Below are 237,564 nucleotides of genomic sequence, written 5' to 3'. Positions count from 1 at the left end.
TTATAGCTTATTTAGACATTGGAACAGACACATAAAGAGCCCAATAAAGTGCAAAGTGTACCATTTCCTGCGCGAGAGATTGGGAACAGACGGCCTTTGTCAGCCAGGAGTTACCTGTCGGGAGGGAGCGTGTCATTGCGCTCTGGCGCCACCCGTTGCGAAACGGCTGTCTGTCTGTGGCGCTGCGTTTGGGGGTCATCGGCAGGGCGCTGACAGTTTGTGTCTTTCCGTTTCGCCGGGACGAGGCAACACGGGGAGAGCGCAGAGCTTCTCCGTTCCCGCCAGCCTGAATTCATTAGAGTGCCTGTAAATTTGAAATCCTCGCTGGGTATGCGGGCGGGCGGGCGGGCGGCCTTCTCTGCAGGAGCGCTAACTCTTCTGGATGCTTATGTGAACGCCATTAGGAGGTGTGCCTGAGAAGTACCAGCCGCTGCCTGCCTGGCCCACATCGGGCTAAATCCTGGATGGGTTAGGGGTCTGACACTTGGTCCACAGCCAGAAATCACAAAAAGCAAAATGAGGCTTAGGTAGGTAGGTAGGTAGGTAGGTAGGGGAATGATTTCAAAGTAGTAAGTTATGCTATCAAGTTAGGAATTTAGCCAAGTTTGTATTTCGTCTAATTATTGGATTGAACTGGGCTTTGCTGCTTCATTCCTAGCCAGATGTTACGTTCGGACCCCCTGCTGCAATCCCAGGAAACACTTTCAAACTCTCAGTGCATTTTTGATTTGGGCCAGTCACCACATTTCTGCGATTGGCCCGTAAATCCGCTAATGACGGAAGGCGGCACGTCACACTACGGCACGGCACGGCACGGCACGGCAGAAGCTCTGCATCCGAGGACCACCGGCGAGCCTCAGCTGCCACGAAGGCTTTGCGGCGCTGACGGCTCGATGGCCCTGCCGTCCGTCATTATGTCCCGAGCGGACGCCCGAGAGGCAGCTGGCGGCTCGGCTCGGCTCGGCCACCCCTTAAATGTGAGGCGCCAATATGCAATTTCAGTTGCCGTTTTTGGAGCGGAGGCGCTTCCCCGGAGGTAGAGCTCATCACGTCCGTCACTTAGGAAGGACAGAATCCAATTTCAGGAACACTCACTAGAGTGAAAACCTCTGCCAAGGCTGAAAAAAGAAAGCCAAGTAGTGGTGGAGTTTCCACAAAATTGCTGGATTAAAGATGCTACAGGTATTCGTCCTTTTGCACAAAAGCCAACAAAGCATCAGCAAGACCAAATAGCAAAAGCTCCGTTGACAGCTCGTTTTTCTCCTCCTAGCCGCTAAGCCGCCCCACCTTAAGTCTGGAAAGCTTCTGAGGAAATCCGGGCTAAACGATCCGGTAGCTGATTAAAAAAAAAAAAAAAAAAAGCCCAGCCGTGGTCTGCTATGGTAACGCGTGGCTTCCTGCTCCAATGCCACGGCCTGACTCAAGCTCAAAGTGGGAATCTTCAAATGATTAATATGTTTACTTAGACTGATTGATTCTTTGATTGATCGAGTCGCATGGCAATTACGCTCGTCCCAAGATCCAGAGTGTGTAAACAAGCCATTAGTCATGAGCCTTTCCTTCCTCGCGGATGACTCGCTGACTTTGTATCCTGAAGGTTCCTGCTGGCTGGCGCCCCCCGTCGGTCCAGCGCTCCAATCCAGGTGACCTCTGTAATGGGCCGGGGGCAGCCTTGACACACTCGCCTGCCTGTCGGTTCTTCATCACGCCAGAGAAACTGACGAGGAAGGAAGCCACGGGATGGAGAGACTTGATTGCTAGCACATGTCGGAGCTCTTGCCCGCCCGCCCGTCCGCCCGCCCACCCGCCTGCCCGCCGCTGCCGGTGGAAGTGACTGTTTTTCTCATTTCACAACATCACCAAAACACATGAAAATCAATCGATGTCTATTGATCCATCACTACGTTGATGTTGACCAGAGTTGATATTCATGTCATCCTTGCTAGCAAACAGACCATGAAAGAGCTGGACAGGTGTTGTGGTTCTTCACATCTGCTTTTGACAATCTGACAGTTGGGAGGTCTTGGAATGTATCATCCCCGAGCAACTTGTCCATGGACGCACCTGCGCTCTCGGCGGGAAGCCGCCCAAACGTGCTGAACGCTCGGCAACACTTTCACACGGACCGGCACGGTGGGGGTTGCCAGGTCAAAGAGTCAGCCGGGTCCTTCAAATCAATGACCTTCAATCCCAAAGGATTCCAAACAGATCATTCCCAGTCTTGCTTTTGATTGCAACAAGTCATGGCGTTTCATCCCCAGCTAGACAGGATTACACACGCTCCCTGAAGGCAATGTCGGAAGTCATCGGACAGATGGATGGATGGATGGATGGATGATAGACAGATGAAAAATGTACAATTTCAAGCAATTGTTGAGTTGTGGAAAGAAAGCAATGAGTTCCACCTGTCCCTGACATTAGCTCGAGACAGAGTCTGCCAACTTTTGGGGCAGCATGTTCATGATGCTATTAGTGTGTGTGGTGTGTGTGTGTGTGTGTGTGCACATCATCTCATCTCTCCCGCTGCGTAGCCATCACAGTCCTGCCTAATTGGATGCGTGTGAAGGGAAATGGAGTCTGGGTGATCGGGATCGATATCGGCCGCCCGCGGTGCGTGCGCCTCGCTCGTTTTCACAAGCTCATCTTCATCGTGCGTGAAATAAAAGTGTGTGTGCCTTTGTGTGCACGTGTGAATGTGAGGAGCTTGATAGCAGCCTTGACGTAGACACGTAGCAATCAGTTCTGCCTTGGAATTCAATCAAATGACCAAACAAAAGCTATTCATCCATTATCGGTCCAGATAAGCTCATTAGGTGTTCCCACCGACATATCATACAAGATGGCCTATTTCAAGGTAATGCTCATCGCACCGTATGGGCCGTGTGGTTCTGTTACACCATCAAAGTCGAAGCGTCATCAGCTGGGAGGCATCAGAACCGCCGTCTGGGCTCAACGGCCGGGCCGGGCTGGGCCGGGGGCTGCTCCACTTCAAGGAGGTTTCTATTGTTGGGAGTGGCCTTTGAAGTAGGTGGGTTGTTCAATCGGACCTACGCCTGAACCTCAGCCTCCATATCCCCTCGTACTTCACATATGGACACCTTGGGGGGGTAAAAGCACCCCTGGGAAGCGCTGGTAACCCAATAGCCGCCTGTCCCCCCCCCCCCCCCCCCCCCATTTGGATGGATGATGGAAGCTTCCCATTGGTGTGAACAGGAAGCCACCAAGAACCGGGCGGGGAGGGAACGGACGCTCGGAGGAAGGGTGGCTCCATCTCTTTGCGGGGTGACAATAGGATTAGTGTCTTGGAAAACAGACACATTAGCGCCACTGGAACCTCATTTGTCTTATAAAAAAAATGACATCATTCTCATGCATTTTTTTTTGCTTGCTTTATGGTGATACTTTTAAGAGGGTGACTCATATTGTCGGCTATCTTTAGCCGCGATTTATTTGTTGGCTTTTAACAGCACACACGCAATATTTAAAGCCTTACTTTTTTCATCTCCATCGAGAAGATAATTTAATGCCTATGGAGTCACTCTGATTTTTTTTGGAATGTATCTGCATACATCTTTAAGCATGCGTGCGTATGGATTGTGCACAATGCCATCAGAGCGAGCCAAGAGCCGCCACTCCCCCCTTTCCTCCCTCCCTTTAATGGCTGCCATAATTAAAAAAAGCTTTTAGACCAAGGAAGGGGTTAGCCACCAAAAAGGGAAGGTGAGGCGGGTGAGCTTTGATGGCCCGACGGCCTGCCAAAAAAAATGTAATAAATGTAATGTATTCTTACTCGTCCCCCCACAAATTATTTTTAAAGCCCCCGCACACTTGTATTATTGTCACATCACATAGAAATCGGACGGATGCTTATTAATGTGACCTCCGAGCTGTCAAGGTCGTACAATTCGGAAATGAGAAATTCCATTGTAGTAAAATTAATATCAAATATATATATATATAGAGAGAGAGAGAGAGAGAGAGAGAGAGAGAGAGAGAGAGAGAGAGAGAGAGAGAGAGAGAGAGAGAGAGAGAGAGAGAGAGAGAGAGAGAGAGAGAGAGAGAGAGATTTTTTCCCTGATGTACAGCCTCACGATATTTACATTGAGCCCTTTTAAATGAGAAACAGGTATCTCTGCTAGCTTGGATTTTTTTTCCCAGTCTTCCCATGGTCCACAATGCAAACAAAGTATCAGGTGTCTCAGTGTTGTGCTGTAGCGTCAGTTCCCATAACAAACAGCCAACGGGTGGAGGGAGTGCAATGGGTACGTGGGCGGCGGGCGGAGTTGAGATCGTCAGGAAATGGATGTGGTGCAAGTGTTTCAAGCTGTGTGGTAATCCTATAAGAGATGTCACCTGGAGAACCTCATTTGCATTGTGTAACATATTCATGCCATTATCAGATCATGCCAGCGTTTGCCGGTCGGGTAGAAGGCGGCCTAACACAGCAAACGAGAATGGAAACAATTACACGTCCCAACGGGGGCCCCCCCCAATGATATAGCGCTGTAATGCTAACGCGCCGGCGTACATAAATATTGCAAAGAGCCACAGGACACATGAAGATGCTATTACATCACTTTTGCCTTACTTGCTGAATGCACTTCAGAGAACACACAAGACAAGTGCACGTTTTGGTTACATCTGGCTGAGATTTGACTAGGATTTCCTTACCTGAGTTGGTGGAAGCACGGTGATTCAGTGGTAAGCACATCTGCCTCACACTTCTTAAGTTCTGGGTTTGAAACTCGGTCCTGGTCTTTCTGAGTGTTCTCCTCGTGCTTTTATGAATTTTTGGTTTTCCTCAGGATACTTCTGCCCGCCCTGTTCCAAGAAACCAGAACAAAAGATGATGTGACCAAGGTGTAACCATTGGCTTGGCTATCTGTTCATGTCATACTTCACACCTCGCTTTTTTTTTTTTTTGCTAACCAAAACATGGTCAACCACACAAGGTCAAATTTAAGTCATGTGCTTCTTGGTGTGTGAGCTTTGCTTCATATAAACCAGGTGCGTGCGTGCGTGCGTGTGTGTGTGCGTGCGTGCGTGTGTGTGTGTGTCCCAGAACGTAGGCGTGTGGGATCATGTCAGGGTAAGCCTGGAAATCCATGCTAATCATTAACAGGGCGCAGGCTGTGAAAACATTTGCAAAACACTTTTCATTTCCTCCGCCTTGAATTGCCGCAGCTTCCCGACACACGGAGCAAAATGGCCGACTTCCTGTTCTAATTCGGGCAGGAATCCTTGAGCCTTTTTAAGTTTACACATGCCTATAAGGTTTGGTGAGTTTTAGGGAATACTGCAAAAGAGTGGAGGGCTTTGGGGAGTCTCTGGTGAGCTGTCAGGATGTGGGCAATGTCTCCATTTGGGTTACATGGGAGCTGTTTGGTTGACGTGCGCCTCCTCAGAAAGCCAATAGCGCTCGGGTGTGTGTATTTACTCTGCGGGAGGCGCTGATGAGAGCATAAAAAAAAGCAGACCAAAAATGAGACAAACGCAAGTCACCATGGCTGTGTTTTGGTGGTCATGTTTTGTCTGTCACTTGGATTGCAATCAAAGACACGTGACAACTGGAAACTGAACGTCGTCATCATCAACATCATGTGATGGTGAGGATGAAGCAGGAGGTTGGAAGGTGAGCAGGTCCCACGCCGCTTATCGTGGTTTATTTTCACACCGACAGCACTTTTACTGGCCTGTTTGCTTTCCCGTCACTCGGCCTAAGTGGCCTTGAGTCCATCACTTGTTTTTCAGGCGAGCCCGCCCGGGTGGCCTCCAGACAGGGGTAAAGTCGAGAGGTTTGTTTACGAAAGCGGCCGGCTCGGCCGCGGCCTGCGGGAGCGCCAATTTGTCCCGCTAATGCCGCTAATTGCTTTCCTGGAGATTGTCGTCGCCGTGACGCCTCCCGGGCTTTCGCGTTTGATTTCACCAGCCCACCGGGGCCTGGATTTTGGCCTTCACGCATGAATGCAAAGAGGAAAACAGCGAGGCAAAAATCTTGTTCTGAGCACAACAGACTGTTTTGAGCTTTGGGTTTAGCTCCAGCACTTTTGAGTTATTAAGGATCCAGTGCAGGTGCAGGAGCAGGAGCAGGAGCAGGAGCGCCTCCTAAAACATGGCCAAAGTAAATGCTCCTCCTAACAATGCAGTTGAGCAACTTTGTGGCCAGCAAGGATGCAGGTGGCCTAACCCCAGCAGCAGATGTTCTCATTGGTTCTTTTAACGGAGCGAACGGCCTTCTTAATCAAGTGAGTGCCCTGCTGCATGATGCGTCAAATAATTGGATTTAGCTCCATTGAACAAGCAGACAGTCCGTGCGTAGATGTTTCCCAGCTTCAAGCTTTGAGTGTGACCACTGGAGGCTTTGCTATTTGAGACACTTTCTAGCCCTGCCCTGCCCTGCCCGGCGTGTGTTGACAAGTGGTGTCAAGCTGTTGCGTTCTGTCGTCCGACTGACCCTCATGTGGCCTTTCCTCATTTGTTTGCGTTTGGAGGGAACATGCTTGAGAGGTTTTAGGCGCATCACATGTTACATGTCAAACAGTTGCAGATAGGTTTGCGTTTTGGACGTGCAGTGGCTTTTTATCACGGTCTGACTTTCAGCCCCTAAAGCCGGATTTACTTAGCAACAACACATTTTGTAGGCTTGCTTATAAAGCGTTGACCCACAAAAAAAGCCTCAAAAATCCATGGCCACCAAAATGAAAAGAAGTCAAGGCTAATTGGATGATTGTGTTTTTATTGGTATCCTCCAAAGCCATTTTCACACAAAATCTGATCGGCTTGTCTATCATGAGTGGACCCACCAAAAAGTCTCAAAAGGTTATTTTGGTTTGAAGCGGAATTAAGAGTTTTGAGAGAGTAAGTGGTGAAACTTGAAATTCGATAGCCTTGTGGATCATGAGCAAAGCCACAAAAAAAAAAATCCCCGACAAAGCCGTGACTGAAAACACAGAGTCTGCCATTCAATTCCCCCCACCCCCAAAATCATCTTTGAATTTGCCTCTGATTGCTGCAAAATTTGGACGACATCCAATACATGAGACAGAAGGGCAGGATTGAATTGGCTTGGAGCGCAATGACGACTTCAGCGCTAGTGGCTCAGTTGGACTTTTTTGTCATCTTCAACTCTTTCTATCCTGGACAAAAGCGCTTTTATCCTTTCATTTTGTCCGAGTAATGACTCATCCACGGCAGTTGCGGTTCTGTTGGGACCATGACGCGATGACCATCGGGTCAGATCCAGACAACTTTTGTGATTCTTAGTCGATAGGAAAAAAATGGCTCGCGATAATGACTGTAATTTGCCCACCCTCGACCGCCTCTCGTTTTTTCCCCCATGAAATCAAGCGGAGTGCCGTGTTATTCGTTACCACGGTGATTTCCTTACACAAACAACCCAAAATGTGATGAGAAGCCTCTCACTGTTGACGTTGGCAATCACAGCGTCCTACTTTCAATTGGCTGATGCTTGACCTTTGACCCTTTCACCTTCTCCCACAACAAAATGCTATCCTTGCTGCTATCTGTCGTCACTTGTGTGAAAGTTGATGTTCGTCAGGCAGTAAACACAATCAAACATGAGAATCTTTGAGGAGGCAGGCCCCTTCCTTTTTCAGCTGTCAATCATCTGGTTCGAGATCCTTTTGGACCAGTATTTTAACCAGCACAGTAACATTCCATCGAAGCCCTCAGCGCCCAGTTTGCATCCATAACGGGGAGAGCTAGAAAGCAGCTCTTGCGATGAGACTTGAAACAAAAGACGCATGCATGTGAGTAGATCAAAGTCAAATCAATCAATCAATCCATCCAAATCTCCTCTCAGACTCCAAAAAGCCCTTTTATGACTCGCATCTGTTGAGCAAACCTGAGATCCCGTCATGAACTCGTATACGGATGGCTCCAAATCAAGAGTCAGTCCTGTTGCTTTGATATACTGGCCGACTTTCAAACGTTTGCACAGTGGCGACAAGGAGCTTGTAGCCATTCCACATCAAATATCTCCTGAGTTATCTGCCGCCGCCTCACAAATAGCAAGGAGATACAATAGTCCCCAAAACTCGAGATATTCGTATATTCCGGAAAGTTGGACAAAGATAAAGTTCTGCCCGCGTGGGCGCTTTCGGCTCAGAAAGAAATAAAAGAAAAAAGAAGAAGAGGGTGCGACTCAGCAGCTCCCGGTGGGTCGACTGCGGTTTTCCATTTGCGCTGCGAGCGAGCTTGTTAAGCCGCTCTTTTTGGACGTGGGCGCCTGACCTCCTCCACGCCCCGCAATTACCCCGGACTGCTTCTCCCTCGTTAAGACTCGTAAACAGCCGCAGCTCCCACTTAACGGCGCTCCGAGGTGGTTGCCGGCCGCCTCGCCATTTACGCCGTGCGTCACGCCATCTAATGTCATTTTACACCAGCAGAGCCTCGCAATCAGTCAAACTGGAGAAGATGGATGGATGGATGGATGGATGCGGTGCGCTAGCGCGGGTCGCTAGCGCCCCGGGCCGGGCCGGGCCAGGCCGGGCGCCCGCGCCTCGACATAAACCACATAAAGTAGTAAGTCGGCGTGACGCATTGTTACTAAGTCGGCAAAGCTTTTAGAACGCAGCACCTTTAGAGGCAAAATGTCAAATCATACATTGTTAATAATAAATGGATTGGTTATGGGTAACTATTGGAGTGCTAACAAAATGCTTCAGACAATTTGTAATTTGCAAGAAATTTGCCTTCCCGGGCCAGATAAATGAAGTGTTGGCCTCGATTTTCACCCTTGCACTTTACAAATCAAATCAATAAGTAAATCTGAAATATTGTTCTTTACAACTATGTTACGATTACTCAATCGTCATTCACCTTTTGTCCCTTAAGGGCCACCAACACCGGCTTTTGTTTTCCGTACAAAGTAGTTGAAGTTGTCAATGCTATCAATATGTCACTTTGCTGACTCATCTTGGATGACTCCCAACTCTTAGAACGCAAAGCCCACTTATAAAGGGGCCACTGTAGGTTGGGCCGTGAGGAAGAACAAGGAAAATAGTCGTCAATATGACGCGATGCTCCTCACAACTAACTGGACCGATTGTCTGTCGAAAAGAACTCAGTCGCAGCTTACGGCGACAGAAGAACCTCTGAGCTTCCACACCAGCTATTTGACAAAAAGCCAAAGCAGACGACGTCAATGCGGACGATCCATAGGGCATTTTAGCCCTAACGTGCCATTTAACGAAACCGGCCGCGTCATGAACGTAGCCAGCGTGTAAGCGCCGCGCCGCCCGCGTCTACCGCAAAATTCAATTTGGGACCAAATCCCAGATGCGGCCATCGATCCAGGGTGTGCTCGTAAAATCCCGTACGGGACAAAAACCGGCAGAGGTAGAATGGAGCCCAAACAATTACGTTCAACATTTGAAAAACTTTGAGATGCTTCAATTTCAAACAGCCCAACTCCAGTTTGGCTCGTTTTTTTGGGGCGAGCCACTTTCTTTCATCCTGGCAACGATATAGACGTCAACGAGCCGAGTAAGGGCTAACATTACCAAGTGATTTCATGGACCATGTCATGCTATCTATCCCATGCTAACCCACTCATTCCCAGGACGCTATTGCGAGAACAGAGACGATTGTTTTTTTCCCCCCCCTTCCTGTGTGAAAGACGATCGCGCTGCTTTGGAACGGTGGACTTGGCTCGGCTTTGCCCTACGCCTCCCCCGTGAGCTCCCTTTTGCGCTCGACATGTGTTGCGGAGCACTCGCTTGCCGATCCTTATGGCTTCCATGTGGACGGACGCCTCCGCCACGCGTTACATACGTGGAGGGATTGATAGCGAAAGAACGGGCCTGCTTCAATTCCCCCGTGCGGGCCGGGCCCATCCCATCGGCGGCTTTGCCAAACGAGCGGCAATACGACGGAGGGGAAGGGAAGCGGACGCGCAAGCTCCTTGGAATCCGCCAATGTTGAAAATACTCTCAAGCATCTGATCTTGGTTTGTTGCGAAGAGCAGTAAGGTTGGATATCAGAGGCCATTCTTGACTGTTGACGTGTCTTGTCGTTTCGATGTCATAAGTCATCAAAACGGGTCCAAGTGGCAATGACTCAAGTCGGCGCTTGTGCCAAAATCCATCATCTTGCTCCTCCACATGGAAAAGTTGCCTTTGACCTCTCTTCCATGATTACTGAAAGCACGTGGGATCGGATCGGATCGGATCGGGGGAGGAGCTCATTTCCGGGATTAGACGTTGATTTACAGTGTAGGAAGCGATGGACTTTCAAAATTGAAGAGGGGCCGTCGCTCGGCTTTAGCCGCCTTTGCACTTGCCCTTTGTTCCTCTTCCCGCTCGTGTGATTTACGGCCGGACCGATCCGACCGACTCGATGGCAATCTGGGAAAGACGTTTTCAGCGCCGTCGGGGAGGAAGAAGGGCTTCGCCTGGGTTCGGGGCTCCGACCCGGTGGTCGGGCACAAAGCGGGCGGGACTCGCTTTATTTTTACGCAGCGTGGCTGGCAAGGACAGGTGCTGCTTCACAGCTGCCGACGGAAAATAAACATGCTTTTTTCCAGGCGCTCCATCACAGGCGGCGGCGGAGCGAGGCGGCCGGCCGGCCGGCCCCGCCATTACACGGAGCGGCTACTCCAAACAAAGAGCCTGATGAAAGCTAACGAGCGGACCCGAGGAAATGGATCGCTCATTAGCGCAAGTAGAGAACAAAAAAAAGAATCATCCCCCATGTCAACTTGAATGACATGGCTGCCTTTTGATCTTTATCACATTTTTTTTTTTTTACTACGGGGCAAATTGAAAATTGGATCCCGCTGGTGGAATTGGGCTTAGTTGAGGAATGAAAGAAGACAAATGCTAGGTGTTAATTGTGAGTCTTTATCATTGTCGGAGGGCACTCTGGGTGGCTTTTAATCAAACGCAACCTCAAATGTTTGATGAAAAGAAACGAAAGGGATTCCGGGTCATGGTTGAAAGAACCTCCCGACTGTAAGATGATGAGTGAGCGCCGTTTGATCCTGATCGGGCTTGTCCTTGTTTTCCCTGAGCGGAACGGTCCAGGCGACGGGCGGCCTGGATTTGGACCCCCGCGGCCCTCCGCACTCGTCATTTGCCGTGATGGCTGCCATTAAGTAGCAAATGTATTGTTAGCAACGTCATCGATGAGAAATGGCTGCGGCCGCCGCACACGCTCAGTCCCACAACACCTGCTCGCTAATGGCGGGTCAGGCCCGCCGGGTCAGGCCCGCCGGGTCAGGCCCGGGTCGCGGACGGCGTTGTGCCGTGTTGGGCATGTTACCTTTGATAGTCAAGAATGGGATTCAACTTTTAAAAAAAAAAGCACTCGATGATAATCAGAAACGTTTTAAAAGTAGAGCCAGACAGGAAGTACTTCAAGCAATTAGAAGAAAAACAAGTCACCTGCCAAGAAGAAGCAAAAAAAAAGAAAAGAAAAAGAAAGCCCTGAAATCAAAGTTGGCTTTGTTGGATTAAAAGACAATCAAATCAAGTATGCCAGGGAGGCTCCCTAATGGCCACCTTCTATTTTATTTTTCATATTATTTGATGAATCACCCCCCCCCCCCCTCCACTCTGCCTCTGACTCATCTGCTGCCGGCGGCGGCAGGCAGGCAGGCAGGCAGGCAGGCAGGCAGGCAGGCAGCCACGCAGGGGGGCACTCAATGGTGAGGTGAGTGCTGGTGCTGGTGCTGAGCTGAGCTGAGGTGCTCACGACCCCGAGTGGAGCGAGTCACGACGCGGGACGGTGGCGTGGCACGTTGGTCACGACTTATGCAACTTTCTCATCTCATGTTTAACATGCATGGCTACATGATGTGTTCAATCAAAACATCATTGTTTATGTGGCATTTGTTGAGGCAAATTGCGTTTCTCTTTTGTCTTGACATGATGGAAACCAGAGCATATTTTATGCAGGTTCACATACTTTATCCTCCCTCCCTCCCTCCCTCCCTCCCTCCCTCCCAGGGAGCTTAATGCAATTTGTGGTTTGTATTTTATAAGATTGTTGTAGAAAGTGGGGGACCACAAGTACGCTCCCTCTAGTGGTATGCAAAAGAATCGCAGCCTCAGTACAGTTCAATTATAGTGAACGTTTTTCTATATTTGCATCTCATCTTTAAGATGTATTTTTTTGCGTGGTACTTTTTGTTCTATAAATGAAAGACGCTCCTTCTAAGCGGCTGAGTCGGAGCGCCCTGATGCTAGCCCTTTGCCAAAGGTCCGCAAAATGTTTACAAGGGGACCTGCCAGAGGTTAAAGGTTGAAATACAACATTGTCGTTTGCTTGACACCGGAGAGGCGAGCCGGAGTGCTCCATCATGCCTCTCGGCGGGGAACCTCGGACCCCTGGGATGTGTTTATTTTCGCTATTGATGGGGGTGGGGGCGTGGAGAAGGTGTTAGAGCGGGAATGAGTAAGTGGCACCATCCCTTCTGTGTTCTCTAAAGCCAAATCAACTGCTAACACCAGGTACTGAACTGCAAACATGGCTAAAGCTGCTACACATTCCCATTTTGTGCAAATCCAGAGTTGGATGGAGGCCAAGCGTTTCATACTTTTACACTGTCTGTTCAAAAAAACAACCAATAGGAATGGAGTGGAGTGGAGTGGAAGTGCATCACCCTGCAAGACGTACGCTTTCGAACATTTGGATCATTTTTCATCATCGTTTGTTTAATTTTGGTTCTTTTGCATTCGCCCATCATGCATCATTCGTCCCAAAAGGGACAATGTGGTGAGATCACTCGGATGTGGTTAATTCCTGGAGTTCAGGAAGAGTTGAGACTCTGTCAAAGTTATATTTGGCCGCCTGTTTTTAATCACGATGGGTCGGGGCTGATGTTTGACACATTACGATGGCTTCTTCTCCAAGTGTCGCTTTTCTTTGCGTTTCCCGTGAGAAAGGCAACGAGCGCAATATGAGGCTCGCATCCCTGACATATTTAACCACCCACGGCAGAGAAAAATGCGGCGATAAACCCAAGCAAGGAAATCAACTGGAATCAATCCGAAACAGATGCCGACCGAATTCTGCGGCCAGTATTGAAACCTGACCACTGCGTCATGAGTCATTCAGGTACACATTGACTTTGCACTACTGACACCACCAGCTAAAGAGATTTGGAGCCACATTTGGATGAAAGCTGCACCCACCCTATGCGTCTGGAAGTAATCCACTCCTCCTCAACACAAAAAGAAAACACAATGTGTGTCCTTTATCCTGCATTCCTGCAACTCAATTTACCCTCTGCGGTTCAAATTTAGAACAACTGGGAAGACAATAAAGAAGTCTGCGTTAGCATCATGACATACATACATTCTTTTTCATGTCAGAGCTCATGTGGTTGAGAATGAATGCATGTTGCATTACTACAGCCATAAAAAGTGCTCGACTTGGCTGTGTGGGTTCTCCAGAGGTACGGCGCCCTCTAGCGGCTGCAACGACACCACACACTGACATTGGCAGTGATTCATTTGCTTACCGCTAGAGGGAGTGCACGTACCACTCTGAGTTCTTGCATCAAAAAGACGAATTCCTGACTTATTTCACATTGCTTTCAGTAGACTCCAAGTCCAAGTGCGTTTAAAAAGTGAATTCTATTTGGCCACAAACCGTCTGTCATACTAATGTATGGCTCATTTTCCTTTCTTTGACTGTACACCTCATGTACTGTGAAAGCTATGCCTACAAAAGGTCGACGGATGGCACTCATTCAAGCTGGCTGAATGTTTCAAAAATAAAGAAAAGAAAATGCCACTAGATGGCAGCCCACGTTCACCATCACGGCTGTCTGCCACTTCTCGTTGGCCTGCAGCTTCCCATTCAAAAGCAAATGAGCGTGTCCAATCGGATTAGGCGGGGAGGGAGGGAGCAAGAATCCTTTCAAGGGAATCGACAAAACAAAACATGCCTTCCGCATTTTTGATTGCGTGGGACAAGATTACCGTGCGTGGATGATATCTGGGGACACCAGCGCACCGAATGATTTCTTGCGAGCGGAAAAGCCCGGGCGCTCGCTCCCGGGAGGGAGCCTGCGCAAAAGTGAGCTACCACCCGGCAATTACGGGCCAAAGTGAAAGTGTGTGGCGAGAATGCGAGGCGTTTTAGGATGCCTTTTATTAGGCTGCCTGCCGACAATGGTGGGCCGGGGAGCTCCCTCTCCCTTTATGGGGCTCAATGTTTTCCTCGCTCAAATAGCTCCCCCATTCCCCGGACTGGAATTATTCCCACACACGTAGACCAAAGGGGGGGGGGGGAAATGGAGATGATTGGCATCTCGCGCCTAATGGCTGGCTATCAGGGAGACAATTTTCAAGCCACTTCCATCAGATTTAAGACCGACCGAGCTTTCACCAGTAGCTCCAGATTATAAGCGCAATACTAACGCAGCAGGATTTCTACTGATAGTTTGGAGAATCTTCTCGGCTCCCACAATGAGCAGGTAAAGGCTAAGACTCGCTCGCTGACGGCTCCCGGGGTGGCGTCTCTTGGCGTTTGCTAGCTTGAGCCAATTAACCTATAACCCGGCCTCGGTTAACCCTGAACTGCGGCGCCTGGTCCTCGGGTGCCGGAAGGTTATTTGCTCGAGGATCAAAAAAAAAGGAAAAGAAAATATGACCCTGAGCGACCGTGTCACGGCCTCCCTCTTGGCCAGTACAAGAAGAAACAAAAGACCACGTGAGGTTCTAATTAAGGCAGAATTGAGCCATGGAACTTAATCAACCGCTCGCTGTCTTTGTTCGTCACAGACCTGCCGGGAGCTCATACAAGAACGGAACCAGGAAGGAAGCTGACGGCACATGATGTCACCAAATGTCACAAATCCACTTACAAGTGCCCCAAGTCATCCTTTGCTCTATTTGCAGGCGCAAAATTTTCGACACATGCTATTGCTTTCGCTAATATTTGTCTGGATGCTTCTCCGGGATTGGGAGTTTGCCCATTTGATGAGCAGGTACTTCCGACCACATTAGATCCTGTAGGTGTCCCAATACTTGCGCCCATGTTTACAGTTGCGGGTATCCCTGTACTTCAAATTTCAACTTGACTTTTCTCTTTTTTTTTCCCTATGTGTCCCAGTAGTTTTGTGTAAACACCTCGGTCGTCTGGTGTATTGGAGGTGTCAGGCACATTTGACAACAGGCGGAGCGAGCGTCTTGCATTCCTAATGAACGTGAGAAAGTGGCTGGCCGAGAGAGCGACACGCATAATGAGAGAGAGAGAGGGAAGGAAGGCGAAAAAGGAGGCGGCTTTAGGACAAGAGTGGTGGAAAAGCTGCGAGAAAGCCAGAGCCAGAGCCAGAGAGAGAGAGAGAGAGAGGCGTTAAAACGAGTGTGGGCTTCTCTCAAGCTCAGCAGCGCTCAGTCGGAGCCGGCCGGATGCTGCGTCTGGACCAATCGTCATCGCCACCATCAGCCTTTCCTCCCGGGGATGCGCGCCGGGCTGGAATGTTGTGCCATGGATGATAACGCCATGGAATTCTTCAGTCACAGGTAAAGAAGAAAAGAACGGCGAGCCCCGAAAAAAACGACATGACGGGACGGCGCGCCAGCCGGGACGGACCCCGCCGTGTGGGAGGCTCGTGAAGAAGAAGAAGAAGAAGGAGAAAAAGTAGACAAGCGGGAGTTGAGTTTTTTTGGTTTTCAATAATTAGGAAGGAAGACTTGTGGCTTTTCAAGCGTGGCGGAACAATGCGCGGCTTCATTCTGCTGCTCCTCAACGGAACCGCTTGTTTGGTAAGCAAGGCAAAGTCACACTGGGGGGGGGGGGGGGGGGGACACTTGGCTGCTTCAAATCGACTCAAAAGTTGACAAACACAATGCGGAGAACAATCAAAGTCAGCATGGAGAGCCAAGACTGAAAGAAGTCGAGAAAAACGGGTCGGAAATGATGGCACATCCAACATGGCCGACCGACTATTGGTGAGGACTATTTGCCTCACGTGGGGACTTTCAATTCTCCCCATGCTTGCATGACTCTTCTGGAAGTACTTTCACTTCCTACCATTACATAGATAGATAGATATCAAAATAAACAAGCCTATTGAGTAAAATGTCGAGAACAAGTACATCTGTGGCGGTCAAAGATCCAGGTTGGAATCTCAGCACGCCTTCTTGTGTTTCTCTCCGATTGCGAGCATGAAAGGTCGGCGGCGTCTCGACGTGACTGACCAGTTGTTGTCCACGAATCAATTCATTGTGATTCTTTTTGCCTTAAAAGTCATTTGGGACAAAATAGAAGAAAAAAAACAAGTCCAAAGGCTACCAGAGAATAATGCATTGAAAAAAGGAGAGAAACGGTCTCTTTTTGTTCACACTCACGGCTTAGGAATAAGGTTCAAGTCGACTTTCCTTCATGCACTTCTGGCATGAATGCATCATCTTCACCCTCCAATTGGTATTCAAAGAGCGCTGGCAAACATTCATTCACCTGCGCTCCGTGTAATTGCTTTCAAATGGTGAATGTTGCACTTTGAAGGCCGTCAGCATAGAAAGAAAGCGCGCGCTGTACATTTATTTCGACATGTTTTCTTCACTCAAGGTGACCTTTGCCTCAAATCCTCCACAACCGTCATACATTCGAATAAAAGCAGCGAGCAACAAAGAAAGGCCAATTGACCCCGTGATCAAAATTTAGGAGGAACTATGAGTATTGGGTGGGACCGTTTCTACCAGCAGGGGGCGCCGATGATACTCATCAGCTCCAAGCTTGCAGTTAATGATTCCACTTGGATGTTTTATGGCGAGCCATCAAGCTACGCCACTGCAGCCGCACGCACGCACGCACGCACGCACGCACGCACGCTATGGCCAACATTCTTCACAATTTAGAATGCCCCATCTGTTTAGAAGTGTCCTTTTGGAAGCTAGCAGACAAAATCTCGGGGCTGTCGGAAAATAGCCAAGATTTTTCCAATTTAGCATCGTCGCTTTAGCAGATCTTCGGTGTGTTTTCAGACTTAAATGTGCTTACGTCCGTTCATGATAGATAAGCCAACAAAATTTCAAGTTGGGGTGATCAATGAAAAAAAAAAAAGGAATAATAAATCATGACCTGAATTATTCCCTTTCTTGATTTCTAGCCAGTTCTCAAATGTTGTCCAAGCTTGCGAGGCCCGATGCTTCAAATTTTGGGAAATGACTAAAATGACTTTTTTGTGGGTGTACTCATGCTAGGCATAGTCTCCCAAATTTTAAATTGCCAAGTGAAAGTGGCTTTTTCAAATCCTTTATGAACCCAGTTGGTCCGTTTTTGTGCTTGATGGCAATTTTTCAAACTTCCTGTGCCTTTTCGGGCGGGCATGAAAAAAGTCGCTGGAATCCTCCAGAGACTTTTTTTGTGGCTCTACTCATGGCAACCAAGCCTAGCAATGTTATTGTTGCTATGTGGAACTAGCTGCACAATTTTTCAGCTGTAATAACCAAATGCAGATTGTTTCAAATTGTGTGAGACAATTAAAAAATAGATGTCAAAAGTGCTTTTCCAACACATCTCCAATTGGGCTCACTCACTCGCCTTTCATGTGTGCTTGCACAAGAAAAGCAAAAAAGAAATAAATAAACTTGCCTTTAATGAGAAATCAGCTCTTTAGTCACACGAGGGAAGTTGAAAACATCCTCCTCCTCTTCTTGCTCGGAAGCCCGCGGGCTCAGCTGCCTCATTACGGAAAACCGAGGTGGGGGGGGGGACTAGGAAGAAAAAGAAGGAAGGAAGGCGTGAATAGTCAGGTAATCGTAAAAAAAAAAAAAACATGGCAGACGACAACACACACACACACACACACACACACACACACACACACACACACACACACACACACACACACACACACACACACAAGTTCATGTGATAATGGAATTAACACTCATTTCTTGTAGCCCTTTCTCCTTGTATGCGAGAGGAAATAAACATCAGCAGGGAATCATGGGTAATTCATTAGTTCCATGACACTGATGAATTATGGAGCAATTAATGAATTAAGTCCATTAAGAAAAAAAGAGTAATTAAAAAGAGGAGCATTTAAATTTCAATCTTTTCTGTCGTAATGGCGTGCAATTCCCCCAAGAGAGAAAGGCTGACTCTCCGGGGACGCTTGCAAAATACACCACGCTCGGCGGACACTTCATTCGATACAGCTGCACCAAGATCCTATTGAGAAATTCCATTGTGTAGGAACAACAAGATTTTCTTTGATACCATCGTCGAGATATTTATGGCACATTGTGCTTGATGTCAGTGCTAAATTTAGCGTGGCATCATTTAGTTAATTATTTGAATACATATGGTACACATTCATTTGATTTGGTGTGTATTTTTGGATTTCATTTTTATTTTATTGCAAATAATTGGATTGGATTGGAAAAGCATTGACACACGGGAAATTGAATGGTGCACACGTTCCTTGAAATGCCCACTAAATGACTCGTATGCACTTTTCAATGCAAAGGCCCGAGCCATCCTTCATCAAGCATGTTAACTCGCCTCAGTGTGGAAAATATTTCAATAAGCAAGTTTGTTGTGAAGGAAGCTCACGGAGAGACTACTTCTACTTTCCATCCTTAATTAAAGCTGCTGCTTTGGAGCACAGTGGGAGTAAACAGAACGGTTTGTACCGGAACCAAAATGGCAATTTAATATGGTTGTTGGAGTCGATCGCAAATTGCAGCTAGAGTTATTTTTAATGAAACCGTCTTTTTCAACAAATTAATGGCGACTTTGACGAATGACGCTGAACTAAAAAAGATGTCGAAATAAAGGAGCACATTGCCGTTGGCCAATCCGCATTCAATGATATTTCCAGAAATTGCGCGCGTGACGAAAGCTCATATTTGAAGCTCTCGACTGTGAACCGGGCAGCAACCGCAACATTACATACGTATTGTTTAGCATTGGATTGTATGGCCTGGAAGTACGAGTTGACTACTGCTTCAGCGTAGTTTAGTGATTGACCGCAATGAGTGCTTTCGTTGAGGATTAGCGTCGAAAACTAGGGGGCCCACAAGGCTCAATATTAGGCCCACTCTACTTTGTCTAAAGGACTTGGTGTTTCCATATGGATGGATGGATGGATGGATGGATGGATGGATGGACGGACGGACGGACAAATAATGGAAATGGGCTCATGTTTAATTGGTAATAACACCGCATGGAAGCGTCCTTAAGAGAGCCGTCCTTGGAGAAGTGAGAGCGAGCGAGAAAGAGATGAGCCCCTCGACGCATGGACAATGTATCCGTCCCATTCTTTCTGTACATACATTACGAGCCAGAGCGGTGGCTGCGATGTGGGCCGCGGAAGACGGCTCAAATGGGCTTTTTAAAATAATTGTTGTCGCCGCCGGCCGCCGGCCGCCGCCGGCCGCCGCTCCATATATCCGCAATTCCCCTCCCAGAGCACCTCTTAAAAGGCATCCATCCAACCAAGCTCCGCCGCTTTAATTGGAAAGGCTCGCTTTGAGGCGCAGGCCCGATCGGCTCAGAAGACGAGCGGCTCGCTCTTTGGCCGTTAAACGGCGCAGCTGACAGCGCTCTACTTTCTGTCCAAACACGGAGTGCGGCGGATAAAAGGTCGTCGGGCTTGTGTTCAAGCACTCTGCTGCTGCTGCTCCATCGACTCTGGTGCGATTTGGTCAGCATCCGGTAGGCGCTGGTGCACGAGTCAGACGCTTTTAGCCTGCGGGCAGGACGGCTCTATTAACAAAACACCTGCTGCGTGCGTGCCTGCCTGCCTGCATAGCTCAAAGGGATTCAAAACCAAGACGCCAAGATGAGTGTTGAGATTGACGAATTGCTTGCGGCGTTTTGCCAGGGTATACTTGCCAAGTTAGCGAGCAAGGGCTAGTGTCATTTAAAGCTGCCCCCTATCAGGGGACCCTGTGGTCCCCTCCCTACCGAACCGGTCGATATCTTATCATGCAGAAACGCGATAGCCAATTCAGAAGCGCTCGCCCAGCCGAGCATACAAAACAAAAGCGTCTTCAGGGACCGCACAAAGGCCGAACACGCTGGCTGAAGAGTTGAAAATGAAAAGGTGTCGAGTGTTAACCGCCCAGAAAAGAAGTAAATGATTCATCTGGAGTCAAATGGTTTTTTTTACCTGCACACAATGCAGAGGAATAATTAGTTGAAAGGGCAAAAGCCATTCTCAGACTTTTAATGCTATAACACGGGAGAGCTCCCACGGTGAGCTTATTAGACGCGCGGGAGAAAGGCGAGCGAACAAAGCGCTCGGGCCGACACTTAAGACATCTGAGCCGCGCCGCTCTTTAATTAAAAATTGATGTCGTATTAGAGATGAAGATTTGAACGCGACGGAGATGACAAGCCAATGCTTATTTCACACCCCGGGACCGGCTTTCTAGCGCTCGCACTGTCAGCCTGATTCCATCACTTCATCTGCTGCTTTGATGGATGGACCGAGAAGTGACATACAGCTTTCAAATGGTTAGCTCCACCCAAAAGAGGAGCAGATCTCCTTTTGCCGTACGGACATCGCATACGTCACATATTTGATGAAAGTCTGGGGAAAGGCCAAATCCATTTGAGCTTCAACGTGATAGCTCAACACATTTGCGGCAAAAAATGAGTCCTCATTTGATTGAAACCACCAATGTTGTCTGTTACCTCCGCCAAGCATAAAAAAAAAGGCCTATGGCCGGCCTCCATTCATTTTCAGCCACGCTAACAGACGTGTTGACATTGTCTCCTCTTCTGTCCGTCGCCGCGTCTCTTCCTCGGCAGCTAGCTCACCGTCGGGTCACGCGCCTTCGTGTCAGCGCGTAGCGCTAACGGCCGATCCCGACTATAAACGGGAGGGAGCCTTGGCTCTGGGCCAGTAAACACTGTCGCCCCATCCACGCTTGTGTTTCGACAGCGGAAGAAGCGTAAACAAAGCGCAAAGAAAGAGCAAAGCTCACAGTGGACTGGAGTGGCTGCCTGCCACTCTGTATAGTAATTTGGAATTGCATTACACTTATGCTTAATAGGCAACATAATGTGATGATTACACAGGCCGTTTGACTGGTTGCCACTCGGGGCTTGTCAGCCCTCACCTGCTTGAGCTGAAATGATGGCTCAGATCCCACTTCAACCTCCCTCCAGCCCGTGCTATTTGATGCCGAGCGAGCGTGACCCCGCGCGCCGCGGGAAGCGGCGTTAAAGCGCTGTCACGGTAACAGGCTGGTAATCGCCAGCCGGAGGGTTGGGGGCGATTGCGCTCCCCGCAGAGAGTATAGGGGCCCGGGGGGGGGGCCGCCGATCACTCAGGCTGAATGACTCGCAATTACCGCCGGGGACGGACGGAGCCGTCGCCGCCTGCCTGCCTGCCTGCCTGCCTGCCTGCCTGCCTGCCTGCCTGCCTGCCTGCCTGCCTGCCTGCGAGGCTGCCTGCGAAGCTGCCTGCCTGCCTGCCTGCCTGCCTGCCTGCCTGCCTGCCTGCCTGCCTGCCTGCCTGCCTGCCTAGCTTCCTCCGCGGCTAAGCTAAGCGCACGTGACACATGGCAGCCAAAAGACACCGACCGCTCGCTATGTGTTTACTTTGAAATTGGTGCAGTACCCACCCACGCTGATGGATGGATGATAGGTTGTTTTTTTGGGGGGTGGTTCATTTCCTCCTTGTCACAGATGTCACCAGAATTCATGTTAATAATTTTCCATAATGTTTGGTTTATGTTCGAAATCAGACATGCTGCCGTCTGCTCTCCACTGTTTGCATTCCAACAAGATGTTCTTTCCCGAAGCAATCCATCCTAGCCCATTTTGCTTACGTAGCACAAGTAAAAGTTAGAAAGCGTGCTGCTGATGGTTAAATCTTACACCTCATATACTCCCGCCCCCCCGCGCTTTAATGCGCGCAAAGTGGCGGCAAACTTGTAGCCGTGTGCAGTCTTTCCGGAAGGATGTAAAGCATTCAAGTAATGCCCGTTGTAATATTCAACAATCCAAAAAATAGAGGAGGAGTCAGGCCGCAGCGGCGAGGCGAGACGACCTTTTTGAGATGATTCAGCGTTCCGCCGGGACGGACGGAAACTCTTCAAACACATGCAAATGAAACATAAAAAGACAAAAGCACACAAGGTGAATTCAACTGTACTTAAAGGGAAAACACAGCCTTTGATTCTGCATTTTATCATGTGATGCTTTTTTGCTCACATGGTAGACTCCAAATATAAATTGGGACCCTGCTAAGACAAGGCACTATCAGATTTAGAACAGCGTGGTTATCATTTCTTTTGATTGACAGGTAATAAGAGGACAGGCCGTGCCAGATAACAGAAGAAGAAAAAAAAAGCGGTCGTCCTCTCATCTCCTACCAAAGGGCAAAACGGCGGGAATTCCTCGCTGTTGTTATGAGAGGAAATCCCGAGTTTTTGGGGCGAGACAGAAAATCGATAGCGGCTCGCCGTCCGCGGCGCGTCGGAACAAATCCTGCCGGCCGCCTCGGACGGGCGGAATGAAAACGAGTCGGAGTTAATCATCCCCGAGGAAGCCGCTGCTGTCAGGACAGTAGACGGAAGGGGAGCGGAGACGCATGCATAATGCATCAACGTCTCTGCGGGTTTACACACACACACACACACACTTTATATTTGCATCGCTTATCATCTAAGTGAGGATTGACAAAATGCAAACTACCCGCTAATCCAGAGTTGGGCAAAGCATGGCTTGTGGTTTAAGATGTTGATTAAAATGCATTTAGTTGATTTATTTAATATATCTATCAAATGATTTTTAGTGGAGCTCATCTCGCTATCTCTCCGTTTGTTTCCGCTCCTGCCACCTGCTTGTAGCGGCGACGCTTATCATTTAAGTGAAACGATGCGCACCTTGCTCCCAGAGGACCACTTTCCACGCACGCAAACTACCTGCTAATATAGATCATTACGGCGGCGGCATAATCCACCAATACTCCGTTGGGGGCGGAGATGTGTCCTCATCTCTCGGATAAGATGAAGGAAGCAGGATTATTTTCAACTGGTGTGTTTTTAAGTCACCCTAGTCCAGAATACGCGCACCGATTTCAAATACGGAGAGAATTCCGACAAAACGGAAGCCAGAAGTAAACACCGCTACTTTCAAGTGGCAAAAAAAAAAGACTTTCAAGTCGAAACATGAAGCCAGAATAAAAGGTTGCAATGGTACGGCATCCCAGGCAGCCTCTACCAATCCGAGAAACGGCCATTAAGCCAGACCATCGGCGTCAGAGTCTTATCGCCAACGCCTGTCGTGTTTGCAGCGCACGCTTTCTATCTTAAGATATGAAGCGTACGATCTCAGCGCTGTCCATTTCAGCCTGGACAATGATATGGGCTGGACTTAGGTAAGACTTGAAAGACATTTCCTTCCACCGATTCCCTTCAAGGATCAAATGGCCAAGCCAACATAGAGAAAGACTGAGAGCGTTGTGATTCTGCTGTTGTGGTTGATTAAACAAGCATCCGCCCCCCATTTCTTTGCACTTGTAACACCTTTGGTCCTCTGTTGGTCTCATGAAAGTTCCATTCAGACAAATTGAAGCCAGGCTGCTAACAGGCTAACTCAGAATTCCTGCAGGCAGGCAGGCAGGCAGGCAAACAAAGACGTGATAGGTCATGGACACTCTGAGGGCTCCAACACTGCAACATACCAGATTAAAAAAAAAAGCCCAGCCGATCAATTTTATGAGCATTTTACAGCGCTGCCTCGGATGAAGATTTGTAAATGCGCCTGCGGAGCGGGCTCATCGACGTGTGAGAAACACCTTTGGAGAGCGTTTCTTAATAGCGCAGCTTTATTGTTTAACAGGATTATAGCCCACCCAGGCCGGCGTCTATATCGACCCGAGCCAAGACCGACCGCCGGGCTAACGGACCGTGAATTTGGGATTTTCTGTCCGAATCAATTGCGGGATCCCCCGGGGCACGGCTGCTGCGCGGCTGCTCTGGGAATAACTCACACCCCAGATGCTTTTTTGTTTTTTTTTCCTTTCTTGCAGACAATCTAAACAAAGGAATTTAATTGCTGCTAAGTTGGTAGCATTTCGACACGTTCTACAGTATTGCATTGATCAAATGTCAGCGACGCCTCCACGCGAAGCGCGAACGGTAAATTAAATATTGATTCAATGGTTTCATTTGTTTCGGCGCCACGTTCCTTCGGTGGGACATACGGGGGGCGGCTGGGAAGGCGCTAGCTAACCGCGTTCCTCCCTCCCTCCCTCCCTCCACCAGGTGGCCCTGAGTCAGGAGGACGACTCGTCGGGCCCCAAGAGCTCCTCGTCCAAGACGGTGGGCCTCCTGAGCGGCCAGGCCGGCGTGTCGCCGCTGAGCCGCTGGATGCTTCACGGCAGAGGGCGAGCGGCCAACGCCACCTCCTTGGAGCTGCCCTACCGCACGCCGGCCGCCTTCTCCAAGCAGGAGTTTTCCAAGCAGGAGTTCTGGGAGATGCTGGGCAGCGAGCCGGCGGCGAAGGGGGACGCCTCCGGCTCGCGGGTCAAGCGGCGGCCCATCGTCAAGACGGGCAAGTTCAAAAAGATGTTCGGCTGGGGGGACTTCTACTCCAACATCAAGACGGTGCGGCTCAACCTGCTGATCACGGGCAAGATCGTGGACCACGGCAACGGCACCTTTAGCGTCTACTTCCGCCACAACTCCACAGGCCAGGGCAACATCTCGGTCAGCTTGGTGCCGCCCGTCAAAGCGGTGGAGTTCGACCTGGAGCGCCAGAGCGTGGTCTACCCCAAGGACTCCAAGATCTTCAACTGCCGCGTGGACTACGAGAAGGTGGACCGCAGCAAGCGCACGTCGCTGTGCAACTACGACCCGTCCAAGACCTGCTTCCAGGAGCAGATCCAGAGCCACGTCTCCTGGATTTGCTCAAAGCCTTTTAAAGTCATCTGCATCTACATTTCCTTTTACAGCACGGACTACCGCCTGGTCCAGAAGGTTTGCCCGGACTACAACTACCACAACGAGATGCCCTACTTGCCGTCGGGCTAGGCGCGCGGGAGTGGCTGGCTGGCTGGCTGGCTGGCTGGCTGGATGGATGGCGCCTTGCTTTTTCCATGCCACTGTGTAGCCTGTCTGGACTCAAAGATAGATCTATCTATATATACGTACACTAACTATATATATATATATATATATATATGCAAAAGCCAAACAATAAACATATGCACAGAACGTGGCAGCCGGGTGGGGAACATCAGCGTCAACAAGTTCTTACCTCAACACTAGTCGGTCTCCATCGAGTCCAGTCAAACAAATTAAGCCCAAAATTGCCAGAGCACAGTCCATTTGTATCAGCCTGTGCCTTTCTCACACAAGTAGGACATGGGATGCACACCCTCAACTGATGGCCACCGCTTCCCGCCCTTCCGTCGCCCAGCAGAACCATTTGAGCATTTACTTTCCTCCCATTGAATGTATAAGGAATGCAAAAAGGCTCTTTATGAGTTCCGTTCCGACACAATTTCTACATTAGAAATTTGGGGACTTTTTTTTTTTTAATAATGTGTACTGTACCAAAACAAAACGGCACCATTTAGTGGGGGGGAAAAAAAAGGGCAGGCTCTTATAATTCAAGCAACAGAGCACGCGCCCGAGTCTTTTGTCCCTGTGTGTGTGCAGGGGGAATAGAAAAAAAAAAAGATTACATTTTGTTGCCGTCAGGATTTCTGATTTCACGCCTCGATAACTTTGACTGTTACCAGCGAGATTGCTGGTTCCTAACAAACACGCTCGCTCGCGCCGTTATCGGCCAGAAAACAAAAATATTATCAGAATAATTGCGTCTAATTTAATCTCCCTTCGAACTAATTAAGCTTTCACCGAGGGGGCTCGGACGTATTCCTGGATGGCTGGCGGGACGTTATGTTGCGGGTCCAAGTTCAGCTGCGAGTTAAGCACGCTTTTTAAGATAAATGGCCAGCCAGCCAGCCAGCCGGCCGGCGGCTGACGGCCGTCATAAACAACAGCAGAGGCCACGACGGAGCCGTGAATTAGCCTGGCTGCCATCTGCTCATCATTTGGACATCAAAATTGGAGCCATCCAGTAATCACAACCAAATTCCGATGATGACATTCAATTCCCAGAAAACGGCAGCCTAAAGTTATTGCTTGCTTTCTCTTTATTAGCCCATCTTTGTTGACAATTACACCTTTGTTTGCCTTACGGAGCTGAAGCCGAATCAGCAAGAAACAAAAACACACACATCCGAGCAGAGTATGCCGCATTGGCCGAGGAAGAACCTAATAAATGATGGTATATATCTGCTGACTGGAGCTTTTTTCCCTTCAAAAAAAAAAAAAGAAAAAAAAGATTGTCCATTGCAGAGGCTTAAAATGCCCCATTGCTGGCTTTGCAACATAAGATAGTGTAAAGCATTTGTAAAGCTCAGCGGTTAAAAAGGCTCTTTGGACTGGAATCAACTCTAATTAATTCATGAAGAATGTGATGGAAAATAGAGCTTGAATGAATGTTTTCCTCAGCCCCGTGACCTCCCGGTGCCTCCCGTCAGCGAACCCCGCCACTGTCCGACCGCATCCGAGCCAGCTAATCTCCCCCGGTGAGTTTAGCGCCAAGAGCTCATCCTTTCCAGCCTATCTATTCCGTCATGAAAGTGCACCCAACCTGTCCCGCGTTCAAAGTAAGACTGGATTGTGGCCTGGAAGAAAAAGCTGGCATCCCGTCCCACGCACGCACGCACGCACGCACGCACGCACGCACGCACACACACACACTAGAGGAATGGCGGGTGGTAGCCCCATCCATCTTTAGTCAGGCCCAGTAGCCAACTGTTGGGATTAGCAGCAATAGGCAGGCAGGCTCTGGACCTCCACGCTTGGCCTTAGAGACTGCCACACTTCAGCAAATGGACAGCAACAGAAAGAAAATCTGTAAACGCTCATACTATATGAAAGAAAAAAAAAAAAGAGATATATCTATAAATATAAAGACTCCGATATGAATAAAGTGGTATTTAAATGTGGGCTTTTTGGTTTTGTTTGTCACGTGGATGATCAAGTATAATGTGCAGATGATATGGCATTTACTGTGCTTTTTTCTTTTTTTTTTTTCAGAAAACATTCACATTAAAGTGTTGAAAACCTTTGTCACAAATGTGCTTCATTTGCTTGACTTGCGTAGTGTGAATGGCAGTGAGCTTTCATCAACGCCTCCTTCCCTTCCCTTCCCTTCCCTTCCCTTCCCTTCCCTTCCCTTCCCTTCCCTTCCCTTCCCTTCCCTTCCCTTCCCTTCCCGTCTTCCACTTCTTATCCACTCTTGGCCAGTGCTAGTTCCCACTTGAAGGTTACTTTTTCACCATTGCGGCAGTGGTAGCGCCGCCCACCCGGCCGGCCTCCCTTTTGTTTCTTTATCTGGAGTGCCTTTGGGGCAGGCAGCTTGCTTTTGGCCTGTTCAACGGCCTCACTCACGGCGCCGCAGTACTTAATAAGCGTGTTCCCATTCATTCTTGGAACCGTACAAAGAGGAAAACCTTGAAGTTGAGGGAGGGCGGCCAGTGTTTTTCTGGGAAGATGCGACAGAAGGGACAACAACGCTGACTCATTGTTAGCTCCAGCAGCCTGCCGAATAACAAGATGACGCCGTTGCATCGTTCCCATGACGATATTTACCTTTTTCATCAGGTAGCTCTTCGTTTTGAAATATCATCACGGCGCGACCGGCATCTGGACGCTCCCGCTTTGCTAACTTATGGCATGAAAGCAACTCGGAGAGACTTTTTCCTCACCTTTGCAAATTTTAATTCCGGGAATTAAATGAATACTGGAGGGCAGCAAAGCATATTGGAGAGCCAATTAATCCGCTATACATATCTCATCCCACAGGTCATAAAATTGGCTCCACCGCATAAGAAGGCTTTTTTTTCTTTTTCTAAACCTTCAAATAAATACACTTCTAGACTACAAATGTGCATGCGCTTAGCAACACCAAAACCTCACTGGCAATTTCGAGAACAATCTCAGCGACGTCAGTCAATCTACTTGCAGCTCATGTCGGACACACAATGGCAACGGCGCAGAAAGTGCTGATGGGCTTTTTGGTACCATCCAAATGCAATATATTATCATTGCTCACCACCGCCGTCTGCGTGCGGCATTCTAATGCACTTCTTGGATATTCCGCGTCGCGGGGCTCACACTCGTCCTCTTTACTACAGGCGAAAATCTTTAAATGCAAATGTGCCACAGCAGCCGCGTACGGAATATACATTTGGCCGCACAAAAAGGAGGCCGGCCAGTCGGCCGGCCGGCCGGTAAATGAAGTGCTGGCGTGGCTCAGCATCTCAATGTGCCTTTTTACTCACTCACCAATGAGAGAGCCGTGTACTCTGTATGCACATGGTTTCAGCCACATCAGACTTCAACACAGAAGTAAAAAATACAATTAGAAAATGTCAATTATGACGAAACAGAAAACAAAAGGCAGCTCCATTTTGAGAAGCTTCAAAGCAGACTGACTGGCGGGCCGGGCGCTCTCCCCTCGGGAGGACCGACGCCCTCGGGGTCGACGGGACGAGACGCCCGTCGCGCAAACTTGTCTGTCAAAAATGGCTTCTGCGCACATTCCGAAACCATTTTTTTTTTGGTGGCAAATTCTCACAGAGCTCCTCGCGCCACTGCTTTGCCTCCCTCCCAAGGGGACTGCCAGCAGCCAGCCAGCCAGCCGGCCGGCCGGCCGGCCAGCCGGCCAGCCAGCCAGCCAGCCAACCAGCCAGCCAGCCAGCCAGCCAGCCAGCCATCCATCCATCCATCCATCCATCCATCCATCCATCCATCCAGCCAGCCATCCAGCCCGCATCAAGACACTTTTCTTCAAAAAATCCAAATCATTTGGATACAAGTGTCAAATTCCAAAGTGTTTCCGATTTTTGGGGACCAACTACCTTGGCAGAGGCAAGAACTAAGCGGGCTAAAAAAGGAACAAAAATGCCATTAAAGAAGAAGGGGAGCAGTATTCCCTCTTCCAGCAGCAATCTTTTGTTTTGCCACCATTAGCACTAGATCCAAACTTGTGCCGACTCAGCTTCACACAAACGTATTAGTCTTCATTTGCTCCCTGGCTTCCTTGTCATATTCCATCGTTTGTTTCCTCTCGGCAGGAGAGCGGCAAACAAGGAGAGAGCGAGCGAGCGAGCGAGCGAGCGAGAGAGAAGCTTGGTGTTGTCATTTTTCAATAAAACAAAGATCCCACTTAATGCTTGGCGGAGGCACCTGAGACTTGAACCCTGCTGGGCCAACCAACGGCTGACAGAAAGCACAAGCAACATATGGATCCATCTGGTCAAGTTGTGGATGGGAATGATGAATATTTGCTCTTTCATGGGAAACGGCATACTTCCTGTATTTGTTTTTTTTGCTCAGCTTTTTTTTGTTTTTTTTGTGGGTTTACTCATGATCAACCTCTCCACCAGATTTCACGTTGCTATGGGATACTGGGACTGAATTTAAAAAACAAATGAAGCTGGCCACCTACATTATTTTGTCTTACATGTCAGAAGTGCATTCATCTACTTGAGACAGATTTTTTTTGAAATCCATTGTCATTGACAGGTCACGGTAAAGTGCGCTCTTGCAATTACCTTCCCATTTTGGTGTTTTTTTTAACCGAGCTGTATCGCGGCTCAAAGCCCGGCCGCTGTTTCGCTTTGAAATGAAAAGAAAGTCTTTGCAACGATTATACGGCTCAGCACTGAAGTGCTTCTTTGTACTGTGCAGCGATGGCCAAAAGGAAAGCACGTCGCATGCATTTGTAAATTGGAAGACTACAAAACACTGCTTTATTTTTGACATTTTGTCATAGGTAGAATATTACAAAATCAATTCATTTGACAGCATTTATGATTGGCTCTTTTGTTTATGAATCCCTAATGAACATCCACAATTGCCTTACCAATTCATATTTTTATTTGTGCCATAGAAAATATTATGACAAACTTTCTTTCCATTTGATGGGCCCGGCCGGGTGGCGGTGAAAAGGGGGATAGATAATAGGCCGTCGGGGAGCAGATGCCGTTCGCCTTAGCGGGCCCGTAACTCACGGCCGACCTTCACCTTAATGATTCCGCCGCTCGTATTTTGCCTTTCAATGGTGCCATTGAGGCTTCTCGGGAGGGAGGCAACCCGTGACAAATGGGCTGTGATGGGCCGCCGGTTGGTTCATTCACCGCCGGCCGACCGACCGACCGACGTGCTTCTCCAAGGTAGTTTCAATTTAGGGTCCGGCTTTGAAGACGTGATGGCAGCAAACAAGTCGGGCCATCGGAATAACGAGCAGGGTCAAGGCTCCGGATAGAAACGTCAACCCGCCCTCTCCATTCACTTTGCAACCTCAGCTATCGTCCTTGACTCCACTTGATCCAATTGAGTGATTCTGAGGCTCCGCTTGAAAAGCTTCCCTCGCAAAACACGCCGGGCGGGCGGGCGGGCCGGCGTACAGCGTGGGCTTATCCATGCCGACTGTTTTAGCATTTGTCTCCTGCCCGCGGATTCCGGAAGGGCACAAATCCGGCTAATCTCTTCTTCACATCTGTACAAGCCACCCCGAGCGGGGACCTGATCCCAGGTCAGGGCCAAACTTTCTCACAGAGCGCACACGGAGCAGTGCGGTAGGTAGGAAGGGGCCATCAAGACGCTAGCTCGGAAGCTGAGATATTCACCAGACACCTTCCACGTCTGTCTTTCCTTTTCACACAAAACAGCGACTTTGGTGGGGAGTGTGAAACAGACACTGACACAGCTGTGATTGCACCTCTGAATATGGGAAATGCATTTTTGCCTTCAACAACTAGCCTCCGCTCATTACAGCGCCCATTTCTTGTGGAGGAAAAGAGAAAAAAAACGCCTTTGACAGGCACTGTGAAAGGGGTTCGGACTTAAAGACACAAAGATGAAGATGCGGCAGGGAGTGGAGGAGGGAGGGAGGGGAGGGGGGCTGATGGCGGCGGCGGAGTGCAAAGGGGGCAGGGGAATGGATGTTTTATGAGGCCCTTAACATTTACTTCCCCTACGTTTCAATCCGCCGTGCCTATTAAGGGCGGCCGCTCCTCCCGTGTGTCGGCCATCCATCAAAGACAAAGCGACGGCAGTGGCCGCCACGCCCGCCGACATCTCGCTGCGATGGAGGGAGGGAGGGAAGGTCGGCCTTGGGGGAGGGCGGCTGTCGAGAGAATGTGATCATCCGGGAAAAGACAGGAGGAGCCGAGCTGAGCTGAAGCAGCACTTTGTTGCCTCGGCCGATGCGCCGACAAACTCCAAGACCAGAGTTTGGCCATGAAAAACAGACCTGCGCGTTTGGGTCAAGCTTGGGCCGGGCGCCGCTATGAATGATCAACTCTCCCGGCGACACGCCATCAATCTAAATCGAGCAAAGCCGCAGCTAAACGGCGGCCGACCGATGGCGTAATAGATTTTCTGCCCTCTGGCCGACCCGAGACGAAGTCCGCGACGTGCCGGCTAATCCGACACCGACCGAGGCGCGAGCGCGGACATTTGCGGCTACGTTAATGACTCGCGTGTAGGCGATGATGTTCATCGCGGTCGCAAACAGCTGCTCGGCGATGGCGCCCGCTCGCCGATGACCGTTTGTCTTCATTAACGCCGGGCGAAGAGAACCCTGGACCGCAAACGGCGCAGGTCAGCCAAGGAAACGAGCGGGCTTTGTTGTTTACAAGGAGAGAGGGCACAAGAGGAGGGGGAACGAGACAGAGATGAACGGCGAGAGAACGCTTTGCAGCATCCGGCAACCTTGTCTTCTACTCCCCCCCCCCCCTCCCCAGCCCCCCTGTAGCAATTAATCATCTGATAGCGAGCTTACTCAAGCGACAAGCATCTTCCCCCACATCCTAATTAAGCCGGTCGGGAGAGGAAGACTAGAGGAGAAACGGCAACAACCAGGGAAGGAAGGATAGACGGACGGACGGACGGACGGACGGGAATCCCAATCTCCGGGCCGAAAAGTAAAAGTCAGTGCTAAGTGGCACTGAGGCCCATCCATCCATCCATCCATCCATCCATCCATCCATCCATCCATCCATCCATCCATCCATCCATCCATCCATCCATCCATCCATCTCCAGACTCCACGCTGGTGCCAAGGTTACGCTTGTTTCTCTCACAAGATATATAATGGTGTTTACGTGGGGATTACATGTTTGAACATAATCAAATCTTTTCCTGATCCCAATTAAACAGGAGCCACGTTACTACTTTTAATCCTGGTTGTCAAAGCTTTTTCCTATTTTGCGCTTCTCGGCGCAAAGTGGAGTAAGCGCGCCACGGCGACCGATAAAAAAGATATAAGAAAGGAGCAGAAGTGTTTTTTGTTGCAAGATGGCGAGCGGCCATTTTGCGGCCAGCTGCCAGCCAATTAGCTGAGCGCCTGTCCCAACATTCTTAGCATCTGCTAAAGCTAATGGCTCTGATCTCAGGGAGAGCCAGACGGGAGAAAATGTGCGCACATCCTGACACATTCTTCAGGGGAAACAAGATCTGGGAACTCTTTATTACACTCCATGCTTTTATCAAATTGGAATTTGCCTTTTGTCTTTTTTTTTGGAATGGCAACAGAAATTGAGTCCGTACGGCTCAACACCTATTTGTCAAGAGCGCGCGGCATCTGCTTCTCGCCATCGACCCACCCGGTGAATAATTACCTTCGTCCACAGGTGGGGGGGGGTCACGGCGTGACGCATGGTCCTAACTAAAAAGAAGCCTGCTCGTCTCCCCCTTGTAAAATGCCTGGACCCTTTTTCACTTTTATGGATGGGGGGAGTAATATATCAAAGTCAAAGTCAAAGTCAGCTTTATTGTCAATCCCTTCATACGTCAAGACACACAAAGAAACCGAAATTCCGTTTCCTCCATCCCACGGTGACGAGACATACAAGTAGGCGACACAAAACAAAAACAAGTAGGCACAAACCATAAATAATAAATAATAAATAAAATAAAATGAGCGATGAATAAAAACAGACCAATAACCCATTGAATATGAGGGGCAAAACCGAGCCAGTGAGCATACAGCAAGAACAGGACGCTACGCTGAAAGGGGGAGCGAGTTCAGGATCCTAACAGCCTGGAGTACGAAGCTGTTGGAAAGTCTGGTGGTGCGGGAGCGCAGGCTCCTGTACCGCCTCCCAGAGGGCAGAAGTTCAAACAAAGGGTGAGCGGGGTGACTCACATCACTCACAATCTTGGTCGCCTTGCGGGTGAGATGGGAGGTGTAAATGTCCTTCAAGGAGGGGAGAGAAGCACCAATAGTCTTACTAGCCGTTTTCACAATGCGCTGCAGGGCCTTCAAGTCTTGGTCAGTGCAGCTGCCACCCCAGACAGCAATACAGCTGGAGAGGACGCTCTCAATGGTGCCGCGGTAAAACGTAGTCATGACGGCCGGAGGAGTCCCCGCTCGCCTGAGTTTCCGAAGGAAGTACAGGCGGCGCCGGGCCTTCTTCGCCAGCGACGCGGTGTTGGTGGACCAGGAGAGATCCTCACTGATGTGCACCCCCAGGAACTTGGCGCTGCTCACTCTCTCCACCACAGCACCGTCGATGGTCAGCGGCAGGTGTTGGGCGTGACCCTTCCGGAAGTCAACGACAATCTCCTTGGTCTTGTCGACGTTCAGCAGGAGGTTGTTGTCCCTGCACCACGCGGTCAGAAGGTCAACCTCCAGCCTGTATTGAGTCTCGTCTCCCTTGGTGATGAGACCCACCAGAGTCGTGTCGTCAGCAAACTTCACTATGCGGTTGCCGCTGCAGGTGGCAGCGCAGTCATGCGTCAGGAGGGTGAAGAGCAGCGGACTGAGCACGCAGCCTTGGGGGGCCCCTGTGCTCAGCGTGATGCTGGCGGAGATCTTGTCGCCAACACGTACCACCTGTGGCCTCTGACAGAGGAAGTCCAGTAGCCAGTTGCAGAGGCCGGTACTGAGGCCCAGCTTGTCAAGTTTGCCGATGAGACGCTGCGGCACAATGGTGTATATGGTTGCATTTATGGGACAGGCCCTGACAGATTTAATATTTTAATTTGGTTTTACGGCCCGAACATCGGGCCTCGCGGGACTCTTTACGGCCGACGAGAACGCTGCCCGCCCGCCGACCGACCGACTGACGGCGACTTGAAAATGACACGCGCAGCCATCCCCCTCGTCCATCTCTAAACCCCTACCCTCCCTCCCTCCCTCCCTCCCTCCCTCCCTCGCATCTCCATCAGCTCCCGCCTGGGCCATAACTCGGAGGCGTCGACGTGGCCATCGAGCAGACAGCCGAGATCTAATAGAGGCCAGATTGATGGTTGAAACAATTCAAGGGCTGCGGCACAGGGAACAACAGAGCTGTGGGCCTGGCTGAGAGATTGATGAATCAGAAGATGCGGCTCTAAACTTTTGCCGGCTCCGCCGATACGCCCGCCCGACGATGCTTCGGACTATTAGCGGCTGATAGCGTGGCGGCGGCCGAGGGCTCGATTGATGAATGTGACGACTCTTCGGGTCTTCGCCCCGGATCGGTTGGTAATTTCAAAGCCGGGGAGAAAAGAACAAAACAAAAAAAACCTTCCACCACCACCACCACCATGAGAACTTTGATGAATTTTAATGGAAATCAATAGCGTTGGATGGAGCTTTCTCCAAGAGAGAACTTTAATCAAAAGAAATTCATTATTTTGTCATAGCGTCTCCCAAAAAAAAAAAAAAAAGTTAACCAATAATAAGCAAGCCCCCTGAATTAAAGCGCTTATTGTTTGACTCCAAATGAAATGTCTGGAAAGGTTGCCGCTGAGGTGTTATTTCCTCCTGGGGTTCCCAAGTGTTCCCATGGGAACTGGCAAATGAGCGTCTGCCCGTCCGTCCTGGCCTAGTGGAAGGCAGGCAGGCAGGCAGGCAGGCAGGCAGGCAGGCAGGCAGGCTGATCATCGATCTGTCTGAGCTCCACCAATCAATGGCTTGTTGAGTACTCCCAGCATTGCTGGATGGAGCGTCGCCATCCAGCCAGCCAGCCGGCCAGCCAGCGCCCAAAGTCCGACACAAATCAGCAGCTTAATTGATGGCTTAAAGCGCCCCCCCACCCCTCCCCCACCCACTTGTGGATGGTGCTGAGCCTACCTCGGAGACCCGAGAGCAGAAATGGATTGCGTTCGGATCAGGACCGAAATGTACAATTTGAGTCAACTAGAAATAGTTTACGAAGCCTCATTTAGCGGCCACATTTGCGCGACTCGTCACGATGTCGGGAGCGGACTCCCTCCCGACTTCGCCGAGGGTCCGATCGATAGGGCTGAGCTTTGATAGAGTGTTTGCCACCCGGCTGTCGGCCGAGCTCCTGCATCCCTAATCAGGGAGAAGATTCACAATGGCAGCTAACTAATGAGCGCGCGTGAGCGAGCGCCGGCGGAAGGGCTCTCAGGGAAAGGAAAGCCTTTTAGAGGCCACAAAAGTCAGATGGATACGATATGATGTCCCAGGGAATGCGTTGGAATGCTCGCCTGGTAACCTTGGCAACCAAGTTTGATCCAAACAAGCGGGGGCACGCTTCTCATCAAGATTGGAATTGAAAGTGTCACATAATGGCGTTGGAATCATTCACCCTTTCAATTGACTGTGGGAGGGAGAAGGGGGAGCTCATCCTACACAGTCCACTTGCTTCCTCATCTTCCCAAAGCTCCCGTGAGGTTCCGGCAAATATTCAGCGACACGGCGTCTCCGATCCGAAGACGCCTTCATAATATTCATGTGCCTTCCTAATAACGCCGACGCGGGAGTCAGATCATCTTCCTCATTGGCGGCGGCGGCGGCGGAGCTCGCGTTTAATCAAATCCAGAAGCGTGTCATTGCGCGCGTGCCCGTGCGTGCACACGCTTCAATCTCCACACATACACAAGTGGCACAAACACCCACAGGTCCAATCCATCATAGTTGCGGCAAACCAGGAGCCAAACCGGACTCGCTCTCGTGTGTCTGGGCTCGGCGGTGAACCGGGACGTGTCGAGGTCGCTAGCTTGCGCGTGCCGTTAGCTTGCGCATGCCTCATCTCTTTTTGAAAAAAAAAGCCAGTAAGGAGGATATCGACATCTCTCCCGGCAGGATATGAATCTGGCTGTCTGTTCTCGGTATATGTATAAACTACAGGTGAAAGCTGGAATCATTTTCAAGCTGGCCAAAGCGTGTTTGTTGATGTCACTTTCTCAGAGCGAGACACCTGCGGCGCTTTCACAAACATTTGTCGCGTGCCAAAACGTATCACACGTGTTCCTGCCGTTGCACCTGTGAGGAAGTCACATGAAAGCTTCTTGTTTTTTTCTGCTTCCATTCAGTAATCTCCGGCCGGTGAGCTGACTGTCACGAAATTCGAGTTGCCGCCGTCGCGGTCACTCAAGACCCGCGGTATTCAGTGGAGCCCCCTCGGGGACGTCTGACAAGAGCCCAAAAGCGGCATTCGCCTACTCTGGATATGGAAATCGAAAACGCAAGCTGCTCTGATCAGATTAGATGGGATCATCCACTCACACTCTTCTGTCCTCCTCCCTCCCATTCCACGGTCTTGTCATCCTCCTCCTCGGCCGCCGCTAATTCCTTACTTTTCCGGCGGAGACAAAGACGCGACACAAAGGCCGTGTTGACACGTAAGAGAAGGAAGGCGGCGGCATCCGAAGGGCCAAGGGCCCGCTCGCTCAAACCAGAAAGGACATGGCTCATTTCCAAGCTCAGATTGCCTTGCTCCCATTTGTGACCCCACGTTTAGCGGCTATTCATGACCGGCCCACACAAACGCGGGCACGCAGGCACGCTCGGCCAACAAGACCGTAAACAAGTTGTTTTAATGCAGCTGTCTCGCACGGCCTTGAGCGGAGTTAACAGCCATTACAAAGAGGGGGCGGCCATTTATATCCCCCGTCTCCATGGCTACGCCGCCGCAAAATAACGGCCGCCCGGCAGGCACGGCCATCGATCGTCCGGCTCGGGCCACCGGGGACAACGGCGTTGACAATTCACCTGGCGGGCACGGATGAGCGCCACATCCTCCTCCCCCTCCTCCTTTTTCTCACCCGCCAGACTCCTGTCAGGTCGGCCCGCGCTCGTATAACTTGATTACTTTTTAATGCCCGGCGTAATTACTGCCGCCTGCTGTAATTGGGCAGAGATATGAGAACAATAAAGGGTGTCAGGACACAGAACAGGGTTTTAATTGTGGGTTAACCATATTTATTTTGCCACGCGCTCGCCTCGCGGTCCGGACTCCAGACCGTTAAAGTCGAGATCCGATTAAGAGTCCGTAGACCGGAGAAAGCGCCGGTGATACGCTGCAAGTCATTTCCAATTTTGTTTTGATGAATTGTCGATTCAATTCCAAAGATGACGTAAGCAAATCCAAGCATTTGTCCCCGCTGCCGCCGTTTCTCTATCCATCCATCCGTTCTCGGAGCACCTACGCTAACGTTCCGTCGAGATGAATCCGTGGTGAGGGAAGAGGAAGGCGTGCCTTCTCCTAAACAAGCCTTTTATCTCCTCAAAAGCCACAAAGATGTGCACACACTATGGGGGTGTAATCCAGTCTTTGCCCTGAGTCTCCTGTGGCTGTGCGCGCTTTGCTGTGCCAGTGAAATGAAAGCCGGCCTACGAATTTAATACCGCCGCTGGTGTCTTAATGAGAGTGCCCGGCGTGCGCTGCGGGCTCATATCGCCGCCGCCGCCACCGGGGGGGGGGGGCAAGGAAGGAAGGAAGGAAGGAAGGAAGGAAGGAAGGAAGGAAGGAAGGAAGGAAGGAAGGAAGCGGGAGGGAAACGTAGGCAAAATCTCCCATTAGCATCCAACAACCAGGAAGACGCAAACCATTGCGGTAAGATAACGAGGAGACCTTTAGCAATTAGCACGTGCCCAGGCAGGACCCCTGCAAAACAAACGCGCGGCTGGCAATAATGTGCGCCTTAATAGACTGGGCGAGCTCCCCCGAGCGTTGGCTAAACAGAGCCGTTGCGGCGGCGGCGGCGGCAGCGGAGATTTGAATATTTAATAACGCGGGAGGGACGTCGGGGGAACGGCGACAATGAAGGGAAGGAGAAAGCCGAGCTCATTGACTCGCTCCCTGTGGTATTAATGAATTTGAAATGATTTTTTTTCCAAAGAGCCACAAATCCGCTTTCAGGATAGCAAAACAACAAGGGTAGCCCCAAACTACCACAAAGCCACGACGCAGACTTCATCGGGATGGCAAAACTCTCGCAGGAAGATTTGATGGAGACATTAATTCTCCGCCTACTAAGGTAGACATTTTTCCTCCTGCGGGACACGCGCGGCAGCGGCGGCGGCGGCGTACTTTCATCTCAATCTCTTTCTCCGTCCAACACATCCGTCATATTGTGCACTTACAAGGATCAAGCTAAGCCTGGCGCCGAGATTGGCTTTGCGTTTGTGTACACGAGCAGCCACATACAAAATAGGTGAACGAGCGAGCGAGCGAGCGAGCGAGCAAACGCCCGCCCGCCCGCGTGGCGTCTTGGGCGGTTGCTATGGAAACAGATGCAATACTTTTCTAATTACATGAAAGTGTAACCTAAGCCGCATGGTAATTACGCCGCTTTTGGGGCACCGGAGACGCTCGTTTGGACTGGATCAAAATAGAAGGCGCAGCAGAGGAATGTGACAATATTTTCAATCAAGGGAATCATTTTGGACCAAACTGAATTCAAAACTATTCTCATTATTGGATCATAACCAACAACCTCCAGCAACGACTCTCCCAAACTATCCTGTCAAACTATCCATACTTTCCACAGACAGACGACATCTTACAGGTCCATCTGACGGGCCTGATGGAGTTTGGCCCTGTTCCAAACTTAGAGGACGTCTCCTCCAGGGCCGTCGCTCTCTCTTACCATCTGCTCCGTCCAGAAGGCCGGCGCCAGCGCTGAGCCGGAAGACGGAGAGCCTCAACCTGGCCTCTGTCCGGCCGGCCCTGTCGCACCCGCACAGATCATAGCGGAGAAGACACTAAAGAGCGGGAGGAGATCAAAGGTTTTGTGTGGGGGAGCTGACGGAGGAGCACCGAGGTCCAGGAGGGCTTGAACGGGTGGAAAGCGGGCGGCTTAGACGACGGACGCACAGGGCAATGGGGGAAGCTGTGCGGGGATTACCGGGCGCATCTGTCACCTCGGACAAAAGCGGTTGCTGCAGAGGACGAGTAAGCGGTAGCCCAAAACCTGCAGTCTAAAATATAGGGCAGAAGAATGTGGAAGAAGTTTAAAAAAAAAAGGCCTGAGCTCTGAGTCTGAGCTCTGATGCGGAGACACAATAATTGTCGGGGTCCAAGGATGAAGGATGGAACTCCAAAGGGGGATTTACCATTGGGGGGCGGTGTGGAAAACCGGTTCAGCTTTCTGCCTCTGGACACCGAGATGATGACCATTTGAGTCAGAGACATCCAAGAAGTGACTCACAAGAGACCAACCAGAATTGCTTCAAGTGAAATGACTCAAACACTTGTTTGATGGTGCATAAAATGATGGGAGATAGGTTTCCAAATGGGACAATACAAAGGAAATGTCATGGCCACAAAACTTATTGAAGTACTAAAAGTGATGCTTTCCATTATTGGTATGTAATCAGCTTTGACAAACATAAACTTTTGTTTTTCTCGGCCATACTGTGTCACGCTGAGTCAACTTCCTGGCAGAGCCAGTTCACAGATGACAGGTCAAGAGCGGCGCTGCCAGCACAGCATGGTGGCTAATATCCGCTTTTTCTTTTTTAATAGCATGTAACCCCCGCAACCCTCTAACCCCCCCCCCCCCCCCCCTCCTGCCACGCTACAATTAGCACTTAGCAGCGAGCTCTGGGGAACTGGAGGGGAAGCGAAAAGGCAACATTTGCACTGGGCTGGCTCTACTGCATGCTAGCCAGACACTTCAATAGGTACGACTAAGCTGCATCCGCCATCGGAACATTTGAAATATATTTTTGTAATGCATGGAGGGAAAGCACAATTTGGTCAGTGGTGTTCATTACAAATCAAAATCAAATCAAAATCAATGGAAACGTGCAAAACGACATTGTAGCTGCGTGCCATCTGAGACAGTGACACATTCATCTGCGGTGTCATTTGGTATACGGCAGAGTCCAGCCCTGCACATCCTCATTCCCGCATCCCTCTGACATAACAAACAGCTTCTGCCCAACAAGTGAATTTAAAGCAGGGCCGCGTCGCAAATCTCCTCCGCACACGAGATGAGCAGAGAGAGACATCAATAAAGGCTGACGGAGTTTAAGAGGCAGACAACCTTTACAAAAAAAAAAAAAAGCGCCGGGCTTAATGTTCTGTCCGTGCGGCCCATAAAGTGGCGGTGATTTAGTCCGAGCCCCGCGGCGAGAACAAACAGCGGCGCCCGACATGCTGAGACGCCGCTTTGCTTTGCATGAATCTGTCGCTCCCTCCGTCATCAAAAGTGTCACAAATGATGGCAGCGATCTTGACCCGAGCGGGAGCACCGGTGTTTCCCGGAGGCTTCTTCAAGATTCAAGAGTTTTTGATTCGCCATGTTTGAGCGTGCCAAACAAGGAATTTGACTTCGGTAAATCGCACCCTCTGTTCTTGGGAGCTAACGGCCACGTCTCAACTCTCAAAGGTCATTCGGAAAGTAAACTCGGCCACAAGTTGGACAAAGACTCCACCTTGACATCACCAATCGATTGGAAATGATACTCAACTCTCGATACGATTTGTTCCGGCGGGTCAGAATATGGTCCTAATTGGGAATCTTTTATACCGACAGCAAAATCCCACAGGAGAGCCGAGCCGGCTAATCGGTCAACTTTTCCACTTGGTTTTTAATGGAAACCCAAAGGCCCGGAGCCATTTCCATTTGTCATTCACAATATTTTCCACTAAGCCATTTTCAGAGTTTCTATTAAGCTCAAAGCAAATCAAAGCGCAGCCAGTCGCCGCTGTAATAACAAGTGAAAAGGAGCCCTGCCTGATAAGGAGTCTCAAAATTCACATGTAAAAATATGGAAATGCATGCGCAAAGCACACACTGACCTCCACTGGCACGCCCAAAGTGACAAATCTCCCAAAAAGCAACTTTTCAGCTCGTGCTACCTGCTCTCTCATTAATATGCAAATGTGAGCAAAATCAATCAAGCGAATTAATCCACAACGCTGCTCCGATTACCGACAGGCATCGAAAGCCTCAACTCCAGTCAGGCGGGTCGGGAGAAAACGTCCAGAGGCTAAAATAGCATTCTCCACATTTTCCCGTTCAAATAAATGGTCATTTTCACTTTCTTTTTTTTTTTTATCTGGCGCCCGCTAAGCTCCCGAGAGTTGACAGCGTAGCCGCGGCGCGCTATCCTGACGTGCTAATCGCTGCGCAATTTGTTCCTATTTAATCAGGCGGATGTTTTAGGAGATAAAATAGCGCTACTCTCACGACACCCTTCTTCAGAAGACGTACAACTAATGAGGAAGAGTAAAAAAAAGCAGCGCAATGTTACAACCGTTTCTTCTGCAGTGTTGCAAGGAAAAGAACGTTTAGCTGCGTAAATTAGCCACAGTGCCATCTGATGCTTAGCTAAAGACGGGAATGATGTCGCGCTTGGAAAACAATGGTTTTAAAATGGACAGCAAAGTTCAGCAGAGTGGCCAGCCGTCCTGGAAAGATGATTGCAACAATCTCCGTCGGGGTTAAGGAAAAAAAAAAAACAAATAAATGTTGGCGTCAGATCATTTGCTAATAATGGCGGGCTATAACGAGACCTGGGTGTACACATCAAAGGATGAACAAGGCGCCCGCCATTTCTTCCAAAAGAAGGAACGGACCCAAGAGAAGAACATCAAAGACTGTTTTGACTGCCAACGCCGCAAAAAAAAATGGAAGCACCAATGACGATACGAGCAACCTCGAGTTTGATTTGTTTTCTTCTGCCATGTTTGGCCTGCCACTATACGTATGATGTGAACAATAGAAGATGGAAATGAAACGTTGAAGCAAAAATCCACAACATTTTTTGTTTGGACTAAGTTTGGGTGAGCGACAAGATGAGTCCGTTTGTGTTGTCCTCATGGACGGACAGCCAAGGTGATGCTAGGCCAAGGTCACGGCATTCTAGAATGAGCGGGCCCGTCGTCTGTTTCCGTTGCAGCCGTGAAGCCCTGCTCGTTACGTTCTCATGTCCCCATTCAGTGGCGCTGATCTCTTTAATATTCCCCCCGGCAAACACCCACCGCTGCCGAGGGCTACAATAAAAGCAGGTGGCTGGAGAGCAAAAAGGCGGAAACCCAAAGCCGTAATGAAATAACGCTGGGCTGGAAGTGTAGATCTCCGGCAAAGTGGGAAATATGCTCGGGAGGCTGAGCCATGTTGCCAGGCGACCGCTGCTTGGAATGGCGCGTGCGTCTGCGCTGACGGACAGATGGCTTTAGGCAGCCAGGCAGGATGGGATGGGATGGGAGGGGGGGAGGCAGGGACCGAGGCAAGAGTGGATGGATGGATGGATGGATGGATGGATGGATGGATGGATGGACGGACGGACGGACGGACGGACGGACGGACGGACGGACGGACGGACGGACGGCTTGTGCGTGTCGGGAAGCACTTGTGACTCGGACTTCCCACTTCGGAACGGCCATAGCTCCGATTCACAATGTTACACTTTGACACACCTGCCTGGCCTCGCCTGGCCTCACAGTCCTTGACTGAGGGCATAAGTTGCAACCTCGGTTGTGAGAAAATCCACTTTTGTTGTCCCTGCACAGCTGCACATGGAGGGATTTTAATTTTCACACGACTTTTGCCCGTTCTGGGCTGGTCGTATATTGTTGTTTTATTATCCGCCGCTTCCATTCGGACTCGGCCGATGATTAAACGTCTTCCAGCTTTGGGAGCGTAAACCCTTAACGGATAATACATCTGACATCTGATGAAAGAATTGGCCCGACACAATCCCATTTGTAATGGATTTTTTTTTGCTTCTCATTTTGAGAGGCTCTGGCTTTAAAGCAAAGTGGAATTAATTTGTTGCGTGCGTGCGTGCGCGCGCATGCGAGGCAGCTGAGCGTCACTTGACCGCGCGCGGCCCAACGTGCATAGCCAATACAGAGCGAGCCAGCGAGCGAACGGCGGGGCCCCTGGAAATTCGCCCTTCTTCATTTCCATTCAATGGCAGTATATATTTCACTTTTGCCTTCGCTCCCTTTGCTTTCTCATCATCCGGCTTTCTTATTTAAAGCGAGGGTGGGCCGACGAGGCCAGAAAAGCCCACCTTCTTACAAAAGCGCTTTAATATCTGCTTCCGGTGAGCCGCAAACCAACATTGGGAACTTCATGGTCCGCTCCGCGTGTAAATAGCGCGCCTCCACTCTCATCTTGAATTTATTAGCGACTCCTAAGACCCCAGCGTGGTCTGGACCGGTATTGTTCGGGCTTGAAGGCCAGTCGGCGCTTTCGAGCCACAAAACGGTGCCACACTTCTGACTGGCTAACGCTAGTGCGGGAAATGATTCTTATTTTTCAAGATAGAAACTTTTTTGCTTTGCGCTTTTTTGTCATGTTTAGATCATACGGACAAAGATAATAGTCGGCTGATGACCGGTTCTCCAAATCACAGTGTGAATTCTTCTCTTGGACACGCGCCATCAGCACAAGTGTTTCACAAGTGTCTTTTCACCGAGTCCTTCATTATAATCAACGGCGCTGCTTTATTTATCATGCGCCTCACGTCGTCTGTCTGTAATGGATTCCCAGTGGAGCGGCGAGGCACGACTCCACGACCACCGCCAGCGTTCAACCTACTTTCTCGCTTTACCACACAAAAGTGGATCATATTTCAAAAAAGATTTGAAAAGCTAATGCTAGCTAAATGCAAACGCCTGTTGGCTTGCTAGCTTGTTGGCTCGTTAGCGGGCCGCGATTGTTTTCTATGGAGGAATCGCCGTTTAGATTTCATTTGGACCCGGTGAAAGGTGAACAAGAGGCGTAAAAGTTCACAGACAGGGCCGACTAATTAGCGCAAGAGAGATATTTTTATTTACCCCCTATGGAGACAGACATAACTGGACCTGCACGAGGAGAGGGGGCAGCAGCAGCAACGAAGAGGGAAAGAAAAGAAAAAAGATGAGAGCAATTCTCACGAGGTGTGAAATTGGAGAATAAACAGAAGGGGAAGGCAGGAGAACACAGGCGGTAAAAACAAAACACACGGCATGGTGTCACTTTGGGCTTTTGATGGAAGATTTTTGGGGGTTTGTTTCTCCTCACTGTGTATGTACGTGTGTGTGAGACGCAGTCAATAAAGAAGATGTGCAATCTGGCTGGGCTCAGGTGTGATGAGAATTCCGGATGACTTCTGAGGAAGGCGTTGGGAAAAGAAGGATGCGCCTGGCTGGCTGGCTGGCTAACAGCGATTTCATCAAGTCACCGGCTTAAGCCAAGGGACTTGCTGTCCTCGCTTCCATTGATGAGAACAGGTCGGGCAAAGCCTGTTGAAGGGCGAGCCACCTCATACATGACGCTTGGCATCCTGCGCATGCTGGCAAAATGAGGGATTTGGTGGCCCGTCTCAAATGTGAGCCAGCATCACACACACAAATGAAGCTTCTCTACTCTTGCCGCCATGTTTGACCGTCAAAATGACCCCGTGGCATCATCAACAGACCATTTTTGCTGATATATTTTGACGGACTGACTGCCACAAAAACAACCATTAAACACAACCCACCGATACACCTTCAACGCATTCAACCGAAAGAAGATTTCCAACCAAAGAGCGGGAGAGCAGTCTCCAAAGATGATATGTAGCCGAGTGTGATTAATCAGGGACAGACGGCTAAAGCTCCATTCAAGCCCCTATCAATTAGCCCAAGACTAATTATCTAGTCGACACGCCACCCGGAGAGCGCTGAAGCCGCTCGCTCGGTGCCGACAGAGTTGTGGGACGCCGCCACGCGCGCACAAGGTCGCGCCAATCGCACACTACCATGAAAATATACAGTACGAGCATATAGAAGCTCGATATTCAAACTTACACCCGTAAGTGGGGAGAACCAAGCGCCCGCGGGCTTCGCTTTACATTCACAAGCAGGCTACGGATGGATTAAAGCCACGGCACAACCCAATTACACCTCGCCGGACCCAAAGAGCAGCAAGAAATAAGACGGCGGCATGGAGATGAAGGAGGCTTGAGGGAGCTCAGTCGCCGAGAAAAGGCCGCCGACGACAGACGGCGAAAGGACGGCGAAGGAGAGATTGTCTCCGAAGGGGGGGGGGGGGGGGGGTGCTTGTACGGATGGATGCGACGCAAACGAAGGTGTTAAGAACAGAAAGCGAGCGGGGGGGAAATTGGATTTATCAGAGGCGCGAGGAATGCAATGTCAGACACCTCCCCGGGGGGAGGGGGGGGGGAAGCTGAGACGCTTCGGTGGCGACGTGCCACGACTCCGAGCGGCGCGAAAACCTCGGCGCCAGCCAGAGAGAAAAAGCACGCCAAGGTCGAGGCCGACGAGTCAACAAAACACTCCGGTTGACTAATAGAGGCCAGCGTTTGGCCTTAATTGCTGGCTGTCGCCGACACCGCGACGGCAATAACTCGAGCAGAGGAGTATTTTCTCCGCGAATGTCGACACAATCCCGCAAAGAGGAGCACGTTTAATGACATTCTCGTGGCCAAATTTGGCATCGGCGTAAAGGCTTGACAATGAAACTGTCCAGGAGGAGAGCAGCAAAGTATCACAGCTAACATGGCAAGCAAGATAAAACCAAACGGCCGAGCGACTTCCCGTTCCAGTTAGTTTGCGCTTCCTGTCATACTTTTCCACGGCTGCTAAAATGTTCTCTCCAGGCCCAGCAAGTGACTTGGTGTAAATATTGTATGAGGCCAAGCAGGTCCAAGACTAAATAAATAAGGCATGGTCGTGGCCTTTTGCTCCAAGAGCGCAGCCTCAGCTAGCCGCTACTCTTAAGTCCAGAGGGTGAATTTTAATCGGGCCAAGACGTGCGTAGCTCTTAACGAGGCTTTCATTCACCGCAATGTTTAGAGCGGCTCAATGCAGATCAATTCTGCTTTGCTGCAACAGTTAACTCGGGCTACAACTTTTTCAAACTTAGTTGGATACTTGGAAAAAGTCAGGAAATTCATTTGTAACCCCAGAAGATTTCACATGAACTGACGTCAGCTCATATCGTGTGGCCAAAAGTGCTTTCTGATTGAGACATTCATTGCTGACGTGAAAAGTGCAAGCGATAAATTTTTTTTTTTCTTTTTTTTTTTTAAAGCAGCCAGCGGTTGTTTTACGCTGCCGATTTTTTGGGACACTTTCCTTTTTAACTTGTGACCTTCTCACATCACCTAGCATCTCCCGTCCTCCCTCCTGGCATCTGTTAATGAGCAACATCTCAATGCGAGTTTATCACAGAGACTCATTACAGGAAGGCTGGCCAGGCCGCATTTTAATAAACAGACTAAGGCCGACGCTGAGCTTAACACGTAAACACGCTCAACCTTGAGGAGGCCAAATTATTTTGGGCCAAATAAATCAAGAGTTCACAGACCGGAACCTCCAGGCTGGGTAAATAACTCTGGATGAACAAAACAACAGGTTCTTTTGAAGACTTTGAAGAAAAACAGATCTGTGTATTTCCATTGACAAATTATCAAATTATAATCTATACAAATCATGGATATACATTTGTTTTAAGGCGGGTTACAACTAAGATAAGAGCGCAAGCAGCGGGCCCACGTGCTGCGCGGTCTGCCTGTGCGCAATAAGCCGCGCTTCATTAAAGCCAAATTTCATCCACGCCGCGTTTACAAGCGCCGATGTGCGCGTGCGCGCTTTGAACCGCCGGGGAAATACAATTCCATTCCGTTTGGAGCTTATCTTAATATACGAGCTTGTCTCCACCACGCTGCACGGCAGTTACGAGGCGGCCAAACACCCGCAGCATGGCAATATCGCTCGGGCGCCTTTTCAGCACACAAAGCAATTAGCAGACTGCGCGAGCAAGAGTCTTTCCCTCCACTAATATCAGCATCCGATGTTATTAGCACACTGTTCACTGTGGATTACTGTTTGTTTGTTTGTTTGTTTGTTTGTTTGTTTGTTTGTTTGTTTGTTTGTTTGTTTGTTTGTTTGATTGTTTGGTTGTTTGGTTGGTTGTGCCTGGCTCCCCTAATCGCTACGACAATCCTCCGGCAAAAGGATGAAGCGCCTCAAAATGGCGTCTGTGAGCAGGTACAGTATCACCTTTAAATCGGCAGGAAAAAAAAAAAAATGTATGACTCACTCAGTTGTGACAAATGGAGTGCGATCCTTCCGTGCGTTGGCCCGCTATCTGTCGGCGCCGCTGTGACGCCCGATCGCTCTTCACGTCGCTATCCATCCGCCCTGGAGGCCCGAGCACCCTTCACCTGTCAAATGCGAGAGGAGGACCGGGCGGGGTTAGCGTGACGGATGTGGAGGCCACGCATCTATCTGTAATAGCCTCTCACTCGCAGGATGATAAATGGACTTGAAATTGGAACATTTAGTAAGTCTTTATAGCAGCAGCAGCAGCAGCAGCAGCAGCAGCAGCAGCAGCAGCAGCAGCAGCAGCAGCAGCAGCAGCAGCAGCAGCAGGAGGCATAATCTATGGCTAAGACAATTTGGGCTCATTTTACGTACGACACTTGTCTGGTTTCCCAATATTTTACTTATGTCCTCAGTTTAATGACAGCAATCAAGGAAAAGTTACGTTTGGCCGCATTTGATTGAAAGCAAGTGAGCTGATGCACAAATAGAGCAGAAAAACAGGCAGGAGTCTTTGACCTTTAGCAACAGAGAAATGTCATCCTCATTGGATGAAAAATAAAGTCAATCATTAATTGCAAATATTAAAAAGAAAATGTGTGACCAAACTGTCGACCTTTAGAAAAAAATGCATCCTTTTTAATTTCAGTTCAAAAATATAAATAGCCTTTTTACCCTTCCAAAAACTGTCAAATCTGGTGCTTGACCCCCCCCCCCTTTTCCTCCTCCCTTGCTTCCCGATGAGACAGGGCCTCGTCACGGAGGAGGAGGGAGGGAGGCAGCGACAGGCTTGTACAGCATGCAAAACAAGGCCCCACACACACACACACCCACAAAGACACGTCTACCAAAAGACACGATGACTACCACATTCAGCTCTGTGAGAGGAAGGTCAGACACACAGACAAGTCTGTCTCAAGTTTAAGCGCTGCTCCAAAAGACGGACAGCACACTGATCAAGCTGCATTATCTGTCCGTCCGTCCGTCCGTCCGTCCATCCATCCATCCATCCATCCATCCATCCATCCATCCATCCATCCATCCATCCATCCACATCACAATATCCATTAAAGAAAGCGTACAATAGCGGACTGTATTTTTGCCAATTATAGCAGAACATGGAAAAATTCTTTCTAGGTTTTTCGACTGACTCAAAATAAGAAGAATGATAGCGATGAAGGCAAACATAATGCAGAAGGAGACAAACACGCAAAGCATCTTTGCAAGGTCCATCTGCACCATACTTGCTCATTGCCGCCAGCTGGCCTGGCCGAGCCCAGCCGCCGTTGACTTTGGCGCGCGCGATGACACCAAACAAAATAAGTCATCACTTTGTCACGCCACATCTAAAGTAGCCCGCGTTTCACAGCAAGGAGAACGTGGGGATGCTTTTACACAACAGCTCTGCTTCAGTGGACTCCATTTCTCACTTTCGTAGCTTTGTGCTCATTACAGTATTTGATGAAACAGCATATCAATAGCAATAGGAAATCAATATCCGCTGCCAAGCATTGTGCATTGTTTGAGTAAGTTGCTGATGCATCCATCACCCTGCCGGCGGTCTTTTTGGACCCCCCGCGGGCGGCGCTGGTCAGCGTCCCGACGCCCTCGGGGTGCCGGCTTGGCCTTTAGTGACATTTGTCGTGTTTATCCGGCGGAAGCAAACAGCGCTTGTGTATGTGTGTGTCTTTTGACCTCCAGAAATAATGACAGAAAGCGCCTTTCCCCCGGAATAGGCCTTCCGTAAAGATGTCGAGCACTCGCTCCACTTTTCCTCCACATACGTATAATTACGCTTGTAATTATAAACATTGTGAGGGGGCGCCAATTATTGGCAACAGCCCCCCCCCAACCGCTTACTCTATTTGTCCTCCAACAACGATTTTGTCTTTGTTGATCTGGTTTCGTTCGTCCCGATGACGCTTTCGCCGGCTCCCCCGTGGCCAATCTCGCCGCCGCAAATTAAACTGTCATAACGGCCATAACGACAATTAATGAGCGGGATCGGGCGCCGGAATCTGCATGGGCGAGCACCTTGGGGCTCTCCAGCCATGATTTTGATGATCGATTCAGCCTTTTTGTAATACAGCGTGACTCACGCTAACAAAGACACGGAACTTGGCTTCAAAGACACCACATTCTCTTGGCTGTTTACAAAATGCATTCCAAAATGCTGTTGGGTTGAGTGAAAACTCTAAAGTGTCTTGGACTTAAAACTCTTAAGACTCAAAAATGGTCCATTGTAGACTCCAATTGTCTTTGAAATCAAAGACAAACGTTCTTGCATGTTTGCAAATAAACATTTCCTCAGTTCATCAACAAGCCGAAATTGACCTAGTTGCTTACAAAAACATGTAACGGTGTTCAATTAAAAAACACACAAACAAACGGTGTCTTTGATGTCATTCCATCCATTAAACGTTCCAAAGTGTCTTTGATTGGTGACATTTCTTTCCTATGGATTTTCCAAAGCGAAAGTTGTAATATATGGTTGTCTCTTGGATTCTTTAAAAACTCAACACAGCCTTTGATGTGTGCAAAAACTGGGCTGGCCGGGCGGGCATTGATTGGAGCTCAGCGCACCGGATGAAAATGTGCTTCCAGTTAAGCTGCACGCACGCACGACACGGCACGGCACGGCACGGCAAAAGCATGCAGCGACAGTAATAAGCTGCATATTAGCCAGAATGGTGATTAACGTGAGGTGGACCGTACTGCTAAACGGCCCGATAGAACATGGTGGAGAAACACTCTGATCTGGGGATTTAATTAAATTTCCTCAGGAGACAAAAATGGCTCCCACTGAAAATTAATGACTTCCTTTTATGGCACAATGTCCCAATGTGTGTGGGAGAAGACATATGCCCGAGTGAAGACGAACGTCTTAACTCACCCATGGATGAAGTCGCCATTGAGGTAGGTGGCTGGCTGGCTGGCTAGCGACAAAGTCACAAATGTCCAGCTCAAGTCTCAATTCTTAACTTGAGCCTTTTGAGCAACTCCCAAGTTACCATGGAAAAGAAAAAAAAAAAAAATTCAAATCATTCATTAGTTTAAGCAAGTCTGACAATTGATGGACCGGTAGACGGGTGAAATGAACTGACGTCCGAAAATAGCAGCGACAATTTCTTCAATTAGCGCTGTTCAAATAATTACAACATGAAAGCTGTTTGTAATCTTTTACTGCTTTTGAGTAGTAAAATGAAGCAACCAAAGTAAAAGGAACAGATTTTCACTCAAAGCTATAATAGCATGTAGCATAAAATAACTATAATAGCATTGAGCAAACATTGTGTACTAGATCTCATTAAATGGCACACCTGAGAGCTCGTCAGCCTCTGCCCAAGGGTTGTCGGCCATCTTGTCCAGGTTGTGGGGCGTCGCCGGTGTTCATCCGGCTCCTCAGCATTTGTCTAGGCAACACACACACACACATGCACTTGAGTTGTGTGGGGAAAGCTACAAATTCAAACGGTTACACCTCCTTCACAAAGTTGACAGAAAGTCACGCCATGTTTTACAAAGTGGAACTTGATGTTGACGCACGGTGCCACGGCGCAGCCCGGCAAACAGGCGCAAGGCGTCCGTCGCCCGCCCGCCCGCCAGCCCGCTTGCCGGCCCACGACGACATTCTATTACATTTATTGGATTCTTTCCAGATGAGTGGCACGAGAGCGAATCCCACCGAGTCGGCTTTATCTGCACTAACCTGCAAGTCTCCCCGGCGAGCGCCTGGCGGGCACAACAAAAGCGCTAAAGCAATTATGACGGCGCTTTATCGTCCGCGGTGACCGGCGGCGGCAGCTCGGCCCCCGCGCACGGGCGGCTTAGCGAGCATAAACACATCGACATAATGGCGGCCGAGTCTGAGGAGTTGTTGCGCCTGTTTGCAGATAACACCATGGCGGCGGCGGAGGCTTTGGGTTTGTCGCTCTGGCCCCAAACAATGCAAAACAAATATGGAGATGATTTGGGCAGATAACGGCAAGTTTAGTTCTATTTTCTCCTATCGGCTATGAGACGTTTTTTTTTACAGCAGATGGAAGATGACGAGAGGTAAACACTCGGGCAACCGAGACTGAGACCGACAAAAAACATGAGCGAGTTTGATGGGGCAAAAAATTGCATTGTGGGGACGAAACAAATGCCTGATGAATCTTGTAGTTGTCTTGTAAATAGCGAGAATGCAAAATGAAGTTTTTGTCGAATCTCAGTGTGAGAGCGACTCAATGTCTATCAAAGCATGTAATGTTTATTCGTGAGGAGTTCCTTTCCGTAAAGGTCTGTTTGGCCTGGGCTCAAACAGACCTTTGAATAAAGGCTTCCCCTTCCGTTACACAAGAGCAAAGCTTATAATTGACGTGGGTTGTTGCCTCGCCTCGCCTCGGGGGAGCGGCTGCAATCATATTAATGAAGGAGGTGGCGTCACACCACGGCCAAAGGGAATCTCAATAGCGACAACAATATAGAGCTGCAGAGCGGGCCTCCATTAGATGCCGGCCGGTTATGAGCTCATTATTTAAAGCGACGGCTGCCGACAAGCCATCAGCCGTCTATCCGCCGTCATATTGGGACACGCACGGCTGGCCCAACTGTCTGTCTGTCTGTCTGTCTGTCTTTGTGATGAAGACGCCCACTTAAAGAGCAATTAAGATGCATTTCCCGGGCCCGCCGCGTTCTCATTTCCCTCTTTGAGCCGCGCTGGCATCAATATTCAGCTCAATCTCACATCAGATGAAGGCGACTGCCTATATGTTTTTGTGTGTGTGAGGGACACACACACACAAACTTCATTTTAGACTGTCCCTGAAGGCAACAATGGATGAATGGACAGACAAACGGACGGACAAGAAAGCTCCGATTTCAGACTGCCCCTGAAGGTAACCCCTGACTCGACAAGAGATGATGTAATATTGCTGCCGAGTGTGTGGGGGGGGGGGGGGGGAGTGTGTCCAACGTAGGGATTACTCCAAAGCTATGCAAACTTTCTATTTACTGCCTCTTTATGGTTGCCAGGGTTATTTATCTGCCCATAGGGAAAGTTGCAGGGAAAAGTAGGGAGGAGGGACGAGAGGATTTCAGGCTCATTATTTCAGCCACTAACAGGACAATGAATTCAGCTGCTTTATTGAACGCGTGCATTGATAGCACACACAGCTATTCAGTCACAACTGCACAACAGCTGCTTTGCGTGCACCGCATTACGTCAATCTTTCATTTTTCTGATTAGTATTGAAATGTCCAGCTTTAATTCTGACTACCATCATTGCATCCGTCTTTTATTATTCTTTATTATTGCGCTTATCAATCCATTCATTCTTATCCAGATGACTGCGGGTGAGAGGCGGGGTTCCCTCTCAACTGGTCACCAGCTTCATTTTCAAATCATTATCACTGTCGTGTTCCTCTTTAATCCAGTTTATTTCTATCATCATTACTATGTCAGGATGCAATTTGTTTGATCGCCTGGCCTTAATTCACAGCGTGATGCTGCTGAAGATGATGATGATAATGACGGCCTGAATGATTATTTATATATTTGAATATGTCCGATGCCCAAGCGCAAGGTCACAAAATGAGTTTGTACTTAGAAATTAGCGACAATGAACGGCCCATTCAAGTTCAAGTAAGCAGATAAGAGCTAACAGCAGGATGTGATGCAGCCTGGTGAGCTCATACTGCAGCAACCAAAAGAAGGGCTAGCGGAGGGGGGGGGGGGGGGTCTCTAAGAAGGGGCGCATCGCAGCTACACAAATAGAGCATTAGCAGTTATTTTGCATTAGCATTATTTTGTGCATCAACAGCTGTGACATGTAAGAATTGCAAACCCAAAATGTTGAGCTAACTTTTTTTTTTCCATTTAGCTTTCTGCGGTCAACGGCTAAACTTTCACCGGGCGGGTCAAAATCTCGCTGGTTTGTCGTCGTCCACGTGCGTCACTCTCGTTAGTGTGTTAGCACGTTAGCGAGCCACATGGCGAGTGGGAACGGGACATCAGCGGGGAGCTTGCGAGACTTTGGAAACTCTCCGTCCTTTTTTGTCACTTATTCACCACCGCACGATCTATAAAAACATCCATTGTGTATTATGATGCTGCATAAAACACCGACACGACACGCCGTGACACTCAATGAAGCTAAAGCTCATGCGCGTTGTGTGTGTGTGTGTCATCTTCCCCACTGTCTTGGCCACCTGCTCCAGACAACATCAACTCGACTCATTTATCTCACCGCAGGACACACACATGCACACGCCTTGCTTGGCTAACTAAGTGGGGTGCAGTTGTATGGACTCTCAGCTGAGATGAAAAGATGAGGGTGCAACGGAACAAGCGTCACACACTTAAAGTGCACGGAGGCTTCGACCTGGACACCTGGAAAATGATGGCCAAAAATGACCCCCCAAAAAACCAGAAAGGAGCCAAAAGATCAAAAACCCGACGGTGCACCCATTCATCGGGTGCACAAAAAGAGTGAAGGGAAGGAAGCACAAAGGAGAAGTGCGAGGCAAGCAGGAAATTGAATGTCAAGGACTCTTGTTTGCTCCTGACAGAGGAGCTGCGAGTGTTTGCCTGAAGGCGACGTGCACACAAAAGGGGAGGAATGATAAAAAGTGGAAAAGGGGCAAGATGAATGGATAATAAATACAGATGGAGGGACAAAGAAGAAGAATAGCAGACACATTCTCATGTCCCATTTGGACAAAGCGCCAGCATTCTTCTCACTCATCCACGCTATCTACATCTGGCTCCATGAGTCACACTCCGGTTGACGGATGGACAGAGGCCTCACACTCACTGAAGCAGGAGTTAAGTACATGCAGGGAACCGCTCGCTTGTCTCTAATGTTTTGGTCATTTTTTACCAACGTCATCGCATGAGTGTATTGTCATCTCATACCATCATGTCAAAGTCAAAGTCAAAGTCAAAGTCAGCTTTATTTGTCAATCCCTTCATATGTCAAGACACACAAAGAAACCGAAATTCCGTTTCCTCCATCCCACGGTGACGAGACATACAAGTAGGCGACACAAAACAAAAACAAGAAGGCACAAACCATAAATAATAAATAAAATAAAATGAGCGATGAATAAAAACAGACCAATAACCCATTGAATATGAGGGGCAAAACCCTCAAATCATTGCACCCTCCTATTTTCTGACCATTGGATATGATCAAGTCCTCATACGTCTGGCTTCATAGCATTCTCATGTTCTCGCAATTGCACGGCGGTCACATGACGGCCTCGTCGTAGCCTCATCGTTGCCGTCTTGCGCAGCGACCGGTGTTACTGAAAGCAAAGTGCTAATGATGTATGTTTTTCTTCCAACAAATGCCAATTAGCTGAAGTTTGATGATAATCACGATGATGCTGATGATGACGAGCACATCCAACCTGAGGTAAATCACAAGCATAATGAAGCATTATGGTCTCTCTATCACTGCAATCAGGCTTTTGTTGTGCTAATTAAATTCAGCGGGATGAGTGCGAAGCAGAGCCCGCCGCCGGCCGGTTACCGGGCGGGAGAAAAAGATGGATCGGCGCTAAAGCTCTCACGCTCGTCCCTCCAGGCGCTCGCAGATTGGCTTTTTTTGGTTTTGCATGATTTATTGTATGACATCAATCTTTTCTCCATCTGTTTATGGACGGGCGTTGTGTTTAGCCATGCGTGGGTTCACTCGTGCGAGCGGAAAAGAAAAACAAGTCCAAGTAAATTAATTACGGAAAACTCATATTTCCAAAACGCACTGGCATAATAATAAGCATCTGTTTTGGAATTGGAGCATTCCCCCGGTGCAAGCGTAGCAATAGCTAACGGCTAGTAGTATCGCCACGCTATCCACTGCGAGATCCGGCTAACTGCTTTGATTGACACTACTGCCACGCGGCTGCCAATCATTCCGTGCGGTGAACACACACGGACGCTAATAATTGACTTGCACTCGAAGAAAGTGCGAAAAGGAGCTGCACTTGGATGAGTTGAACTTGTAGCCACTTGACAGTGGTAAGAATGCAAAAAGTTGGATTGTGCTAATTGCTAATAGACAACCGTTTGACCCGACGATGGCCGCTACTTTGACGGAGTATTTTGGACGTCTTGCCTCGTGCTGCTGCAGGGCAAGGAGGATTTCCCACAATGCACCTGGCCCCGCCCACCCACGGCTTTCCCCCCGCCACTCGCCATCTGCTCACCTTCATCATCCATCCATCTTAGTTACTTACTCGGCATCTTCTGCGCTGGGAGCAGGTGCTCCTGCTCGACTCGCTTCTATTATTCACTCGGCGCTCCTATTAACGCTTTCGCATTCGGTTACACTCGCTTAGCATCAAACACTCTTTGCTCCAACCAGATGGACCTCCAACCCGACTTCTCCTCGTGCTTTTTGAAGCTTTGAGATCAAGCTAGTCGGTTGAAGGGACGGACGGGATGAATCCGACAGGCCGCATTTTGCAGTCGGCTCGGAAATGAATCGGACTTAGTTCCGGTACAACTCTGCCAAATCGGACTTTGCGGTTTATTTTCCGGCCGCGCGGCACAAGCATGAAGCGGCCGTGATGTATTTAATGATGACTGATTAGAAGCTGAGCATAATTCAAGTCAAATCTCATTTCTTCCCGTCACAGATAAACAAACGGAGTCCCAAAGGCTGAGAAAAGATATGAATATGAAAATAGTGGCAGCACACCCGCTCCTCGGAGGACGATAAATAACCATTACCAAAAGATGAATTCATTACCGACGCACTGTGCTCTCCTTTCTGCTACACCCGAGCCATGTGGTCAATCGCAGCCATTTTAATATTATTGTCATTCTGATTTTTGTTGTTTTAAAAAAGGTCAAAGTGATGTGACCGCTTCATAGTCATTCATATTTATTTCCCGTTGTTTTTTTGTATGCAAAGCAGTAGTTGTCCTCGAAAAATAGATCTTCAACTACATTATTTCAAGTGGGAAATTTTGCTTGGTTTTTCAGTTTCCGGAAAGGACTTATCACAAAACCCGAGGTCCCACACTTCAGCTTTTGTTTTGAAGTGTTCCTCTACGATATAATATGTGTAGCTAAGTATCGGTGGAATCATCTTTGGCGTGTTTGCCTCGAAGCGCGCGGCTGCGGCTAACCTCCCGTGTGAGGTGACAGCGTTGCTATCTGCGCAGGAACACCCGTAGGGATGCATTTGCATCCTGGGAAATCTCAGCTCGTCTCCGCTTTGCCGCGCTTTGCCGCGCTTTGCCTGCCTCCCGGGCAGAGAGGTCGCTAGAGAGGAGAGAAAAGCTCATCCGTCACTTATCAGTGGAAGCAAAAGTACCAGATTGTGCCTGTATGGCACCAGTTGGATTTTTCTTCCGCATGGCACACGTTGGCTTTTTTTGCCGCACGGCACTAGCATGAATCTACGGCTGCGTGATACCAGTCAACAAACTGGAAACCGGTGGTGGGAAAAAGTGAGAGCCACGCGGAAGACTCGGCCCGTCTTTGTGATGGCTAACATGGATGCAGTTGAACATAATGCATCGCCGGCGCTTTTCTTCACCAAACACGCACTGGCCCCTGCCGCCGCCGCCGCCGCCTCCCGGAGAGACGCCGGCGTTCATCTGTTTCCTCCAATCGCTCGTTGGTAAGCACTTTGGAAGCTGACAGCGGCCATCCTTCACCGGGCTTCACCATATGCTGCGTGGCTGTCACCCAGGAGAGCGCCACACACGCAGGCAGGCAGGCAGGCAGGCAGGCAGCCACGTCGCTCCAGATGCTCCCCCCGCACACACTGGTGCAGCAGCTATTTGCACACGCATGTCACCAGAGGAGACAAAAATTGGACAGACATGGTCCGAGAAGTTGCTACTCTGCAGCCGCGTGCGCCCATTGTGTGAATGGGACGGACTTTGCAGATGCACGCCACGACTAGCATTGATCTCACAAGTTGGACTTGGTGGCCACATGGCACTCAACCTGAGAAGTGTGGTCATGCAGGCACGAGCGGAGTCCTCGTCTCGTATGCGAGTGAAGACGAACGAGACACTAAGAGAACGAGCGAGCGAGCGGGCGGGGGACTTGGGAGGGCACCGAGGCAGGCAGACAGCCGAGCGAGCCGAGCGAGCCGAGCGAGCCGAGCCAGCCGAGCCAGCCGAGCGAGCCGAGCGAGCCGAGCGAGCAGCCAGTTGAAGTCAGAAGTGGGTGGCAGCGCGAGATGAAAGCCATTTGGGTTTGAATGGGAGATGAAGGGAGGCAGAAGAGAGGAAGTGGAGGAGATGACAGAGGATGGAGGAGGACGGACGGGGGAGGCTGGCTGGGCTGGGGTGGGGGGCTCTCAGATGCAGGACGGGACCATCTGGACCAGATCGGCGCCAGGTCTCCCGCAGTAAACACGAGGCCTCCAACAGATTTTTGGGTGCGCAGGCGGAGCGTCAGCAAACTGGAAGCGCCTTCCGCCACTGCGCCCATTTAGATTGACTTTGACGTTTCGGTCTACTTTAGCACAAAGTGGGAAAAAAAAAAAACATCCTCATCGCACAGCAGATATTTACAGGTGAGGGGGCGGACCCCCAGGAGTCTCCCACCGCCCGTTCCTGCCAGCTCATCCTCAAATCTACATCCCGACGAGACACGCCTCCGCACGCACATCTGCGTACACACAAAGGTTGGAAGCGGTTGAAAGGGGGAGAAAAAAAAAAAAAACGGTAGAATTTCAAGTCACGTTCCTCCCGCCGGCTTCATTAGGATTGTTTTAAACAGCTTCTCAAACATTAATGCTTGGCCGCCTGGTGAACCGGGCATTAACATGGCCGCCGGCCCTTCACCTCAGCCGTGAGACAAAAAAGCACTTGACCTCCGCCCGCCCCCTGCGTTACCGCCGGCAAACAGCAGGGGATTGTCCAACGAGGAGGATTAGAAAGAAAACAGGAAGGAGTGAGACGAATAACAATCGGGCACTCGCTGAGGCCTCGCCGTAAGAGATGATCGCTAAAAACGGATTTTTAAGCTCAAGGAGGTTTTTTAACTCATTCACTGCCATTGAAAGATTCATTTTCACACATCAGGCAATATTGACGACAACACCAATTAGCAGCGTGTGACTCACGAGGACAAAAAAAGTTTGTTGAGCGTCACGGCTGTGGAAACAGGAAGTGATGCCCGCAGGGAGCTTTTAACACGTCACGGAGAGGGGGGGGGGGGGGGGCAATCTTTCTCCCCTCACTCTGGCTCTGTGTTTGCCTCTCATTTCCAGTGAGGAAGAAGTGAGGAATTGGCGAGATGAAAGCAGGAGCAATTAGCAGGCCTTCATCAAGTGCCAATTATCTGTCAACAATATGCTATGCAAGTGTTAAAACCTACTCTGTGTTATAGAAGGAAGTACAGAGTGGGGAAAGACAGATTCCCCTCCCCGTCCGGCCCTTAAGCGAGCTTTCTGGTTTTGCTCTGCCACTCTGCATATGCACGCCTCATAATCCACTGCTCCTGTTGGACAGCACCAGTGGAGAACCTGCCCAAAACCAATGTTGCGCATCTCATCAAAATCGGCTGCGAGCTCACTGGCAGCCAAAGTGGAGGGAGGATTGAAGGCAGCGGAGTGCGCCCGCCGCCAATGTCCGTATTCCGGGAGGTCCTAGGCGTAATCCCTTCGCTGGCGGGCTGACAAGCAAATGCAGTGCGCGCACTCACACACACACATGCGTGAGCGCTTTGTTCATCGTTAGTGCTTCATTCACTGACACTGCACGGAATAGAAAAACAAAAGCATTTTTCAGGACCTCAGACAAAGCCAAGCACTCACTACTGCCCCCAGTGGTCTGGTAGATAAAACACTGGCACAGTCCAAACAAATCAAATAGCTGCTCATTTTCATTCATTCCCAGACAGTCAAAGTGGGGGTCGCGACAAAAACAATTGTATTTTGGAGCCAATATACTTTTTTCAATTTGTAATGCACTCGGACCTCCAAACACACACACACACCCACAATTTTGGGGGGTTGATCAGAGTTCGACATCCCTGCGGCCAAAAAGTTTGAGAAGCCCCCGTTTTTCAAAGGCGTTTGAAAGGCAGCCACAGAGACACGAGCTGCGCCAACGTCAGCTTGACTGAGACTTGACGGGGCAAGAGAAGATTTGGCAAGATGAGGAGCCTCCGCCGGGCTCACTGGAGTCTCAGGTGGGACTTTGACAAGGAGGGGGACACATCATTTACTCCGCACCCACCTGTCACACTGATGCACGTGTGTGTGTGTGTGTGTGTGTGTGTGTGTGTGTGTGTGTGTGTGTGTGTGTGTGTGTGTGTGTGTGTGTGTGTGTGCAATGAATGTGCCTGTGTGTGCACAAGTGCATGTGTGTGTGTGTCTACATTGATGTGCATGTGTGTGTACATTTGCATCTATAAGTATGCATGCGCGCATACGTGTGATCGCCAGCGTGTCATTAGGAAGCAAGAAGCTGAGGATCGGAAACGCCGGCGCTCACTCTGCCAGTGAGTCGGGCCAAGATAGCAGCGGTGCGTGCGTGCGTGCGTGCATGCCGTCAGAATACCAACAAGAGCTTGACGTGAGGGAGGTGTGAGATGTTGGGGGGGACAGGGGGCGCTATGCGCAAAGACAACAAGATCTGTCAGGTATAGGAGGCTCAAAGGAATTCGATTTCTTTTTTCTTTGCAGAGCAGTTTGCAAATGAACAAGTTCAAATAAATCTTTTAGCCAGCCTGCTAGAAATATTTTCCAACTTGTCCTCGCAATGTGCACCTTTGCTGTCTTTTTTTGAATCTGAAAAAATAGCTCTATGTATTTGGCCATAGATACATATGTAAGGCAGCTCAACCCTAACGATGAAAAGTGCAATATCAAATGGACGGATGATCGTTCCGCATGCTACTGTGCAGCCTTGGAGCATTGACGCATGGACACAATCAATCCGGAGTGGAGATTTGCAAGTCTAGAAGTTGCACTTCCCAGGCCGAGCGAGCGAGCGAGCGGCTTTCTCACCCTTCCAACCAGAGTGAAGGTGATGAGCGGGAGTGAGAAAAACCAAGCCCCCGCTGCCAGTTTTGGGGGGGGGGGGGGGGGGGGGGGCTTGCTCGTCTGAGGGGTGATTTTAGCAGACAGCGGAAGCGCGTCCAAAGCCAGCCGAGCATCCATATTCCAAGTGAGAGGCACGCAGTTGCCAGAAGATGGTCGCAAGACGGGCTTGGGGCTTCGGTGTCGCACATCTGGGACATCCCTCTCATACTTTGAAGCGCTCGCTTGCATCCACTTCTCGCTCGCTCTTCCTTCACAAGCCATTGATGCACGCAGGCGGCGGTCCAATTAGCAACCAACGCTAGCTTGGAGTTTCTCTCCCTTTTTCTCTCTTTCTCAGACCTAATGGGTAGTGAAGATGGAGCTCTCCAAACTGGTGTCCGCACAAACACGGTTATCGACAGGCTTTCCGCTAGCATCGATAGCATCTGATTATGTCAAGACTGGACTTGTGTCTATTAGCCTAATCACTTTTTCTTCTGCGAGCTACTGCAGCGGCAATGTGGAGGGGGGGGGGGGGGTAATCACTGGTGCTAAAAATAGAAACGCAAGGCGTGGTCCAGGGGGGACGCTTAACAAGGAAGGTGTGTGATACAAACAACCTCGCCACTTTCCATGTGCGAGCCACCACACCTGAAGGCCGGAAGATTGGCATTAAGACACTGAGGGAAATGATGAGGCCCTGCTGAGAGGATGCCAGGACGTTGTCATGTGGTGCGTAATTGGGTGGGAGTGCGAGTGGGTATCGGGATCTGTGGCCTTCTGCTGGAATCTGTCTCCATTAGCAAGGAGCCAGCAAACGCAGCTACAAACAGCACATCCATCCGCACGTGTGCTTCAATAGCGACAAAGCTGCCATATTCTGCTCTCTCAACAATGCGCTCGCTCCATCTTTTAATTGTGTGCGCAAGATCATATTTTGTAGCAATGGGCCTCGGACCTACAGCGTGAAGCAAAGGCTCCCCAAGCGGGCCGCAGTCTTGTCGCGTGAGGCGTGGCGAGCTGCCTGCCACTGCAAGCAATGCAGCTTTCCTTAATTAAGATACTTTGTTTTCATTTGTCCTCCTCTTTCCCTTACCACAGTCCTAAATGGAATTGGATTCTAAATGATCCATAACCAATAGAGCTATCTTTACTAAAAGCGCCTCCGACGGTCGAGTCCGGGGCCCGGCGTACAACCCCCCCCCCCCGAGGGGATTGTGGGAAGATTGGAGCGACACGGCGCGCGCCATTTATGGCTGAGAGCCCCTGGAGACGCGAGCGGCGAGAAGATGTAGGAAATGAGATCCTCTTCATTTCACTGGGAGAGCCGAGCGGGGCTCTCCCTCGCTCGTTTAGCGGAGGCGAGGCTCGCGCAAATGGCCGAGCGGGGAAGTCAAACAGCGTGCGCCAATGTCTGTTTATTGCACACCCCCTCCTTGGCATTACGCCATCAACGCGGACGGCATAGTTCATCACCGGAGCCGGCGGCGGGATGAAGAGCGCCGGCGAGGTGTCAACTTTGTTAGCGTGAGGAAATGATTTCTTCTGCTCCACGCAGAAGAAATGCATTTATTGAACAGCACTTCCTCCTTTTCCTGACTAAGCCTGCTCTTTGATGCTTCAATTTTCTTTGCTATTTACAAAGATGGAGGTTGGGTTCATCATCCACGACAGCAAGTCAGTCGCCTTTTGCGATTTGCGTCCTTGGTGCAAAATTTAGGACCATCAAATTGTCTTTATATTTCATTGCATCAAAGACACAAAATTGCTGATTCGGTATATCTGACTGGAAAATTTCTTGTGCATGTTGAGGTCATCACACTGAATTCGCATTGACGTAAGAAATGACGTTAGGCATAACATTGACTGATGTTAATAAAACACATACCTAAGACTAAATTGTCGTAGAAGTTAAAAAAAAAAAGCAAAAGTACAAAAATTCTTCATCTGATCAACATGATGTTGACAGAGATGTTTTCCTCAAGCTCTGGTGTCGAGTTTGTTAAGAGGAAATTATTTCATACTTTCCAAAGCGCCCCCTCCCTCCCTACCTCCCCATTTAAATCCATTTATTAAACACCTCCTCCTCCTCCTCCTCCTCAGAAAAGCCTGATAGCTGGCGAGAAGTCACATCTGCTCCTCTCTAATTCAATCCCACACAAGTTTGCTTTACCCCTGCTCGCTACATAACCTAATTAAAAGCAAAACGCAAGAATTTTGGGAGAGGCGCGCTCATTTCGCATTCATCAAGCGGACTGAGTGAGGGAAGAAGAAAAAAAAAATATTTTTTTTTTAATTAAAATGAAAATTGCCCTCCCCCAACACTACGTGGAATGATATATTTAGAGCCAGCCAGCCAGCCAGCCAGCCAGCCCATATGGCAATCAAGCGCTCTCATTATTAGACACACTCGCAAGGGGATTCGACACGCGCCTCGCCTCCAATATTTACAAAGTTCAGGACTCAGGTGCGACGCCACTTTTTCCGATTGGAAACAAATACGGACTCCATAACTCGGGTGCAATCAAGCGGCAGGGGAAAAAATAGGCTCGATTAATACCACAGTAGTTTGTGTAGTGGGGCTTTGTACTCATTCGTAGTACGAGTATTAGGCCGTGGGTGTTTCCGAGGCACGAGTCGGTGTACGATACAATCTTCGCTCCGGGCTAGCGTCTCAAAAGAGGTCGTTGAAAATCAATAGGGTCCGCAGCGCAATGATCAGCGAAAGCAGCCAAGAAAAGAGCCGGCCGGCAACGTGTCCAAATCAATAAGTTGTCTTTCTTGTGATGTGATTGTTTTGGTAAACAACCAGCTAGCTCACCATGACCTGTGATGAGAGACTTCACAGGCAGGGTGAGAGAAGCACCTAGACCCGCCGGCCGGCCGGCCGGCCAGTGCCGGCCGGCCAGCTTTCTGTGTTTATAGTCTTTATTTATTATATATAGTATATATATATATATATATATATATATATATATATATATATATATATTTCTTCCTTTTCATATTTCCCTAAGTGCTGCTGGCTTCAAACTGGCCTTTCATCTTAATAAAGGCCCGCAACAACAGAGAGAACAATTTGACGGGGCAGAGCGCGAGATGACAAACATGGCGAACGACGAGAGCGCGTGGTCGCTCTTTACAGCCGCGACGTGACGGCTATAAACAAACGACCTTGAGCGCCGGCAAAACGGCTACAGTCAATCAAAACAAACAGTATGCCTGTGCCAGCAAAACAATACTGGAATCCCACCAATCCCGAGTGCCTTCCCGCCAAGTTAACCGGTCGCTAGAGAGAATGACGAGCTACGCTTAAAGGACCCTTTAAGGCCACCGTAGCGTCGTAAACAATGCTGGTTGAAGCAAACGCTTTTGCGGTTATCAATAAAAATGCACTAAAAACTAACTAATGATGCTAAAATACTTTTATTGGGGCCAGCAGGCTGCTATTTCTTTCCATAGAGTCCTGTGCACGGAAAAGTATTGTGCTCTAATGCCTACAAAGAGTATCAAAATTGACACCAAATCAATGACGTTAATTTGAGACCAGAAAATGATGCCTGAGGCTTCATTGTAATCAATATACGTCACCGTACTTGTAGGATTCAGGAGCGAAATAAGACTTAAGGTCGAGGCAAACGCTTATTCTCTAATCGATACAAATATTATGAAAATTGACTTTAAATTTATTTGATTAAATAGACCAGAAAATAGGTTTAAAACAAATCTGAATTTAAACCCTACACTTGCCGAATTTTGTAGAATGTAGCTATATAGAGCAAGAACTCATACAAGATAAAAGAATGGACGAGGCAATGACGAGCTATGCTTAAACGTGATCACTCCATATACACACACACACACACACACACGCACACAAGCGCATACACACAAGGGTGCACGCAACATTCGTTGTACAACTAAGTTGTAAAATGACAATAAAGGGCATTCTATTCTATTCTATTCTATTCACAGATGTTTCTATAAGCTTACGTTCTTCAGATACTTTGAGAGCGACAATTGCAAACTCCCTTGTTATTTTTGCCTCATTTGGTATCCTTGACAACACCGACGGCATCCTAGGAGCAAAAATCTGCTTGCAACAAACAGCCACATACAGTATACACACACACACACACACACACACACACACACATTTCAAAGCTGCCTAAATCTCTCATGTTGTGCAGCCTTTCAGTCATCACAAGGTCTGCGCTTGCGTCTTGTTTCATTCTCAAACTGCACATTCCGCACTTCCACGTGGCTGCCTAATTAGTGGCCTGAAAGAGAGAGCAAAAAGTTCCCCCACCGGGAAAAAAAAAAAGAAGTGACAGACTAGAGAGCGCGGCCAAAGAGCGAGTGAGACCCCTGTCTTTATTAGACGATCCGGAGAAAGGAGAGCAGAGCCAGGCCAGGCCAGGCCAGGCCAGGCCAGGCCAGCGAGGCGAGGCGAGGCGAGGCGAGGCGAGGCGAAGCGAGGCGAGGCGAGGCGAGGCGAGGCGAGACGAGGCGCTTCACTGGTGGCATTTGCAGCGAGTCCGACAATCAAATATGAATCAGAGCAGCAGCACTGATTTGCAATTAAAATGATCTGAGCCTACCTGCCTCTTAATTAGGGCCTGCAGCAATGACACGTCGTCAGTGTGCAGGGTGAAAGAGTTTAGAAAAAAAGAAAGAAAAAAAAAAAGGGGGCGGGCACTTGCATAACAAGCCTGCAAGGAGATTGGACGAAGGGCAGGTAGGGAGGGAGGAGGAGGAGCCAATCAGGTTGCAGTGTGTCTGCTCAAAATCCACAGCGACCCAGCGAGAGGAAAAATAACTCAGCATGTTTTTGGGTGTAAACTTTGTAGGCACAAAATGGTTGCTTCAAACCAAAATGGCTGACTTCCTGTTCTTTTGTGCATCCTGTTGGCACTGAGCACGAACGCTATTAACACGCAGCGCGCACCTTTTTACAGCTCATAAGCATCATGGGTTAATGGGCCGATCATGTCCGTGCGCATTTCCTTCCTGACCCGTCAGTAGCAGCTAATTTGCCGCAACGGCGGTGACAAGCACCTCGTCATTAGCTCTGCAAGGTTGACGTCGTCGGTGTTACACGATTTGCCACGTGCAGAAAAACAAAAACAAAATAAATAAAAGGGTAGCCGTCACGAAGCCCGCTCCGCCCGCCACCTTGACAGCCCCCGCCTCACACCTGGCTGATCCACTTAATCGATGCCACTTCACATCAGTTGTGATGGACGCGAGGAGAAAGAGCAGAACGCTCGGGGAATTAGCTCGGGTTGATTAAGGCCGCGCGCGCCTTACAGGAAGTGACCCCAAAAGTGGATGATGTCATCGACTGCAGTCACTTTCTATTCTGGAGAAGACGCTTTGATGTGCACCAGCACAAAGTGAAAGTGTCGGTGGCGCTCCCATGAGGATTTTCATACAAAAAGTGCTGCTTACGTCCGAAAATACCTGCTTTTCTATTTTGTGCTGGCTGCCTCGTGTTTATTTTGAGTGTAATTCCACTGTCAACCACTTGATGGTGGCACGCCATTTTGTTTGAATACGAGCGAAAAGAGCGCATCCTAGTTTCGTCCTGCTTTTTACGCCAGCCAAAAGCAAAAAACAGCCGGAGTTCAAGCGTTTTGGGGGTTGAACGTGTCCTTGTTTTAAACACAACACTTCCTGGCGCGTCATCTGGCCTTTTAACGTTAGCATTCTGCTCTACGCTTACTTGCAGCGGCAGACAGATGCGACAGCTGCCGGGCCATATGCGACAAGCCTCTTAGATCCTTACTCCTTAATTATGGCCTCCCGCGGGCGCAATATTGACATTTCAGCTCTTTTGTGCGCGCGCACGCACGCACGCACGCACGCACCCTCCAAAGTCGGGAGACTCGTAAGGGTAACGACGCCGACGGGTTACATGGCAGCGCACCAAGTGTGTTTGCAGACACGGAGCTGACTCGTAGGTTTTGCCGGCGAGGTGTGTTTATTTTATTTGGGATTTTTATTTTTTCCCTTTGTGGCTCAACGCATAAATGTAATCACCGCGATGACAAGATTATAAGCCATCAGAGGATGCCAGGTGGGATACTCAAAGTGCAAAATGGCTGACTTCCTGTACATTTTTGGGCCTTCAGACTTTTTCATTGATCCTGTTTTGCGAACGTCAATCGGTAAAAGTGCTGTTGAGGGATGTTGATTCGATGCACTACTGAGAGGTTTCACCCAAAATGGCTGCTTCAAACCAAAACGCCAGACGAAATGTCCAATTTTAGACACGGGTCCTTCTTACTCTTTGAATTCCGTCATTTGTTCCATTCAAATAAATCAAAATTGGTCATTTCAGTTCCTGAAACGTCACTGGTTGGCAAAGAAATGTTCCCGGTGAATGATGAAGCGCTTCACACTGCGTGCCCTTTAAAGGGTTAAGGAGTGATTACCACGGCCAATTAGACAAAAAGTGGCCACGCACCAAGGCGGGCGGGCGAGCGAGCGAGCGAGCGAGCGAGCGAGCGAGCCGCTTGAAAATGGCACTGGAGGAGCCTTCGCTTTGATAAGGCCACCGGCGGGCGAGGAAGACGAGCGGATGAGTTATAGGAAGGAGGCGCGTCGGGGGTCACTTCAGCCCGCCATGCTCCCAGATTCACGGCAGCCACGCTTAATGTCACTGCCGCCGCCATCGCCGTGTATGTGTGTGTATGTGTGTGTGTTTATAGTGCGGCTGGCTTTATCAGTCTGGCATTTCCTGCTCTCAGACGTAAGCAGCAGAAGAAGAAGCCATCTGATGACCTCACAGGGAGTGCAGAACACACACGACCTTAACAGCAAGTCGGTAGCTTGGCAGGATAACACACGCTGGATGGCTTTAGTTCCCACTTGCAAACAACTGAGGATACTTCCAAAAATGGCTCTTTCAGTTCTCCAAAATATGACTATTTCCCCCAAAATAGAAACTTTGTTCTCCAAAAAGTATGACTTTAAATACACATGTTTACGTTTAGACAAAAATAGAAAATATGAATTACAAAATATCCAACTTCAACGACGCCTGTTACGTATCTTGGTGAATTTTAATACTCAACATGAGGTGTAAATATACTGCATTTGGAAGCATACAATACAATTTAAAAAGCACATTCTCAAAAAGAGCAGCAGGATATTAAACACCCTGGGAATATAAGTCCACTTCTCTAATCATGCATGATTAGCAAATCCAGACTGGCTCTCTTTTTGCGCAGTGAATCATTAGTACTCGAGCACCGCAAACTGTACCAAGGTTTGTTGTTTTTTTTTTTTTTGCTAGTCTGTACTCCGCTTTGACACGTTTCACAGAGAGACTCCTCATTTGCGGACGGGAGTGTATAATGTGTTGCTGGATGGTAAGAAAGGATGGAAAGGTGCACGCAAAAAGAAGCTTTTAATGGGCAGCATTTAAAAGCTCCCTGCCAGGTAAACGTGCACGCAAAGTGCTAATTGGGGAGCGGAGTGACGTCGGGGACCACGCGGGAGTCGCCCCTGTCGTACGGGAGTGCAACTCGTGGAGAAAAGGCAAGTTATTAGTGCGGCTAGTTTCTCCTCGCAAATCATTTTCTTCGTCCTCCTGCTGCTGCTGAAAAGAGCAGCGGTCAAGCAGGCGTGTGCAACCAGCGCTCCTTGTACTCCCGCCAGGCGATGTCGTGGAAGGACTTTTCAAATGATTATTTGGGATACCTTTTTCCCGTTGAGGGGATTCCCTAGTCGGAGCACTGGATTTGGCTCCAAAGCAAAATGGCCGACTTTCTGCTGTACTTGCCAATTTTTGGTGCCACTTGTTATGCTCCTTTTTCAGGGCGCAGTGTCGTTCGCCTAAAATGGCACTTTCAAACCAAAACGGACGACTTTATTAGGCATCCTGTCATGACCAGATTTTCTACTGATGTTCATTGTTTTTATACTGATGTATTCCTGAAGTACCTGCTTAACACTAGCACCAAAAAAAGTCTATTTCGCACCAACCTGTTGACAAGCAAAGGTGTTGACTGACACACACACGCGCGGCGGCGGCGGCGGCGTCAAGGGGGAGCTAAAGACAGACTTTGTTGTCGCGGCGGCGGGCTAATTAGCCAGCCCTGCGCTCCCCTGCTCGCTCAATGTGTTTGAAATCCGCTGGATGGAGATAATTGAGCTGGAGATGTGCTACACGACAATGTCACGCTGAAGGACGCATCATCACACACGTACGTATGTGCACACACACGCACACAAAGGCAGACGCACAAGCGTTGTTAATAGCGTGAAAGGTATGTTTGCTCACTCTATTAGGCTCATATTGTGTGTGCGTTGTTGTTTTGTTTTTTTAAAGATGTCAATAATTGCTTCGAGGCGGTGAATAAATGCTGTGAGCTCTTCAAATTCATTGGGATGTTCCGACTCTCGTGTCGGCCACCTTTTCTAGTCGTGTGTGAATTTCCAAATGGATTTCAGCGTGCGCTATGAAAATCGATTTGGCCAGCCGGACGACAGAGACGCGAGGCGACGCGAGGCAAGGTCTCTCCCCCCGAGACTCAAAACAAGGGTTTAATTTGCATTTTAATTACAAACTTCCATGTTGCGGCGTCAAAATAGATGCTCGCTCGCTCGCTCGCTCGCGTCGCCTCCAGCGCTGCTCGGTACGGACATGTGGCCTTTACCTACAACTCATGTCATGCCTCCTGTTTATGTTATGAAAGTTCTTCTTCTCCTTTTAGAATAAATGAAACAAGTCCCTGCTACAAGCTTCACTCATCAACCTGGAATTCTGTATCGTACGTGTCTATTAACTCATGTATGCCTGAGCTTAAAAGGAAAGTCGGCCATCTTGGCTTTGACGTGGCCATTTTGGGTTAAGAGCCATCAGAAGCGCCACCAAAAAATGTCATCAAGCAATACATAAATAAATACAGGTGGTCTGCATCAAAGCAGCCACTTTTCTCATGATGGGAAGTTGGAATAACTAGGATGGATGGACGGAGCAACAAATACGTAGACAGATGGCCGGCCCCACACCAGTTCTTTCCAGGTATGTCACCAGTGTCAATATCGTTAGCGCTATATTTCCCACCAGATGATTCACCCCTTAAGCCAGAATCACGTGCGTTCAAATGCTTGGGCTTAAGTAACGGCTGAAAAGAAGGTGAAAGAAAGACGCTGGCACTTTGACTGATCTGCTCTCAGTTTTGTACTGATCCCGCCGCGGGTTGCCCTCACATCTTCACCTTCACTCTTCAAACATCATTTGTGTGTGTGCGTGTGTGTCTTTCTACACCTCATCTTCCTTGCCAGAATACACTTTCCAAAAAAAGCACGGGCAGAAGAAGCCTTACCTACATCAAAGTCTCTGGCACATCTGTTTCGTTGGCTGACTCCGCCGTCGGGCCAGCTGGACTCTGCGTCCCAATCCCTCTTCCCGTGCGTCCGCTGCCGAGGTTTCTTGGCGAGTCGAGAGAGCCGGCGTGGGCGGACCAGACGGCGAGTTTGCATCTGTTTGGCGAGGGAAAACAACTGAGATGGAGCGTGCGCGACCAGTGCGGCTTTTTCACGCATCCATCCATCCATCCATCCATCCATCCGTCCATCCATCCATCCATCCATCCGTCCGTCCGTCTTAACCTGCCGAGGTGTGTTGGAGCCTGCGTTAGCTTACTTTGCAATCGCGTAGTTGTATAGCACACTCCACTTCAAGGCTTCAAGCTGTTTAATGCCTCTCTCACTTAGTTTACTGTCCAAGTCAAGGAATTAAAAGACAATTACATATTGCGTAATTCAAACCACATAACTTTGCCTCCAGCTAGCTTAATGTTGACAATGCAAAAGACATCAAGCAATGAATATTTGAACACAAATGGTGTGTCAACACATGTAGATAATTGAAGTTTGAAATGGAATTTTAAGGATCAGATCAATTTCTTTGTATTTGTCATGTAGTAGTTTGTTGCACATGTAAATACAAAATCAGCAGCGATCATATTAACCACAGGTATTGACGAGGTCACGCACACTGAGCACAGGCTAGCTAGCAAGCTTTTTTGACATTTCTGGCATCTGATTGACATTTCCTTGGCATGTGCGTGTAAACATGTTTAAATTTAGAAACGACATTTATTTACTCTCAGAGCGGAGCACAAGCTACGAACACAAAGTGTGCGTGTGTGTGTGTGTGTGTGTGTGTGTGTGTTTACCACTCAAGCGCGCTGCATGGATATCCATTTTGACCGTTATGGCCTGCTTTTAAAATAAATGACTACTTTAGGCATTTGAATATGAGCATTTTGGAGCCAAATACAAAGCTTCAGGATCGTCTTGTTTTAGTGCGCTTGGCACTTATTTGGGCGCCGCTCCGACGTGAAAGGGAATTGGGCCTAAATGATTTTGACGCTTCGATCGGCGCCGCGGGTCCGCTCGGGCGGAGGGTTTTACGGCCACATCTCTGCGGGCCTTTAATGCGGCGCATTAACCTCGCACGCGCGCACACACACACACATTCAAAGTCTTGTGAGGTAATACAAGAGCATTAAGGCTATGTGTTTTGGATTTCTTCGGGTCAAGTGCTGATAGCTTATTTATTTACCGGGCCACACCCAAAAATGACATTTCCCTCATCCCATTTGTCTCACGTACGCGGTGCAAATTCGTCCGACAGTTACGTCGTCAGCCAAGATAGTTTGGAGAGGGCACCGACCGGATTCAACGCCATTCTGCTTTATTTGCATGCCGATGACAAACCACTGACACGTTCTTCTTATCTGGCTTCCATCTCAGGAGACACGCAAGGAAAAAGGGAAGAAGCAATCACGTCAGCTCCTCCGCACGGTGACATTTGACTCTCTAATTCCTCCATCTTTTACGGCTATCATTCAGTGCCACTCTATTGCTCTTTTTGCGCAGCTTCCCTCTTGTAAATCCTCCCCTGGCCTCCATCTTTGTCTCCTGCAGCCATTGTGCCTGGAGAGCCATCAATCTTCCTCAATGAGTGCCAAGCAGTGCCAAGGCCAAGTTAGATTACTCCTGGCTCTTCTCACTTCAGCACATTGTCTACAGACGTATACAGTAGATACGTAGATAAAGGTACAGTCGGGTGCACTGAAGAAAATCACATTTCCTCCAGGTGAGCCAAAATACTTGCTTCCAATATCGCATTTACATTGCTGCCAAATCTGGATCAGATCTGGAAGTGGGTTTGGAATTTCACCCTAAAGAAACAATATCAGCCTCATTCCAAATGGTAGAAAAGTACAAGAAACTTCCAAGGTGTGTGTGTGTGTGTTTGTGTGCGTGTGTTGAAGCGTTAACACTCATAAAAGATCAGGAAAAAAAAAAAAAATCAGGGCCGCGACCTTGCAGACCAAAGGGGTTTTTAACGAGCCGCCTCGCTGCCCTCCATGCTTCAGTTCGCTCGCTCGCTCATGCCAAGAATGTGCCTTAAGTATCCTTCATTGTACACAAATATAAATAGCTACTACGCTGAGTGTGTATGCCACACTGCACAGCTAAAACAAAAAACGTTGCTAGGGCTTCAGCACGTTTGCGGCGGTGTAATTAAGATGAAGCTGTCAGTCAGTCAGTCAGTTCCTATGACAAAATCTTCACATGTAATTAAAACATTGACAGTTGGCGATAATATAGTGATTTTCCCAAACAAATAGGGTTATCATCTCCTCACAGGACTTCATTAGCAAACGGTTTGTGTGCACTAACAAAATGAGATTTCACGTTTGTCCATCCTTCTGTACATATCATGTAGATCCTGACAAAGTCTATTTCTACCACCAAGAGCTCATTGGTAAATTGTGTATTTCAGGCTTTTGCTACCATGTGAATTGAATGTGCTGTGCTGTCTGTCTGTCTGCATTATGGAAGTCTTGGCCTTATTTACTTGTTGACATTCTGTAATTGCTGTTGCGCCACTTTTGGGGACATTTAAGGATATGTACGTATGCGGAGACATGGATGGACATTTGAGGACATGACACTTGAGGTGCCGGAATAAAAGGGAGCCACGTGGGGACAACAGGTGGGTGGCATTTGGGGTCATTTCAACGCTTGCGCATTGTGAAAGCCACACACATCAAATGGAGGCATTTAGGGACATGCATTGGGGGACATTTCAGGTGATCCAGGACAAACCTCTTGCTCTTTGCCTTTCGACATTTAAAGACTTGGGTAACAGACATTGAATATGGCTTTTTCAAAATCATGCGGGGACACCAAAGGCAGCTTTTTGGGGTCAGCCAGGCGAGCTTTTTCCCCGCTTCAAGCGAAGATGGGACGGACGTCAGCGGTGTGAAAGGGACGAGCAGAAAGGCCGCCCTGGAGTAAGTATATGAACTACTGAGCTAGCGAGAACTGAAAAGTGGAAGCATCTACTTAAGGGAGGCGTTTATTTGTCTCGTGATTAGCGTGGCCTCCCCTCGGTCTTCTGCTGATGTCTCCTCTCGCCCGCAGAACAGTGATGTTAGCCTTCTCATGGATATTCATGCAGCCCATTAAAACTTGAGCGAGCGGGGGAAGCTCGCATTGCTTATTGCGCCAGGGAGAGAGAAAAGAACACCAGCTGAGGGAGGGAGGGAGGGAGGGAGGGAGGGAGGCACAGTGAGCCAAAAGGGAAGAGGAGCCGAGGTGAGGTGAAAGGGCTACACGAGGGAGAGGGACCTTGTATTGTTCCCCTGTGAAGCCACAATGAAATTCCAAAGCCTCTGCCGAGCAGAAGCCCCTTTTACGCAGACGTTCTGCAAAATAACATTTCACGCCGGCCTGCCCAAGCACAATATTACTACGGCACATGAGGACACGTGGAGAGATTTGGAGGCCGAGGAGAAAAGTGGGGACATTTGTGGACAGTATTCAATGTGGACATGCTGAAAGAGGAAAGGAAGGTTAGAGATTGAGGTTGGTTGCATGCGAGGCTGGTTAAGATCATCTGGCATGATTGAATACATTTGCAGAAGAATGCAGGTGGATTCCAAAAGCCGTCCCACACCGACCGCTGCGGCCGGCGCTTTCAAAGGTCAAAGATTGTCCAGGGGAGAGGCAAGCAGGGAGCGCTCGGGGGAATCAATATGCTGCTGCTGCTGCTGCTGCTGCTGCTGCTGTTGGCGGGCGGGCGGGCCCCACGCCAAAACCATTTCATGTTCCAACTTGGACGCTCGCTTTGTGACAAAACTTCAATTTCACAAGCGTATGAACTATCGATTTTGCAGCCGCCGCACCTTCATTGTCCTCTGCCTGCTCGGCAGTCTCAGGAAAACTTGTTTTCTGATTGGAACGTGGCGAACGGAGCGGTTCTCTTGTGAATTTCAGATTTTTGAGAGCACAAGAACACAAAGCTCCATATTTTGGCGCTGTGATGCGCGTTACTAAGCCTCTTCTGAGCCGCATTGTCTGGACTTTAATTGTCGGTCAATCAGGATTAGCCAAAACAATGCGCCGCGATACATCGTCATTTTCCATGCACCCGGAAGGAAAGGAATCCACCAAAAGGTGCAAATCCAAGCAGATTTGACTTTTGCAAGCAAAAAGGTACAGCTCAAAGATGAATGAAATCCCTTTATGAAGTCTGATGCTGCAACCAGGAAACTTCTTTGTAATTCAAACTTCAACTCTGGGTCCATGGGATTTTTTTTCCTCACGTGTTCCCAGAATGTCGGAAGTTATTCCAAAAGCCTTCACATTTGAATGACATCCCCCCCCCGCCCGCCCGCCCGCAAATGCCAAATCTGACCAGATATCTCTCCACCGTGACGGCGCTCCACTCGATAATCCCACCATTAAAACGAGCGACGGCTATTAAATGGCAGATATTATCAGCAGCCAATCACAAACACTACAGGTGCATTTTGTTTTCCTAGCTAAATTGGCTGGCTGAGGTTAGCATTAGCATTGCTGCCAATGTATTTTGGTGAAGGTACAAAAAGTCACGCGGTATCCCGTAATTAGCACTTTGGGCCACTTTGGCTGTGACAGTGACCCGAGAGAAGTGGTCAACCGGAGTGGAGCTCACCAGTCAGCAGGTTATTGCCACAAATTTGGAGGTTTGACTGGCGACAGCTTTACGACGCCTGAGTGGCCTCTACGACGCGCCGCCTGTCACATTCTATTAGCTCAGCCCGCTTCCATTGGCTGGCCGCCTATTCCCCCGGCCGGCGAAGCCTCCTCCCGTAAATAAAGCAAATGGCCGCGTCGTGTAGTAAATGAAGACCGGGGACCGTGTGGGCATGCGGGCGGGCGGGCGGGCGGGCGGGCAGGCGCTCGCTTGTGTGTAAAAACATCGCTCCGGATAATTTAACCTACAGGAGCGAGACCAATGCGCCCGCCCGGCTTGGCTCGTCCTTCATCAGTTTCACTTTGACTTATGCTACAGCGCCGGTTAAAAGGCTTCAGTGTAAATGCTTCAACACACACACACACACACACACACACATTTGCCCAGTTTACAAAAGAAAAGGTTGCGTCTTTTCGCAAGAGGCAGCAGGCAGGAGAAAAGGCCATCAGTCTAATGACTGTTTTCAACATCTGTTTCCTTCTTCTTAAGTGCAGGTGCTTCTCTCGCACCCGCACGGCTAAGTGTGGAAAGGTCACAACGGGTTGGTTTCTTCACCACTTTTTTATGAATGTCATCAATAAAAATAAAAAAATAAAAACCTCTATAGGTTCCGCTGTCGATCTGTCGCGGGCTAGTGAAATATGAAACATATACTGGACTGGAGTGGATCACATTGAACGAGAGAGATTGTTGGGACGACCGAGTGACACTGTACTTGGACGTTATTTCTTGGAGAGTGAGATTGTTTGCTTGACGCTCACTAGCAGAAGGAGCGCAGCTGTCGGTGGCAATCGCGCCATTGTTCTCTGAAATTAACTTTGTAAAGCTTCTGTTTGCGAGTGTATGCACGCGCCTGTGTGTGTGTGTGTGTGTGTGTGTGTGTGTGTGTGTGACCAGAAATGTCACTTGATTTGCATTTTTGCACCCACTGCTTTCTTGGATATTAAAGCCAATGGCTTTTTTTTTTGTCATTAAGCATTTCTTTTCAATTTCGTTCGCTCGCTCCTCTCATCATGATGATGCGTTCAACGTGGTGTGTTTTTCAAAAGGCAGATTTTTTTTTGTCAAGGGTTCAACATGAACCCTGTCGTAGACAGACGGGACGAGAACTTTGAGAATAATGCGAGATAGTATTTAATAAAAAGGTTCATGAAAGGAGGCAATTCCGACACTGTTTGGCAAAATGTGACCTCTTATTTCTCATGAGGAGAGATCACACATGAGCGGGCAATTATCATCTGCCACCAACCACACACACATCTTGGATTAGCTCACAGCAAAGTGAGAACACCATTTCAGACTACTTTTATATCCTGACACTCAAGCAGATTTCCGATTTTTCAATTTGACATCTATTCATCCATTTATTTTGTATTTTTATTTGTTCACATTTTTTGTCAAAACTCGATGTGCCCGGCCGGGGTCGCCGTTCATTTATCAACCGCACATCAGGTGGAGGCCTTGATTTGTGCATTCAAACAATTCGATAGTGTTCATTTGGAATGGATTTACAAAAAACAAAACAATTGGATACGCACAACATTGTGGAGCGACCACGGAAATGGTGGATACCAAGCAACAAAATCCCAATGACGTGAATATGTTGAAGTAAGCTTCAATAAAGGTTAAACGCAAACAACTTTTCCCTGTTTGATTGTGTGTGTGTGTGTTATCTCCTCCTTTCAACCTACCTTTCCTCCAGCGGCTCTCACTCCTCCTCTGTAGCGTCAAAGAGCGTTCAGGTCTCCCACAGGACCCGAAGGCATGGCTCTCTTCCAAGCGTGCTCACATAATCACTTCAGACCTGCCAGTTTAGGCCGACATTTCCCTGAGGGACCCGCCGCCGCGCTGCAGGCCAAGCAAAATGGCCGCTCCCTGAGATGGATAGAAACAAGTGCAATTTTCTGCTTCATTCATATTTCACAAACACAATATTCATCAGACACAGAAGACATTAGTGCAAACATTTTTTTGGACTCGAGTTCCTCTTTAAAATGTAACAAAACTAAACAAAGCATTCCCCTTTTTTTTTTTTTTCTTGTTTCTCAATTCCGCCTCTCCCATTTTGGATCACTGCGTGGCCGGTTAATTACGTCGCAAAAGTCGACGGCCGCAGCCGTGCTCGTAGCGAGCCGGTAATTTGTTATGTGCAAAGTAGCATCCGCTAGCGAAAAAAATGAATATCTTAATTAACAAGGAAGCTGAAAGCAAGCCGTGCTGGCTTTGGCCCGCTCGCTGTCAGAGGTTGCGCTCACTTTGACTGACTTGGGGGAAGCCGAATCAGCCTCCGGCGCCACTCCGGCAGGGAACATTTGCATAGCAAAGGCTGGCTCCGGGGCTCTCACTGCCGTCTAATTACGCTCAAAGTGTGCAAACACTTGTACACAACAGTACACAATGGCACAGTAGTACACAATAGTGATCCCGCATTCTGGGTTTAGTGAATAATACCCTTTAACAAGGTGCTTTTATTCACTTTGGACAGCCTTTTTGATGAGACTGGAAGGGAACAATTTAGAAAAGGAATTTCCCAGACGCAAGCGGATATTTCTTCCCCTTCGTGTTGTCCTTTAAGAGAAACAACGCAACACCTTTGACAGCAAGCAAACAAAGTGATCCATGTGTCAAGCTGAAGCCAGACAGACCGATGTAGCTGTCCGTCTGTCCGTCTGTCTGTCTGTCTGTCTTTCAAGGTTTGGCCGGTGAAATATGAGCACTCCCCAAGGAGAGACAAGGACACGCGGGGGCAACATGGCCGCACGCTCTTATTTGTCATTTTGCTTCATCTCCGCCTGGCCGCTGTAAACATCTTTCAATAAAACCAGCGGTCACAGGCGCAGTTATCCGTCCTCCTGACGCAGGTTAGGGAGGGAGGGCGGGAGGTACGCGGCGACCCGGCACCGCCGGTCCAAGCATTTTTCTGCCGCTCATTAGGGATACGGAGCTTTTAAAAGGCACACAAAAACACGCTCTGCCGCTGCCATTGAAGTGGCACACGGACTTTTTAATTAGTAAGTCTCATAACGTGACGGAGGCCGTGGCTTTGGAGGCTTTAACGGGCCCGTTCACACCATTAAAGCGGCGCAGGTGTAACATCGGCAGTGTCACGCGTCATCCTCCGCCGCCGGCATTGTGCTCTTTTGTCCCGTGGTGACAAAGAAGCAGAATGCTTTGAACGGGCTTCACTTTGGTGACGACCACACGCAGCATTTTGCTCACATCGTTGGCTATGAAATTAAAACAGAAATGAATTCAGCACTCTATTGATCTAATGTAGGTCAGAAAGAGAATTCGGTCCTATTTTCAAATGAAGAGCTGTATGGCTTCTGTTGGTTCACTTTTTGTTCCTGACTGAGTAACATTTGTTACGTTTGGGAGGGGGGGGGGGGTGGGGGGGACAACAACAAAAAAAACACGCGAGCCATCGGGCATGTGTAAACAACCGGAAGTGGTTTCACTTCGGTTTGAAGCCACATTACATGTTCTGTTAGTTCACTCTTGAGGACTAATTCCAGCGTCTACAATTTGATGCAATTGTAACACACCTGGAAGTGGTTTGACTCTGGTTTGCTTCAGCACGGCATCACAATGCTTCTTATTTTCCAGAACAGATGCTCATGTGACCTTGACTCGACCCTAAATGTGCATGGCAGACACTTTCATTTGCACCATCACTCCTTGACACTTGGGCTCAGCCTGGCTCGCCGTTCATCACTTGTTAAAATGGCAAAAATCCATCCTGCCTTCCATCTGTTTATTTCTCTGGCTTCCTTTTTTCCGCCGCGGATCGGCATACGTCGCTAAGCGCCGACGTGGCTGCTCGATCCGCAATCGAGGCAACGATCGACGTGGGGCCGCGTCCGTCGTGTGCGTTGACTGTACGTGGCTGCATGCTCGTTCGTGTCTTTGATGAGCCTAGTGACTTACTTTTTATGCATTAAAGAACTTATTAACCATTGATTAACATACTCTACAAAGAATTGGGCCGACATTAACAAGCGGAAAATATCAGAAGCCCAAACTGACATTAACATTTTATATGAGGGAAGGGTGAAGAACGGCCCATGCGCCGATTGTGTCATCAAGAATTGTGCTGCATTCATTTGCAGCTGGGGTTTTTTTTTTCGTTTTTGTGGTTGCACACCACTAAATGTTTTAACCAATTTACTGACTTTTTTGATTTGAGATTTTTTTTTTTTTTTTTTTGTGGATAACACTCATAATAACGCCGTTTGCATTTGCGCCACAACATGGACCACGAGGTTTTTAACTAAACATTTATCACATCTTGTTGTCGGCTGTTCACAAATTTTAATTGTGGAAAACACAATTTGAAAAAGGCTCTTAACGTCAGCATTTCCATTTTTTTTTTTTTGATGTAAATGTTGTTTTGCCCCGACAAAGGCTTTTCCAAGCATGAAATCACACATTTGAAAACGCCGTCTGGGTGATCCGAGCGGTGACTTACTTTTGATGCATTAAAGAGCTTCCTAACAATCAAAGCGCCCAGAAGCCATTTACATACTCTACAAAGAAGCGGCCCTTCTTTCATAAGCTCCAGAGGTCAGAGGCCACATGGCGATTCTATACCATCAAACCTGGAGTTAAGCACATGCACATTTGTTTCGAGCTCGCTCGCTGACTTTTTTAATGAGCATTCCCCTCTGCCACCATTGATTTTCAATTCAGACCCGGCCGGCTTGGTCTCCAACTGTCCGCACGGGGACTTTGGAGGAGCACCGCTGGAGGGATGCTGGGGGGGGGTTCCTCTGTGAGCCGCAAAACATAGTTGCTTTCCTTCAACTTGAATCCCAAATTGTTTAAACGCACTAAATTATTTGGGATGTGCAAAACTTTGGATAACCCCGTTTTGGACACTCGGGACCACATTTGAAAAGAACAGTTGGACTGCATGGCCGGCCTCTTATGTTGTCTCTGAGAATAAAAGTGACTGACTGTGTTGAGATTTCAAAATAAAAATAATAAAAGCATTTGAATATTGTTGGGGTACTGCTATGTGGCGAATGTGCCTCGGTAGTAATTTGACTGTCTGGCTACGTGGATGAAGGCTTAATTCAGAGCTGCACTGCGATTGGCCCGTCAGAAGATCAATTGCACAAATTGAACTGTATTCTTGTTGATTCTTGTTGGCTTCAACCATCCATGAGAAGGACTACATTGCTTTATCAATAAGTAAATAAATAAATGATGAACACAAGCGCATAGCTTCACTTCTTGGCTTATTGGTATTTTCAGGCAGACAATGTATTACACTCGCGTGGACAAATCTCCACTCTGGCAAGGATCAAACATCGAAAAGGGACCAGGACGTGTTTGGTTTTGTTTTTTTTATCGTTCCGTCGGCCGATCCGAGCCTTTGGAACGCCTACAAAGACCCTAACCCTGACAAAATCGATAATCCAATATGTTCCGTCAGCGGTAACAGATGATCAGAGGAGATAGGCGGCGGCGCCGCCTCCATCAGGAAGGCCAAAGCGCCGTCCGTCCCTCGCTCCCTCCCTCCCTCCCTCCCATCTGCCGGGACTGCCAATAAGAAACCGGGAGACGGATGGAGGCAATAAGCGACCATGGCTTTAGATCTAAAAAGAGACATCTTTCGGACATTTAGCTCGGCACGTGAGGCCAACGTACAAAAAGTGACCATTTGGAGTCACAACAATTCAGACAGTGGCCCCCGGGCATTCAGCTAATGATTTAAAGGCCAGCCCCGATTGAGTGTCATTTCCATTCTTGTCGTCTTTTCCAGGCAGTGTGAAAAAGGCTTGTGCATAGTTGAGCTTGTTTTGTGTACTTGTATTTACTGCAAGCAGCTTGAGCGTGGCTGGCCGGCAGCGATCGCTCGCTCGCTCGTTCGCCGATGCTGGTGGGCTAATTATGCGCCCTCTCTGGCCGAGCAGCTAATTGACTTGAAAATGGATTGGAGGGGGAAAAAAAGTGAGTCGGACAATGGCGTTGGCTCTGATGAGGCCTCATGTTTCCAATTAGGCCTGCTTGCCTACCTACCTACCTGCCTGCCTGCCTGCCTACCTACCTACCGGCGGCGGCGGCGTTCGTCTCAATTCTGGGCGAGAGAGGCGTGTGGGAGAATTAGGCCGACCAGAGGGCTTTTTGTCCTCGCCGTGACATCATTACGAGCGCGTTGGCTCACATTAATGCCGCTTTGTGTCGGCGCCCTTTCCGTGATGAACAACACGCTTTGACTGGCCCTAATGAAAAGCTCTAATAACATGCAAATGAGCTCATGAGCAGGAACAACTACAACAAACTTTCCACTGTGATGTTGTAATTGGGTTGCTTTCACTTCATTCTGATTTTGTTGCTGTTGTGATGCCAAAGCTGATTTCTGGCTGACTTTCCATAACATTAAAAGTTGTTTTGTAATTTAGAATTTTTCACAAATAAGACTTAGTTTTGCATTTTTTTTCCTCAAGAAAATCTGACATTGTAACTCTTCATTAGAATAAAAGACAAATGTTGCAATATTTTGAAAACAATTTTTAGCTGCAGTCATTTGTGGTAATATTAGTAAAAAAAAAAAAAAATACTACTATGGCAACTCTTTAGTCTATCAATAAGAAGATTGTAAAATGCGAACTCTGAGTCAACTTTCCCCGGGTTCGCCCACGTCGCACGACAAACAATTACGCTGGCGCGGAACAACAAAACATCTCGTAATGAGACGAGCGGGCGATCATAACGGAAATATTCCCGGCGAATTTGTTTTCCATCTGCATATTAGCGGCGGGGCGGCATTTAGCCCGCTGGGCCTCATCTCGCCTCCGAGCGGACGTCGGCGTCCATCCGTCGGCTGTCATTAGACCTAATAGACGCGGCGGCGGCGGCGCGCTCCGGCTCGCCTCAGTTATGGGATGCATTAAGGCCGCAATGAGCCCGCATCTTCTCCACCACGTCTTCAAAGCCGGCCGGAGCGCGCGCGCAAGACTTGTTTTGCACGCAATCTATATTTAAATGTCTGTGATTGTGCGGCCTGCCTCTGCAATAAGGTGTAATGAAGCAGACGCCCGCCTGGCGACGGAAGGAAAATCAGAGCGTGTGCGCTACATTAGCGAGCGCTAAATTGCAAACACGGGATGGAAATTAAGGACTCTGATTGTTTTGCTCATGTCCTCCATTAATCCTAATCATTGCTTGGATGTACTAGTAATAGAGGACATGTGACAGATGAGCAGATGCTGAATAAAGAGGAACTATGGCGTGTGGAAATTCAAGGTGCTTTTTGCCAGATTTATTTGCCATTTATTTTCCAAAGAGTTTTTCCATGCCTTTCTGCTGTAGTTACCGTTTTTGCATTTACAAGGACTGACCAGTGGATGGCAGTGTTTAGAATGAAGCGCAAACACATTTAGACAAACGCTTTTTGAGTGACTGATGCACAAAAATGACATCACGGCTCAACAGGGATGGAAGAATAACTGATTTTCTGTAGTGACTGATGGGACACCAGGACTACGGAAGAAACAGCTTGCCATTGTAGACACTGAAATCAAGACTCCATGTCGTGCCACCTGGTTCCAGGTCTTTGGCCCAACGGGCTGGATTTACTCTCAAGGGCTCCACAACACTCTGCTGCCCCCTAGTGAAGGTTGCCGCACCAGCGTGCCAAAGAAGACGCTCATCTTCATCTGCGTTTTTAATTGAGGCGACGAAGGGTTCCGTCTCAGGGGACGGTGTCGTAACCCCAAAGCGCCAGAGTCCACAGCTACGTGACCTCCACGTCAGAGCTTTGCCCATCAATGCGAGATCATTAGGGATCCTTTAAGGAGCCGGACACCCACTCCAGTTTTCTCCACTGAACCTCCTATTAACCTCCCGCTCATTTAGCCGTAACGATCCAACAGGCACTCGTTAAAAGTAGCTTCCAAACAAAAAAAGGCACTTATGTTTGAAAATGCTGGCGCCGGTAAATGTTCCCTCCACACCTCATTGACGGCCTTCTCCGTTATATTTTCCGAGCCTGAATAAATTCCATCGCCGCTGCTACTTATTCGTTAAGCGCGCCGCTGAATTACGAGCTCCCAAGGGCGCCCTTACGCTTTTGTTCTCGGCGACAGTCAGCTTGTGGCGGCCACGTCTTTAAAAAGAAGTCTTTTGGAGTGTGAAGACGTGCTCTCTGTTCAGGCACGCACAGACAAAGCCTGGCAGTGTCCTCCGATCAACCCCAAAGAGAACGTTTCTCACCTCTAATGTCCATCAAGGGCAGAATTCTTCAAGCCAGACCTCCGTCCAAACGTACGTCAAAGAAGTTGTTTGCTGCACAATTGGATTCGAGCATCTGGAAGAAAACAGCTATTTCAAATTCTGATACAGAAAATTGACATCAAGACTAAATCTTCTATTTGAATCAGCGCACGGCCGCCGTCAAATTGCGGCTAATCAGCTGTCGGCGGGAGAGGGAGCATGCGGAGACGGGGTGGGGGTGGGGGGGGTCTCTCCCCGCGGCGGCGCCCCGGGTCCAAAACAGGTTTGAAGTTTAATGATGCCAGCTGCCAACTCTGCCAGGCTGCGAGTGCTAACGAGCTGGCACCGGCGGCGGACTGGGCCGCGGCGCCCGCACCTGGAAATATAGCACGCTTTTTTCGAGAGGGCGGGGCTGAGAGGGTATTGGCGACAGAGGGCGGGCGGGCGGGCGGGCGTTGGAGACGTCGCCACCAAGAGGCCCGCGTCTTCTCTTTGAAGAGTGCCAAATTTCCATATTTCATTACACGCCGCTGACTGACAAGGCCCAGCCAGATGTTCTATTTTCAGCTATTTAAATTCTGACCTGTTTACCAGCGGTGGGGGGGAGAAAGAAAAAAAAAAAAAAAAAGATTGTTTGAATGCTTCCTTTCTCCCCCCCTCATCAGTTCTTTTTCTCTATGGCTTATCCTGTTCTAGATGACATACTAAATCTGAAGATTGGGCAAAAGGCAGACTACTGGACCAGTCATTTCTTGAGACTTTTTTTCTAGGTCTCGCCAGGATAGACATGCCCAAATCAATTTTAACGTTATCATGTGAAACCGACTCGAACTCGGTACCAATTGACAATATTCATCTTTTTGAGCCTGCTGGAAATGGCTTTTAAAAGCAAAATGGAAGACTATCAATGTTTTGAAGAAGGCTTATTCTGTAGGTTTCTGCTTGGCGGATTTGACATCGGTTTGAGGGCGGGCGGAATTTTACACGGCACAAAACTGCTAAACAGCAAATAAACGAACGCAAGAACTCATTTTGTGCATGTTTTCACAAAAGTATGTCATTCAAATCCCCAAAGTGTGGTTTGCTCACCTTTGTGAAAATGGAGTCCACTTCGGGAAGTAAAGTTGGTGGCGGAAGTCCATCACAACGACGCGGGCGGCCAGGTGTCCAATTAAGCAACCATACGCGTCTGTAGTACGATTAAGCCTTGGATGGATCGAAGTTTTGGGAGGACACCAATGTACTCAATCCTCATGTACTTTCAACGAACTTTTAATGTTGTGTGAGAAAAATACTCACCGTTTTTTATGTGCGTGTACTTTAGAGCTCGGTGTCGTCGGGGCAATGACACGGACTTCTTCGCTATTACAGCAGCAGTGTTGCAAGAGTTCGTGCGCGATGCCTGCCGTCTACTGGCCATCATTAGTATTACATCTTTAAATGGTTCGGTAACGCTAAACGTTTGAGGGGCCATTCCGAGTGGCGTGCGTGGTTTGTGTGACAAATAAACAAAAAATAGCACGAGATAAAAGTCGATTAATTAGGGTGTAAATGCTACAAAACGCCACTTTCGATCGGATCCCAATTTTGTTCCATAATCACCAAGACAGACAGTGTACTTTTTGTGTTCTTCACCTGCCTTTTTTCCCAGTGAAGATGTTCCCTCTGCCACATAAAACACACAACAGCTAGCATCTGCGCTTTTGCCTGAGGACACAATTCATGCGGCACTGATAGTTTCAGGATCAAACCCGCGGCGCGGCCTCGACACGTCTCGTCCCCGCACGCTACATAAAACAGCACCGCGTCGCTCGGCTTCAGCGTCCCTGAGACGTCAGTGATTCATCCCGGTGCTATTTCTCTCTAAACAGTTGCTAAACGCCGCCGCCGCCGCCGCCATCCCTCGTGAGGAAAATTTGACGACAGCCCTGACCTTTGGCAACGTGCCGCGCAATATGGCACTTTGCCTGACAAAGCACGAGGATCAATAAGACTTTGTTGAGATAAAAGTTCTTTGACAAAGTCTCTTGGTCCGCTCACATTCGTTTGGCTTTGAATGTTTCTTTGTTGTCCCTGTAGCAGGCACCGATAAACAAACAACATCAGCAGCAACAAAGTCACTCAAACAAATGACAAAGCATGGTCAGACTTGTGTGGGTTTCCGCCAGTTCCTCTGCAACCTTGGCTTTGCATTGTAAACCTTTGGTGACCTCAATCCAAAAAACAGGTGAGCTGTAACGTTTCACTTTGCACCTGTGTTATTGCAAAGAAGATTTTTTGCCCTTGGTTCCTCTTTCATGTATTAAACTGTCAATGTTTTGAGCACTATTATTTCCTGTATGGACAAAATGACTATCAGTTGTATAGCGCCAGCTATTGGTGCAAGGCAGTACAGCTCTAAGTGCACCTTGCCTTCTTTCAAGGCACTTGACAATTGGCAACCTGCGGCTGACCTGTGTGGGAAAGCATGAGCTGAGTTGAGTGGTTACCATAGCAACGCAATTCCCTCAAAGGGTTTTGGTGATAAAAAACAGAAACAAATGACAAGCAATTTAATTAAGAGGCACTTTATTTGCACAGTACAAAAACAAATTTTTTTTGCATCAAATTTTAGGACTAATTTACAAAATGATTTATTTTTGAAGACCTGCACCAGAAACATGCAGCATGCTAGTATTTTCCACCAATCACTGCCCCCCCCCAAAAAAAAACTGTTTTGATATTTTGGTGTGACCCGTTATGTCTAGAACACAGCTAATTCAGCTTCAAGTTTTTTTCTACGACCATTAAAACGCACTTGTCTGAGATAAAGAAGGCTTCTGCATTGTGCACAGTTCCCATAAGCACGTGAAGGTGCCGGTGGATTTAACAGAGTGCTTCTGTTCAAACACAAAAGGTCTTCTTGACATTTTACACGGACGGCCACGTTGGCTGCTCACGCTTCTCGGCTTTCTCGCATCCTGCGACGCCTCAGACACGGCGACGTGTTGACATTTACAAACTTATCAGACTGAAGAAGAAACACTACAGTACTAGTATTCTTTCCTTTGCTTAATTGTTAGAAAAAGAAATATTCAAGGCATCGCTTGCTTGCTTGCTTGCTTGGTAAGACTTTTTCTAGAAGGCACTCCCTTTGGATTTACGACCTGATTCGACTGATAAGATTCTGGATGGCGGCCAGAAGAAGGTGAAATGAGGAGAGAGGATGATCCAAGCCAGCAAATAAAAAGCAAACATGAGTGAACATGCTGCACAAGGACAAAGAAAGATAATTCCAATAAAAAGAAACAGACTCTTGTCAGGAGGAGAAAAGACTCCTTTCACTTTATTGACGCACTCAAAAGTGAAGACGAGCACGGTTTCAAATAAAAGGAGAAACTTAAATATGACTCATGATGCGCGTCCAACAGTGCACTTGTGCGTTTGGTCCAGCGGACGAGAGACGCTTTAGAAGTCGGGACCTTGCTTCTTCAGTTTGCTGTAGTCCGTGTTGACTGTGTAGAACTGGAAATGACAGCAGAGATCAAAAGTGGCTCAAATGCTTTCAACTATCCCATGTGTTACAATTTCAAATGGAGCCGTCCACAGTTCCAATGTGGTCCTAGTGGCAGCAGTAATGTTTAGCAAGCAAGTTGAAAATTATAATGTAATCATTGTCATTTAATTCTTAACCAACCTGACATGAAGTTGCAAACTTCCCAATGCTTTTTGAGTTGTAAAATTAGCCATCTGTTTAAACCAACCTTGTACTGATCAGTCGGAGACATTTTGTTCCATGGCTCGGGGTTGTTCTTCCGATCCCAGCTGCAGAAATCAATTAAAAATGATTTGGTTTTAAAATTCAAGTCCAATACAGTTAATGCATGACAAAAACGATGTTAGGAACAATGAAAGTTACAAAGTGTACACAATCCCAATTTTTCCCATTGACTAGGTGCTTCACAATAAAAGTCATAGAACAAAATAAAACTACAGCTCAGTTTACATTACCATTGAGAAAACTGTGTAAAATGAAAAAAATCAGAAACACAACAAGTTATAAAAAGCAGTTTGCCTTTTAAACCGTCAACAATACAGACTGTTTGAAGTGACAATTAACGGAGCGATACTGCCGCCTAGTGGTGGTTTCGAGGCATTGCTGAAATTTATAAGCGTGCGGTGTTATAAAATGCATTTAGCAAATGAATTTGAGTCTTCATTTTTTGTAGTATTAATTTCCTCTAAATTTGGTGAGCATGTTTACCAGACATCTGGGTTCCTCAGGCCCAGGCGAGCCAGGTACGCCAAGGACATGACTGTGCCTCCACCGATGAAGATGAAGAGTGGAATGAGCTGCAGGGAGCAAGCCAAAGAATAAGGAAGAAAGAAAAAAAAGAAAAAAAATGGCTATTTTCAGGTTGGACCACTGACAAGTTCGTCACAAGCACAAACATGAACACTGGAAATAACCACTTTCCAAACTTGATGTACAATTACAGTCAGACCCATTGTTGAAGAAAATCATAACGTGTTTAAAAATATGTATTGAGGTTAATAAGGTATATGAAAGAGATATTTTCTAGTCGAGTAGTTTAATAATGACTACGTTTCAAGAGCTGTGCCTGCCATATGTGTAAGCGGCGGCGGCGGCTGCAATTTACAACTTAGCACCTACTTGGCTGTCTTATCAGGGTGTGTGCCCGTCGTCTGACCCGATTTCACTCCAAAGCATCCCCACATGCACGTTTAAGCACTTCAAATGCGTAATGGTACATGTTACGGGATAACACGATAAGATTGTGATGATTTGTTTACGACGCAAAGTTCAGCGCGTGTCAAAGCTAGCGTTGCTAAGCTAACCAAGGAAATCCACAGAATTCCGAAGCAAACATTGCGACATGGCAAGGTTTTTCGTAGTTAAACTCGCTTTACTCACAGCCGGGTGGCTAATCAGTTGCTTGCGGACTGTAGCCAACATCCTGATGAGTAGTAGGGTGTAGCTTCTCCCAATTTGTACACAGATAAAAGGATTAAATGAAGTCTGGCCAAAAACGGAGTTGTTTAATCCGCCAGTTTGAGCCGAAGGAAGCCAGGCAGGCAGCGCTGAAATAGGAGGTCGAGGTGATTGCCTGAGAAAAAGTTGCAAAAACGCTCAAGTGATCACTATAACTCGACTATATTTTATACAGTAAGGAGGAAACACTTTACGTCCTGAAAGGTTACATTAGTGCAGTTTTTCTTAATTCATGGTTGGGTTCATATTTGGAGCTGTCAGAAGTACATTGGCCGTAAGGTTGCCATTGTTGATGTTTCCTTCAAATGTGTCCTTTCAGGTATTTTCCATATTAAGACGTCACAGCCACACCTAATGTATATAAATGTATCGAAATTGCGTTTTAATGACGTTTTGCGTCGTGTCTTTAAATCATCAGAGGATGATTCTCGTCAAGATCGAACGCTTGGTGAGCGTGGCCGCCAGAGTGACTGTACCAGTAAGTGGCTGTCGCCAAACAGTGCTTCCAATGAATTTGAATCCGATGAAAGGTGACTATTTCCCTTTTAATGAAAGTATTCGATCATTTGTAGAAAAAAAAAAACATTCAACCAAGACTCCTATGCTTTATAAATGACAATTTACACGGGTAATTATTGGCCTAGAACATGATACTGAAACATGATGCCCTTTTTTGGTCAATTCGTGACTTGGAGAGGCTGAAGTGTTTTGTCCTTGATGAATGCGTTAAAACTGAGCAGTTTGTATGAATTAAAAATGAGGTCATAGAAGTTGCGGCCCGTATAAGAAGGTTCCGACTCGTGATGGGTGTCTTAGTGTGTCGTCTTCTTGGGTCCTTTGCCAAATTTAGCGTCCAAACCAAGACCTGAAATGTCCACAACAGAGATGTAAAGGAGGTGTCAAAAAGAAACGAGTGACCCAACTACCCCAAGTTTTGAGATACTAGCCGCGTTTCTATTCATTTCAGTAAGGAAAGACAATCTGAGATGAGCAGGACTTGCGTAACAAGCATGGTCACGGAGCAAATCAAACATGCAGGTCAAGGCATCTATGTACACCCAACTAAATTGCCAATTTCTCTCACCAAGGAACACCAGGATGGTGCCGACCCACTGCATGTCGCTCATTTGATTCCCAAAGAGAAGGACGGAGCCCAGGATAGTGAAAAACTTCCTGGTGGTGGTGACGATGGAGCACGTCAAAGGTCCGAAGTAAACCACCGTCATGAAGATGAACGTCTGGCATCAAACAGTGTCGTTATTTTTTGACGATGCCATGGCAGCTTTGAATCAACTTTGAACGTTGGCTCACCTGGCCCAACGCGCTGGTCAATCCAAACAGGAGGATGTTGTACAAGATGCTCGGGTAACGTTCAGTAAAGCTCAGGAAGTCCCACACCTCACCGGTCCACAGCACAACTGCGCACACGTACAGTAAGAGACCTTTAGTCTCTTGGACAAAAATGATCAAAAGTAGTCTGTTTTTTTTTTTTTTTTTTATATATTAATAAAAATATATTATCGAGAACCTCAAATATAGCTAGCTAGCTTGTAGACGCTGTGCAACCGATGTGACGGAAGCATCTATGGCGCCACCAAGTGGTGTGTAGAAATATTTCAGACTGCTGAAGACAATCACGGCTATCAATTGGCATTTGTAAAATTGCTAAAGTGACTTACCCAGTCCTAGGAGCACCGTGGACCACAGATTGATGTTGAGCATCATGTGGTTGGCGCTGGTTTGGAAGCGGGTCCTCATGTGGTCCTGAGCCACACCTGTCAGGCCATCCAGCGTGAGAGAAACTAGCTGTACAAATAGGACCATTTCACTGTGTTTGTGGTCATGAACACAAAATGGAATCCATCTTTATGGTCATCAGAAATCTTCACATCAGAATGGTGTCAAAATTGCCAGCGTCGAGTTCAAGGTGCAACTTTTTTTTTTTTTTTTTTTTTACTTTCGACCTACTCACCAAGAGGATCTCTCCGAAGCCAAAGATGTGGTCCTCCGCCACAGCTGAGCTCTTGTTGGGCTTGTATAGAAAGAGCGCTACCCCGCTCACGATCAGAAGCACACACAAGTACTTGGCCATCGGGTAGCGCTTCCTCAAGATGGTCACCCCCAAGATCATCACTGCACATGTTGGAACAACTTTGTGAGCAGGAAAAGCTCCAGGCAGACGTGGCATAATAGCGTAGCTCCAAACACGCTAGGTGAGATCGTTCCAATTCCATCCCATTCAATTTGTCACTCTGGAATCATGTTAGCTCACCTGGGATTGGCTTGCAAGATTTTCCCAGCACCTAAACAAAAACAGGATATTGTTTGAGGAACTATAAACACTTCATCAAGTACATTTGAGGGACCTCTGGCTGACCTGTGTGGGGTAGTTGACATATTGTAAGGCAGAGTTACTGGACACCATGGCTCCCACATAGGAGAGGGAACAAAGGCCGTACAGCCAGCTCCTGGTGAAGTCTGGCTTGGGACCCTCGAAAAACTGAATCACTGGGGTAAGAGGAAAAATAAACGCAGGAGAGAGAGAGAGAGAGAGAGAGAGAGAGAGAGAGAGAGAGAGAGAGAGAGAGAGAGAGAGACAGAGGACGTGAAGTAAACGCATTCGCATCCAAAGCAAGAATGTGGCATTTCAAGTGATTTTTAAGACCATTTCAAATGACATGTAACGTCGCATGCACTTCTCAAAGCCTTGGAAAACAAAGTTTGGACAATGTCAATACGTTTTACATGTTCATTTTGACACCACTTCCACAAAGCTCAAGTTTCACTTCAAACATTTCTTATCCATGTTAATAAAAGATTTGTGATCGTGACGTTTGGATGAGTTCTATTGCCGATATTTCCTGTTGGGCTAAATAAATAACCTGTGAAATTTGAACCAGCGGTCAGAATACTTACATATCCTGGCAAACAGTGCGTTAATGATGCACTGGATGAACACCAACGTCCTGGCAAATCGAAACTTCTCCTTTTGGTCGCCGTGGCCATAATCACCTCTTGTACTGTCGTGACAAATGTAATACAAAAGTTATATCGTTCATCTGGTGGTGAGGCTGTGATGCATTCTAGTTCAACCAAGTTATTGCGAGATAAATACTGTGTGCATGACATCGTCGTCATGTAGTAACCGGATATGATTCCTGCACTTGCCACTTGGGCAACAGCATTCCACCAGTGTCGTGGCCCACTTCCACCTGACATTGTAATAATCACCATATGAACAAATGGAAGTCTTTAAAAAGTTTAAAAAAAAACGAAATCAAACTTCACCTTTGTAATAGGAAGTAAGAATTTTAAGAAGTTGTAATACTTGGAAACAGAGCTCAATTGAATTGTCAATTGATTCAGGAAGGAGATCATTTGTTGTATTGCTGAAGGTTATTAATCCCGTGAGGGAAAATTAAGACGAATAGTAGCTCTAACGTCAACTAGCATCATGCAAACAGCTGTCAGGTAAACGCCACTAATATCCTGGTTACTTACATGGTTTCTTGCAAAATTCCATAATAGAAATAACACACGAAGACGCCCAGAAAACATACGATGAAGCGCAAGCGCATATTGTCCCACAGCGATGGGCCCCTGGATGCTCCTTTGCCCGAAGCCATGCCGTCCGCCACCAGTCCGGGTATGGCTATGGAAACCGACACCGCCAGGCTCCCGGGCTCCGCAACAGCGACGTCCCGCTCCACTATAGCCGCGGTCACGAGCCGGAGTGGCTATTCAGCTTTTATAGTTTCACTTGTGCACCGCAAGTGTCATTATTGATTCTTATTCTTATAATTATGTCTATTACGCTGCAGAGGAATGTTGTTGTGATGAGGTCATTACAGGTTTCATTAAACTGCGTCCGGAAATGTGCCGTTGTGAAAAGACCTTAAAACGGTGTCCATAAATCTGCCTGAATTTTACTTTTTCATATTCTCGTCGACTCTTTTACGTAGACTCGATTTATCTTAACGCACCTCGACGAAACCAACCAAAACAACGTTTTTACTGGTGTTAGTTATGTTTTAGGCCTGACCACACATTTTTATCACGACGATGCAAAAGACAGCTGTTCAGTTAAAAAAAAAAAAAAAAAAAAAAAGAGGTCCTTTTCTTAAAAACGTCGCATGCCTTTTGACGTCGCAGTATGTGGATTGAGTAGATTGGTCCACAAACTAGAGATACAATTCTCATTGGCCAATCATGGCGCTTCTGGGGTAGAGATGGGCGGGACTAAGGTATTTAAAAACCGCAAATCCACGTGTCGTACGAGCATAGATCGGATGAATATGAAATTGGAATTTAAGAATACAATCCATTTAAATTTGAATGCTATTCAAATAAGGATTTTTTCCTGGTCACTCATATTCGATACACATCTCATATTCATGAATTCTGCCAGGGTATGTAAATGTATGAACACAACTAAATATCATCACAATTGATTGAAGAAAGCTACAAAATATATTTCTTAGTCAAGAATTGGTAAAAAGAATGCCAGTCAAAAACAATGGGCTTGATTATAATACAGTAGCAAAGCCAAAACATTTTGGTATTCATCCACAAGTCTGCAATTGAGGTTCCAGTGACGAGGCAGTCAGAGCCCCCCCAAGTAAACTCAGACAAGTCTAGTCCAGCGTCACCCTCACTGCATGCCCAGCTGCCTGGTGGGAGATGCCTGGCCCGGGCAGCCGGTGACGGGCGAGACGGACAGGCCGCGGAAGAGCAGGTCCATGGAAGGCAGGAGGGGCTTGAGGAGGCTGACGGGGCAGAAAGCAGAGCCTCCGTGCGGGGTGAAGTTCACCTTATTGAGGTCGGGACAAGACGGCTGCAGGTGGACAGGCTCGTCCGGACAGGTGGACCTGCGGGGAAAGATAGTAATGTCAAAGCTCACAATTTGTCCACGGTTGGTAGATTGTATAATCCACAAAAGAGGGAACTCACATTGTGTCCTGACACACTAGAAGCGGCTCGCAGCCTTCCGGCGGCTGCCGCTGGAAGGAAAAGCTTTGGTCGGGGCACGGCAACCGCGGAAGCCGCGAGGACGAGCACGCTGGCAACGCTGGCAACGCTGGCAACGCGGGAGGATCGAAAAGCGTGGAAGGAGACGGACAAAAGACCTCACGAGTAGGAGACCCTGTTACACACACAGACAGACACGAATGATGGAACTTCTGACAAATATTTGGAGAAGCCCGTGAACGCGAGCGCCTGACCTGGTGACTTGGATGGGGAGAAGAGCGAAGGGTTCAAAGAGCAGGGTGAGCTTGACGGCGACAGCAAGAAAGAATCTAAAGCAGACGGCGACTGCGAAGGAGACAACAGGGAAAGATCCGACGGGCCCGGCGACGACTCGCTCTGGGAGCCGCTGCTGCACCTCTGGACCGGAGCGGGAGCCCTGTGCCCGTCCGGGATGTCCAACAGCTGCAGCAAAGCGACACGTTGTTTTTTTTTTTTAGATTTCCCGCAACTCCCCCATTTTCATCTCAACTGCTCCCAATCAGGACCTCATGCTGGTCGTCCCGCTTCTCCGACACAAAGGCCTCCTCCAGCTCCAAGTTGAGGCCCTCGTCGCTTCGCCGCAGACGCGAGGCCACTCCGCTCAACGGCACCTGAGGTGACGTCAGGAACAGCAACAACACCACTTTTGCTGGCTGTCAAAAGACTCGAGTGATGGCTTTAGCAGTTGTACCTGGGTGACGCCCGCAGTCAGCGGACGGTGCGACGCTTCGTACCCTGGCGCAGAAGGAGCGGCGTGGCGGGATCGCTTCTGCAGCTGCTGCCTCAGCTTGGCCACCTGCAAGAAGAAGAGCATGACCATGACGATCACGATAATGAAATGATGACGGTTCTTGCCTCCTTAAGGTGCTCAGCACTGCCCCACGATGCTGATCGCTTGTGACCGCCCAAACTTCTCCTGGCCCGCGTCTCCTCTGCCCAACAAAATGGCGTCTGCAATGACAAAAGACAACTTTGATTTTCCACCACTGCACGTGGACTGTAGCATCCTAACGTGACTGACTCATAAACGAACCGATTGGCCGATCAACCCATTAACTGATTTGCTGAGTGACTGGCTGACCGACCGACCGACCGACCGACCGACTGATTGATTGCGGAGCTGACAAATTGAAATTTCTCTATATGCTTTCTCCAAACTAATCCTTCGCCTCCGCCAACAGCCTCACAAAGGCTTTTTGCTTCCAACAAGTATGACAAACCAAACAGGTGTGGGTGTGGGTGTGTGTGGATGTGTGTGTGTGTGTGTGTGGGGTCCACCTGCCAGGATGCACCTCAACACAACCATTTCCTCTCACGGTACAGTCGAGACAACATCTATGAATAGAATCTTCCAAACATTGCCATTCACACACACACACAGTACCGTTTTCTTCACATGAACTCTGGATTTTCTAGCAGATGCTCTGCTGTCCATCGCCGACCTCCAAAGTCTGACTCTTCTAGTTCGGACCCCCCTGTGGGATCTTGGCGGACGATCTCATTCAAGTCAGCTTAGTCTCCGTCGGTCACATCCCACAAAAGAGAAAAGCTCTGTCTGTCTGTCTGTCTGTCTGTCTGTGGTCGTCGTCGGTGTGGCGTCCGGCGGCTAAATAAGTCTGAGTGAGTCACGTCGTGACTTTGCCAGATAAAGTTACAGGCGTCACCTCGACACCTCGCTGCCACTGCCAGCAGGGGGGATCACGCGGCTATAAAAAGACCACAGCGCCATGCCTCATGTAGTCATTGAGTTAAGTACAACAACTTCTAGTCCAAAGGCAACAGCATGACGGCTACAAAGTGGACCTGGCAAGAGATCCCTTCTCATAAAAAGAATTGTGCTTTGAAATACATGTATTGCAGAAGATGCCTCTCCGAAGATGCACTTTGCATAGAAGCCGAGTCAAGGATGAAATCGGGCCAACAATAAGTTGGATGATGGGATGCCACCAAGCTGGGGGCAGCAGACGCTGACTGGTGTGTGTGTGTGTGTGTGTGTGTGTGTGTGTGTGGGGGTGTGTGGGGGTGTGTGGAGGGGGGATGGGGTGTGCATATAATGAGGTCAGGAGGGGTCTGCCTCGCCTCACAATGGAGCGAGGCAGAGGGGGTTCGCTCGCCTTTAAACTGTGCCCCGAAAACTTGGAGGGGCTTGGCAAAGTTTCCCGGGTGGGCTGAGGTGACAAGAGTATGTAAGGGGGCTTTTGCCAACCATTTTCATGCATGCTCGAGGTTTAGACACACCAAAACAAATATTCGTTTGTTTTTTTTGTTTTCTTTCAGTTGCTTGCCTTGGGGAGTTCAAAAAAACACCTGAAAGCCAAACATGGATTCAAGATGGCGGCGCGTGCACACGCAGCGAGCCTCTCTCTGTCCCGAACTTTGATCACACAATTTGAGTGTCACCACAACATACGTAAAACTGGCTCAATGTTCCAAATGAGTCAGAAATCACCCAAAACGTTGTTTGTTTTTCTTCATTGAATGTCATCATATTGATTCTAATTCCTCAAGGGGCAAGTCTACGGCCACTCTGCTGGATCTACAGTATCTTTGTGTTGCACACATCACACATATTCAGGCATGCAAGGACCGCTGCACTTTTTTTCAACTGGGGCAAGTACCTTGCTTAAGGACATCTCCACACTAGCCGGGATGCAAACGAGCATGGATCCAACCACTTTTTGATGGGACTTGAGCCTCCCTCCGCAGATAAGCTAGCAGCAAAATGACGCTCACCTGTGTGGCCTTATCGCAGACTCCCGCCGGGCCCTCTTTGGGTTCTTTGGGCCAGTGCCCCTGCAGGTACGGCGCCAGGATGGCATCTAAAGAGAGCGTCCGCCGCATGGTGGGCTTGGGCGGGCGGGCCGAGGTCCGCTCAGCTTTTTGGAGGGGGAGCATCGAGACAAAAAAGGCATGAAAAGAGTCTTACGACGGAGTTATTTGCTAAATTGATCCCAGGCGCTGGGTGAGTCCAAACACACACACACACACACACACAATTGTGAACCTGGGCAACCCAAAAGCAGCCCGACACATAAAAGCATCCTGTTATTCAACATTTTACTCAATTTCGACTGCACAATTGCAGCATAATTTACAATTTGGACTCATTTCAATTATATATATATATTTGTGATATACTTTCTACAATGAATCTTTCAGTGATATCACGAGTATTACGATACTCATCATTTGACCATGACTATTGTACAGAAAACATTGCTGTTACTAAAACAGAGAGTTACATTTCACCCCACCTAACCCTAAACATGTTTTGCAATGATTAAGAGCCTTTGCCTGCAGGAGAGAGAGAGAGAGAGAGAGAGAGAGAGAGAGATGTACTACGTATTATCTTGTGGACTGATGTTTATTTACCCGTCTTGGGGAGCAGCTGGTAGGGCACCATGGCCCGGAGGGGCAGCAGCGACACGCCGGAGTTGCTGCAGCCGCGAGAAGCTGCACCGCTTCGGCCTGACATCCCTCACAGGTCCGGTTAGGTTAGGTTAGGTTAGATTAGAAGGAAGTCACACGCACGTACACACACACGCGCGGATACGCGCAGGGCAGGCAGGCAAGCAAGCAGGCTCCTTTCTTCACCTCACGCGCACTGATGCTCCCAAAATGCTTGCTTTGCTTGTCAGATGTTTTCTTTTTTCTTCTCGTGGTGGGGAGTATTGTGCCTGCTCTCAACACAAGTGACAGGAAGAAGTCGCGACATCATGCAAAAGTTTTGGGTCATCTGGCATCTGGTTGGTTGGTTGGTGCAAGTCAAGCGAGCTCCTATTGGTCGTCATCTGCACCCCCGAAAAAGTTTGGAGGTCCAACCCACTTCTTTTTACTTTCACGATTGTGGGGCCTCCTTTGTATGTGGCTGTGCAGGCAAGTCTAGCCAACCGATGTTCTGTCCAAATTTGAGAAAGTCTTTCTTTTTATTCCATTGAATTATTTAAGAGTATATGCAAGAGTTTTCATTTCCCTTTGAGGGATGAACGTGACTGCAACAACTCATTATATTTTCAAAAGATGTATTTCAATAGGATGAAAATTGCTATTTTCTTTTCCAAAACAATAACAAAAAAATCGCGAGTAAAGGAATTTATATATTTTTCGGAAGTATTTTTTTAGTTTGTATGAGAAAAAGCAAATTATATTTCTTAATACATATTACTACATATAATGAAGAGCCTGTAGGTGTCTTTTTACCGTTTGCCGCTAGATGGAGCCAAAGCGTGCTTGTGCCGTCAAGTTGTTGATTCCTTGACAATTGCTGGACATAAATCACGCACGTAGGATCATGTAAAAGGCATTTATTGCAACACAAAACAATAATAATCATCATCATCATCATCCCAGGTTTGAAGCATACAAAGAAGGACTTAAGCTGAAATAGGAGGTTGCATCATATCCACTGCTGCGCGTTTGTTTTTGTTTGACAGTATTGACCTCTCTCTCTGTCTGGCTTGTGTGGTTGTGATTTGGGAAAAACAACAATAATGCTGCAGGAGAGAAAAAGAGTGGCAAGCGAGAATAATAACGACCAGAATTCCTGCTGTACATTCACAGAGACGTTGGCGCTTGGGTCCAAGTGGGACTGATCCTAGGATCATGGGAAGGCTAGGAAAGGAGTCTCCTAGCTGGGGGAGAGTGCGGGGCTGGGCTCGGCACTGATGTTGACCAGACACTCGCTGGACTTGAGGCTGGTCAGTGACTTGGAGCTTGGCAGTGACGCCAAAGAACCGCACAGGCCCAACATAGACGGCGTGTTGTCCTTTGCTGAAACGACACAACAAGTACGCACAATTGTACCAATCCGCACAACTGCCACCTAGTGGACTACGGTCGACTGCATCTGCGCGTGAGGTGAATTGTTCTGACGAATCAAGCTAAGTGCAACAATTGTAGTAAGCATGAGGTCATAATCGACCTGCCGAGGTCCAGGCCGCGTCTCCGTTCTGCCTCTCGTCGGTTCTCTGAGAATCCGAGTTGAGGCTGAGCTCGGTGGAAAGTTGCTCCAAACTGTGGAAGCTCCTTCTGCGGGAACGGCAAATATGCATTCCAATCAGAGTAGAATCGAGTACAAGAAACAAATGTGCGATGCGTTACAAATGTGAATACCTGCGGAAGAGTTGGACGTCACCCTGGTGGTCGCTGATGGCCGCCCACCGGTTGATGAGAGGGATGGAAAGGTTCTTTCCCAGGTGGGAAGTGTCACAGGGCATGAGGGAGGAGCTTCACGAGAGACAGACAGACAGACAGACAGACAGACAATATTACTCGAAAGCCAACTCTACCGTCCGTGTCTTAGTGACTGGCTTCTTCACTGGCCCACTTGTAGCACTTGGCCCTCAAAAGCAAATGCCTCACAGCTGAGCCTGCAGCTCCAGCACGACGGCCTCCAGCTCCTTCTTCTCGCGCTGACTCTGCAAAGTCAGCTCGTCCACTTTGGCCCTCAGACGCTTGCTGTCGCTTTCAACGTTCTTGAGCTGAGACTCGCGAAGGCGGACCAGCTCCTCCAAGTAGCCCTGAATATCACACCAGGAAGGAAAGGGTTTGGGTTGTTTGCTGTCCTGTCCCCCACCAATCGGCTTTTTTCTGACCTTCTGGGCATAGACGATCTTAAATCGCTGCTCCATCTTGCGGCACTTGTTGCTCCAGCTCTCCTCATCGGTGACCAGAGGGATGTAAGGGTGCTCCGGGACGCTCTCTTCGCTGTTGCTGCTGTCGACGCTGCGTCGGTCCTCGTCGTCGCTCAGGCAGTCGTAGCTGCGGCCGGCCGGGCACTTAGCGTTAGCATGCTGGTGCTAAGCTAATGGCATAAAGGCTGACCTCTGAGTGAACTTCAAGTAGGGAGTATAGTCAATGACCGCCGGGGACTTGCCGTCCAGCGTTTCCCCCTTCAGGCAGAAACTACACGCACAAAATGTCATTTGTTTGTGAAGGACTTCATTTTCCTCTCCCAAGAGAATATCGGGATACCAAATGTGAAAAATATTTCCTCCACAACCTGAAGTCAATGGCGCTCAGTCCGATGAGCATGCCGGTCAGCACCGTGGCCTCCTCCCTCAGCACGATGGCGCCGTCGTCGTAGAACCTCCTGTCATCGCAAAAGCCCGTCAGTCTTTCAACAAACAAACAGAGCCACCGCATTCAAGCTTGACTCTTATTTGCCACCAGCGTGAGCCATACCTGGTGGTTCTGCTGTCCTTCAAGGCAGTGGACACGTATTCCGAAAGCCGCTTCTCCATTAGCGCCACTCGAATCCACGCCCGGCCCTTGGAAACAAACAAACAAACAAACGACGACGCGTCAACGTCGGAACAACACGCACGCACGCACGCACGCACGCACGCACGCACGCACGCACGCACGCACGCAACCTGAGTAATCCTCGCCTTGGCTCGAGACGTGCTGATGTTCTCGATGTTCTCGATGCTGGCGATGCAGTTGTTCTGCACCTTGCCGCAGGCCAGCCGGATGTACTCCCAGAAGCTGCGCTGTCCATCTGAACTGAACCAGCTGGCCGAGCCTGGTCACCAGAAATGACAAAAGTATTGAAATGCACTTTCTCGTCATCGATCAAAATAACAATAATAATAAAAAAAGCTTTGTTACCTTTAAAACGGTGGCTGAGGATGTGCTCCAAGATAGCAGCAAAGTTGACAAACTCTTCGGCCGAGTCGTCGATGGGCTCGGCCGTGTACTTTTCCAGGAGAGTCTTGACGGAAAACCTAGGCAAAAACACAAGAGGCTTCTTTAGCTGCCTAGCGTACCCGGCGGACAAATGTACTACTGTACTATGTGTACGCAGCGATGAAAGGGTGGCGGCGGCGGCGGCGGCGGCGGCTTTTTGTTGGTCGGGGTGGAGGAGGGGGACGCCATCTTACGCCTGAGGTCACCCCAATTGTCTTGTGTGGCGCACAAAGCACCCCTTCAGCGTTATCATGACAAGAAAACAATTAACCCCCTGTCCTGTCCTGTCCTCGCAGCCTTTGTGCACACACTGGGCTTCCAGGTCTCTTTGTGCCCTGCCGATCAAAAAAGAAAAAGATCAAATCCTTCCCTCCCTTCCTCCCCCCCCCCGATGGCAGCTATTTAGCGCCGCGGGTTGACTTTTGCTCCGGATCCCCAAAAAGGCTGCGGCGCGCATGCGAGGAGTCGCCGGCCGGCCACCCGCCCGCTTCCGGAGAGGAGCCATGGGCAACACCAGCATCACCGAGGGCAAGACCGCCCTGGCTGTGGGAAGCACCTCCATTGCTAGGGGAAAGACCACCGTGGCCATGGGGAACTCCTCCATCTTCCGTGGAGTGACCACTACCTCCATGGGAGATTCCACCATCCAGAGGCAGAAGACCACCCTGGCGCTAGGACGGGCTAGCTTCAGCCGAGGGACAACCACCACCTCCTTCCGCAAAGCGCTCATGCCCAAGCGCAGGAACACCTAGATGGAGCCCACCCTGGGAGCCAGCCCTTCAAAGAGGAAGTCCAAAATAGACTCTGAGAGCGAGTGGAAGAGCAGCTATTCCTCCAGCAAGACCTCCTTCAGCAAAGGCAAAGTCTCCCTGCTGAGCAGCAAGTACGCCATCTCCTGGGGCCAATTCTCCATCTCCTGGAGCAGAAGCACGCTAACGTTGGGGAAGAGCGGAGTCGCCGTGGGCAAAACCTCGGTCACGCGAGGTGAGACCACCAGCTCCATCACCACGCTGACCTTCACCCACGGGACCAAGTGCGCGTCTGTGGTCAGGACCACCCTCAGCAGGGGCGACAAGACCCACAGCCACGTCTACTGGAATTACCGGCCATGAATCCAGCAAATAACCCAGAAAAGCCAGCCTGGAGATGTCCTTCTGAATCCAGCATGTAGTCACCCCCAAAAAATCAATCAATCAAACAATAAAACCTGGACACGCCGCTGTGGTCTGTCGCTCTCAGGTCAGTCACGGCGCTCAGTTTGAGGGTGGATCAGCAAGTCGAAGAATCCGATGTAATCAAAGAAATGTTTTTAAGCGTGGCTGAGGAACGTGTGAAATGACGAGACTGCGCTTGAATGGACAACTTTCAATGTAGACTTTTCTCTTTAGCTTTGAAGCATATGCGATGGATGATGTGGCTCTGCTCGGCTCTGCTCGGCTCGGCGACGCCTCCAAACGTGGAATGACTTGCCAATGGATAATAATAAAATCCATTTCAAGGAAAGACATTTGTTGCAAACGTTGGAAACAATGGTGCAGAACAAAGTGACGTCCCCGCCAGATTGTACCCCGCCACCCCTGGCAACAATGTTCCCGGTGTCACCGAGACAATCGGGCGAGTGTCTGGAGCGTCAGCGCCTGCCCCTGCCCCTCGCCAAAGGCACTTTCCAACCTACCAGCCGCCTCTGTCCATTCACGGCGACTCCCGAGTGGTATGCGGCCTTCCCGAGCCCACGTCCAGAAGCTCAACGAAGGCTTTATGCCGCTCCGGGCTCTCTGGGCATTCCGCTGGGCTCCGGATCGCCGCTGGCGTTACTGCTGCGTCTGAGGGGCTTGCGGAGCGGCCGTTTGAGCTGGATGAGCGTGCCGCGCTCGACGCCGACTGACCACCTCAATGGGCAACACCAGCTTCACCGAGGGCAAGACGGCCCTGACGCTGGGCAACACCAGCATCAAGCGGGGCAAGAGCAAGCTGGCCCTGGGCAACTCGTCCATCTCTCGGGGCAAGAGCACCACCTCGCTGGGCTCCTCCACCATTACCAGCGGCAAGACCAAGATCTCCTTGGGCGGCGCTTCCTTCAGCCGGGGAAGCACCACCACCTCCTTTCGGAAAGCCATCTTCCCCAAACGCAAAACGCTCTAGGCGGGGAGGGGGAACCTTGTTCCGACACCTGCGGCGGACCTTCTCCGACGGGACACAAAAACTGGATTCAATTCACTTTGGGGGCTTTGACTCTTTTCTGGACCACATTGGATGAGTCAAACAGGTCAGGTCAGTGGTGTCTTATTTCCTACTGAATGAAACCGCTTTGGAATGCTAAGCAGAGTTACCGTCGCTAGACGGACTGCAAGCAAAAAAAAAAAGGCTGTCAGCTAAAATCTGGTTCCAGAACCACGAAAAGGGTTTTAAGCATGGCCCCTGTCAAATGTGTATGATGGAGGAGGGCCTAAAATTCTCATTTTCCTTCGTCGATCTCAAGAGAAGCTAGCACCAATGCTCTTGGTACCATTGGACACAGAAAAACAACAGCTTGTCTTTCTGAAACGCTTCTTTTGTGTTCACCCTCCTCGGCATACGCAACCCACTCTCACTCGCCTTGGATGGGTGCCCGAGCCACTCACGGCTCACTTGAAATGGCCTTTTGTTCTCCCGCCACACCCTTCTACTGTACACCGGACCGGACCCTCAAACACAATCTGTTCTTGTTGAGGTGGATTCTTGGAGTGGGCTCAAGCAGGCTGCCGCTCGCTCATTGGCTGATACAACAAGAGCCAAATTGTCCGACATTGTGTCGTGTTTTGAAACACCAATGTTGATTCATTGCAGACTCCCTCCTCCAAACTCCCCTGATCTGCTTTCTCTCCTTCTTCCAGCAGCAGCAGCAGCAGCAGACGATGATGATGATGATGAAGCAGGGCCCACTCATCAGGTGGACTGTCTGAGGAGACGTCCAAGAGAATTAATGGCTGATGAATAATTCAAGAAGTTTGGGCCAAAGCCAAAATGGAAAGTCTAACTGGGGTCGTCTGTCCCCCTTTGGCCCATCTTACGGTAGCGTGTCTCGGCAAGTGTTTGGCTGTCGGTGGACGTGCGGAAATACGAGGTGGTCAGGAGCAATGTTTCGTAGGATGAAGGAGAACGAAGAACCTTTGGAAGCCCTCGGCATCTTTAAATCATACACCGGAGAGGGGAGAAATCAGGACACGACTATTCCAGACAAGCGGGAGAGATGAAGAAGAATGGAAAAATTTGAAGAAGCTTCAAGTCGATTTAAATCAGAAACTGGAGTGGGGGGGGGACAGAGCACAACTACTACATTAGATCGATTCCCACTCAAAGTCAGAAGAGAAGATGTGAATAGGTCATGATGTTTCTAAATTGGGGTCTTGATTGATCATGCTAGGATTCAGGGAACAGCTGAGAAGAAACAATTGCGGAAAAAAAACATGCTGTGACTCGTGCTACATTTCACAAATTGCCTGGTGATGGATTTGATGACATTTTTCTACATTTCACTGTCTGATGGGCATTTGTTTTTCTCCCTGCTGTCCCCTCTTTGGTCTCCCCGCTGTGGTTTTCTTCCTAGGTTCACCGAGTCCCTCGCCGCCACCGACGCCGTAAACAAAGCATCCAAAACGTCTTGTTAAAAGTTGCGTGAACGACCACCTGACCGGTTGCTAGCTAGCGGGCAACAGCAGCAGAGCCCACTGGCAGTGTACATCAATTCTTCTCAACATGACGTCTTTCGTGGCTTATGATGGCCTAATAACGACTTTATGGTTTAGGTTTGGTTTGGTTTTCCCTCAATTGACTTATTTTAGCGGTTAACCGTAAGGGCACTTGTTAGAGCTACACCCCAAAAAAAAAGAAGCTAGTTGCACTGAGGCCGTTCATTGAACAAAACGAAAGGGGATTTGGACAAGGGTGAGGACATTGGTTAGGGTAGGAAATTGGGCTCACAAGGTTTTGGGGTTTAGGATTCCGGTTTTGGTCTTAGGTATTTTTTGTATAACCTCTGCAGCTAACAAACAGTGTGGGCGACAAATAGACCCTCGTCTTGTACCCACACAAAATAAGAAATTCAACTAAAACAAAAACTCCCCAAACTGGTGCTTACAGTAAAATAAAGCCCATTTAAAGAAAAGAATGTTCCTATTGTGTATTTGTGAACACCCCCCCGGTGCATTCACCTAATCACTAACATCTACTTAGCTAGTACGGTAGCAAGTAGGCCACGTCGCCACTCTGACCAGCTGATGTGGGACCTCGGCCCCCCCCCACCCCGCCCATCCCATCCCACCCAGCGCCGCCTGACCCGTGACAACTACTTGAATCACCGGCCGGCATGTGCGAGGAGGCAGCGGGGACTCGTGACTGCCGCTCATTTCAAAAGTGGAAAGAGAAAAAGCGTGTCAACAATACTGATGGTAATGTGCGTACGTGCGTGCGCGCGCTTTGTTCGTGTGTCTTGTCCTTGTGCACTGTTTTCACTGTGGTTATTGACATTATAAAAAAACACTAACGGATATTGGAACAGTCCCACGTCTTTTGTGTAAGCTTGCTAATCTCCCAAAAGAGGTTTCTTTTCATTTTTTTTGCACCATGTTTTTGCGTGCTTCGCTGTTTGTGGCGCTAAAAAAAGCAGGCAGGTTGGATTATTAGAATAAAAACTCTTGATGATGTGTCTATTTTTGACTTTGTCTCGTTGTTCTTGTGGAGGCTACATTTATTTTGAACACTACTTACTACACTAGATTGCAAGGTCAATTCTTTTCCCGACGACAGGGAATACTGAAAATGGCCTTTTAAGTGACCCCCATTGAAATTCATTGGTAATGAATAAATGTTAGCGTTCTTCTGCCAGTCCTCCAGGAGACGGACACTAGCCGTGTGACATCATGTCCACAAAGAAGGCCTCGTAAAATACGGCCGAGCGGAGGAGAAGCTCGGTCGGCGACGGCCGTATAACGTGACGCATGCACAACGCTCAGCCATGACCTCTTGTGATGATGATAAATATAGGACACCTCAAAGGGGGATGATGGAGGGGGAGGAGAGATTGCACGCCCTTGTCCGATATAAGCAGTTGATAACGCTATGATGAAGGCGCTTTTCTTTCCTTCCTTCCTTCACTTGTGTTGATTAATAATATATAGGCATGAGTCAGCAGGTGATATTAAAAGGAAAGAAGTGACATTTAGAGTTAGGAAGGATTCAAGCAAATGTAAAGTTTACATGTGACAAAATTGTATATTTAATATCAAATGTAGCCATTATTCAGTGGGTCGGTTTGAAAGGCTTAAAGGGGTATAAAAAGAAAATAGCAAATATTTAGGTGCAGTCATTGCCACTGGACACTTGGTAGTTGTCAGTTATTTTAAGATCCAACTAAATGTGGTCTTAATTGCGCGGTCCCTTATTGGGGAGGAAGGATTATTCTGGATGCAGGTTGCGATATACCTGCACACCGTGATGAGGTTCTTCCTCTCCACGCCGACGCTCCGGGCGGACGCCTTCTTCGACGTCAGCCCCATAGCCATTGCTGTGTGCATGCAGCTGGGCTCCATTCGTCCATCCAGCAGGCGGGGTCGGGAGCTGTCCGCACCCGCACCCGCACCCGCCTTCCCTCCGCCGGGCTCTGTGTCAGACGTGCAGCCGCTGTCCTCTGCGGAAAGTCGGCCAACCAATGCTGCGGGATGCGGATGCTGCTGCTGCTGCTGAGGCTGGAGGTCGAAACCATAAAGCGCACCAGGGTTAAATACACTAGTTCCGGTTGTGTGCTTCAAAATACTATGGAAAACTCACAGAATTAGTGTTATTCTCGCTTTATTTACGGGTTCACGCAAGCTGTATCTGAAAGTCCATGGTGACCTGTGCCATATTTGATCTTATTAGGCGAAGGTTGTATGTTGGTGTTGCTTAGGCTGGAAGGTGGAAAATCTTCGTTGCAAAACGTCGAAATACACCGCTTCCGGTTATGTGCTTCAAAATAAAAGCATCCAGCTCACATGCACGCAGCACTTTCCCTTAGACTAGTTTTGCGCCTTTTCCTATTTTCTTTGGTGAAAACAATACTTCCGGATTTGGAGCCGATTTGGCTGCCGATGCTGGAGGACGGATGCTGCTGCCGAGGGGCGCAAAACGTCTACATACGCTGCTTCCGGGTTTGCGCTTCAAAATCAAACCTGTTCAGACAACTTCCAAGTGTCTTCCAAGTCTGTAGAGGGCGCTGTAAAGAAATACTTCAGTTTTGTTTACAAACTGAAAGAACAAGATGGCGGAAGCGAACACCCCCAAAGAAGGCTCCTGCACTTTCTTGTTTAAAAAATCGACTAAGAAATTTTCGGGACGAAAAAGAAAGGCGAGCGACAGCGATAAAGGTACCAGTGTTGGTTTAAATAACACGCTAACGAATCGTAATGCGTTAATGTGTATTCTTTTCTACGTTACGATCCCATGCTCAGATCGGAGCAGTGATGACGAGCTCAGCTCTGTGGTCAGAAAGGATAGGAATGAGACGCGAGAAAACCCGATGATTCAAAAGGTAACACATCTTCAAATATTACACATTCTGTTTCGTGAGCACGATTTAGTATGTGCCCGCAAGTCGGCCACGCTAAAAGCGTTGAAATCAGAAATTGGATGTGTGTGGGTTTTCACCCCATACTGTACATCTTAGCCCTACTTTGTAAGTATTCATATTTTCTGAAATAAGAATCTCTATTGCTTGATGGGTCCTTTGTGTACAGTCCAAGAAAGTGGGGAAAGAAACTATGTCCTCCAGTGAAAGCGAAGATGACAAGGAGGACAAGAAGATAACAGTTTCCTACAAATCCAAACGTTCAGCTGTGAGTTGACAATATCATTGTTTTATCATGATTAACAATAGTGCATATTCGATGGAGCATCAGCCCATTCATTTGCACTGTGCTCCTTCAAAAAGAAACCAGAGGGCCCAGAGGATATGGGTGCTACATCGACATACCAACTGGATACAGAGCGGGACAAGGACGCTCAGGCCATCTTTGAGAGGAGCCAGAAAATCCAAGACGTAAGCCACATGTCTAAATGTGTAGACTGACTTGGTTTAGCCACGGGTGGTCCAATTAAAGAGGAAGTCCTTTTTGTAGAAATTGTTCATGATCGCTCCTGAATGTTGTGAACCGCCTTGGTGCCCTTTCCAGGAGCTGACGGGGAAAGAGGACGATAAGATCTACCGCGGCATCAACAACTACCACAAATTTATCAAACCCAAAGATACGACCATGGGCAACGCGTCCTCTGGCATGGTCCGGTAGGTAACCGTCGACGACTCATTAGGGCTGGGCTAGCTGGCTTTAAAACGTCCTCTGGCACGGTCCGGTAGGTGACCATCAACTACTAATTAGGGCTGGGCTAGCTGGCTTCAAAATGAAATCTCAGCTATTTTTCACCTGGAATTTTGGTTGTAATCGCCGAACCCATCACAACCGCGCAGTCCAACTGCTCATTTATGGCCGAACAAACAGGAAAGGACCCATCAGAGCCCCGGAGCACCTGCGAGCTACAGTCAGGTGGGACTACCAGCCGGACATCTGCAAGGACTATAAGGAGACCGGATTCTGTGGCTTTGGAGGTCAATAAAAGAAGATCACGGAAATATCAATCAAGTAATAAGACAAGCTAGTTGCACCTTCTGGTTCTTATGTCAGACAGCTGCAAGTTCCTCCACGACCGATCCGACTACAAGCACGGCTGGCAGATTGAGAGGGAACTGGAGGAGGGCAGTTATGGCGCCAATGGTGAGCGAGAGATAAACCGTTTGAACGTGATTTGTAATGGGGAAAAATATGTCTGAATTCTTACCTATCATCGTACTCTAGATGAGGAAAACTACGAGGTGAGCAGCGACGAAGAGGACTTGCCATTCAAGTGTTTCATCTGCAGGGACTCCTACAAGAATCCCATCGTCACTAAGTAGGCAGCCCTTTTGGTTTAGCGCATGCATACTCCAAACTGATATCTTTCTTTACCTTCTCTCAGGTGCCGTCATTACTTCTGCGAGGTCTGCGCTCTTCAGCACTACCGCAAGTCCAAGCGCTGCTACGTGTGCAACACTCAGACCAACGGCGTCTTCAACCCCGCCAAGGGTGAGGCCCTGCGCTTCAATCACCTGCTACTGCTTGGAATAGAATCTGGTTTGGGCTGATTATTTAAGCAGATTAGCAGGGATAAACTTTGATCTATGAAATCCGCTGGAAAAAAAAAAAAAAAAAAAAGACTACAATTCAATCAGTCACCTACCACATGCTCATGTTCCTTTCAGACTTGCTGGCCAAGATAGAGAAACGCAAAGCCACCACCGACCTGCCACCATCCGACGAAGATGACGACTGACGTCTCCAGCGTTTCCCCCTGACTGTCTTTGTGTACATTGTCAATAAAGTTATATTTTTTAGCAAGCGGAAACATCGCTTTTATTGTCAAATCAGTAACATTCATACACAGGAGCCAGTAAAGGAACATGCAAACGTGTGCGTGTGATGTGTGCGAGCGAGGTAGAGCATATTCTGTACAAAGCCTGAGAGGAAAAGGAGGCCGTCTTAAGACAAGAAACAAAGGTAGCGCAACGCCAACCGGCTCAGAAGAGTTAACGGCAACTTATTTACACTCAGACACGAGTTGGTCAGAAATCCCAGTCGTCCACGTCCAGGTGGCTGAGGCCCGACTCCAGGCTGGCCAGTCTGGACGGCGGCGGTGGCTGGGAGCTCTCGCTGCTGCCGATGGGCGACGCGGGCCTCAGCAGCTCGGGCAGCGCCTCCGAGGGCCTCCGCTTGATCTGAAAGATGCGGGCATACGGTCGCTGTTGAGGAAGGTTGGGCCAAACAGTCTCCACTCTGAAATTCATGTGCTCTACACACCTGCTTGAAGAAGGGATGACCTATGAGAGCGGAGGCGGAGGGTCTAAAGGAAAAAGGAAAAAAAGTCACTTTTTCTGTAATCTTATAGCTGACACTCGCAGTACCTCTTCTCCGGGTCCCTCTGAAGACACAACTCGACGAAGGCGTGAAAGTGCAGCGAGAAAGTGCGGTTGTACGGGTGTGCGGACGAGGAAGTCGGTTCGCCATTGGAGTGGCGGACCCCGCCAACACTGCCGCCGCCGCCTCCTCCTGGCCCCTCGCCGATGCCCGAGTCGGCGCCGGAGCGCGATGGCTTCATGCAGAGCTCCTCCGGCGGGATGGTGGTGGTGTCCAGCAAGCACGGCACTGTCCCGTTGAGCTTCTCCAGTAACATCTGCGCAAGAGAAGCAGGGAAAAAAGTGGTAGTCCGTTGTGAAATGTCCAAAATCAGGTGGGTGGTGTATCCGCTTACTTGCGTAGCCGGCATGTCTTTGAAGGGAACGTGTCCGTTAGCTAGCTCACACGCTGTGATGCCCAGGCTGTAGATATCTGAGCGAAAGTCATAGCCCTGCAGGTTCTGGAAGGGAAAAATGAAGACACACGAGAGGAGGCGTCGGTTATGTCGTGGCTCACTGAGCTGGAGTGATGTTGCCGTACCTGTTGCAGCACTTCAGGGCTGAGCCACGGCAGCACCTTGACGCTGTTCTGCGGGAAGTCGTGGACCACCTTGGCCCGCCGGCCGTGACGGATCAGGCTGAAGATGCTGCGAAGGCCAGACATGCGCACCTGGCCGTCGGCAGCAATCAGAACGTGGCTGGCCTTGACACTCCTGCATGAGACACATTTTTTTTATTTTTTTATATAAACTTCTCACTTTGGTATGAATCCTCAGTGCTGGCTTTTGGTTTTGTTTGTACTTAATTCATGAATACAGATGTGTGAATATTGCTTTTGTGCCCACTTGATATTCCTCATAATCTTGTCTCTTCATCCACCGACCCAAGTACCTGTGCACATATCCCATTTGGTGGATGTACTCCAGCGCTTTGAGGATGCCCAGTAAGATGTATGCGATGGTGAGCTCGCTCATGCCGTCAGGGAAATACGTGCTGACCAGTTCTCTGGCCGATCCTGTGCAAAGAAAAGCGCTTTAGCGTTTGATCGTAAAATATATCTGTCATCCATTTGGGAGCTTAAGATCAGGGGATGCTTTGAGAATAATTGTCCATTTTTGTCTATGTGAAGCCCTTTGAGCCTGCTTGCGATTTAGGGCTATACAAATAAACTTGACTTGACTTGATCCATGCACTGGCACCTCACCATACGCCATGAAGGGGGTGATGACCCACAACTCGTTCTCAGCGATGAAGACGCTCTTGTAGGGCAAAATACTGGGGTGGTGAAACAACTTGGACACGTGCAGCTCGGCCTACAGGAGTGTAGACACCGAGGTGGTTAAGAACACCGAGGCTTTTGAGTTCATTCCTTGAGAAAAAGACAGGACGTGCGTCCACAGCAGACGGTAACTTTGCGATCATCTCTGACCTGCAGGTAGGCGACCATTTCGTTAGTACACGACTCCAGGTCGATGCGACGTATGGCCACGTGCTCCCCAGTGGGTTTGTACAGAGCCCGGTTGACAGTCATCAGGTGGTCCAGGCCTCGGCCTGTTGAAGAGGGATTTGGTGCCAAAAGGAGTTGAGGAATGACAAAAGCGGTGCTTTGGCACAACCTTGAAGCAGCCGGATAATTACAAGACACCTTTTATATCGTTTCTGGATTTTCGCTGATCAAGCTCACATTGCTGAGGTTCACCACCGTCCTGATAAAATGAGAAGGGCCTACCGATAACGGCGAGCAACTGATAGGCGCTGCTGTCTGGGAGGAAGCTGCCCATGGTGTCTCCACGTGGAAGGGACGTCACGCTTTCCCTGCTGTCCTCATGGGCCTGGATGACACCACATATTTTTGTCAAAACATACTGTGAACCACTAAAATGCGAGAGCGCACGAGGGTCCGCCGTGTCAATCTTTCCAAGGTGACGTGAAGAACACACACATACATACATCCTGGTAACCTGTGTGAGTGGCTGTGCTGGGAGGCTAGATTTGCCCAAGTGGCAGCGTCGGATGAAGCGGGCAGGCGGTGCCATGCACTGCCACAGCGGAGCACGCCATCCAACTCCTAAAAGCCGCACGACATTAGCAAATACTCGGTCGGGGCTAACATGCGTCCTATGTGATCGCAACACAGGCAGCCTTTTTGAAATCCTTTGAAAGACAATAAATCAAAGAGAAGGGCTGGGCCATACGTCCTCAACTGACTCCTCATTTGAATCTATTGTCCCCCCCACACAAAAAAAGGTCATGACAAGTTCACTTGATTAGTCAGTACGAATAGATTGAACGCTCAGCCCAATAGGAGATATCTTCAGAGTTGATGCCAAATCAATAGAAACAAACGCATCCTGGACGGTGAGTTGCACAATTCAAAGCACAGCACTGGGGGAAAAAGGGAGGAGTTACTCATGCGTACTCAATGTGAAGACGCCAGTGGTCGCTTGGCTTCCTCATACAGTGACGAACCTGTGCGCGCACACACACACACATGCATACAAAAGGCACAGAGGGGCGCGGTGATGCCGTGACAAGACACTTACTTCCCTGTGAGAGACTTCCTGAGATTGCTCTGGGGTAAAAAGACCAACCGCATCAGTGACGTGAAGACGTCGATATGCACGCACATGAACATACATACAGCACCTTATTGGCTAGACCAACTTCCATCGGTCACCTCCAATGATAAGGTTGATAAGGTTTGCCTGTCCATAAACATCCGAAATTCAACCATAAATTTCACATTTATTACCCTTACTTCATACACCTCTGAGGGAAGGAAATGTGACAAAAAGTGAATTGTTTCCCGTAAAAGACATAGTAGCAGGGTCTAGCAGGGTGCTGAGGCTTTGGTGGTGAATTTTTTTCCTGCTTGTAGCTTTGAGCCTCACCTCCAAACAACTCCAAATCCCGCAGGCTCTCCACACTCAATCTCTCAGACACCCAGCGCTGACACACAGATCGTTATAATACACGGACAAACAGGGAGAAAAAAAGGAAAGACGATTCAAGCATGATTGAGGACCATTTCCACAGAATCACATGTGCGATGAATGATTATGACTCAGTGGCTCTTTGTACAACGTTCTCAATTGATTAACAGACCAAACAAGATTCAAATCTATTTGACTGGGAACGTAATGATAGGACTTACAAGAAAAGACATTGATCCTTTTGTTTCATCTAATGTTGTAACCGCGTCCTGGGAATCCCTGTGAAAGCAACGTAAACGTGATTATATACATAAATACATATAGGTGAACGACTCCGAAGCTCTAAAATGCAACATCATAAAAATGAGTCAATCAGTCGCCGCAGCTGCTCGGTTGTCATGGTGAAGTGCGCAGGCCAGCGGTGCTAACACCCGCTGAACTGTTAGCTAAACCCGCTAGCGACTCTTCTTCATTTCGCTATAACGGTGTACTTAGCGTTTTCACTCACCGTCTAATTCGTACAACGTTGGGGATAGCAACGAGTTGACTAAAATTCGACTTTGACGTAACTCGACGAGCTCGCCATCCTCCTCAGTTCTTCGGCGCTAACAGCTAACCGCTGTCGCGTATCACATACGTCATATGGGAGGGAGTGCAAACACAGGAGGCGCAGATTGATGACGAAAGGCGTTGTTACTTCGCTGTATAAACAGTTTAACGGCTCTTTTGTAGGAAATCAGCAAGCAGGTAAACTAAGGAAAATACGGCGTGCGTGCCAAATGCAAAGTGTAATATGTTATTTTCGTGTAAAATGCACATTATTGTATCACGCCACATGCATGGAGATTGCATGCTCACACTCATTACGGCCTAAGTTCGTGGGCTGTCGAGCAAGCAAATGCTAATGCTAAATATCGTTATTGTGCACGTTGCGCATGGATTTTATATATTAAAAAAAAGCCCTCGATATAAGCATTTGTCTGGTTTTGGATGGTATTTGTTATCGTTTTGGATTTGGATTTGGATTGTACGTCGTATATTACCTTCAGCAGGCGATTCATCGCAGTTCCAGTTTAATGTTTAAAGCCGTACGTAAGCGATCTATTTTTAAAGTGGAATTGAGGTTGCTTGAACTGCTGCAATACCGTAATTGTGTCCAGAACGCCGCTGAAGCAAAGAATTGTGATTAAATAAGTGCATCTAACGTAGCAATTCGGGGATCTCAACGCTGGACACTTTATTAGGGACCCTTAGGTTGCCAAAATGGCGTCCAGTTCAATAATTTACAAATATTCCGTTTCGATTCACATGCTGTTAGAAAGGTATTGATACAGCAATAAGTATGTTCTTGCTGTTCCAAAGGGATCCGTCAATATTCTCATACACCTAACAATGTTTATAACTGTCTGCGTCAAACTCTAAGCAATGAATGATCATGTTATTGCTATTTGAATAAGTAAGGCAAATCATTCATTGAATTATATTCCACACAGCTCAGCCATGAATTGGAACAAAGGTGGTCCCGGTGTGAAGCGCGGCTTTGGCTTTGGGGGCTTTTCTCTTGCTGGTGGGAAGAAAGAAGACCCACCACTCCCCCAGAAATCCCACGGGTCGTTCGGGCCTCCAGGATCCAGCGGCTACGGGAAGGGCCAACTGCCGTCTTTCTACAAAATCGGCACCAAACGAGGCAATTTTGACGAGGAAAATGCGTGAGTCTCCACTCCGATGTAGCAGACAACACCACGCATGAAAACTAGTATGGAAATGAACATCTCCAAACTTTTCCCAACAAGGTACTTTGAGGACGACGAGGAGGAGTCCAGCAGCAACGTGGACCTGCCGTATATCCCGGCAGAGAACTCGCCCACGCGGCTGCAGATGAGGTCCGGCGACGGCTCGGACAGTGAGGACGATCCCCTCGACACATTTATGGCTGAGGTTGAGGTAAGTGCTATTTTCGTTCCGTTTTGATGCTGCGTAGATTTTATTTATTTTTCCCCCCCCCCCGTTGTTCAATGTTTTTGTAAATGTATGTTTTTCTCTCTTAGAACCAAGCGGCAAAGGACATTAAGAAAATCGAGGAAAAGTCGGCCAAGTAAGACCATCTTGAGTTTCTTTGTGTAGTTGTGTTTTTTGTGTCTTTTAGCAAGAAGGAAAACGACCACAACTCAAATAGATTGTTGTGTTGTGCGGCACAGGAAAAAAGTGACATGCCAGCATTTCCTTACTGCTTTTCTGGCTTCTATAGTACAGTAGAGCATTTGGGGCCGCACTGAAAATAGAAGAAAATAACAACGCTGCGAGAATTATACATTGAAATATTTTGTTACCAGAACAAATCTGTAGTATATTTAGAAAAATGTTTGAATGACCTAAAGATGCTCTAAGATTTTCTGCTAATCCAGTATAACAAATTTGACCTTTCTTGAAATTTCCACTGCGGCCCTAAGACTCCTTTGTACGGTAGTTAGCATACTATCAGGTAAGCATAGCGAGGCCGCAGGTCTGGGGGGTCTCCTTTGGGTGTACGAACGAGCCGCAGGGAAGTTTTTTTTTCTCCGCTTGTCATTTCAGGGGTATTCGTGATGACATTGAAGAAGAAGATGAACAAGTGAGTAGAGAGAACCTTTGCAATACTTGAACCATTTGATTGCATCAAGTGCCAAAAACATCCCCCTCTGCCTCTTAGCGACACAGGCACCATGTCGGTCGTATTGGACATTCACCGTCTTTATTCTTGTCTTTTCTGTTTCGTTGTGTGCAGACAGCAAAGCATGTTTAAGCGTTGATTTAGCTCACGAGGACCGCTCGGCAATATTGACGGACAGAACGTCGAGCGCGTGTCCGTTCAGTTGTAGACGCGCGTGGTTGTGCTTTCTGCAGGAGGCCTACTTCCGCTACATGGCCGAGAACCCCACCGCCGGCCTGACGCTGGAGGAGGAAGAGGAGAACGTGGACTACGACAGCGACGGCAACCCCGTTGCCCCCGTCGCCAAGAAAATCATTCTGCCCCTGCCTCCTATCGACCACTCCGAGGTAGCGCACTGTAGTCCTCTCCGCTAATTCCCAGTTTAGCCGTTTAAGCGACGTGTGAATAAAATCACGAGAGACTTCACGCTTCTCCCTAGATTGATTACCCGCCATTTGAGAAAAACTTCTACAACGAGCACGAGGAGCTCAGCAGCCTGACCGGGACTCAGGTGGTAGAACTTCGGCAAAAGCTCAACTTGCGAGTAAGTAGTCACGTGACTGCAAACGTCATGACGACAAAGAGGTGATGGCGATTTGTAATGTCTCAGGTATCGGGAGCCGCACCACCTAAGCCGTGCACCAGCTTTGCCCACTTCAGCTTTGACGAGCAGCTGATGCATCAGATCCGCAAGTCCGAGTATACTCAACCCACCCCCATCCAGTGTCAGGTATAGCGAGAACCTCAAATGGATGTCAAGCTGGAAAAATGAAGCGCTTTGGTTCATCCGCAGGGCGTGCCCATCGCTCTGTCGGGCCGCGACATGATCGGTATCGCAAAAACCGGCAGTGGCAAAACGGCGGCGTTTATCTGGCCTATGTTGGTGCACATCATGGACCAGAAGGAGCTGGAGCCCGGGGACGGACCCATCGGCGTCATCGTGTGCCCCACCCGGGAGCTGTGTCAGCAGGTAGGCCAAATTTGAAATTCACCTTTTGAGCAGAGACAGGCTGACATTTGCAGATTGGCCTTTCAATTCAACCACTTTCCCCCTCGAGCAAAGTTTGGGTCATTTTTCAGATCCACGCTGAATGCAAGCGCTTCGGCAAAGCGTACTCTCTGCGCTCTGTGGCAGTCTACGGAGGAGGCAGCATGTGGGAGCAGGCCAAGGCTCTGCAGGAAGGCGCAGAGATTGTGGTGTGCACTCCGGTAAACACATCGTCCAAACACGCACAACAAGAAAATGGGACAATAAATGGAACCTGAAATGGATGTTGTTCTTTTTTGTTGTTTTTTTTCTCCACAGGGTCGCCTGATCGACCACGTTAAAAAGAAGGCCACGTCCCTGCAGAGAGTGTCGTACCTTGTGTTTGATGAGGCGGACCGCATGTTTGATATGGGCTTTGGTGGGTTCAAATTACAGGACAGAGTACTCTACATAAAAAAAATAAAATAAAAAAAATGTCCAAGTTGAATGTATTTGCTTCCACTTTTCTCCAGAGTATCAAGTTCGATCCATCGCCAGCTACGTGCGTCCAGACAGACAGAGTCAGCGCTTTTTCTTATTTACTAATCATGAAGCTTTTTTTGTTTGTTTGTTTTTTCCCTGAAATGTAATGAATCCGATTCCCGCCACAGCGCTTCTGTTCAGCGCCACGTTCCGGAAGAAGATTGAGAGACTGGCCAGAGACATCCTGATGGATCCCATCCGCGTGGTGCAAGGAGATATCGGAGAGGTGCCTCCCACGCCTCGTAGTCGTCATGGCAACGTTTACCATTTTTTATTCGGTTGCGCAGATGAGCTCAGATTCTTCCTATGAATAGTTGATGTATTTATTTTTGGAACAGGCCAACGAGGACATTACACAGGTGGTGGAAATGCTGTCGAGCGGCACGGACAAGTGGAGCTGGCTAACGCGGCGCCTGGTGGAGTTTACGTCCAGCGGCTCGGTGCTGATCTTCGTCACCAAGAAGTCCAATTCGGAGGAGCTGGCCACCAACCTGACGCAGGAGGGCTACAGCCTGGGCTTGCTGCACGGTGACATGGACCAGAGCGAGAGGAATAAGGTCATCAGCGACTTCAAGAAGAAGAACCTGCCGGTCTTGGTGGCCACCGACGTTGCCGGTGAGTTGACGCCATCGCATTGTGGTAGCGTAGCAGTCAGAAGTGAGTTAAGGGCCTTCATTGAGACAAAAGCTTGGGCAAAGGTCATTTGAGTTCACCGTCCTCCAGCCCGCGGTCTGGACATCCCGTCCATCCGCACGGTGGTCAACTACGACGTGGCGCGGGACATCGACACGCACACGCACCGCATTGGTCGAACGGGTAGAGCTGGCGAGAAGGGCGTGGCCTACACCCTGCTGACCGGCAAGGACACCACCTTTGCCGGGGACCTGGTGCGCAACCTGGAAGGCGCCAATCAGAATGTCTCCAAAGAACTCATGGACTTGGCCCTGCAGGTAAAAAACACAAAGCTTTTGAAGAGTTCAAATGGAATGAAATGATTGACATTCATGATCAATTCATTCTGCCTCATCTACCTCACTTGACAAAATACTAAATGTCTGGCCCTAACTCAATGGTACCTTGTGCTCCTGTTTTGAATCCTAGAATCCATGGTTTAGGAAGTCCAGATTCAAAGGCGGTCAAGGAAAGAAGCTGAACATCGGTGGAGGAGGACTCGGTTACAAAGAGAGACCGGGATTGGGTGCTGACACTTCTGTGAGTGTGTGACAATTTCAGTAAATAACAGGTCATAAATGCAAAACAATCCACGGAGCGGTGAGTGATAAGCAAATCGATATTAAGCACAGTTGTGCTTTGTTGACTTTGCAGGATCGCAGCAGCAGCAGCACCAGCAGTGTGTTGTCTTCCTTGAGCGACTACGGGGGTTTCAACAAGAGTGGCGGCGGTGGCGGCGGCGGGGCCATGGGAGACCGCATATCTGCCATGAGACAAGCCTTCCAGGTACAGTCAACTCATAACTTTTTTTCTTTCTTCTTGTGACCATGGACCTTCATTCTGATGTGATCTTTCCCAGGCTCAATACAAGAGTCACTTTGTGGCGGCGTCAGGCAACCCGCCCAAGCTCAGCACCAAGTCCAACAGCTCGTCCGGCTGGACCAGTGCCGGCAGCCTGAGCTCTGTGCCTACCGAGTCGCCCAGCGGCGCAGTGCGAGCCCAGGCCGTCGCCGCCTCTTTCGCCATGCCGGGCTTCACCAGCGCCGGCTCGCTATGCACCGTGCCCGCCGCGCAAAGCAGCGTCCCGACGCCCTCGCGGGAACGCGGCGATCGTGATCGAGAAAGGGACCGTAGCGGCCACCACAGCGATAGCCGCAACGGGGATGAAAGCAGGCGGGATAAAGAGGACAGAAAGAGCGAGAGGGACAGAGGAGACGGAGGCTTTGCCGTACCCGAGCCGCCCAAACGTAGAAGGAGCAGGTGGGACAACTAGTGGGGAAAACATTGCAGAGAAATGCAGCCACTGTATAAAGCCCGTCAAGACCGCTTCATCCGTAGCGTCGAGCAATAGTGCTGAACGCCACACATGACATAGGGAGGCAAAACATTTCATTGTGACCTCGACAGCTCTGGGAAAAAATAGACCTAAAAAACACTGGACTTGCAAATGCAATACTTCTATTTGGAATTTGGGTGGTATGTCGTGAGCAGTTTAGACAATGAAACAAAAATGACGACAAGTGCTTCAGATAATGGATTGATGCAAAATTAGCAATTTTGCTCTTCATTTTTTTCCAGAGCTGTACAAATTTGCATTTTGTCTGCACTCATCGATATTGCTTGCAGAATTTAAATTGGACCGCCCCCTCCCCCAAGGGCTCCTCCCTACAGTACACCTTATTCAGGTTAGTTCATGTTGTCCTCCCCCTGATTAAAAACTGGACTGATTGTGTGTTTTTCATTTTTTCATCAAACAAAGCTAATGTTACTGTTTGTTAATAGAAAGAAATGCTCTGTGAGAATATCAAACATTTCTTGTATTTGAGTTGTAGTGAAGTGCCTTCCCCTGGTTTCTTCTGGTATGCTTTTCACCAGTCTTTCTCGTGTTCATTCATTCATGCAAAATATGATGTTTTGATTATTAAAGACTCTTTTGAAAACACACGAGATGGTTTTTTTCTGTACTTTCATGCGGTGGCGGCCTAACAGTTGATGAGACTTTTGAATACACAATGTGGAATTGGCTTTCTTCTGTTTTATTTGACACAGTAAACAGCCTGATGATTAGTTTTGATCAATTGTTTACTATCTGCTGAAGTGCGGCGGGGCGGGGAAAGTGGAATCTTCACCATTTCAGCAGCGATGGAATAAAAACGAACGAAATACGTCAATACTTTACATTAAGGCTTACCAACGAGGGTTTATGAAGACATCTTGTATATGATTATTGGAAATATGACCCTACTTGTTTTTTTTAATTATAAAGGCATTAAAGCCATATGACGTTTGAGTTGGCTGATTCTCGTCAATGCCTCTCAAGGAGAATCCAGCCAATGGCCTGCGACGTCCTCCTGCTGGGAGGGCGGGGGGAGTAAAAAGCTGGCTGTTGAAAACCGACCGACAGAGGAAGACAGACGCACGCTCGCTCGCTCGCTCTACAACCCGCCCGCTCGCCTCACCGGCATCGCATCGCATCGCCTCGCCCTCAACAAAAACCCACCCAGAGCGCTGAATTGAGACCACGTTTACCGGCCAGAGTTTCCCCTGAAAAACGCCCAGATGGTGAGTCCTCGGCTCGATTCCGCTCCAGCCCTCGCAAGGCTGTCGTTATGCTCGGCCGAGATGAGGCGATGATGTCCGGGTCGGTCGGGGTGGGGGGGGATGCTCGTTGCTCGTTGCTAACCGTTCATTTTGCTAAATTAAAATGTCCCTTTTCAAGACAATCAACACATTAAAAACAAACAAGCACATCAGTTGGCGTTTTTAGGTTCATCATTGAAATGATGTAGTTCGCCGGCAAAATAAAAACCTACTACAAAAGGGGATTTGAACGCACCCTAAAATGTGCATTTAATGCTCATCAATGTTGCCTATTAATAAGACGAGTCGTCCTCTTTCTGTTTAGGAAATGGCACTGTGTCGCCTCTCCAGTGTATCAAGTGTTTGTTGTAATACCAGTTCCATGCACACTGTAAGCAGATGTTGTAACAATCTGGCCCGCTTGCCTTTCCATTGCACAACGGAGCTACTACACGAAACCGCACACAGCGACAAGTGCACTGACACCTCATAAGTGCTCCAGCTTTATTCACAGTCATTGTCATTTAATTATGCACTAATTATTGTGGTTGTTCATGTGATAAATTTGGAGCGATTGTTTCCAATCATTTGGTCAAATAGCATTTGCTCAACTGTACCTGATATTATGGACGTGACATTTGGAGGCTGTGCAGTACATGGGTCTTTGCAAATACATCTTTTAAGACCACAACTGTTGCGTAGCATTATGAAAATGATACATACAACATACTCGCCAGATGTCATTTTGTCTCATGCAAAAATCACTTGTTTATTCCATATGGTGATTTGCTTGGATCAGAGAGCTGAGGGCATACATTGACCATTTGCTTGCCCAGCATGCTGTGGGAGCCATATGGCGCTGCGTTCAGAGCGCTATTTGATCGACTTTGATCGATTGCATAGCTGCAGGCAAACAAAGGGATGTTACCGGACAAAAAGCCTGCCTGCCTGCCTGCCTGCCTGCCTACCTACCTGCTCTCACATGTCCACTGTGTGAACCAGTCAAGATGTGCTGTGAAATTGTTCCACTTGTATTTACATGTTTACGTGTTACGGCACTCTATTGGGTGGGGCTTGTTTGAAGAATTCCACACCTGGGGGACTTTTATTCTTTTTCAGCGGTGAAATGTTCCTGTTGCACGTGATTAACGTGAAGCACTTTGCAGAGAAACAGGTTGCTCGGTCGCTTTCAACACAAACGCATCACTGTTCTACCCTCAGTTGACGTTAGAATGTTTTCATCAGGAGTAAAGTAGCTTTGCGTAGCTATTATATGCTGTTTAAAAATAGCATCCAACGTCAACAGAGCTGCACGCTTGGCTGAAGTTCTGTCTGAACTTTTGGCAGGCTCCCCAGACAGGAAGTCATTTGTGCAAAAATGCCGCATCACTCTTCTGGGAGGTTGTAAAGAGGAAGAAGGGGAGAAGATGTGATGACACTGTGAGACTGCTTAACTTCTAGTCAGAACGCAACCAAGCACTTCACACTTTGTAGCAGTGGCGCTGTTGTTTCTGCGCATAGTCGGTCGCATAGCTGACTGGGCCGGCCGGGCCTGTACACGTTGGAGCCGTGATGGAATGCTGCTGTCAAATACAGACCACGTGTCTGTCGTCTTCTGCCTTTGCTCTAGTATTGTTTGTACAGGCATGTGGGGAAAATTCATCGATATTGCCTGCGGACATATAAATGTAAGTGTACATCTTTAAAAGGCCTGTATGGCTTACATTAAAGTCTAAATAAGAGCATAAGTCTTCAATTTGATTCAAGTAGCCTTGAAAATGTCCCAAACAACAAGCCAAAATCCATCGGACTGAAAAATCCCAAAGGGGGATGTTGTTCCACTCCAGACCTGTAGGTAGCAGTAATGTGCATTCTACAAAGTGGCTGCCAGTGTGCTATGAAAGTGCTCCTTGTTCTGTTGAGACAAAAAGCTGCTTTATTTCTATTCACTCTCTCCCCTCAACGGCGTCCACCAGCGGCTGCTTTGTGCTTCCAAATGTATTGGCCGAGAAGAAGCGTAGCCGAGACTGTAGCCCGAGGAAGAGGCATGTTGTAACCACTTCCTGCCGTGCTTCAGTGCCTTGCATGTACATATAAGGCAACACAAACTGCCATGCTAGTTCCTACTGAGTAAGGCAGGTTGTTACTTGAGGCATTTGCATCCAGACGCTACTCGGGCTGGATTAGCATTTCAACTGCTAGCATGTTGTCACTTGAGTAGCCAACCCAAGATGCTATCTTGTGATTATGGTACTGCCAGAAAGTCAGCATTTCGTCACTTCTCATGAGTGGCCGAGAAATTGAGCTCTTCAGATTCCAGTTGGACTAGCTACCAAAGCATCCATCACACTTGCGTGCAAGCTGACAGCCCGTTTTCCTCCCGGTGTCGTCGTCACACTCATTTACAAGTCATTTTTTCCACACAGCCTACACGAGCGCCATTTGTGGCTTTTCCGCATGCAACTCTGTGAATGTGCCTCTCCTCCCTAGCCATACCTGTTAGCGGCACTTTAGCCCGTAGCATGCCTTTGTGCCATTTGGCACCGCGTAGCCCCGTCTGGCTTTTCTTCGGATTAAGCTTCCCCAAAGTGCCGTGACGTAACACCCGAGACCTAATTAGCTTGATTGTGCAGAAGTACACCAGAGGTAAGGTGTCACTTGCAATCGCAAAGCCTGTCAAAGCTGTCTGAAAGATAAGGACTCACCATGGAGTCGTTCTGCGTCTTTTCCAGGCTTCTGCCGTCTCGTGTCAGAGCCAGAGGTGGCGGCGGCGGCGAGGGTCACACTTTTACAATATGAATGTGTCACTTGACTTGGCCAGTTTTATTTCAGAATCAAATTTCCTATAGTCTTGTGTGTGCCGAACGTCCCCATGCTGAGTCACATGAGTGTCCAGACTGTAGTAGATCCTCTCCCAAGGGGGCGGAGGGGGTTGTCAAGTTAACAGTTGGGTAGAAATAACAAGGGCACCATGAGAACATGTTTGTGAAACTAATGTGTGTCTTTTAAATGCTTTCTCAGGATAACAGAAACACTGAAGAGAAACCAGTCCAGCGGTCCAAGGTAAACAAATGTGTGTGTGTGTGTGTGTGTGTGTTTTTTTGTGCTGAAAACACCCAATTGAACAAACTGGCAAACATGACTGTGCGGTGAGATTGGGGTCATTTGACACAGTATTTCATTGGTGCACACAAATGAGCTTATGTAACAAAAGCAATTGAATCCGAGAAGTTATTTACTCTTGTCCCACTTTGATGCCTTGGAGTTAGCAGTACAAGAGAATAATCACGTTGTCATCTCCGGGAAGTAGCACGCGCCTCATTGCTCAAGGTTATTTCTCTTCTCGTGCGCTCTCTTTCTAGGAAGTGTGAACAATTGTTTCTTTTGCGTGTGCTCAGTCCTTCAGCTTCAAGGCGCACAAGGAGGTGTGCTCGTCCTGCGAGAAGACGGTCTACCCCATGGAACGACTGGTGGCCGACAACCAGGTCTTCCACTCCACCTGCTTCTGCTGCAAGCACTGCAACACCAAGCTCAGGTACCTGAGTTTCATAGGATTTGTTATTGCCCCAAATGGACACCCATTTCAATTGTTCTTCCGAGCAGCCTGGGAAACTTTGCCGCCCTGCAAGGCGAATTCTACTGCAAGCCTCACTTCAAGCAGCTGTTCAAGAGCAAAGGTAACTACGACGAGGGCTTCGGACGCAAGCAGCACAAAGAGCGTTGGGCCGCCAAGGAGACGGAAAACATCACCAAGACGGCGTGAATACACAAAAAACACCACGCCCCAAGCTTTGTTTTCTTTCTTTTTTTTGCCCCCAAACTGGCCAAAACTTCCACCGTTGTTTTGTTCTTTAATTTAGTCCCAGCTAATTGATTGTGACCAAAAGCCTTCTCAGCAAAGGCGAGGGGAAATCTTACCATGCTGTAATTTGTTTCTTTCTTATTGTTGTTATTTTTATAAATGACTTGCACCTATTTAATCACGTCAGCAGGTACACTGTTTTACACCCACACACCCACACACACACACACACACATGCACTCGCACTCAGGTCAAAACTATCCAGGCTCTTTATTGGCAGTGTCACCCAAGGATTTTCTACAAACATGTTACAATAATGATCCGCAGCGGTCCCGAGCGCTCTGCCGGAATCAAACAGGGTACTGTAAAGTTACCTCGCGTCTTTTTGGAAATTCTTATTCTTTCTTGAATGATTTTGCGTTTTGGGAGTGTCGGCCGTCCGTCTTCATTGCATGTGGTCGCATCCCATCGGCCTTATTTTAACCACTGGATGGGCCTTTAAAGTCATAACGATTGGTTTTATGTCGTATCCAAGCACTGGGATTGCTTGTTTAGTGAATTTATCTGTACATAGCGCTGTGGTCTGTTGTGATTTGTGACCCCCCCCCAATGGCCCCAAAACACCCAGCACACATTGGTGCCATCTGTCATTTCAATCATTCCAATCATGTGAAAGCTTCCCCAAATCCAGTTTGACAACCTTTACAATAGAAAAATCCCACGGCACTCTGACCTAAATGCAAGGGTGGTACTGTTAGATCAAATGATCAGTTCATCCTCACGTTCTGCAGGAGCCTGATCATTGAATCAGGTGTGTTGAACGAGGGAAACTTGGAAAACATGGAGGAATGCGCGAGTCCGAGGACTGGACTTTGAGACCCCTGTGTTAGAGCATTTAATGTCTACGTGGCTGGCAAAGAACCAAGATGCTGACTGCCTAAGCCATTGGCACCTGGACCTATTCCTTCATGAAGTGGTGCCCCCTCCCTCTTTAAAAAGAGTAGCTAGCGCATGCTGCATGTATGACAGCCGGTGCAGACGTGCTGCTGACGTGCTGGATCGTCTGAGGAAGAATAGTTAACGACTGAACTTTTTTTTAATGCCTTTTTAGTCAAAGTTGCCTCCGTTTGCGGTCTCCATTTTGGATTGACCGACAATTAAATCGAATTTTAATGTCTTGTGTAAAAGTAAAAACTCCTTTTAGGGACTCGGCTGACACTTGAATGACTCGGTTGATTTTGTTACTGTGAATCGAGCATGCTGTGATCAATAAAACAGATTGATATTTGCATTTTTTTAAAGAGAAGCCTTAGAACTAATTATGTCTACATGTCCTGATCATGCCTTTCCAAACGTAGACGACATTTCCCACGTAACCAGCAGCCCCCACTCACACCTCCACAAAATAATGTATAATACTTCTTACTCTGCTCCTACATCCTTTGTGTGTGTGTGTGTGATGACTTTTTAACCCTTGACTGCTTTAAAATCAAAGTTATTGTACTGTATGTGGAAAATGCTGTCTTTTGTTTTGTCTTGACACTCGCCAAGGTACAACATCTGTGAACGTCACTTTGGTCAGGTGACAGAAATGTATAGGTTCGTTCTCGTGGACTTTTCATTGTTTGAAATGTATGCCTTCTTTTGTCAATGTGATTTTTTTTTATTTTTTTTTTTATGTTACACACTTGAGCTGCGGTTTGAGGTGGCCTTATAAGCAAAAGAACGCTCGGACTGCGCTTTGTAGTCTTTTTCCTGGTCCCTTGTTTTTATTTCACTTTTTATTACAATTTTAGCACCCTTCCTTCTACTCCTCGATATTTTGAGCATTTGTCATGTTTTTCTTTTTTCTACATGCTTTTGGAGAAAATAAAAATGCTGGTGTTGATTTGAATCATGTCTCATTTTATGGCTGGGTCATCAAATTGCAAAATGACTCATTTTAAATTTGACTGTGTAAAACATGAAAGGGGGCACGTCAACCTTTCATTGTATTTATTTTCCAGTGTAGCTCTTGGATTTCCGAGTGTTCCCGGAGGCATCACAGGCTCACGTCATTGTTGCTCCGCCCAACCAAGCGGCGGTGCGCGCCTTTGCATTCACACTTCACACGCATCGAAGAAGTAACTCCGCGCGTTCACAGCGTTCGTGTAGTCAGTGAACAATTGCTAAATCTTTCGGAATTTAATGATGTATTTTGGACTACTTAGACAACAAATGATTGTGACACTTTGAGCGTCAAGGACGTAAGGTCGGTGGGATCCTTTTCCAGGATAGTTTGGAAGCTGATAAACGAGTTCCGGTGGTAATGTCTTTTTTTCTGTCTGGCAGGAAGTTGGAGGTAGTTTCTTGGAATTGATTTTGTGCTTTGTTTTGGTCGGGAAAAGTAATGATTGACTATTTGTTTCGTGCCAAGGTTTTTCGAGATCTGGTCTTTGAAAGACCAAAGTTTGCTGTCGTTTAGTTCGGTCACGAAGCAGCCGACATACTCAGAGAGCTGACGTGGTTTGACCCTAATCGGCTCCCGTCACCTCTCTGCCCGTTTATTATTATTATTATTATTTTTTTTTATTGTGTTCCAAAATGGACCCCATAAAAGTAATTAATTGAACGGGACACCTTATTTGTGCACCTCCAGATGTGTATCCGGAACGTGTTTTGCATGTTTTCACAACATGTCAGCCTCCGTAGCTCCTCCAAAGGATTGCTCCCCATCTGAATCCCCAACGTGACGCCCCCATTCCTACCTAGGAGGGAACTGTCAATTACGGACCCCCTGTGGGCAACTAAATGGCATCTTCCACGCATGCGCTCTACCTGGCGGCGCGTGCCCCTGTCCTCTGAGTGAGGAGGATGCGCGCGCGCGCACAACCACCTTGACACCTGTCATCGCGGGCGGGAGGAGGAGAGACTCAGGTGAGGAAATATTTGTGACGTCAGGCGTATTAATGATGCCACAAGACTTCTCGAAAATGGCCTCATTAGCACTTGCATGGGATAAGTAAATTAGACTCAAGTTCAAGCCCAAAATGTTCACATTTTTGGTCAACATTATGTCACAATTGTCACGTCATAAATGTGTCAATGCAATTAGAATAGAATAGAATCGATCTTTATTGTCATTGTCACACATGTACAACGAAATTTAAAAAGTGCCAACCGATCAGTGCATAAAATAAACGACTGAACTATGAGTAAATAACTATCAGTAAAATACCGACGTCTAAAAGACTTACTCATTGATGTTAACGTTATTAGCATTTATAAACTCTTAATCCAAATGTAAAAACAAATGAACCACTGCGTACTAAAACCATGAAAAGATGAAAACGGCTAAGGCCAATGTTGGCTGTTTTGGAACAATTGTCTACGCTGACAAGGTAGTCCTCCTCCCGCCCGCGTAGCAGGTTGGCGTGCAATGCGATAGATAACAAGACGACTTCTTGTCATGAGATGGGTGGGGGAATGAGATGTCGACTGGGAAAAACAGCTTCAGACTAAACAACTCCTTGGAATCCTTGTAAATCCCAGCGGTCCTGGAAACACGATACAAGGAAAATAAAGCTGGTATAGCAGAGTGGCTTGGTACAACTACTTCCTCCTCTGCATCCAAAATTCCCCACATTCCGCTTAGCAGCTAATGAGAATCAGGAGCCAAGTCAGCCGTCAACAGTGGGCATCTTCTAGCCTGCTAATTCCCAGCATTCCCTGAAGTAACCACCTCCGTGGCCTGTAAACACCTTCCTTGCTGCCGTTTATGCCAAGCGACGGATGCTTGAAAGCAACGTGGCAAAGGGCCGGCCGGCCGGCCGCTGGCGGACTCGCCCGCCCGCCATTCCTGTGGTTGGATTATTACCCAGAAGGCGACGGCTTGTTCTGAAGGCCACGGGTTCTGATGCCCTTTACGAGTTTACTGACGATGCATGCTACCGTAGCCTTCGGACAAAACAAGCGGCGCGTCAGATTAATTACTGGCAGTGCAGCAGAGACAGTACATAACACGGTAATTGCTGGCAGTGCACCGGCTATTGTATATCAGTTGCGGGCAGACGCTATTCAAAATGATACGGACTCATTTTTGGGAGATAAAACAGTCCAGACAAATTCTGAGCAGTGCAGTGCAGTGCAGTGCAGCACTTTGAGTTGCATTTTGTATGATAAAGTGCGATACAAATAATCTTGAATTGAATCCATCCGTTTTCTGAATTAAAGGCAGAATCATTTTTATCAATTGCGCTTTCAGTATCAATTAGAAAAATCGTAATTACTACTTTCTCCATAATGGCCCAGCCTGACTGGCGTGCTAAGAATGTCTCAGTTTTACGTTATGTGACGTTCCCTCCCGCCGGTCGGCTTTACTTGGCCAAGATGGCAGCCCTCTCACATCCTGACAATTGTTGCACTGTCTGCCTGATAACCTTTTGTCTTCTTACATCCTCCTGGAGGGAAAACATCACCAAAAAGCTTCGTTTTCAACTCCAATGTTGTTATTTTGTGGTTCCGCAGTTGGACTGGCAGCAATTTTGAAGCTTTGAAGACCCCGCCAGCGTCGCCGCAATGAGTAAGTACGTACACCGAAAGGCAGACAACACAAAACGGATCTATTTGGAAAAAAACCTGCAGCCCCCGTCAGAGCGTCTAACCCAGACTCCTGCGCGTGAAGGATCGTGTTTCGTGGACTTCTTCTTCTCCTGACTGTGATGTTGGTCCAAGCTACACAAAAGCAAATGTTTGCTCAACTTGCGAGGCAAAAAACCTGCCGGCATTTCAAACGTGGCACATCAAAAAGCAGCTTTTGCTCAACGTTGATGACACAGAGGCAGGCAGCCACGCAGGCAGCCACGCAGGCAGCCACGCAGGCAGGCAGGCAGGCAGGCAGGCAGGCTGGCAGCCACGCAGGCTGGCAGGCAGGCAGGCAGGCAGGCAGGCAGTCACGCAGTCACGCAGTCACGCAGTCACGCAGTCACGCACGCAGGCAGGCAGGCAGGCAGGCAGGCAGCCACGCAGGCTGGCAGGCAGGCAGGCAGGCAGGCAGGCAGGCAGGCAGGCAGGCTGGCAGCCACGCAGGCTGGCAGGCAGGCAGGCAGGCAGTCACGCACGCAGGCAGCCACGCAGGCAGGCAGCCACGCAGGCTGGCAGGCTGGCAGGGAATTATAGACACCAGCAGTGTGAAATTTGATACCCCGACACTTCATCTGAAAACGATCATTCATTTGAGAAAATAACATAGCAAATGTTTGTCGCCTTTGTTTTTGGCCAGATGAACGACAGGCACTCCACTCCATCATGAAGGACCTGGTGGCCCTGCAGATGACGCGGCGGCAACCCGTCCTACCGTATGACGGCGGTGGCAGTAAACTCAAGACACCCGCTCAGCCTACTCGACAGGTGGCTCATCACCAAATTGCTTTTCTTTATATGCTATTTTTTTTATTTTTGAGCTTTGTTTTTGTGTTCTCTCAGGAGAACATCAGGATCAAGTTTGAGTTTTCAGGCGAGAGGCGGTGAGTTTGCATTTGAACATCTGTGGCTAGCTTGCGGCTACCGGCGCAACACAAGTATGCAAAGGTGCACACGCAGGAATTTGAAAAAATCTGGTCTTTTTAGGATCCTCATGTTTGAGCGACCCGTGCAGTTTGACGAAATCCAGCGCAAAGTCAAGCTGGCATTTGGCCAGCAGCTGGACCTCCATTACATGATCAACGAGGTACCTCCACTATTGTCATGGTTCGGGGGGGGCCTTGTTGACACGCTCGTTGCCTCCCTCCCTCCCTCCCTCCCGGCAGTTGTCTGTCCCGCTGCGAGGCCAGGACGACCTGGACAAGGCCGTAGACCTGCTGGACCGAAGCGCCAGCATGAAGAGCATCCGGATCCTGCTGCTCGAACGGGAACGCGACAATGTGAGGCACATAAATGCAAGAGTTTGGAGAGCGTGACGTTATTTGGCCAGCTTCTCTTCAGGGGAACATTAGAAAGAAGAAAATGCTTTCTTCCACACCACACCACGAGTGACTCGCAACTGCCTCCACAGGATTCAAGTTATATAAGCAAGCACCTTTTTAAACTGATCTTCACGTTCCAGGCCCAGCACTTGCCTTGCACGCAAGTTCGAATCAAAGCCTCACAGTCCACCGGAGACGTCAGTGCTGCGTACTCGTCGTCTGAGCCTAGGGGGCGCCACTTGTCCACCGGTAAGCTGCCCGCGCTGTCCCTTGGGTTTTAGGTCTGCAACAGGCTGCTCGAAGCTTTTTTGGGATGAACAGGTTCCCAGAATGCGGGGCGCAGCTCGCCGCCACCGGGCTACGTGCCGGAACGCCAGCAGAGGCTGGCCCGCCAAGGTTCCTACACCAGCGTCAACAGCGAGGGCGAGTTCATCCCGGAGACCGGTGACCAGTGTGTGAGTCGCATATTCTTTTGTATTGCTATTTATTTGGTTTTGCTTAATCGTGCTTTTTTTTTTTAACAGTTCAAGTCCTGCTTTGTGATGATTTTCGGGTTGTTTCCCGCGCAGGTTCTGGATCCCTGGAGCAGTGCCGAAAATTCCGTGTCTGGAAGCTGTCAGTCTCTGGATAGCAACTCAGACAGGTTGGCAATCCTTCATGTTACAAACCACAAGTAGGTTTTTACATTTAGTGTGTACCTCTTGTGCCCGGCCGGCCGGCCGGCACGGCACGGCAGCCCCTCCCTGAGGAAGCCTCGCACGCACAGAGCCAAGAGTTATCCCGACAACAGACAAGAGTTCTCGGGTGAGAAGCCGCCGCACCCAAAAAGCCACTCTTTTAAAAAGCACCAACTTTTGTCCGTTCTCCTTCCAGACAGGGAGAAGCAGGTTTACGAGCGCATCGTCGGCAAGGGGGGCACGTACCCTCGCCGCTACCACATCTCGCTTCATCAAAAAGACCTCAGCGAAGGTACTATGGCCACCAAGCGCCATGTCATGTGGCGGCAGCGACCACACTGCATTCAAAGCGCTATTTCTCCCCATTAGGGCGACGCACCTTTCCTCGCATCCGTCGCCCGCAAGTGAACCTCTTCACCCTGGTGCCTTCACGCCGCTCGCTCAACGGCAGCGAAGAAAGCATCGGCAGCCGGCAGCCGATGGACGGCCGGGGCAGGCTCCGACCGCCGCAGGAACGCCCCGTCGCCCGTAAATGTACGACGTATGGATGACGTTGTCGTGCCGGTAAAAGAAAATGTGCAACGGGCGTCGTTGTGGCTCTCGCAGCGCCCAGTGCTCCCGTGACATGGCGGCGGGGCAAGCTCCTGGGCCAGGGGGCCTTTGGGCGGGTCTACCTGTGCTACGACGTGGACACGGGACGGGAGCTGGCCGCCAAGCAGGTCCAGTTTGATCCTGACAGTCCAGAGACAAGCAAGGTGAGAAAGGAATTTTGACATTTCCATCCAATCAATTCTACTCGTGTTGTTGTAATCGTTACCGCTCGTGTCAAATACGTATTGGCCATGATCCCGTTTGGTTCGACCTGAGCTGCGGTCCCTGCAGGAGGTCAGCGTCTTGGAATGCGAGATCCAGCTGCTGAAGAACCTTCGCCACGAGCGCATCGTGCAGTACTACGGCTGTCTGAGGAACCGCACCGAGAAGACCCTCACCATCTTCATGGAGTACATGCCCGGCGTGAGTACGCCATCTTTGATTGCATATGTTGCGCAAATGCCCGCTGGTCAGTAGAGGGCGCTGGATCACAACTGATGTCTAGGATGGGGTCAAAGTCAAAAAGTCAAAGTCTGCTTTATCGTCAATTTCTTCACATGCCGAGGCACACAAAGAAATCGAAATGACGTTCCCACTCTCGCTTCCTATCAGGGTTCTGTCAAAGACCAGTTGAAAGCTTATGGGGCGCTGACGGAGAGTGTGACCCGAAAGTATACCCGTCAGATCCTGGAGGGGATGTCCTATCTCCACAGCAACATGATTGTGCACCGAGACATCAAAGGTGACCTCGTCGTTAGTTAACATCACGGAAACGAATATTTTCTTTCAGAAACAAACGACGACACTCAAGTGTGCTGTACATGACGAATGGTGCCGGGACTTTGTTGTGGGATGCCAGCACTGCTCGCCACTGGCGAAGTTTGTGATCTCCAGGCTGTTGGGGTCCTGAACTCTCTCCCCGTTGTTTTACTTGTGTGTTAATCGTGTGCTGTGTCTCGTCACCGTGGGATAGGGGGAACGGTATTTCGGTTTCTTTGTGTGTCTTAGCATGAAGGAATTGACAATAAATCTGACTCTGACATTTTTTCTCTTTCTTGTAAGGGGCCAACATTCTGCGAGACTCTGAGGGCAACGTCAAGCTGGGTGACTTTGGGGCCAGCAAGCGCCTGCAGACCATCTGTATGTCCGGAAACGGCATACGCTCCTTGACCGGCACCCCCTACTGGATGAGTCCCGAAGTTATCAGCGGGGAAGGCTATGGCAGGAAGGCCGACGTCTGGTGAGTCCACACGCGACAGGCTTTTTCATGAATTGATTGAAAATGAAGATTTGAAAGTAAGGCTTTCCAACAAAAAGTAGCAGCACCTGCGTGTGGTGTGTCTTGCCAGGAGTCTGGGCTGCACGGTGGTGGAGATGCTGACGGAGAAGCCCCCGTGGGCCGAGTACGAGGCCATGGCGGCCATTTTCAAGATCGCCACGCAGCCCACCGAGCCTCTGCTGCCGGCGCGCACCTCCGAGCAGGCGCACGACTTTGTCCGGCGCATTTTTGTGGCGGCCGAGCGACGGCCCGGCGCCGAGGAGCTGCTCGCGCACCCTTTCTCGCAGGAGTAACTTGGATGGAGCGTGTGGCAAGGGGGCAGGTGGGCTGTGCTAAACAAATGCTGTCGCTGCTTCAAACTTGAAATGTCTTTCATTTGCACTGCAGTGACATGCACCCGACTGGGGAATTGAGGTGTTTGGCTTGGAAGATCTTTTGACATTGGTGTTTGTTTATGAAGGAAAGAAATGCAAGTTGTTGACTTTTTGTACTTAAGCATTGATTGATTGCTTGGTTGGTTGTTATTTCAGGGCTTGCGTAGTGTTGGAAAAGGCAGTAGAAGGTTGTTTGCGCCATGTAACCAGGAATGAACCTGCTGCCCTTGTTACTGGATGCAGTGTACAACATCACCACTTGAGGTCGCCAAATCCTCTTTATGGTAACCTTAATGGAGGCTGATGATCACATTTCTATGTTAGTTTAGAGTTTCAAGGACAAAGGCCGTAAGAACAAAGCTTTAACAGTCAAACGTTATCTAACCAGATGCACTTTCTTTAAAAACAAAAAAAAAAAGAATGTCATCAATTCGATTTGTATTTACTTTAAATGTGATTTTTTTTTTTTATGCACCTATGCCTGCTCACTTGGATTTTATATATTTTATACTGGAGTAGGTGGTATTTTGAAAAAGAATGGGTAGAAAGCAGCTGGTCTTGCAAATGTGCCAAGGATACATATCTCCTTTCTTTTTATTTACATGCAGGGGGGAAAAAACTGGCTGGCCGGGTTCTGTTCGGGGACACGGACAACATTTCGATCGAATGACATTGTTAAAAATGGACATTTGAATTTGCATTCTCACTTTTCAGATATACTTCAAGAGCATGCCGGATGTTTGACGATTGAGCCAAATGACGACTATGTTCACCATGGCCATGCGGCGGCCGCAACATTAGGTATACCTGCACCATATCAATTGTTTTATAAGCTATCCATAACCACAATAATAACAGAAAATGTTTCCGATAAAATGGTTATTTTAAAGTGCAATGCAAATGAAGTTGCATTGAGAAAGCAATGATAGCATTTCATTTTGGATGAGTATTCAAAGTTTGAGTCATTAGCAGGTGTACCTAATGTTTTGCCTTGTGGCTGAATGTAGAGGCTAGATGCTCAAATGCTTTATGAACATGAGCTAGTTAACACATTTCTATATGATGTCCATGTATTTATCGACGTGACGAGACTTGCCGTGCAAGGTCAAAATGTATTTTACACAAAGCAGAGTTGAATTCATTTCATGTCTATCTACAAAGACATCAAGTGTCTTCTAGAATAAAAGAAATGGTTTTGGAAAAGGGCTGGTTGTGTTTTGTTTGATCGTTAATGACATGAAATTGGGCTGCGGCGTTACTTGGATGAAAACAAATGGAGACGGTCTTGAAGTTTAAACTCTCATGAGTGTGCATTATGAAATGCCTGAAAATGCGCACTTGCCTCTGGAAATGAGTAATAAGCAACTGTATTATGATTAGATGACGTAGCGTTCCTAATGTAGTGTCCATTCTGTGCGCGCGCTTGGTTGGACAAATGTATTGAGGTACATCGAATAAGCAGCCATCTTTTTGGCAGATAGAAAAAGAAAGGGGAAGGCTGGTAGACGACCACTAATGAGAGGGAGGTCTGCGCCGTCTGTAGCGGTTGCCATGGTTACGCCTGTTTATTTGACACTTCACGCGAAGACCCCCGACACTCGGCCTCCCGTGTGAATCCCGAGGAGGCGTTTTTCCTGCCTTTCTGCCAGTTAGGAATAGAAGAGATGATTATTCCTGTGCCGCGGCTCATCGTGACATTAGTCCAATACAATCTGCTGTGACATAACACCGTTTTTTTTGCCACCAAAAAAGTTGACCAATGTCATCGGAAATATCGTGACAAATATGAAGGGAATTCTGCATCTCATTTTCAAGGGTAAATAGTTGGGAATCATGTCTGCCGTTAAAAGGCAAATAAAGAGTGGGCCAAATGTCAGAGGAGGAAACAAGAAGTAAGGATAAAATGAAAGGGAATCTGTCTGTTCCTGCTTGAAACTACCTCCACCTCCCAATTGTAAATATAAAGACATGATTGTATGTTTGGGGTCCACTACTATGTGTTGTGTCCAGTTGTTATCGCAGGAATGAAGGCTCTCAGGGTGGTGATGATGCTGAAGGAATTCCAGCCTGATAACAAGTCCAGGTCCATCCAAACCTTTTGCTTCCCATCAGGTCCTGCAAGAAAGTAGGCGACAAGTGATGACCGTGTTGCCAACGCAACATTCCCAGAAGGACACGGACAAACAGGTCGGATTTTTTTACGATTTGAATTGTAGGCCTGGACGTGTGGACGTGTAACGCAATGAGCTGAGTTTGATCATAGTTACAATTTCAGACAACCTTTCTGTAGTAAAACAAGACAACTTGACGTAAGTCAATGTTTTCAGCTAGCTAGGCATGTTGCTTGTTTAGCCAATGCTAAGCTAGCTAACTAACGCACGTGGCAAACGTTGCCCCTCGTCTCTCTTGTCGGCGGCAACCTTTCAAAGAGGGTCTGTTCTATCTCAGAATAGCGCCGAGATGCTGAGTGAGTGTCGCTGTGAAAGGATTGAAGGTGAAAAAGTTGAATTGTGTTGTGCTCAACTTGGCAAACACAATGGCGGCTTATCGCCGCGGCGGCGGCCAGCCAGCCAGCACAAGTGCGACGACGGTGGGCGCACATGGAGCTTGGATGCTGCTATTTTCAGAGCTGTGATGTGGCGTGAAACAGGCTGATGAGGGTCTGCACTCTGTCACTGACAAGAAAGACCAGTGTCAAGCCGCACTACCAGCCGTCACAATGCATGACTAGACTTTCAAAATCAACTACACACGGACATGACACTTTGAGTTCAACAGCGGAATTTGCTAGGTCCATATTACCAAACAAAATTGCATTTCCTTCCGAAAAATAATCTTTATTTTGTATTTCCCCAACATTAGTCTTGAACTTGCGCTGTTCATGGTTGTATTTACTTTAAAAATAAGTTGTTAGTATTCCAGTAAATTAGAATAAAACTATTGATTTTTTTTTTTTTTCTCTCAATTGTTGGCATTTGAAATTTTATTGAAAGCATTTAAAAAGCATTAAAAAATGCAGTTTTATTGACTCCCCGTGGAAGTCGATAACCTCCGAACGTTTATTCTCAATTCTATTCATTTCTCACGCCACATTTTGGGCCTCAAATTTGAGCTCAATATGTTATGACGGACTCTTATTTTGAAAGTCCGACTGCTGGCTATTTCCACTCCCTTGCGTCCTTGCCGACTTGACGCCGGTGGTTTGCGAGAACCCGAGGGGGACGGTGGAAAGCAGCATAGAGTAGATGGAACCGACGTTTGACCGACATGAGCTTCTTCTTCTTTCTTAGCTCACAAACTTGATGCAGAACGTCGTTGAGAAAAAGGCGACAACTTCCCGAGTGTCATTTGCTGTTTTTTTTCAATTGCAGCTCGAATATCTGAAATGATCTGGACTTTGGTCTACTTTTCCTAATTTTTCTCTTTGACTGGCGTGTGGCATCCAGCATCCCTCGTCGCCCTGGCAACCAGTCTTCATTCTCTTCATTATCTTCCCGCAGGCAGCCACGCAGGCAGCCACGCAGGCAGGCAGGCAGGCAGGCAGGCAGGCAGGCAGGCAGGCAGGCAGGCAGCATCAGCATCCCTTTCCCCCTGCGGCTTTGCATGTACTCATCTTAAAATCGGACTCCAAATTTGGCACTTCCCAATGCCGATTTAGTTGATGTGTTGTCATCATCGTCGCTGTCAAGATGCCCGTGAGACGCGGTCACGTCGCCCTCCAGAACACTTACCTTGATACCATCATCAGGAAATTCGACGAGCAAAGTAAGTCTCTGGACGTCTTATTTTGGTGGCACATGCGTGCGTCTTTCTTCGGCCATGTGACGTGCGGGTATGTACACTTTCAATGACTTATTTGAAATGAAGAAGGGAAAGTCAAATATCTCAAAAGCAATGCAGCATGCCACGGCTGAGAAAAGTGAGAGCTCAAGAGATCAGCTCTCCCATTTTGTTCTTTGCTTTTGTCGGAATCCGTTTGGTTGGGGAAGGACACTGACTGAGACCATGTTTCTGAAATGCCTTGAACTTTGGGAGTCAAATATCTCCAATGCAATCCAAGTGTCTGTCAGTCAGGACAAAGAAAAGTAACTGTTTTCAAATGTTACATTCTGAAAGAAGTGATTGGTGGAAAAAGAGAGCAAAACTATGAAATGAGTTGCCGCTTTATCACATCGAAATTTGACTGACGGCAGCTGCTCTCGAAGGCACCCAGCGTGTGTTTTGCACCTCGTAAGTTGACTTGCCTTTGAATTGGATGTCAGCCAGCGTGGCTAGCCGCAAATCCCCTTGCGCCTCCTGCGCTAGCTACATCACATGTTCCTTTGCTCCACATATTGCCACTTTGAAAGCCCTCGTTGCCACTTAGCCGTTGCTAAGCAGCACGCTCGCTCCTCACTCACTCACTCACTCACTCACTCACTCACTCACTCACTCACTCACTCACTCACTCACTCACTCACTCACTCACTCACCCACCTGCTGGGGACACACTGTATTTTCCTCCCAAAGCGGCAAAGGTGGCTGGCTACTTGCTACCCAATCTTCTACCAATGTGCAAATTGGGAATGAAGTCGTAGTGAAAGAGGTGACGCAATTGGGGTCCAGCTGCTCCTCCTTCCTCTGTGCCCTCTCGGGAGGGAGTCATTGTGATGCTGATGTGAAGCGGCCTGGAAAGCTCCACTTCATTAGTTCCACTTCTTGACTGTATTAATAGCTGCTGTCGATTGACAAACAGTCAACATCTTGACACGAGTGACAGAGCGGTCCGAAAAAGACGGCAACTCACTAACCGTACAGTTCCGATTCAAATATCCGTCCTATTTCCTGGATTCAAATGGAGTTTTAAACGTTGGTCTCCTCAGACAATAGGTTGTATAAAAGCTCGTAGAAATATGTCATGTACAAAAAATGCTAATAACCAAGGCTAGTCAGTAGCTTTTATGACACCTAGCCTAGCCTCGCCTCACCTCGCCTCGCCTAGCCTGCTTTAGGAACATTTTGAATGACTCCTTATAAAACCTGGAATGTAGCAAAACATCTTTGGAGGCTAATGCTATGGTGGTCCTTCCAGACCGCAAGTTTGTCATCGCCAACGCACAGACAAAGAACTGCGGAATCATCTTCTGCAACGAGGCCTTCTGTCAGATGTTCGGCTTCACGCGGGCTGAGATCATGCAGCAGCCTTGCACCTGCCAGTTCCTGGTCGGGCCCGGCACCATGAAGAGCGCCCTGGCCCAGCTCGCTCAGGCCCTGCTCGGATCGGAGGAGCGCAAGGTGGAAATCCTCTACTACGCCAAGGAAGGTACGTACCGCCAAACCAATCCATCTTCTCGCGAAAATAGCTTGACTATTTCTATGATCGCTTCTTAGGTCCAATGACGTAGTCCCTTAGCTATAGGCTACTTTGTGCTACATGTTGTGTGCTACATTTCGTCAAAACATTCTACTCTTCCCCCCAAAACAGGCACATGCAGGCCGTGCACGGTGGACATCGTTCCAGTGAAGAACGAGGAAGGCGATGTCATCATGTTCATCCTGGACTTCCAGGAACTGGTCGACCCGACGCTCAAGAAGTCGTCGGCATTCAGGCAGCGAGTCAGTCAAGGCTGGCTTTACTGTGAGGACATTCCAGCTGCTTTCTTATCATTTTGCCTCGTTGTTGTCATGCTAGATTTGACTCTCTTTTGACTTTTCGCTTCATTTGATTGCTTTCCAGAGCATTTTTGAGCTTTTTTTTTTTCCCCCCCTCCTTTCAGGTCAGAATCGCAGGTTGAAAATGCGCCTGCCGGTCTTACGCTCCATGCGGCGGCAGTCTCTCTCCAAAGATCAGTTTGAAGGTGTAGTGGTGGACTACTTGCAGGTAGGACAATTTGTTCCAAATAAAGTGGCAATTTTTGTCCGCTTCCATCCATGCAAAAGTGCTGCAGGGAATTGTTTCAAGGGGAAAAAGCCATCAAGGAGATGAATGAAAAACAATTGAGCCGCTTGCTGGTGTTTGGACGTTTCTGCTGTGTTTTGCTGAGGGATGGCACTTCCTGACAGGATCCATGAGCCACCAATCCGGAAACGCACTCCGTCACATCGGACACACTTGCACGCGCACGCACGCACGCATTCCTTTATCTTGCTGCCTCGTGCTCCGACTTTTTTTTCAATGGATTCAGCTGTGATGCCAGCACATTTATCGTGTGTGTATTTGTGTGTGTACATCTAAAACGAAATCATGTGTATAAAATGTAATATTTGCATGAATTTATTTTTAAGCAGCCCGACAGTGAGGAAGTGCCCCTGAAGGATTTGCGCATACCATCTAAGGAGAGCTGCATGCAGTCCGAGACCGAGGCCCTGATAGAGCAAGACCTGGATCCTCCCTCTCCCGCCGCCCAGTCCTCCGCAAAGCGCCGTTCCCTGCTGACGGAGCGCTTGGACCCAGGCAGGGGGACCTTATCTCGAAGCAGCTCGCGCGAAAGCGTCCGCAGCCTGCGACGAGCCTCGTCTCTGGACAACATCGACGGCATGAAAGCGGAGCGGAGCGCTCGGCCCGGAGAAGTCCGGACGAACAGCAGTGAGTCTCAGAAGAGCTCCTTTAGAGCTTTAGGAAAATAAATACACTCACTCACGACACCTGGGGAATTTCTGCTTTGGTGGGTGGTGACGAGAAAAAACAAAGAAAAAAAACAATAAGCGGTTCTCGTTTTGTGCAGGTCTGAGGCCGAGCGTTGCCAACTCCACCTCAGACTCGGATCTAATGAGGCACCGGGCCATCGGGCGCATCCCGCAGGTGACGCTCACCTTCGGCTCGGAGCGCGTCCGACCGCCGTCCCCCGGCGAAATCGAGATCATCGCGCCCAGCAAAGTCAAAGACAGAACACAGAATGTCACAGAAAAGGTGACGCAGGTGACACAGGTGAGATCAGAAAGACATTTGCGCTTGTGTCATGGAACTACCAAATTGTTCCCTAACACAACCTCCAAAATGATGGGAAATGGTCAAGGTGATTTTTGGTGTGTTTTTTTTCTGTCGGATCTTATTACATGAATCAAGTTTGAGCTGCTTTTACCTTTTAAGGTCCTACTTTCAGCAGACAAACGTTCAAGCCTTGGCAGAAGTTCTTGCTATCATTTATCTTTCAGCTGGAGGTGAAAGTGACATTTCTATTTCTTTTTTCTGCTCCTCCACTACCTACTGTGAGAACAAGTCTAACACTCGCTTCCTTTTTCCTGTGTATCAGTGTGTGTGCGTGTGTGTGTGTGTGTGTGTGTTTGTGTGTTTCATTAAGTATCACGTTTGCACGCACAAACACACTCGTATGTCTATAAATGGAGGGCCCCTCTGTCTTGTCGGCAGGGGCGCGAGATGGGAAGAAATAATCTCACCTGTGGTGTGACATGTGTCTTCACTTGGTGCACACTGTGTCGCCTCCGCAGCACTACAGTGTCAAAAGCACTCTGACACTTTTGGAATATCAAGCAAAGCAGCCATGTGCCTGCCTGCCTGCAAACTCGAACTTTATTTCTTGGATGGATTGAAAAACCTGTTCAATTTACCGAGGCTGCCCCTTGTTCACTTGCCCATTTGGAGACGTTGCCCCTAGTTGATTTGCTAATTTGCAAAATGGTCATTTTGGGCTTTGTTTATTTGCCTTCCCTGGTTTACTTGGTAAAAGTGAGTGCGGCGCCTGCCTGTGTGCCCATCGAGTAACGTTGTCTGTCTGTCTGGCTGGCTGACAGCGAGTGACCTTGGCCTTTTGGCTTAATGGACGTGGAGGACAGCGTTCCCATGAATACACCTTGCAGGCGAACACGACACAGTGGCCCCCTCCCTAACAGTGAGAATAGCATGAAATTGCCTTGATGTTGCTGATTGTTACGTCACGCTATAAATATTGCCGGCTGCTTAATTGAGTTTCGATTGGCTCCTTGCAAAAGAGAAATGAAGGTTGCCATTGATCCACGCCACTACCGATTGGTGTGCATAGCGTGATTGAACAGGAAAGCCTGGGTGGGTGGCTTGGTTGGGTGGGTGGGTGAGTGTGTGTGTGTGCGTGCGTGCATGTGTGCGTGCGTGCGTGCGTGCGTGCGTGCGTGCGTGCGTGCGTGCGTGCGTGCGTGCGTGCGTGCGTGCGTGGCACCCCCTCGCTTCCACAGAACAAATGTGAGGATTTTATTTCTAAGTGCCAATAATTTCCCTTCAGTACTGTCAATCCTAAATCAGAATTTCAATGATGCTCTTTGGCTGTGTGTTTTTGACTCCTAGTTTTGCACCTAGTTTCCAAATGATTCTTTTTGGATTTTTTGGATTTGGCTTTGCTGCCACAGTTTACCTGCCCAAATGCTCATTTTGGGTTCTTTGTAGCCTGTTGACTTGTCTTAGTTGTACTTTGTTGCCAGCAGTTTTGAACTTTGTTGAACTTTGGACGCCTAGCGTTTCTCAGCGCCTCTATTGTACTTATGATGTCATCATGTCACATGGAGGCCATTTTTGGGTTGGGCCTAATCCAGAGGTACAGAGAGAAAGCAAAGGGGGAGGAATGTAGTTGAGGGAGAGATGTAGATGGATGAACAGAGGTTGCTCGCTCTCTCTCTCTCTCTCTCTCTCTCTCTCTCTCTCTCTCTCTCTCTCTCTCTCTCTCTCTCTCTCTCTCTCTCTCTCTCTCTGTCTCTCTCTCTCTCTCTTTCTCTCTGACTGTCTGGTTAGCATGAAGTGCACTTCAACATGAGCTTCAAGCAGAAACTACAGCCTGTGAGTACTTTGATTTTGATTTAAAAATACACATGCAGCTCCTTTATCTGCTGCTGAAGTGCTCTTCAGATGCTCCTCTTGTCCACGTGGAGCTGACAGGTGAGCGGGTGGGGGGGGGTTTGCCCCACTTGTCGTTTTGCCTTAGTTGTCGCAGGGCTACTTGCCCAACTTGACCTTTCTGACTTTTTCATCTTAGCGACACTTTGGTGACATTGTTGCCCCCAGTTGACTTGTTGCAATCGGGGTTTTTTTTTGGCCTTGCTGTTGAATTTGTTGTTTTTGTCTCAGTTAGCACAACTTGGTTTCCTTCAATTCCCAAATGGTCCTTCTGGCTTTGTCACGTGTGAGTGGTGTCAACTTGAGGCTTTTAGGCAGCGCAGCGCAGCGCAGCGCACCACTGCCATGTTAATTAGAAGCAGCCGATGGCTCGCATGCGACGGGGGACTTGTGGCGCTCATTAGAAAATAGAGCGCATCAATAACTTGTTGGATGACTGAACCTTGTGTTTACACTCTCATTAGCATGTCGCCCTTCTACAGGAGGTAGGTCATCAGCGTGCGTGTCGCTTAACCACATTTAAAACTGACGTCAACAAACAGCTGGCCTTATTTTGATTTGTTCCCAAATAGTGTCAAGCTCTGGCTATTTTATCATGCGTGCAACTTTTATAATTCTTGTTTTCTAAAGGTGGTTATTTTCAGCTCGGACCTCGGCCAGCGGAAACAGACCATTAATACCCTTCTTGTGAATTCACTGCTTATGTGTGTCGGAGGGAGGCGCTGATGGATGTTGTCCTTGCGTCTTGCAAATGAGCCTGTTTCTTTTGTTGGTTTTGACAACAACCTGAAACGGACTCGTTTCATGTCTCATTTCAACAGGTGCTGTCGCTCGGCGCCGACGTGCTTCCCGAATACAAGCTGCAGGCTCCGCGCATCCACCGCTGGACCATCCTGCACTACAGCCCCTTCAAGGCCATGTGGGACTGGCTCATTCTGCTGCTGGTCATCTACACGGCCATCTTCACGCCCTACTCGGCCGCCTTCCTCCTCAACGAGGTGGAGGAGGACCGGCGGCGGACGTGCGGCTACACCTGCAACCCTCTCAACGTGGTGGACCTGGTGGTGGACGTCATGTTCATCGTGGACATCCTCATCAACTTCCGGACCACCTACGTGAACCACAACGACGAAGTGGTCAGCCACCCGGGCCGCATCGCCCAGCACTACTTCAAGGGATGGTTCCTCATCGACATCGTGGCCGCCATCCCCTTTGACCTGCTCATCTTCCGCTCCGGCTCGGAGGAGGTACGGGGGGAAAAAAAAAGAAATCATGCCACGCGAAAAACACGGAGATGATTGATTGATTGATTGATTTGAGCACGCGTGGCCCCAGCCGCAGACGACCACGCTGATCGGCCTGCTGAAGACGGCCCGCCTGCTGCGTTTGGTGCGGGTGGCCCGCAAGCTGGACCGCTACTCTGAATACGGCGCCGCCGTGCTCTTCCTGCTCATGTGCACCTTCGCCTTGATCGCCCACTGGCTGGCGTGCATCTGGTACGCCATCGGCAACGTGGAGCGCACCAGCTCGGTCCGCGTGGGCGTCATGAAGATCGGCTGGCTGGACAACCTGGCCGAGCAGATCGGCAAGCGCTACAACGACAGCGACGCGGCCTCGGGGCCGTCCATCAAGGACAAGTACGTCACGGCGCTCTACTTCACCTTCAGCAGCCTGACCAGCGTGGGCTTCGGAAACGTCTCGCCCAACACCAACCCGGAAAAGATCTTCTCCATCTGCGTCATGCTCATCGGATGTGAGTGCGTGCGTGCGTGCGTGCGTGGCTCTGCGCTCTTTCAGTGGTAAGCGTGTGTTTTCCGCAGCTCTGATGTACGCCAGCATCTTCGGCAACGTGTCGGCCATCATCCAGAGGCTCTACTCGGGCACGGCGCGCTACCACACGCAGATGCTGCGGGTCAAAGAGTTCATCCGCTTCCATCAGATCCCTGGCGCCTTGCGCCAGCGTCTGGAGGAGTATTTCCAGCACGCCTGGTCCTACACCAACGGCATCGACATGAATGCTGTGAGGGTGCTCATCGGCTCTGGAAACAACTCGAAAATGTTGCCTTTTGATGGTTTTTCGGTTTCCCTTTCCCGACAGGTGTTGAAGGGCTTCCCCGAGTGCCTGCAGGCGGACATCTGCCTGCACCTGAACCGCACGCTGATGCAGCAGTGCAAAGCCTTCCGAGGCGCCAACAAAGGTTGCCTGCGCGCCCTGGCCATCCGCTTCAAGACCACCCACGCGCCGCCCGGCGACACCCTGGTGCATAGCGGTGACATTCTCACCGCCCTTTATTTCATCTCCAGCGGCTCCATTGAGATCTTGCGCGATGACATGGTGGTGGCCATTCTGGGTGAGTGTGGCGTCTGGGTCGCCTGGCCTGGCCTGGCCTGGCCTCGCCAGGGGGGTTTGGGCACAACTCCATTTCATTCTTCCATTCCGCAGCACCATTGATCACCAATAGCGGTCCGCTCGGGTGCTTTTCTTTTTCACTCCAACGTTCCCCACACTTCTTTGCGCGTCACCAGGAAAGAACGACATCTTCGGCGAGTCCGTCAGCATGTACGGCAGGCCCGGCAAGTCCAGCGCCGATGTGCGGGCCCTGACGTACTGCGACCTTCACAAGATCCAGAGGGATGACCTCATGGAAGTTCTGGACATGTACCCTGACTTTGCAGACACTTTCTGGCACAACCTGGAGATCACCTTCAACCTGAGAGATGTGAGTGCCACCACATGGAGATGTGTCGGAATAGTCTGGGCCTACAAACTCTTCTCCAAGCTTGTATTTGTCCATTGCTGAAGCTGCTTTGTATCAGGCAGATCGAATAAACCTGCCAACCCCAAGCAAGGACTCTGAATGTGGCTACCGCCGCAGCAGGCACCACAGAGGCTCCCCGCGACGCCGCGACAGACCAGGTGAGCAGTGGCTCCCCCCAAAAAAAAAAAAAAGTCTCACCGAGTGAATGTCATCTTCTTCAGATGGGACGGACCGGGAGAAAACCTACCCCGAGCAGGCGTGTCCAATGGGCAACCATCACAGAATGGCAACGCCGCGGTGGGACGAACAGTGCAGCAGCGAAACATTTTCAAGCGAGTCCAGCGACGAGGAGATGAAGCATATGAGGCGTAGCAGCAAGGGGGAGTTGTACCTCCCGCCGCCTGCAGGGGATGCCAGAGACTACCCCTCGGCCGTCATGAACCTCCTGCCCCGCAGCAGAGCCGCCCCTGCCCCTGGCTTAGCCAAGCCCGTAGATCTTGCCGGGCCACCCTACTCAGGTAAAACGTCCACCATATGTATGATTTTAGCTATGAAGATGAACATTTCAGATTGTATCCTCACAATGCACAGCCGCTGTTCCGGTCAACATGTCAGGACTTTACGGCTACTGGCCGGACCGCCGGGCCAGCCAGTATTCCGAGGCCCAGAGACGCTCGTCGTCGGTGGCAGCCAGGACCGCTGGCTTCCAGCCTCTCTCCTGTTCTGATGACCGGCCCAGCGAGCTCGGGTCAAGACTGGAAGTGTTGCAGACTCAGTTAAACCGGTGGGACTTGACTTTCACGGGGCTTTTTTTCACCCCCCCAAATATATATGGGAATCCTAATAATTATGACGCCTTTGGTAAGAAAAGGTATTTGAAGGGGGCACCCGGATTTGAACCGGGGACCTCTTGATCTGCAGTCAAATGCTCTACCACTGAGCTATACCCCCGTCAGTCTACTCTGATCAATCACAAGTCCATCGTTGAGATCATGCAACCAGGGCTGGGAAAATGATGCAGGGGAGTGAGTGAATGTTCTCAAAACATCAAACGACAGTGCTGTATCACTGACGTCATCGATTGTGATGACAATGTCATTGTGTTCGTGTTTGTATGAACGAGTTGGCGCAACAGCGGCATCTGGTGGACTGCCCTCGTATCTGGGGAGACTAGTTTTGCTTCACAAAATACTCTGATTCCATGGAACTTGAGTTGACAATGCAATCCTACACTATCCAATTGTTCATCTCTGTGTTGTTGCCACAGGCTGGAGAGCCGAATGACGGCGGACATCACCGTCATCTTGCAGCTCCTTCAGCGTCAGATGGCGCCGGTGCCGCCCGCCTACAGCGCCGTATCACCCAGCCCCTTGCCCCCCGCCGCCGCCGCCGCCCTGTACGGCGCCGTGCCACCGCCCACCCTCTGCACCGTCCCTCCCATGATGGACAGCGCCACTCTGCTGCTACAGGTACTCAAATGCACTGAATTCCCAGCATGTGATTGCAAGCATGTCTAACATGCCCTGCTTACCGCCGTAGAGTCCAGAGTCTGAAACCAAGTCCAAGGACTCGCTGTCCAGCAGGATCCACGTGACGGCGGCCTCAGACGACACCGTGTCCCTGACGCCGCCCCAGCCTGAGGCCCCGGGGACGCTGGGCAGCGGCCAGCGCTTCCCGTCCCTCCCTGAGCACCTGGAGGTCTCTTCAGAAGCGCCGGAGATCCAGAGGCACGTCTCGGATCCGGTCCTGCCGGGGAGCCCCGCCAGCTAGAAGGTGAACCTCCACCTCTGGACTCTTGGACTCGTTCCTCAGCTTCCTTACCAATTGGCATCACAGACACACTGCGGAGGGAGAAAAACAACAACAACAGAATGACCAATAGCATCACGCCAAGAAAGTTGTAGTTAGGAGGAATGTTAACATTTTGAAAGATGAAGTTGTCATTTTAGAAAAGGGAGGGGAACAAAACACAATTTCACATCAGTTCAAAATTCTGCTTAAGTTTAAAAGTTGTACAGTTTGAAGAATAAAGGCAAAATTCTTGAAACATTCAAGAGGGAAAAAAGGGAATTTGTATGTGGGGGGGGGGGGGGGAAATGTAAATAAGGGAGTTTACGTTGAAATTTTGCGGGGTTATTAGAAAAAAATTCAACTATACATCAAACTGTTTTAAAATGATATTTTTTCACGTCATTGTCCATTCCTCTGTCTTTTCAATGTTTTCCTTGCACACATTGGAATGTTCCAAACTTCAAGGTTCCGTTCCACCTTGCTGGACTGACTGACGAAGGCTGTACACCAGGGGTCTCAAAGTCCAGTCCTCGGGGGGGGGGCCGCATTCCTCCATGTTTTCCAAGTTTCCCTCGTTAAACACTCCTGATTCAATGATCAGGCTCCTGCAGAACGTGAGGATGAACTGGTCATTTCAATCAGGTGTGTTGAACCAGGGAAACTTGGAAAACATGGAGGAATGCGGCCCCCCCCCCCCCCCCCCCCGAGGACTGGACTTTGAGACCCCTGCTGTACACCCCTTTATGACACTCAACAGCGCTCCTTACCACTGCTCTGTCACACGTTGCTCCTCCCCCCATACGCACACACACACACACACACACGTTTTTTTGAAAAATGTTGACATTGAAATAAACAGAGAAGATGTATCGTACGTATGCTGGAGCACCTTAAATGGGAAAACAAAGACTAAATTCACTTACTTTTGCATAAATATTTTTTTGCACATTTTTACAAAGGAAGATTAGCACGACACTCAAAATATGTAATTACATGACAAGAATAAAAATTTCTATTTTTATGGCACCTGATTATTATATAGAGCCTGAGCTTTTTTTCCATCATTAAAGTGAGTATGTGTTATTCCGGTAACTTTGAAAATATAAGACTTTTTTTGTCTCAGAAAGAACATTTTTATTAATATATGACTTTTCCATAGCTTTTATGACTTTTTTTTTTCTCTCTGACATGCTGTTGGTACTTCACCCAAACAGTGTCTGGATGTTGTGACATCTGCCATTGAGTGATGGGGGTCTCTGTCACGACTCGATCGTGTCCATATTGTCATAGTTTGTGTCCATGTGTCTGTGTACTCGCCCCTCCCCTCCTCTCCCCTCCCCTCCCCTCCCCTCCTGTGTGCCCATGATCAGTGTGAGCATTCTCACCTGCCTCTCGTTACCTGTCACGTATTTAAGTCCTGTCTGCACGTCACAACCTTCCCGGGTTATTTCTTGTCTCTCGTCATTCCTGTCTTTCTGTTTTTGCCTTGGTCGTTTTCTGTTTGCCAATTGAATGAATTATTATTATTATCCCTGTCGGTCGGTCGGTCGGTCTGTTATGTTAGTTTGCCGGTTCTGTTGGTCTTGTTCCCGGCCTCATCCAACTACCTTTTCCCTCAATAGACCTAGCTGGTCCAAGCTGCGTTTGGTCGCTCTGCTCCATTCCTATTTGTGACATTCTCATCTCGAATGTTTTGCTCTTATTTCAAGAGCAAAAAGCGGCAGCTTATATCTTGAAAAACTCAAGTCAGACAGACGTAGGTGTGTGTTTACTTGAAGAGGAGGCGAACTGGAATGTGATTCACTGAGTTGTTATTTAGCTACGTGACACACCTTGGTTGCAGTTCTTTCGACCTCCAGGGCCCAAGGGGAAGCCCATGGAAAAGTCATACATACCTAGTGTGTGTGTGTGTGTGTGTGTGTGTGTGAGTTTGAGTCCAGTGGGAGGGCGAGATCCTGTACAGTAAATGGGCGTGTCAGTTTCACACAATTCGAGTCCGCTTGCGCAACAAGCTTCAACTTCCACTCGACGTCTTGCCAATATGAGCGACTGCGGGAGGCCTTAAACTGGAGCCGTACTCGACGAGATGGCGGGAGGACACGACCACGGCAGCTATCAAAGTAAGAATGAGAGATTTATCGGAATCCTCGTCCGTTTGCCATTTTGGGTGGGAAAGAGACTGTGAAGAACAAATGATTAACCTGCCACATGGAAGTGAACGACATGGATACCCGCAGCTCCCTTCAGCTTGACTTTGTTGTCAATTCCAGCGACATATACATGAGACTTGAAAGGCGTCGCAACTGGTTTGTCAGGATTTTTATTTTTCCTGTGTGTCATTTCAATCTGAGAGTGTTTAAGGCAGACGTCTTCGGGCCGACTGACACTGGATGGATTTCTGGCTGTTCTCGAAGGAACGACTCACTCATACGGACTTTCCTTTGAGGCAGCACCTGACTTGTGTACATAGCTAGACAAACAGACATATGAACCAGGACATTTTGCAAAGAAACGTATCATTTCAGGCTATCTCTGATCGCAACAATGTCAGTCAGGCAGGAAGGCAAGCCGGCAGACAGACAGACAGACAGACAGACATGGATCAAATCAAACGGATCTTAGTTCTGTGTAAGCCATGATTTCAGATTTCCCTTGAAGGCAACACGAGTCAAAGGGAATTAACTGGTTTGTCAGGCCTTTTGTTTGGGTTTTTTCGACTATTTTGAAACTATGAGCATGTGAGGCTGATTGCGCCACTTTGCTTTTGGACTTTGGTGTTGAAACAATAAGCTAAACAGAAGTTGCCATGCGTCTTTGCAAGCATGCTGAAGCTTGTCGGTGGCATTTACACTGCAGGCCAAAGCTAAGCACATGTACTCACCGCAGGTGAGGAGCTGAAAGTCGGGGGGGGGGGGGTCACGCGTCATCATCGTAAGAGTCGTGTTTGTCTTTAGCTGCAGACATGTCCGACTCACCTCTCACCTGCGTCAAAGTGGATGAGGAGATGTCGCTCAACACGGTCCCGGGCTCGGCGGGCCCCCGCAAAAGCCGAAGGTGGGCGCCGCGGAAGAACGGCATCTGCGACGACAAGTATCACAGGCGGCTGGCCGTTTGGAGCATCGTCTGCGGGGTCTCCTGCATCGGAATCCAAGCGCTCATCAACTCGGTCAAAGTAAATACGCCCGTCGGGAGAATAGTTGAAAAGAAAGAAAGGAACGCAATGGAAAATATCAAGAAAATGTCTATTTCAGGCCGAGATGGAGCCGAAACAAGAGTCGGCGGCCAGGCTTTCGCGGCGTGCCAGAAGGCTGGGCATCATCTCCATCGTGGCGTTGATCTGCATTCTGATCCTGATACCGGTGCTCATGGCGCTTTTCTCCTACTTGGTCACGCTGAAAAACTGAGAGGCAACGGTGGGACACGTTTATAAAATGATATTTATTTATTTCTCATGACGCTTGAAAATCTACACGTATAAAACCAAGTACACAACATTTACACATGACAAATGCTCAACACAATATGTAATAGCAAAGCTTGTAGAAAAGTTCATAAATTAGCCACCACGGTAAGGAAACAAGCGGCATTATTGCATTCTTCCTTTGACACTTTCCGTACAGACGTAATAAATGCTTTCAAAGAAACGTGTACGCTTGGATGCAAAACAAACAAGGCCGCCTTGTCAACCAAAACAATAATGCACGCAGAAAGCAATAACAGTAATAAATAAGAGCTGCCAGAACTGCCATCTTGTGGTAACCATAGCAACGTTGGGGAAAGTCAACAGGCGCCGTCCGCCTGGTCGTCAATGAGCCACAAGTCAAGCTGCTTCAGTTTGGCGCACAGAAGCGAGTCGGCGTCGGGCGGCGGCAGGAGGGACGGGTCGGCCCTGGCGTAGCCCCCCCGTCTAGTGCGGGATGATGCCTTGCCACCGCTCGGTGGTACCTTCTTGGGCTTGCGGGCCTCGCCCACTTCGTGGAACTTCAGGAAGCGCTTCAAGCGGCGCTGGCCAAAACGAGACTCGGAACCGTCGCGGCGGCTGAGCGGCACCTCGAAGACGGTTTCCAGTCGGCTGAAGAAGCGCAAAAGAGACCGTGGGTCGGTCGGCATTGGCGCGTCGCATTCAACTCTTTATGACCTTAATATTCATAAAGGAATAATCATCCATTGGACATCATTGAGCTCACCTCTCAGGGACTTTGTTAAAGTTCTTGTTGGTGTAAATTTCCTCCAAGCTGAACTGCTTCTTCTTGAGCCTGTCAAAAAAAAAAGAATCAGCTCTCATCCCAAAAGATGACGGCACGGCACGGCACGGCACGGCACGGCGCACCCACCTGACGGCCTTGGGGAGGCCCATGGGCGTCAGATTGTTGGGAGGTTTGGGCAGCGCCCTTCGGATGCGAATGGACGACACCTTGCCGTGATGCTGCTGATTCTGTGGCACCTGCAAGAGCGACAGCGCGTTTAGGAGCTGCGGCGGAACGGCCTGACCTGGCCTGGCCTGGTCTGGTCTGGCCTGGCCTGAGCAAGACGGCGGCGCCGCCTACCTTCAGCTCAGAGTCAGACAGAGATTTCTCTTCTCTCAGCGCTGCCGCCGCTTCGTCAAACTCGTGACCGGAGGATCCCGTGTCCTCGTCGTCGTCTTCGCTGGGCGTTCTGCCGTCGCTCCCGCCGCTTGAGATGCCATTTCAAATAGGTCAAGTGAAGAAAAAGGGGATTGAATGATTGACATTTTCTCTTAAGCAGATAACTTGGCGAGAGGTTGGAAGAGAAAGAAATGAAAAAGCTACCCGGCGCACGCCTCTCGGGCGCCAAACGAGGAATCTGTCGTCGGTGAAGAAGCAGATGAAGAGGCCGCCGCCGCCACCGCCGCGTCAGGCCCCGCCGCTCTTCCCTCGCCTTTCCCCGACAGGAAGGCCAGCGGGCTGGACAGGAAGCAGGAAGCCAGAGCCGACAGCGAGGAGCCGGGCGAGAGGGCGGGCGGCGGGTTCTGCCCGTCGCACGTGAAGGAGCGCCGGGACGGGAACACCTCCTTGCGTAGGCACAGCGGGGCGATCTCTCGCTCCACCTCCACGCTGCTCACCGTGTGGCGGCGGGCGCGCCGTGGACTGTCCGGAAGATGCGCCGGGACCAAAGCGAGCGGCGGCTGGCGAGGGAGCGAGGTAAACAGCGACGGGATCTCCGGGCACGAGCAGCTGCGCAGCAGTCGGCCCGATGACACACTTTGGCCGGCGGACGGCGGAATCTCCCCCGCAGCGGTCGAGGTTGTCCCGTTGTGGGCCTGAAAGTGACTGAAGCGGGAGCTCCTGGAGCCGAGCCGCTCCTCGTCAAGCGCCCCGTGGCATAACCTGCCGTCGGCGTTGAGGTTCAACTGGCTACATTGTGACTGGTTCCCTTCAAAAGGAGTCATTTCAAAGTAAAGTGCTTCTGTGGACAGCGGCGCTTGAGTCTTTGCGGCCTTTTTGGCTCTCTTGGTGGGCCCGCCGCGCCCCGCGGCGAGGGCGCCGTTGCTTTTAGTCGCCGCCGCCGCCTGCGGATGGACGCAAGAGGACGGCTGCGGGACCAGCGACTTGCGTTTGCGGCTGCCATGGCTGCGCTGGTCTCCTTGCGCTTTGCGCCACTTGGCGGCAGGTTTGAGCGCCTCTTGTCCGCCTGAAACTGTGGACGGCATTTTCTGTTTGAGCGGCGGGGCTTCGGCGACATCCTTTTCACTCTTCAGTCTCTTCCTCTCGACCCGGACCCGGGCGCTCGCCGTCCTTCCGGATGGCACGGAAAGCGAGTTAGTACGATGGCAGGCGGCGTCCACGCTGCCGCTTTCACGGTGAGAGACGCAGTGAAGATGCTCCAGCTGAACGGTGCAGGAATGAAAGAGTGGCCTCTTCTCCACGTTTGCCTCCTCCATCACGTCAGCTGTCTTAACTGGAGGCTCCTCTAAGAGTGAGCGCTCCTGTCTTGACGGCAAAGGTGACGTGCTAAATAATCTCCGAGGACGGTCAGGGTCACTTCCGGTACACGAGCTCTCATTTCCGTCCCCTTCGCCATTTTCCCGAGGCTCCGGGTAAACGGACTGGTCCAGTTGAGCTTTTGGAGTCGATAGGTTTTTATCCTTGAAGAGCTTGGCGGGACTCATGACTATTTCTGTGAAACTGGCCATCTTGGACTTGAAGGACTGGAACAGGGGGCCCGTCAACCAGCCGGCGGGGACGCTCGCATCCGCGGCGCGGTTCAGCAAATCCAAACGATCCAACGGACGCTTGTCTTTGTCCCTGGATTAAAAGAGAGAAAAGGGCAAGATGTGAGAGTTGGGCGAGGAGAGAAGATGGCCACCAACTGATTGCACTTACGTATTTTGGAACTCGGCCGCAGAGGTAAAATCACAGACATCCTACAAAATTGATACACAGTTACGTGTCGGCCGAAAGGGCTGATTCATTTATTCATTTATGGATTTATTTTGACACAAGACGACGATTGCTCAAACATACCCGCTTGTGTTTGTCATCTTCAAGTGTGTTTTCAACGCTCGGCTGCTTGGACTGAGACACTTGCACCTAAAAAGGACAAACGCGGGGGAGATTAACGAACGACATCGCCACGTCACACACGTGTGGCATTTAATCTGGCACCGTATTGTTGTCGTGTCTCTTGAAGAAGGACGGATTGTATGTGGACGGAGTCTCCTCCTCCTCCTCCTCCTGAGCGCCCTGAGCTTGGATTGCTTGGATTTGACCACTCCTGTTGTGGCCCATCGTGCCATCGCTTGCGCTGACCAAAGCAATTCAAGAGTGGACAACGTTAATGTACTGCAAGAATGGATAAATGACATTCATTTGACCCACATACACAAGTGGAACAACAGGAGGGGTGGGTAGTCGTGAGGGGCAACTATACCTGGGAGTGATGGAGGGAAGGGGGAGGAGGAGAGGTGGTGGAGGCTCACTGTGGGGGGGTGCACTACAGAAAGGATGGGGAGGCATTGCATCACCATCCATAGGGAAAACCAGGTGGGGGCGCGAGTCGGAGGGGAGAGTCAACATGGCCTGGCTTGCTGTCTCTTGCTCCTCTGCAAACAACACCACCGCCACCACGTCAGCGTCACTGCTGGGCCAAAACACTGGAGATTAACTACATGCTGTAAACAGTTTGATTGTCCTGTCCTTGAACAATTTCAACGCTATGAAAAAGGGTTGACTCTGCACATACATAAGAAGATTAGTTGTAAAAAAGTAATCCAGTGGAACCTGCGGGTGAGCTGGATTCATTGAGTGGATGTTGTAAATGGTGCAGAGAAAAATCACAAGCTGGTGGCCAAATAGCCCCTTGAAATAAGGACAGATTGCGAAACGACCATCAATCACCATCACGCTCCTTTTGAAACAACTGACCTGTTGAAATTGCCCCCCCCAACAATAACATTTTACAGGTTATTATTTTAACGTGACGTCACTTCGTTTCGATGACTCACTGGATCAACCAAACATGAAAATTGAAATTCAAACACGGAACACAATGACTATAATCAAGTTGCTATTGACATGTTGTAGGCAAATTAGTTGCATGAACACATTTTGTCAATGTGGTGGTTTACGCAAGATACGGTGCGCCGCTGAGCTACGAGAGTGCCGTCTATTTGCTGGAATGGAGCCCGTGTCCAATGGTAACTTTTCGCGCGAGCAAGCTTTGCGTAACGTGGACGGGCGGGTTCGGAATCGGACAGTCCAGACACCTCGACCCGAGCCAAGTGCTTTTTTTTTTTTTTTTTTTACGAATTGGTTTTCATTTTTTAACAATAAATCTCCCTTCTCAAGGTTTATCCAGCCTTTTATTGCCAGAGTATAGTCGTATCCGGGAGCGGTCGTGTTGCATGGGTTTACTCCCTCGCAAGGAAGCCATTCTTTGCTTTAAGATGGGTTATGTGCATTTACAAAGAAACCAAATCTTACCATAAATGTTGCGCTGGGCCGCAGCAGACAACGCTTACTTGCTCATTGTAAGCAAGGCACGCCAGACAGCGGTCAAAAGCAAAAGCCGATGGGTGGTGGGTTGTTGTTTTGTTGTTTTAAACAAACCCGAACAGACACACGGTTTGGCAAATCACAGTCGAGTTTGTAGGTCGGCCGCAGAGCGCCGCCGTGCAGCTGGCCAATGAGAAAAGACCTTGTTACACGCTTGAGGCGGGTTGACCAATCAAGAAATAGATGTGGCTATTAGTATTTATTTACCTTTCATTTGACTTCCACCGTGGCGATAAATGCTAACAAAAATAATTCAATATTCCCTAATAACACATGAAAAGTCAAGGGCATGGATGCGGGCTCTCAAGTATAGATGCTGCAATATGTAAAATAAGACCACAGTGCATCATTGTGTTTGTCCTATTGACGAGCTCTCTCGTTTATTGTTATGTCCAAATAACAAACAGCGTTCGGACGATTTATTTAAAAACATGTGGACATAAGAAACGACGACGCAGCACTGCATGGGAGCACGTGATCACGTGTAGAGCTCGAAGTCCAGTCTCTTGGAGTTGTAGAATTGTGAGCCTTCCTGGTCCAAGCGCCTGCAGTAAACGCCGCTGCTGAAGTAGCCTTCATCCACCCAATCCTGACAACACACCCGATGGATTAGTGAGGCGCGGGGACAGACAGAAGAGCAAAATGTAGCCAACTTAAAGGCTGACTTTCCAATCTGAGGGGATGCACTACCTGCATCTGCTGACTGGTGAAGGGTCCGTAGACCTCGGACTTGTCCTCGTTCTCCCACTTGTACTCCCACATGACTTCCTCGCTCACTGCCGAGAAACAAGGCAAGATTCAACGAAAGGCGACCAACCGCTCACTCGCGAGAGAAAACCAGCGCGCGTCAAACCTCTTTTGTCTTCCTCCTCTTCAGCCTGTGCGCCGTGCTTCTCGTCAAACTTGTCTCCGAACATGTCCAGTTGGTCTTCGTCCTCCTCCTTTGACTTGGGTCGCTTACTGCTCATATTCTTGAGCGTGTAGGCCAGCTTTTCCTTGGTTTGCTGGTAGATGCCGTACACGCCCGACGCCACCAGCCGATCGGCGAGAGACGTGAGGCGGTCCAGCTTCTCCGTGTCGCGCTTGTTCTCCGCCGCGTGGTCGCCGGCGGCGTCTCGCAGTTTGCTCCTCTTCTGCCCGCCGAGGCCCCCCAGCCGTCGCAGCGCCGCCGCGACCGTCTCCCCCGGCAACAAGAGTTCCACTAAGGCTTCTGTGAGCTGCCGCTGCGTGAGGGAGGCCATGGGGTCCTCGGCCGGTTCGGCCTCCTCCTCGTCGTCGTCCTCATCTTCGTCGCCTTCCTTGTTTTCTCGCTGCTCCTCCCGCTTCTTCTCTTCCTCCGCTTCATCCTCATCGCCCACTCTGCGCTTGCGTTTGGCTCCGAGTCCTTTCTTCTTTTGTTTGAACGGTTGTTCTTTGATTTTCACCTAAAAAAATACGCACCGTGATTATCCCTTGAATCTTTCGGGTCCCACGCAAAGCCCTCGAAGAACGCAGTTACCCAGTCAATGTTGTCGAGCCAATTGTCTCGGATCTGCTCTTCCTTTTTGACAAAGTAGTTCCCCTCCGAGTCAAAGTGTCCTTCCTCCATCTCCTCCTCCAGGTTGAAGGGCGTGATGGAAACGCCCTCGTCGTAATCAATGGTGGCGTTCTCTTGGCCTGGAACCCACAATCCACATGAAGTACCCACTAAAAACAATACCGCGGCTTGTGGACAACCAAAGGGACTCACCGTCCACGTCGTCGTTGGCCAAAATGTCATATTTGTCGTTCTGGGTGTCCTCCCCTTCGTCCTCCTCGTCACTGTCAAGGGAATGCTTGCCCTTGAACCTGGAGCCCGGGCCGCTCGGCACCTCAAGTGTTGGCTTCAGGACACACAAAAAGGACCGTTTATGACCATCTCACAATAACATATTGTGCAGCACCCCCCCCCCCCTTATTCAAAACAGTTCCAGGGTTTCTTAATACATACATTCCAAATGGACAAACTCAAACTAAAGTTGGCAAACGCACCTTTTTGTTCGAGACCTCATCGTCCAGCTCCAACACCCCACCATCACCATCCGCAAAAGTCACTTTCCGTTTGGACATGGTGCTTTAAAAAAGCCACACGTGCAGACTTGTTATTCCCAAAAGACAATAGTTGGTGTAATGAGGGGAGAAAAGTGAGTTGAATATTGTCACAGCAATCACGTCAGCGATGTTGCTAACATGTTAGCTTGCAGCTGCAACGGCAGGCGAGACATGCAGCGACGTAAAGCATCAGCAGCTAATTTGCGCTAAAATGGAGCGATGTTTGATTAAAGGTGCAAACGCAATGATCGCGTGATGAAACCGTCACTTCAAATACTTTATCAACCAAAAATAACGAAGAAATGTAACCTGATAACAATTTAAACGACGTTCGTACTCTTATCTTCTTCGGTGGTTTCTTTTTCTTCGCCAAAACATTACACAGCAGTTGGCTCTGCTAAGCTAGCAGCGTCACCACTTGGACGGAGGGTGAACTGTTGCTCTAAAATTGATCGTATAAAAAACATTTGTATGCGACGTTTGTCATTAATCAACAAACACGATAGGTGTTTTTTTAATGTTATGACAACAAATAGACACAATGAGTCATTTTGAAATCCACAGCAGTCTTCCACACACTTCAGACTCTTTTAGATGTGAAATTCTTTGAGGTCCAGTGGGACAAAAGGGATCAGTGCTTGTTAAGAATAGACGCAAGAAGGCCAAGAAACAAGGGGCAAGCAAGATAAAGCCCACCTGACACTCATATGAGGGGAGGGAAGGCCTTCAGCACTGATCAAAATAAGTCACTCAGAATATTGGTGTCAGGATCCTGGAAGGTTTTTCTCTTTTCCACAGGGGGCAGCCGTGAGCAGAGTGGTGGAGGACCCACAGACCTGCGTGGCCGCTCCCCACGGGTGTGGCTGCTCCTCACAGGTGTGGCTGATCAGGCTGGAAGGCTTTTAAGGAGCATGCTAAACAGACTACTTTGCTTCAATTTTGCGTGGCTTGGGATGGGGGGGGGGGGGGGGGGCCGGCTTCATGCAGGTGCATGCTGCCAGCAACTGAGTGTCTGCTTATGTGATCTCCTCTACGGCTGCGCCTCTAGCAATTATCCAAGTCAACCCTACTCGTTGGTCTACGCTGAGTCTCCGGTCTGCCTCTTTTCCACGAACTCTGACTCTTTGTTGTTCCCTTCCAGCTCTTGGACCTCCGACCGGCTCCACTGTGCTCAGACCGAACCGCTGACGCTCCACCGTCACAGCTCCAATTCCGTCCCCCTGGCTCGGACCCCCAGCGCTATTGCTTCCTCGCTCCCTTCAATAAAGACTCCATCCACATCCATCTGGGACTCCTGATTGGTTTCTGCATGTGGGTCAAACAAATCGCCATGACAATTGGAGGCGTTAGGATAATTACAAGTGTCCTAAATGAGGATTTGACAGTTGGTGGTGCTGGTGCAGCACATGACGACGCATTGGAGCAAATCATGAGCGTGACACAGAATGCAGAAGCGCTCAAGCATCACTTCCAAGTTACACTTTTTTGCTGGGTGATTGCTCAAGCGAGCGCTTCGCTTCGGTGTCATTGTAGAGAACACAATGTGTGTCTGGGTTCTGTTACCAGGAAGTGGGTCGAGTTATTTATATTTCAGCACCGGCGCTCACAGGAAGTAACCTGAAACGTTGAAATTCAAACATTTGTAGAGCGCCTGTGAGGCGAAGAGAAGCGCTGAGGAAATGCGTTTCATATGTTTGGGAAAAAAAGTGCAAAGTTTAATGAGAGCGTGCAAGTGACCAGCCGGGGGACTCTCCATTGCCAGAGGTAAGTCACAAATGTCACTATTGTCTTCTATGTATAAAACACACAAAACGTGTTGAGATGATGTTGGAGGTTTGGGTACCCATCAAAATCAAGCCTATTCTCTTCCTTTCAGGGTTGTTATGAAGCTCCACAAGAAGATTTTGACTCATTACCACTCCTGCACATCACCGGTTGACAAAGAAGGCTTTCTCTTCAAGAAGGTTGCGAACCAAAAATGCAAACAAAATTCGAAGCAAAATTTCAACTGATCCAATCATCCTTGCAGAAACAGCGAAATGGCTCGTACCATCGCCGCTGGTTGGTCCTGAAAGGCAACCTGCTCTTCTACCAGGAGCGGCCCGCGGACCGCAGCCTGCTGGGTGTCATCGTGCTGGAGGGATGCGCCGTGCGGCGAGTAGATGCCGACGGACGCTTCTGCTTCTCTTTACTCTTTCAAGATCCCGAAGAAAAGAGCTACCAGTTTGCGGCGGCGGACGAGGGCACGCTGGCGAACTGGCTGCGGGCTTTGCTGTCGGCCAGCCACCGCTACTTGTCGCTGCTGCTGCGTGACCTCCACGTGCAGTATAACAATCTCACACAAGATGGCGGAGGTAGCTGATAAGTGACACCATCATCATACCACTCAAATCTTTGAACTGAGTGTAATATCAGAACATTCTTTTGTTTTTGCAGAATTGAAGCACCATCAGGGCGACGGTGAGTCTCCAGCCAGCAACTTGAACCTCGGACCACCACCACCACCAGCAGCAGCAGGAGTTTTCATGCAAAAATCTCCAAAGCCGTGGCACAGGTGGAACGCTCACGTCACACCCTTGAACGTTCCGACGCCGCTTTTGTTGGCCGAGTGGCCCCTGGTGGGTTGTAATGCGCGGGAGGAGTTCCGCCAGCTGCACCACCGTTACGGGCAAGACGTTAAGAAGGCCCGTGAAGAATGGCTGACCTGTCGGCAGCCACCGGAGGAGAACCTGCAAGAAGATCTCATCGACTTGACGTGAAACTTAAAGATTCTATAAGAGGAAGTGAGATATAAAAGAAAAAAACGGAACTTGTTATCTGTGTCAAAACATGTTTCCATCAGGGGAGGGCAAATTTAATTTGATCACCAAGAAGAAGAAAAATAGGGTACTTGAAGGTCCGCGCCATCGTACATTACTCATCCAACAAGGTGGTGACAGCGACGTGAGGCCGGGTTGTAAGGTCAGCCGCAAGACAAGTGACAGGAAGTGGGCAGCGGGCGAGGATAAACAAACGAGGCCGGACTGTGCAGCAGGTGGAGAAAGAGCAGTGGAAATATAAACAGCCAAGAATAGCCCGCCGGGCTGCTTTCTTAATCAAATGAGTGTGGATTAGTGCCGAGTAAATTTGGATACAAAAAGACAAATAGGCCTCAAATCCCCCCTAGCAGCCATTTCCCACTCTTCATTGCACAGAGCCAAGTTGATTTGGCTATTTCCGTCACTCCCAGCTGTCCCCGTTCTCAAGCGAACGTCTACTGCCATCGCCGGCAACATAACAGGGAGGGAGGGGCTTTGCGGCTCGACTTAGTTTCTCAAGTGCTGAGAGTCCAATTGGCAAACAGGTGCAAAAATGTTAAGCAGTAAAGTGGCACCTTTGCACAAAGATACGCTAAGAAAAGATCACAGGTTAACGGTGTGTTCAAGTGTCTGACACATTGGCGTCTCATCAATTTCTGACTTGAGCCGGCTGGCTAGCTCCAGTTATTTGTACTCGAGTCAAGAATGTGAGGACTTTTCCCATCATTCCACTGAGCGGCATCTTTGAACAAAAACGATGGTGCAACCCTTGCAGACAAACAATATGCCGATACTCGGTAAAGTACAACTAATACAATTCACGCTTTTGACTGTATTTTGCTGCCTCCCGGTGGCTAAGGCGGGCACACCGTTACATTATCAATAAGTTGGTTGGCACTTTGGAAGATGGTGGAACACTTTAATGGCCCTTCCATTCATTTCAATGGCGAAAGATGATTTGAGTGTGGCAACTAAATCAATTCACGGCATTGCCTTTTTTTTTTCTTCAATCATAAAATATGAGGTTCCTTGTGAAGTGTGAGATTTAGCTTCCAGTTGGAGATGTCGTCTAGAATGTACGATTTTTTGGTGTGACCTTATTGAACGTGATGATTCCATCAAGAGACACGGGAGCCGTGCACATACACGGTCAAGGCGACCCAATCGCCGATATCCCGTCGAGGACCCAAAAATAAAGGCGGCGAGGGTCGGGACCAGGGCGGAGGGGGCGCTCTGTCTTCCGATCCTCCAAGCATCCGTGTCCTCAATGTCCTTATTAGTCCACGTGGGACGGAGGACCTGCGGCAAGCTCCCTGGTTGACTTGATTGGAAGACGGAGCGGAGCGCCCGCGTCTATTTTGGCTCTCCTGTAAGCGGATCCGCCAACACTGGCCTTGGCTTTCGCTCATCCATCCGCTCGTCCCCAAGCATCCCCTCCTCTCGCTCTCTTTTTTATCCCCCATCCAAACTTGAGGTTGTGGCTAAAGTTAGACGAGGGGGCCCGGGGCTATATAAGCCCCCCGGAGGCGGAGGACCGACGCGGCTTCACCCTCTCCTCTCTTTCTTCATCGTCCCAAAGCTCCACTCTCAGCGTCTCGAAATGGTGAGTAGCTGCCCCGCCCGTCGACGTGGACTCACCCTATGTCCCTTTTTCCAGCCAGCAGTATGGAATTCTCTGGGTTTTTTTCCTTGTTGTGTACTTTGGAGCAGGCTCATGCAAGCTTTGGAGATGCAAAATGTAACAATAAGACAGAAGCTCGTTGGGCCAGACCATTCATAGTGTATACAGGAAAGGAAGAAAGTGAAAAGAAACTCGTGTTAACAGAAATGTAAATCAGGAGAAAAAAAAAAAAAAAAAAGAAAGTAAACAAGTAAGCAGGCAAATGTGATTGTCACGATTTGAATGAAAAACCTTCTTCTCATTAAGGAAGCGAGTGACTTCCTCTGATTTCTTTTTTTCCCCTATTTGCTGTGCAGGCACCCAAGAAGACCAAGAGGAGGCAGGGGGGCGGAGATGGCGGCTCCTCCAACGTATTCTCCATGTTTGAGCAGAGTCAGATTCAGGAGTACAAGGAGGTGAGAGAGGGGGGGGAAAAAAAAGTCAAAGCTGAATTGGAGTTTATAGTTAAGGCTCCACGCTGACACTTAAACAAGCACGTCGTTTGCACTGTCCCACACCTCCCTCCCTCCCTCCCTCCTTCCTGTTTTGCTTCCCTTTGACCTCCACCCAACCAACCCACCGTCCTGCTGTCACTCGCGGCCCTCACGCCAAAATTGCACCTCGGCACTTAAGAAAAGGACAGTGCCGTTCGCACGGGCGACTGACTATCTTAGATGGTGACGCCATCTTGGGGCAACGATTAGCGGGGCCGAGACCCCGCTCAAAGATCTTGAGTTTCAGCTGGATCCCGCAGCTGCCGTCCCAAATTAACCCGAAAGGAAAGTCGCCGCAGGCGCTTTTAGGAATGTGACTCCAGTAAGGGGAGACTCTTATTGACAAGCATCCAGAGGGTTTTAGCTTTCCACAAGAAGGCACCAAATATATCTCGGGTGTCCTTCATCCATTTGTCTCCTCGCAGGCCTTCACAATCATCGACCAGAACAGAGACGGTATCATCAGCAAAGATGATTTGAGGGACGTTCTGGCTTCCCTGGGTGAGTCAAGATTTCTCCGCAACTAGCCTGGACTACCCGATCCTGATCTATGTCCTTCCCCGGCTGCAGGCCAGCTGAACACCAAGAATGAGGAGCTGGAGGCCATGATCAAGGAGGCCAGCGGCCCCATCAACTTCACCGTCTTCCTCACCATGTTCGGCGAGAAGCTGAAGGGTAGCTTTTTTGGATCTTGTCTACGGGCCTCGTTTCTTTTTTTAATCAATGACTTTATTTCTGTGACAGGCGCTGACCCCGAGGACGTTATTCTTGCCGCCTTCAAGGTCCTGGACCCCGAGGGTACCGGAACCATCAAGAAGCAGTTGTGAGTGTGAACCTTCACCACCGCACATGATTGAAATCATATCAAAACATGAAATGAGGCATATTTGTCAATTCTTTGCTCAACACATTGTGGTGAAGCTGCTCAAAAAGCCCATTGTGATTCATTTGTCCGTTTTGTGTCCTCAGCCTTGAGGAGCTCCTGACCACTCAGTGCGACAGGTTCTCCAAGGAGGAGGTAAAAGGATTTGACTCCGCTTTTGGTTTATTTGCAGGATTGTGTGAGATTTGAGCAATTGCAACATCCAACACTTTCACTTGTTGTTGCCAGATCAAGAACATGTGGGCCGCCTTCCCCCCTGACGTCGCGGGCAACGTGGACTACAAGAACATCTGCTACGTCATCACACACGGAGAGGAGAAGGAGGAGTAAGAAGACAGGATGAAAGACGACAAATCCCTTCGCTTTTTCCTGCCTTTCCTTTCCTTCCTTCTTCCCTGGCTCCTTCCGTCCATCCCACCCTCCGTGGGGTCATATTCCCACTTGTCTCTTCCAAAGTGGAGACTTGTGGGAGCTCACGGGATGTCTGTGTCGGCTTATGGGAGAACAGGGGATGCTTTTCAATAAAAAAAAAAAAAATGACATCATCTTTCACTTACGCCAGCCATCTTCTTTCCACGCCGTCCTCTCGAGACCACCCGGGGGGCGGGAGGGGGGGTCCTCATTCCCATTCCGAAGAGGTCCTCTGGTGCTGGAAGGGATGACAAACAGAAGGGAGAGGAGGGACGTCTCCGAAAGAAAACATTGCCGTCTTCGGCGACGTTTCATCCTCTCCCCTTCCCGGCCGGCGTGGTTGTCACGTCAGCCTCCTCTTCCTCTGTAAACTGGTCCACGATGTCCCAACTCATCCTTGCCTTTCCTCTGTATTGAATAAAAAGGGACAAACTGTGAATAAAACCTCTTTCCTTTTGTACAAGAGTGTCTGTGCTCAGTGGCTCTCTGTCCGGGGGAATGGGGCAGGAAAACAAACAGATTGGCATTTGCTTAGTTTTCATATTTGCCTAGGAACGTCCACGGGTTGACCCAAAAGTACTTCGAGAAAAGTTTTTTCGACTTCCAACAATGCTTTGGCAAGTGACCTCAATGCAAATTTTTTGAAAGGAAAGGACAGCTTTAATTACAAACTTTGTACAGCACTAATATTTGCAATGCGCTTACAAATTGCAGGTTTGGCGACCCCCAGTGGAACTGCATGTTACTGCATACCACCAGAAGTCTACACTCATAAAACGGATACATCATTATCGAGGTGAGTGGAAATGAAAATATTCATTGAAAAGCCGTAGATGCGAGGCTAAATTAATATAAATATTTGAGGAACAGTTCAATACATTAGGTAGAAGTGGACAATAACTACAAACGGAGTTGATACGTGGATGAATACAATTTATTAGACCAAATTCCATGAGACCTAATGCAAAAAAAGCCTACAACTTGACCACTTTGCTATCCGACATGTTTAGAAGGATATATTTATATGTATGTACACTTTTTCCCCCTTGCCTTGTAATGGCATGCTACAAGGAGACAACCTCAACGTGTGGAAGGAGACAAGAGGGCAAAAGTCCATTTTTCCAGCACAGGTAAACTGTAAGAAAGGGGCAAAGATGTTTACAGAGTCTGGAGTTGCTGCTGTCCATAGGAAGTCATGACGGAATTGATATTTAATCTTCACAACACAAACAACCGAAATCATGACAACCATCTCACAAACGTCAAAATCTTTGTCTGAGTTCAGCACTACGATACAGAGGAATATCAGGGACATCCTGAAAAGGAACATTAACACCACAAGATTAACACTCCTATTTTCTAGGAGGCTAAATCTCGTAGAGCAATTCTTCCTTTTCTTGTGAATTTGGCACTGAAACTCCTCAGTACTACAAGACGTCTACCTGGAGAGCAGAATAAATAAAAGAGCTGGAACACACGGAGTAGAAATAGAAGAAGGCGAAGAACAATGGCCTCACGGACAAAAAAGCCAGGCTTATTGCCGAGCATGTCCACTCCAAACAGTTCAATCAGAGTTCTCTTCAAGGAAGGGGGGGTGGTCTCCTCTCCTTCCCCATTCAGACACGCAGGATCTCCAGACAGTTGTTATAGCAGATGGCGATCCAGTCGGGTTGCGTGGACGCCCACTGCACGTTGTTGATCTCGCCCTCGGCCGTGTACGCCAGGATGGGGTCTTCGATGGCGCGGGGCATCTGCTGGATGTCCCAGATCAGAGCCTGGTGGTCGTCGGCTACCGCGGGAGGAAGGAAAAAAACAACGAGAGGTAGAATACGTGTTTTTCCAAATGCTAGTCATGTGACTCGGCGAAGGAGCTGGTGCTTCTGGGCGTTTCTCGCACACCGACTGTCAAAACCTTCGATTCGCTCCGGATGCTGTGTAGATGTGTCATTTACCTGCGGTGCAGATGTGACACGAGGAGTGTGGCGCCCAGGCAATGCCGTTGACGCAGGCGCGGTGGTTGTTGAGGCGAGCCACCGGCGTGCACGGCACACGTACGTCCAGGATGACAACCTGTTCCACAAAAACGGCATTCTCAAACAAATAGCATTTCAGTCTACAATTGGTATCGTACGAGACTGACCTCCATTCCGTCCATGGCCATAGTGGCCAGGTAGTTGGGGTCCTGCTTGTTCCAGCAGAGGCGCAGCAGCGGGTGGTGCTGGGGATCCTCGTAGATGATGGTGCTGTGCTCCAGGTGGCGCAGGTCGAACATGCGCACCGAGCCGTCGGCGCCCACCGAGGCGAACATGTCACGGCCGCCGCCCGCCCGGCTAAAGGCGATGTCGTACACCTGCGGGGACGAGGATCACACGTGAGCTGGACCGTGTCGTAAGGCCTTCAAATAAAAATCAAGTTGCTTAGCGGATTCACTGGCCAACAACCGAGATCGCACCAACCTCTTTGTCATGGGCGATGAGCTGCGTCTTGACGTGTCCCGATACCAGGTTGACGCGACCTAGAACCTGACCTGTCTCCAGACCCCAGATGGTGCAGGTGGTGTCGATGCTGGATGTGCCTGCACAGATTGTTGTTAGGATACATTTCCACAAGACAACGCCTCCAATTCTTCTTACCCAGAAGGTTAGGGTCCACCTCGTTCCAGTCGAAGGACGTGAGCGGCGCGCAGAAGTCTGAGTTCTTGTTGTTGTTCAACAAACATTCAAGGCGTGTTTCCGTGTCACTGACCTGCAATGTGGAGGAAATTGTCAGTACCTGTCACTTCAAAAAAGAATTCCTTGTGCTTTGTAAAAGAAGTACGGTTTAGTGGTGTTTAAGAGAAACCATTTACATCGATTTGCCTCTTATTTCTGGTTCTCATCACTCTTTTTCGATGTCATTGCTCCATACCCACAACCAAGGCATATTGTTTGCTCAACGTACCCTCCAGATGCGCAAGTAGTCCCCGCTGGTGGCCAGCAGGTCTGGATAGACCCCCTTAGTATCCGGGATCCACATGATCTTGGTGGTTGGGTACGGGTGGTCAAAGGTGTTCCGGCACACGAACTCTGAGCTCTCTTCTTCCAGACCCACTAGCTGGACCTGAACGTAAAGACACATGACATCATATCATAAATGATCACTGATTGTGCATTTAGAGAAAATGCATTCACAATGTATTCTTTGTTTTTTCAAATGATCTAAACGGGGTATTCCTGCAACGTTCCCAAATAGTTTCATCAAGGTGTCACACAACCAACCCCCGAGACATTGCATACAAATTCATATTGTCATTACCTCCCGATTAAAAGTAAAGGCTGTTTTCAACATTTTTAAACGAATATGAATTCATTTGAATTTAGGGTGTAGACGAACGTTGTCGGACATCATTTCCCGTGAAACGTCAGGATTTAGAACGCATTGGTGCTCCGCTGCATAACTATGATTAGCATCCATCGCGTTACTATCTTTAGCCCGGGTTTTCTTCAACAGCCCCCAATGAGAGAAAAAAAAGAAAGAAATGATGCACGCACCTTGTTGTTGTATTCTTCCACGAAGCTTCCTAGAGCCAAGCGAAAGCGTTTGTCCGGTCGTACGCTCCAGTTCATTGCGTAGACCGTCCATGGCGCCTCGTATTTGTAGATTTCTTTTCTCTTGCCGTGCAGCGACATCGTAGCGGAGCTGAGCGGAAAGGAGCTGAGCGGAGCTAACACGTTTGCGTTAGCTCACCGCAAATTAAGTCTCCCCTCGAGAAGCGCTCGCGACCACTTTTCTTCAACCAATGACAATAATTAGTAGAATTTACGTTAGTCGTCGCGTCGCGTCGCGAAATCGCTGATCTAATGCAGTATTACGGCCACTTTAGTCAACAAAGAATGTCAGCCATAGCCCGTTCGGATCCACAAAGCTTTATTCGTCTACGATTGACTGGCTTCCGGTTAAGACGTTCAACTTAAAAGCTCTATTTCTGAAAACTTCCGACTCAGGTTTTTCTCCCTGGTGCTGAAATTAATTCACGTATTCATTCAGATGTTTTAATACTACTAATTTATCTGATCTCTTCTGAAAGTTTTATTAATCTTAGAATTAGCATCTTAATTGAAAGCCTTTGCGCATCAATTATAGCTCTGAAATTTCATTTGAATTATTAGGTTTTATACGGTGCTATTCAAGCTTTTAAATGGCGTCTTCCGATGTAGGTTTGTGGTGTAAAACAGCAGCAACAACAACAACAACAACAACAAACAAACACAACGCACTGTCGACCACATCCCAACGTCAGCTCGCGTTGCTGACGTGTCCGAACTCTCGCGTTGACGATGAAAGTCTCGCCACCTTTGTTTTACTTTGAGAGGTTAAATCCGTGTCAAGCTTCCTCCAACCAGTCGTTGCACGAAATCAGGACATTTGGAGGCGGTTTTGCGATCAAACACCGCAACACGATTAGCGGTAAGACGTTACCGTTCTTGTCTTATTGTTTTGAATATTTTATATCAAGTGTTACGGCGTCACTTTTCATTTGTGTGTTGGGGTGCTCGTGTTAGTTAGCATGCTAGCAGCAGAGCTGTCTGAAAGTGATATAGGGAATGGGGGGGGCACTGGGGTCTAATTTCGTCGGGGTCAATCCCACAAAAATTGACAAGTGTCCAAGTTGAAAATGCGCATAAAAACAATGCAACACTTTTTGTCATTTCTGCTGTTAAAACGTGTTTGGTTTTTTTGTCGAGTATGTTGCGAGGATGCGCTTGCGACACAAGTTGAGCTTGACGACTCAAATCGTATGTTGTTTTTTATTTTTATATAAAGGCAGCTATTTGTTGATAAAAGTTCAATTTCCACCTTTGGATTACAAAACACTTAAAAGGAAGGAAGCATCATAATGAACATCTTAGTCGTGTTTGACTTTATTCTATGAACTGTCAGGTGACTGGCAAACTCGAGACCCCTAATCAGCTTATTAAATACTTAAAAAAACACATTTTAAACTTGGCTAAAATACGGGCAGGTTTTCTACACTCTCTTAGTGTTTAAGGCTAGATTTGGGAATGTCCCCTGGATCTAAACATTTCAAGCACGCTATAAAACAAAATTGTAAACTTTTAAAAGAAAGCTTTAAATCAGTCATTTTCAAAATGATCCTTAAACACTTTTCCCTCTCATTTGTTTTGTCAAAATCATGCTCAGGCACCACCATGCGACGTTTGCCATTCCTCCTGCTGCTCTTTCTACTTGCCCTCCCCGTCTCCCGGGGGAACTACAATGACGACTTTGACGACGGCGAGGACCTGGCCGACTTCGACGACAATGACTTTGCCGAGTTTGAGGACATGAGCGAAGATGCGGGGCCCGAGGCGGACACCGTTCCGCCGTCGTCCATTCGGGGCAGCCCGTTCTCACAGCCTGACGAAGACGAGGATGAAGACGAGGCCACGGTAGAACTGGAGTACGGACAAGACGGTTTTGACGATTCGGATGCACAGGTGAGATTTATAAGTGAGAGGTCTGTGTGTGTGTGACTCCTATATATATATATATATATATATATATTTACTGAAATTTCTGTGATGTGTTTCTCAGGATCAGGACATTTACAGCAAATATGACCGGGAGGAGTTTGAGGTGATTGGCGACACGGAGAAGCCTGGCCACCCCATGAAAGACCCCCTCATAATCCACACGGTAAATCTCCTTTAACTCTCAAAGCCTACCCCCTCAGATTATTGTATTTGAGTCTATTTATCAAACGCTCCCTGAATATAATGTTCAGGGTTAGGGTTAGCTAATTTGTGAATAAACATTACTATGTTTATTACTGGCATTGATGCCTCATGGAAACTTGGTGTGTTTTTTTTTTTGCTTGTTTTCAGGTTCCGGCCCATCTTCAAAATAGCTGGGAGAGCTACTACATGGAGATCCTGATGGTGACGGGCCTGCTGGCCTACATCATGAACTACATCATCGGCAAGAACAAGAACAGCCGCCTGGCCCAGTCCTGGTTCAACTCTCACAGAGAGCTGCTGGAGAGCAACTTTGCTCTTGTGGGTCAGTTGGCCGTGTTCATCTTTTTTTTTTTTTTTCTCTCTCTCTCTCTCTCTCTCTCTCTCTCTCTCTCTCTCTCTCTCTCTCTCTCTCTCTCTCTCTCTCTCTCTCTCTCTCTCTCTCTCTCTCTCTCTCTCTCGCTGATGTAACAACAGTCGTTTGTGCACACAGGCGACGACGGCACCAGCAAAGAAGCAGTGAGCACGGGGAAGCTCAATCAGGAAAATGAACACATCTACAACCTGTGGTGCTCCGGACGCGTCTGCTGTGAGGGCATGCTCATACAGCTTAAGGTAAAGTGGAGGGTGGTGTGTGTGTTTGTGTGTATGTGTTCCCATTTTTATTTTATTTTGTGCTTTCAGTTCCTGAAGAGACAGGACCTGCTTAATGTTCTGGCCAGGATGATGAGGCCCACCTGTGACCAAGTGGTTTGTATCAACTCGCTTTCCCGCTACACACGCTATGTGTTGTGAGAATGTGCCATTTGTTGTCCTATGTCTTTTTGTGTGTAGCAAATCAAAGTGACGCTGAATGACGAGGACATGGACACGTTTGTGTTTGCCGTGGGCACTAAGAAGGCGATGGGCCGCCTTCAGAAGGAGTTGCAGGACTTGGTAAGTACCTTTTTTCTCCACTAGATAGCGTAGCCCACTTAGTCGCGATGTGGAACTATCAATACAATTGGGGATTTTTCTTGTTTTTGCACAGAGTGAGTTCTGCGGCGACAAGCCAAAGTCCGGAGCCAAGTTTGGCCTCCCGGACTCTTTGGCGATTCTTACGGAGATGGGCGAGGTCACGGACGGCGTGATGGACAACAAGGTGACCTTTTTATGAAAATACTTTGATGGATCTTTGCATTTTTCTGGCATTGTGTCTGCGTGTGTTTCACAGATGGTTCATTATATCACCAACCACGCCGACAAGATTGAGTCCATCCATTTTTCGGACCAATTTTCTGGTCCAAAAGTTATGCAAGAGTTGAGTATCGCATTTCTTTAAAAAAAACAACAACAATTTAAGAGCAGTTTTGTTTGATATGTATGTTGTTTTCCAGGGAGGGTCAGCCCTTAAAGCTACCTGAAACAAAGAAGACACTGCTGTTTACATTTAATGGTCATCATTTCTTAGTTTTTGTTCAAAATGTTACCGATGAATTGACGTGGTCCCTCATTTTCTTTTTTTGCGTGTCGTGCAGTGCCTGGAATGGGCAACACGTCTCCCAAAGACATGGACGCTCTTCTGCCCCTCATGAACATGGTTATCTACAGCATCGACAAAGTCAAGAAGCTGCGCCTCAACAGGGAGGTAAATGCGCGGCAAACACCTGGTCACACTTGCAAAGCAAACACCACGCATCAAACACATGACAAGCATGAAAAACACGCCTACCCTCCATTTCAAATGCAAAAGCTTCAAATCCCCGTAAAGTCTTCCCGCTGTCCCGCAGGGGAAAATGAAGGCAGACCGCAACCGGGCCCGCGTGGAGGAGAACTTCCTGAAGCAGACGCACGCTCAGCGCCAGGAGGCGGCGCAGACCCGACGCGAGGAGAAAAAGCGGGCCGAGAAGGAGAGGATCATGAACGAGGAGGACCCGGAGAGACAGCGCCGCCTGGAGGTCCCATGACAACCGATCACCCTGAGCCCTTTTGATTTTTCTGCTTGCTTCAAATTCATCACACGGTCACTTTGGGATCATAAGTGATGATAATAAATGCCCACTTTTTATTTGTTCAGGAAGCGGCTCAGAGACGAGAGCAGAAGAAGATCGAGAAGAAGCAGATGAAGATGAAGCAGATTAAAGTGAAAGCCATGTGAAGTTCGCCCACCACGGCACCGGCAACGACTGGACATTTTGTCACCTCGCTGCATCATCATGTTTTTGTCTTGGTGGGCTTTTAAACTTGTACCTGCTTTTCAATTGAAAGCATCACCACAGGGCTCTATTGTTTTGTAATCATAACATTCATGTCATCTTCAATGACATTTTAACTTATATCTGCTGTGAGGTTGTTTTCCTGCAGTCTGTTTCTAATGAAATATCTGCACAAAAGTCAATAAAGAAGTGCACTGGATTCCGCTGTTATGTTTCATTGACAAGGAGACACTTTGAGGACTGGCAAGGGTGTGGTGTTGCGCTAAATTTAACTATTGTGTCAACATGCTGAACTAAATTTGGTGTCATCACAGCACCACCCTGCCAACATGAACATGTTCACATTTCAAGATATTGCATAATACAACACTGGAAAATTGTGCAAACAAGTAGCAGTAAAAGGAAAAAAAATACATCATGGGAAAACTTTCGTCAAATTGGCCCGATCTCTATTTCTTAACATTACAGATAAGAACATTCAATAAACTACATCTATTTAGTAAGTACGTGATCTCTCACTTAAGTTCGGTTATATTGTTTTATTTTTTTAATATGCATTGGCTACTTTCCATCCTTTATGCTGCCTATATATAACCTCGTTCATATGAATACGACTGTTAGTGTGTGTGTGTACGTTGATATGACGCTATTACCACAAAAGGCCGCCTGAAATCGGTTGAAAACGCAATCAATTCTACAAGATAGCCACCAGAGGACGCTCGACTTGTTTAGCAGCTTTAAGCCAATCGCTTGTCCAATTTAAAAACGCAGATTCGATCGTGTTTTAATTTACGTCAAAATAATTGGTCAAAATAAGATGAAAATGACTCGTATAAATTCCTATCATAGATAACAGTTTATTGTCACTAACCGGCAAGATAAATGTCAGTTTTCATTTTTATTTTGAGTGGAAAGTGCGTATGAGAAGCTGTTTGCCGCGTTTGCCTACTCAGATGGAGAACAGGCGAGGCTTTCAGGTTTGTTGCGCGATGGCCGCTCTCTCCATAATATTAGGCATTTAGAGACTCAAAACAACTCTCCAGTGCTCCGCGGGGGCTCGCGTTTGTCTCGACTATCAACCGGAATGTTAGCGGCATCATTTGGGCCCGCTCCTTTCGCGTGAGCGTGGGTCTCGGAGCTGTCCCGTTTGTGTTTTGGTGGGTGGACTGTGTTTTTCTTGTTGCCCGGGCGGGCCTGTCGGCGGGCGGGCTGCTACTCTTGGATGAGCGCGCTCTGGGACTATCGGAGCTGGGAATCTGGCATTTTCAGCCGGAAACTAAACCCTTCAGTCCCGGAAAGACTTAGAGACGACACCCGCTGTTTATAATACGGTATCGACAAATATGACTGGTTTGGCTTGCTAAATTGATGCTAAGTAAGCGCTAGCTGACGGTCGCGATAACTTGCCTTAGCATTAGCACACACCAAAAAGCTAAGAAATGTACCGCCTATCTGAAGCACTCGTATCGCCTATAATAGGGTATTTATGACCCGATTGACAACCCGATTCGAGTTTTGTTCTTTTAGAACTTATATTTTGTGCGAATAGGTCAACCAGGTGGCGATGTGTTGCTGCGTGTTAGCATGTTAGCGTAGGTAACTGAACTAAACTAGTGCTCTGTGACGTAACCCGTTCATTGTTTTGACAGCGTCTTATCCGGAGCGGCGGACGTCAGCCAGCCATCTATCTTCTTTTATGTTTTCTTCCGCATTTATTTACGATACACAAGCAGTTACTATTCATGCTTCAAGCGTGTCGTTGTAGGGGTTGTTTGTCTTTCTACCTTCAGCACGAGTTGTTTAATGTTAGCTAGTCAAACCTGTGCACATATTTGCTTGTGTTCTTTTCGATCCCTACGTGCCATGTAAACAAATGTGTATTGGCAGCTGTAGGATGGATCCAGACAGTGGTGCAGACACACAAAAGGCTGTGAGTTTGCAGTGGAAGAGCTTCAAACTGGTCCAGGACCCGGCCATCAGACGGGTCGCACAAAAGATCTACAGATACGATGGAGTGCATTTCAGCGTGCCTGTGAGTGGTTTTTTTCTTTTCTTTTCTTTTCTTTAAACGTCACATGTGGTGTGACCAAAAGCAATGGAGTTGCAGCGTGCACGGTTCTACAGTTACAGGAGGCATTCGGCTAAGTTTGTATGGTTGCCTGTCTCCATATCTGCCCTGCGATTGACTGGGGGGACAAGTCCAGGCCAGGTTGTGGCTTTCACCCATAGTCAGCTGGGTAGGCTGCAGCTCTATTTGACAGAACAAGACGCCGACTCAGAGCACCGGGTGTCGCAATTGGACGAATGGGTTCCATAGACCCAGTTATACCATCTAGAGCAGGGGTCACCAACCTTTTTGAAGTTGGGAGCTACTTCAAGGCCACCGAATAATGCAAAGGGCTTTGATAATACACTTCTGAAGTTGGGAGCTACTTCAAGGCCACCGAATAAACCAAAGGGCTTTGATAATACACTTCTGAAATAACAAAGTTACACAGTGTACCTTTAATTTTATATTTTTATTAATGATATTCTATGTGAAGACACTGAACATTAATGTTAGTGGGAAGCCTGGCATTGCATGCTCTTCACCAGTGTACTGTAAACAATTTTTAGAACTGGGCTATGGCCGACTGATGTGGTCGCTGCGGGCGACTGATGTGGTCGCCGCGGGCACCGGGTTGGTGACCCCTGATCTAGAGAATACGTGCTTCGACCCTTATAGACTTGGAAATGTTGATGTTGCACTCCATTACCTCATGTGTCCAAAATGTCACCAGGATTCTGGATTCCCGCCTGTGGGTGAACTGCGAGACCCAAGACCCCGCAGATTATGGTCCAGGTATACAGAGATGGTCCTGCCGGTGCCAAAGTTTAAGGTTGGGAGACCTCCACACATCTCAAAGCATGGCTCATTCTGATGCGTCATCCCCGCGTTTTTTTTCTCTGCTCGATCCACAGCTGGACGACTTCTATGTGGGTCCGATCCCCCTCAAGGAGGTGACTTTTGCCCGGCTCAACGACAACATCAAGGAGCCCTTCTTGGCCGAGATGTGCGCCAAGTTTGGCGAGGTCGAGGAGATGGAGATCCTGTTCCACCCCAAGACCAGAAAGCACCTGGGCCTGGCTCGGGTGTTGTTCACCAGCACACGTGGGGCCAAGGACACCGTCAAGCAGCTGCACAACACCTCGGTCATGGGTAACATCATCCACGCGCAGCTGGACATCAAAGGTGAGTTGGCAACAGATGGAAATTGTGTCGTCAATAATTGTTAGATGACAGTGTTAAACCAATCCATCCTTCGTTAATACTGGAATGGGAGGAAAAAAAGTGACATATTTTTTGTCTGCAGGCCAGCAGAGGCAGAAGTATTACGACCTGATTGTGAACGGCTCCTACACGCCTCAGACGGTGCCCTTGGGGGGCAAAGCCTTAGTAGACTGCCTGGCACCGCAAACCCCCACGCAGCAGCAGCAGCAGCAGCAGCAGCAGCAGCAGCCTGATGTGGTAACCGTCACGATCAGGATATAAATTTGATTTCATTTCCAAACGCTCACGCGTCATTCCTGTCCGCGCAGTCTTCTGATATCCGCCGGCGGCTCTCCAGCGAGTTGGCAGTGTTGGCGGCGGGCGTTCAGCAGGCGCTCAAGTCCGGAAACGTCACTCCCGGCTCGGCGGATACCGGTTTCGGCGAGCAGCGCCTGGACACGCCCCCGTCGTCGTCGGTGACGGGCGGCTACACCTCGGGGTCCTCTCAGAGCGGAACACCCTACAGCTCCAGATCCGGGACGCCGTTCTCTCAGGAGTCTGGCTATTCGGGAACCGCAGTAGGCGGTGGATTCAAAGTGTCCCGCTACTCCGAGGACGCTCACGAACCTTCCTTGTACCACCGAGGTCGTCCCGGGTACCTTCCGCCCGCTTCGTACCGTCCCAACGAGCCGCCCTGCTATCCGCCGTATCCCAACGCGGGAGGACCCGGTGGTCCCCACGTGGCGCACCACTCCACCATGCCCCCGCCACTTCTGGGGTCCCAGTACGACCAGCCTCTCGTGAGCGAGCGAGACAGAGACTCGGGAGGGCGCTATGGGACAGCGGGCGGCGTCTCCTCCAGGCGGGCGTCTTACCCTCACCAGCAGGATGGCAACTCCTCCTCCTCATCCAAGTACCATTCCCATCACTCGCACCATCACTCGGACCGTCGGGACGAGCGGGGATACCGACGCGACAGCGTGGGCTCGCGTGAACACGGACACCAGCGGCACCGGAACCACCACCACTCGCACAACCACCACGGCAGCCGCAGGAAGAGCAGCCGCGACAGGGACCGGGAGCGGGACAGAGACCGCGAGCGGGACGGTGACCACTCCAGCAGCTCGGACCCCAGATACAATTCCAACTCGTACCGCTCCTCCTCCAACAGCATGTCCCCGCCGCCCTCGTCCTACTCTTCGTATGCCGCATCCAAAGATCCTGCCCCGGCGCCTCCTCAGGGATCGGATACGTCCACTCGCCTCCCTGAGAGGGCTCCGGCACCTTTGGCGGGTGCCCTGCCGCCGCCTCCCCCGCCGCCCCCGCCGCCGCTGCCACCGGCATCTGTCATTGCTGCCGCTGTGGCAGAGACACTGGGCGCGCTTGATTTCAACCAGGAAAGTCCCGCTCGAGAGGAGCAGTGGCCAAAGCCCAAACGCCGTCCCAGCACGCCGCCGATCCCGCCCAAAACACCACCGCCGCCACCTTTGTCCCCTTCCCATTCCTCCGGCGCCTCCTTATCCACTTCCCCTTCTTCCACCTCCCTCCCCCAACACCCTGCCGCCTCCGCTAGCCCACCAGCGGGTCGCCGACGCGGTTCTGGCTCACCGGAGCCGGACTCGACCAACGAAAGCTTACCGTTCGCCTACCACGGCAGCAGCCTGGACTCCCGCATTGAGATGCTCCTCAAGGAGCAGAAGGCCAAATTCTCCTTCCTCGCTTCTGACGAAGAAGAGGAAGAAGATAAGCAGAGGGGTGAACGCTTGACAAAAAAAGGGCGAGCGGGCAGCGCCGGGGGCGAGCGCCCTCGCGCCAACCAGACGGCCGACGACGGGGACAAGGCTAAAGGGGAGCGCGACCGAGACGGCCTCAGGAAACGAGGAAAAGGGAGCGACGGTCGGAAAAGTCCCGCGGAGCCGCCGGCTCCCCCGCCTTCTTCTTCGGCGCGCTCGCCTCACGTCCCGCTCCCAGACGAGCCCCCGCCGCCGGTCGACCCAGCAGAGACGGACGCCGTCCCAGACGAGTCAACGAGCGCTGACCAACAAAAAAGGACGGGGGCCCGCACGCCGCCTTACAATGGGCAGAGTCAGGTAAGCGCTCCATCATCTGCGAGTGCAATGCTTTTCTTCCCTCTCAGAGAGCAGACATTTCAGCTGACACAGATGGGAAGCAAAGTATCAGTCATTGTGTGAATGCTGAAAAGTCACTTCTTGAATGAATGAATGAATGAATGAATGAATGAATGAATGAATGAATGAATGAATGGATGGATGGATGGATGGATGGATGGATGGAGATGTTTTACTTTTGACCCATTCCACTATTAAACATCTCTATCTTCTTTCAGTCCTCCCCTCGCTCCTCAGGAGAAGACATGGAAATCTCCTCGGAGGAGGAGGAGGGTGAGGTGTCCATCACGACGGTCACCAGCCACCAGCCTTCTATCACTTCCTGCTCCTCGCCGTCGTCCTCCCAGGCGGCCGTGCCGCCGTCGCAGGCGGAGCCCTCGTCGTCGCCCATCTCGGAATCAACGCAGCACTTTGGTGCCTCCATGCACCCGCCCATCCCCTCTTACCCACCCCACCTGCCGCCGCCGCCGGGCTACTCCCTGCAGCCGCCGCCGCCTCCGGGAATCCCGCCGCCGCCCCACATGGACCTGCACCCAGAGTACCCTCCTCCGCCCATGTCCCACCACATGTACGACTATGCCACCTCAATGGAACTGATGAACCAGTACACCGGCGGGGCGCCCATGTCCTTCCAGATGCATACGCACATGCTCAGTCGGCTGCACCAGATGCGCGCGTCGTCTTCTAACGGCACGCCGAGCGAGGCTGCCACGGGAGACTACTCGTCCTACCACCTGCACTCGCTGCAGCACCCCTTCATGGAACAAGAGGGGAGCGGGGCGCACTACGAGCAGGACCAGCGCTATATGCCGCCCCACATGCTTCCCTACCCTTACACCGATCCGCACGGCACCCAGATAGCTCCCCCTTCGCACCTGCCGCCTCCGGCGTGGTCCTCGCAAATGGTGGCCACGCACTACCCCTCCTACATGCCGCCGCCGCCGCCCGCCTACGACACGGTGCCGCCCGGCGAGGACGGCGAGTACCAGACCCCTGCCGCCGCCGAGGAGGTACCCGTCAACTCGGACAACCCTCACGAAGCCACCGTGCAAATGGCGCTGGCCACGCTCATCCAGGAGATGAAGAGCATCATGCAGAGGGACCTGAACCGCAAGATGGTGGAGAACATTGCTTTCGCCACATTTGACGAGTGGTGGGACCGAAAGGAAACCAAGGCTAAGGTTAGGAAGTATCCCACTCGCCTACTGCATTTTGAGCAAGTTTTTTTTTTTTTTTTTGCCTCTTCATGAAATTGTTTTTGTCTTCAGCCATTCCAAACAATGTCGGCCATGCGCGACGAGGAGAAAAAAGAGGAGAAGGTGAACCGTCCTCGGGAGCCCTTAATGTCTCTGGTGGACTGGGCCAAAAGTGGCGGCGTGGAGGGCTTTTCCCTGCGTGGAGCACTCAGGCTACCTTCTTTTAAGGTCAGTCACAATGTAACAAATGACAAGAAAGTTCAAAACATGATCTAGAATTGCATTGGGGTTTTTTTTTTCTACATAGGTGAAGAGGAAAGAACCTCAAGAGCTCACGGAAGGAGACATGAAAAGACCGCGCCCGTCGACGCCGCCTGACGAGGACGACGAAGGTTCGCCCAGCTCATGTCGTGTCACATCAGAAGCGGGCCGGGGCGGGGCGTCTGACACTTTGACACTTGTCTGGTTCTCAGGCGCCAACGGGATCGTGCCGGACGTCGGCCGAGCGGGACGAGACAACAAGAGAAGGAAAAAGAAGCCCAGGAGTCGGAAACCTTGGGAGCTGGACAGCGAGGGAGAAGAGACGTCTGACGGCTCCTCCTCCGATAAGGTTCCGTGGCGGCCCGCCGACATGTGTAGTAGCGTTTCGGTTCACTTTTCTGATGAACTTTCTTTTTTTTTTTTTTTTTTTTCTAGGATGATGGGGAAGTGGAGGCGAGTGACAAGTCTGATGGTAAATAACGCAGATCCCACAATTTGCACAATGGAAAAGAACAGAAGCAGTTGAAAACTCCACCGACTATAGAAAAACCCACCTTCTCAAAAGCCTTTTGCTTATTTATTTTTAGACGACGCCCTCAGCGCCGACAGCGACGACGAGAGCCTCTCCTCCTCCTCCGAGGGCTCTTCCTCCGAGGCATCCTCATCGTCTTCCTCTGAGGAGGAAGGGGAGATGCGTGACAGCGACACCATGGATGAGTCCACCATGGACAGCACGTTGCTGGGAAAAGACGGCAGGTGTGTGGCAATGTTTTTTTTTTTTTATGCAGCAAAAATGACTTCATTTTTTGCTCATTATTTTTGCTTTTGTGCTCTTATTAGGGCGAAGATCCTTACAAAGGCAGAGCTCAAACTTGGTAAGTCACTCACTTTCCTGCTTCTCTTATCTCAAACAAATTATTTTAGCTTGCGTTACCTGACATGATGTTTCGGCTTCAAGCCGAAACATCATGTCAGGTAATGCAACCTAAAATAATTTGTTTGAGATCAAAGAACCAGGAAAGTGATGAACCAGACAAAACAAAATGAACTTTTTGTGACAGCCAATCGGAAATGGATGTCCATTCGGAATGGGAATGTGCAAATGCGTCTAATGTCTTGCAGGTGACACCAAAGCGGGACTCCCCTCCAAGCGACCGCCATCCCCGCCGTACCCTCGGCCTCCGTCCCCCGCGGTCCTGGTGCCCCCTCTCAAGAAGCGGCGAAAGACCGTCTCCTTCTCCACCGAGGAGAACGAAAGCAAAGATCTGTCGCCGTCTTTGCCACCGTCGCCCTCGCAAACGCCGCTCGACTCTCTCCCGCTCTCGCCCGCCCGACCTTTGGACAGTCGCGTCGGCGCCGGCCTGCGTCCCGCTCACGGCATTCAGCTTCTGCCCTTCGCCTCCAAACCGGGCCAGGCCAACGCTCTCATCGTGCCACCGTGCGGGCGGTCTACGGATTCGGAGGATTCCAAAAAGGTGGCCCCTCAGATCCCCACCAAGGCGGCCGGAAAACGGGGCAAAGAGTCCCCCAAATCTTCTGCTCCCCCTGTCATGGTGTGCCGCACCGTGCAGAACCTCCCGCTGGACCACGCCTCCATGTGCAGGATGGCTTTCGAGGAGGCGCCCCCGTCGTCTCCCCTCAGCAAGCGACCCCGCGGAAAGTCCCGAAGCGCCATCATCGCTTCTTCCCTACGAGAAGAAGACGAGGACGAAGAGAAGGGGCTGAGGCTCCGAGAGCAGCTGGGAGCGTCCAGCTTGCTGCAGCTGGCCTCGGCCGCTGACCTGTCGGTACTGGCCGACGTGGCCCTGAAGATGGACCCCGACGCCGGAGACTCTGAGGAGACGGAGACGTCGGACGAGGCCGAGGAGCAGAAGATGGAGGACGGTTTCTTCTCACAGGAGGCTCTGTTGCGCGTCATGAGCTTGGAGAGCGTGCTGGTCTTCATGGAGCACAACTACTGTCGAGCCCCTGTCCTCGCGGCGCCGCCTGCCTCCAAGAAGACCTCCAAGCAGGAGTCCTCCGTCCTGCTCCCGGCCGACCTCAACTCCATTTCCGGGGTCCTGGAGGCACCGGAGGAGGTCATCGGCGAGGCCCTTCCCTCCAGAGGCGACACGGGAGAGTACTTGGGATTGCTCTCCGAGGAGTCCAATCAGACCAGCGCCACGTTGACTACAAAGAGGTTAAGGGCCAGCAAAGCGCTGGAGCTTGAGAAGAGCAAAAAGAGGAGAAGTAAAGACAAGGAGAATCTGGAGCTTCTGCCCACAAAGCAACCCAAGGAGACGCCAGCCGTGAAGCAAAAGAAACGCAAACAAGAGGTGTGTGTGTGTGTGTGTGTGTGTGAGAGAAATGCGATTGGATTGTTAGGGTTTAAGATTTTACGCATACAGGTGAGATGATACTGGTACTAAAAGCAGACCCGTGGTCATGTTGCCTCGCTGTGTTCAGGAATCAGAAGAGGACGTGGACGTAGAGGAGCTGGAGTCCGGTGAGCTGACGAGCACCGACTCGGAGGAGGAGTCTGCGGCGGAGGACGTGAGGAAGAGCGAACGGCTCTTCCTGCAGGAGGCCGGCCTGGCGTCCGCCAAAGCCGCGCCGGCCCCCGAGCCTCCGGCCATCAAGTACGAGAACCGCAGTGAATTTGAGCAGATGACCATCCTGTATGACATCTGGAACTCCGGCCTGGACGGCGAGGATCTGATGCTACTGAAGACTACGTACGAGAAGCTGCTGCAGGACGACCACAACTCCGACTGGCTCAACGACACCCACTGGGTGCAGCACACTGATATCCTTTGTAGTTTGCGTGCCGTGCCGTGCCGTAGGTCGCCGATGGCTTTCACGCTGTGACCTATCCACCTTAACGCTGAGCCGCACTGACCAACTTGCCGAACCCTCGGCGGAAGAAGAGGAACGCGGACGGGCAGTTGCGCGAACACGTGACGGGCTGCGCCAGGAGCGAAGGTTACTACGCCATCAGCCGCAAGGAGAAAGACGTCTACCTGGACTTGGACCTGCCCGAGCAGGTCATACGGGAGGTGGAGAATGTGGACAGCTCGGTAAGTTTGGGCCTCGCGAGCTTAGCGCCGGGATATGACACAGTATAAAATAACCTCAAGCTTTCTTTGCCCGACTTTATTTGGCATTACAAAGCAAAAATGTGGCAAAAAGTAGGCCGAGCCAGGTCGCAAATAGCAAACTCTTGAAAAGAATTGCTGCGTCCCAAAAAGCTTTGTAGTTCTTCATATTGGCCACAAGAGAGCAGTAAAGCACTCTTCTAGGAGTCCTGAATGACATGTTGAAGTTGCAAATGCTTCAGTAAGTCATGGTAGAATGAGTTGCATGCCATGCTATCTTAAAACGTCTTGAGGAATCTAGGGAAGGAAAGTCTTGAGTGTGAGGAGAAAACGTTTCACTTGAGTCATATATCTCTCAGCCCTCTTATCTGATTTCAGTTAGTTCACAAGTTCACTGAATTCCTTGGCTGGAGGTCAAGGTTCTTGAGCGTTCCTCCAGTTCAAGGCCACTGATAATCTTTTCTTTTTCTTCCCTCTAGGGCACCAACCGCGTGCTTTCAGAGCGCCGGTCGGAGCAGCGGCGCCTCCTCACCGTCATCGGCACGCCGGCCGTCATGGACTCTGACCTGCTCAAGCTCAATCAGCTCAAGGTACTTTCGACAAATAGCGCACACACTGCAACTGGCCCCGTTTCCAGACACCCACGATGCACATGACGTCTTCCAAATGTCACTTGGGTAGCGACAATGTTGCGCAAACTGTGCCAGTGAGCACATGCAGGAAATTAGCACACAGTTTGCGTGAGAAAAATGCACGCCACTTCATTTAAAAAAAAAAAGAGATTTGTCTTTCAGTTGTATTCTTTATATTTCGATACTAGATTAGATTTCATTTGATATCTTTCTGTTGGTTTAGTTCCGCAAGAAGAAGCTTCGATTCGGACGCAGCAGAATTCACGAGTGGGGCCTCTTCGCCATGGAGGCCATCGCTGCCGACGAGATGGTCATCGAGTACGTGGGGCAGAACATAAGACAGGTGAGCCAGCCGCTTCCGAGTAGCACCGCTACCAAAAGTCAGGCCAAATGTAGTAATGTTTGTGTGCGTGCGCGTAGATGGTGGCGGATAATCGCGAGAAGCGCTACGCCCAGCAGGGCATCGGCAGCAGCTACTTGTTCCGAGTGGACCACGACACCATCATCGACGCCACCAAGTGTGGAAACCTGGCCCGCTTTATCAACCACTGCTGCACTGTGAGCGGAGACGCTCGTCTTCATCCAGGATGATGATGACGACATATGGTGACGAGAAAACGTTTGAAGAAACCTTTGCTGACCATTCCTTTCCATTTCAGCCCAACTGCTACGCCAAAGTGATCACCATCGAGTCCCAGAAGAAGATTGTCATCTACTCCAAGCAGGCCATCGCCGTCAACGAGGAGATCACGTACGACTACAAGTTCCCGCTGGAGGAGAACAAGATCCCGTGCTTGTGCGGCACCGAGAACTGTCGCGGCACGCTCAACTGAGGCTCCCGTCGCTCGCCACCCCGCCACTCGCACTTTTGGTGGATCCACGCACGCACGCACGCACGCACAAGGAAGTCAACACAAATTCAGGGTTTTAAAACTTTTAATCCCACACGTTCCGCTTCTGTTCTACAAGCTTCCTCCTTGCTTTGGGATTGTTTTGGATCGTATTATATGTTACTGTTGTCTCAAATAAGCGTCCCTGTTATCCGGATCCACAAGTTATCTGCCACTTCCAAACCAAAACAGTTCGTTGTTGTTGGTGTTTTTTTGTTTTTTTAAAATATTATTTTGGTGCTGTTTCCATTGTTTCCTTTTTTGTTTTTTTAATTTCTCACGCCAAATCCCCTGCAGGTTTTGTTGTCGCCGTGTGTTTGCACAAGTGTTTTTAGCAGGCACGTTTTTTGCATTGGGTTCTAAAAACAAAAATGGGAGGGGGGGACAACTAGAGGTTATTTTTTTGCAGACTTGTTCAAAGTCTCTATCGAGTAGCAAAAAGACAAAAGCAAAAAGTCTTTTTCTGCTTTCATGGTTGAAGTGATGAAAAAAAAGAAAATGGATGTAAATAAGTGTTTGTTTCTCGTAGAAACACACTGAGCTGTAAATAGACTCTCTCTCTCTCTCTCACTCCCTGTCCCTTGTTCTCTCTATCCACGCCAGGACACATGTACATACCTTCAACTCGTTTATTTTGTATGGTTCTTCCTCGTTTTAATATTATTTGCAATCTTGTATTAATGCGTTGGACCCTTTATTAATGGTGCATTAAAATATTTTTTAAAGAAACGTTTTGCTTGTCTGTGTGGGAAGCAGTTTAACGTGACCGCTTCCTGTCTTGACATGACGCACCTGCGCTGCAGTTATGTCAACAGGAAGTTATGGAATGTCACCCTAAAATGAGTGAATCAGGTGATGACGCCTTTGGTTCTGTTGGTGGCAAATGTGGTCTGAAAGAAAGGCTTGATTGCCATGATTTCACCAATCCTTCTCAAGTGTCTTAACATGTCTGTGGCAAAAGTTCTCACACAGTGTGCTCAAGTCAAAATTCATGTAAAAGTATGGATTCAACTCAAAAATCGATTTAAGTCCAAAACTGATTTTTTTAAAATAAAGTACACAATAGCCATTTTGATAACTTGGCACAATGAAAACTAGACAAAAGGTTTCTATACATTTGCTTATTTGGCAAATGAGAAATGGTCCAGTCTCACTAACCATGCCATCGGCCAAATAAACTTGGGTGTTATTCAGTTAATTAGCTTTGCTGTGATCTGACGGCCTGACCCGCAGACATTTGTAGAATTGGAAAACAATTACTGTAATGCTGACATTAAACACTGAATTTTCACGAGACATGTGACTTGTTTTGGTAGCTGAGACCAAACATCAAGTTCAACTTTTGCTTGTTGCCCTTCAAATGTTGCAACACCAGTGAACTTTGACCCGATCTCCAGCTCCATTGTGTGGTGTTCGATTAGGGTCAGACTTTGAACAAAATACTCTGTATGATTGGTGGACAACCTACACGCCCTGTACCATATGGAGCCTATAGCCCAAACATCAACAAATGTGCATTCATCCATTCATTCATTCATTCATTCATTCATTCATTTTGTGAATTTCAAATACGTGTGCTTACACGTGCTTGTGATGAAAAACAAAATCAAAACAAAACTATATTCTTCGGTGGCACGTTGCAATATTTTAAGTGCTGTCCACAACGGGGGTGTAAAAATATAACACACATTCCACACGAGTCGTGCACATGCACAAACCACACACACATACGACAATGATCTGCACATGGACCGGAACCCAGTGCTGTAAATATGTCATCTATTTGAACGCTAAATATATATATAAAATAGTAAACAAAAGTAAGTCAATTCAATGAAAAACGGTAGAGAACAAAAACCGATCCTGCAGAACACAATTATCCGAGGAAATGATCCAGAAATGTATATGAATAAATCAATAATCGAGATATTTAAATGTATACTCTTATTTCTCATGATAAATAAATGAATAAATAAATGAATGAATAAATAAAGAAAGAAAAATATTTTTACAAGATTCCTCTACAGCCCCACCCCTCGCCCAATAAAGAAGAAGCGCGGGCGGGGCTGTCCTGGGGTCATAAAGGCAGCACGAAAGCGGTCGTGCGGATTGGGTTGCTGCTGCTGCTGCTGCTGCTGCTGGAGGTGCAACTGCAACTTGTTGCCTGCTCTGCTCTGCTCTGCTCTGCTCTGCTCTGCTCTGCTCTGCTCGTCCTCAGTCGAACCGAGAAGCCGACTAGTCGCACGTCACCATGTCAGACCGCCGCTCAGGGCTCGTGTACCTTATGACGGGGGGCTGCGGCTTCCTGGGTCGGCACCTGCTGCGAGTTCTGCTGGACTACGAGGGAGACGCGGTGGCAGAAGTTCGAGTATTTGACAAACACACGGAACCAGGACTCAGTGCGCTCGGAACCGGTAAGAGTGTGGACTTTTGAATGCATTTATTTCAATCTTCAAACTAGTCGTTTCGAGAGGCATAAAGCTGAAATGAACTTGATTTTGGTGACACTTGAAAGCAAATTCTCTTCTTTATGAGACTTTTGAATGCATTTATTTCAATCTTCAAACCAATCGTTTGGAAAGGCATAAAGCTGAAATGAACTTGATTTTGGTGACACTTGAAAGCAAATTCTCTTCTTTATGAGACTTTTGAATGCATTTATTTCAATCTTCAAACCAATCCTTTGTAAAGGCATAAAGCTGAAATGAGCTTGATTTTGGTGACACTTGAAAACAAATTCTGTTCTTTATGAGCGGGCCACATTGCTCCATTGTTCAGTAGAAAATGTACATGAGATCACTTTTCCACTATAATCATTTAAAAATCAGCCTTGTCATGTTTTCAAGTGTTGCACTTTGCACTCACTGCTCGAGTTGCACTAGCTGACCTTTAAACTTTCGGCCAGCGACCAATCAAACCTGCAACTGTCATTACATCATACAGATTTTTGGGGCTATTATTTCCATGCTATTTACATAGACGCACCAGTTGTAAATAAGTCTTTTTAAATATAAGCAAAACGGAGCCTGTGTTGCGTGGTCACCATGCAGAGATCCCCTCCGTGCAGGATGGTCCACTCCCATGCCGTTTCCTGTTGGCCTGTCACCACCTGTGTCAACGGCATAGCGCATGTGTGTGTGTGTGTGTGTGTGTTTAGTGGCCGTGTTCAACCTTGGCTTCCCTGCGCTGAGCGGATAAATCTGTCAAGAAGCGGCATTCCGCTGTCACTGCAGAGTGAACAAGGTGTAGAATCCACTGACATGGACGGGATGCCTATGTGGAAAAACGCTTTGTTCGGGCTTTCATTGTGTAACGGCAAACACGCCGGAGGCCCCCTGTAACCAGAGACCTCAGCCCACAGCCACCGCACCGCACCGCACCCATCCTGGACCTCACCAACTATCATCCATCACACCGATTTGTTGTTGTTGTTGTTGTCATAGGAGGTGAGAAGCACTCATTCGTTCTTTCTGTTTGGTCCCTCAGGGCGGACCAAGGTGACCATCATCCAGGGCGACATCACGGACTATGAGAGCGTGCTGGAGGCATCCCGCGGCGCCCACGTCGTCATCCACACCGCCAGTCTGGTGGATGTCTGGCACAAGGTCCCAGAAGCCCTCATTTATGGCGTCAATGTCACAGGTAAGTGTCCAAGTGTCTATTATTCACTGTGAGACTACAAAGATGGCCAGCCACTGCGAAACTTTTCACTGTGATAAGAAGTGCGACCTAGTGACCCACTTCCTCATGGGTCTCCTTGTGTTATTGTTCACATGGAGCTTGGCCCTGTGCCATTTTCAACACTAAAATGCACAAGGACAACCTATTCTCCTGGGGTCATAAAATCAAGCACTAAATGACATCATTCGGTTGGCCGAAAGGTCATGCTCAGCATATTTGTTTAGTGCGACAGCTACTATTGAACGGCAGCTGACATCTTCATGACAGCTTCCTGGCATGTCGTTGCCTCCATCAGAGAGAATGACTCAAACTCCAATTCAACTTGCTGGAAGAAAAGGACATTCCACCGCTGTCATTTTCTGCATGATCGGAACAAATGACAATTCCCATCCTAGCGGGATGTTTTTTTGTTTTCTTCGTGATTGCCCTTACTGGCCACGTACCGGTGAGAGCTTAACATGTTGCAGACCAGGATGCAGCAGCACCGCAAAAACGCTTCAAAATCCACTTTTAGGAACTTAATTCACAGTACTTGACAAGAGTTGAAGGAAATAGCAATGTCGGACTTAACTTTTAGGTGGGGATGATTCTGTGGTTTTGTAGTTGCTGCCTTTTTGAAATAGTTTCCCTCGCATGTAAGTGTGCTAAGCCTTCATTATCATGGTGAAATCACGTTCCCGCATATTTGTCTTCACACACTCTTGACCAAGAGTTTTCTTCTCCTCTGTCAGGAACGGAGAATGTGATTAACGCCTGCGTGGACAACAACATCTGCAGTCTCCTGTACACCAGCAGCATGGAAGTGATCGGACCCAACATGAACAGGGAACCCTTTGTCAGGTAGAACCTTTTGAGCCAATCACGTTGCTGAGACATCACGGCTGTATTTCTAACTTCGATTCCAAACGTTGTCAAACTCGGGTATCTTCGTAAAAGCATGTTTTTTAACCCTTGGGTCCGCTTTCAGTTCTGCTCGTTCCATTTGCGTGCAGCATCACGGCTAAATGCTGATGCACCATGTTTGTGGTGAACTCTGGCATCTATGAACTGATCTGAGCTTGTTGACTCAAGAACAATGATCCATTTTCAACATGCACAGTTCCTGTCATGATGGCAAGAGAAGTGGACCAAACTAACTCCGCCTCAAAGTGACGTGTATCTTTTTTCCTCTCAGTTGGTTCCTCAAGAGAGCAGTACTGAAATGTTTTTTTACCCCGTTTATTATTCCTCGAGTCAGCTATGTGACTGACTTCTTTTTTCCACCGTGATGTTTCTTTCCAGCGTGTCTGGCAGGTCACTTGTGTTACGCAGCGATTCTGCGAGCAGAGGACTTGATAGCCTTCATGGGCTTAAATGCTCATCCTGGTTTACTCACTAATTAGGCAGAAATCAAAATAACCAAGACATCGGCAACTCCTTTTTCTGCGTGCTTTCCGACTCACCCTTTCCGACGATGTACAATTACTCATTTGGAATGACTCGTTCGTGTGTCTGCGTAGGGGGAACGAAGACACACCCTATCAAGTGAAGCACACCATGGCTTACCCCAAGAGCAAGGCCAAGGCCGAAAAGATGGTCCTTGAAGCCAATGGAACAAAGGTAGCGCCTGAGAATGGTTCCGTTTTTTCTCTTTGATATGAGGAGTCATCAATTGTCACTCACGCCTATCCAAGTTGATCTTTCCGGCGGCTGAACTCGCACCCAAATATGACTCTCGGCTGGCTCGCTAGGTGCGGAATGGTGAGCCTTTGCACACGTGCTCTTTGAGGCCGACGGGCATCTACGGCGAGGGCCACGAGCTCATCAAAGACTTCTACAAGCTGGCCGTCAAAAGGGGAGGCCTGATCATCGGCGGCGTCCCCGACACCACCGAGCACGGCCGAGTCTACGTGGGTGAGTCTCGGAATAGACGCGCAAGGTCGCAGAGAACGTTCAACGTAGCGACCGTAAAGTCTGGCAACTCTTCTCTTCCTAGAGCCAACACGCGTCGTCGTCTGTCTGTCTGTCTGTCTGTCTGTCTGTCTGTCAAATGATCGAAATGACTAAGCTGGCCCAGCTAACGACGTCCCCGCTCTGCGCAGGCAACGTGGCGTGGATGCACGTGCTGGCCGCCCGGGCCCTGCGCGAGCGTCCGCAGACCGTGGGCGGCGAGGCCTTCTTCTGCTACGACGACTCGCCCTACAAGAGCTACGAGAACTTCAACATGCTCTTCCTGTCCACCTTCAAGTTCCGCCGCGTGCGCATGCCGCTGTTGCTGCTGTGGTTCCTGGCCGTGCTCAACGACGTCCTGCGCTGGCTCCTGACGCCCTTCTGCAACTTTGCGCCCCTCCTCAACAGCTACACCCTGGCCGTGGCCATCACCTCCTTCACCGTGGGCACGGACAAAGCGCTGCGCCACTTCCAGTACCGCCCGCTGTACGACTGGGACCAGTGTCGGGAGCGCACCCAGAAATGGGTGGACACCTTCCCCCTGGAGGACCCAAAAAACACCTAATCCCCCCCCCCCCCTCGTGCCGCTACAGTATTTTGTACCTCACACTAACAGGGGGCAATAAAACACCAAAGATTCATCCTTCACTTGATCAAGTTTGGTCAACAGAAACAAACACACAGGCCTCAGTGTTGAAGAAGACTGAAATGTGGCCATAAAGATTCTCGAAGTATCTTCCCATCCACAAGGTGGCGGCGATGGTAATATGCCACTGCGTGAAAATAGTAACTTCAACACTAAACGCTTGCCTGCGGAGTATTTCAGTCAAGTTTGATGTGTCCGTGGAGTCAGACAATTCGACAATAGCAAACTGTGGGATTACAAGACGGGACCCTGTTATTTTTCAACGTTTTTGTGTTGTATTTTGAAGATATCAAATTGATTATAATGATTAACAAGTATGACAAATGTAAAAACAATTTGCAAGCAACAGCCACATGTCTTTTCATGTGAGATTATATTATTTTGCACTTCTCAATTTAAGAAATTCTATTTTTCCCCAGTAACAGTTTGACTTTTTAAGTCTCAAATAAAGTTGATTTAATATATTCTATTAATTGTGTTTGGTGTGTCTTGTTTCTTTTGGGATTCCATGATCTTGGCCCTTCATCTTTGGGAGTTCCCTCTTAGTGTTGGTCAGCAGGCACGCCTTCTCTTTTGTTCCATTCTGAGGTTTTTCCATGGAGACCATCACAACATCTACATGCTTCACAACAATGCGTGGAGAGACCAGCCACATTATATTCAATGCTGTAGCCCAGATTTAAACCCCAAACTTTATATATCAGAAATAAAGCTGCTTCATCATTATTTTTTAAATATAATACAATATAAATCAAAAGTATATAAATATAATATAGACAAAGACCTGGCGAATGAAAAAATAGCCTCATTATTAACTGCTTTGCTGTACAAATAAGCAATGTTGGATGGATGGATGGATGGATGGATGAATATAAAGTCGGCCAACTGGCTGAAATAGGTAGAATTTGGCGCCGTCTGTCGATCAGACCCATTAGGTGCAGCATAGTGGCGTAATGACGTCATCAGTCCGCCTGCTCTCCGTAAGTTTGTTAGCGATTTAAAAGTATTAAATCGAAAACAAATATTTGTTGTAGCGTCCGATGGTTTGTCGTGGTGAATTTTTTTAAATTTAATAACCAAAACGCATCTGATGGGCGCGACGCGCGCTGCGTGCGCGTCCTTGTCTCCACGAACGCGCACGTACGGAGCTGTCAGTCGGAAATGCGGGCGGCTGGCAGAGGATGTACCCGTGGTGCCTAACTTGGATGAATTAAACAAAAGAAGTCGTTTATTTCGCTTTGTATGGCTGTGGGAATAAAAACAACCGATGAGCACGTTGCTCTTGGGAAAGGGTCGACGAGGTAACGCGGGCTAGCAAGCAATGCTAACACAGACGGACGGCTGCTGCTGCTGCTGCTAGGAGAAGCTAATAACTAGCTGCTACGCTAGCTGGCGAACGCAACACCACCCGCTACCACCATCACCACCACCACCCGCAGCCGCAACCGCCGAGCGTCCTCATCATCGCCATCGCTCCGGCGTGTCGCCTCCCCGCAGTTTTCCTTTCCTCTCCGCCGAGGAGCCTGGCGGAGGAGCCGTCGCTGTGGCGGGCCAACGCGCGCCCAGGAACCCTCTGGACACCCGGGCGTACTCATCGCAGTGACAACGCCGGGCGTGGGTGAGTTGAGCTTTTGACGTAGGGTGGGGGGCGAGCGAGCGAGCGACCGGGGCGAGCCAAGCCGAGCCGAGTCTCCGAGGCCGCGGAACCTGATCGGCCCGGCCGGCCGGGCCTCCTGGCACGTTGGATGCGCGTTAGCCAATTAGCCGCGCGTAAATCTTTCTTGTTGTGCGGCCAGACCTCCCACTGGGGGGCCCCTTTGAAAGTGTTTGTTAGCTTAGCATGTAGGCTCCGCTCCGCACTGCACTGCACGATCAGCAGAATAGCGGATCAGCGCCCTGGTGATAAGTGCTGTGTTATTTTGAAACGCTTGACACGCATGATTAATTTAAGAGCACTCGTGCAGAAGATGTTACTCTGGTCATGCGACTTGCGCAGTGCACTGGCAGGCAGTCTGCTACAAAGTGGAATTACTCATTACATCCTTTCTATTTATAAGATCCTGCCTTGCATAAGAGGAAATGCTGCCTGGCATCTATTGTTGTATTGTTATGTTTGAGAGGACAACTTACTATCTGATTTGAGAGCGTGCGTGTATTTAGATGAACAGGTATGCCTGACAAGAATAATCATTTCATTGAATTCGTTGCTTATCATTTGTGTACAGTAGAAACAAATACTATGATAAACATGAATGAATGAATAAATAAATAAATGGCACCCTGTGCGTTTCATGATTAATGCACACCCTCCTGACTCCAGTTATTCATGAAACCCACGTCTTGTACAATTGAAATAAACAGAAAGACCAGAAACAAATGCAAGTAATCCAGTATAAATAAATCTCCAGCCTTGCACAATGTGTGTCACATGATGAATGCAATCACTCCTCTTGCCAGTTAGGAATATTTAATGCTATCGCTCTTACAGCCAGTTTGAAAAATGCCAACTTGCTTGCATCATAGAAATCAACAAATGATCTGCAGTCAAAAAACAAAATATCAGAAGTAATTTGTTGGGAAAAAAAAAAAGTCATACTACGCCTGTGCTGTGTCACTCGTTGACAATGTAACAAAACAGTGCAAATGTTGTAACAGTGTAATCATTTGATTACTGAGCTGTATTTGCGATCTTGACTTAAGACAGTTGGTATGATCTCTTGATGTTTATTCGCCAATTCATTGTTGCAAATTGTGCACCCATGTTGCAGGAGAGCCCTCGTCCCAACATGGCCGAACTTTCCGCCTTATCGTCGCCGCCGCCCACCTCGGTTGACGGCCACGCTCCTTCTGCCTCGGTGGCATCCAAATCTTCTCTCTGCAATGACGTGAATTTAATCCGAAACACTCGCGCTGTGCCGCAGGGTTTGTCATCTGCCGACACCCCCCAGAAAGAGGAAGTGGCGGGGCCCGATGCTCCCGTTGAAGCAGATGTGCCGCAACAGGCATCCCTTTCCCCTGACCTCACTCCGGGTCCTAACCTTTACCCCAGCGTGCACATCACCCACAACCCTCCTCCCCCTGCTACGAAGGATGTCCCTGTGGTGCCCCCAGTCGCGGCTCCCACGGTTGCGGCTCCCCCGATCGCAGGACCCCTGGTCGCGGCGCCCCCAGTCGTGGCACCCCCAGTCGTGGCACCCCCAGTCGCGGCACCCCCAGTCGCGGCACCCCCAGTTGCGGCACCCCCAGTCGCGGCACCCCCGGTCGCGGCACCCCCGGTCGCGGCACCCCCGGTCGCGGCACCCCCAGTCGCGGCACCCCCAGTCGCGGCCACCGAAGTCGCGGCACCCCCAGTCGCGGCACCCCCAGTCGCTGCCCCCCCAGTCGCTGCACCCCCAGTCGCTGCACCAGTGGCGCAGAAACCACAGCAAGCCCCCAAGAGTCCTCCCCCACCTGTGTACCCAAAGCCTCAAAGTCCCATCAAAGCACAGCCGCCCTGTAGCCCGCCTCCACGGGCGGGGCACCCCAGTCCCCCGGTACCTCACCCCGGCCCCACAGTGCCGCTCATTCAAGAACCTGGCCCACCCTGCACCCTGCCACCAAGGGCGGGGCACTCCAGCCCCACATTGCCGCTCATCCAAGAGCCCAGCTTTCCCCAGCGGCCGGCCCCCGACACCCTCAGCTACCTGGAGTCCGCTAGCTTGATGTCAGGGACGCTGGAGTCGCTGTCGGGCATCGGGGACGACGGCAGTTCGCTGGGCTCCGACTCGGAGATCAACGGCTTGGCGGTGAGGCGCACCGACAAGTACGGCTTCCTGGGCGGCAACCAGTTCAGCGAGGGGAGGTCAGTTCAACTTTTATCAAAGTATTGTCACACACTCTGATTTTCTGTCCCCGAGTGGCAATGGATGCGCTCGTTGGCGTCATCGCTTTGCCTCGCCATCTTTTTCCTGCTGCTTCCTTATGAAGCTGCCTTTGCTGTGACTCACCTGCTGCTGCGTGTTTGTGACTCATTCCCACGCACTGACCTCGATGTCAGAAGCTGTCGGCGGCCCTCTCGATGAGCTAATTTCTCCTCCGCTCGACCGCCTTTTATGACTACGCACGCTCGTATGGGCTATAGTGTCATGGTGCTGTTGCTGTATCGTTCGTTGTTTCAGCGACAAGGACGTGCGAGTGGAGGTGGCCCGACAGAGGGAGATGAAATGGCTGGACATGTTCAACAACTGGGACAAGTGGGTCAAACATCGCTTCCAGAAGGTACACTTGAAGTTGTCACGGGAGCCATCGGAATCATGATAGCGAGCGATACTAACGTTAGTCAAGTGAAAATAATGTGCGCTTTTGTCACGTCGCAGATAAAGCTGCGCTGCCGCAAAGGGATCCCGTCATCTCTCCGCTCCAAAGCCTGGCAGCTGCTGTCCAACAGCCAGGAGCTGCTGGATGCCAACCCTGGCAAGTTTGAGGTACCGTAGAATACACCGTGTCACGAATCACCAAAAGCACACACACGGCCCAAAGGACTGCACAATCAGCAATATGAGCGTGTTGTGACAACTCCATTTCGCCATCTAATCACGGCTCTACGCTAGCCATAGAAACTGCGTTAGAAGGGAAAATGGCACCACCGAGTGTGTCAGTGACAGGCTGGTAAAGGGAAGTTGCGGTCGAGGCGTCTGCGGGAGGGGGGGGGGCGCAGGAAGCCATAAGCTTCTTATCACGCCACCTAATCCCGCCTGTCAGAGCTGGAGTCATCTCCCCGGCCGGCCGGGCCTTTGTATCGACTTCCTTTGCGCCATCGGAAGCACTTCTGAAACTACTGACTGCTTTTGCCTTGCGCGCAGGAGCTGGAGCGAGAGCCGGGAGAGGCCAAGTGGTTGGACATCATCGAGAAAGATCTTCACAGGCAGTTTCCCTTCCACGAGATGTTTGCTGCGCGCGGAGGCCACGGGTCAGAATCGATTGATTGCTTGCTTGCTTGCGCCTTGCGCCGTTGACAATGTTGTGGGTCGGCAGGCAACAAGATCTCTACCGCATTTTGAAGGCCTACACCATCTACCGACCTGACGAGGGCTACTGCCAGGCGCAGGCTCCCGTGGCTGCCGTGCTCCTCATGCACATGCCCGCCGAGGTTAGTCGGCATTCTGGATGATTTCGGACCTATTTCCATCGTGCGCCTCGTCACAAGATGGCCGACAGTGATGCATGTGTGCACTTGTGATCCCCAGCAAGCCTTCTGGTGCCTGGTGCAGATCTGCGAGAAGTTTCTCCCGGGCTACTACAGTGCCGGGCTGGTGAGTTTGTCGAAAACCTCCATTTTAAGAGTTTTGATTCGCCATGTTTGAGCGTGCCAAACAAGGAATTTGACTTGGGTAAATCACAGCCTCTGTTCAACATTTATGTAGGTGACTAACAACACTCAGGACATGTGAAAAATGGCAAATATTTTCAATGTCGTCTTCTTTTGCCGACTCGTTGTTATGTTATACCCCCCCCCCCTTCAGGAAGCCATCCAGCTGGACGGCGAGATCTTTTTCTCGCTGCTGCGCCGCACGTGTCCCATGGCTTACAGACACCTGAAGAAGTTCAAGATCGACCCCATCCTCTACATGACCGAGTGGTTCATGTGCATCTTCTCGCGCACGCTGCCTTGGGCCTGCGTGCTGCGCGTATGGGACATGTTCTTCTGCGAAGGTACCAAATATGAGTCGTCTTGACACATTTCACATTGTATTCCTGTGGTGCAAGCTGCTGATTTTTTTTTTTAACTTTGTGGAATTTGATGGTCTCGTCTAGGTGTGAAAATAATTTTCCGCGTGGGCCTGGTGCTGCTCAAGCAGATGTTGGGCTCGGTGGACAAACTGCGGGAGGTGCAGGGCATGTATGAAACCATGGAGCGGCTCAGGGGCATCTCGCCAGACACCATCGGGGAGGATAGCCTGGTGCAGGAGGTGCGGAGTTCCTCTTTGCAGGGTTGTTCTTGACTGGAAACGCAGCCAGTACCTTTCTGACCATTCGCAGATGCACAGCCAACAAAACAAAACAAAAGAACCTTTTCGGTGAACTCTTTGCATTTATTCTGTCTTTGTATTTGACTGCCCTCTGGTGGCCAGAATATGCACAGCCGACACCCACTGTCTCAGTCCTCTTCTTTCTCTCAAAGGCTTCTTCTCTTGTCATCCAGGTGATCCTTCTCCAGGTGACGGAGGCGCTGATTGAGCGCGAGTGCACCGTTCAGGTGAGGAAATGGCGCGAGTCCCGAGGGGAGCTGACTCACCAGCCAGGCCGCCGCCTGCACGGCACCCGAGCCATCTTTGAACACAAGCGTCGCGCCGCCGCCATCAGCTCAGGGGGCAGCTTTTCCTTTCTGGCCAGCAGCGTCCCGCCGCCGGGCCCCCTGCGGGCCTCGTCCTCCCTGCTCTCGCTCCCGGGCTTCCGCAAGTCCAGAAACCCATTCCACTCGCCCGGCAAGAAGAGCTCCTTTTCGGGGCCCTCCTTTTCTGACGCCGCACGGCCGCAATCTCCCCCAGCCGCCGGCAGTCAGAAGCCGCCCATTCCTCCTGGGGCGGCGCAAAGGGCGCCACAAGTCCAGAGCCCCCTCGTGGGGAGCGGTCCACGAAGCGGTCAAAGCGCACCGACGCCCAACGCTTTATCTCCCTCCCCGAGGGTGGTCTCGGAGCAGATTACACCCACCATCCCCTCACCCACCGCCAACAACACGCCCCTGATGCCGGGCGCCGACGACGGCAGCAACAAGGGGGCGGCCGAGTCCCCGCTGGCCACGCCCCCCCGAGTGGAGGAGGACGGCCGCAAGAAGAAGAAGAGCAAGGAAGACAAAAAGAAGGAGCGCGACGATGAGAAGAAGCGGCTGAAGGAAAAGAAGGACAAGGACAAGGCAGAGAAGGAGAGACTCAAGAAGGAGAAGGAGCGGATGGAGAAAGAGAAGAAAAAGGTGGGAAAAAAGAAGGACAAAGGTGCGGCGGGACCGGGGCCGGACCATGGCAAAAACAGGGCGGCCGCCGCCGCCGCCGCAGCCAAAGATTCCACCTCGTCGGAGCATGAAAAGAAAAAGGAGGCTGAGTAAGCAATTGGGTTTTCTTTGGAGACGGATTAAAACTGTTAGCCTCGTAGCACAATTGTCAAACTCGTTTTTGAAGGAAAGCAGCAAAAATAACAATTCAGTCCATTTGCTTCGATTCATCCTTTCACCTGGATGACTGAGAAATTTGCAAGCACATTAACATTTTTGTTACTATTGTGACAATTATGCTAAGAAGCTAAAAGACTTCCTGGATGGGGCGGCATCCATCCATCCATCCATCCATCCATCCATCTGTCAAACGAGCGAGGATGCCATCTCTCGTTCGCTCCACTTTTCTCATCATAACGTTATTCTTTTAACAATGACAAACCACAGAAGATGTACATAGTAATAATTAGAATCAAAGCAGCGCCTCCAAAGACGTTCAGTTGGATGATGATCACATCCAGTCTCCAGAAAACCAACCACCGAGCTGTTTTATTGGCTGTTGTATTGCGAGCGTGCCTTAGTAGCGTTGCGTTACTGCGCTATGCGGGCCTCCTCCCCCTGCTGCTGGCGATGGAGAGTATTGGAACCCTGTAGTGGTGCTTTTTGTGTGTTTTTAACTCAATCAAACGAGTGGGACTTTTTAAAAATACAATCTAATAGTTTGTAGTTTAGGCCTCAGTGCTTACACCTGAAAGAGGTATTTCATTGGTAAATTCATTCAACAGCAGTGTTGGACGTGCACCTTGGAGGATTAGGGACACGTGGCATAGAAAAATCATGTGCCATGAGAATAGTCTTTTGTTTTTAAGGTGAGAAGTCAAAATACTACAAGTGTCATTCTTTCAGATTAAAAATACAAATTGATCCTCATTATACATTGTGCAGTATGATCGCAATGTTTTTCTTTACAACTTACAACTCAAAAATGACTTTTCCCCCCCCCCCCCCCTTTTTTTTTATTGGCTTCTGTTGTTTTTTGCCGATCAAAAATGAAGGACTTTATTCTAGTAAAAATCCGACTTTAGCCTAGGTTTTCCCTCAAATGGATGTCTTTGAAGACAGAAAAGACTTCTCGTAGTCTATCTATTTTTTCTTGTGAGTGTGTCCTTGATCCTCCTTTGTAAAAATTAGACCAATGAGTGTTACTTAAAAACTAATATGAATTTTATTTATCCAAGTGTCAGAATGTGATCGGAAGACAATGAAGGATAATCTTTGCACTTGTCGTAGTTTGGAAAAATATTTCCTGTCAAGCTTGTTTCTGGGCAGGTTTCCCCACATTTTTTTTTTTTTTTTTTACTTGAGCGTGAGGTGGCCGTTGTGCCCACGTAGCATTAACCTCTCACCTTTTGATGTATTTATGTATAAAGTGGTTAATTTAATCAAATATAGTATATAATGATTATTAATATTAATGTTATTATTTTTCTAAGAGAGTTGTCGGACGCCTGGTTGACTGGAAGGTTGTTGCACGTCATCATTTATCCGTGTCAAGTTGTGGAGTTAGTTTTGGGAGCGGAAGCTCTTTACTTCCTGCTTCTCGTGATGTATCTGTGGACTCTTAACTCGTTGCCATGACAACGGCCCATCAGTGCAGGCAGGACGAGCAACACTGACTCCCTTTTCGTCATCGTCCTCTTGTTGTAATTGTTGTTGTTGTCGTGAAGGATTTTTGTGTACCTAACGTGTCCTCCCTCCCATGCCAACACACTCCTAATCCCATGCGCACACACGTAGCGTTGACCCTGAACGCTTCTATGCAAACTATAACTGGACGCCAATTTCGCAATATGTCACCATGGTTACCAGGTGTGGACTTGAAAAGAAGAAGTGCATTTCCGTTGGGTCCTTTATGCATTTCTGATCTGGAAAACGAGTTCCACACATGAAAATATTTACAAGGCTGTTGGTCTTTTTTTTTTTTTTTAATGTTGTGTTTTTGAGTTTACAAATCACTCTCACTCTGGTGAAAGTGAATTAATTGACGATGTTCTAGCTAATTGAATTCATTCCTTCACATTGACGTGATGTATTTAATTGATGAAAATGATGACATTTGTGATGAGTAATAAACCATAATATGTATATATTTGTTTTACTTGTTCGTTTCATAAGACATTGGTGACCGCTGTCTAATGACGTCATCAAAGCTCGCCCCGATCTTCAACGCACCAATTAGGAAGCTTCATGTAATAAAATGCGGAAGAAAACACGGGAGGGGGGAAAAGAAGCTTCCCGACGTGGCGATCTTGTGCTGTAAACAAGTTCAAGACTCAAGGAATCCTGTCAAATTGCTGCATGAGAATAAAATAATCTAGTTGAATTTATTGTGTTTAGCAAAGCAACTCGTGGTTATCTTTTCGGGCTATATATCGCGTGACATAAAATTGGACAGTGCAGCGTTCTTCTTTTGCGTAAAAGCAGAAATGGAGGACTGCGGTGCTCTTTTCGCCACCGAGAGGTACGGCAGTGGCGAGTCGTGGCACTACGTTGCAAAGGACGGAGCCATGGAGAGCAGAAGGGACGGCAGGGAAGATGAATCGAGAGGAAATTCATTTGGGGGGCTTTTTAAAGTACGGAAGCCTCACGAGAACTCGATGGTTTTATGACATTTTGCTTGACTTCTTCATTTTTCCTTCATTCCATTCAGAGCGTATTTCTGCCTCAAGGCTATCCAGAGAGTGTGAGTGGAGACTACTTGCAGTACCAGTTTTGGGATACTGTGCAGGTACACATTTATTAGTATTGATAGCGAAATTGGGATCAATGATCAACATCATCGTCCATCTCCTCAGGCCTTCTCGAGCTCTCTGTCAGGAACACTGGCCACCCAGGCGTCCCTCAGAGGCGTCGGTGTGGGAAAGCAGGAAGCCACAGTCGCTGCGGCCACAGTCACCTGGCTGCTAAGAGGTCAATACAATGCTTGTATTATATTGACACCTTCCTTTCCATCGTAATGTGTTTCCTCTTAGATGGAACCGGCATGTTGGGAAGGATCGTCTTTGCCTGGTTAAAAGGGTACATCTCAGCACTGCGCCTTTCAGTCAGAGGTGGAAAAAGGACTAGGGTAATCTTTGTTAATGGTGCGTCTGTCTTAGGAACAAGTTGGACTCTGAGGCCAAGAAATGGAGGTAGGCTCAGGACTCAAATGTTTTATGACGATCTCCCCGACCGACTAAGACAGTCTCAATGTTTGTCAAGGCTTTTTGCAGACATTCTCAATGACTTCGCCATGTTCATGGAAATACTGGCACCGTTCTTCCCGGCCTGGTTCACCTTAATTGCGTGCACGTCAGGCCTTTTCAAGGTAAATACGGAAGTCGAGAATGTAAAATGGCTGTGACCGTTTGATTTATGTGTGTGAAATGTGGTTTTACTTTTCTTACCTCTTCAGGCTGTGGTGGGCGTAGCGGGCGGAGCCACCAGAGCTGCCCTGACCGCCCATCAAGCTCGTCGAGACAACATGGCCGACATCTCCGCCAAAGACGGCAGTCAGGTGCTTGGAAGGGTCCTAAAAAACAAAATCTGTAGTTTGCAACCTGTTGAATGTTTAAAATAAAATGGAATTCCAGGAGACTTTGGTAAATCTGGCCGGACTGCTGGTCAGTTTGATCCTCATTCCGCTCGTCACGGACAACCCAGCGTAAGTGCTAAATGTCCAGTTGTAATCCTAATGAAAATATTTATTGGTTGATGATTTCTATCCGCCAGATTAACCATCAGCCTCTTCTTCCTCTTCACCGCCCTCCACCTGTTTGCCAACTATAAGGCGGTGCGTTCGGTGGTCATGGAAACGCTGAACGAGGAGCGGCTCAGCATCGCGCTGCGGCGCTTCCTCCACGACGGACGCGTCCTGACGCCAATGGAAGCCAATCGGCAGGAACCTGTCTTTTTGGGTATAAGAAGCGGGATTGGTGCTCGCGTATTTGTGCATAGTTGCTTAAAAGATGATTATGTAATTGCCCAGAGTTTAGGAAAACCTTACCTATCAAACTTGGCGTGAGGCTTCAGGAAGTTGTCCAAAGGTGACCCTCAATATTTCTTCTGACGCATATTTGTTCATTTTGGGGCTTTTGAATTTGACATCTTTTTTCTTCCTTAGCCCGGAGGAGTTCCGTTTGGCTTTGATGAGAAAGGGTGCGCCATTCCTGCTGGGCATCACAAACGGTACAAAAGAGTCGCTGTGAATAGAGGGCCCCATTTACATCTGTACATTTCTGTGCTCTCAGGCTGCGTACGCGTGTGTTTGGCAGCGCACGCACGCACACGAGATGAAATCAGAGCCACGTGTCAAGCCATTTGGCTCAGCGACGTGTTGAGTCCACGGAGACAACATGGTTTGTCGGAAATGGTGCACAAGAGTTACAAGTTGATGGACACCGAGTTTGATGCTTTTCACAAAGGTGGGTTGACATGAGAGTTAGAAACAGGCGCTGTACAGGGTGTTTGATAAGATGATGGGTTTGATTGACAGGTTTGGAAGCCGCCGGGTGGGATGTGACGAGAACGCTGCTGGACTGGGACGAGTGGCGACTCGAGTGGAAGCCAAAAATCAGATAACACCCGCAAATATCTCAGTGTGTCAGACAAATGAAATCAATCTCATATGATTGACAGTGACGTCAGTTTTTAATAAAACATTTTTTTTTTCTTCATATTTTTCACAAAATTCATTGACTCCAACGGTGAACAGGGTGGCCATGTTCTACTTTTGACCCCTAGTGGGTGTCATTCGTGAAATACTCCTACATAAAAGAACGAAGAAGAAAACGACAACATCCACCAGGATACGATTTCTGCCCACCCCTCCAAAACAAAATCTATATCGAAAAATACTTTTGGATTTAATGACTAACGTTATCTCCTTTCGATCGGTTTTATGATATAGATGGATTCATGTCTCAAAATATAAATAGAATCATCACGTCGGACTGAAAGCCTGTGTTGGCCTTAATTTGAAAAGCGGATAGAGTTGACAGCTAGCTTGCTGCGTTGTGCTAGCAAAAGGATCAAAACAATTTCAACATTCGTGTCGGAAAGTTTTGTTCCAAATGGGCCGTTATAAGTGTGCGTACGGGTGTGAAAGCTCCGAGGACACCGACGAGAAGTATTTCAAGTGAGTTCGTTATCTGATCGTTTCTGGTTTCGCCTCCAATCCACTTGTAGTTAGCTGTGACAACTGTGTTTTGTAGGTTCCCACTGTGCAATGAGCGACGGCTGAAGAAATGGCTGGCCAATATGAAGTGGAAGGACTGGACACCTTCTCGCTTTTCTGTGCTATGTAGCAAACACTTTGAGGAGCAACACCTGGACCGAAGTGGCAAATGTGTCCAGCTTCGGGAAGATGCCGCGCCCACCATATTCCTGCCTCAAGATGAAGCAAGCAAAACCAAGGTTTGTTGAGTAAAGATTGCATTTACAACAGGCATCAATTAGATGAGAATTTCCACAACTATGCCTCCCTCCACTGTATCATGCATCTTCTAGGTCATGAAGCTCCATGAAATACTACAATAGCAGATTGTATTTGTTGACAAGTATGTCTGCTAAAACTGGTCGGATTGTCTTTAATGGTTGACTAAAGCCATGCTTTTAAAATCAATATTGTGACTCATCTCGTAGAACGGCAGTATCCCAAGAGGAAGAAGAAAAAAGGTAAACTTGACTGTTACCGAAGCAAATGTGGCGTCAATCAGGCTTGGATTCAACATTGTTCCTTGTCTCCACTGTGGCAGCACGTGAGCACCAGAGCCTGGCGGACGAGTTGTGCCGCAGCCTCGACGACCACGAGCCGTGACGTGCCGGACGAAGAAGAGTCGGTGGATGCCGACATGGATGTGGAGGAGGTGCAGGAAGAAACGGCGGTCAGGTGGAGGATCATCATGGACCCGAAGCTCACCAAGATCACGTCCTTGCCGCATTTCTTTCATGGAGATTACTGCGCCAAGCAGGTCACCCACACATGATGATGATGATGATGATATCATCACCACGCCCAAACGCTTTTTGGACAGTGATGAGTTCTAGATCCAATGTGACTACTCCCACTTCTATTACTTAAGTTTTATCCATTTTTATTTTGTTCTCAACAGGACGTTCAGTGGGCACCTGACACAAATGTAATGAGGACCTCCACCAAGGTTTGTTTACGTTTCTTCAGTTGACAAAAAGCCTTGGCAGATGTTTTTCACCTTATACATTGTCACTTTTCCCAGGGCATTTAATCTCGATTAGTAATCAAGTGAAGTAATCGATTAGGTGAGAGTTAAGTGTTTGAATGCCCTGACTACGCAATGACCTGCATTCCATTCAAACTAATGCATTGATGTCTCTGCAATAGACAGATGGTCTAAATCCTCAAAAGATGATCGAGGTGAGTCTTTTTAATCGATTATTATATCATATCATCTTTAAATTGACTGTGATTGGGTGGTGTCAGGTGACTGCGGCGTGGCAGTGGCTGGGCTTGGACGTACGAGGTCCTCTCCCTACGACGCTCAACGGCAACAAGTACTTGGTGACGCTGAGCGACTACTACTCCAAGTGGGTGGAGGCTGCGGCCGTGCCGTCCTATCTGCCCACGCACGTCGCCAAGCACGTCGCAGACGCCCTTGGCCACTTTGGCTTCCCCGTGCGGATCCTCTCCAGGCTCCCCTGCGAAGTCATTGGCCAGGTGAGTGACGTAAAGGTGTGACATCTTGACAGTGAAGCGGAGTAGTGACGTGACTGCGTGACGTCAGATCAATCAAGAACTCACCAGCCAGATGAAAAATGACGTGGCGTTCGTGGTACAGCATCCGCAAACCGGTGCTGTTGATCTCGACACGCAGCATACGATTGACAGGTTTGTATCAGTGAACACAACATTAGGTACATGAGTTTGAGAGATTGTGATATCGTGCCAGTATCAAGTGGTCGTTTCTGAAGGGAAAGTGTTTGAGGCATTTTTTTTCTTACTAACTAAGGACGTTTATTTGAAGCGAAACACTTTTACAGATTGGGCGTAAGCCATGTTTATTTGTATTGTGTCGGCTCCCAGCATGGTGAGCGACCTGGTGGATGAGCATGCAGCCGACTGGGACGTCTTCCTTCCGGCAAAAGTGTTTGCTCTATGCTTCCAAGAACATTCTCACACCAAAGAGAGGCCCTTTGCCGTGCTCTGCTGCTGTGATTCACAACTCGTCCACTCCCCACTAGAACTTCCTGTGAGTTTTAATATCTAAGATTTGTTTTGAAATGCTCTTAAAACGTCTTGTCTCCCAGTACACAGATGCAGAAATCCAAGAAAGCGCTTTCGTGGTGCAAAATGGAGCATCAAACATTGCACACGTTTGACTTCATTTTTAATTAGTTAATGAAGTTACTGTTGCACGACGTTGTTAAAAAATAAAAAACTGAATTTCGAAACAAGTCGAGTTATTCATTTTTATTTGAGGTCAAATTGAGAATGGCCCATCTTGATTATGGATTGTAAACTGGCAAACCGCTGCCACCTATTGGCTGTAGTTAAAACTGCACGTTCGCCAAACGCATTATGAAACAAAGCCTCAGTGAATATGCGCTAAAATGATGTTTACAAAAAGCAGTGAGCTAACAGGGTTTCTACGTTGGGACGCGTGACAAACGTTTCATCATGGAAAGAAAATGTGCACGTCTGACGTCACAGAAATGAAGCCGCATAGTTTGTCCTTAATGCGCGGGTTACATTCATGACGTAACGGATTATGTACGAGATCGCTTTTCTACATGTAACACTGAGTTCATATTGATGCTTTGACATCAACGGGTAGTAGTTTTGAGTACCGATTGACATCCTTAAAGGGCGCCGGGATTCCTCCGGGAGGCGTTGACAAAGACGCCCCGTGGTGGGGAGGAGGCAACTTGGAAATTCCGACGGGCGAGCTGCGAGTTTGAACGCCGCATCAGCTGTCGCTGTGCAGTTGAGGCGTTTTTTTTCTCCCTTTTCTTCCCCTCACTGTGCAATCGACCGCTAGACATGGTGAGTGAATTGAAACACTTGCTGATCCCGATAATAGCTTCGATGGCAAAACAACTCTTGGTCAGGCGGTGAATGTTTCTGATGTGTTTTGAAAATCACGTCAAAGATGCGAGTGTGTGTCACCCACCATCAAGCCTTCCGACTTCCACAAGAAGCCTTGCTTTGTTTGGCTAACGGACTGGTAGCCTCTCATTGTTGGACACTTATTAATAAGATTCAACATGGCTTTATTGATAAATCACTCCTTAGTGATAATGCTTCGTAAAAGCGTCTTGGCGTACAGAGCCGATTCTGCACAAGTGTCCAAATGTAATCATTGCCTAACACAACAAACTAGCTAGCTCAAGTTGTCAGCTTAGTTACCGCTTTCTTTTAAATAAACATTGTTTTGTTGATAACACGATTTGACCAGCGAGGCATTAAAAGCCACATAACGCAGAGTCGAGATGTTTGAAAAAGGATCTTGAGATTAACAGCTGCTTTAAATTTAGCTTGGTGTGTGGGTTCAAGTGGCTAAGCTATAATAGCATTTGAGCTCGTCACGATCCACCTACTAACGCCTGGAGTCCATCAAACGACATATATTTCGTTTTTTTTTTTGTTTTTTTTTTTATCCAAGCGCTTTTTATTGTTGATATAATCACGCTCCACAATGCTGTATGATCGTATAGCTGCCGCTGGTGAAGTTGTCCCGATCGAGTTGCCGAGTACACGGCGTTAGCTTCGTGCTAAGCTAATTAGCGTTAACTTTGATATCGTCTAACTGTAATGGCTTGATTTTACTATCTAAAGTTCTTATTCGCATTTTATTTCCATTAAGATATGTAAGAAGTATTTGTATATTGTGTGTCACCTATGAGAGCAAACATTTATACGAAATCCGACACTGTTTATTGTAACGCAGAATAATGTATTGCTTGTACTTTAAATGTTTTAAAAGAAATGGTTTTAGATTGAAAATCAATGTTTTATACATTTCTTACTTTTTGATAGTATTTCATATTAAAATCGCTGTAAATAATTAAAGGATATCCATTTACCACATGAAAACTATTACTGGAGCGGTAAGGTTTGCCGTGAAATACTGCTACCTGCTGGCTTCGTATAGCTTTTGCAAGTCCGCATTTATTTGTGTGGGATCTTGTTTTTCGATTGGAAGCTCCATTTCATGTTGTCCATATTGCGATGGATATCCAAGAAAGCCAAAGAAAACGCATCACGAATGAGCTTCGATATCTTGTCTCGTGTCCGCCAGGATGTGTTCCTAATGATCCGGCGTCACAAGACGACCATCTTCACCGACGCCAAAGAGTCCACCTCGGTATACGAGCTGAAGCGTATTGTGGAAGGCATCCTCAAGCGGCCACCAGAGGACCAAAGGCTCTACAAGGTAAACTGACCAAGATAGAAAGCAGACTTTCATTTCGAGGATATTTGGTGGAGAAACACAAACTGTGCATGACTAGGTGACACTTAATTCTACTTTGTCCAGGACGACACGGAGCTGGACGACACTCAGACGCTCGGAAACTGTGGCTTCACCAACCAGACGGCGCGGCCTCAGTCCCCCGGCACCGTGGGCTTAGCTTTCCGGCTCAGCGGTAAAAACGTTGTCGTCAATATTTGTGTGCGTGCGTGCTTGGTGGTCTTAAGTCCCCCCGCCCACACACTTGTCTTCCCTACAGATGATTCATTTGAGCAGCTGAGGATGGAGCCCTTCTCCACCCCCCCTGAGCTCCCGGACGTCATGAAGCCGCAGGACTCGGGCAGCACAGCCAATGAGCAAACCGTTCAGTGAGGGAGGGGGGCACGCAGGAAATCCACAGGCGGGGGTGAGGGGGGGGGGGGGGGGAATTTGAGGAAGTGGACGGACGACGAGATCTTCAACTGGACAGAAGCAAAAAGATCGGCTTGTTGTTTTTGTTGTATGAGCGAGCGAGCGAGCGGTGCGTTTGTGTGCATGCTAGAAAACGTTGTCACAGCCCCGACTGGTCGCAACACTGCTCAACACCAAGCAAGCATTGTACCTCCTATTTAATGATTCTTTCTGTTGGAGCTGTCGTTAAGCTGCCTTACTTCACTGTGAGCGTGTGCTTTGTTTATTTTTTGGGTTACTTTAGTGGCTTCAATGACAGCGTCGAGCAGGAGAGACCTTTTTACGCTTTTATGTTTGTATTGATTCAACTATTAGGGATTCACCCCTTTCTTTGGCACAAATTTTTATCCCATTTAATCAGCAGGCTGGAGATATTTAGACGAAAGAAATGTACACTTGTTGCCCCCCCCCCCCCGTTTGAGCCCCATTGTTGACCCCACAATCTTAACAGATCAAATTTTGTTTTTGTTGTTTTTTTTTTGCTTGTATACTATTTATACATTCATGCAGATTTTTTTCCTCGTGTTAAAACAAAGAAATAAACACTTGAAAAGTAAATGTGAAACTATATGGTGGATGAATGTTGGAATTTGATCAACTTTGGGCCACTGTCTAAAGTTAAACTTGAAATGTCCCTGAATACACCACAGCCCACTGTTTACTGCAATAATACTCGCAATTCCCCCACTTTGTGCTGTCCCCGAACGCCGCATCGGTTAGCATTTAGCCACGTGGCTAACGCAACGGCGCAGGAGTGAGTGAGTGAGTGAGTGAGTCTTTTGAAAGCAATCTCAGTGTATGCTCGAGCAAAGACAGCTTTCCAGTCCAACATTTTCCGAACAAATGGACACCGACGGCTGTGTCCTAGGCGCATGCCGCGCTGTCCTAGACCTGCTGGAGCGGGACTGGCAGCCTCTATCCACCGCCGAGCTCGACCAGCGGCTGGACCAGGCCGTGGAGGACATGCTGGAGGCGGACCTGATCCACAAAGTCAAGCAAACAAGTGAACCTCCGCCAAGGAATGACTCCGCCACCGCATCCTCCAGTACCGGGGAGGAAGAGGAGGGGCGGGGGGACGACGAGGCAGTCGAGGTGAGCGAGCGGGCGAGCGAGCGGGCGAGCGAGCGCCTTATCGCAGCAGCATATCCGAGCAAAGTGCCATGCGATCTTGTGTTCTTCCATGATCCGTCCTCACTCAGACTGTGACAGCCCTCCTGCGGAACGCCCAATCCCGAAGCCGTGTAGCGGGCCGTGCCCGACTGTCGCTGTCCCAGACCGTCCCGCTGTGTCTCAGCCTGCTGTCCAGCCATGTCAGCTACCGCACTTTGTCCAGCCTGTACCGTTTGGAGAAAGGCAACATCCACCGCATCTTTTTCTTCTTCTGCCATTGTATCAACACGCTGCAGCATGACCATATTCGTTGGCCCCTAGGTAAGATCGTGAGTGGAAAGCAACCTTGCTGTGTCAAATCCAAATCCAGCCCATGCACGGTGATTTGGATGTTTTCCGCCACAGGTGACGAGGTCGAGGCTGTTCTCTTCCCTTTCTCCGAAGAGCGGGCAGCAGAAGGCCGGCGCCTCCCTCGGGTGCTGGGAGTGTTGGGGCACGCTCGTATTCCCATCCGGATGCCGTGGCCAAAAGACAGCGGTGAGCCGGAAGCCGAGAGGCCCAAGAAGACGGAAGAGCGGCCCTCCTCTTGGCTCCATCTTGAATTGGTGTGCGACCGCACAGGACGCTTCATCCACTGCCGCATCGGGAACAGCCGGGACTCGGACGGAGGCGGCGCGCTCGCCTCTCGACTCGAGCGGGAATCTCACCCGATGCCTCCGGATTCGGTGCTGGTGGCCCGCGCCGGATATCCACTCTCGGCTCGCGTTTTGACGCCCTACCCGGGACGAGGCGGGATGAGGCAGCGGCGCTTCAACGCCGCGCTGGAGCCACACTTTCATATTCTGGACAGGGCCGTGGCGGGCCTGACGGGACGATTCCGAAGACTCCGGCGGCTGGACGTGGGAAATTACAAGCGAGCCAGAGCGGTGGCGTTGAGCGCCTGCGTCCTCCACAACGTGCTGATGGACGTCGGTCACGTGCCGCAAGGAGAACTCCAAGAGGTGGGAGACTTGAGTCAAGATGGAGAAGGCGAGGAGGATGAGGCGGGTGTACGCCTGCGGGATGGTGTCGCCCAAATGTTGCATTCTGGCAATTTGTGACAAACGTTTTATTTGCCATCACAGAAATATTTGTCTGCCTGCATGGCCAATTTCCCTTAATGTCCGAAAGGTTCCGACGTCGATGCTGGACATCGATCTATATTTTGTCTCGATTATTGTATTGTATTTGTAAGACGATTTTGCAAGCACCGATAGGGGAGATCCCGTTTTTTGGCTGACGTGTTTGAGTTCACCCCAGCTAGCAAAAAGGTGACAGGATGTTGTTGCTGTGATGTGGGTGGACGCACTTGTTAGTGCAGCTTGCGAGCTCCCTCCGCTAAACATGTCTGCCGCGTGCTTGGCTCTCCTCTCCGCCCTGTGCTTGTTCTGCACAACTCAAACCGGTAAGACTCATACCTGAGATGAGAATGGAACCTCATGATTACAAATCTCCTTCTTTTGTGCGTGTCTCAGTGGAGGGCAACGGCTTGATATGGAGGCCCGTTGGCGGATCTGCGTCCATCCAATGCAAGCTTTCTGAACCGCTCCCGATAACACTCGTGACTTTGTCTAAAGGCCTCGAGAAGAATTTTCCCGTTGTCAGTAAGACGTCCCAAAGAACCACCATTGCTCAGAATTTCCGCGGTAGGCTCCGGGCAGAGGGAGACTTGTTAAATGTGGACGTGCTCATCTGGAACCTGACCTCGGAAGACACCGGCTTGTACTGGTGTGGCCACGAGTGGTTTGATAACGGATTGTCGGAACATAAGAAAGTCTTTGACCACGTCCCGGCCGTGCTGGTCATTAGAGGTGAGCGTCATGACGATCCGGCCGGGTGCCTAACTACATTTGATTTCCAATGTGTTTATGGATAATAGATGAGCAGCAGTGTGACAATGGAAACCAAAATCTACTTGTGGGGCTGGTTGTGCTTTCGGCTGCTGTGCTATTTGGAGTCTTCATCGCCTTCCTCCTATGGAGCATACCCAAGGTGCGTGCGTGCGTGCGTGCGTGCGTGCGGCGTTTGTCAAATATTTTGCTGCCACTAGTAGTTTCAACACAAATGTTTGTTGTTTTAGAAGACACAAACTCACTAGACTGTATTAAAATGCGTGTATGTAGGATTCATGCATTCATGAATTGTGTCGCTCAGTTTAGCCTAGTTGCAAACGACGCATATTGCTCCCATTTCAGATCAAAAAGTGGCACGCCAAATATAGGCCACGGCACACCACCAATGATGTCTACGAGGACATGCGCGGAACGCTGCGAGCTGAAAGACGCCCTGTTTAAAAAACAAAACAAAGAAGTCAATGGCAAAACTTGCTTGTGCATTTCATTAGGTACGGGGAAAAAAAAAAGACTCCATTTATGACTGATACTGTACTATACCTCACTCAGGAACATTCCAAATGTTGAACAATGACTCAGTGAACTTCATGCAAGACCTGTCAGATGCCTCCCTCGCTCTTGTGATTTATCACCCTGTAATCTTTGTGGGCATCTTTCTGCATTCAAACCTTAAAAAAGAAAAGAAAAAAAAAAAGAAGGAAATCAAATGTTGAATTTTTTTGTTAGGGTTACTCTATTGATTAACTCCAATCACAAACATTTGTAATTTTTTCTGAAATAAAACAATATTCTGTATGTACTTGTATTGGCTGCCAAAAGGCTCATTTATACGCACGCTTACGGGACATTTGAGCAGTGGTTCAAAGTTGAAATGCGCTCATCATTCATCCAATTTAGCAGGGGTGTGTAAACGTTTAATAGACACTATTGTTGCACAAGGGCAATTGACAATTAAAAGTGAAGTATCACCTCATGTAAAAAATATTTGGGGTGTTCACATCATTCTTTGAAGAAATGATTTCTTGCCAATCAAAAGTGAGCATTATTTTTCGAACGTGCACATTTGACTTGAAAGTACATATAGGCTTGCTTGTGTGGACGCATTAGGCGATGAGTCAGTCCCGCAAAATGTTGCAGACATCTGCTACGGTACGGGGTGCAAAATCAGCCCAGTTATGTCTGCTGAATGTTGAGTGAAGGCTGCAAACGACAGTCATCTGTGCACCGTGCGGACAAAATCAGGTGGCAACTTTGAAATGTCACCAGAGCAACCTCTCGTCACGTTTGCACCACTTTTTGTGGCTACAAGCTGTGAAGTTTCTGCCCGGGCCGGGGTCGCTAAGTGTTGAAGCTGGTGGGTTAAGTGTTACAATAACAACAACGTCTTGAGTTGAGCAAACGGAAACCAAGACCCCCGCTCGCTCTTCACAGCCGAGGGGCCAAAAAACATAAATACCACAAACGCGCATTGTGCACAGGCTAGCTGCAGCCTGCCATAACTTGTAACAGGAAACGGCAAATGACAATTTGAGGGCAAGATACTTTTTGCAAGAGATAATCAGCAGCCAGATGAAGATGTGACTCAACTCATTTCTTTGATTGGAATTTCAAGTTGTTTTGAGCTTGGATACGGTCAGAGGTGTGACAAACCTTTCCCGCCATTCATTTGATCTGTACCTGCAGTGGTGGAGCTAGACTTTAATCCTTGAAATAACTCCAAACTCTTTTGTTTTGCCCTTGAATTGGAAGTAAAGCCCCCGAAGGTGTGACTGGAAACAGGTGAATGTTGACACAACACACGCACGCACGCACACACACACACACACGTGTCTTTTTCTTCCAACACATCTGCATGCTAATCACATCTTGTCTTTTATTGACATGTTGAATGGACGGATGAACTACCAAAGGTGAGGCTCCTAAACATGGAAAAGCTGAGCGTTTGGGGAGCCAAACCACTCCTGCACATGCCGCATGGGCGTGCGTGCGTGCGTACGTGCGTCATGACGCAGGAGCGCAGGTGTGATTGTGTCCATTCCCGTCTGTCTTTTTCTTTTCCTTTCTTTTCTTCTCTCTCCCTCCCAAGAGGCTTGCAGTGGACTGGAATACGCTTGGCAACTTAACACGGTCCAATTGAAGTCAGGAGGGAAGAAGATTGTCAAAAAACAACCCCATTTTTTAATCTCACAGATTCCTGGAGGAAACGCCTGCCACCATGAAGAAATCTTTATACACAGGTAAATAAATGTGTGATGATGACACCGCTGTTGACGTTATGTTGTTGTTGTTGTTATTATTGTCCGTTATTTCTTTCCACTCCCTGATTTATTCCAGATCGGTATTGAAATGTTGACCGGCTTTTACGATGGAATGTCAAGTTTAGCTTTGCAAATGTCATCATGTCTGCTCACCAGGCGGGCGGGGCGGGGCGGTTCGTACTGAAAGTACAAGTGCAGCCGCTAAACTTGATTTATTTAAGCCAGCTGCAGAAAGTAATAGGCATCTAGGGATCATCTGTTTCTTTTGTTTGAGTTTCTTTCATCTCTTTTGTTTATTTGCAAACTCGAAATGGAGCCCTTTGTTAAAAATGCTTTCTCTTTCGATGAAGGGCAGCTTTAGAGAAACTAGCACACACTACACAAGATAAGAAGAGCCACAAAGTGGGAGTTATTTGAGTCGAGGCGTTCACAACTCAACTGCTAAGTTGGGTCACCTGTTGTTTTGTTCCTGAGGTTCTCAAAGTTATAAATACTCTTTATTTATTCAAGTGATGAATTGGGGCACAGTGTCAAGTTTTAAAAAAAAAATCTATTTCGAGCAACTACTCCCAACAATATCCGCTTTTACGGCTATTATCATTATTCGATGCTAGTGAACAATGAAACGCTCGTCCACTAGATGGCAGTAAATACAATTAACTTGAGTATTGGACAGCTACACGTCATAGGAGTGAAACATTTCCAGTATTAAGAATGAAAGCTCGCAACAACAAAAGAACCTTGTCAGTCACGACAAGTGCCACAAAGTCCGCACGCACGCACGCACGCACATCCTGATTGAGACATCCATCTTCCGCCTCACCTTTTCTTATCAGCCAGCCCCCGTCCTCCTCCTCCTCCTCCTCCTCCTGCCTCATCTCGCGCCCATCCGCTGAGCCTCATTGACCTCCTCCTCCAGCTAAGCTCCGACTCAGTCCAATGTACACAAGGTCTATCCTATGGAATGCCGCACTCCTCGGGCTCCTCTTCCCAGAGTCTTTGTGCAATCGAGCGTTTGACACTTTTCCATTGGAGCCAAGTGCAAGTTGGCTCATGCCAACTCTTTCTCCTTCCTCCTTGTGTGTGTGTGTGTGTGTTGTGCTCTGTGTGTGCAGGTGCCACATTCCTTTTTGTGCAATTGTAATCACAAGGTGGCAGTCAATAGAGTAGAGCAGCAACCTGATCAGCTGCTCTCCCCGATTTCCCCTTTTCCACTTCTTGCAGTCCATATCTAAAATGCAATTCTTTATCTCGGTTGCAATTGCATGAATTATTCTACAGCCCCTCCCCATGCTTTGGATCAATGAGTAACCTGTATACAGGACTTACTAACTCCACACACACGTGCATGCACACAAACACTCCAAGTACCTATTTCCCAAACACTGGTGGTATGTGCTTTTCTGTTCCACTCCACTCCACACAAACATGAACATGCACCTCCAGGTGGACGACAAAAGCCTCCTTCTTGTCTCACGTTAGGGCTGTTTATACAACACTTGAAGTGGGAGCCCATAGCTATTGTTAGATGGGAACATGAAAGTCAAGCTATAAACGTATGTTGCGACACACTTGCAGTATTTGCCCTGTCATCTGGCTCCACATGCCGACGGACGGACGGACGGACCTTCAACTTGACTTGCCCGTGGATAATAGAATGATGGAATGCATTGGACATGCACATAGAAATGATGGTGCACGACATGGTCACTCTGCCCTTATCGAATAAGCATAATAGTTAAAACACCTCAATTTAAAGCGATTAAAGAGAGATTAAAATGACTTAAGTTCACCTTCATTTAAAACTGATGCCATGTGAATACAATCATTTGTGGAGCCTTTTTCCACCTCGTGTGTTTATTATTAGCAGCAAAGAATGCGGCCGCAGCTTTACACGGATAGTTGTAGGTTGGCTCCGAGCCCGGAGGGAGCCCGTAAAACGATAATGGCGGGTTCTGATCTACGGCAGGACACGTGCATTGACATCTTACATGTGTGTATTACAAGATGGATGCACCCACAGGCGTTTAGTTGACGGTTTCAGAGTATGAACGAGATTGTTTACTTTAAACTAGGCGCGGTATTTTACCTTGCTTAAAAGCATGTTGACATCACTTTGTGAACAAGCACACGCTTCCGGAGGGAGGTGGACACTCATAAACCTCGGTGGACGGCTTAAGTGACTTGAAAAGGAAGTCCGATCCTTATCTGCCTTGTCCACGTTGTTTTATTGGCTGCTTTATGACTATTCTCGATTCGCATATTTATATACGCGTTGTGTTTGTACTGTACGGAAAGGTGTGTGCAGCAGTGGAGTTCAGAGTCAAGGATGAAAGCCTTCCTCGTCTGTGTATGTATCTGCTACAAGCTAGTTTAGGAAGGGTGACTGTGAAGTCGTAAATTTAGTTACTAGCCACGCATAATTTAGCGTGCACTAACTCATTAACTGCCAGTCCAATTCAAATTGATATTTGACGTCTATAGCCGTCAATGGCCTGATATTTGACGTCTATAGCCGTCATTGGCAGTGAAATGAGTCTTTGAAAAAAACATTGCTGGCTAAGCTACCGCTAGTTATGTGCATGTGCGTTGTTGGATTTGTTTTGGTGTGGTCCTCACTCATTAGGAATGCATCCAGGTCGACATGTAAAAACAACGTTGACAAATGGGCCGTGCGTGCGTGCGTGCGTGCGTGCGAGGGACCTTTCAGCCCGTCTCGCTTTGTGTCACGCACGCTTGTCGTCTGCACTCGCCTCATTTGCGAGCGCTGTTGTGAAATGTTTGCGGCATACTGGTAAACATACTGTCCAAAAAACATGAAGAAATCGTACTGCATTAAAATACTGTATAAAAAAATCTCAGCATGCGTGATTACAAGGCACTCCTCCATTCTTTGCTGCTTTGCCTTCATTCACAAGATGTGTATGTGTGTGTGTGTGCAGAATGTGAGTGCGTGCTTTTGTATTTCAAGTGCGACTAAGTGCTGCAGCCCGTCCCCTCTGTTTATCTTCACTAGTCATCTGAGGCCAATCACTTAGCGCTTGACGTGTTTGTCCAGGCCATGCACACATACGCATATACACACACATGCACTCGCTCACACACACGCACACACGCACCCACACACCCACACACACACAGACACTCTTATAAAGTCTCATCTACTCTTTTCTTATTATACTAGCTTGCAATTGCAAGAGCTAGCAATTGCAATTAAGGATGATGGTGATGCAGGAATGTTAGCAGCGAGCTCATTCCTTGCAATAGTTGTTGTTGCTGTGTCTCGAAGTTGAAAGCTAGTCACAGCTATGTAGCTAAGTGGATGCTGATGTGCTACACATCCGCACGCACGCACGTCAAGAATGGACATCAAACAGGTGAGGCAGGCCCCAAGCAATGGCACACAGGCGTTCGTTCATTCATGTTGAAAATATGCCTGTGTGTTTTTCTGCAAGTTGGAACACTGCCTCTATTGTGCCTCTCATGTGACTCCACTGACCTCAGTTTTACATCACATTGTCATTGGGCAAATATAATCAACCAAGAGCTTTGCAAATCCATTTCAAGGGGAACGAGTCATATCCATCCATCCATCCCCTTGGCGGGAGATGACTTGAAGTTGCGCTAAACGTGCGTTTGCCCGGATTTGTGTTTATGTAGCTTCAGACAAGACCGAGCAGGTGAGCAAAGTCTTTCGGCTCACGCACGCACGCACGCACGCACGCAAAGTAAAATGCATAGCGAGGTTATTGCGCAGGTGCCACTCATTTCCACGCACACGTTTGACTGACAGAAACATATTGCCTGTCAGTACTTTGCTCTCAGCGCTGGCTCCAGGAGGCATGGAGGTAGGTGTGTTACATCACTTTGGTGCCAAAACAACACCTTATCAACAACACATGTTGGAATTACAGACGTAGACTGCACGGGCGGCGATGGCGGCGCTTTGCTTTGATGCACAAATAAGCATAGCCAGGAGCAAGAAGAGTAGTAAAGTATTGGCACGGTGGTATTTGTGGCTGCAGCTGCGTGCTGTCAACTCCACAACTAGACTATATTTATGGATGACTCTTTGGGGAAAGCTTTCAATTGGATGCTTTGAGTGTGGGAATCTTTTGGCCTATTCTTCACATGTACCATGGAGGAGGGCTTACTGACTCATCATCTTTTTTTGGTGGTAATTTCCCCCAAAGGATAGAATGCAGGGAAATGATTTTTCTTGTGTATTCACAGGACGGTCGTCCAGCGCGCGATCAAGGAGGACAGACAAAGATAGCGGCAGCCTCCTCAGCCCTGGTAAGTGCTGCCTACCGTGCTTTCTTCTTCTTATTTCTCATTTGGTGACTCCTTTTTGTGTTTTGTATCGTTTGGCACATACACCAAAGATGCGGCTAAGACGTGGTCTTTGCAGAGAACCTACTTTTGTGTGTGCAGCATCAGCACAGAGAAGAGGAAGGAACAAGTGAAATACACACGTTGACATGTGCAGGATGTGAACTCATCCCATAAACACAACTGATGGCTAATGGGGCAACATACGTACCTAGAAATGAATCGTGCTCATGCGTGTGTCACCGGTGATCGTTAGGTGTGTGCGTGTACGTGTGAAAATGACATCACGGTAATTACAATGTCCCATGTTGTGTTTAATGGCCTCATACGTTGACGGTTCTCGTAATGAATTACTTTCCGGTTATTATCTTTTGTGCATTTGTCGAGCGCATGATGCCGGGAAATGCTTAAAGATAGATGTCTGCCAAGTAAGCATATTATGGGATGCCAGCACGCTCACATATTTGCCTCCCATGGACCAGCTAAAATGTCCACATGAAAAAAGACAAGTCAATATAAACACGTGTACACATGCCAATGACAGCCAGCTACTTTCAGGTGTTGACCACAAGAGGTCGCCAAAACGCAGCGCATCTTTGCTTGGTGCATTTTCCCACATGATGAAAGAAAGCCTTGTCTCGTAAAAAGTCTTTGAAAACATGCATTAGATGATATGAACTGCGCCACACTTGATTTCCCCCGTCTCATACAAATGCATGCTCAACAACACGACATGTTGAAGTGTTTTTACTACAATACTTTCCATGTTATGTAACTAAACAACCAATGTGCCAAAGCACTCTTTCTATTAGACAGGTTGTGTGAAAGAAACTACCACCCTCATGTCAACAAATGTCCGTATACACCAAGATGCCACAAGATGGCACCAAAGAGCTACTTTTCTCTTAGACAGGGTTTTACAGCAAATAATGTGGGGGAAAAGAAACATGAATTGGTGAGTAGTTGGGGAACATTTCATTCTTTTTGCTATTTGCACCCCGTTTGATGTCTCAGTCGGCGCTCGCCACGTGACCTCTGACCTCCAACACAGTGTGAGGGAAGGGGTCAAGTGTCACTGCTGTGTTCTCTTTCGCTGTCTCTTATTGTAGCAATCACTTTCATATCATTTGACACGCGATGCATGGCAGGGAAGTGTCATGAAGGGAAGGGCCTTGCAAAAATAGCCCGTCACATGCTTCCAACGGACACAATGCTGCTTCAGTCTTTCCACGGCAGCATCTGAAGGGAGCAACATATGACCTGCACATGGGCCGTGTCGTCACACTGAAGGAATCAAAGCGGGGAGAGGACCGAGCACAGCACAGCAGAGGAGGGGAGGGAGGGAGGGAGGGAGGGGAGGAAGGGAAGTCCAAAAAAAGACTGGGAGGGAGTGAGAGCGAGAGAGAGCGAGAGAGAGAGAGCGAGTGGAGTCAAAGTGCAGACGCTACATGTGGCTCTGGAGGGAGTGATCTGGTTATGGAGGGGGACAAATTCTCAGGTAGGACACATGTTTCTTCACTCACTGGAGTCAACGACGTCGTGGTTGAGCGCTTTCCGGTGTCTCTCTGCGCCGCTATACTTTCCACTCTCTGTTTTTTTTTTTTTTTTCCATTGTCTCATTCTGTCCTCTTTGCTGACTGACTGCATGCTTTCTTTCGGGGGGGGGGGGCTGTGCAGGCTTAACAGACAGAGGGATACATCTCCCAGAAGTTTTCTGTCTGGGCTATGTCTCTCCCTCTTGCTCTTTGGGGCTTTTTGTGGCAGGAAAGAGTCGTGTTTGAACAGTACTACTCTTGTCCCTCGTGGCTCTGTGGGTCACTCGCTTCTCTCTGGCCAACAGGATGTAGAAAGCCTGAGTCAGCCCGCCTTGCAAATAAGACTCCAATAAGATTCACACGCACACAAAAGCCTGCTAAATGGACTTTGTCATCCGTGTTATTTAGCGGTCATGGAAGCTGTAGTCATCGAGAGGGAAGAATGAGTTGAGTGGAAATGGTCCAAAAGCGTCTGCAGCAGCATGCGTGTGTCATTCCACATTCAGGGCCAGATTTTGAGGTACACCGATATGATTGAATGACTTCTAATCCTAAAATAAATCAATAAAAGGAATAGTGAAATCAAATTAATAAAATCAAATGAAAAAAAACAACACGAAATACTGTGTCTTTTATTTCAAGTGGCTACAATTTACAATGCCATGTATAATGCAAAAAAACAACAACTAGAGAGCCGCTCCACTCAGTCGCAAGGAGCTCAGGAGCCAGACACTTTCCCCAGGAATTGACGCAAATTCAAAAAACAGGAGCAAAGACGATTTATTTCACCACACGGGCAGAAATGTGACCCCCAAATGACTGCTCATGTTGCTCCAAATTGGACACAGAACGTGATAATATGTCATCCACTTGGCGAATCATCACAAAGTATAGTCTGCGTATCCTCAAGCGTATATCTTTTCCCGGGCCTTCTGGCTAATCTGCAGCTGACCCAAGTGCGAGAAAAGGCCATCAGTGAATTGGATTCAAAATTTGTCATTTCAATTCCTCCCCTAAATTCGTTTCTGTCCAAGCGGCTGAACTCTGCAGCCGTGTGGCTTCCTGGAGCCCAGGGATGTGTTTTGGTCGTCGCCATGGCGATGAGCTGAGTAGAACAATATGTGAGGCTCACAAAGAACTGTAACGCTGCCTTGTCGACTCCATCCGTGAAGTTATTACCCGGCGGAGAGGTGGAGGCGGGGGGAAAATAGAAAAGAAGAGAGTCCCATTGATAATCATCTCCGTGCGCCGAGGGAGGGAGGAAGGGAGGGAGGGAGTAAGGCAGGGCGGCTTCATGTTGCCAACAGGTGCTGCATTTGATGAAGAAGCACAAAGCTAGCTAGCTAGCTCGCGCGTGCTGCTGCTGCTGCTGCTGCTGCTATTGCACATTTTGTATGTATAAAAAAAGCAGCTGCTGTCAGTACAGCTGTGCATGCACTCATGCGGTTGGGCCACTTCGACATTGGAATACTTTCCACTGACATTCATCAGCAGAAGTGGCAAAATACAGCACATTATTAGATCTTGAAGAACAAGTCGACGTGGATCAACATTTTGGAACACGTCAAGAAGCAAAAATGTCTTAAAGCTTTTTTGTGTGCATACTTTTGGCTATAATTGAATGGACAACGTACTGCTGGGCAATGTGATCTTTTGCTATCTATCTATCTGTCTATCTATCTGTCTATCTATCTATCTATCTATCTATCTATCTATCTATCTATCTATCTATCTATCTATCTATCTATCTATCTATCTATCTATCTATCTATCTATCTATCTATCTATCTATCTATCTATCTATCTATCTATCTATCTATCTATCTATCTATCACCTTCCTGTCTTCCTCCTCCGTCTCCTCAGTGGAAACAAGCCAGCTTTGCTGTCTTATTATGAGCGTTGCCATGAAAACAAAGATGCCTGACTTTGTGTGTGTGTGTGTAAACAGAACTTCTCTCCATTGCCATTTGTTTATTTGATAGTTAGCGGCATGAACGGACTTTGCGTGCCGGCCGTGCCCATTTGGCATTTGCAAGCGACAGCCGTGCTCAGCCTGGCGTCCGTCCATTTCTATATATTGATCCGTTGAGTGCAAGAGAACACCAACTGCTGTACACTGCTGTACATTTTGTCTTTCATCTAAAGCAAATTCATTTGTGTAACTGATTCAATTGCTACTAGGCAAAAATGTCCTCCACCCTGTCATTGTCCATCCTCTCAGCTATCTCCCATATTTTGCCATTTTTGTGTCCATTTTCTGCTTGCAATGTGAATGGACTAAAAGTGCGCTAGCTTGCCCAATATGCATATCTAATGCTTTCCGTACCACCAGTCAAATCTAATTTGAAGTCCAAATGGACATGCACAAGCAGCAACAACCTTCTATGTTGGAATAGAAAAAAAACTACTTTCTAGTAGTTGTACCAGTGTGACACTTGTTACAGCAGATTGGATTAACCCAGTCTGGGCTTGCGAGGACACGCAGTGGAAGGAAGTGGCCTTGTCACCCACTTGCCCTCCTGCCTGTCTGTGTGTGTGTGTGTGTGTGTGTGTGGTTAAAAGGAGAGTCAGTCGCTGGGCCCATCGAGTCATAGCGCCGGGGCCACGTGTCGCCCGCCGACTTGTGCGCAGATGATCTTATGCATTTGGTGGGATGAGGGTGTGTCCCAGAGTGGGATTCTCCATTTTGGAGATGGCTTTAGGGTACAACACGGTTGGTTGCCCGTAGCAACAAGGATTATTTGGAAGCGTCGTGCTGACCCCTGCAGGAAAAATAAATGTCTTTTAAGTCAGAAGGATTTCTAGAATGAGTTGAACAGAAGCTTATTTAGTTTTGTGAGTTCAGGCGCCAATTGAAGCTGTGCCAAACAATTGACATCTGGCTCCCTTCAAGTGTTGATGGTCCAGCCAGCCATATGTGTGGCCGCAAAGATCAGCGCAGATGACTTTTTTTTTTTTTTCTTCATATTTTGCACAGTCCAGTGGCAGACAAATGGGATGCAAGTTGTCTTTTTGCTAACTTTTTGGCTCATAAATCTGCACGCTCCGAGGCCCTTCTGTGTTTATGATGAGTAAATAGACTACACGCTGCTTCCAATGTAAGCAGTGTGTTGGCAGCGAGCTTGACCATCGTGCAAGATTCCAATGATGAGGCAAGTGGTGGGCGCTCCTCGACCTCCAAAATTGCTGCTGCTGCAACGGCCATGGATGCCACTGATGAAAAGCTCCAGATCAACATCTGCTCCATCAGCTGACAAGAGGAGCTTTCAGTCATGTGACCACAGGAAACAAGCCTGTGAATAAACCGTGCAAGTGGGAGGGAGGGAGGGAGGGAGGAAAAAGAAGGGGAGGCTAAAGAAGTTGTGAAAAAACTACGTACGTGAGCAGAGTGAGAGAAGAGAGACGTGAGCTTGGATCTGCTGTTTTCTTTTCTTCCCTCTCGCCCTCGCTCGCTCGCTCGCTCGCTTGCTTGCTCTCCCTCCTCCCGCTGTCCCTTGCGTCGGATTCCAAATTTGGGATTTGTTTAAAATCTGGAGCGCTCCTCTGGACGACGTTTCCTTGCTGGGTGAAAGGGAACCCTCGCATGATAACCCCCCCGGAAAAAAAATGTCTGATTCCACCGTCAACGCTCACTTGGAGGGCATCATATCAGACTTTGAAGGTTAGTTGCGTTCTTGCTTTCTGGCTGCAAACATGTTTGATTGGGACTGGACTGCATTTGGAAAATGTGTGCTTGTGGTCGGTGGAAGGGAAAATGCGCGCTCAAAGTGTTTGTTAAAGCTGTTGTGAAGTTGTAGCTGCAAAAACAAAAAAAAGGCTGCAATCAGCCTTTCTCCTCAGGGGACCTGACTCACAACATGCGATGAATGGATAGATGGATGGATGGATGGATGGATGGATGGATGGATGGATGGATGGATGGATGGATGGATGGATGGATGGATGGATGGATGGATGCTGCTGCTTTCTTTCCTACGATTATCACTGAGTGGGCTGCTCCCCTTAAAAATCGCGCTTTGGTCGCATTTATACTTGATGACCAATTGACATGAATGTCTTTTTGACCTCTGGAAACGCTTTTGTAGGATCTTTTCTCTTAGTGTAATAGCTCCCAAATTGCCGGTGCATTCAGTGGAGCTAAGACGGTTCCGAATTTGCTTCTCAACAAAATAATTGATCATGATTTTGAAAAAGCGCAGCCCCAGCTGTTTGGCGGCCACGTTTGTGGTGTTTTCTTGATTTGATGCGATGACTCACCAGCTCAAACTTCACGCCCATGTTGCACAATTTGAAATGACGTAAGACTGGAGCAGCTTCCATCTTAGAATGTGTGTGTGTGGTTTTTTCTAAATGCGGAGTAACTCTTCTTCATTCAACTTTGGATCTGGCCGGCGTGGAGGGAACACCTGGTCGGCAGCCACTCCCCTCCTCTTTGTTTTCATCACTTCACCCTCGTCATCATCTGCCTATCCGTCCCTTCTTCCTCTCTCAGCAGCTTGTCCATCCTCAACAAGTTGACTTTTGCGCCCGCCTCCAGCATCTGCCTCCCGTCCTTCCTCGCCACTTGGAAACGCACCCGCACCTGTCCAGGGCGGCTTCTCCGTCGACGCCGGTTCTTGTTCAAACGTTAACTGAGCGGAAAGATGAATGGCGTCCCGTCCTGGAGAAAACCAAGCAAGGCCAAGTGTGGTGGTGGCATGTTGGGCGTGCGGTTTCAAATCATGCTTTTAGTCTGGTGACACATAATGGGCCAGTGTTGTTGTCAGTGAAGTGTGTACTTCCCCTGGATGGGCTTTTTTGCGTGCTGACTCATGAATTTGAGCCGTGTGAGAAGAGCGCGCGCACGCAGCGCATACAGGGCAGCACAATGGCGGCGCAAGCCCAGCAGCAAGCAGACATCTGGCTTGGATTGATTTCTTTTGTCGCTGCAGCTGCCACTTATCTCTTTCCTTCTTGCTTTTGGGAGACTCGTCGACTCAGGGAGAGGAAATTCCACTGGAGCTCTATTTCTCCACTCGCAAGTGTTTGGTGTCGGAGCAGATCCCATACAAGGGCTGACCCACTTTACTTTCATAACAAGTGGACCATGCATTTGCCACCTCGCTCTTCTATCATTCCGGTATGAGAGAGAGAGAGAGAGAGAGAGAGAGCGAGCGAGTAAGAGAGAAGTCTTTGTTGATTGTTTGAATGCAGGGAAGCTTTGACACTTCCCTCTTTTTATAAGCAGAGTGAACATGTTTGTTAACGATGGAAAAACCATTGAGTGGTGCTGTTGAGAGCCAAAAACAGAAGATGGGAACATTTGCAGAAGTTTGTCCTCCATTCTTGAGCTTTGTCTTATGGTGAGAACCACAAAGGGGGAGGGAGAAAGCGCTGAGCCTAGAGCAAGTGAGGCCTTCATGGGGCATCTCCGTCCGTCCTTATCAGGTGGCGGCGGCGGCGGCGGCGTTACACTCGCCATGCAGCCAAGGCACCTTTCCTCTCCGTGACGCCACTTGCCGCAAGCAACGTTGAAGTACGTCCTCAGTTGTTGGTCTGATTTAGCCAAGGGTGGGAGCACAAGGACGCAATCTCCTACACAACATCCTGCAATCTAGTTTTCCTGAAGATGTTTTGGTAGAATAACAGAATCCCGCTTGGCTCCCTATTTGGTGCAGTCTGCAAGCACGTTTACGCTACGTAGAGTGCACACAAGTGGAACAGGCATGAGCGCGGGCAGCTCTGGGGTACACGCAAAGCAGCGTGAGCCCGCCTCAACCTCATCGGCAGTGTTTAACCTTGCTCTCCAGCTGTGTTTAAACACGCGTGTGCACGCACGCTGACAAGTGTCTCCCTCCCTCCCTCCCTCCGCAAGGCATTCGGCGTGTTAGCTTTCAGTCATGGCACAGCAGAGTCACCACAGTTAGCTCAACAGCAGGCAAACATGTGATTAGAGCACAGTCTTGGTCAAACAGTCCATGCTAAAGGCTTGCCACTCTTGTTCTTCTTCTTCTTGTTTACAATGGACAATGCATTCACTATATAAGATACTATAAAGTCCCACAGGGAATTCGAACAATGTCAAAGATGGCAAAATGTTGCATAAGGTTCCAGTTTTAAATCAGCTTTGGTTGGCGTCAATGAGACATATTTGGTTGATGATTGGAAATTCTGAGAATATAATGAGCAGATAATGCTGCTGATTCACACACAGCGTTTTTTGGTTTTGGTTTTCTCCACTTTGCAAGGAGTGAATACGGTGACCACCCAGCTGCTTCTCTGCTGACTCACTCGCTTCCTAACATCAAGCACAGAAGCCCTGGGAAAAGAGCAAATATTCCAGGAAGAACATCTTCTCCCATGCTGGTGCCGAGAGGCCCAGATGCCTGCCTGCCTGCCTGCCTGCCTGCCTGCCTGCCTGCCTGCCTGCCTGCCTGCCTGCCTGCCTGCCTGCCTGCCTGCCTGCCTGCCTGCGTAGGCTGGCTATTTATTTAGGACCGAGAATTATTGGTGTAGTGGAGGCAAGCCAGGTGTCACCCTCACATCTGTCACCGAGCAAACTGTGGCTACAGAGCGCATTTGGAAACATTTTCACTTGTAACAAAACCTCTCCACTTCACTCGTGGCATTTTTACCAATAAACTATGACGTTGTTCTACTAGTCCGTCAGAGTCTTAATGTGCATAAATATGCAGTACACTATAAATATGTCAAGAAACAAGACATGCAGAGTAGTTTTGACAATGTTTGAACGACATTATTATTTCAACGAACAGCGGAGGCGCGCAAGCAAGGCGACGTCTGCGCATGCGTAACCTGCTCAACAGGTGTACGCACGCAGCCACATAAATGTCCCCCCTGCCTGTATCATTTGTCGTGCAATTTTGACATTTGCGAGACTTCCAACCGTCCGGTCGGTTGACATTTGCGTTTCTTGTGATTTGGACGAGAGTGTGCCAATCTTCGAATTTCCAGCGCAATGCTGTCGACTTATTTGAAGCGTGTCAAGAGAGGTGAGCTTCGCGTTTGTGATCTCATGTTTGCTTGAACAGAGGGCGGCTGTTGAAGTTGGACGGAAAGAAAAATGGAGGTGCTATATCTTCATTTTGCACGCACTTTTGTTCCTTTCGTTTCTGGTCTGGGTGGTTTCCATTTGCACAACTCGCTTCTGTTCTTCTGGGTCGAATGAAAAATAGGAATGCGACAGCACAAAGTGAAGGATTCTCCCTTCTCTCTGTTGGAGGCCCGAATACAAGTGTTTCCGGCCGAACATATCGTTTTTAGATGATCTTTGCTTTGCTTTGCTTTGCTGAGCTTTTTTGCATATTTCTGGTGGGATGGGTTCAAGCCAATGTTAGCCCTTTGTTTCCTGGCTAACCAGAACTATTTTGTTTTCCAGCTCTGAAACGGTCATTTGAAGTGGAGGAAACGGATTCATCCACGCACCACTCGCCTCTGTCCCGTCGCACCGCCAACAATCCCCTCCGCTCATCGCTCTCCTCCACGTCCAGCCAGAGGAGTTATGACCTTAGTTCCCGCAACTCTGACTACTACTCCCCCAAATCATCTCCCTCCGCCGACGCCTCCAATCCACGCTCCCCCAAAACGGGCATGAGGCGTATGGAGTTATCGGGGGCCCGCAACCCCGACGCGGCGGCGGCGGCGTCTTCTCGCCGCACGGAAATCTCCATCGAGGTCTCCTCCAAGCAGATCGACAACTCGCCCAGTGCCGGCATCACTCGTTTTGGCCTCAGGCGACCCGAGGCGAGCCTGGGCAGTCGGAGCACCCCGCCTGACGGTTCCCCCAATCCCGTCTCCGGTTCCACAAGCAGGCGAGCCAACGAGCCACCCGCGCCTCCCAGGAGGATGGACTCCCAGCCCTCGTCCGTCGCGCCCGTCTCTCGGATCCCCGAGCCGCTTCAGAGAAGAGCGGAGCAGCAGCAGCAGCAGCAGCAGCAGCAGCAGCAGCAGCAGCCGCAGCAGCAGCCGCCGTCGTCCACCTTCGGCGCGGTGGAGGTGACCCGGAGGCCTGAGATTCCCAGCTTCAGACAAGCAGACGCAGGAGTGGAGAACAACAACCACCTGCCACCTCCTGCGCCCAGTGCGCCTCTGCCCTGCCTGACTGACGGCGGCAGCAGCAGCAGGAGCAGGGTGGACTGGCTGCCAGACACCCCCATGACGACTCCACCTACAGAACGTGAGTTACTCAAAAGCACTTTTCTATTTCCCTCCTACCTCTTGTTACGTTGTCATTGGAAAGGCACTTGGAGATCCAAGCATTTTTGCTTTGCAATCTTTGATCTTACAGCCTTAGTAGTGTTGTGACAATTTCAGCTGTCCTTTAGCACCACCGTGTGGACAAAATGTGTTTGGTATCTTCTGTTGCCAGCGGGCATGACTTCAAATTGAACAATGGTCCAATGTTGGTTGTAGTTGGTGTTTGGGCTAGACGTTTGACTCTTTTTTTTGTTTTGTTTGCTTTCTCCGTTTGAATGAGTCATTTTTGTGCGGCTATCTGGGCTCCAGCTGGAGCGGGCGGACTTGTTGTGTTGCAGGCCGGCAGGCCGGCCGACAGGCAGCACAAGCGGCCAAGAGGTGATACATTCCAAATCTGGAAGCCGTAAAACATTGTTAACGCCTCCATTTTACACTCGTAGGCAGTGTTTCTGACCGTCCGTTTCCTCAAATAGATAAAATAACAGCGATGGGCTGGCCAACCCAAAAACTGTCGGTGTGGGTGAAAAGAAAAAGTTCCAAGACATCGGCCTCTTACGACTTCCTACTTGCTTATGCATGTGAATGGAAAGAAACCTCGAAACAAATAGTATTGTAAGATGGTGGAAAATTTGGTCAAGATTTCCAATATGTCATATTTCAAGATCACACAAAAGCCTTTTGTAGCCACTCTTTGAACTCACTTGTACAATCAGGTTCTATTTATAGACTGTTAATGATTGATCCTATCTGTTTTGCATAGCAAGGTACAAGTTGCGTCGAAAATCCTCGATTCATAGCAAGGCAAGAATGCCGACCAAGCATGACGTGTATCGTGCGGTCTTACTGTAATGGGCAACAATCCAATACCTTAACCTACTTACCCAAATCCTTCATTCTAATTCAAGCAATACCTGTTGCAAAAATGACATTGTTTTTTGTTTTGTTTGGTCGCTACGCAAACAGATAGGGCGTCTCGGCTTTCAAATCAAAGTCTGCTTTATTGTCAATGTCAAGACACACAAAGAGATGGAAATGACCTTTCCCACTATCCCACGGTGACAATGTACATACAAGTAAACAGCACAAGAAGGCACAAACAATGAATAAATAATGATGCTTTGAGTTGGATTCATGATGATGACTCGTTGTCCCGTGACTTGTTGGGTCTTGTGCAAGCTACACAGGATATATATTTTTTCTTTTCTTTTCTATTCTTTGAAAGGCTCCATTTGTGTTGAAAGAACAAAGAAGCCTGGGTGCGCTAAGAAATCATGACTAGCACAAGCAGCCTATCTGATATTTCACACAGATCATGGTCCATGCCCCCGTGTTAAATCAATCGAAAGTCACGATATGGTCATTATTTGAAATTTTATGTGTTCAGTCGACATCTTGAAAAAAAAGAATGAAAATACATGCTAGAAAAGACATGGACAGCAGTTACAGCAGATTGATACAGCTAAAAAAAAGACATTCATCAAGTATTTGCAGTTTGCGATGATCACCGCCAGCTTGATGTTTTAGCCAACACCGTGTCATTTCTGAGAATAAATCGAGCTTGGATTCCCGGGGCCACGGTCAGATTGGAGCGATACTCGTAAACGTCGTGGAAGTCGTCGAGAGCGTCGGGCGCCGCTTTGAATTCTGTGGCCCACTGCCACCGCCACCATTCGTAATCTTGAGTGGATTTAAGTGGGTTGGCGTAGAAGGCCACCCAGGACTCGCTAAACTCCCTTTTCCAATTTGCGAATGACTTGTCGACAAACAAGCGAGCGCAAGCCTTGCCGTCCTTCACAAACAGTTGGAGACTTGCCTGGTGGCCACTTAAGGGGACTTTGTCTGGATTTGCAAACTGGCCTCCTCTGCAGATCTCCTCGGCCGCTGTTGTCCACAAACACCACTTTGTTTTTGTCTTGTGGAGGCGGGCCTGGAGGCCGCCATTGAGGCGTACCGAGGTGTCGACGTCGCCCCAATCGCTACGGATCACTTTTGAAAACATGGCTTCCTGGCTGTTATTGTCCTTGTACAGTACCACCATGGCACCTTCCATAAGCTGGTTTATGGGGACACCCCCCCAAAGAATCCGAGCTCTTCCATTTTCCCCAGTTGTCACTTGAAGTCGAACACCGTCTCGTAGTCCTGGCCAGCGTCGCGGATCGAGACGATGGCTTCCGGCGGGGTCCGGAATGTCGACGACGCAATGAGGCGGCGGCGGCGGCGGCAGCTTTCCTTGCAAGTGTTTCTCCTCCACGATCATGTACAAGAGCAGTCCCAGGCAAGCCAGGTCACGCCATGTGATTGTGAGGAGCCATAACTGCGACTGGTCGACGTGGCTTCCAAAGTCTTCTGCGAGCTCCGCCAAGACGTTGCGTTGCGGCGCTCCCACTGCAAACGCTCTGATTTGCCTGAGCAGGTTGCCGGTGATCTGGTACGTGTAGGCGGGATCGTAACGTGTCTCGTGCGAGTTTCCGTAATGCTGCGTGAGGTAAACTTGGTCTACGGTCTGGCCGTCTTGATCCCTCACTCGGAATACGATCCGGCCTCGGTTTCCTCTTTCCCTGTACTCGGCGTCGGGCGGCTCGAGGACGTAATCGGGAAGATCCGATTGGCCTCGGTTGACATTGCCGACGGTGTAGTAGCGGTATCGGAAGTCTCCCCGAGGCAGCGGGTTCAAAAGCCTCTCGTAGTTTCCGTAGTGATGCGAACCGTACGTTCCGAGGTTGGGGTCAAAGGTGAGTCGTATGACGTCGTTGTTGTCCATGTCGACGGTGTTGGCGAACCAGTGGAGCAGCAGCAGGCTGTGTTTGGGCACCGCTTGGCCAAAGTTGACTTTTTTCAAATCGTCGATAGAGTTGAGCCTCCGAATGGCGCAGCGGACGGCGGCGGGGATGCAAAGAAGCAGAGCGGCGGCGCACCAGAGCGCCAGTCCTCCCGACACCTTCATCTTGCGCCAATGGCTCGCTCGCTCGCTCGCTCGTGCTGTCGATTGTCAAATGCAAACCTGAAACGGTTCCAAAGAAAGCCTTAGTTCGCGATTGATTTTACACATGCCGCAGAATAAGGAAGTTGGCTGACACGAAATAGCTGGCAATGTAATCCGACACCAAAGAATGTTGTTGTCGTCGGTCATGTCAATTGAAAAAGACAAACGGGCAGCTCTTACCGAGGCTGTCGGCTGCCGTCGGCTGCCGTCGGCTCGTCTCGTCTCGTCCTCTTTCCTGTCTGAGCTCTGTTGCCCTTTGAGCTGCTTTAAAGCGCCTCCAGTTACTATTATCTGAGAATTGAAACTGGGCACTGAGCCAGACAAACAGTTTACTTTCACTTTCCTTTCTCATGAATTTGGAAGCTAGTGGGATTGCTTAAACATGGCCATATTTCGGACTAGCACATCACCTTGTAAGTTGCACTCTGAAATGAGGAAATAACGCGGTTAGCCTGATGAATATCACCCATTATGCTTACGACATATCAAGCGCGTGTGTGTGTGCGCGCGCGCGCGTCTGTGTGTGTGTGTGTGTTGCGCGCGCGTGCGTGAGCATGTGTGAGCATGTGCTGCTGCGTGCATGCATGTAGGACAAAAATAGCTTGAATATTCAAATTTTTAGTGAGTTTTTGATTCCAAAAAATAAATTGACATAAGGATATCTTGCACATCATTTTGGCTTGTATTAAGCCCCCACCCCCCCACCCGAGTAGTGCATATGAAAAAAAAAGACGCTCATTCCACCATTTATAGGTCATCACTGAGGTCCAACTTCGAAGTTGTATTCATTGTTGCATTTTCTTTAGCAACCAGCAGGGGATGCTGTTGCATTATATACTATCAACACCTGGCATTTATTAAAGCATATTTGCCAGTGCAGCATTCTAGTTGAACAATGTGCTTTTCCACCCACGTGATGTGCTTGCTTTTGTTTTTTTCTGTGGTCCCTTCCCACTTGTTTCGCACGGGCAGTCACCACAAAATCATTTCCAATACGCTATTAGGAACTTATTTGCTATTCCCAAGCACGCTCTGCACACGTATCATTCAGAGCAACCGAAATATTGCCTGCACAAATTCAAACTGTACCTTTTAATGGTGGCTTAAAATCTTTGTGCACTTTCACTTGCTATGATCCAGGCCCATCACGAGTTCGCAGTGGACTGTAAAACAAAGCAAGCGTGTCATGAACTCATCATGTTACATCAGGTGTTTTACAAAGATGGACGGACGGGGGCCGCCGGCCCGGCGCCGGCCCGGCACGGTTGCCCCAAAACTCTTTGGATCGCCGACCATCCAGAGCTTGGACTACGCTGGCTCCTTCCCATTGGCTTGCTCCTTAAAGTCAAACAAGCACGTTCCAAAGGTGGTGAAGCTTGAATCTGCTGTTTGTTCTGGTGTCATGGCAACGGCGCGCCAAAGTGTGCTCCTGGGATCTGAGCGCTTTGATGTGAGAAGAATCGGGATCAAAACGATGAATTGGCTTGTAAATTGTCATCAGTGCGTGTCGACGCGTGGAGCATTTCGACCCAAGTTGTCCATGCAAGCTGCTCGGGCCGGCACAGTTCAAGTTTGCTCCTTTGGGGGCTAGATAAAGGAAGTGTCTGTCTCCTGTTGCGTCTTGGTTCACATGACAAGCCAGGGTGGGCGGGGCCAGCGGCCAGCTTCCACAGCCACACAAGAGTTAGAGGCCTCTTACGAGCCAGCGCTGCACGACAGCCAGCCAGGGAGGGACGAGGCTTTCACACACGGTAAGTCTTGCTTTTTCTTCATGCTTCACAGGAGGATCATTGGGCTTTTTCCAAATGAGGCTGACTGACCTTGTGTGGATGAATGTCTGGAAGGAAAAGATCATGCAAGAGCTTCTATCAGTGGCGTTGAAGTTTGGTGTGGACATTATTGTTGCATGAATATCGAGGCAGGCATTCCATTGTGCTTCAGCACCCGCTTGTCTTCTCAATTGACTAGTATTAGCTACACGCTGTTCCTGTTCTCATGGTGATCCATTACCAGATCACTTAACAAGCACGCATAGCTACGTAGGGGTAGTAGTGTGGAGCTACCTACATGTGTGTGTGTGTGTGTGTGTGTGTGTGTGGTATGTCAGGTCAGATCATTTTTTTCTTAACTTTTGCATTTTTCACATTGTCTTCATAGTTCTACTTTTTAAATGCGTTAAGTCATTCAAGAACTTTTTTTGTTGTTGTTGTCTACGGTCAAGACAAACGTAGCGATAGCAGAATAAAATAGTATCTAGTATAATGTCATTGAAATGAATGGAGAGTAGCTAGCGTTAGCATTCCGACACGCAAATAATGTCAGTTGCCCATAACGTGGCATGTTCTTTTTTTAAGATCACAAACTAGGTGGCATGGACCGAACAGCGCCTCTGCTGGTTGCAGCCGAATACTGCAGTCCGACGCCATGAATCAATTGATTCCTCGCAATTGACCAAATTCCATCCCTGTTGTCAGCGGCGCCACAATGTGACCTGAGCGAGGGCTTTGCTGTTGCTTGAGTGTTTTGGCCCGCCGTCTCTGGTTTGCCTCAGTAGCAGCAGCACGTCGGCATTGTTGGGCCGCTGGCCTTTGGCCACTCTTTGATGGGACGCTGAAAAGGTCACCTTTTGTGTACGTCTGCTTTATGTCAGCCAGCCAAGATTGAGAAATGGCCCTTCGAGGTTAGATTCCATGCCACCGCTCCACCGATACCCTTTGACCCTTGAACTCTGGCTCACTTGGGGTCACTCTAATGGTATTTTGCAGTCCCTATCGGAGAGTAACTTGTAACTAATCAACTGCTTGTTGACCATCAAAACAGGGGGTTAGGGTTAGCAAGGCATTAGCAGATGCTAATGTTTGATGGCAACTTCAATTCATTGTGGTGACTTGAAGGCAGCACCAACAGCATATTTGCTAGGAAACATCTGGATCTCAATGGAAACAAATGTCGCCGTGTTCAGATGAGACGAGGCTTTGGGAAAATAAATAAAGGACCACGACGCCGTGTTTAGAAAGAGAGCCCGTAAAAAAACATTTTAGAGCAGAGTAAAGATCCAAAGGACCCATTTAGTGGCTTTGTCGACTAATGTGTCTTTGACATGGCTCTACTTTGGAGAAAACAGCCTACTTAAAAGATTTGACCAACTTTTAGGATAGCTTGGAGTTCATGTCGGATTTCAATCCCTGACTACTGTCGACGCTGGTTCAGCCTGTTTCCTTTTGTCTCCATTCCTCCCTTCAGATGTGGTTTGCGCAAAAGATCAAGCCAACAGTTTGTCATTAAAGGACATGCATGACTCATTGTAGGCCCTGCAGTGACCTTTGACCTGCTCACCAACGCTGCCCAAATCAACATCTTGGGCGCACGGCTCAGTGGCTTTGACCACATGTGCGAGAAAACATTTTGCAGGATTGCATCTGCTCGTATGTTTTTTTTTTCTTTTTTTGGTCATCTTTTCTCCTCTCTGCTGCTCAACGACTCTCTTCCGTTTTGCTTCCCTTATCTGTCTCTGGCTTATCCTCCGAACATCAGTTTGCCTTCCTACTCTGCACTATTCCCCCCCGAAATGCCTTTGCGGCACAGCAGAAGGCCGAGCAAAATTTGCAACAACAAGAAAAAAAGCAATGCAAGCCAATCCTCCTGGAATTGAAGCAAGAGAGAAAATTCTGCGGTGCCTGTAATTGAAAACAGTATCAGCGATGAGTCATCCTGTTTTTCGACTCTTATTATGCTGTTGCTTTTTTTTTTTTTTTTAACGGAAACAATGCCAGCCATTCCATAAGCGAATCCGATCCCGGGGAAATCCCTTCAGAAACTAAAGATGAGTGACATCAATGCAAGGAAAGCTATAAAGGTTATCTTGCAGATGCCTTTGGGGGGGAGGGGCGCTGAGGTCATCTTCTGACTCTGCTTACTCGCTTTTGACCGTGCGTGGTCAGCCGATGAATCATCTGGAATGATTACGTGTCTTCAGAAAGGCACTTTTAGACAATTTGGCCAATTTTCTTTCAAAAATTGGCAGGTAGGTCTGATGTACTGTAACAATTACGCAATTTCATGGGCAATGCTAACCTAACACTCGATTTCTGCGGTGTTCCTGTAGCGTGTGTGGTCGGTCCGCTGTCACGCCCGTTTGATGAAGCAGCCGTGCAAATAACATCCAGCAGATGGTAAAGCACCAGGGCAGGGCCAAACACTTGTCATGTTCTGCTCAACATTGGGGTCCTGCTCCAGACACCTGGTGCAACTGGCTCACAACCATGTCATGTCTGTACAACCAGTGAATTTGTTCCAGGCTAATAACCAGTAAAAGTATCGGTAGCTAGAATCGGTAGTCTCCAGGAGTACTCGATACCCAAAACCTGCTATCTGTACTTGCCGAGCGACACCATCGGTTGCTAGTTAAGAGATTTTTTTTGGAATGCTCATATTGTGTCTCAAGTGTTTTATGAACATTTTCTTTGTAGCGGTAGAAAGCATCAAAGCTCAAAAACATGGGAGAAAAGTTTTACATTTCGGGACAGGTTGATCGTAAATCAAATATACGACTGCCGGGAGGAGAGACCCCCCCCCCCCGCCCCCCCCTTCTGAATCGAGAAGAAAGAGTGAGCTTGAGCAGCAGATCGAGAGAGAGAGAGAGGAATGCAGGAGGTGTGGCGCAGAGGGCAGTAAGTCACCTTCAATTGCTGACTGACTGCTGGAACAGGATGGGGAAGGAAGTGGCGCTGGAGGCCATGGAAAGCGAGCTGTGGGACGGACACACAAAGGAACCAAGGCAATACAAGTCCCTGAGTGTTGCTCAATTGAGCGGCTGGACTGGGCTTGACTGGAATCCAACGGCTGATAAAGCTGGCCTCTGCTCATGTGTGCCTTCCTATGCTGATAACGGCGGCAGCGGCTCAGGTTTCATTTCCATCTTCACATCAAGTGACAGTATTGAGGAGCGCCAGGCCGCGTTGATCTTTTCAAATCAATGAAAATGTTTACAGCTCACATCAGCGTTGGGCTGGTGACCATTTGCTGACCTGATACAGATAGGAAAAGTGTCTCCGCAGGTCAATGATGCAGTCTTTTGCGGATGCCTCCGAAGCCGTCTGCTGCTCGGCAGATTACTAAGTTGTTTCTTTTTTTTTTCTTTATTTGCCGGTATCAAGAGCAGACCTGCACGTGTCTTCGAAATTGAGCATCTTCCAGATGTTCTCCATAAAACTCTAACGATACGCAGCGCTTCCATTTTCTGCTCCCATTGATGTGAAATGAATGAAAGGAAATGTATTTTCTCTTTGTAGGCTCAGAGGTGATTTGCAGCTACACCAGCAGCAGCAGCAGCAGCAGCAGCAGCAGCAGCAGCATCGGCAGCAGCGCCATGACCGACACGGCCGTGCCTGACGCCACGGTGGCGGCGTACAGCGACAGAGCACCCACCGGCCCGGTGGTGGACTTCACTTACGTGGGGATTGACGCCATCTTGGAGCAGATGAGGAGGAAGGCCATGAAGCAAGGCTTTGAGCTCAACATCATGGTTGTAGGTAAGAGACAGACGTGGCTCGCTCTTAAATCGTTTGTTTGCGGCGCTCAGTCAAGGCTAAAATGTCAGAATTGGAGTCTGTTGCTTTTGCTCTCTAATCAAGATCTGGGTGCTGTCAAAAGGAACTGTAATCAGCATGCAGACAGCGGCATTATTACAGTCATCACATGCAGGCAAACTACAAACACGGCCATTTTGAAAGTCTCATCTGAACTTTGCGGATGCAAACATACGGCCTCAGCTGGGGGGGGGGGGAATGGCCACTTTCTCCATTTATGTGCCTTTTTGCATTTGCACACAGGACAAAGTGGCCTGGGCAAGTCTACTCTGATGAACACGCTGTTCAAGTCCAAAGTCAGCCGCATGTCTGTGATGGCCACCGCCCAGGAGAAGATCCCCAAGACCATTGAAATCAAATCCATCAGTCACGGTAGACTGACAATTTGGAGCCACCACCTGAAAGCATCCACTCACCTTGTCTTGTTTGTGCAGACATCGAGGAGAAGGGGGTGAGAATGAAGCTGACGGTTATTGACACACCTGGCTTTGGAGATCAGATCAACAATGAGAACTGGTACATTTCACTTTGGGTTTCTTTTTCTTCTCCTTCGACGACAATCTCTGATTTTTCTCTTTCCCCTCCAGCTGGCAGCCCATCATGAAATTTATTAACGACCAGTACGAGGCATATCTGCAGGAGGAGATAAACATCAACAGGAAGAAGAGGATCCCGGACTCCAGAGTCCACTGTTGCATATACTTCATCCCGCCTACTGGACACTGGTGAGGAGGAGGGGGTGGGGGGGGCATGCCCTAGCATAAACATGCTAATAGCGACACAAGCGCACATGCTTTGACTTTGAAAATGCACCACAGAGCTAATGTGCTTGGAGGCTTACCTTACTTGTCAGCGCATTTCCTGTGTAAATTAGTGTGGAGCACACACACACACACACACACTTCCCGACATGGAGGGAAACCTGCAGCAGCCGTTGCTGGATGGCTTCTAGGAAGACACATCTGGTTCTCATCCATTTGCTTACTGTGTGGGGCTGGCTGTGCATGCGCAGTCTCGTGTATTCATCGCGTAATTGGCTGTGCGGGTTTAGCGCATACAAGCGTCGTGACAGCGGAAGATGCTGTTGGAGATTGTCACATGGGCAAAGCAGCAGCAGCAGCAGCAGCTCAGTGTTGGTCTAATGGAAAGAGACAGGCTGAGAATGCGCACACTCAATTTGGCACTTTGCGATTGTGCGTCGAGCTGCTGCCATTCACTGCAGGAGCGCCTTCAACGGCCTCACTAGTCCTCCGCACACACATCATGAGAGAAAAGTAGGTCACGAACGTGTCTGACCTCTGCTGGAGCATGTGTGTACTGCATATTCATTGACTTGACTGTCTCCTTTCTCCCTAGTCTGCGGCCTCTGGACGTGGAGTTCATGAGGCGTCTCAGTAAGGTGGTCAACATCGTTCCGGTTATTGCCAAAGCGGATACGCTCACCTTAGAGGAGCGGGACTTCTTTAAAAAGAAGGTAACGTCCACACCCGCTCCGTTCGCGCTTTTCAAAGTGTAACGTGTTCGCCGACCGGAGCAGATCAGGGAAGAGCTGCGAGCCAACGGGATCGACATCTACCCTCAGAAAGAGTTTGACGAGGACACCGAGGACCGAACGATCAACGAGAAGATCAGGGTGAGCACCTGACGCTTTTCAAACTGTTCCTCAAAGTGCCGCCCTTTGACATCTTGCCCGCGTGTGCAGGAGATGATTCCGTTTGCCGTCGTGGGCAGCGATCAAGAATACCAAGTCAACGGCAGGAGGTTGCTGGGGAGGAAGACCAAGTGGGGAACCATTGAAGGTAGCGCTTTTGCTAAAAGGCTGGAATGTCAGAAGGCAAGACAGAAAAATCCAGAAGGCGTTTTAAAAGTGCCGTCTGCAGCTGACGCGGGCCTCATGAGTGCCGTTGCTGCCGTTATGAATAATAGGAATATCATAAAGAGGCGTGCGTGCTGGTTAACAGTCATTTTCACTTGTAGTCTTAATGATATTATGGCTCCAGACGGGAGCCGTGCAGTGTCCCTCTACCAAACGTCTCCCAGAGGAAGTTTCATTTCACGCTGTGTCGACACGTGCAGCAGACGCAATTAGCCTTATCGCTAATCGATGAAGTTGGGGAGAAAAAAAACAAAAACCTACACGATTTAGTCCCAAATGTGACCAACTTTTTTTTTTCTTCAAGTGGATTTTTGTTGCGTTACTAATGAGTGTTTTTCTCCATCAGTGGAAAACATAGCCCACTGCGAGTTTGCCTATTTGCGGGATCTACTCATCAGGTGAGCCAATATTCCATCCACTCACGTTTCCAGTTCTGCCCGCCCGCCACACGCTGATGTCACCTCTTGCCCCTTTCCAGAACCCACATGCAGAACATTAAGGACATCACCAGCAGCATCCACTACGAAGTGTACCGCGTGAGGCGCCTCAACGAGAACAACACGGCCATGACTCACAGCAACGGCGTGCCCGACCATCACCTCACCGCCCACGAGATCTAGAAGCGACCCGATTCAAGACTCAAGTCCCTTATTTGCCCCTTTCCATACAGAAACAAGCCAGCCTGCCGAGAGTGGCTGCTGTCGTTTGCTTCCGGTGACTTTTTCTTACAGTGGTGGACAACAAGAGTGAGACGATGTCATCATCTTTTTTTTTCTTTTTCCTACCCACAGTTGCTGCAACTTTTACTTCATTTTTTTTTTTTTCTTTTCATTCTAACACCAACAATCCTTCTGGATTCACTCCAAGTGCCAAAAAGGAGCTGACACTCCAAACTAATCATCCACCTTTTTATCTTTACCGCGTGTCTCGTAAGGTCGTCTTTGGGTGCACGACAAAAATGGCACATATGTCTGCCTTGCGCTCATTTCCTGCCACAAAATGCGTTTCTGCTTTGGTTACACGTGGGTGGCTTCCTGTTAAACATGGATGGACATTGGGACCTTGGTGTCGTTTGAATTCCGAGTTCAAAGTGCCACTGTTTTTATTCTGGGAAAAATATCGAATAAGAGTGACTACGTATTTATGCGCCCACCGTGTCAAATGTGAATATTGTCGGTCCATTTCTTCACATCATTTCCAAAACAGTCGTGCGAGGCTCAGTCGACGGAGGATGTTTAGGATGCAGCGTTGCCTGCATTTAAACACGCACACATCATAAAGCCCATTTGAGTCAATTTAGCGAGCGTCTATGCCACTTTCATTCTTGCTTCCTTCCACCCTGCTGTCATATTCTTGTGTATTCTTTCTGGGCTTTTTTTACCTGTATTATTGATAACAAAGTGTCCTTTATCTTATTTTAAGAAATAAAGATTGTTGTAATTATGCACCATGTTTTTTTTTCTCCCTCCCTACACTGTCTGATCCATGGCCTTCAAAAAAAAAAAAAAAAGCAGCTCGATTTCTCTTTCTGCATTGGTCTTTGCCTGAATCGTCTGCAGACCGGGTGAGTTCATTTGTTTGCAGAAGTAATTGTCATAGTGGAGTGTTTTTTAATTGGCATGTCATTAAGCACTTACAAGATTAGCCTTCCAAAGCAATATGGCGGCGCTGGCCGCCCGCCCGCCGCAAGGTCAGTGCCGCTCTCATGAACACTTCTTACATGTTTGGATCTCAAGTAGGAGACGAGCGGAAGTCAACACGCGCATGTCCAGTGATTGAGTTTCACGCTTTCTAAATGCAAATGGCAGCGTACCTTGTAAATCGTAGCACTTGACTTTGCGAGCGAGCCATTGTGAGCGTGTCAGCAATTAGCCAGCGTTTCTAGGATCACTGGAAGTTTTCAACCTGCATGACAGAGGAGATAAATGTGGCGGAGACGCGTGCACGAGATCATGTTGCGCACACGCGCTCGCATCCTCATTTTCATGCATAAAGGTTTTGGCCCCCATTTGTCTTCTCCTTGCACTATCTGCTTTCTCTTTCCCTCTCTCTCTCTCTCTCTCTCGCTCTCTCTCCTTTGTCTGCAAAGACTTCCACCCCCCCCCGATGTCATTTTCCGTCCTCCCTCTCGGCGCTGCGCCAGCCTGCTCCTGCCGTATGCGATTTGTTCAACTTTATGTAAATTAGCTTTGCTATTAATTAAAAGTCAGCTGCAAATTCAATTAGCCGAGAGAAAAGAGGCAGCGTCATTGGGACAACGTACGTGGCTGAATGTGGAACGTTGACAAAGGTACCCCACCATTTGGAGACTACACGGACAGAAAGGAAACGTATACCTCGCAGCTTTACAGTCATGGAGGGAAAAGGGGGGAAAAAAAAGTACTAAGGAGAAATAGAAGGAGGGAGGCGATGGAGGAGCAGGTTAGGGAGGAGGGTGACGTAATAAGAATTGAATTTTCCCCATGGCTGCACAACTGGATCCAGTGGCCTCTCGCACTCTTATATAGTGGACGTCTGCACGCGCACGCTAATTCTATAGGGAGACGGCCATCTATCTCCCCTCCCCTCTCCTCTGGTGCTCCTTAATGGGAAAAGTAGTGTAAATCAGCGTCCTTCAGCGTTTGGGAGTCTGCACTTCATTAGGGACACTTGCACTGTCTAATGAGAGCCAATTGTGGACTTTAGAAAATCAGTCGGCCGTGCAAACCATGGAAAATAGAAGAGTAGTCCAAAACATTCCATTTTCTAGGTTGACAACTATTCATCAGCTGATAGGCGGAGGTGTTGGAAAATGCCGGCCGGCCCACTTGGGAAGATGAACCGTACACGCACTCAAGGTGTTGTGTCAAAACGTAATTGAGAGCGGCCCATTTTGGAGCTGCCGTCTCGTTTACCTAATTAGTCATGAATATGAAATGGCGGCGTTTTAATTATCCGGCTATTGTCAGCCAGAGCGAAATCAACCAGCAATTTTCCTCCCTTGGCCTGCCAGGGAGGGAGGGACGTGCTTGGATTGCTTCATTTTTTTCATTTGACGGGTGAACAAGTGACAAGTGTTGCAATTAGCGTCCTTGTTTATCTTAACCTATTAATGCCGCTTAATAATTCATGACTTGATCATTTTGGCCTAAATCCATGAACTTTTCTAACTATTCTATTTATATTTCATTCCATCATTCAGGTCAATGAAGGTTTTGCGGCTAAAAATGACGCTAGCAGAGATTTGCAATCTAATTGATTCTTTTCTTTTCCAGCAATGCGCTTTATTAAATGATGAATGTACGTATATTTTTGCTCAGGTTACAGCCGGCCGGGCAGATGTGTTTGGAGTAGGTGCCGATGGTCACTCACTGTGTCTGTTTTCAAAGTGTCTCGGGCAACGAGATGATTGTGCTCTTTGTAATTACCGTATTTTCCGCCCTAAAAGGCGCACCGGATTATAAGGCGCACCTTCAATGAACGGCCCATTTTAAAACTTTGTCCATATATAAGGCGCACTGGATTATAAGGCGCATAAAATAGAAGCTATACTGCAACAAACTGAGGTTGACTAGGGTTGCGGTATTCTATTCTATTCTATTCTATTCTAAATGGACCCCCCCCGCGGCTTTCTTGTGCGCTTGTGTTGTTAAATCACCCAAAGGAATAATTGCGTTCAAATCCCCCTCCGTCTCAATTTGCAACACATGCACCGAGCGCTCTCCCAAATAAATAAAAAATGCAACGGCTATTGATCTGTGCTTTATAAATAACCTCCTTGTTTATCATCCTTTCGCCATTTTCCCAAGAGCATATTTTTTGCTCTGCTCTTGAAAAAAGAAATCAGTCAGTGATGATTGTATGGGGAAGACCTATTGATTAGAAAGGTCATGTCTGGGTTGGTCTGTCTGAGGTCTTGACCTTTTGACCTCACAGCATTTGCTCTCATCACAGTTTTGGGAAAAAAAGCCAAAGCAATATTCCATATTACCAATCTGCCATTTGAAACTTTGGCTCACTGTCCGTTGATGCCCCAGCAACTCAAAGGTCACGTCACAAAGAGACGCCCCCCCCCCCCCCCTCCTTTTATGGCTTAATGAAGCGCAATCCTCTCATGAGCGCCGGAGCTCCGCATTTGTCACGTTAACTCGGGCTTTTGCGCCATCACTCTGCTGCACTTTAACGTGACAGCTTTTCATGTTGTGCCAGTCCGTACGTCGAACTGAGGAGGAAATCAGAATACAATTTTACATGCATGATTCCATAATATGAGCATTGTCCGAGCGATTATACGCTGGTGTTGAGAGTCCCAAGGGAGCCTCTCACCACGCACGCACGCACGCACGCACGCACGCACGCACACGAGCTGTCCACTTGACTGATG

At 48.8% G+C, this 237,564-nt stretch overlaps 28 protein-coding genes, 2 long non-coding RNA genes and 1 other non-coding gene across 70 annotated transcripts; 19 read left to right on the top strand and 12 right to left on the bottom strand.

Annotated features, from left to right (window-relative positions):
* The first annotated feature begins 15,118 nt into the window (after window positions 1-15,118).
* Window positions 15,119-25,627, top strand: LOC119125490 (neurexophilin-1). Its single transcript, XM_037256074.1, has 2 exons — window positions 15,119-15,740; window positions 24,210-25,627. Exons 1-2 carry the CDS (start codon window positions 15,696-15,698, stop codon window positions 24,975-24,977), a joined length of 813 nt encoding a protein of 270 aa, XP_037111969.1. The 5' UTR covers window positions 15,119-15,695; the 3' UTR covers window positions 24,978-25,627.
* Window positions 25,628-50,589: 24,962 nt separating this feature from the next.
* Window positions 50,590-83,878, bottom strand: LOC119125540. Of its 3 annotated transcripts, XR_005098483.1 has the most exons (7): window positions 83,819-83,878; window positions 83,609-83,725; window positions 82,520-82,613; window positions 75,991-76,174; window positions 69,585-69,741; window positions 64,240-64,325; window positions 50,590-50,676 (listed from the first exon to the last, which is right to left on the bottom strand). It is a non-coding gene; the product is annotated as an uncharacterized LOC119125540 (long non-coding RNA). The 3 variants fall into 3 exon arrangements; XR_005098481.1 differs by lacking the exon at window positions 64,240-64,325; XR_005098482.1 differs by lacking the exon at window positions 64,240-64,325 and having other exon boundaries at window positions 69,589-69,741.
* Window positions 83,879-85,811: 1,933 nt separating this feature from the next.
* ndufa4a (NDUFA4 mitochondrial complex associated a) lies at window positions 85,812-87,612 on the bottom strand. The gene is made up of 4 exons (XM_037256124.1): window positions 87,435-87,612; window positions 86,763-86,851; window positions 86,263-86,323; window positions 85,812-86,023 (listed from the first exon to the last, which is right to left on the bottom strand). Exons 1-4 carry the CDS (start codon window positions 87,474-87,476, stop codon window positions 85,967-85,969), a joined length of 249 nt encoding a protein of 82 aa, XP_037112019.1. The 5' UTR covers window positions 87,477-87,612; the 3' UTR covers window positions 85,812-85,966.
* A 426-nt stretch (window positions 87,613-88,038) lies between these two features.
* On the bottom strand, window positions 88,039-91,562 carry slc35b1 (solute carrier family 35 member B1). The gene is made up of 9 exons (XM_037256045.1): window positions 91,014-91,562; window positions 90,429-90,532; window positions 89,890-90,020; window positions 89,785-89,815; window positions 89,485-89,645; window positions 89,192-89,318; window positions 88,824-88,930; window positions 88,597-88,750; window positions 88,039-88,377 (listed from the first exon to the last, which is right to left on the bottom strand). Exons 1-9 carry the CDS (start codon window positions 91,136-91,138, stop codon window positions 88,325-88,327), a joined length of 993 nt encoding a protein of 330 aa, XP_037111940.1. The 5' UTR covers window positions 91,139-91,562; the 3' UTR covers window positions 88,039-88,324.
* Window positions 91,563-91,958: 396 nt separating this feature from the next.
* On the bottom strand, window positions 91,959-96,236 carry fam117aa (family with sequence similarity 117 member Aa). Of its 2 annotated transcripts, XM_037256009.1 has the most exons (8): window positions 95,892-96,236; window positions 95,253-95,395; window positions 93,375-93,470; window positions 93,211-93,315; window positions 93,026-93,130; window positions 92,735-92,942; window positions 92,463-92,655; window positions 91,959-92,380 (listed from the first exon to the last, which is right to left on the bottom strand). In XM_037256009.1, exons 1-8 carry the CDS (start codon window positions 95,992-95,994, stop codon window positions 92,164-92,166), a joined length of 1,170 nt encoding a protein of 389 aa, XP_037111904.1. In that variant the 5' UTR covers window positions 95,995-96,236; the 3' UTR covers window positions 91,959-92,163. The 2 variants fall into 2 exon arrangements, with proteins under 2 accessions (XP_037111904.1, XP_037111905.1); XM_037256010.1 differs by lacking the exons at window positions 95,253-95,395; window positions 95,892-96,236 and adding an exon at window positions 93,904-94,168.
* A 571-nt stretch (window positions 96,237-96,807) lies between these two features.
* On the bottom strand, window positions 96,808-107,128 carry rundc3aa (RUN domain containing 3Aa). Of its 3 annotated transcripts, none has more exons than XM_037255986.1 (12): window positions 107,052-107,128; window positions 104,667-104,923; window positions 99,129-99,244; window positions 98,909-99,042; window positions 98,703-98,788; window positions 98,521-98,610; window positions 98,343-98,423; window positions 98,114-98,279; window positions 97,881-98,038; window positions 97,632-97,745; window positions 97,441-97,547; window positions 96,808-97,289 (listed from the first exon to the last, which is right to left on the bottom strand). In XM_037255986.1, the coding sequence occupies exons 2-12, from the start codon at window positions 104,771-104,773 to the stop codon at window positions 97,147-97,149; spliced, it is 1,302 nt and encodes a 433-aa protein (XP_037111881.1). In that variant the 5' UTR covers window positions 104,774-104,923; window positions 107,052-107,128; the 3' UTR covers window positions 96,808-97,146. The 3 variants fall into 3 exon arrangements, with proteins under 3 accessions (XP_037111881.1, XP_037111882.1, XP_037111883.1); XM_037255987.1 differs by lacking the exon at window positions 107,052-107,128 and adding an exon at window positions 105,012-105,035; XM_037255988.1 differs by lacking the exon at window positions 107,052-107,128 and having other exon boundaries at window positions 104,667-104,929.
* On the top strand, window positions 99,978-103,109 carry zwi (zwilling). Of its 4 annotated transcripts, none has more exons than XM_037256126.1 (2): window positions 99,978-101,472; window positions 102,793-103,109. In XM_037256126.1, exon 1 carries the CDS (start codon window positions 101,100-101,102, stop codon window positions 101,346-101,348), a length of 249 nt encoding a protein of 82 aa, XP_037112021.1. In that variant the 5' UTR covers window positions 99,978-101,099; the 3' UTR covers window positions 101,349-101,472; window positions 102,793-103,109. The 4 variants fall into 4 exon arrangements, 2 of the variants coding, with proteins under 2 accessions (XP_037112021.1, XP_037112020.1); XM_037256125.1 differs by having other exon boundaries at window positions 102,080-103,109; XR_005098476.1 differs by having other exon boundaries at window positions 101,346-101,472; window positions 102,086-103,109.
* Window positions 105,440-107,647, top strand: rnf113a (ring finger protein 113A). Its single transcript, XM_037256049.1, has 10 exons — window positions 105,440-105,586; window positions 105,671-105,750; window positions 105,956-106,054; window positions 106,150-106,257; window positions 106,391-106,500; window positions 106,715-106,821; window positions 106,898-106,987; window positions 107,069-107,162; window positions 107,229-107,335; window positions 107,512-107,647. Exons 1-10 carry the CDS (start codon window positions 105,481-105,483, stop codon window positions 107,580-107,582), a joined length of 972 nt encoding a protein of 323 aa, XP_037111944.1. The 5' UTR covers window positions 105,440-105,480; the 3' UTR covers window positions 107,583-107,647.
* Window positions 107,637-111,777, bottom strand: strada (STE20 related adaptor alpha). 9 transcript variants are annotated; one of them, XM_037255958.1, is made up of 13 exons: window positions 111,643-111,777; window positions 111,356-111,413; window positions 111,093-111,150; window positions 110,745-110,773; window positions 109,847-110,033; window positions 109,631-109,752; window positions 109,406-109,514; window positions 109,093-109,216; window positions 108,743-108,914; window positions 108,558-108,662; window positions 108,211-108,479; window positions 108,107-108,149; window positions 107,637-108,024 (listed from the first exon to the last, which is right to left on the bottom strand). In XM_037255958.1, exons 2-13 carry the CDS (start codon window positions 111,365-111,367, stop codon window positions 107,872-107,874), a joined length of 1,383 nt encoding a protein of 460 aa, XP_037111853.1. In that variant the 5' UTR covers window positions 111,368-111,413; window positions 111,643-111,777; the 3' UTR covers window positions 107,637-107,871. The 9 variants fall into 9 exon arrangements, with proteins under 9 accessions (XP_037111853.1, XP_037111855.1, XP_037111856.1 ...); XM_037255960.1 differs by having other exon boundaries at window positions 109,931-110,033; window positions 111,643-111,775; XM_037255961.1 differs by lacking the exons at window positions 110,745-110,773; window positions 111,093-111,150 and having other exon boundaries at window positions 111,643-111,776.
* Window position 111,778: 1 nt separating this feature from the next.
* ddx42 (DEAD (Asp-Glu-Ala-Asp) box helicase 42) lies at window positions 111,779-117,949 on the top strand. 3 transcript variants are annotated; one of them, XM_037255864.1, is made up of 18 exons: window positions 111,779-111,881; window positions 112,628-112,843; window positions 112,928-113,078; window positions 113,183-113,229; window positions 113,709-113,745; window positions 114,018-114,170; window positions 114,263-114,367; window positions 114,434-114,553; window positions 114,617-114,793; window positions 114,904-115,032; window positions 115,130-115,229; window positions 115,324-115,371; window positions 115,462-115,559; window positions 115,672-115,948; window positions 116,057-116,283; window positions 116,435-116,545; window positions 116,660-116,791; window positions 116,865-117,278. In XM_037255864.1, exons 2-18 carry the CDS (start codon window positions 112,635-112,637, stop codon window positions 117,276-117,278), a joined length of 2,535 nt encoding a protein of 844 aa, XP_037111759.1. In that variant the 5' UTR covers window positions 111,779-111,881; window positions 112,628-112,634. The 3 variants fall into 3 exon arrangements, with proteins under 3 accessions (XP_037111759.1, XP_037111761.1, XP_037111762.1); XM_037255866.1 differs by lacking the exon at window positions 111,779-111,881 and having other exon boundaries at window positions 112,635-112,843; window positions 116,865-117,949; XM_037255867.1 differs by lacking the exons at window positions 111,779-111,881; window positions 112,628-112,843; window positions 113,709-113,745 and having other exon boundaries at window positions 113,000-113,078; window positions 116,865-117,949.
* Window positions 117,950-118,392: 443 nt separating this feature from the next.
* Window positions 118,393-123,086, top strand: limd2 (LIM domain containing 2). Its single transcript, XM_037256119.1, has 4 exons — window positions 118,393-118,567; window positions 121,607-121,648; window positions 121,984-122,120; window positions 122,189-123,086. Exons 1-4 carry the CDS (start codon window positions 118,565-118,567, stop codon window positions 122,346-122,348), a joined length of 342 nt encoding a protein of 113 aa, XP_037112014.1. The 5' UTR covers window positions 118,393-118,564; the 3' UTR covers window positions 122,349-123,086.
* Window positions 123,087-124,469: 1,383 nt separating this feature from the next.
* map3k3 (mitogen-activated protein kinase kinase kinase 3) lies at window positions 124,470-132,627 on the top strand. Of its 6 annotated transcripts, none has more exons than XM_037255919.1 (19): window positions 124,471-124,638; window positions 125,026-125,303; window positions 126,894-126,948; window positions 127,648-127,775; window positions 127,851-127,891; window positions 127,995-128,094; window positions 128,174-128,287; window positions 128,470-128,578; window positions 128,651-128,784; window positions 128,899-128,972; window positions 129,066-129,133; window positions 129,203-129,298; window positions 129,376-129,540; window positions 129,613-129,761; window positions 129,889-130,020; window positions 130,210-130,339; window positions 130,660-130,837; window positions 130,947-131,290; window positions 131,407-132,627. In XM_037255919.1, exons 3-18 carry the CDS (start codon window positions 126,945-126,947, stop codon window positions 131,167-131,169), a joined length of 1,845 nt encoding a protein of 614 aa, XP_037111814.1. In that variant the 5' UTR covers window positions 124,471-124,638; window positions 125,026-125,303; window positions 126,894-126,944; the 3' UTR covers window positions 131,170-131,290; window positions 131,407-132,627. The 6 variants fall into 6 exon arrangements, with proteins under 6 accessions (XP_037111817.1, XP_037111814.1, XP_037111813.1 ...); XM_037255918.1 differs by having other exon boundaries at window positions 124,719-125,303; XM_037255916.1 differs by having other exon boundaries at window positions 124,471-124,692.
* Window positions 131,494-144,678, top strand: kcnh6a (potassium voltage-gated channel, subfamily H (eag-related), member 6a). Of its 2 annotated transcripts, XM_037255821.1 has the most exons (19): window positions 131,494-131,534; window positions 131,965-132,051; window positions 133,363-133,437; window positions 134,795-135,015; window positions 136,322-136,552; window positions 136,715-136,867; window positions 137,007-137,110; window positions 137,515-137,815; window positions 137,955-138,157; window positions 140,872-141,297; window positions 141,386-141,803; window positions 141,871-142,070; window positions 142,149-142,401; window positions 142,577-142,770; window positions 142,868-142,967; window positions 143,031-143,327; window positions 143,401-143,593; window positions 144,077-144,278; window positions 144,349-144,678. In XM_037255821.1, the coding sequence occupies exons 4-19, from the start codon at window positions 134,940-134,942 to the stop codon at window positions 144,577-144,579; spliced, it is 3,582 nt and encodes a 1,193-aa protein (XP_037111716.1). In that variant the 5' UTR covers window positions 131,494-131,534; window positions 131,965-132,051; window positions 133,363-133,437; window positions 134,795-134,939; the 3' UTR covers window positions 144,580-144,678. The 2 variants fall into 2 exon arrangements, with proteins under 2 accessions (XP_037111716.1, XP_037111717.1); XM_037255822.1 differs by lacking the exon at window positions 131,494-131,534 and having other exon boundaries at window positions 137,518-137,815.
* On the bottom strand, window positions 143,689-143,760 carry trnac-gca. Its single transcript has one exon. It is a non-coding gene; the product is annotated as a tRNA-Cys (tRNA).
* A 1,873-nt stretch (window positions 144,679-146,551) lies between the features above and the next one.
* LOC119125523 (transmembrane protein 265-like) lies at window positions 146,552-148,244 on the top strand. 3 transcript variants are annotated; one of them, XM_037256115.1, is made up of 3 exons: window positions 146,552-146,720; window positions 147,555-147,772; window positions 147,852-148,244. In XM_037256115.1, the coding sequence occupies exons 1-3, from the start codon at window positions 146,687-146,689 to the stop codon at window positions 148,002-148,004; spliced, it is 405 nt and encodes a 134-aa protein (XP_037112010.1). In that variant the 5' UTR covers window positions 146,552-146,686; the 3' UTR covers window positions 148,005-148,244. The 3 variants fall into 3 exon arrangements, with proteins under 3 accessions (XP_037112010.1, XP_037112011.1, XP_037112012.1); XM_037256116.1 differs by having other exon boundaries at window positions 146,557-146,810; XM_037256117.1 differs by lacking the exon at window positions 146,552-146,720 and adding an exon at window positions 146,959-147,486.
* Window positions 148,108-152,649, bottom strand: prr14 (proline rich 14). The gene is made up of 10 exons (XM_037255868.1): window positions 152,544-152,649; window positions 151,492-151,663; window positions 151,227-151,365; window positions 151,086-151,151; window positions 150,945-150,985; window positions 149,391-150,866; window positions 149,148-149,280; window positions 148,935-149,044; window positions 148,788-148,856; window positions 148,108-148,672 (listed from the first exon to the last, which is right to left on the bottom strand). Exons 2-10 carry the CDS (start codon window positions 151,635-151,637, stop codon window positions 148,381-148,383), a joined length of 2,472 nt encoding a protein of 823 aa, XP_037111763.1. The 5' UTR covers window positions 151,638-151,663; window positions 152,544-152,649; the 3' UTR covers window positions 148,108-148,380.
* Window positions 152,650-152,964: 315 nt separating this feature from the next.
* Window positions 152,965-155,407, bottom strand: cd2bp2 (CD2 (cytoplasmic tail) binding protein 2). Of its 3 annotated transcripts, none has more exons than XM_037256011.1 (7): window positions 155,382-155,407; window positions 154,626-154,707; window positions 154,345-154,477; window positions 154,114-154,271; window positions 153,469-154,039; window positions 153,306-153,391; window positions 152,965-153,204 (listed from the first exon to the last, which is right to left on the bottom strand). In XM_037256011.1, the coding sequence occupies exons 1-7, from the start codon at window positions 155,390-155,392 to the stop codon at window positions 153,094-153,096; spliced, it is 1,152 nt and encodes a 383-aa protein (XP_037111906.1). In that variant the 5' UTR covers window positions 155,393-155,407; the 3' UTR covers window positions 152,965-153,093. The 3 variants fall into 3 exon arrangements, with proteins under 3 accessions (XP_037111906.1, XP_037111907.1, XP_037111908.1); XM_037256012.1 differs by lacking the exon at window positions 155,382-155,407 and adding an exon at window positions 154,995-155,079; XM_037256013.1 differs by lacking the exon at window positions 155,382-155,407 and adding an exon at window positions 155,023-155,075.
* A 783-nt stretch (window positions 155,408-156,190) lies between these two features.
* zgc:153733 (uncharacterized protein LOC556313 homolog) lies at window positions 156,191-157,494 on the top strand. Its single transcript, XM_037256075.1, has 4 exons — window positions 156,191-156,449; window positions 156,562-156,649; window positions 156,715-157,039; window positions 157,122-157,494. The coding sequence occupies exons 1-4, from the start codon at window positions 156,376-156,378 to the stop codon at window positions 157,442-157,444; spliced, it is 810 nt and encodes a 269-aa protein (XP_037111970.1). The 5' UTR covers window positions 156,191-156,375; the 3' UTR covers window positions 157,445-157,494.
* Window positions 157,495-158,925: 1,431 nt separating this feature from the next.
* mylpfa (myosin light chain, phosphorylatable, fast skeletal muscle a) lies at window positions 158,926-161,391 on the top strand. Its single transcript, XM_037256103.1, has 7 exons — window positions 158,926-159,086; window positions 159,461-159,559; window positions 160,063-160,138; window positions 160,208-160,312; window positions 160,382-160,460; window positions 160,607-160,655; window positions 160,749-161,391. Exons 1-7 carry the CDS (start codon window positions 159,084-159,086, stop codon window positions 160,848-160,850), a joined length of 513 nt encoding a protein of 170 aa, XP_037111998.1. The 5' UTR covers window positions 158,926-159,083; the 3' UTR covers window positions 160,851-161,391.
* A 390-nt stretch (window positions 161,392-161,781) lies between these two features.
* dcaf7 (ddb1 and cul4 associated factor 7) lies at window positions 161,782-164,870 on the bottom strand. 2 transcript variants are annotated; one of them, XM_037256034.1, is made up of 7 exons: window positions 164,462-164,870; window positions 163,872-164,030; window positions 163,565-163,676; window positions 163,388-163,506; window positions 163,072-163,281; window positions 162,884-163,001; window positions 161,782-162,723 (listed from the first exon to the last, which is right to left on the bottom strand). In XM_037256034.1, the coding sequence occupies exons 1-7, from the start codon at window positions 164,597-164,599 to the stop codon at window positions 162,548-162,550; spliced, it is 1,032 nt and encodes a 343-aa protein (XP_037111929.1). In that variant the 5' UTR covers window positions 164,600-164,870; the 3' UTR covers window positions 161,782-162,547. The 2 variants fall into 2 exon arrangements, with proteins under 2 accessions (XP_037111929.1, XP_037111930.1); XM_037256035.1 differs by having other exon boundaries at window positions 161,782-162,720; window positions 164,462-164,869.
* A 358-nt stretch (window positions 164,871-165,228) lies between these two features.
* On the top strand, window positions 165,229-169,039 carry ccdc47 (coiled-coil domain containing 47). Its single transcript, XM_037255935.1, has 13 exons — window positions 165,229-165,377; window positions 166,113-166,408; window positions 166,506-166,607; window positions 166,796-166,970; window positions 167,139-167,260; window positions 167,330-167,395; window positions 167,480-167,581; window positions 167,676-167,786; window positions 167,859-167,944; window positions 168,022-168,080; window positions 168,163-168,272; window positions 168,415-168,582; window positions 168,702-169,039. The coding sequence occupies exons 1-13, from the start codon at window positions 165,248-165,250 to the stop codon at window positions 168,780-168,782; spliced, it is 1,608 nt and encodes a 535-aa protein (XP_037111830.1). The 5' UTR covers window positions 165,229-165,247; the 3' UTR covers window positions 168,783-169,039.
* A 719-nt stretch (window positions 169,040-169,758) lies between these two features.
* setd1a (SET domain containing 1A, histone lysine methyltransferase) lies at window positions 169,759-181,001 on the top strand. 4 transcript variants are annotated; one of them, XM_037255792.1, is made up of 20 exons: window positions 169,759-169,817; window positions 170,728-170,872; window positions 171,621-171,719; window positions 171,802-172,072; window positions 172,194-172,348; window positions 172,420-174,180; window positions 174,438-175,400; window positions 175,488-175,643; window positions 175,723-175,807; window positions 175,889-176,025; window positions 176,112-176,148; window positions 176,264-176,432; window positions 176,517-176,551; window positions 176,796-177,991; window positions 178,122-178,461; window positions 178,551-178,732; window positions 179,230-179,340; window positions 179,606-179,725; window positions 179,803-179,940; window positions 180,042-181,001. In XM_037255792.1, the coding sequence occupies exons 2-20, from the start codon at window positions 170,735-170,737 to the stop codon at window positions 180,213-180,215; spliced, it is 6,267 nt and encodes a 2,088-aa protein (XP_037111687.1). In that variant the 5' UTR covers window positions 169,759-169,817; window positions 170,728-170,734; the 3' UTR covers window positions 180,216-181,001. The 4 variants fall into 4 exon arrangements, with proteins under 4 accessions (XP_037111687.1, XP_037111689.1, XP_037111686.1 ...); XM_037255794.1 differs by lacking the exon at window positions 169,759-169,817 and adding an exon at window positions 169,824-169,997 and having other exon boundaries at window positions 176,799-177,991; XM_037255791.1 differs by lacking the exon at window positions 169,759-169,817 and adding an exon at window positions 169,824-169,997.
* A 1,436-nt stretch (window positions 181,002-182,437) lies between these two features.
* hsd3b7 (hydroxy-delta-5-steroid dehydrogenase, 3 beta- and steroid delta-isomerase) lies at window positions 182,438-186,854 on the top strand. Its single transcript, XM_037256022.1, has 6 exons — window positions 182,438-182,686; window positions 183,759-183,914; window positions 184,685-184,793; window positions 185,453-185,552; window positions 185,684-185,846; window positions 186,035-186,854. The coding sequence occupies exons 1-6, from the start codon at window positions 182,524-182,526 to the stop codon at window positions 186,445-186,447; spliced, it is 1,104 nt and encodes a 367-aa protein (XP_037111917.1). The 5' UTR covers window positions 182,438-182,523; the 3' UTR covers window positions 186,448-186,854.
* A 793-nt stretch (window positions 186,855-187,647) lies between these two features.
* Window positions 187,648-194,403, top strand: LOC119125387 (TBC1 domain family member 10B-like). Its single transcript, XM_037255839.1, has 10 exons — window positions 187,648-188,146; window positions 189,297-190,369; window positions 190,686-190,785; window positions 190,884-190,991; window positions 191,370-191,476; window positions 191,542-191,656; window positions 191,754-191,819; window positions 192,030-192,219; window positions 192,322-192,476; window positions 192,710-194,403. Exons 2-10 carry the CDS (start codon window positions 189,315-189,317, stop codon window positions 193,607-193,609), a joined length of 2,796 nt encoding a protein of 931 aa, XP_037111734.1. The 5' UTR covers window positions 187,648-188,146; window positions 189,297-189,314; the 3' UTR covers window positions 193,610-194,403.
* Window positions 194,199-194,586, bottom strand: LOC119125545. The gene is made up of 2 exons (XR_005098493.1): window positions 194,382-194,586; window positions 194,199-194,350 (listed from the first exon to the last, which is right to left on the bottom strand). It is a non-coding gene; the product is annotated as an uncharacterized LOC119125545 (long non-coding RNA).
* Window positions 194,587-195,740: 1,154 nt separating this feature from the next.
* On the top strand, window positions 195,741-198,216 carry rusf1 (RUS family member 1). 2 transcript variants are annotated; one of them, XM_037255974.1, is made up of 13 exons: window positions 195,741-196,128; window positions 196,206-196,283; window positions 196,351-196,465; window positions 196,528-196,573; window positions 196,654-196,686; window positions 196,757-196,862; window positions 196,950-197,051; window positions 197,128-197,198; window positions 197,267-197,451; window positions 197,523-197,580; window positions 197,658-197,722; window positions 197,785-197,958; window positions 198,030-198,216. In XM_037255974.1, the coding sequence occupies exons 1-13, from the start codon at window positions 195,982-195,984 to the stop codon at window positions 198,113-198,115; spliced, it is 1,266 nt and encodes a 421-aa protein (XP_037111869.1). In that variant the 5' UTR covers window positions 195,741-195,981; the 3' UTR covers window positions 198,116-198,216. The 2 variants fall into 2 exon arrangements, with proteins under 2 accessions (XP_037111869.1, XP_037111868.1); XM_037255973.1 differs by having other exon boundaries at window positions 196,528-196,686; window positions 196,768-196,862.
* A 72-nt stretch (window positions 198,217-198,288) lies between these two features.
* On the top strand, window positions 198,289-200,965 carry LOC119125453. Of its 2 annotated transcripts, XM_037256007.1 has the most exons (10): window positions 198,289-198,671; window positions 198,748-198,949; window positions 199,178-199,210; window positions 199,291-199,506; window positions 199,648-199,695; window positions 199,896-199,928; window positions 199,995-200,228; window positions 200,296-200,399; window positions 200,595-200,760; window positions 200,819-200,965. In XM_037256007.1, the coding sequence occupies exons 1-10, from the start codon at window positions 198,607-198,609 to the stop codon at window positions 200,888-200,890; spliced, it is 1,173 nt and encodes a 390-aa protein (XP_037111902.1). In that variant the 5' UTR covers window positions 198,289-198,606; the 3' UTR covers window positions 200,891-200,965. The 2 variants fall into 2 exon arrangements, with proteins under 2 accessions (XP_037111902.1, XP_037111903.1); XM_037256008.1 differs by lacking the exon at window positions 199,178-199,210.
* Window positions 200,966-201,417: 452 nt separating this feature from the next.
* On the top strand, window positions 201,418-203,857 carry LOC119125525 (elongin-B-like). The gene is made up of 4 exons (XM_037256118.1): window positions 201,418-201,554; window positions 202,810-202,944; window positions 203,047-203,155; window positions 203,240-203,857. Exons 1-4 carry the CDS (start codon window positions 201,552-201,554, stop codon window positions 203,350-203,352), a joined length of 360 nt encoding a protein of 119 aa, XP_037112013.1. The 5' UTR covers window positions 201,418-201,551; the 3' UTR covers window positions 203,353-203,857.
* Window positions 203,858-204,108: 251 nt separating this feature from the next.
* On the top strand, window positions 204,109-207,227 carry LOC119125450. Of its 2 annotated transcripts, XR_005098472.1 has the most exons (7): window positions 204,109-204,522; window positions 204,630-204,861; window positions 204,946-205,541; window positions 205,830-205,984; window positions 206,055-206,390; window positions 206,459-206,571; window positions 206,775-207,227. XR_005098472.1 is itself a non-coding variant. In XM_037256002.1 (3 exons), exons 1-3 carry the CDS (start codon window positions 204,229-204,231, stop codon window positions 205,638-205,640), a joined length of 1,221 nt encoding a protein of 406 aa, XP_037111897.1. In that variant the 5' UTR covers window positions 204,109-204,228; the 3' UTR covers window positions 205,641-205,813. The 2 variants fall into 2 exon arrangements, 1 of the variants encoding a protein (XP_037111897.1); XM_037256002.1 differs by lacking the exons at window positions 205,830-205,984; window positions 206,055-206,390; window positions 206,459-206,571; window positions 206,775-207,227 and having other exon boundaries at window positions 204,946-205,813.
* A 1,215-nt stretch (window positions 207,228-208,442) lies between these two features.
* LOC119125403 (septin-9-like) lies at window positions 208,443-234,646 on the top strand. 5 transcript variants are annotated; one of them, XM_037255889.1, is made up of 13 exons: window positions 208,443-208,669; window positions 212,924-212,986; window positions 221,937-222,497; window positions 222,528-222,734; window positions 231,029-231,268; window positions 231,569-231,697; window positions 231,760-231,841; window positions 231,913-232,050; window positions 232,682-232,799; window positions 232,863-232,958; window positions 233,028-233,124; window positions 233,548-233,599; window positions 233,680-234,646. In XM_037255889.1, the coding sequence occupies exons 1-13, from the start codon at window positions 208,648-208,650 to the stop codon at window positions 233,819-233,821; spliced, it is 1,947 nt and encodes a 648-aa protein (XP_037111784.1). In that variant the 5' UTR covers window positions 208,443-208,647; the 3' UTR covers window positions 233,822-234,646. The 5 variants fall into 5 exon arrangements, with proteins under 5 accessions (XP_037111784.1, XP_037111783.1, XP_037111782.1 ...); XM_037255888.1 differs by lacking the exons at window positions 208,443-208,669; window positions 212,924-212,986 and adding an exon at window positions 214,396-214,520 and having other exon boundaries at window positions 221,937-222,477; window positions 222,514-222,734; XM_037255887.1 differs by lacking the exons at window positions 208,443-208,669; window positions 212,924-212,986 and adding an exon at window positions 214,396-214,520 and having other exon boundaries at window positions 221,937-222,480; window positions 222,514-222,734.
* Window positions 224,110-226,117, bottom strand: LOC119125433. The gene is made up of 2 exons (XM_037255955.1): window positions 225,918-226,117; window positions 224,110-225,755 (listed from the first exon to the last, which is right to left on the bottom strand). Exon 2 carries the CDS (start codon window positions 225,696-225,698, stop codon window positions 224,256-224,258), a length of 1,443 nt encoding a protein of 480 aa, XP_037111850.1. The 5' UTR covers window positions 225,699-225,755; window positions 225,918-226,117; the 3' UTR covers window positions 224,110-224,255.
* Window positions 234,647-237,564: the final 2,918 nt, after the last annotated feature.

This window comes from Syngnathus acus, chromosome 8 (assembly GCF_901709675.1).
Source record: "Syngnathus acus chromosome 8, fSynAcu1.2, whole genome shotgun sequence".
Taxonomy (NCBI): Eukaryota; Metazoa; Chordata; class Actinopteri; order Syngnathiformes; family Syngnathidae; genus Syngnathus; species Syngnathus acus.
Note: the sequence above shows the minus strand (reverse complement) of the source record. Positions and strands in the feature narration are given on the sequence as shown.

Coding starts and splice junctions, on each gene's coding strand:
- LOC119125490 (XM_037256074.1), top strand. CDS start 15,696: ATGCGCGGCTTCATTCTGCTGCTCCTCAACGGAACCGCTTGTTTG. Junction 15,741..24,209: donor TCAACGGAACCGCTTGTTTG/GTAAGCAAGGCA, acceptor TCCCTCCACCAG/GTGGCCCTGAGTCAGGAGGA.
- ndufa4a (XM_037256124.1), bottom strand. CDS start 87,476: ATGTTGGCTACAGTCCGCAAGCAACTGATTAGCCACCCGGCT. Junction 86,852..87,434: donor AACTGATTAGCCACCCGGCT/GTGAGTAAAGCG, acceptor TGCTCCCTGCAG/CTCATTCCACTCTTCATCTT. Junction 86,024..86,262: donor CTCCGACTGATCAGTACAAG/GTTGGTTTAAAC, acceptor TGTCATTTCCAG/TTCTACACAGTCAACACGGA.
- slc35b1 (XM_037256045.1), bottom strand. CDS start 91,138: ATGGCTTCGGGCAAAGGAGCATCCAGGGGCCCATCGCTGTGGGACAAT. Junction 88,931..89,191: donor CACGGTGCTCCTAGGACTGG/GTAAGTCACTTT, acceptor ACGTGTGCGCAG/TTGTGCTGTGGACCGGTGAG. Junction 88,378..88,596: donor CACCATCCTGGTGTTCCTTG/GTGAGAGAAATT, acceptor TGGACATTTCAG/GTCTTGGTTTGGACGCTAAA.
- fam117aa (XM_037256009.1), bottom strand. CDS start 95,994: ATGTCAGGCCGAAGCGGTGCAGCTTCTCGCGGCTGCAGCAACTCCGGC. Junction 93,316..93,374: donor GTGCTGAGCACCTTAAGGAG/GCAAGAACCGTC, acceptor TTCTTCTTGCAG/GTGGCCAAGCTGAGGCAGCA. Junction 92,381..92,462: donor CTAGTGTGTCAGGACACAAT/GTGAGTTCCCTC, acceptor CTTTCCCCGCAG/GTCCACCTGTCCGGACGAGC.
- zwi (XM_037256126.1), top strand. CDS start 101,100: ATGGGCAACACCAGCTTCACCGAGGGCAAGACGGCCCTGACGCTGGGC.
- rundc3aa (XM_037255986.1), bottom strand. CDS start 104,773: ATGGAGCCCAGCTGCATGCACACAGCAATGGCTATGGGGCTGACGTCG. Junction 98,611..98,702: donor AAGGACAGCAGAACCACCAG/GTATGGCTCACG, acceptor TTGCGATGACAG/GAGGTTCTACGACGACGGCG. Junction 98,280..98,342: donor TACTTGAAGTTCACTCAGAG/GTCAGCCTTTAT, acceptor GGCCGGCCGCAG/CTACGACTGCCTGAGCGACG.
- rnf113a (XM_037256049.1), top strand. CDS start 105,481: ATGGCGGAAGCGAACACCCCCAAAGAAGGCTCCTGCACTTTCTTGTTT. Junction 105,751..105,955: donor AAAACCCGATGATTCAAAAG/GTAACACATCTT, acceptor CTTTGTGTACAG/TCCAAGAAAGTGGGGAAAGA. Junction 106,822..106,897: donor CGGATTCTGTGGCTTTGGAG/GTCAATAAAAGA, acceptor TTCTTATGTCAG/ACAGCTGCAAGTTCCTCCAC.
- strada (XM_037255958.1), bottom strand. Junction 110,774..111,092: donor GGATTTGGAGTTGTTTGGAG/GTGAGGCTCAAA, acceptor TTTTTACCCCAG/AGCAATCTCAGGAAGTCTCT. Junction 108,915..109,092: donor CAAATGGGATATGTGCACAG/GTACTTGGGTCG, acceptor TGTCTCATGCAG/GAGTGTCAAGGCCAGCCACG.
- ddx42 (XM_037255866.1), top strand. CDS start 112,635: ATGAATTGGAACAAAGGTGGTCCCGGTGTGAAGCGCGGCTTTGGCTTT. Junction 116,284..116,434: donor TCATGGACTTGGCCCTGCAG/GTAAAAAACACA, acceptor TTTGAATCCTAG/AATCCATGGTTTAGGAAGTC. Junction 116,792..116,864: donor CCATGAGACAAGCCTTCCAG/GTACAGTCAACT, acceptor GATCTTTCCCAG/GCTCAATACAAGAGTCACTT.
- limd2 (XM_037256119.1), top strand. Junction 121,649..121,983: donor AACCAGTCCAGCGGTCCAAG/GTAAACAAATGT, acceptor GCGTGTGCTCAG/TCCTTCAGCTTCAAGGCGCA. Junction 122,121..122,188: donor CACTGCAACACCAAGCTCAG/GTACCTGAGTTT, acceptor TCTTCCGAGCAG/CCTGGGAAACTTTGCCGCCC.
- map3k3 (XM_037255919.1), top strand. Junction 128,288..128,469: donor TCGAACGGGAACGCGACAAT/GTGAGGCACATA, acceptor TTCACGTTCCAG/GCCCAGCACTTGCCTTGCAC. Junction 129,541..129,612: donor ACGCCCCGTCGCCCGTAAAT/GTACGACGTATG, acceptor TGGCTCTCGCAG/CGCCCAGTGCTCCCGTGACA.
- kcnh6a (XM_037255821.1), top strand. CDS start 134,940: ATGCCCGTGAGACGCGGTCACGTCGCCCTCCAGAACACTTACCTTGAT. Junction 135,016..136,321: donor CAGGAAATTCGACGAGCAAA/GTAAGTCTCTGG, acceptor TGGTCCTTCCAG/ACCGCAAGTTTGTCATCGCC. Junction 142,071..142,148: donor ACGGCATCGACATGAATGCT/GTGAGGGTGCTC, acceptor CTTTCCCGACAG/GTGTTGAAGGGCTTCCCCGA.
- LOC119125523 (XM_037256115.1), top strand. CDS start 146,687: ATGGCGGGAGGACACGACCACGGCAGCTATCAAA. Junction 146,721..147,554: donor CGACCACGGCAGCTATCAAA/GTAAGAATGAGA, acceptor GTTTGTCTTTAG/CTGCAGACATGTCCGACTCA. Junction 147,773..147,851: donor CGCTCATCAACTCGGTCAAA/GTAAATACGCCC, acceptor TGTCTATTTCAG/GCCGAGATGGAGCCGAAACA.
- prr14 (XM_037255868.1), bottom strand. CDS start 151,637: ATGTTGACTCTCCCCTCCGACTCGCGCCCCCACCTGGTTTTCCCTATG. Junction 150,986..151,085: donor AAGATGACAAACACAAGCGG/GTATGTTTGAGC, acceptor TCAATTTTGTAG/GATGTCTGTGATTTTACCTC. Junction 150,867..150,944: donor GCGGCCGAGTTCCAAAATAC/GTAAGTGCAATC, acceptor CTTTTAATCCAG/GGACAAAGACAAGCGTCCGT.
- cd2bp2 (XM_037256011.1), bottom strand. Junction 154,478..154,625: donor ATGAGGTCTCGAACAAAAAG/GTGCGTTTGCCA, acceptor TGTGTCCTGAAG/CCAACACTTGAGGTGCCGAG. Junction 154,040..154,113: donor GGCTCGACAACATTGACTGG/GTAACTGCGTTC, acceptor GTATTTTTTTAG/GTGAAAATCAAAGAACAACC.
- zgc:153733 (XM_037256075.1), top strand. CDS start 156,376: ATGTTTGGGAAAAAAAGTGCAAAGTTTAATGAGAGCGTGCAAGTGACC. Junction 156,450..156,561: donor GGGACTCTCCATTGCCAGAG/GTAAGTCACAAA, acceptor TCTTCCTTTCAG/GGTTGTTATGAAGCTCCACA. Junction 157,040..157,121: donor TCTCACACAAGATGGCGGAG/GTAGCTGATAAG, acceptor TTGTTTTTGCAG/AATTGAAGCACCATCAGGGC.
- mylpfa (XM_037256103.1), top strand. Junction 160,139..160,207: donor GGACGTTCTGGCTTCCCTGG/GTGAGTCAAGAT, acceptor CCCCGGCTGCAG/GCCAGCTGAACACCAAGAAT. Junction 160,656..160,748: donor ACAGGTTCTCCAAGGAGGAG/GTAAAAGGATTT, acceptor TGTTGTTGCCAG/ATCAAGAACATGTGGGCCGC.
- dcaf7 (XM_037256034.1), bottom strand. CDS start 164,599: ATGTCGCTGCACGGCAAGAGAAAAGAAATCTACAAATACGAGGCGCCA. Junction 163,507..163,564: donor GGTGGACCCTAACCTTCTGG/GTAAGAAGAATT, acceptor CAATCTGTGCAG/GCACATCCAGCATCGACACC. Junction 163,002..163,071: donor TGGCCATGGACGGAATGGAG/GTCAGTCTCGTA, acceptor TTTGTGGAACAG/GTTGTCATCCTGGACGTACG.
- ccdc47 (XM_037255935.1), top strand. CDS start 165,248: ATGAAAGTCTCGCCACCTTTGTTTTACTTTGAGAGGTTAAATCCGTGT. Junction 167,261..167,329: donor GCATGCTCATACAGCTTAAG/GTAAAGTGGAGG, acceptor TTGTGCTTTCAG/TTCCTGAAGAGACAGGACCT. Junction 168,583..168,701: donor AGAGACAGCGCCGCCTGGAG/GTCCCATGACAA, acceptor TTATTTGTTCAG/GAAGCGGCTCAGAGACGAGA.
- setd1a (XM_037255792.1), top strand. CDS start 170,735: ATGGATCCAGACAGTGGTGCAGACACACAAAAGGCTGTGAGTTTGCAG. Junction 172,349..172,419: donor AGCAGCAGCAGCCTGATGTG/GTAACCGTCACG, acceptor CTGTCCGCGCAG/TCTTCTGATATCCGCCGGCG. Junction 177,992..178,121: donor AAAAGAAACGCAAACAAGAG/GTGTGTGTGTGT, acceptor CGCTGTGTTCAG/GAATCAGAAGAGGACGTGGA.
- hsd3b7 (XM_037256022.1), top strand. CDS start 182,524: ATGTCAGACCGCCGCTCAGGGCTCGTGTACCTTATGACGGGGGGCTGC. Junction 182,687..183,758: donor ACTCAGTGCGCTCGGAACCG/GTAAGAGTGTGG, acceptor TTGGTCCCTCAG/GGCGGACCAAGGTGACCATC. Junction 184,794..185,452: donor AACAGGGAACCCTTTGTCAG/GTAGAACCTTTT, acceptor GTGTCTGCGTAG/GGGGAACGAAGACACACCCT.
- LOC119125387 (XM_037255839.1), top strand. CDS start 189,315: ATGGCCGAACTTTCCGCCTTATCGTCGCCGCCGCCCACCTCGGTTGAC. Junction 191,477..191,541: donor GCTGCGCGCGGAGGCCACGG/GTCAGAATCGAT, acceptor GTGGGTCGGCAG/GCAACAAGATCTCTACCGCA. Junction 191,820..192,029: donor GCTACTACAGTGCCGGGCTG/GTGAGTTTGTCG, acceptor CCCCCCCTTCAG/GAAGCCATCCAGCTGGACGG.
- rusf1 (XM_037255973.1), top strand. CDS start 195,982: ATGGAGGACTGCGGTGCTCTTTTCGCCACCGAGAGGTACGGCAGTGGC. Junction 197,052..197,127: donor CCGCCAAAGACGGCAGTCAG/GTGCTTGGAAGG, acceptor ATGGAATTCCAG/GAGACTTTGGTAAATCTGGC. Junction 197,199..197,266: donor CTCGTCACGGACAACCCAGC/GTAAGTGCTAAA, acceptor TCTATCCGCCAG/ATTAACCATCAGCCTCTTCT.
- LOC119125453 (XM_037256007.1), top strand. CDS start 198,607: ATGGGCCGTTATAAGTGTGCGTACGGGTGTGAAAGCTCCGAGGACACC. Junction 199,211..199,290: donor CAAGAGGAAGAAGAAAAAAG/GTAAACTTGACT, acceptor CCACTGTGGCAG/CACGTGAGCACCAGAGCCTG. Junction 200,229..200,295: donor CCTGCGAAGTCATTGGCCAG/GTGAGTGACGTA, acceptor GCGTGACGTCAG/ATCAATCAAGAACTCACCAG.
- LOC119125525 (XM_037256118.1), top strand. Junction 202,945..203,046: donor AGGACCAAAGGCTCTACAAG/GTAAACTGACCA, acceptor TACTTTGTCCAG/GACGACACGGAGCTGGACGA. Junction 203,156..203,239: donor CTTAGCTTTCCGGCTCAGCG/GTAAAAACGTTG, acceptor TCTTCCCTACAG/ATGATTCATTTGAGCAGCTG.
- LOC119125450 (XM_037256002.1), top strand. CDS start 204,229: ATGCTCGAGCAAAGACAGCTTTCCAGTCCAACATTTTCCGAACAAATG. Junction 204,523..204,629: donor GGGACGACGAGGCAGTCGAG/GTGAGCGAGCGG, acceptor GTCCTCACTCAG/ACTGTGACAGCCCTCCTGCG. Junction 204,862..204,945: donor CCATATTCGTTGGCCCCTAG/GTAAGATCGTGA, acceptor TTTCCGCCACAG/GTGACGAGGTCGAGGCTGTT.
- LOC119125403 (XM_037255889.1), top strand. CDS start 208,648: ATGAAGAAATCTTTATACACAG. Junction 208,670..212,923: donor GAAGAAATCTTTATACACAG/GTAAATAAATGT, acceptor GTGTATTCACAG/GACGGTCGTCCAGCGCGCGA. Junction 231,698..231,759: donor AATCAAATCCATCAGTCACG/GTAGACTGACAA, acceptor TTGTTTGTGCAG/ACATCGAGGAGAAGGGGGTG.
- LOC119125433 (XM_037255955.1), bottom strand. CDS start 225,698: ATGAAGGTGTCGGGAGGACTGGCGCTCTGGTGCGCCGCCGCTCTGCTT.